Raw genomic sequence first — 288,358 nt, 5'->3', positions numbered from 1 at the left:
AGGAACAAATGAGGGAAAAGAAGAACCAACCAAGTGGGGAGGAAAGACACTGTAGACTTGCAAAGGCTGTGACTGTACAAAACAAAGCAACAGTGGTTAGAGCAGTACTGGAGGAGTGGATCAGAGCCAGGGCTGGGGCCAGCCCCAGGGAGCAAGAGCAGGGCCTGTAGCAATGGCCCAGGAGATCTGGGAATGGGGATATGTCCCAGCAGCAGCAGGTGAAGAGCCTCCTAAGTGCAGGGGAAACTTAGACAAAGTGAAAAATGGATGAATGAAGACAGTGTTGGCACTTACAACAACAGAGACTCAAAGGTATCAAAGTAGTGTAAAGTGTACAGAGAAAAAAAATATATAAGAGGGCTCTTATCTCTGGAACAACCAGAGCTGTCTGGGTGTCGTGTCTCTGAAGTTTTCAAGTTTCTAGAAAAATACATTGGGAAACAGAGAAAAGAACTTATCATGGATGAGAAGTGACACTTATTTATTATTTATTTTTATCTTTTAAGTGTTTGATTCTGCTTCAGGGATTGGAGCTGTGGGCTTACGACCTGAATTATTTCATCAAAGAATTGACCAGCGAGTAGCTTCATCCTATAGTCATATCCTGTTCTGAAACATTGGAATCCTCAGCAATAACTCAGCTTTTTTAAGATGCAAGTGATTTTGTAGGTAAGGCACCTTTTCAGAGGCAGAGCAATGTCTGTACATGTGAGTGTGTAAAGGAGCACCTTTACACACACCATCATTTAATCTGAGGGCAGTGTTTTGCAAATGTACCACACTTCAGTAATTGGAAATGCAAACTTGAAAAAGGCCACCTTCTTTTTCACCATATGCTCAAGCAATGAGTAAGAGAAACACATGCAAACAAGGTGGAAGAAATGTCACTTAGAAATATCACCTGCCAGCACACTACAGAAGGAAAGAGAAAGGGAAAGACGGATAAGAAGTGAGAGACAGCATAAGCAAATAAAAAGGCTTACTTGCAAAATAAAGAGATGAAGAAAGGTACTAAACAAATCTATGTGCTACAAGGCAAGTTAATGTGACTCCTGAGGAGCTTTATTTACATGATTGGCCTTTACATGCCAGCTAATCCTTCTAGACACTGACCTTGACAGCAGTGTTTGTGTACTTTGAATGAGAATACAGAGTGTTCTTTTAAATAATATCTCCGACATGGCCAGATGAGAGTTTTGCATGAGTGTTACACACGTAAATGGCCCAGGGCATGTTCCCCTTCCCACAGGGGGGGTTCAGCCCCCTGTGCTCCTTCTGCAATGCAAACAAGCCCCCTCTGACTCTGGAGGGCTCTGGCACTGCAGCACAGCTTTTGGCTCCCGAGTCATTGTGCCAGAGAGTATAGATACCAAAACAGGCTGTACAGCAAGGAACTTCTGTCTCAGGCAGCTGGAATAAAATTGCAGCTGGGAGTGTGCTGCAGACATGTTTTCACAAAGCATACTACAACTCAAATATTTCTGCGTGCTGGAGACGGCCAGGACAACTGCAGCACAAGCTCAAATCTGAGCTCCCATGTGATACAAGCCAAAGAAGTCCCCATCATACCCTTTTCCTCCAACCTGATCAGGAGTAAAGCTTTGAGTTTGGCAAATCAATGTCAAAGCCCAAGTTATGTCAAAAACAAAAAAGGAAACCAAACCAAAACCCCAAGAAACCAGAAGAGCTATTACCAATTAAATGCTTTTCAAACTAATTCTGGAGCACAGATCCAGGCAGAAGAAAGAAGGACCTTGATGTTTGAAAAATTAAAGATGCTCCAAAGAAGCACTGCACAAAATGCCTTATACAGACATTAATAAATGTTAGTCAAAAATGCCAATAAATTGACTTTCCAGGCTCCTAAAAATTCGCTCTGACAGAACAATGTCAACCAACAAGGCATTGTTTTAATAAAAGGTAATAGGGCACAGCCTGTGGAATGCTTCAGATATGAAGCTACTTCAACTGTTCATGAAATAATATTAAAAAAATCTACATTGTATGAGTGCCTATCCACACACAGTCAGTGCTGTTACTTGACCATAGTTTAATTTTATTTTTAAACAAGCTGAGATCAGTATAAGTTTACCACATCCCAGGCAAAAGAGCAAAAAAACAGTTAGGATCTGCAACATGTTTTCTCCAAATATCAAAATGTGGAAGGGTCTAGCTTCAGATCAATTATTGCTTTTCCAGCAAATTATTTCCTCTCTGATAACTACTAGAAGTAGGAAGACTAATTTTAGCTGGAAAGTTCACAGAATCTTACAGAGTCGCAGCCACAGTCACAGCTAATTTGAGGCAGAGAAAGTTAAAACACTGTCAAAATATAAATGCTTCCTTCAGCTGATTCATTAGTTTGCATATCATAACAAGGACTTTGTGTTCTTGGGTAAGGTTAGTGCCTCGAGGACATCCTGCAGATGTGTGCATTCCCAGTCTGAGTTTCTTTAATTTGTTATGCAAACATCAATTCTTTCTAAATACTGCAAAAGGGAGGACTTTTTATTGCAGCTAAAAACCATCAGCATTAAAAATAGCTATTCCTGTGGTGCTGCTTTTTAGGAGGAAGGAGGACACCATATTCTAAACAGATGTTTACTCATTAATGAATGGTTTATTTCTCATTAGGAGAGGTTTAATTGGCAGACAAATCCTGACACAGCTAGCAAGTGAACTCGGTAAGTCCTGCTCCAAGCCAGAAGGCCTGGCATTTTTGACACACAAACTATTTTTCTCCTCAAGGAAATGGTGAACTTGAAAAACCCTAAAGAGCCTAAGAGCAGAAAAGCCTGAGGTTGTCTTATTTTTTCACTTTTTCCCTTTTTCTTGAGCACACTTATTTTAAAGGCATAGAAGAAGGACAGAGCTAGCAGCGGAGGGCTGTTTTGGCAGAGCTCAAAAAAGATAAAATTTGGGATTTTTTGCCTTAGAATGGCAGCTGTGGCAGCTCCCCTGCAAGCAAGGCAGTGCCCAGCTGTGCTGTGGATTAAGCAAGACCATTTTGGAGGTCAGATTGTCCGTGTTACTTTACCCAGGCTGTCCTGCCATGGGTTTTTGTTTCCCTGAGCCAGGCAGGAGAACAGAGGTGAGCAGACAGGCACCCGGGGGGCTGCAAGAGGTGCCTCAGGAGGCTCCCACCCCAGCCACCTGATTCCCTGGCCTCTCTCCCTTAAAACCCAGCCACTGGCTTGCTGGGGGTCACTCACAGCTCCCCACCACCCCTTCAAGGCCCCCAAAGTTGAGAGAGGGAGGTGAAAGAGGGGCAAGGATTTCTTTGGTGGCCTCCGGGGGGGGTTGCTTCAAGCCAAATGCTCTTACTCTGCTTGGGTGATGTTTGGCTTTTTGTTGAGGTGCATGAAATGTGGTCCCCACCTGGTATTTAGTTTCAGATCAGCAGGATGGAGCAGGAGACCAAGCCCAGTGAGGTTCTGGGGAATTCCAGAAGGTTTTGGGAGCACTAAAAGGCATTGGTCTCGGGGGTCCTGATCCCTTTCCCCAGCCCACTTGAAGAAGAGAACAAAGACAGTTTGGCTCTCTCAGGAATTAATATTGTGTCATTTGATGCTGAGCTCCTCAGCATCGATGGGACCCTGGCTAAGTGCCCTGAGGGCAGGACCTTGTCCTCTAAGCTCTGAATTCAGTGCGCCTCTGCCACCTGCTCTTGCACCAGGGGAAACCAGAAAGACTCTTCCTCCCACCTGGGTGCTGTGAGCCCTGCTGGTCTGTAGGCCTCATCCAGAGGGTTTCCAGGCCTCCAGATAACTTGCCAGAAAAATAAAAAGAGCCCACAGGGGCTGCCAGGCTTTCTGCTTCCAAGAGAGCCAAGCCTGAAACACCAGGAGCTGGCTGACCTGCTCCATCAGCCCTGCCAGATACAAGCACAGCCAGCTGATGAGGGGGCAGTGAAGAAGGCAAAGAGCCCACACACCCAGCCCTGACCCACCCTGTGCTTTCTCCTTGTCCTTTTGTTCAGTGGTCTTATGGACAATTTCCCTGCAGAGGCAAGTGAAACTGGTGCTGCAATAGGCAGATGCTGGAAGGGTCCTGACAGGAGTTTGACAAGGAGGAGTCTGTGGCAGTAATGGCAGATGTGGAGAAGGATGCATGCAACAAGAAAAGTACACAGATGCTTTAAGAGGCCATAGTGTGTTGCTGGACTGGGCAAATTCCTGCCTCAAGACCCACAAGTGGAACAATCCCATTATAATACAACCTGGCTTCCCACATGAAAATGAAAGATTTAATTTCACAGATTCATGGCATGTATTTCATGATTTTTTAAGGATAAATCTGTTAAATTTTGTGTAATACTCCTATTTTATAACAGGGATCTTCTATGTTTCAAAAGTGTCAAGCAGATTCCAGGGACAGATAACATTCTGCCACATTTATGGCACCTTACAATGACTCCCTGATCAGTGAACACTGTCCCAGTCAGGAGATCTAATTAGTTTTGGAGTCAGTGAACAGTGAAAGGCAAAAGCATGTTCTGGGCCAGCCACACACCAATGAGCCCAGCTAAATCCTATATAAGTAACCTGTAGAGGACATTTTTATTTAAAGACAGATTAATTATTCACTGTTACCTTTTTGTCTTCCCTCATGTTTCCTGGAAATGCAATTGCAGAAATACAGTGTTTTGCCTAAATTCCAAGATTCTGTGAGTGATGGAATTAGATGATCTTCAAGGTCCCCTTCAAACCCAAACCATTCTATGATTCAGTGGTGTGTGCTGTACTCTGGGCTCTGGGTGGGATGTGGCACCAGGCTGGTCATCAATACCTGCAGCTCACACTGGCTGCAGTTGTTCTTCCAAAGCAACTTCTGCAATTGTGACTAGCTGGAAAACAAAAGCCATCTGGAAAGAGTCTTATCATCTCAGCTTGGTCCATTAAGTGGATATAGTAACAGGTGTAGAAAAAAAAAAAATATATATATACATATACACATACACACATATCTTCTATAGTGGTGCTACTGCCTCTGAACCTCACTGTGTTTAGGAAATAATTGCACTTTTTATTAATTTCTTTGACAATTTTGGTTAACACAGGAGACTAATTTTTCATTTGGTCAAATTTAAATCTCATTCACATGAAGGATTTGAAAGCTGGAATAAAAAATAAGGGTAGAAGGCAAGCTTAATGTCACTAAATCTGGTGAGTAAAGAAACTTCTACATGAGGCTGGTTAGCTGGCTATTTTAAAAAAGCCTGAATTAGTAAGGAGAGACAGACAAAATTATATCCTTACCATAACAATTGACCAAAATGCTGGTCTTCTAAAATTGCAGAGAAGTAAAGGACCCCAATAAACATTTAAAAAGGAAGACTTCCCATATTTCTCTTTTTTAACTCTAGCATCCAGATATTTTTTTGCATTGTGGGTTATTAGTAATATTATTCCAGTGCTGTAAGAATCAAAAAACTTAAGGATTCCCTGGACATAGCACAGCAGCTAGAGTGCAGACTTGCAGTTCCTAAGACTGATCCTAATCTGAGAAGGCATAAATAGGAATTTGGCCCTTACCAATGTCACCCAGCTGTACCCTTCCTGTGCCACCACAAGGCTGGCATGGCACAGAGACCCCAGCACTGGGATGCTTGTTCCCTTCTTCAGTGGGAGATCAGTGGTGCTCCACAGCCCTGACCAGCTGCTTTCTTGGTCTGAAAAGCTTTTCTTTAGTGCCCCAAGCACGCTCCCAAGGCAATGGCATAATCAGAATTACTCCAACTGCATCTTGCAAGACACCTTATCATTCATGTTCTTCTTCTGACAGTTGATAATTGGCCTTTTAAAATGCAGAGTCATTCTGTCAGAGTCTGTGCCTTAGAGTGCCAAAGTCTCCTGGGCTGGGAGCTCCCACTGCTCCCACTGCTCCACTGCTGTCTTTGGGAATCAGCATGCCAGGCTCTTTCAAACTTGAGCTCCCAAACACATTTTCAGGAGAGAAGGGAAATACAATGGCCTGTCTTCTCCTTTGAGGGGGAGCACGTTATAAAAGCTGTAGACGCATGAGGTGTTTCACAGCAGACAGAGCCGGTTGGTTTTTGTGGGAAGCGTGCAGAGAGGGATCAGGCAACCTGGGATTTTGGGATGCCTTGATTTGTAAACCATATCTGAAAAAGAGGTAAGAGTTGCTTCTGTCTGGTTGTTCTTTTTCTTTTCACCCATTCTCTCTCATTTCCTTCCCACAAGATACAAAGATCCAAGGAACATATCATATGTGACTAGAAATAACTGTAAAACTCCAGGACAAGACAGCTGTGAATCAAAGTACTCAGTAGATGTTCTACAGTGTTGCACAGCTGATTTAGAAATAAAACCCAATGTACAAGTTTGCTACCCATATACTGAGAAAGAAACAGGGTTTTAAGATAATCACAGCTCAATACTTTTAGGCTCAGGATGGAAAAAAACCCCTTCTTTCTTTCCATAAAAACTATGTTTCCAATTTTTTTTCTTCCCATGGGAAGTCAGCTACAATACTATATTGTAACAGGTTAGTGTTAAAGCCAGGTAATGACAGTGCAAAGGCAATTTTCCTCTAAGAAATACCATCCCCTGCATCTCTGTGAAGCTACATTATCCAAGGGACACAAACTCTGATATTAATATAGTGTCATTTAATTTAAGAAGGGTCTGATGGGCCTGACACAACCCCCACCATAGTCTTTCCTATTAATGCAAGATATTGCCTTGAGAAAAACACTTACTGCAGCATTTTGAACCCTGTCTGTATTATTTTAAGGCAAGACAGAGTATGATTGTCTTTCAGTTAATGATGTGGCAGGGGGTGGCTTTTTGCCAAGGTTAGGTTAGACTCCTTTTAAGCTGGAGCCTTTAAGATCCACCTGGACAAGCAATAATTAAAGGGAATAGCAAATTAAGTGTATTAGGAAGGGGAAATGATTTACTAACCAAGGGGAGAAATAATTTATTAGAAAAGAAAAGTTTTCCTTTGAGCCGAGAGAGTCAAATTACCTCTTTCACAAATCATTTGCCCTGTTGTTGGTAACTCAATTTTTTAGCTTTTCCTCCTCCACAAAAATCCTCCTGACCCACAAGTCTGTGGCTACTTCTTTCCCTGGGGCACTGTTCCCTGGCATGCAGAGCCCATCCTGACACGTGCTTTCTGTGTCGGCTCAATAAGACTTTCATTTTCCCTGCAAAACTATTTTGGGACAGGGTGGAGAGATGGAGAAGAAAGCTGGGGAAAGCATTTTTGGACAGACCCTACATGGTCTCCAGTGGCAGAAGTAGTGAAAGAAACCTAGACAGAGAAGCCTGATGGTGAGTACTCCCCTGAGGCTCCTGTTCATGCACCAAGCCAAAACCATAGAGTTTAAATCAACTGACTGAAACTGGAAAGCAAGAAGTCAGAAATCAAACGGGGGCAGGCTGTTGTACGTTTCCAGCAGATGAGCAAGCAAAAGCAATATTTGAGTCATCCCAAGCACGGTTTATTTCTTTTAAAACATTTTTTTCTGTAATGTATTATTGGATCTTGCACCACAGTTACAAGTGAGACCCCAGGATCCATAACAATTAATAACCCCCACGTTTATTAAAATTCAGCCCCAGTGGCACAACATAGCATGCAATTATAAACACAAAACAGATGCAACACCATCTTCTCTATAGTCAGCGAAGATTGCAATCTGCAAAACCATGGAAATTTGTGTCCTTGATTTAATGGTTTAAAATGCAGGAAAGCTGTTTACATTCACTGTCAAAATGTTTGCATTACATATGCTCACTGCCCCTGTAGTGGAAATATTTTTCTGCTAGCATTGCAGAATAAGCACAAAATGAAGATGCACCGCTCTTACTAACAAAATGCTGGCATAATGCAGTTTCACCTCTGCTAAAACATTTGTTAGTGACTCATCACACTGCGTTATTTGTTCCCTCTACCTTGGATAGACTTCCTGAGAAATTTAGTGTTATGCACATATTTTCAACACTCCACTGATCAGATGGCCTTCTGTACAATGCTGCAGACACTGTTTTCGTGTCCTAAAAGCATTAGCAATATGGATAATTTTTTAAACCCTTGATTGCAAACTTTAGATTACCAAACTAAATATGGAAAAGGTGCAGCAACCTTTCCTGACACACATTTAGGAGCAATAAGGGAAGCTGGAAATTTTAATTTCTATCTTCAGTTAAGAGATAAGGATGATTTTCAGTTCTGTACTCTAAAATCAGTCTGTACTTTAGAATTTAGGAATGCAAATCCCAAGGAGATTCAGTGGCATTTTTTTAAAACTCCAGCCAAGATATCAGTGGACACACATTGAAGACATATAATATTCTGCTACCAGAAAGTCTTTTAAATGCATATCTGGACACACAGACAAAGTGTTGATAATGCTTATGTTAATAGCTATGAAACCCAGAGTTTCTTGTAAGTCTGCAATAATTCATTTAATTTCTATTGACACTGCGCAGACTTGCCTATCTCTTCTCATGTTTTCCTCAGTTTCTGTGGGACTATTCCCAAGATAAAGCCCATGCCCAAAATCAAGGTCATAGTGTTTCATACTAGCTGTAGAGCATGATTCAATCACCTTTACTATGTGCCTGATGGCAAATAATTTCTCCCTCCAGGTAAGCAATTGGTGCACCAGTACAAAAAAAAAGGCAGGTGTATTCCATGCAAGTCATACCGGAATAATTAATTTTTTTTAACTATCCTATAGCAGGATTTGCTGATATGTTTGATTCATCTCGTGCAACTAAATAAAATGTATGAAATACATATAAATTATGAAATATCATGCAACAGTTTTCCACTGTTGAACCTTATGGAGAGAACGACACTATTTATTCAAATGGACACCGTGAAGGATTTTTTTGCAGTTGTTTTTGCTTAGCTTTTTTTACTGTGTGGTTTCTTTGCTTGTAAAGAAACAGAAGATGACTTACATCTGAGCATGTTGAGTGAATTCTGCAGATATTTTGGCTGCACTAAAGGTTTCTCTTGACTATGTTAAAAAAGTTTGTTGTCAAGAATATTTACTAACACGCTCTCAAGCCGCCATCCTGCAGCCAACCAGCATCTGTTAACAACAATTTGCCTTTTGTGAAATGCAGAAAAAATTAGGCAAACAGTAATTTTTTCTGGTTAAGGCAAATACTGCTTGAGTGGGAGAATCTTTCCCTACCTGGTTCAACCTTGTAAATACAGGGTCTTTTTCCTTCAGCTTCAAAAATTTGCATATAATTTTAGGGACTTGATTATGCCACAACAATCTGGCATTACGACATGCCTAAAATATATTATCTCCATCAGTCAAAGTACAAGATGGCTGGGATAAGGGAATGGTTGTTATCCACACATGGACAGCAACATGGATTTCTTCCACAGCTCTGTTTCACAGGAATGAATCAGGCTTTCTGTCTTTACAACTGGGCATCCACAGTGTGTGTTTTCACTGTGAACAGATTCAGTTAACAACTCTAATCTGTTCCTTGTGGGGTAGAACAGAATATTTTGGAGACTTTTATACTCCATTTCTGAGGATGTCTAAACAATGTTCAAACACATACATATGCAAAAGTGCATTTTTTTTCCTGTTTGCTGCTGCTCACATTACATGAAGATGGCATACATGTATTGAAACAAACGTGACTCATATTGGAATTGCACGCACACTCGGAGTAACGTATTCTAACATGCTAAAAATGCAATCCCCAGGGACAAACATGCTGAAATCGATCTTCAGCTGCTCACAATACACGTCAGTTCCTCTGCATCCAAGTGAGCTATTCTCTGACCTGACTGCCTTCTGACATTGCTGGTGGAACAGACTGAGGTGTTTCCAGAGTGTTTCTACTTCTCCTGTACTCAATCATTCAAGACACTCTCTGAAAAAGAAAATACAATTTTTTTTAAACTATTCACTCCTTTCTTATACTGAGGTGTCCTAAATTATAGTACAAGCTTGGGATTACTAATTTAATTTTAAGTTAATCACCTTCTGACAGATCACAAACAGCCCTTTCCAGATGATGTATGCCTATTTCCCGTTTGTGGCATTTGTTTACTCAAAGCTTTTTTCTCTTAAATACTGGAATATGCAGGGATACAGTTAAAGACCGTGGGTAATGTCTAAGGAGACCTGCACAAAAAGTCTAAGATGAAAGCTAATTGGTTTGCAATTTTGCTGTGAATTCAAAACTTAGAGTAGGGTCACTAATTCTGTGGCCTTTCAACTCCTCTCAAGGTGATTTATGGGTTTGTGCTGAAACACTATAGCAGACTTAATGGTTTTGCATGGTTGAAGCATGAAATAAGGTGTAACCTGAGTGTTTTCACTGGATGTAAGTTTGTGTTTGGGAAAGTTTTTGAGTCCAAAATTTCAGCCAAACTGCTACACTGTAAAACCTCTAGTCACATGAGAACTCGGGGAAAAAAAATCTAATTAATGGTTTTGCTGCAAATGCTACAGACTCATCAATATCAAAACACTTAGATTCATACTACTTTTATTTGATTGACCATTCTGAAAGGAACCCAAAACCATCCAAGTCATTGTCCTTGCGTTATAGTGACATGGAGACTAGTTCAGTTGTTATCTACAGCTTGATGGTTCAGACCATCCTTTACAGGGAGCGTTGTGAATTCAAGAACTTTCTGATCTAAAACCCCGTTTCCTTTTCCCTGAGTCCTCCAGCACACTGAAGGCTGCCATGGTCACCTTCTGGAGTTCAGGTACATGAACCTTGGACACCTTTATGTTTTGACTGCTACTCATTCAGCAGAGTGATGCTGCAGGCTGCAGACTGCATCCTAAATACAAGAAGGAGACAGCATTTGAGATTTTAGTTAGCTTTAGAATATAGAAAACATTTCCAGTCCCTAGCTGGAGTTCATTCTCAGCTGTGAACCCTGGGAATATCCTAGGAAAGTACTCACTGTGAGGTGCTCCAATACTTACCACAGCAAGACCAAGACTTTTTGTTAGTTTTGTTGGTCTGTCAGGCTGTTCTCAGCTTTCACCTAAGCAAAAAAATCTTTTAAATCCCTCACTTGGAGATTAGTAAGTCTCATGCAGCCCTATTCTCACCCATTTCACATCCTTCTCTCCTTTCCATGATTCTCAAGAAGTACAAGACTTTGCAAGAAAAACAAAGAAAATAGCAAACTCAAAGTCAATTGAGCTCTGGGGCCACAGAATTCAACTGAATTTCCTTGATAACTTCATATAAATCCATTTTTGTAGTTGCAAAATTCTATGACATTTTAACCACTTGCATATCCCTGAGGGTTTTATGTACAGACACACAAAGGTCCTGCAGGCAGCATTTGAGAACAATATTTTTCCCTCTTTCATTGCAAGTAAAGATGAAAAAGGTTGCTTTCAGATCTCTATCCCAGCAGTCTCCTCAAAACTCCAACTGAAAAACTTTTCCGACTGATTTTTCCTTCTCTGTCAGCCCAGTTTTTATGTGGCCAATACAGCATTTCTTAGCAAACCATAACATGCAATCCCTCTGTAAGCTAATGAGGAAGAGAAATTTATGAATTTCATATGCTTAAGTACATTCATAAATAAAAATCCATTTGTAATGCTCAGACATATTTGTTGCTGAGAAGGTTTTATGCTGTAATGCAATTTCTAGTTACCCTTGGAAGTTAGAGCTTGTTAAAATCCTTAAAGTTTTCTGAGTCCAGACTATAATCAAACTCTAGCCATAGTGGTGCTTCATTGGATCAATATATGAAGAAGTAAGTCCTCAAAATAAAAATTCCCTTTCTTTTCTCTCTTCAAAAAAATGTTTAAATTGACATAAGCAACCCAGCACTTTATAGCACAGAATCTGGGGATCATACATGGAGAGACAGTAAAGACAGAGGCTATATGTGTTTTAAAAAATTAGAGACAGAAAAGAAACAAACATATATTTAAAGACGCAACTGTATTTATTTACTTAATGGTTCTGCTGTAAATGTTTTCCTTTGCACTCTACATAGCAACAACCTCAGCATTCTCCCTTCTGTCAAGATGGTATCCAAGTGACAAGCAGAACTATAGAATTAATAAAAATTAGATAGGGACCTGATTTAACTGTCTCACTTTTGCCAGCTAAAATAATTTCCTTCCAGACCACAGAGTGGTTGTGATGGATTAACTTTTCTCTAATGAAAGTGTAAACTGTATCAAAAAGGAAATAAAGAAAAATTTACTACTCTGATGTTTGTGCATAAAATTAAAAACAGTGATGTGAATTATTGATCTGACCTGTTAATCACAAATGTAAATTTCTTTCAGAAGTGCATTTCTGGAAGAAAAAAAAAAAACAACCTTTCCCTTCTATACTACTATCTTTTGAAATGTTCATTGCAAGGATCAATTTATCCCAACCCAAAGCAACTTTATGGGGATTTGGGAAACACAAAGTAGCTGGCAGGATAGGGACCTCTGTGTGAACTGCAGAAACAACTTTGTCTGGTGAGGTTTGAATATCAGTTTGATTTTCAGGCTTGATGTCAATAAAATGTCACTTAATGCTGTTTTGTTTCTTTCCCCACTTATTAACAGGATTCAGGATGACCTTCAAGCACTTGGTGGGACACACAGACATACACACACACACAAATACACAAACATTAGTACATCGGTGTGTTTCTTTGAGAAGTGTAGGTAGAGATATGCCAGTTTCTATGGTAACAACAAGACTTTTACATTAGTAACAGAAAAATAGGTGCTGAGATAACCTCTTAGAAATTGTCAGTACTTTAGTTATTTCCAGTGTCAGACACTGCTTTCAGTTAATACACATTTAATTTGGAAATAATGGTACAACCTTCTTTAGGAGTTAAACTTTGCTGGTGTGTAACAGGTATGTGCTCGGAAAAAATGCTGCAATGCATCAGAGGAAAAATATTCTGCAAGGAAAGATTTCTGCTTGCTGTGGGATTCTCATGGTATTATTTTTGTAGCATGGTGATTAATTTGTCATTCATCAAAAGAACTCACTGATGAATTGAAACATTAAGGAAAGTTCAAGCAAACATAATGAAACTGCATCTTGATTCCTGGTTATTTTTTTAAATTTTAATTTTACATTAAGAAATCCTACTTTTGGCAGGTTAATAGCTATCATGGCATGCTACTGTCATTATTTATACTTAAGCCTGACATTTCCTAGGTGAAATAATTTGGCCAGGCAAGGCTTCTGTGTGCTGCCTGAAATGGGTACAGGAGCTCTCCATGGAGGAACATCCCATCTGAATTCTCCCAGACAGATGAAAAACCAAGAAATGGTTCATGGGCACATCTTTTTTCACAGAAGCTCATATTTTCGACCAGCTTTACAACTGGTGCAGAAGCTCCTGTTGCCACAGCCCACAGCCCAGAATCAGTAGGAAAATGGGCATGTTGAGACAGAGGAGGGAGTGGCTGCAGCACTCTGTACTCTCTATATTGTGGGTTGCGTGTCCCTCATAAATCGGGTCAGCCCTTTCTATCAACTCTAATTCATGTAAGCAGGGCACGCTTGGGTTCAAAGCAGCCCAGGAATGACAGATAGGATGATGACTTAGTGGTTTTCCTGAGCTTTGAGGCTGTAATGTACCATTTAATCAAATGTATGTTACAGCTCTCTTAATCAACAGAGCCCAAAATGTAACCAGACTTGCAGTGATTTTGCTCCTTTTTCAGGCCCACTGATTTGAGCAAGGCTTTGTGCAGGCAACCTCATAAATGGTAAGAGTGAGGTCTGTACCATCTCAAGGTTGGTCACTTGCCCTTTCTCACAATCCTGCAAATAACAATCATATCTCACCCATCTTCTTTCTTTTTATAGAAAAGTATGACAGCTCTTTTGCTTCACAACAGAAAGGAAGTCCTGCTCACTATAATTGAAGCAATGCCAGCTGTTGGGAGCTGCTGGAAACAGTAAACTGAGCAGCCATTACTTCTCAGTTAAAAAAAAAAAAAGTTTTAAAATAAGTCTCTGTTTATGCTGGTACCTATCCAGGCCCATTACAGTGCTCTCTGAACAAATCACACCTTTCAGTGTGATAATCTCAATTACAGGTAAACGTGGTTATTTTATAGGAACACTAACTTGCAGACACAGAATTGAGATATTTTTCTTTTGTTTTGTTTTGTTTATACTACAGGATTGTATAGATCATCCTACTTATGCATCCACACTTAATTTTGAAGCCAGATAAAATCCTGAACTTCCGTGAGTCAGGTTAGACCAGTTCCTCCAACAATACAAGGCCACTGCTATCATGCTTGTGTAGACACTCCTGTGTAGACATTTCCTGCCCCTCTACAAGCAGTTTTTCATTAAAAACGCTACAATTACACTCGTGCTTTTGCAGAATTTCACTGGTTGTACTTTCCAGCTTGAAGGTTTGGGATAGTCACGATCAGTTTGGCTCTGAATACCCCAGTGTGGTTTCCATCTTTGTGAGCTCAGAGGAATCATCCATGCACAGCAATTTAAACTTGAGTATTTGCCCAAATCAGTAAAATAAAAAAACACACAAACCACTATCTAGACCCTTAAGAATGCACTGAAAAATGTCAAAGCAAACACCGAAGGAAGAAGAGGAACTACCACTGCAAATGTATTTGATGATGCTTTTCAAGCCCACATGGTACTCAGGGTTTGAAATTTACGAGATTTTAAGGGAAGAAATGGAAATAAAGTGAAATATACCATGAGTAAATGAACTAAGATGTTATCCAGCTTTTCTGAATACTATGAATAGAAGTTTCCAAAGAATGATGAACATCAGTCATTATATTTTGTGGACAGTTTCTAATTCCTAGTATCTTCTAGGCTTCAGCATCTTATTCTTTCTGCTAAGAATGATGGCATAAACTGTAAAACTGTCCTTTGCATGCATGACCAGTGAATGATAAGAAGTACTAGGAGTAATTACAATGATCTCTGATGCAGATCAGAACAATCAGAATTTTGCCATTTTTAAAAAATTATTTTGTTGAAAAAATGGAGTTTCACTTTGGTATGTAGACAAGGTGGGGTTTTTCCACTTAAAACTGAGAAATAAGAAGTAAGAGATAAAATTAACAAGAAGAAAATGCAACTCCTCAGTAAGGTGAATAAAAGTTCCGAAGAGTTATTATTGGTCACATTCTACACATCAGGAAAGGATCTCCTGCTGTCCAGTTCTTCTCACTGCCACCATTCACGCAGGATGGAAGGTTTGGGCAAGTGCTTTTGTGCTTATATTTCCTAAATCCTTCTTCTTCCACCTAATGGGTTTTGTGTCCTCTATAAACACTCATAACCATTTTGTTAAACAACAATCAGTAGTCATAAGCTTAAACCTTTAGAGCCCACTTAACATCTAACCTAATCGTGTAATTTCCATGATCTTTTTTGTCTGGCCACCATACTTGCTTCTCATTAGCAGAGAGAATTATTTTTCATTACAGACCAGGTCCTTATGAGTCAGAAGTGAGAGTCTTTTATACAGAGGCCGAGACCTTAAGAGCAACAGCATTGCAACAGCATCTAAACATCTGTAGGCACTGACAAAGATAAAATGTCTTTTTTTGACTTTTCAATAAGTCATGCAGCTTCCCAGATTAATGAGAGAAATACCCTAATGATTCATCAGTGCCATTTCTGTCTAGCTGCTCAAAAGGTGAAATGAAAAAGAAAAAAAAAAATCTAAGTATCTCCTAAATTCTTACCTCAGGACAGTTGACTGAACCAGTCAGTGACTTTCAGTTCCCTGAAGTAAAGCTGTCTTAAAGGTCTTGTGTATCTCAGTGATGTCAATTTTTCTGTACTTTTTCCTCAGACCAAACAGATTGACAACGACTGAGAAGAGTTGCAACCTTCCTCCCTTCCTCCCCTCACTGCCTCTGCACTGGCACCTGAGCCTTGTTGGGATGATTTTGGACAAGGAAGCTGGGCTGGCTCCAGTACCCAGTCCTGGGAACGCTGCTTTCCACAGCTCAAAATCCCACCCTTAGATGATGCTCCTATACTTGCACTGCATGGGGCTCTTCCCAGCATTTCAGAAGGGCCCCTCAATCCCATGCAGCTGGGCACTGGAGCAGCTGCTGGATGCCAGCTCCTGCCTGGACTACCCTCTTTTTGTCAGTGCCGCATGAGCAAGAGGACCTGAGTCTGTGTCTCCAAAACCGAAAAGGTTCCACCAATCCTTTCCTGAGTAAGGGTACAGTTTATGCTGTGTAGGGTTTCAGATCTGGTTGAATTAGGAATCTGAATGAAAGGATTTGTGGGACCTGACCCAAGGGCCCTGCAGTTCTTGCTGAGAACAAGGTTTCCTCATGGTGCCAAGGAGTACTTGCCAGAGCTCCCCATGGGAGCAGAGACAGTGGGAGGGGAAGGCTGCAGCACCCAACCAACATGTCAGAAGGATCACATGCACACCAAAAAGGCAAAAACCAAGCAAACCAACTACAAAGTTAAACATTGAATAAGCTTTTGAGAAGAGACACAATCAGCAAGGCTATATGCAAATTCCAGTAGAGATCCAAGCCAACATTTTTGGGCTCTAGACACATCCTCAAACTACTGTAGGCAATAGTGCTGAATCTCACAGGACTCTTAAGTGTAAGGGCCTGTAAAGGATGAAAAACTTAGCAAAAAAAATAGGCATAAGGTTCAGATTGCTGCATTCATCATGAAAAATAAGTGATGGTAAATAAAGGCAATACATTTTTACACCGCAAAAGAATCTCCAAATTTCTCTTGCAAAAATTTTTGCAGTGATTTGAAGACACAACTGACTTTCTTTCATGCTTACCTTTTTTTTTAACTCAAAACCACTTACATTCCTCGTAAGTTGCTTGGGATAGAATTCATATTAGTTCTAGCTTAGGAACTGGGGCAAACTTTAGGTTCTGATCCTAAAGATCCTCCTTATAAGCATGAGTGGAAGTTCTGTTGGCTTGCAGGAAGTTTGAATAGAGGTTGCATAAGCACATAGGTAATTTTATCCCTCTGTGACCTGAAAAGGCCTGTTGCATCTTTTGAGGATAGCCCACCCATAATAAAACTGAATCCTCCTCATCTCTTGGTCAGCTGTGCTGTTTAACAGCTTGTGGTGCATGGGGATCTCATGATAGAATATGAAAACTCTTTATTTCTGTCACAGGCATTTGAACACTACTTTCATGAAAAGGGGATGGGCATGCAGCTTTGTTCTCTAGTTTTCCATGGGTCTTTTACCAGGCTGAAACCTACACCTTATTTCCCTCCATTGTCTGGATGCCAAGCTGAACGAGGTTAATGCTGGTATTGCTATGAAATACACACCTACTAATCATTTACCATCAAAAGTGGTGGCATTGTGGAGGCACACAGTGTGGTGCACTGCAGGTAAAGGTATCACCAAGCTGTCAACCATTTCTTAAATGCATCTGCTGTGGTAGCATTTCTGTAAGATGGCCACAATTCCTCTCTGTGAACACCAGGAATTTCATGTGGAGTAGGAAATCCCTTGTTTTCTTTGCCCTTGCAATTGCGTTTCATTTGCTCAAAACCCACTCGTGACATCATGTAGAAACAGCAGCTAGGGAGGGGGAGTTTATTTTTGTTTGATGTTCCAGGCAGAATTTTTGCTTGTATTGATTAAAAGATAAAACCTAGATGTTTTAAAGATTTTCTCATAATTTCTGAACCTATGACGGTCTTTCTCTATTGCTGCTTTTCAAAAATGTGCTTTCACAACTATTAAGTATTAGGAAATGTTGTTGTTCTGAACTTTGCTAAAATCTGCTTTTAAAATTTGAGTGTGAACACCAAGTGCATTACAATGGTTGCACTCCCAAGGAACACAGTTTCGACGTGCTTCATTTTCAAATCCCACTTGGCGCTTCTCTTGACTCCTCACCCCTGCCTGCAAGAGCCATCTCCTCAAAAAGCTTTGGGTTTGAATTAATTTTTCTCCTTCTCTGAAAAGCTGCCCTGGGCCATGGCTGCCTTCAGGAGATCTCCCCAGGGTGGCTGCCCCTCCCTGGTTAGCAGATGCAGGGGCAGGGGGGCTGGGCTCGCCCTCTTGCAGGCATTAAGCAGTAACCAACAGCAGAGATTTATTTGCATTATGCTGACCCAATAAATAAAACCGATCTCGACTCTGTAATGTGGAATGAAGAAAAAGCAAGTGAAAAAATGTACTGGTAAGGAAAGAAACTAAGCAGAGCGAGGTAGGAGAACGTTTTTCTTGTGTGATTTGTTAAAACAAGAGGTACACCAAGTAAGTGGTAAATGCAGTGATGATGAAAACTTCCTCAAGCGCCACAGGGCATTTCTGCAGCTCTTACTCAAGCAGTTAAAATTTGTCTCAATATGGAATCTAAGGAGAAGGAGAACTCCGTTTTTATTTCTGAATCGGTTTTTCAAATTATTCTGACAGTTTCAAAGAAATTTTTTTTTCTGTCAGAATACTAGAATGGTTTAAAGCAGATTGAGAATAAACATCCAGAAACGTGCTGGCTTCTCCCTAAAATAAAACCAAACAAAGAAATAAAAGAGTAAGGCTTTCTGGGTGCATGGAATTTGACACAAAAAGCAATTGAAAGTATGTCCCAGACCTCAGCATTAGCTCTTGGCTTCTCTGCACTGAAGAAGAAAATTAACTGGTTTAAGAAACGCATATGAAATTTCCCATCTGGCTGACAACATGGATGTTTCTGCTCACTGTGACAATCTGAAAACGCTGCTGAGATGTTTTAAAGTCAGTGTTTATATCTAAAAAGCCAAATCTTCCACAGCTAAGGTGGCTCTCCTTGCTTCCCAAAGATATAAATTAAGACAATAAAGTCCATCTGAAACTCATTTTTAAAGGTGCACAGCCATGATAAGTGTGCTTTGATTAGTGCTCTTTAAAATTCATCTTCTTACTCTGAAGCCAGTTTTTACTTTCAAAGTTGTTTTTGTCCTCCATCAAGGAACATTTAATAATTGGGTTTAAAGTACGTACAACTGTAGTTTGTATTTACTCGCTAATCAGATTAGCATTGCTAAATACATGTGTCATGTGAAGGTGTACTGCTACACTCCTTAACTTTCAAAGGCTTCAGGTTCTTTGGAAAAACTGATGATGTTATGACAGACAGGTAAAGAGCACCATAAAGCTGTCTGCTAGATACAGCGTATGCAGAAGCAATTTGCCTTCTAAAACTCTGAACATGATATTCTCTAATATTTCCTGGCAGATCTTCAGTAGCTAGAAAATAAGCATTTCCATATGTAAGAAAATATTCCTTTGAAATGTAGATTTTTCTTTACAAGAAAAGAACACAGAGAGAATTGCATTTTTAAGCTAAGGGTTCATTATTATTTATTTTTCTGCTTTGAAAAATGTTGTGTGTTTCCCATACAGCACTTAGGTGGTAATTGCAATTCTAGGATCGGCTAAATTACTGTTAACAAACCTCCTAGCTGTTTTTGTCCACTAAGAAAAATCTCTAAATAAACAAATTTTGGCTAATACATAGCTCTTCGCCAAATACCTGGGTAATGTGAAATTTAATATATGGCAGCAAACATAACTGCATTTATCTAAAATTTAAAATGTGCTCTCAACACTGCCTCTCTGTTCCGCTGCTTTAGTAGAGTGTTTTCCCCTTTAAGGAAAGCATTTTAAAATGGTTGCTAGTCATCTCAGTTGCTGCAACCACATGATGCAATCTATTGTCAAATTAGTGGGTGGCAGCAAGTGGAAACAGATTTCACCAGCAATAAAGCCCGTCACATGATTTCATCTCTTCACAGTCATCCAATCTCTTAGCCCGTTCCTCCTGTTTGATCCAAAGGCTCTGTCCACATGGAAGCTGATCTTTGCTATCTTGAACACTGCTGCTAAATAACAGACTTTGTCTTTGTGCATGGTTTTCACTAAGTGGTATTTTGGGAGCCTACAGGGAATTAAACCATTTAGCGCAGAAAAACTTGCACGTTTTTTAAAAACTGGGCTAAACACACAGATGTTTTGCCAACTCAAAACTAAACTTAAAGAAAAGAGTAACAACATATTTGCAAAAGAAACCAAATCTAATTAAAGTTGTAGAAAAACTTATACTTTTAAAAGGCTGAGCACTCTATACATATTTATAAATGAGATGAAAATTACATATCTGAAGTAAAAATAAATTAATCTATCTAGTATTAAGTTAGTGGTAATCACACATGAATCAGCAAAAATATGGAGGGTGGGGCAAAGGAGAAAATTTGGTCTAAAAATAGGTGCAAACTTGTCATGTACATGGAAAATCAGAATATTTCTAACCAGAAGTATTGTGTTTTTCTTATGGAATAGTGTCATGATATTTACTTCTAATTTTAAGTGCCATTAAAATCATCGTCACAATTTATAAAACCAGTCAGGTCTTCTTGGTTCTTTCTAACTTTGTGAAATATCTTCAGCCCTGCCTGGTCCAGTACAACCAACAAACTGCAGGTTCCAGGGCCAAGATCTTGAATTCCCACATTCATCTTGTAATGATAATACTAAGAGGAGTGGGGGATGGGAAGCACGGGCACGAGAACAAAAAGCTTGGAAGAGAACCACAGTGTGGCTAACAGATCACAGAGGTTTGCCCTGCCCTTTGTATGCCGTACCTGAAAGCCAACTGAAGCAGTCACAGGGACTCAGGGACTCTCCTTCCCTCATGCTGCACACTTCCCCTATTTCCCAAAGACTTCTAGAAGACAGCACTTGTCTTGTGCACTACTAACCTATGGGAAAGATCATTTTTCAAGGAGTGCATGTTCCCTTCTGACACCTTAACCCCAGGGAAACATGGTTTCTCAGCCCCCTGCTTGGGGCTGGGCTTTGGCCAAAAGAAGGCTCCATAACTAATTGTCTGCAATATTGCTCCACAATAACTATCTATCCCAGTTTGAAATGAGGACAAATGCAATGTTCTTCAGACCCTAGACCACCAGCTGAACATTTATTATTCATGAATAATGTGATTCCCACTTAATGGGCTGGTCAGTTAAATTAAACATTAGTATTTGTGCTGTCAAATAACATGCAAAGGCCAATGAACAAATTTTTCTAGAGAAGTAAATGTCACAGACTTCATTTTTGGAGAACTGCAAGCTAATGTGCAGATCAATAGGATCACCATTTCCTCAATAACTATGGAAATTCTAGATACAGTTCATGGCATGTGTTTGAATTTGTCAGCCTTTGACTACATAAGGAAACTGGCTATGAAATATATCAACAAAGGGGATTCTCCCTGACAACACCTAATGCTGCATCCTTTATAAACTATTTCCTTTGAAATTTGGTTCCTTGTAATATAGGAAATCAGAAGGCATGGAAAAACATGGAGCTCTGGATCTAAATGCTGGTCCAATTCAGAAAAGCACTGACTGATGTGCTTAACCTTGCTTAAGCTTCAGTGAAGTTAAACATGTGCATAGCTGTTTTATCAGTGTATTTGCTGGGCTCACTGCTGAAACTACTCTATTAGTGAGATAGTTTCACAGACAAAAAGAAAGACAGTGGTATGAGACAGAAGTCCGCAAGCTCAGAGTTAAAGGCCCTCTTTTTTTTTCTTTTTTTTTTCTTTTTTTTTTTTTTTTTTTTTTTGTGTAGGTAGTCATTCATGTAAATAGACCTGCACTTAATTGTATTTCATTTAATTTCAAACATATCTGTATTTTATGTAGTCATTCTTGTAAACAGATCTGCTTACAAAAAAATATTTATGCAAGAAGATCAAGTATTTGCACATCTAAGGACCCATTTTGCATGGGCAAATAGTTGTTTACACATACGGATGAAAAATAGGGACACACAGATATGCAAGTGACTCTGAAATCTTGACACACATCGCATTACAGGATGAAGCTGGAAGAATGTCAACAGGCAAGAATTATCCAATTAGAAGTCCACAGTCATGTATGCATTTGGAATTAGTTCTAAAGGCTTTGCAGAAAGAACGTACTGCAGTAAACATTTCATCGTCACTAATTCTGTCCAGATTCATTCAAAGCACATCCCCTTATAAAGATCCATTAATACATTTTTGATTTAGAGAAAAGTCAGCAAACCATTTCTTTCAGAAAGCTGCCAAAAAAAGATTGAGACACGTGTAGTGGAAAAGTATCAGGACTTCATTCACTCTCAAGAAAAAAGAAAATCAGAAAAAAAAAACCCAAAACTACTGAGGATCTGAGAACAAAATCTGGGTCTGCTATTTAAAAAAAAAACTGAACATGCACTGGTTGCTATAGAGAGCATCTCTTACTTTCAACCACAATTGCAGATGTGGCGGTGTTGAAGTGAGTATGTATGTCCTATAATATTTAACAGCTATGTAAAAGATGTATAAAAGTGATCTATCTTTTCCCCAAAAGATATTAGATAATTGTGAGTCATGCACTGACTGCCCAAAGGAGTATAGGAACATTCCACAAATAACTGAGACTTAAGTAACCCTAGACAAAACATAACAGTTGGCCAAAGAGCAGTGCTTGTTTACTGATAACACATTAAAAACAGTAAAATAAAACAGGCATTAAACAATAGTCAAATTTAAAGAATTTATGTAATTGCTCGATCTTTCTGTGTGGAAAACGACGAAAGAAAGTCTGGAGTCACTAATGGGAGGTAAAGAGGAGCACATCTTACCACCAAGTACAGTTCATTGCCAGAGTGTCCTCATCTCATTCCCCACCCAGATCAGTGCCTTTTCCATCATGTAAAGCCCTCCTGACAGAAATGAAGCTTACTGCACTGGCCTTTCTTAGTACAACAGATAGTACAATGTGGTTGAAAACTCCCTGCTGTTTGAAGCTATTAATACTTGATTTTTAGATCACAATAGCACCAAAAAGCCACCGATCAAGGCCACATGATTCTACATTTAAGGCAAAAACAGAGGAAGTAACAGTCTGCCTCGGAGAGCTTAGACTCATTGATATGGCCCCATCAGGCAAATTCTGTTCCATTTTCTAGATTTATCTTCTAGAAAATACAGGCTCAAGTTCATTGTCAAAGTGCTATTTTTGCAAGCTGTTTTTATGAGGGTTTGGGTTTAGAATCTTAGAATCATTCCTGTGCAGCTTGCGCCAACATTTGACAACCCTTTTAGTGAAGAAATTTTTCCTCATATCCAATCTAAGCCTTCCCTTGTGCAACTTGAAGCCATTTCCTCTCATCCTATTTCTTGTTACATAGGATGAGAGGCTGATCCCCACCCGGGCACAACCTCCTTTCAGGTATTTGTAAGGAGGGATAAGGTCTCTCCCAAGCCTGCTTTTCTCAAGCTAAGTGAGCCCCATCTCCCTCAGCCATTCCTCATAGGACTTATTCTCCAGTCCCTTCCCCAGCTCTGTTGCCTTTCTCTGGACTCACTCCAACACCTCAATGTTGTTTGTTGTCCTGGGAGACCCAAAAGTGATCACAGGGTCTGAGGTGCAGCCTCAGCAGTGCCAAGAACTGGAGGATGATCCCCGCTCTGGTCCTGAGTTGGCCACACTCTTGCTGACACAGGCCAGGAAGCCACTGGCCTCCTTGGCCACCTGGGCACACACTGGCTCTTGTTCAGCCACTGTCAATCAGCACTCCCAGGTCCTTTTCCACCAGCAGCTTTCCAGCCACTCTCCCCCCAGCCTGTAGCGCTGCCTGGGGTTTTTCATGACCCAAGAGCAGGACCCAACACTTGGCCTTGTTGAACCTCACAAAATGGCCCCAGCCCATTAATCCAGCCTGTCCAGATCCCTCTGCAGAGCCTTCCTGCCCTCCAGCACACCAACATTCCACCCAACTTGGTGTCTTCTTACTTACTGAGAATACATTCAATCCCCTTGTCCAAATCATTGATTAAACAGGACTGGTCCCAATACTGAGCTCAGGGGAGCACCACTTTTGACTGATTGCCAGTTGGATGTAATTCCATTCACCACTGCTCTCTGGCCCAGCCATCCAGAAAGTTTTCTATCCAGAAAAGAGTGCACCTGTCCAAGACAAAAGCAGCCAGTTTGTCCAGGAGAATGCTGTGGGAGGCGGGGTCAAAGGCTTCACTAAAGTTCAAGTAGATCACCCCCACAGCTTCTCCTTCCTTCACTGAGTGGGCCAATTTGTCATAGAAGGAGATCAGATTGGTCCAGCAGGACCTGCCTTTCATAAAACCACGCTGGGCCTGATCCCCTGGTAGTCCTGCATGTGTCAAATGATGACACCTAAGATGAGCTGATCCATGACCAGCTCATCTTTGGTGTCATCATATGACACCTGGCATCAAGGTCAGGCTGGCACCAAGGTCAGGCTGACAGGCCTGTAGTTCCCCAAATTGCATTTGCTAACCCTTCGTGAGCTGGTACCTCCCCAGTTAGCCAGGAGTGCTGCCAAGTGATGGAAAGTGTGTCACTGAGCACCTCTGCCAAGGGCTTCAGTACCCTTGGGTGGATCCCAGCTGGCCCCACAGGGATGTGGGCGTCTCGGTGGTCTATCAGATCACTGACTATTTCCCCTTGGATTGTGGGGCCTTCATTCCCCTCCATGGCTCTCTTTTCCAAAGGGCTCAGGAAGCTGGGTACTTGGAAGACAGCTTGTCTTGCTGTGGAAGACTGAGGCAAAGAAGTCATTGAGTTCATCAGCTTTTACTTCATCCTTTGTCACTATGTTTACCCCCGCACCCAATAAAAGATGGAGATTCTCCTTAGCCCTCCAATTCTTGATAATGTAATTAGAGAAATATTCATTATCTTTTGGAGGAGTAGCCAGATTAGGTTCTTGTTGGGCTTTGGCCTTTCTAAATTCCTCCCTGCTGCCTGCCCCTTCTTCCAAAGGTCATAAACTCTGGGGTTTTTCCCTCAATTTCAGCCAAAGCTCTGTGTTCAGCCAGGCTAGTCTTTTTTAGCTTCCTTCTTCAGCACATCTTCAAGGCCCTGATGCTGCTGCTGGTGAGTAGGAACTGTGAGACCAGAGCTGGGCTGAGTTCCAGAGAGAAGATGCACTGGCCATGACGTGTGGGCCAAGCAGGGCTGGCTCACAGGACCAAAATCAGCACACACACCTCCATACAAAGATATTCCCCCCAAGTTTGCACTGCTCTGGTGAAGGCTTAAGAGAACACAAATATATCGTAGTAAATTTACCATGAGGATAAAAATCAGAGATGAAGACAGGCTACAGAAGCTGAAAACAACTTAGGCACAAAAAGAAACAGCCAGGGGATTTTTAACTCATTCCCCAGCCATCAGCATAGGGAGGTTTCAGAGTAGCCCATCTACAGGAAGAAAAAAGGAGCAAAATCTTTAGATATTTATAAGATGAAGCACAAGCTGTTCATGAAAAGCACACTGTGATGTGATCACCTGGAACAACAGAGGACTGGCATTGATGAGTTTCTAAAAGGTTTCAGGTTTCTAAGGAGTATTTCCTACAGCATTCATGTGTTTATCATTTTCACACAATCCAGGATTCACATGATGTTGACAACTGTAATATATTCTTTGTAAATTGCAATTGAATCTTTGAATCTCCAGACAGTTGAGAAACTACTTTCTCTCACCTGTTTAATTAACCATGCCATGTTTTCCAAAGAAAATTAATTGTCTCTGTGCAGCAGTAAGGAAACTCAAAGGTTTGAAAGAAAAATAAATATGAGCATGCAGCAGAGTAAACATTTATCCAATAAACATTTTCACAGCTGAGTTTCAAACTTCTCATGTTCCAGCTTCTTATATTTTATAATCTCATCCCACTTGGTCCTGGCACCACATCTCTTTGAGATATGCCTCATGGGAAAACACTGCCTTGGTAATCAAAACATTTAGACTGCAGAAGAAATATAAAACAATTCTCAAGGAAGTTTTATGGTGCAGCAACTGCTCCAAGATCAGATTGCAACTTTTTCCTGCCTGGTCCTTAACAATTGATGAACAGAATTGGTTTTGTATCAAGCTAACTCTATCCTGATCAGTGCAAGTTTGGCAGATGTTTCCTCTGAGAAGAAGCCAGTAATGCTCCTGGTGACAAGTGTAGGGTGTCTTCTTCCTCACTCTTCTGCCCCCGAGACTATCTGTTGCTGATTCCATAACTAGAGTTAACCTTAAAAGTCTCAATTTTAACCAAATTTAAATAGCGCTTTTTTTTTTAATTACTTTCATTTCTGCTTTTACCAACATTTTTAAAAAACATTACTCTGAGAATGGAGCAAACAGTTGTACGTGAAAAGGAGAAATGAAAATGATCTTCAGATAGTTGGTCCTACGGTGGAAAGCATTTTTGGTGTTCAGCTGAGGTTATATGATGGAAGAAAATCTTTAGGGCATCTGTCAGTTGGATAAAGTGGCAATTATTTAAATAATGATGTTAATCACTGTCATTTCAATGCTAAGAGGGCTGAGGCCTTTTCCAAATATTGTGAAAGTTTCTAATTCTCTGTAACACAATTCCACAGAGAATGTTAAAGACCAGCATTTAGTCTCATAAGCTGAGCAACTTCTTCCTTGAAAAAAAGGAATCTGGATAAGTCATGAAAAATATACCTGCATTTCAATGAGAAGAATTTCAGGGCAGGGGGAGGTAGGAAGTTCTTTCTATCTTTGGAAATATTCTCAACATTTTGCAAACTTCATACTTTGACCCTTTAATATTTCTCAGTCCTTAGAAAAACTGTTGCAGTATCTGCATTTAGAAACAGGCTTTAGTGCCCATGTCCTCAAAGGTTTTTTAGCTCTTTAGGTCAGATACTAAAAAATCAGACCGATATAGCATAGCTTCAGTGAAGTCAGTGGAGAGAAGCCATTTATCAAAACCAGCTAAAGGTCCCCCTTGGCATATTTCAGCTCTGAAGAGCAGTAAATCTCACAGAAGAAGCAGACACCATGCCGTCAGATAAGTTTTTGAAACCCAGTGATATATTAAGTACGGTCTAGATTTTGCATTAGTCAAACAAAACTGAGAAACACTTTCCTTTGATTTGTTCCATTTCTGAGTGGCTCAGAGTAAATGTTAAATGAGTAGTCGTTGCTTTAATAACTCCACGTCTGCATGACCTTGATCTCGGTTTAACTTTTTCTTTCACTTCTGCTCTGGCGTGTGCATGTCTGTATTTGAACGTGCTCATGTCCTCACTAGCAAAATTCCTATAGCTGCACTTTCTTGGTTTTCTGATGAACCTTGGAAGCACCTGTACAGTCCTGGGTGTCCAGCCCTTCTGAACTCAAGACCCAGGCGTCAGAGGGACTCAGCAGTGGAGCAGGCTATACAGATACCCTTGAAAGACCCAGCCCTTTCAGATTAACAGAAATACATAATTTCTCTTCCTATGACTAAACATGGAGGGTCAGAAAGTGCTGGGAGCCAGCTGATTTTCTTTGCTGAGCACCACCCCAGTGCTTGGAGCAGCTCACCAGCACATTTCAAGGTGCAGCACAACTGTCTCCAAACCAGCCTCAGCGGGCAGTGTCAGAGGGAAGTGCGTTTGCCCCACTTGAACCACAGCTAGTGCAGCTTGCCTGCTCTTCCTGAAATGTCTGCAAGAGGCAAGATGGGGATTGCTGCTTGTTGAATACCTGCCTGAGCAGATGAAGGCTTTTGGCTTCCTCACCTCCCCCTCACTCACACACCTGTGCCTGGGCAGCCACAGTCTGGCCATGAGTAAAAGCAATAATCTCTGCAGCATGAGAAACAAGCAGGCTGCTGAGCCTCATGTGTGTACCAGAGAGACTGAAAAAGTGATTTTTTTAAAAAGACATGCTTATAAATCATTAAAGTGACATAGTATGGGTTTGGGGTTTGTTTTGCAAGCCAGAATGGGAATTGTAACATCCGTATTTCAAAACACATACTCACCCTTACACTTCCATTTCCTGTGGAAGGCATCCAAATTTAACCTTTAATTTCTTGAAGAGCAGTTTCTTATATTTATTTGTTAGAATAAGCAAACAGCTGACTACAGCAAATCCAGGGAGCTCTTCTAAAACTATCCACAAGCATCAAGATAAGTGCATTTCAAGCATCCCCCAGGAAATTTAAAAATAAACCACTCACCTGCTGCCAGCTGTTTCACTTACTTTTACTTTAGTGCTGCTGGCATAGGCTTATCCCAATCTGCTGTGACCCCCAAAAGTCTGAAACTGGCTCCACCTCTGCTGTGTCAAATGCAGTGGAAAAAAGGCAGGCTGAGAGGAGCCTGCTGTCAAGCTAAGATCTCCCAGTGTGCCTTTGAGGGGCCACATTATCTCTGACAACTGGTGGCCAGGCACCTGAGCACACCAACCACTATCAGAGTGCCCACTTGGTGGGAGATGGTGTCCCTAAAGCAGGACAGATGGCAAGGCTCAGGAAGGGCCAGTATCCCAGCCTCAGGATGGGTGATCCAACAGTGCCCTGTCACAGGCATGGGGACTCTGGGTTTGGGACTGCTGCCTAGGGGAATTAGGGTAGGTTGGGTGCCTCTTGGAGTCTTACTGCATTTAGGTTCAGGCTCCACAGACACTGCTCACAGCCACAGGAAGTCCTGTGGGAGGTGGGCAAGTGTGCCTTGCTCTGAACAGAAAAGCCTTAGCTAAAAGTTGGTCACCCTAAATGACAGCAGTGGCAAACACCATCTTTAGGGTCACTTGTAGAGTGACTGTGGGAGTGGCTCCAGCTCCTGTGCTCCTGGGAGGGATGGGGAGGTGCAACCATGGAACCCATGGCATAAAGAAGAGCACATGCAACCCCTGGTAGAGACTGACCAGAATTATAGCCCTCTTTAATTTGCACTCCCTCCCTACACTCTCAGAAATTAGTGTGTATGTTGTCTACAATGTAATGGTCTGGACCTGATGAATCAGGAGTTCAGTGCTCAGGAATTTCCTCTGAAACCTCACACATCCCCCGGTGATCAGTTTAGACCTGACCCAGAGTGCAGTCAAGCTAATCCCTCAGCTGTGATGTGTCTTGAAGATGCTGGTTGCTCCAGTACCTGGGCAACCAACTCTCACTATTTCTGCTTTTCCTTCTGGCTGCAGCTTCCTTCAGTGGCTGAGCCCATGCACTGCTCTCCCCACTGCAGCTACCTGAGTCTGGGCTGTCAGCAGGTGGTTGCTGATAGATTAGATTTTGGTTCTTGTAGCCCTCGATGATGGTCACGTTGCTTCCCTTTCAGCAAGGGTTCTTTTAGTTTTATGTATGTCAATTTGAACGTGCAGGCAGTGTGTCACAAATCACAATGTACCGGTTTCCATTTACCACAAACACCTACAGATGGGTGCTTTGGCAGAAGGAGCAATGTCTGATGGCTTCTTCTTCACCGCCTCAGACTGCACTTCCAGATTTGGGATTACCACAAGAAATTGATGGAAATTCTATTCCATTCCAGGAGTTGCAGGACTTTTAAAAATCTCATTGAAATGCCAGAGAATGTTTTTGCAGGAGCTTCAGGCCCCAGCGCTTGCAAAAGCTGTCTTGAACAACCAGGGGTTACTAAATGCTCTATTGATAAATCTGACTCTGATGTTTACCCCAAAGGTTTTGGAGGGTGGCGGAGCTGGGGAAGGGAGATACTTTTTACATTGGTAGGCCCATCTGAGAACTTTTTAATCCTTATTACAGTTACACTTTTCTGTGCTTGCCAGCCCGCAAGAAAGTTTGAAAGTCAGCCTGACCTCTTGTGTGTCTGATCTAGGTCCAACGGGGAATGAGATCAGGGAGCTGTGAGAAGCAAGCTTAATGGGGAGACTGCTGCAAATGTGGCAAAACAAATAATAGAGGCTCAAGTTTTTTGTCGTAGAAAATACAGTGCTATGGCTTTTGGGTGCCAAGAGGCAGTTCTTTTAATAGCTACATTCTTTGTAATGCTGATGAGTGGCAATATAGAAAGATGAAAGTAGGAGGGCATTGTATTATGGTCTTACATATATTATGCCACAAAGAAAATGCAGTTGCTGGGTGGGGATTCTTCGCCCTCCTCCTGCTGAGCTATTCATGCAAACTCTCCTCTGTGGATGGCAATCCCCACTCCATCTCTCCTAAACCCCTAAGGGTTTGCCAACTGACTTTCAATTTTTCAAGTGGAAATCGCAGGACTGAATGGTGCATTGAAGTATTTCCTCCTGCACCTCACTGCTCCTTTAGGAAGTGAGCAGACATTTTTTCCAAAAGATGTATGCCATCTCCTGGGAACAGTAGAAACTGCAGCCCCCTCGCATGGAAACTCCCTGTAAATTGTATTTGCCTTCTCTCGGAGGGCATTATAAAGCCACCAGATAAGTTCTGTGTAGCTAGGACTACCCTCCACGTCTAAATTTGTTGAACTCTCCACAATTTACACCAGAAAACCTCAAATTACATCGAAAATGTCATTGTTTACTTTGTGCACCGGAAGGCACCGGAAGATTTGGATGCATGCCAAGTAGTGTGACACGATAAGATTCGTCAATACATGATACTAATCAGTTACAAAGCAGTGGTGGGGTTACAATGCAGCGATGTGATGTTTTGAGTCAATGATATGAGTCTGAAATGCAGCCCATGACCCTGCTCTGAGGTGTCTTTCTTGTCCCACAGGACATGTGCAAGAGACAGAAGAAAACCAGAGATTCCCTTCTTAAAACACCATATGATTCCTTAGCATACAAGAGAAGATATGTTTCTCTTAAGTCCTAAACTGCAACTTGCATATGTCAAACAACAGACTCATCTCCTCATCACCCTTATGCTTTTTATTTGCTACTGACATGCCATTCAGCTTTCCCCTGTCACGGAGATGTAACAGGGAATAAAATCCATGGATGCAAATAAATGCAATTTTGTGCATTGAATTAATAAATATACAGGTGAATGAACTCTTTGTCTTCAAACTGCTCTTTAAAACAAGTTAGTTATATCATATGGAGCAGTTCTTGAAATAATGTGTACAAGCATGGTGCCACATATTAAATGTTTTTCTGGGTTATGTCTATTAAATATACCAGGAAAATGTCATAAAAATATCTTTTGTTTCATAAAGGTAGATCAATATCTACTTTAAATATTTAGGAATGACATCACTTATGCACATGAAATTTGCTTTTATGTAGTAAGCAGTAGATTTAATCCTCTTAATTTATCACTTTTTCATCAATTAATAATCCTATTTTTTAATCACTTTCCATTTCTTCCACAGACCTGAGAATCTTTGAACAAGAACTGAAAGGGGACTTTTTTTTTCCTCAAAAAATATCGTAAGAGAAGACACTTTATACGATGGCATCAAAAAGTAAGTAAACAATGACTCAAGAGATGGCAATGTCAGGCATCCACACTGACAAGTGGCTGAACTACAGCAGAGGACATCTCAACTCCCTGAAGTCAGGATTCTCCAGTCCTTGCCATCATATTCCCAGTTAAATAAAAATTTTGCTACATGGTTTCTCTTCATCTTCCCTATCCCAAAATCTGCAGATTGTGTCCAGCTGCCATTTGGGCTGTGCTCCCTGTGCATGGGGGTGAGTATAAAGGTGGGAGAGGGCAGGGGGAGGTTCACTGCAGACAAGGTGCTGAAGAGCCCTGCTTGAAAGAAACAGGCTTTTCCTCAGGGTGGATCACAGTCCACCTACCCACAGGTTTTATCTGACCATGTTCTTTCATTTACGTCCAGCTGATTGGTTAATAAAATGAATTCCATATCTCCAAACACACAAATAAAACATGGTTATGTCACAGGATTTGTGAAAGTCTCCACCCAGGGAAGTGGAGGTGGAACATCACTAAATCATCTAGTGGCAGTGATCTGTCAGTGATTTGTGTCCCTGGTAGTCGTGTTGCAACTGCTTAATCCCCTCTGCCACCCCCCAAACCAGCAACACAAGCTCCTGCCACTTCACCCTTGGCTGAGTTAAATCCCTTTGGCACACATGTGGCTACTCCCACCAGCATGGCTCGAATTTTTAGGGAGAAAGAGGGTGACAAGTCTCTGCATGAAATGCATCATCTTGATAATCTTAATATAAAAATCCCCGATCACATCAAAAAACCTTCAAGCACTACAAAATCCTTTAGCTCCACACTGACACAAAGATTTTTGACTTTGAGCAGCCAGAGCTACACCATAGTTAGATGCCCAAGGAGGAGGTACCTGGCTTGCCTAGAAGCTGCAAATCTCCTCAATGCCCAGGGTAACTGCACATTTCTCACAGTTTTGAAAATCTGACCATTTCCTTTTAAGCAGCTTAAATATGGTATGAGGAATCTGCCTGTAGGAAATCAACACTTCCAAGATCTGGGTTTATACAAGGGAGTACCCTGCTGAGTGCTTGCTTCCCCAGGAAAGTATAGAGAAAATGAGTGGAAAGTTAGTGCCATCTAAATGGATTTCTGCAATGTGTTTGCTGTGTGCAGGAAGAATTTGCTTGTCTTTTGAGACCACTAATTCTATATACTTGGAATGATTAGAGCTGAGACAAACCACTCTTTCATAAATCATCAGCACGATGCAGGACACTGCTCCACAGGTTCTCGTTATAAGGTCTCCATTGTTTGGGATGTCTCAGAAGTAGACTTTTGGAGTGTGGCCAAAACCAAAAGGAGAGTATATTTCTAGAGATATTACTGCTATGCATACTCTCTCTCTAACCTGGACTTTTCTTTCTCTGTCTCTGAAATTACTTCTCTCAACAATGCCCATATTTAGGATTTTTAAATCATTAAGATTCTGTGTTTCTGTGGGTGGTTACTGCATCAAGTTTAGTCTAATGATTAGAGAAAGCCTGTTTTATCCTGTTTTAATTTAGTTTTCTTTAACATCCATTTCCAAACTCCATCTGACAAAAAAATAAAAGCTCACTCTGAAACTTATAGCTTCTCCAGTTAAAATTTCACTCTGCTCTGAGGCAGACTGCAGAATACTCTGGGCTCCCCATGCAGTCTCCTGGAAAACAGTGAACTTTTCAGGGTTCTTTTATTTTGGAAAGCTCAATATGCAACCAGCATCACTGATTCCATTAATCTGGGAGTATTAGTGGACAGTGCAATCCTGATGTAGTATGAATTAATTTTTGTTATTGAAATAAACAAAGTATAGAATAAACGATAAACAAAAAACCTCTAAATATGTAAAGAACTGATGGTATGAAGTAAAAGGGCACTGTTTTCATATTTTCAATGGATTTTCAGTCTATGTAGGGACCCGGGGCAGCCAACACACTAGAGCTAAGCTCTGCTTGGCACTGAAGACACACCATCCCTTATGTCCCCACAACATACTGCACCCCTGACAAACTGAAAGATAAAAATACCAGATAACCTTTAAAAAATATTTTCAATTTGAAAAATAAAATCAATGAGTGTTCTGAGCTGCTGCCAATAATAAAGTGAAAATGAGGAGAAAGTCCCCTGACTTTATATTTATATTTGAGATAACAAAAATCATCTGAATGTATTAAGACTCAAGCAGTTATTGTTGGGGTGTATTTCTTATTGTTTTTCCTCTTCCTGTTTAATTCCCCAGGCTATTGATTGCTGAGCTCAGGCTGCTCAAGCTGCTGTTGTAAAAACGGTCAGACGTCACTGCAGAAATCTCCTTTCAGTGGACAGCAGTGCTTAGACTCGCCCAGAGTTACCCAATAAGGAAACTTCTGTGTCCCTCTTGTCAGTGGGAAATGGCAGAACCCAGAAGGAGGAGGGGGGAAGGAAAGTTTGAAAGACTGCAGGCAACTGAGATAGATACAGAGCCCTGAAACAAAACATGTTTTATCTATTTGCAAGGTCGGTGCCCTCAGCTGGAACAGAAGCTTTGGAAGTGCAGTAGAGGAAAAGTTTCATCTATCACAAGCACTAACTAAGGCATGTGTAAATTCTGTTTATGAAGCAGTTTAAGTAAATTTGGTAAATGGGACTTAGGAAATTGTAACCACATTTGCCCAGTAGATTGCAGAAATAATAGCAGCCAAGGAAAAAAAAAATCCGACAAATCTCGCTATAAAGTGACATAGACAACACTCAATTCCCATGTCAGGTAAAATGCATATATTGACTGCTGTGAACAGTCATGTAGATGAAATTGACTTAAAACAGCTATTTTCATATGCCTTTAACTTAAACCTAAAACGCCTGTGAAAGATACAGCAGTCGGGCTTGTCATAGAAATATAAAATGAAAGGCACTGGCTCTTTGGCACGTCTTTGATTTCTTTCTGAACAGCTTGGTTCAGTCAGATAATTCTGTTCATAGTTATATCTATTTAGTCTTGGAGTAATGCCATCAAATTCAATGGTGTTACATGGATTTAAATTGCTTAAAGGAGAAGAAAGTATATTCATTACATCTCTGGAGTTACTCTAGCAGTGCATTTAGCCTAGAATGTGCAGCTAATGTGCTAGATTATTTAACTGTTACTGAGATGAGACAAGCACGGGGCACAGTTTCAGAGGCCATAACGGAGCAAGTATCATATTGTTTTAGTTTTCAGCATTTCCATATGATTTGTCTCTCTCTTCCCACACATGTGGGTGATTATCCTTGAGGCCACAGCGCATTGCACGCACACAACGTACGTAGTAAGTGCTTAAGATGTTTAGGGGGAGGGTGTTATTGTGTGCTCAATAATAAAAGCAGAAGTGGCATTTCAGCCTGATGGTTTTGCAGCATTCCTTGCAAATTCCATTATCTTCTTCCTTATGTGAGTAGGCACACGTTGTTCTTACCCACACACACACTCACTTTGGGTGTCAGCTGGTTAATTTTGTGGGCTCTTGACACCTACAGCTTATCTAAGTGCAAATAAATCAACGTGAATTATGCAAATACAACAAGCCAAGAATGAATCCACAGGTTCTGAACAGTATGGCACAAGCCAGGTCAGCAGTAATAATTTGTTTAAAGAGTGCCGTGATGGGGAGGTGAGAGGAGAGTCCTCCTCCACTGGAAGCAGATGATGTTCATACAAAGGCGGGTAGCTTCTCATTAGAAAGATGTTCTTGTGTAGTAACACTGACCAGCATTTCAAAAGATGCAGAATGAAGTAATCTGAAATTAATCTGATGAGTCAGACGTGACTGCTGAAGCACATCTAATCAGACAGCTACTGGATTGCTGGTTTACAGTCACTGCGCCTCTGTGCAAGTGTAGGTGTAGTGAAACTAGAAGAGGTCTGGAATTATCATGACAATACTAAGTTTTTGTTGCCTTCCTGGTGAAGGAAATTGGCAAAAAGTAAGAAAGTCCCTTAGGGAAAAACTGGGAGTTTCAATAAGATAGTGTGTTATGGGAATTCTGTAAGGTAAATTGGTGGCATGAAAGATGGTGTGTAGGAAAATTGGAAACTCCGGTGTTTACTTGTATGTATGAAAAGAAATAGGTCAGTGACTTTGTTTCCATGGTGACCATTATTGAAATAAAACAAACTGACACCAATGTTGATTTATTTCCCTATTCTGCACCCTTTTAAACAATTGCCTAAATCTGAGATTGCTACTCAATGAACAGGATATCAGAATGAACTTCCACAGTGTGACCTTCTCAGGGCTGTTAATGAAAGAAAGGCCTAAAGAAAAGGTCTCCTTCAGAACAATTCCATCCTCTGAGCAGGTGCTAGTTCCCACTATCCTGCAGTAACATACCTGCCATGCTGTAGAGTAGGTGCTCTTTGGCAATTATTAGACAGAACTAACTTCAACAAGGTAAAAAGAAGCAAGATTTCATCTTCATCAGATCCACAGCATTTCCCAAAAGGATAGTTTGACAACTATGAATCACTCCAGGGTTTGCTGGTGGCTCACCCTCTGCTGTGAGTCAAAGGGATGCTGTAGTTACTGGGGTCTGTGACTTGAGGAAGACTTAAGCATCTAAAATTAATTAATGTGCTCCTGAGTGAAGGTACATTTTAGTAGCCTTCATAATCTTGGTCTTATGCTTTCTCTTACTTCTGGTCTTGCTTGTGATGCTTACTCCAAATACTCCAAAGTGATAATTATAAGAATTTTCATAGAGGCTCTGAGAGGTCAAATTCATTTGAGATTTTGAGATGATCCAATAATAGGTTTATACAGACATGCTGGAAAGATAAATCCTGCAGGTTCTTGACACAATCCACCAGATCAAGGATATCAACCTTGTTATCTTACCTCAGCACATTAAAAAAATGAGAGATAATCCTGTTTGTTTGGCAATGTTCATTGTATAAAGATTGCCACAGATATAGAAATTAGGAAAAAGAGCATGGTGTAATAATACTTGTGACAACAACATCAATATTTGGTAGCAGTTGAGTGTACAATTTATTTCCCAATATCATTGTTTTGATCTGTTCTAGTCATAGCCAGTACATTTATTTAGGCAGGGTAACTGGTGAGGAACTAGGTACCCTGCCTAAATAAATGTATTGGCTATGATTATAAGGTAATTGTTTTATTGTTTTTATCCTGCATATGATATTGCAGCAGCCCTGCTTTTTTCATTAGCACTTGAAGGAAAACAAAAGATGAAGGAATGCATGAACACATTTTAAACCTCAACCTGTGAAAGCAAAGGAAGCACAATGAGATGTGTTTATCAGAAAATGTATGCCCATCTACAAGCACATAAGTCTCTAAGGAAACAGAAGCACAAAGAACTGAAACTACAGCTATTAAACAAAGTAAATTTCTCTCTTCCTTCTTGTATGATGAAGTCTATACTTCAGTGGAAGCAAGATTAGACTCTAGCTACTTTCTTTTGAAACAAAGGCAATAGTCTCCCCCTCAATTTGAGCCCTGAGCCTCCAAAATGCTTTACTGATATTTTTGGTTAGCATGAGACTTTTTATTTAAACCTCCTTTCTTAATATCCTTTCAGAGAGTTTCAAGAGGAGATTTGGATTCATTAAAGTAAAAAGCAGTGACAGATGTGGGTGCTCCTCAGAACTGTACTGACAGTAGCCCAGTGCAATCTAATGTTTATTTTTGGTTGTGATTTCTTATACTGTGCTTTTGACATCCAAAAATCAGTGGTAGGGACTTGTGGCTTCTCATTATCTTGTACAGCAGGGTGTAAGGTGGACAACCATCAATTATCACATATTAACTTTTAAACAGAAGAAAATATAAGTTCCTTATAAATAAACTGCATCATTCAAGATGCTAAATTATTCTTCAAATTATTCTATGAGTAAGGTGATAACAAAATCAGGATTACAGGAAGATTCCTTTTTTATCTTAATTCAGGAAAAAGGTCAGTAACTCAATGTCCTGAATGCTTCATGCCGTGCTGTGATGGTTATCTTCTTATTCTACAAGGCTTCTTCTCCCAGTCAATTTTTTTAAGATTTACCTAATCCATTTTAATTGTTTGGAGTAAAGGCAGATTCCTGTAAATGACAATGATTTTTCTGACAACTTATTTTGCTGTTAATGCTATGCTGGCTCTTATTCTTAAGTCTTCTTATCTCCTAGGCACATACTTTCACCTCTGAGAGATGTCATCTCTCTGATCAGGGAAAAGATACCTTTGTTGATGTTCACCTTTCTAATGGTTGTTGCTCTTTCACCATACTTAGGCTCACTTTTCCCCTCTACATGTGCATCTTTGTTCAAAGCTTATGCAAAGTCCTCTGCTTTTGTTTCTACATGGCTTTAAAAAATTCTGCCTTTGATATAGCCATAAATAGAAAGGAGTTAGGAAAGATCAATCTTTGCTTCAAATTCAGCCCACTGAAGTCAAAGGTCTAAAAGTGAATGGGTAATTCTGATCCATCACATATTTTTCACTAAATCCTGCCTTTTGGGCATGCAAGGGCATTCCTTTGAATTCCCAATGACTATTACAGGAATATGAAACTGTAAATGTCTCCCATGAATGGATATATTCAAGACAAAATGTCAGAGCAGTGAAGAGAAGCAGATGTCTTTTTATCAGGGATAGCTTTAGAAAGATTAAATCAAATTTACCACAATACCAAAACATGGATGACTCATCAGTGGTCATATGCAACTCTGAACATGCAAAGCATGAAATTATTTTTGTATAATATTTTTAAGTTCCCACAGTTCTTCTTTTTTTTTTTTTTAATTTAATTTAATTGGTCTTTCCTGGACAAGAAAAGTAATAAACAAACCAAAGCTCAAAAATTTATCATTTTTCTTCATTATTAAAATCTCTTCTAAAGAAGGAAAAGGTCTTGTGAGCTGAAGAATGTCTCACTTGATTCAAAAATTGTCTTTGAACCATGAAATTACAATGGTACAACTGTTACCAAGATTTGGCTCATAGTTTTCTGATATGTTTATCTGATTTTCATGCTTACATACTATCTCCCAGTGAATAAAAAAGGTCTAGGGATAACTCTACCTTGTTGTCAGGACTCTTCATCTATGAAATAGTGCGGCTCAATGTCTCTCTAATTATAGTGCATCTTTGTTCTCTCATCACAGACCAAATGTCTGTAAATAGTACAGGCATACACTTTTCCATTGACAAAATTACCTAAAGGGGAATCAGGTTAAAGAATTCAACACAAATCACCTAAAATCATAGACAGGGGAGTTTTTTTAAAAAGGCATTTTTCCATAATACATTTGAGCTGCACAAAATGTAGGGAACACATACATTAGCTGAGCTATGACATTTGCCCAGAATACAGTGTGCTTTGTGTTCTGGGCTTTAAAAATATAGATGCATTAGGTTCCAGGTAAATGAGATAACGTGCTTTATCTCTGGAAATTCTTGGCTGCTATAGGGCTCCTCCTTGCCCAGAGGAAAAAAAGGCATTTCTTTCACAAACTTGCCCTCAAATAAACTTTGGGTAGTACCATGCTATCACAACCATTCTATTTACATAAAAATGGAACACGTACAGAGTGGGAGAGAGTGTATTTAGCACTATTAAGAATATATGAAAGGATACAGTTTCCACACTTTTCTTCCTATTTGGCCCAAAGGGAAAAAATAACTCTCCTGCTGTGCAGCTTTGGGAAGAAGATGCAGTATGGCTGCTTGAGCACCCCTGAGCACTTGCTGAGTCAAACCAGCACAAAGCAGGGCAATATCTCCTCTCCAAAAAAATGTGATTGAGTGGTCAAGAGGATGCCCAAGCAGCTGTAATATTTCTGAGTTTCTACACCCAGATACACCTCTTGACAAGGAATGGAGCCCGTACTGGGATGAGACATATGCAGGCCTCAGACTCCTCTGTCTTTCTTTTTACTGTAAAATTCATGTTTCTGGGCCAGAGGGAGCCCTGGGAGTTTGGTGAGTGGCAGCTCTAGGGTTTCTTCTGGCAGTACATCCCCGTTGCTCCAGCTAAGGGCAGCCCTGCACAGCCCAGCTGTGTCTGCTTTCCCCTAGGTTGCTCTGAGAAAGCAAACTGCAATTCTTCATGCTTTTGTTGCAAATGCCATTAAGAAGGTTGTGAGGTGAATTGCAATCTGTTTTAGAGCTCCTCTGCTGTAAAAGATTTTTGACTGAAGGTAGTTTTCTATTTAGGAAAAGAGCCCAAGTAAACAGCAAAGCAAAGGGCAAGTGTTCCAGAGCATGTAAACACACATTGGGCAAATGCTCACTAGAAGCACGGCACAAATGATGACTGCTGAGGCTGATTGATAAAATCACTTGTATAGGGAGGGGTAAAATCTGAACTTGGTCTTCCTTGAAAATCCATGCCAACTCAGACAGAGTAAATTGCTGGATGAGGTACTTTGGCCTCTGTTATGCAGCATATGTTACCATAACCTAATAATTGATGAGTGGATCCCAGAAGGAATTATGTTCTGCTCCTTCCCACTTTGCAGTGGAACAACACTATATAATCTAAATAATTTTAGGTATGCAGACATACTAAAGAATGCAAGTAGTGATATCTAACATTTTAGGCAGCATATAAATATGTAAGAGATATTCAGTAGCAACAAGTGGCTTGGATTATTTGCAAATTATTGGTTGCTCATACTGCAACCTTATATTCTGCTAATCCTACAGTGGCTAATAGGAATAGGCTAGATGTATGCTAAAATGGAAAGAGAGAGTGGAAAATGGGGTGAAAGCAGCCCTGAGGAGTAGAACTTTGGGGTGTTGGCTGATAAGAAGCTCAGCACAACCTGGCAGTGTGCACTCACAGCCCAGAAAGCCAAACCTATTGTGAGCTGCATCCAAAGCAGCATGGCCAGCAGGGAAGGGAGGGAATTCTGCCCTCGGATCTGCTCTGGTGAGACCCTACCTGGAATGCTGCATGCAGCTCCAGGGGCCCCAAAACTGAGGACATTGACCTGCTTTAGTGAGTCCAGAGGAGGCCATGAAGATGATCAAAGGGCTGGAGCGCGTCTCCTAAGAAGACAGACTCAGAGAGCTGTGGTTGTTCAGCCTGGAGAAGAGAAGGCTCTGAGGAGGCCATACAGCACCTTCCTGTACCTAAAGGGGACCTTCAAGAAGCCTGAGGAATTTTTTACAAGGCCATGGATTGATAGGACAAGGAGTAATGACATCAAAATGAAAGAGACTAGATTCAGACTAGATATTAGAGAGAAATTCGATATTCTGAGGGATGGTAAAACACAGCAACAGATGGCCCAGACAGGTTGGAGATGTCCCCTGGAAGTGTTCAAGGCCAGGTTGGATGAGGCCCTGAGGAACATGGTCTAGTCAAAGGCATTCCTGCTCATGTTCCTACCCTAACCCTAACCCTAACCCTAACCCTAACCCTAACCCTAACCCTAACCCAGCCTCCCATGGCAGGAGGGTTGGAACTAGATGATCTTTAAGGTCCCTTCCAATCCAGGCCATTCTATGATTTTATGATTCCATGATTCTACAAATTTGTGATAACATCGGTTGGTCTGACATGACAGGAGAGAGCTTTGCATGGTTTTCAGTTCTGCCTGGTTTTCTTTTCCCTCTTTCTTTCCTAGTTCATCTGTGTAAGACCCTGATGTTGTGAGCAGTCAGGATGACTAGCTAAGAACATCAATGGGATTACCATTCAAGAAAGAATGAAAGGGGCTCTTCAGCAGCAGATGCCGCCACTGGCTAGGTGAGGAGAGCTTCACCTCTTGGTGAGTTCATCTAGCAGTCAGTCCCATAGGTGTTGTCAGCCATAGTTACAAAAGCTGGGTTAGAACACTTGCAAATTTCCCACCAGTCATAGTATGGACTGTTCAGATTGCCAGTCAGCAACCTTAATGTAGCTTGTCCTCAAAATATTTGTACGGACTCCTAATATTAAATAGAAATAACAATACCTAAAGATAAAATAAAACTGCTTTGGTGGTACATTTTTTTCTACTTTAAGATACTAGGCAGAGAATACTTGTTTCTATGAGCAAAGAACAGGGCTTCAGAAATTTAGTGGTATTTTAATGGCACGTGGTGCTTTTGAGCAAACAGTTATGCATCTGAGTAATCCTAGTCTGGTCTCAGTAAGGCTGAGGTAGGAAAAGGTGGGGTTTTTTTTGGTTTTTTTTTTCTCTTCTGTGAATCTATCTAGAACATCAGCCCACAGGGACATAATTCAACCCTTTGGTTTCAAGTGCTTCTTTATAGTATGATGACTTCTTTGTACATAGTTTACTTTCTTCTGTATGCCAGGTGCCATCTCTTATTTAGCCCTGAGGGTAGTGAGCTGAATGCAACATGGGTGACTCACATGGACCACAATTCAGGTGGAAGAACCTTTAGCAAAAAAAAAAAAAAAAAGCCTTGAGATGAGAAACCTGAAGATAAATCTGGATGTGTATATACAACAGATGTGTATATCTGTTGCCTTATGTGATAGCTGGAAAGGACTCGGGGATCCTCTAAATACACTTGTGGCAATAGGACATGAGGCCTAAGGCAAAGTACTAAATTATTTATCTCAGACACCATTTCATCAGGGAAAGCCAAACAACTACACTATAGGCCATCTGAGCTGAAACCCTGGGCCTCAGAACTCTCCAAGACAGTCGGTGTCTCAGACAGGCAGCAGCACTCTCTGCCCGAGACATCCAAGTCCTTGTGGACCAGCTCTGGCCTTCTGCCTCCTGCTCTCCCTCTGTCCTTGTTAGCCAGGACCAATGATGGGACCCAAACCAATCCTGGGCTGCACATCTTGCTGCTGACTGTGAGTCTTCAAATGAGATTTGAAGAAGGTCCTTTTGCATGGGAACAGCTGAACAGCAAGTGCCAAGTACGATCCTGGTGCAATAATTGGAGCTCTGAACAATTTCTGTTCCAAAACCCTGAGGTACCTGTTAGCAACACCAAATACTGTAAGGGTGCTAGAGAGGAGGCAACAGCATGTGTCATTCCTTCCTACTGCAACACTTCGCTTTGTTTTTTACTACCAGGCTTCACTGATAAAAATAGGCCAGGAATAACTAAAAGAATCTTACAAAAATTTAAAATCTCCCTTTAAAAACTTTTCCTACTTTCATTTTACTTGTCATCTTATTTTTCCAAAAGAGAATGTGTCCCATATTTACAGAATTTTTACTGGAGATCTAAATATGCTTTTTCAAATCCTAGTTTATTTAGTCTCAGTATATCCTTCTGAAATAAATAAGAATTGTTTTACAAATAATAAAACTGAAGCACATAAAGGTTTAGTGACCTATTCAGGCACAGAAGTGCCTGTCAGAGCCATGAAGAGTAACTTCCCTGGTATCAGGTACTCTATCCTAATCAGAGCAGCACACCTCTCTGCATCAAACAAAAAGCAGAAGACAGGTTTGTTTTAGCTGAAAATGTGCTTCTATCTACAGAGAACAGATATCATTTTTACCATGTTTGAATGATCAAACTATATATTACACACATGCTGTCTCTTCTTTTTCTTCTGACAGTTTTCACAAGAGAGACCAAAACAAATATATTAAATAGAGAAGACTTTAAAGCAACATAGTCCTGTTTCTTGTGGGAATATTCTGTGATGATCACATATACTGGCAGAATCCTTTGCATATCTTAAAAGCCAGCAATGAAAAATCCTTAGTTCATTAGAGTTTTTAGGTTTTTTCTTTGTTTGTTTGTTTTTAATTGGGAGGGGAAAAGAGGGGAAAAATACTATTGCTGAGGTAAAAACAGGCACAAATGCGTGACTCATCCCCTCATTATCACATCTATATTCACACTCCACACTCTTCCTAAAAGGCTCCCTGAGCAAGGAGGTCATGAATTTGAGTGTGGTAGCTGTTAATTAAGCTGATACTACACAGAGAAGCCAGTTTACTAATTTTAATGGAAAAACAATATTACTGAAAGATGTGATTCTTTTTTTCAGGCTGGAAAGAGGAGAAGAACTAAAACACAGAAACAGTTAAAATGCAATTATAGTGGTTTTAATAAAATAGCGTTTTACTGGAACTGGGTATTTCAGTTCTGTTGCTACAATGAAAACTGGGACAATTGCCTCTATAAAGAACTGAGAATTTTCTACTGCCTCAGTATTGCTAAATCAATAAGAGAGACAATTTATTCCTGGAACTGCTACAGATATTTCTGAATGATAATTTTGTTCCATTTGGGAGAAAGCAGAGTGCACCAAATCTTGTGTATTTCCAATATCCCTGCTGGGGCATAAGACTTCAGGAACTGAACACAGGAGCAAAATACGATTTTCTTTTACTCCACTCTCTTTTACTACAATAAAAAGCAAATGCAGAACACCTCTAATTTCACTAGATATTACAGTATCACAGTCCATGAAAATTGCACACTCTACTACAATTTTCAGGATTTTGCCACTGAATTTCCTGTGGCTGTTCAGGTGTGTTGGCAGCACAGCATGAAGAAAGAAGAAAGCCACCACAGTCCACCCATCCTTGCTGCTGTGTGAGCCAAGCAATCCTCAGGCCCATTTGATTTCCTCATTGCTTCTACTTAGAGGGGAGAGAGCTGGAATTACAGCTGCTCAAATGGAGCAAAATCCTTCTGGACATGTGTGTAGGGCAAGGCATAATGTGGCATTAAGAGGTGGCATTAAGAGCTGGCATTTGCCTCCCTCCAGTACATCTTGGAACTGGGGACTGAGGTGCATCAGCATGGAATTTCTCATTAGCAACCACACTGCTGCTGTTGTGTTTGGGCTTACAGCATTGCAGGGAAACACGTTTGATTTAATATTTTTTTAATAAGGTTTTTACCTGCAATATTTAACAGACTCTCTTCACATCAGTCATTCAAAGGGAGCATGGCAGCTAGTGCAAAGGTGGGCTTGAGCTGAGGAGACCAGAAGTGGGTCAGTTTGCTGATAGGAGCTGGAGGGGTTTTGGGGGGTATTTTGGCTCGCATGAATTTGTGATTTCCAAATGAACTTTGCAAATCAAACAGAAAGACTAGACAATCAGATTAGCAGATATACCTATTTCTCTGAAAAGAATGCCGCAGTCATTCAGCTGCGTGCTGGCCATCTGTGTGGCTGTTCAGAGAACATTTTCTCAGGAATACTGTCAAATATATTTGAATGGAGGATGTAAAATAAGCATGTTATATCAAGCTGCCATAACTTTTCTCGTGCTGTGGTAGGTTTCAAGAAAAATAACAAAAAGTGGGTGGAAAAGCAGAACCCTGCAGTTTTATTAAGCATGAATGACATTAAGTGTTGGCGTAAACCACAGGGTGAGTCAGTGCTGTTACTGTGAAGCATTATGTCCATCTCAGAGTCATATGATAGAGAAGGAATGCTCCTCACGGCACACACAGAGATTACTTGTCTTGGCAGCACCAGCTAGCACACAGCCCCAAGACATTACTGTGTAATAATTTCCCTAGCAAAGGAACACAAACTATGACTGAAGTTTTTCCTGACCTTAGAAGTCGTGTCAGTTGGTTAAAGCTGACCTACTTTGGACTTACATTTTCAATTTCTTTAACTAATGGTTGGGGCATTTTTGTTCTGTGACACTGGTTTTAGGTTTGTTTTGTGGGGTATTTTTGATCCAGGGTGAAGCAGTAGATCAAGGATAAGGTTTTCAAGTGCGGAGGGAGATAACCAGAGAAGAATTTTCCTTTACAGTTACATGCTTTCTAATAGCATGTTTATTTGCTACAGAATTTATTCTAAATCTGGCACATAACACATTTTCTTTATTACCCATCATAGGTTTTGATGAATCCCAATACTTCTGAGTGATTCCTTAAGTAAAGAAGAAAGAAGAATTACCTTAAATGTTTGTGTCATCATAGAGTGCCTTAGTCACCAACAAGGCATTATACAAACACCAAAGTAAGAACTTTTTTTCTATAGATTTTAAACATGCTGAGAAGAAATGGGGATTTTATTATTTATTCTTTACAAAAGGTAGGATTCAGAGTAGCTGCTCTGTACAGTACAAAGTAGAGTTAACCTACTTTTTCTTTCTCTAACCACCCAAGGCAGCTGCAGGCAGTCAGCTTAGCTACAACAACAGGGATTTTCACAGAGCTACAGAACTCCCTCCCTGGCTAGAGACAGAATTCCTCATCCTTCTGGGTGGAACCTCTACAATCATCCAAGGGAATTTCTTTGCAGCACTACCATTTTGCCTTTGGAAAAAAGAATATTTATGCTTTGGGTATGGGACTTGTTCACTATCCCCTTCCTCTCACACATCCAGTCTGGGATTTCATTTATCAAAAGTCAGTGTTCCTTTAACTAGCTGCAACTGGAGCTGAAGGACACTTCAGGGATATCCTGCATAGTGACCAAGGTGCAAATTTCCTAGGAATTTTGGATCCCTTTTAAAGGGCACATCCTTTAGCATCATGCCAATGAACCTCTTATTTTAAAAATTTACCATTTTCCCCAACCTACTTAGTCAACTGTGACTGAATAATTCATTTCCCCTTCTTCCTCCATAGTTTTTGGTAATCAGAAGGCACTCCAGAAATTCAGACGTATTTTTCATATTTAGACATACATCCTGCTGCATTGCAGTGGCTTGATTTTCCCAAACACAGAGCAGAGCCAGACATAAACACCTACCTACCAGCATAAATGCTGGACAAATATTGCTTGTTTTAGTGCAAACAGACTATTATATATTATGTACGTAAGCCTGGCATCTGAGCATGGAAATCACATGGACTGCCAAAACACAGAGAGGGCTGTCATCTAGTACAGGCATGGAAACACTGCAAAAAATGAGCACCACTGGTCTCCTTTTTATGGTAACCTCGGTTACCTTGAGCAACACTCAAAGACCCTGTGCAAATATTTCTGTTTCCAGTGCACTTTGTACATGCTACAAGTCTGAGAAGGACTTGGATCCTGGCCATCAGTGCAGAAACTCCGTGCCACAAGTGGAGCAAAAGGGACATTAAGGGTGCATAACTTGCCAAATGATGTTTTCTCTGCATCCCTATCATCCACCTTGCAATTGCTGGCAGGGAGACAAGAATCTTATTGGGTGCTGTTAACAGCTCAAGGTGGGGCAATCAACAGCACCAAGTGCACCAGCTCTCCCCAAAGGTGGGCTTCTGCAAAAGAAGGAAATCCACTTCCATTCAGAGGGAGCTGCAGTAAGCACAGGCAAGCTAGGGCTGTGCTTCAGGCCCAGAAGACAGTTTTGTTTTGTCATAACTCTGGATTATAATATTACCTTGGATACTTAGGCAAGAAGCTTTTAGAGTGTACTGTGGTGCTAAATTAGATAGTCATCTTGCAGTTTCCTGTGGGACTGTTTGATAGTGCTAAACCCATGTGCAATTTTACCAGGTATGAATTCAGAAATTAAGGGATGCAGACCAATTTACACCAGTTGAAGAAAACTTGTGTAAACACCTTTTTCAAATCTCTTCACTTTTCTCTAAATTATGCATGAAGTTATAAAACAATAATTGCTTTTGCTTTATCCTTCTGGAGATAGAGACATCTCAACAAGTCTCGACAAGTCTAGGACCTTTAGAATAGCATGGAAAGGGATCTTAAGGGCTTGATTTAGAAACACTTTCTTTCTAGTGTTTCCTTTCCAAGGATGGAGAAAATGGTAAAGAAAAGGGTGCTTCCCAAAATATGATTTTTGACTGGTTCTGGCTTTATTTAGCATGGATACTATGTCAGACATCCACCAGATGACACCAATGCAGCATTCACCATGCCAGCAGAGACTGATTTGTTTCTATTGTAGAAAGAATTGAGACATTTCCAAAAGAATTGCTGTTTTAGAACTGAATTAATTTCCCCAAGTTACATTAAAGATATGTGTTCTCACTTTCTGCATTATCCCAAATCTGACTGATTTAGAAAACCTGAACTGTCACGCAATTTTATAGGGTTTTAGATTTACAAACAAGTAACACTTGAAATATTCCTGCAATCTGTTTGTTCAGTGCAGGCATAACACATTTAGTGTCCCAAGTTCCCTCAGCCTTCACTCCTGTGGGTCATGACATCAGTGATGTTCCTCAAATGAATTAGCCTTTGTGTGCCCCAGAGCCTTCTCCAATATTGTATATCCTGTATCTCATGAAAGAAATGATAAAAAATGGAAAGTAACAAAATACAGTTGTAGTTTTTGTAAAATAACACAAATAATTATTTGACTACATAAAAAAAAAAAACCTGCTGTGGTTTATTTTCTGTCTTCTTAGGCACACGTATCCTCCACTGCATATACTTTTATTTATTAAGATATAATTTTTTAATGAATCTGTACTGAAATAGCCAGAATAACTCATCTGAATCACTGGAATAAATTCTATTATTGTTTCATATGATTTTAATTCAGCAATGTAATTCAGTGTTGCAGAGGTCAGAATCTGCCTGAGAATTTGATATTTTGTCACTCTAAGAAAAAATACAGGTTAGCATTAATATAGATGCTAAATTCATTAGCATAGTAATTAAAAATCTATATATAAAATTAATTCCATTCAAAGCCCAATATTAAGTAATACATTTTTAAAAACCATATATGTAAGTTACATTTTGTACATCAGCAATTTTTGAACCCATTATTCAGACAAAACTGCTTTTTTTTCACATGCAGCCTACCTTTGCAAGGCAATAAGAATGATGTGGTCACGCTCTATGTTGTCTTCTTGTAACCCTTGAGTCCCTTTTGCCAAATTCAACCCGATTTAGTAGCACATAGGTGCAGTATAGCAGTGCCACAAAAATAGATGGGGACATGTAAACAAGACTCCATTCCTTGTGTAGAAACATGGGGTAATTTAGGGTGGAAATGACCCCTGGAGACCACTTTGACAAAGCCCTTCTCAAAATGGGCTATCTAGGCTTGCTCAGGAACTTTTCCAGTGCAAAGCACATCTCTCTGAACTGATACTTCACAGCCTCTCTGGACAGCCTGTTCCAGTCTTGCACTACTGTCTCTGAGAAACATTTCTCTGGTAAGGCAAAAGATGGTTATGAACTTTTTAAAGATTAAAAAGTCTACAGTAGAAATGGAAGAGCCCTATTATGAATAACCCTAGTATGGAAAAAAGCTTTGAGGCTGTTTGGTCCCTGAAGCTGCAGTTGCACAAGTCTTCATAAATCAAGCGTCATTAATTTGACTTCTCACAATAAAACTTGTTTTTTTAAGGAGTTTTAAAATTTAGCAGAAGTATTTGCCTACGTTATAAAAGTCCTTGAGCAAGAACAACAGGACTTAATAATTTAAAATAAGACATGGAGAATGCTGGGAAGGAAGTATACACCTAGTATCCTGCTAATGCATAGTAACTTAATGAGGACAGAGGGTACCAGGTATCCACATGCTCCTCAGCACACAGGAAAAGAGGAGAGGCAGATCCTGCTGACACATTATGTATTCTCCTCATGCAGGCAGGCAAGAGCAGGCAGATAAAGATTTAGGCTGGAGAAAGCTTTGCCAGAATGCCAGCACACTGCTGGGTTTTTGCACAGAGTTGTTTACCCTTTTCCTGAACTGCACGGGAGCTGGAAGGGGTTTTCCAAGTTGAACACAGCAAGATGTTTCTTCTTGCCCTGAATGCTTTCTGAGGTCCAAAGTGCTGCCTGTATATTGTGTTGTCTCCCCAGATGGTGGGGCCAAACTTATGCTGCAGTCACATCCTAACTCTGTGAAAGCAGAGATCACAATTCCCACTGACAAAAGCACCGAGTCACAGAATGGGTCAGGTTGGGAGACACCAGAGTGGCTCATCTGACCCAACCTCCCTGCTCAGGCAGGGTCATCCCAGAGCACATGGCACAGGATTGTGTCCAGGCAGTTCTTGAATATCTCCACTGAAGGAGAATCTACAACCTCTCTGGGCAATCTGTTGCATTTTTGTCCTTTCAGCTTTGTCTTTGTGGCAATGAAAGCACAGTATGTGGCCTGGAAGTTGTGGGGGAAGGCAATTACCAGCTTGTTTTCCAATTTGGTGAACTGGGACAAGCACAACTTCCACACAGCTTGGATGTCACTCCTGTAACCCTGAGCATACACTTGCTTGCTCTAACAATGAACAATGCCCATACATTTCACCAATCACTAACACTTTATCTAAATTCTCTTTTCCTTTTTACAATGAAATACATATATCTGTACACATAAAAGGAAATAAAAATGTATTTATGCAGCATTACAGGGATGCAGGGATAAAAATTGAAATACTGTAAAAACTTATTGCTACTCTGTTGAACAAGAGGTTTTTTTAATTGCAAAAAATCAGTTGCTTTATCTCTCTTCAATACTACCTATACATGTTTCACATGCCAAATAAAACTTTTTGCATATTATTGTATAATAACCTTAAAATAGATAATTGGTGTGGAAAACGTAATTTGGTTGAGAGAAAAAAAAACCTTTTAGGATCTTCTAAGCAGTAAGTATGTGGCCTTACACGTCTGATTTTACACCACCAGTAATTTTTTGCATAGAAGACTCACATTTGCAGATACACTGTATAAAGACTGACAAGTAATACTTTGTTTTTGCTTTTCAGCAACAAGTGCTTTCTTTATTGCCAAAGCACATTTCAGAGAGTCACTTCAGAGAATGCAAATGAAATCACAGAGTAAATGTCTTTCATCTTACTTCATGTTGGAGGAAAAGTGAGGTCTTTTTAGAAAATATTCTATTTTGGCATCATTTGAAAAGAAAGCTTTAATTAATAGTACGTTCAGTTTTCTGATGTTGAGTACTATTCAGAAATGTGGGCATCTGCAGCCAGCTAGAGGCCATTAAACATGCTTTTGCACTCTGTTGACAGGATTTTGCCTCAGTACAAAAAAAAAAGCTTCGACAAAAGTCTCTCCAGCAGCTACAAAAAAAGCAAAAGAGTAGAGGAAGCCTAGGAAAGCATGTTAATACCTCAGATAATGCACAGAAGGCAGAAAATGAAATTGTGACTCTGTATATACATGGAGTGAGATGTTCATGTGAAATAGGAGCTGAGTGACTCATTTCTTGGTTTCCTGAATGAACAACAAGTTTGCTCCAAAATAAATGTTACAGGGTTGTTATATGTGGGATGCAAAGGCAGAAAGCAAAATGGAAAACTGTAAAAATGCACCTCCTCTTGTAAGTGAACTAAAATTGCTGATACATAACTTTTCTGAAACATAGTATTGAGGGGGAAAAAATAGTGAACACTACTACATAACAGACAGTTCAGTCCTTGCTGATCTTTTGCACTGGCCACTATTGAAACAGGAAAGTTAAATATACTGTAAATCTGATCTGTAAGGTCCCTTTGTCCCTCAATTTGAAGTGACCCATGTAATCCATCAGAGTGAGAGTATTCTGAGCATCTGCTGCAGGCACTTGCAGAGTTGCATAATCCTCAGGAACTGGATCTTGAAGGGAAGGGGAAAATCTCCAAGCCATGCACTCAGAACTGTGATTTCTAGTTGTTAGGTTTTTATGAGACACAAAAAGATGAATGTGGTCCTGGGAGTACACTTAATCTTGGTATCCCTGTTTGCCAGGTGTTTCACACTGTTCCAGTGAAATGCTTCATGCACCAGCCACTGGAAAACTCCCCTGCAGGTTCGATTGATCCTGCTAATGCTTATGCATTTGCACAGTGCCGTGCTGGCACACAGTTGCTAGGACGCCTCGGCAGAGATCCGGGAGCAGCCAGGGATGCATTCACAGGATCGCTGACTGCGTTGCTATGCCTGCCAACTAGTGGACAGATCAACAGTGAGCCCCTTATTTAGCAGAATCCATGTTAAGGGTACATTTTCTCTATCTTCTTTCTGCACATGCCTCAGATTGATGCAATACTGGTTAAAATTGTCTTCTCTTTGTATTTTCTGTCTTGAAGTTTGCTGCCTATTCCTTGCTGCAAGCCTTCTATTGACTTTGATGGCAGCTGCAAATACTTAATTATTTAAAAACCTGGCCATTTATTTAAGTGCCTGAAGGCACACTTAAGAGTGTAACTTGGAATAGTGATATATATATTCCAGTATTTTAATTTTATATTTACATAGCAAAAAATGGACATGTCATGCAAGATGCAAGCTTAGAAATAAACTCCAGGCATGCTGATCTCCATAGCAATTGTAAACAATTCCTCTAAAGCAGATCAGGTATCATAACAGGAGTCAGGATGACTGTGTCTACAGATGTCCTGCAATAATTCTGTTCATGCCATCCATTCTTCCCTAAATACCTATTTGGAAGCATTAAGGCAGGAATGCAGGGGTCAGAAATGAGACTGGTTCCAGAAGAGCTGGTTTGTCAGCTGGGGTCATTGACATATGTGCTGTGGACAGTGTGCAGAATCACCCTCAGGACTTACGGGCTTTGCCAAACCCGCCATGACCTGCAAACATGACTGCAATGACCACAAAGGAAAATAAACCGGCCTCCAAACATTGTGAGTCTCTCTACTTGAACCCAAATCTTCCTTCTTTTTGAGGCTGCCACAGCTTTTAACACAAGAGAAAGAAAAAACCCACAAAGCTGAGTTTTAGTTGCGGCAAACATTAACAAAAGAGCAGGGGATGCTGAAGAAGGCAAGAGATGTCTACCAAATGTACCGGGTGGGAATCATCACCAACACCAGTCACTTGCAGAGTGCAAATAATGGCACTGAGAACAATTTGGAGAGAAAATTCCACTGCTTCAACCAAAGCCCTGATTGTGTCCTGAAGGGCAGCTTAAAAACACAAATCTCGCAAACTCCTTCTGAGGAGCAGAGGCTGCGCCCATCCCACTCCCTGCAGTTGTGACAGCTCAGAGCACCGGGGAGCACAAGGTTCTTTTGGCCTTTCTTCTCCACAGATAGAGTCCCTGCTGGCTGCTGGCACGCAGCACACACCTGCAGTGTTCCAGGGAAAGGTTAAAAAAAATGTAGGAAGTACAGAGCAAATCCACTACGGCCAACAGTGATGAAATTCTGATATATCACCACACCTGTTTGGAATGGTTGAAGGATGTGGAAAAGGTGTGTAGGACAGTTTTATGAGCATGTCTGACTGTGTGAAAACTGAGAAAGTGGCCAGATAAGTACAGATGAGGTGACTTACTTGGAATGTAGGATGAGAAGTGTCTAGATCAGACAGCAACTGGCTACACTGGAACCTGACCTACCTAACAAACACCAGATGATGACTTCGTGAGGATATTATTGCATCTCTTGGTAACCATCTACCATCTAATTTCCCAAAACAGAGACTAAAAGATCAGTGTTGGGGTTTTGTTATTCCTGTTTGGGAGGATGCATACGATGATCACAGACACGATGCCTTGCTGGGGATATTCCATTACCTATGGTATGAGTACCAAGTCTCTGGTAATTTTCATTTCAGGTTGACAGGGAAAGTTGTTTGAAAAATGATCCAATCTCCCTCAAGGAAAAAAAAAAAGATTCTTGGAATAAGCATTAGAATTAGGTGTCTATGGCACATGCCTTGTGCTTAATTTTGTCACTGCAAAAAAAATTACTTCAGTTAATACAGGACAAGTTTTTTTCTTTGTATCACATCTAGTAATTTTTGCTTTCTCTCCTCTGGACAAAATATTATTGGCACTTAAACATATCAGGTAATGTTATTGCACTTTGGTTGCACAATAACTGGAGTTCATAAACTAATACCTATTTTCCTAGATCCTTTCTAGGCAGCACGCCATCCAAACATGTGATGAATGCCCCTAGCAAAGGAAAGTGTAACAAATCTCTTCCTGCGATCATACATTCATTTTTCTTGGACAGCTGACCCCAGAAGCCCTTATTTGAAGTCAACAGGAATTTTCCTTGGGGAAAAAAAACCCCAAAATTTGCCCAAAGCAATTTTTTTTTAACACAGAAAGTTTTCAAAAATCCAACAAGCAGCCCAATCTTTATTCAAGCAAAACGTTCACTAACATCACAAGAGAACATAAAAGCCATGCAAAGAACAGCAATAAAAATAAGAAAACTGACTTATCACAAAGGCAGTAATCTGCCACATGAATTAAAGCAAGCTAAGCATGCTGTTCCTGATAACACAGACAACACAGCACCTTCTCATTAAATATTCTTTTAGTGAATCTGCTAGTGGGTGCAGGTGAGGACGGATTTCTCCAGGAATTTCAAATATTTGTAAAAGCTTGAGAGATAAACAGAAGAATTTGGGGAAGAGCGTGACTATAAGAATTTGTATAGCTGGGGGGTGTCACTGCTGATCTGAATTTAGAGCAGATTAAAATTGTTGCTGTAGCAGAAAGAGGCTATGCCTTCAAACAACTTGCTTGGGGAAGTGTGAAGCACTCTGGAATGGTCTCATCCTGATGCACAGAGGACCCTATACTACACTCAGATGGAGACAGACCCCCAAAACACACAGCCCATGTTTCTTCTTCTCTTGGAATTTTGGATAGAATTTCATTTTTATAAACTGAGATTTATGCCGATGTAAATTACACATGCAAATCTTCCATATGTCAAGATGGGAAAATTTACCACTTATATTTTGTACTTTATATTTCTTACTCCTGACTAAAGTAATTTTATCAACATAATACAGGCAGTGGGGCAACACTTCATAAGCCAGATGTTTATTGACCTATGTGACCCTCCAAGTGTTTTCCTCCTGATTATTTGTGGTATGAACATAACAGACAACATCTGAAGTAATGTGGGAAAATGGGCCTATAAAACCAGTCACTTTTGATTTTTGTTTCAGCTAATTTTGATTTCATTTGATTTTGTTTCCTCCAGGTAAGGATTTAAGGTGATAAAAACCAAGAAAACAATTGAGCTAGCTCTCAGACAGTTTCTAATTTCCACTGTCAAATTCTGTAAGGTGGCTCTGAAAATAGGACTACATGAGAAAAAGATCATTCATTTGATTCTACAAGAGAATTTATACAGCAAAATAGATGCTACGTTTATAATTAACATTTCAGGACTATCTATGATGGGCACTACATTGTCATATTAAAAATATTATATGAAAATAATTATTCTGAACTTTAAAAATTGGAATGTTAATTGGTACAGTGCATCTGAAGTTAAAGCTATTACAGAAGAATTTAAGGTACACTGGAAGTTAGAGATGTGTAAACAAAGAGGATAACACTTTGGAGAATATTTTGACAAAAACTAATTAACTGTGACCAGATATTTATTTATTTTTTTCTTTCTGAATGGCATCTGGATCCTTGAAGTTCCCTTATATTACACAGCCCAAACAGAAAGCATAATGAAGAGAAAGGAATCATAGAAAAGAAGAGGGATGCTCAGTCTCATCTGCTTTTTCTAAACAAGCGGCATGCAGCCTTTGGCTAGGAGTTTCCCAGTTGTGAAAAAAGCAATTATTGTAGAAATCACTGTAGCACCCATTCCTCTTCCCCTGTCCACAGGTATTTTAATAAGCCTTCAGCAGAAGATTATTGGCCATACAGCTGATATAATGAAACTATTTGGGTGTGCCCCTCATTCTCATCCTGTCAAGTCACCTGGATGCCATGAACTGTCATTGATGCCTTGAGAGGCTACCTGGAACAGAAGCTAGACAGAGTTATAGGATTAAAGTAGATATTTATCAAAAAGGCCTTCAAAGGATACACCTTGGGCAGTACAAGAGCCTGGCCAAGGCTCCACCCAAGATGGACGATGGGTCATGAGTTTTCACACTTTTATAAGTTCTGGTCCATTTACATATTGGGGCTAACTGTCCAATTACAGCTAGGAGTTAGCACAGCCCAGCTGTTTTATTCCTGAAATGTTCAAGGCAGTGATTTAACAGACTTGATTCATCTGTCTCAGCTGAAGAGGGAGTAATAATGAGCAAAAAGATGGTGAAACTCAAACATTTCCAATCGTGATAGTTGGTTTTGAATTTTGCTTGGCCTCACTCATCTTTCTCTCAAGGTCAGAGAAAGAGACTGAGGACAACTTAATGTTATTTGGGTGATGGTTGGTTGCAGGACAGAAGTGTCTAATGCAATTACCCTTATGCTCTTTGTTCCTAATATTATTTACAGAAAAGGAACTTCTGCATAATCTTTCAATGCACAAATTACATTACATGAATAACTGACTTGTCACTAATTTCTGTTTCATATGAAAAACTCAGCTCCACAGCTCTGGATTTTGCTACTACTTAGCAAAAGGAGACTCCTCTAGATTCTTGCCAAAGATTCAGAATTCTTCATCATCATCACTGAAGCAAAGTGTCCTCAAACACTCAAACATTTTTCATTACTAGAAAATCAAGGATTAGACTGAACAATTTCATTTGCCCTAGGTCTCATGGAAAACTTGCAAATCTATAGTGGACAAACTGTCCTGAATGTTATATTCCCAGAAAAGGTGCAGATGATTACTTTCAAACTGTATATGAAAAATACATCCAGATTTGCAGAAGTAGTTTCCAAGGCAGGATGCACTACATCTAATACTTTAATTTCTTTGAACGCCACGGGTCCCATGATTGAACTGCTGTCTTTCATTAAAGACAATGATAATGATTGTTGTTCCATGACATATTTTGACTGCTAGTGGGATTTTTCTGAGAACTGATTTTCCAGTTCACCACCAAAATGTATTGCCAGGTTCGTCAGGCTGTCAGAGCAGGAACTCTCCACTTTAAACCAGTAGCTCAGAGTCCTCCCCCAAAATGTGCTGCTGGATTTGGTGCCACGTGCTTCAAGCAGCAAAAGAGAGCCATTCTGATGTGAGGGAGCACTTGAATAGGTTACACAAGGTGAAGCAGGGAAAACAAGGCAGTAGAGGAAGACTCATGCACAAGCAGCCCCAGAAGTGCTGCTTAGGCAGGTGGTGCAAGAGGAGTCAGAAGATCTAAAGTAATGTTCATCTGCTTATAAATAGGGGAACTGAGTTGGTTACAGGGACCAATGGCACCAGCTCCCCCATCCTTATTTATTAAAACTATGGTTTAAATTGTTATTCTGTACAGATCAGGCGTTAAACTGTGTAAACTCAACCTCTTTATCAATAGCTGTTTCTTATTTCATCTTCAAATGCTTCAGACATATTACCAGTGTTTGAGTCTTTGATACTTAAATTGGATAGAAAGAAGCTGCGTTAACAAAGCATCAATTTATCTCGGTTAATTTCCACAGATCACAGTAACTAATGTTTCTTAAATGAAGCATTAGAGAACTTTGCCTGGGGTATGTTATCTATCAACATTTTTTTAGCCAATAAAGCTAGGATTGAGAAAGCTTTAAGTGTATAAATAGAAGTAGTAGTTGGAAGCCTTATTTTAGCATAAATGTGTTTGAAATTAGCTTGCAGAAAACATGCGGAGGAGTATAAACAGAAAGCACTTCTGTTGCTGTGTGTGTGTGAGAGCACGATGGCCTCTCGCAGCTCACAGCACAGCCCAGCAGTGCGGTGGCCTCGTAACAGGGGTCTGAAAATGCCAGATGGACTCCAGAAAACTGATCTTAAAAAGGATTTAAGTAGCTGTGGGGGAGGGGAGGTGTCTAGTGGACAATAACGAAGCCTACAGCGCTGCTTGGAATTGGACAAAGCACCAGCGAGCTCAGCAAGCATAACTTTACCTGCCAAAATCCAAACGCAGGATGCAGTGTGCGAGCAAGAGAAAGAGACAAACAATAATTGTATTCATATGGAAAATGTAAAACACTGCTGTGGTTATTCATGGAGAGAAAACAACCTTTTCTTCTCTCTTTCATGTTTCAGTTTGATGTCAATTGTTTTGAGCAACAAAAGAGAAAGGAATCAAAATTTGGACTGAAGCCCATTTACTGAAATGTATGTGTAGGAAAGTACCAAAGATGCCATACGGGAAGGTTTGGACTGTGCTTTAAACAATCTGCAATGACAGAAACTGAAAAGAACAAATGACAAGGAAAAAGCATCCTTTGATTTCTTTCAAAATTTTATTACAACGCAGTAGGATTTAGATGCCTATATGACATATATATCACCTATCTGAATGACAAAACCACCCTTATTTATATTCTACTTGGGTACTTAGCTTAGAAAAAGAACACAAAATATTATTGAACAGCAAGATGCAAAATATATAAGCAAATAATTAACTATTCATTTGTACAAGCTGGTATGGTAGTTATAAATTAAGTATTTGCGGATTCCCATCTGTGTCTGTATTTACTACAAGCTTCCTGAAAAGGGAATACAGTATTTTGTCCATCCCACAAATAATCTACTGGGATGTTTGTCTTCATTTAACATCAGTGGATTGAACTCAGCTCTGATACAATTTCAGTATTTTCAAGAGTTACATCTGTTATACATGGTCTGAACATGTGATACTCTTCTAAACTTCCCTGAATTTTCCTCTTGGCCCTCTACTCTTTCTTTCATTACAGCAATATGTAGGCAATGTTTAATTTTATTCTTGATACAGTTTGCCTCAACTGCTTAGGTAAAAGCAACATGAAAAGTTGTAAAAATATCAGGATTTTTTTTAATTGTGTCAATAAGAAATAATTTAAACAGATGTGAATGTGGTAAAATGTTAGGGTGCCTGGTTGCTTTAGCTCTTTTTCTCCTTTAGTGGGAGGTTCCTGAAGCAGATCAAAGAAAACAACTTGCCTCAGGCCACGTTTCTGATTTCCCTTTATTTGACTCAGCTTGGCCAGTTTCAGATGTTGAGTATGTACATTTATGGCATACTAGATTGGATACATCATTTATGAGCATTGTTTTAGTCCAGTGCTTATATCCAACCCATATTTACACACTATCTTCATCATCAAGTCTGTCTTACACACTTCAGGTTCAGAGGTTGCCAGAAGAAGACTCTTATGTGTTTCATTATAGCAGCTTAAAGATATACTTCATACTCTTCCTTTCCTGAACAATGTAAAGAATTCCCATAATTTCTTTAAGCAGATGCACCTAATTTGCAAATAGTGTAGATCTCATGGTCTACCTCCACCAGTGTCTAAAGATAGTGGTGGGTTTCAGTCCCTAAACTCCTTTTGCATGTAGAAAATGAAAATGACAACTCCATTCTTTAAGATGCAGGGCAGTCTGTAGCACCCCACTCTCCTGGCCCTATAAAATCATGATGTCCATAAAATCAGCTGTAGTGACTGACTGCTGGGTGGTGATACGAGGAACACAGGGCCAAGTCACCTTGAGCCCATGCTCGACGTCTGTCTCAATTTGCTGAAGTGCTCCTTTTGTATATGCTAGGAGCATTACTGTGTGAGCAGCAAAATGAACAGATTTCTAGCAGAAATTAGTCTTTTTGTGCATTGAACAAATGTGGTTTCTCTTTAAACAAGTTTCTCTTTTCCCACAACTTCAGAGGTAATATTTATTCCCCACAATTAAGAGCAACTATATTTAGGCTCACCACTGCTACAGATTTTTACTTGCAGATGCCTATTTTCATATTAATTCATTTAGCATTATCTGTGGCTTCTCTCTAGGCCTTCTATTTTATTTTTAATCAGCTATAAATTTCATTGCTATTAATCATGTTTTTCCCTGTAATTGCATGAAACAGGCCAATAGCAACTATATTTGATTAATCTCCCATTTATATCTCTTTTACAAAATAAGAGTCTTCAACTGTTCTTGTTTTGATCCTTAGAGTGAAGACCATTTAAGAATCACCTACTCAACAGGCTAAACATTAACTCAGTAAGAAGACATTATCTCAGATTTTAACATATTTTGACTTAACACTTATAATTACATCAAATTTTCAATAAACACACTTTTCGTATGTACCTCATTCATGTTTATCACGGGCTTCACATGTCACAGTTATTTATTCCCCTAGGATTCTAAACAGGCATACAAAAACAAAATACGTAAAGTAAGTTGCACTGCACAGAACTGTATACATGGTGGTCCTTGTAATCATTCAACATGTCAGAATCCTTTCGTAGGAGAATAGACCTAACCCTGTGCTGATTAAATCTGTCTTCCTATTAAATTTATGCTCAGCAAAGCCCTTTCTAAACTGTATAATTCGGGCTGCAATTTATTTGGCATCTTCAGCGTGGCATCAGAGTCTTTTCAAAGTTTATAGTGCCTTTCAGACTATTTTTCCTAAGCAACTTTTATGCCTTCACTTATGCTATTATTCATTGGGTCTTTGTTTGTGGTGGGAAGAGACTTCACCTCCTCCAGCCTCCTACCCTCCTTCCCCCAAAGCAGGGACAACTAAAACAAGTTACTCAGGACAGTGCTCTGTTGGCTTCTGAGCATCTTAAAATATAACAACTCTTCAACCTTTCTGGGAAATCACTTACGAGGTTCCACAACGCTCACAGTAAAACAGATTTTCTTATGTTCAAGGGAAGTTTCCTTTATTTCATCTTGTTCCATTGTCTCTTGTCATTTCATTAGGCACCACTGAGAAGACTCTGGCTCCATATTCTTTACTCCCAATCACCAGCTATTTATGCACTTTGATATGATATCCCTGTACCTTCTTTTCTCCAGGCTAAAGAGACCCAGCTCTCTCAGTCTCTCTTTCTGTGTCAGATGCTCCAATTCCTTAATGATTTTTGCAGCACTTCACTGAATTCCTTAATCATTTTCGCAGGCCTTCACTGCACTCACTCTTGTGCGTCCATGTCTCTCATTACTGGGAAACCTGGGACTGGACACAGCACTCCAGATGTGTTCTCACTGATGCTCAGCAGAGCCAAATGATCAGCTCTCCTGCCCTGATGGCAGTGCTCTCAGTGCATCCCAGGATGCTGCTGGCCTTCTCTGCTGCAGAAGCTCTTTACTGGCTCATGATCATTTTGTCCACCAGCATTCCCAGAACCTTCTCTGAAAAGTTGCTTCCCAGGTAGTCTGCCCTTAGGTTGCACCAGTGCATGAGTTGTTCTTCCCCAAGGTTAGGATTTAGCATTTCCTTTTGTTGAACTTCATTATGTTCCTGCTGGCCCAGCTCTCCATAGCACCAGGTCCCCCTGGTGCTATGTCCCTCATGAGCTTTTCAAGATCCAACACTATGGAATTATGGAATAATAAGAAGTGGCCTTGCAATGACATGGGGCCAATGAGTCCTTGTGTCGAGCCTGTTGGGCAGCCCTTTTTCTGGCCTACTGCTTGCTGATCCATCCATGCACATAATTCCATGTTTGCTGCTTGTTTTCACCTGCTGAGGTGTCTTTGCAACTTCTATCTGAGTTTGTAGATTATTTTTTCTGCTCTCTTGATTATTTTGTTAGAAACATGAACTACAGTAAAAGACAAAAGTTTATTATTCAATATCATGTTCATTACCACTAAATGGTCAGTCACTCCTCCTGACACTAATTCATAAAGGTGCCCTCAATTTATTGCCTTCACACCTGCACTTGATATAAGCATAAAGTAATATTAATATGAAATTGTGTGCCAGGAGTGTTATTTATGGCGATGTTAACTTGACAATATGGTAGGATATGGGGGCTGAGGATGTGTCAACTTTCTGTTTAATCAGGGACTTCTTAGATATGAGTGGTACTTTGATCACCTATAAAATAACCATTGCATTGGCATGATAGTGTCACTACAGTATCTTCTGCCTGGAAGCTTTTATTACAATTATTTATACTCAGCAGCATCAACTTTTATTTCAAAATGTTTCAAAACATGGACTTACTGTCACCATGACTAATTTAGTGCATTTTATTTGCAGGGTGCTGAAGAAAAAACTTTAGGCAAAAAAATGCTGGATAGAAATGGAATGCAGCTGAGTAGAGAACTAAATACATGCTAGCATTGGTGGACACAAGCTTGATAGAAATTATACCTTCTCAAAGCAGACATAGGCCAGTTTTGCTGCAACTTTCATCATAAACTAAATAACTACACTTGTAATTATTCTTCCAGCAGTCAAAATTTCAAGATGTCATCATTTTATTTGTCTCTCTCAGGAACTTCAAGAAATAAATATATCTTCTGTTCAATGCAGAGAATTAATGAGTAAAATGTAAGAAAATATCAGTTTGAAGCCATAAGGCTTTGACACACCACGAAGATACCATGGGATAATGAATTGCCATGTGTCAGCTCTTGTGAGGTAACCATATACACATCCCTCCTCTCCTGCTATAATCTTAGGTGGTTTTTCTCTCAATTAAAGGACAGGCTGCTTCACATTTACTTGAAGTAAGAGAATGCACACAGAGAATTCAACATGGCAATTTCCTTTGTCCCGATAATTTGTTCATGTTCCCTGTGTATCTGTTAGAGAGCTCAAATGCAAAGGTAGGTGATACTAGGATTACCTAACTAATATCCTGCAGAGCATTTGACAGCAAGTTTCATTCATTCTCAAAGACAGCAATTTCCAGAGTCATCTCAACCATTTTTTGTAATCTAGATTACATATCTAGAAAGACATGACACCATCAAGCACACCACTTAAAGACAATTAATTTGAAACCTCTCCTAGCATGTCATTGACTGTACTTTAAAAACTTGAGTATTTTTGCTGAACTGGATCTCCAAACTGCAGGGAATGAAGAATAATAACATTTTCTCAAGTGATTTCAAAGGTTAGTTCACTTGCTTTTTACTTTGAGGGCATCTGGTATTGTCTTCCAGGAGCAATCCACCTTATTTTCCTGTTCCTAAATGAATACTGGGATTGACATAACCAGACAGATCAAGAATCCATCGAGCCCCATGACAGAAGTTCAACATGGTTGCTTAGGGGATTACCATCAGAAATTGACCAAAGGTAGGGCAATGTTTCATAGGAATATCGTCCATATTTCCAGGTACATCCTGCATCAGAGCCTTCTGTGGGCTGCTTCAGCTGATTCCTCAATGGACCCATCCTTCCCAGGTATGTCCAGTTCCTTTTCTTTAACTTCCTCATCCTTCCTGGCAAATGCTTATTTATTGCTGTGGCTGATGAAGAAAGCTCCCCAGCTGTAGAACTCACCACACAGCCCAGTAGGTCAGCAGGACAGCACTGACACACACAGGGAAAGGAAGAGCGGGTGCTCCACCACCATCCTGCTCCAGGGCTTAGTTAGGACTGAGCCAACTCACTCCAAATCTGACAACAGTAAACAACAGGTCACATAATAGTTTTTAAAAATGCAAAATTTTGACACTTTGGCTGCTGAGAAGAGATGCTTTCTCTAACTTAGAGGCAAGTAAAATCAGAGGGGCAGTAGAAACTGGCTTTTCAGCAGCCTAACTGGAGGGAGCAAGTAAGGGCCCCTTTGGGGAGTGGTAACTAAGTAACTAACTAAAGAGGTTGCAATTCAAGAAGATGAGAGAGATGGAGGATGTCCCTGGAGTGCTGTGAGACTGATTACAAATGCATACATATGAGGCTAGTAGAAACCCAGAAGAAAGCAAGAGATGTCAAGGGCATACCTCTGTGAGCAAGACGTGCAGAGATATTTGGGGAAAAAATTCTCGAAAGCCAGGCAGATTTTGAGTTTTGAATGAAGATGCTGTTCCACAGTGCTTATTTTGACTCTTTCCTAGAAAACAGGATGCCTCATACATTCCTGTAAATACATTACCAGGATTGTCACCATTGGGCTGTTCTCCATTTCTCTTGCTAATGAGAACAGGCTCTTAATATTGGCTAACCACTGCTACCAAAGGCAGTGAATTTCTTCTTTATGTCCAAAACTGAGAAACTTACCTTTCAAGCATTTATAGAACAGCAATTTCAGTAATATTTGCATGTTTTATAGCACAATATAACAGATCTTTTTGTCATGAGGTTCCAAAGTGTGATGTAACACATAAGATTTATTTATATGGAGATGTTAAACCCTGAAGGTTCACTGAGTTTTATTAAAAAGAGAACCATGATTCAGTTTTCCCTGTGCACTGTTTAAAAATCAATGACACAACTACATGTGTAAAGTGATAAAAGATCATGATACTATGACTATATATTAACAGTTTGACTGATATATTGGTTTCCTTTTGTAGTAATTTAATTCTATGCCTTTTAAGAAAGTGTCATACTAACTACTGTCAGAAAAACTTTGCCCCAGTCTGTATGCCTTTGGGCATCTTACCCAAATGGCTTGCTCTGAAAAATGAATTATAATCTGATTAGCTTTTCCCCAAATACAATTTTCTTTGGAAAGGAACAACCATGCTGGTTCTGAGACAGATATGGAAAAAGTTCTTACCCTTTTTCCATAGAAAATAAAGATTGTTGTAAGCCCGCATTGCCTACCCCCTTTCAGGAATGAAACTAAATTTATAGTTTAAGATGAAAACCAGCCAGTTTCAAGGAGGTAGTGTTACATTTGTATTTACACCAATTAAAACTGATGTGGAAATGCCAAAAAGCTTTCTTTCAAGTGCCTTTTGTATTACACTAAGTCCAGAGTTCCACCATGTGAACAGAACAGTATCATTTGAAATGAAGTTGTCTCTTTTTTCACACTCCATTACTTCAGCTGAAATGCAGGTCCAAAATAACGCCCCTGCAACAGTCAAAATCCTGGCTCTAAACTCCCATATTAAATTTAATTATGGTCATTTCCCAGGTATTTGTTATTCTGCCAGCATTGACCCTTAGCTGAGCAGCCATTTTCTTCCCTCATATTTTCCTCCCCCTTACAGATGTCTGCTTCAGAAAGTAAAACATCAGTACTGAGGTAGACTCCATTAGCGCCTGTGCTTCCCATCGGTTTTAGTTACTATTTTTCTTTAACGACCATGACACAAGCAGCATGAAATATATTGATGTCACATATTTGGGAGCATCAAGAATGCAAGCCAGGACTAGAATGCCCTTGAATCATAGAATCATAGATTAGATTGTGTTGGAAGGGACCTTAAAGATCATCTAGTTCCAACTCAAGTGCAGTGGAAAAATACCTATCAGTGAAATGTAACTATTGTATTTGCGGGGTGCCTCGTGGCAGGAAGGAATGAAGAATCTAACTCCATTTTCTCAGAAGGCTAATTTATTATTTTATGATACTGAATTATATTAAAGAATACTAAGCTATACTAAAGAATACAGAAAGGATACTTACAGAAGGCTAAAAAGATAATAATGAAAACTCATTACTCTCTCCAGAGCCTGGACACAGCTTGACCCTGATTGGCCAATAAGTAAAAACAATTCACATGAAACCAATGGAACAACCACCAGTTGGTAAACAATTTTCAAACACATTCCAAAGGAGCAAAACACAGGAGAAGCAAATCAGATAATTATTGTTTTCCTTTTTCTCTGAGGCTTCTCAGCTTCCCAGGAGCAAAATCCTGGGTGGAGGGATTTTTCCAGAAAATATGACTGTGACATGCAACAGCCTAAAATGCAAGATGCTCTGCTCTAAGTCCATCTGCAGAATTTTTTGCTCTGAGAACTTTTGCTCTTTGTACTTACTCTGAAAACAAGATTTTGCACATATTTACCAAACATAAACCAACAGGCAAAGGGAGCCCACAACACATCGGGAAAGGCTCTGCAGAGATACTGAGTGTTGCTGTATTCCATAGCAGAACTCAAATGCTTCAAATATGACAGGAGTGCAGAGAACCACTGGGATATAACAAAGCACCCATCTTGTGAGGCATTTATTTGTTAACCTCAGTCTCTGTTTTATTTTGTAATTCCTCACGCAATTACAGTATTACATCAAGGTATCAAATACTTTAAATCTCCTGAAAAAAAATGGAAGCAGATTAGATGAGATGTTGTGATTTAAATTTAGCTCTTCTCACCACTACAGTGCTTTTATTTTACTAACTCTTCTTCTTCCTCTGTACCTTTGCCAAGTGTGGAAATTAACATGAATCTCTATGTCAGTCTTCCCCTGCTGGGCAAGCAATTTCTAAACATCAGGTTGAACTGCATAAGCAAAGCAACCTAGCGCTGCAGCCAGGCTACTTCCAAAATGTGAAGTAATTTATGCACAGCTGCACTACATTTTAAACAATGCTGTAAATATGAGAACAGCTTAAAGCTTGTATTTTAAAGCTCCTCTTAGCTGGGCAGAAGAACAGCACTCCAACACTTAAGTGGAGTTCATTTTCAGAATCCTCATAAAAAATTCACAGTGACTCAGAACCCTTGTAACCAAAACCTTCCTCCAAAACCAGCCCTTAGAATCTCTTTTATTTTTGTTGTTTGTGGTGGGGACATATCATACCATACCATACCATACCATACCATACCATACCATACCATACCATACCATACCCAGCATGTAAAGTGGGGATGAGAAGAAAGGAGGGAGACTTTCAAACTGATGCTTTCACCATTACTTTCAATGGAGTTCTGTGTTCCTGGGAGTGGCTGAACGCCTGGCTGCCCATGGGAAGTGAATGAATCCTTTGCATTGCTTTGTTTGCATACATGGCTTTCACTTTATCTATTAAACCTTCATCTCAACCCACAAATTCTCCTCACTTATACCCTTCTAGTTCTCTTCCCTCTCTCTTCCACTGGGAAGTAGAGTGAGTGGCTGCATGGGGTTTCACTGCCAGCTGGATTAAACCACGACAGCTCTACTGGGAAAAGTGTAACCAGCAAGTCAAATGCAGTGGGTTTTTCTCCTTTATGTTGTAATAAGGAGGCCACAGCTGATGTTCAGTTTAGAGCTTTTCAATAAAACAAGGATATGGACATACCAGAATAAACCCACTGGAGGGCCACCAAGATGACTAGGAGGCTGGAACACATCACACCAAGGCGGTGGTGGAGCCCTGTTTGTTCAGCCTGCACTAAGGAAGTGTAATGGGGGCTATTCTGCTGTTAAAAGATCACAGAGGAAGTTTCTTTTCGATATGCCATAAAAAAAGAACAAGGCAATGGTCTTGAATGGCAACAAGAGAAATCTCTATTGAAACTTATAAAAAATGCTTTTACTGGGAGAATGGTCAACCGCTAAACCAAGCTGCCCATTCGAGTTGTGGAATCTCTGTCTTGGAAGCTATTCCAAACTTGACTGGACAAGCTACAGGCATAGCTCCTCCCATAGGTGAGGAGAAATTTGTTTGGTTTGGTGAAGAAGAAAATACAGTGTGAGCTAACAGTGGGCTACAACTACCTCAAGGGGCAACACTGCAGTGACAAATTTTTCATGGTAGTCGCAGACAGTTTTGCAAGATGCAATAGCAGCAATGTGCAGTGAGAGATGTTCCAACAGGACATTACAAAAAATGTCTCTGGTAAGTGTGGTACAGCACCAGGACAGAGACACTGACTTCATCTTTGGAGGTTTTCAAGACTGAGGTAGACAAAGCCATTGCTGACCTTTCCATCTGTAGAAAAATCCTCATTCAACTAACTGTGCAGGTGGACTGGATGATTTTCAGAAGTCCCTCCAACCAATAAGTTTATATTTCTGTGATTCAGTCTCCTATATTACATTGTTACCACTCCTGCTCTGTTCCCTGGCTATCTCCATTTTCCCACTTTCCTAGAGGTAACTTCTGTTCTTTCCAGAAAATAAGTCTTCTGTTTCCTTGCCCACACTTTTCAGTGATTTACACCTGTTTTTTGACTCATCTCCTCCTCCAATAATGATCTCTTCCTTCATTTTGACTGACGACATATGGGGTTTTGGGTCACACAACCCATTCATGCATCTCTCCCTATGTAATCTCATTTAATAGGTGCCTGTAAATTTCAAATGCCTGCACAAATGCCTCCTCTCTCCCTTCCTCTGCCCTCTATTTTCATATCACTCTTTCACCAATCCTCCAGCTGCAATGCTAATCCTCAGATCTTTTCTTCTCTCTGGCAACACTTCATCGGTAGATAATTTCCATCAGGTACCTTTTCAAGATTAGAAAGTATCCTACAGCTTCTGCATCAAGTCCTTTTTATGCCTGTTCCATTTTTAGTCAGATTTTATGCATTAAAAAAAACTCTATTTCTCTGTCCCTTGCCTGGTTTTAATAGACTGTGGAGGTTTTTTCAGATGTGTCATATTGAGTCAACAACAATCTGTGCAGGCATGAAATTACAAAGTAATATGAGAGCTATCAAGTTTGTGAAAGACGGTTTTGCCTGACCTTTTTAGAGACATGTGGCATATAAAATAGTTCTCTGAGTAAGAGATCAATTCAGACCAAATTTCCCTAAATTTAAAGAGAAAATTGTACTTCCATCATCTCACCCTATAAAAAGATTTTTTAAAATGCTCTTTATGTCTTTGCTTTTATAGTCCCTGGACTTTCCTCAACGTTGGCTACTTCCACCGTTAAATCTCTGCAGTGAACTGTCCATCAGCTGTGATTAAAAGCAGAAAGCTGGAGCTGGCTCAGATGCATGTTGTCTGTGTCACTCAGCTCCCCTGGAGAAGACTGTAAAATACAAAGTGCAGCAAACCACAGATCCCACAGACTCTAACCCAGCCAACTAGCAGCAACCACTGCAACCTTCTCCTGCATTTGAAATTAGGTGGGAATCTGAGAGAGCACTCCACAACTTTTTGGAATTCGTTGAAGTTCCCTAGGTTGAGGAGATGTAGCAGGACCAAGCAGCTACAATGGATATAGCTGGTTTGAGATGCGGCAACACACACGAGTAAGTGACACAAATTTCTAATGCTGCAAACTTATCTCTGTGTCATGATTTCCATACATTTGGTGATGTTCTTTAACATACCAGTTCCTGGAGCCAGAAGACTACAAGAAAACACCAAACTTCACAGGTTTTACACATTGAGGACATCGACTGTAGTCTTCTGCTCATGTTGTACATTAAACAAATCTATTTACTTTGAGTCCAGTCCTAAAGATCTATTTATTGAACTGCTTTGCTCATGAAAACTGGCAATCACAGTATTTTATTTATGCATGTTTACTGCAATAAAATAACACAGGAAAAGTTCTTGCAACACATAGTCTCAACCTACGCCTATGGACATTTATTTTAGAATAGATGCTTCAATGACAATTCAGATCTAGATAAAACCTCTAAAATTTTACTCTTCTAACCATCATTCCCCATTTTGTTTGGTGCATATTTTTATGTCCTTTTTCACTACCTTTATATCAATAGTCTCACAATATTTTGGAATAGGACTAGGATATCCTGTCACAGCACAGAGACTATGCCGTTTGTCGCAGAAGGAAGGATTTAAATGAATTAGTGATGCTGAAGCAAAGCAAAAGGAAAGTGTTAAGATCACATTTTTCAGTTGATGGTAAGATATAGCACAGCCAAAGAATAATGATTTTACTGCTTGCTTATTTAGCTTTATTTTTATTTTTATAATGAAAATGCTTGTATTAATTCAAAATTTCTACATCCTTTCTCTTAGTATATGCAACACTGGATAAACAATGACACCATCTAATACTGCAAATCTGTTCTATTAGCTGGATACCAGAAAGCCTTTTAAGAGTATGCTGTAGTATAAACTGCCATCCTCTTTGTGTTCTGATTTCTTTACGTTGCCTCCCCACAGTTTTATGTGCAAATTTTCTGTAAATCTCTGTCTTTGAAAATGCAAACATAACTTCATCACAAAAAAGTGAGATAACATACTGACCATGGGATCCTCTGAGGGCCTTGCTCCTCTACCATCATGATTTGAAAAATCTCACAAAAAGTACAAAGGCATGAAGGGCATTAGGGCTGTGACAGAAGCTTTTGTCTGACCTTTTGTGGAATCAGGGGATCTAAATTAGTTCTGTAAATAATGAGCAACCAAGATAAAGATACTTCAATGAATAAATAACTTGTAGAAAAAGGGAACCATTTTGTTCAGGTTAAATTATTTATGTGCTCTTTTTGCTGACTTGATTTTCTTTTCCAAGAGAAAAGAATATATGATGGGGTGAAAAGCTCAAATTTTTTTTCTCTCATACAAGATTTGCAATCAAAGAACTGAAAGAATTGATAAAATTTGTTAAATTCAATGTAAAGGCTAAACAGGTTTGTTTTTTTTTTTTTAATGTGTTGTGTGCTTACAAGTATGTTTTTAAATTCAGGGTGGTTTATTTATTCCTTTTTAGCTAATGTACTAAAAGTTTAGTGGGCAGTAGGTGGTGCCTTGAGAGGCTACCTAGAAGAGAGGGTAGACAGAGCTAAAGGAATAAAGTAGGTATTTATTAAAAGGCCTTCAAAGGATACACCTTGGGCAGTACAAGAGCCTGGCCATGGCCCTATCCAAGACAGACCATGGATCACACATTTTCACACTTTTATAAGTTCTGGTCCATTTACATATTGGGGTTAATTGTCCAATTACAGCTTCAGGTTATGAAGTCTCATCCTCAGTTTGCTCTCCTCAATTCGCTGCTGTTTACACTTTTTGGGCCTGAAGCTGCAACGGTGTCCTTGGTTGTCAGGCTGGAAAAGGATTGTTTTGTCTAACTACCCTGTGAGGAGAACTTGCTAACACTTTATATTAAGTTTAGAGTTATATTCTAATGCAGTACAGAATCTGTATAACATGAAAGCTAAAACTTAAGGCATCATAGGAAGTAGGGATTAGAAGACTTAAAAATGTTGTAATGAACAGATTAAAATAATTCAAATAGACAATCTGCTCACACCTAACCATTGCTTTACTTTTTTTGTATCAAGTTAATACGAAACACAATTATAATTTTACTCAATTCCTACATAATAAGCACAGTTAATTGCACAAGAAAATGAAGCAGTGTTTTGCAAAACCTGAAAGTCTTTTAAAGGTATCTGTTTTCTGGAATGATAGCTTTAAAATTATAATATCTTCTAAATAAGTAACTGTTATCAAAGAAAACTGTAGGTGTTGGAGAGAGAAGACTTTGCACAGAAGACTGCTTTTATATATCCAGAATCACATAAAGCATTTCAAACTTAGTTGTCTACTCCTAAATTTGCCCAAAAGGCCACAAAATTAATTCTAAAACCTGTGGATATCTTCAAGCTATTTTACATTACCATGAGACACTAAAAGTTTTGCTACACTATCTAAATAAACACTACAAGACAAAAAACCCAGAACCAAACTATAAATTTGTATTTCTCAGAAGTAAAAAGGTCCACAACAAAGCAGGCATTTGAGCCAAGATTTAATTTTTAATATTTCCCCACTAATAATCACCAGTCTTTACCATCTCCGAGAAGTTGGAAAGAATTTGTGGAACACACCAGTGAACCTAAGGCTACGTCTATGCCAGTGAATTACACAGCACCTGTGACTCTTCTCAGACACTGGAATATGACTGGTCTGAAATTATTAGAACAGTCTCTGACATGCTTTTGGCCTGTACCAACTAGCTGTCTCCCAAGCAATTCCCAGGCATGGAATTACAACATCCCACAGAGCATTCGCACCAAAGGGTTTGCATCCAGTCAGCCTGTTCTGGAGGCTGCCTGTGTTTGTTTACTGGGGTACTTGTGAGTCCGTCCATGCCAGTTGGCTCCTGGGCCTGGGAATATTCTTGGGAATGGTGTTGTTATAGAAATACTTCTCACCCTTTCTCAGTAGTGCTCAGGGCAAGTAGGATGCTTAAGGAAGGTAAAGACCGAGTCAATAAAGTTTCATTCAGTTAAAATAACTTTTGATAACCAAATCCATATGGATGAAGTTTTTTCCTTTTTTTTTTTTTTTAACAAGCCACCTTCCCCTTTTATTTTAATCCCACTGCAACAGATGCAACACAAAATTCAACTAAATTCAGAAACTGTTTGAGGTGAAGCTTTTTTTTTCTGTAAATTAATTAATCCCATGCAGTTTGTCGGGCTGGAGTTACATTTAAAGGTAGCATATGCAATGTAGATAGAATATCCAGTGCTACCAGTAACCAGAGATGAGTGCCCACCACCTCAAGTCCTGGAAGCCAAGACAGCAGAGCATTATTTGGTGCTTCCGCAGAGTGCCTCTCTTGTTTTGGACAAATTGTTGACAGCCCGGTCCACAACGTCTAACCTGTTAGGCTACAGGATTATGCCTCCCCTCTGCCTCCAGTACAATCTGTTTAAGAAGACCACCAGCTACTCTGATGGTAAAGGCAGTCCCAAAGAGATGATGATTTTAAATACTTCCAGCTTCAGAAAGACAAATTGGAAGGGCCAGAGATTCCCATTTGCAGGTTGAATGCTCTAGCCATTGGGATAGATGGTACAGTACAACCAAAGCTTACTTGGCTCCCTTCCTACTTGTAAGCACTTCCAGAGGAAATCTACATTCTTACCTTGTAGTCTGACTATAGACATGCAAGTCTCAAACAGAATGAGGTTTCAGACAAACCTTTTACTAGTACCTTTGAAATAGTTCCAAATAACTCCCAGAACATGTTTCTGGGTTATCCGAACTTTGTTTAGTTCCCAAAATCTGGGCTTTGGATTCCACTCTTGAGTCCAAATCTCATAAAATTTATTTGTGCTGTGCTGCAATTATGGACACCTAATTACTGTAACAGCTCAGGCTTTTAAATTGCTACTGTATTTACACTGCCTTGTCACTTGGGACCAGAGGCAAAATTCCCTGGGGACTGCCTGACGCTTGACTCTCGCTTTGCTTCTCATCTGGAAAATCAAAATGCCTCTCCAAAAAAGAAATCTAAGGCAAGGAGCAGGACTGGCTCACACCTGAGCTCCTCCAGGCTGCGCAGACACAGCTTCAGGTGATTTGGTTCTTTGAATTCAAACACAGATTTCAGAGTCAGTAGAAACAGTGTGGCCTTAACGCCCCATGTGTAATATGAAGAGCAGCAGAACTTTTCTACCTTACAGTGATTAGGAAGATAATACATTCCCACTCTGGAGTCACTCAGGCAGTGCACCACAGTAGGTAGACAAAACACACAGCCAAAAAGATGGAAAGTTTTTGGGGGTGTAGAGGAGGCTGAATGATGGAGGCAGTTATGGATCACTGATTCTCAAGACAGACTCACACTGTACTATATCCTAGTGAAAGCTTCTCTACATGCACTGATTGAGTACAGCTGAAGGACAAGGTACTTGTAGATCTGTGACACAGAAGCAGAGTGTGGTAGGTGCCAGCCAAAGCAGGCAGCCAGGGGAATTCTCAGCTGGGAGAACCTGGCTGCCTTCCCGCCTTGCTCATCTGCATATATTATATATGTGTAAGTTTATATACACATATACACATATATATATATATGATGGATGAATGCATATATAAAAAATACACACACACACACACACACACACACAGACAGACACACACACACACACATATGTACATCAGAACTTTTGAAGGAATCATTATCTTAAAAATGTCTTTTAGATTGGCTGAGTTTTTTGTCCCCTATCTAGTTATAGAATAAATCTACAGATGCCTCATCTGTGACTATCCTCAGCTTTCACATAGACCTTGCTGTTAAACAATCATCTTGGAAGAAGTTTCAATGCATCTCTTCTCAGGAAAAAAAAAAAAAAAATTAGGACTAAATATTCCAACAATGCAGTAACTGGAATATCTGTACTGGAGAAGAAATATAGGTAGGCACTCCAAAGATCTTCAAAAATGCAAAATATCTTTTCGAACCTAGCACAGATATGGGTGAGCAAAGCTACTGGCTAAAGGCAGAAGGGAAGAAGGAATACCTAAATGGATTTCATTATAAAAGTGTTCATGTCTTCCACCTTAAGCCCCCCACTTTACTAGTTTCCAGGTAATTCTAATTTAATTCCTTTCATTAACGTCTTACAGCTTGTTCAGCCAGCTCTGCAGACAATTGATTTTTATTACTACATGCCTCAGTGACTTTCTAGTCTAGAGTTTTTTTTCGACTGACTATGCCATTCTTGAAATCTCCTCAAAATTGTATTTTGTTTGTCTTTTCATAGTCTAGCCTGTCTTTTCAATCAACCTTATCACTTATTTATCACATTCTTCTACAAAACTAATTGAATAGATATTATATAACAGCAAATATTTACTATTATGGTTGCTGCTCTTAGAGGTGTGATTTCAAGGTTTTTATTATGGTGCTACTGCTAGTGAAAATTGCTGAAGAAAGAGAAAAATAGCCTGATTACGATATGGTAACTATTTGACGTGTGAAAGAACAATATTTGGAAAGCACTTTTGAATAATAAAAGAGCTTTTAAGATCCACAGCTGAGAGTATTATGTGATGGCGCTGAAACTTCTTAATCAGATTGGTTTCACCCTTAATTAGAAAGGCAGAGTTCACACTGACACCTGCTGTTAAGCTTTCCTAACTTTTTCCATCATAAGACCTTTTCAGCTTGATTGTGTGGGCTGATATTTTCTGGATAAGTGTCATCTTCAGAATTAAATCAAAGGATAAAAAGGGAGAGTCAGTGTTTCAGATGAACTTGTGATTTTTAAGAATTACATGGGGGATAACAGCTTGCTTAGTTCATATGGACTCTCAGTTATTTCATTTTAAAAAATCAGTTTTCTACATCCTTTGAAAAAGAACTTGAAAATCAGCACTTTCACTCATTGAAGTTCCCTAGAGAGGGATTCATACTTTGCCAAGCTACAAGCCCTGGAAAAATCAGACAATACACACTGACTTAAGTGGAAAAGTATTACAACTCTGTATCCAATCTTTGAAGATTCTACTTTATTTTACCTCTGACAAATCACCAGGAGTAAAAAAAGACAGCTAGGGAACTCAAACAATGACAAAGTATGTAGGATGATGAGGACAGAGGTGTTGCAATGGGAAGTATTAAACAGAAGGAGAATAGACAAGTTTGGTAGGACATGCAATGCCAGTGAAAAGAACAAATACTGGCAAGGAAAAAGAGAAGGGAACAAGAGGAAAAATTATAGGAAGCAACAGGCATTTTAACGATGAGGCATTAAATTGTAACTTTAATATCTTGACACTTCTCTGATCTTTAAAACCTGCCATAATTTTCCATTTCCTTTTACTTATGTGTCCACAAAAAAAAGATAACACATTTTTGTTGCTTCTTTGGTAGTAAAATAATGATGGAGTTCAGTGCCAATGACCTAGGTAGCCCAGGAAATAACTCATATGGAAGATGAGCCTGTAGTTGTTCTAACCTTCCCCACAGAGAGCCAGCATCAGGCTTCTGTGAAGGTGACTGCATACCTGGCAGCTGAGTCCAGACATATGCTATTACAAAATCATTTGTTTTTTTCATAGAAATAATTTTACTCCATTCACATTATATAGGAAATATTCTCCATAAAATAAATGTCATTTGAAATAACTGGCATCCCTAAGACTGCAAGTGTTGACTGCTCATCTGCTAAGACCTACATATGAAATTTCTGGGTTTTTTTATTTGGGATTATTTTACACTTTCTCTTCATCACTTCTGAAGAGAATCTGGAGTCAAAAACTTGAAAGTTTGACTCTGAATTTTACCCAAGTTTTCTAAATTCAGTAAACCCATCAGTCTTTGCTGTTACAATGTCTATAAAATAAATATGAGTTACTTACGAGCAATATACAGAGCTTTCCACCTGTACATTGGCAACTACATTTTGGCCAAGGTCAGCAGATGCTGAATGTAGCAAAGACCACAATTTACAAGGGCAGTGCTCTATGTCCTTCTTTCATGTCACACAGCTCAGCATTTACGCCTCCCTTCTCCTGTACTGGTGACTCACATGACCCCAACACATCATGGTCATCTGAAACCTAACACTCCATTAACTAGAACACCTGCAGGGATTTAAACCACAGCTCACCATAATGTAGCCACCACTGGTCTATATTAGACAAGCATTCATGAACTGGTTGGAAATTACCTGGTTGCCTCAACCCTATGGTGTTTTAAGACAGAAAATAGATAAATCAGTTCCTTTTTATTATTTAAATAATGAACAATATTAAAATAAAGTTTTGTTATGATGCTGACTGACTGATGTATTTTTTAGCTGTTATATTCTTCAAATACTGATAAAGATTATAGAGAAAAAATATTTCAAATAGCTGTCCTCCTGATTTAAATTGGAAAGTTTGGGGTTTGTTTAGTTTAGAGTCCCAGAAGGCCATCTGAAAGCTTCATGTGGGGCTGGACTCTGAAATACATTAAAAGATATATGCTTATCATTTGCATTTCAGCAAAACAGTTAAATGAGTTAAAACATACAATACCTGAAAAATTGCAAATGTAAATGAGTATCAAACTAACTGTATTTGATTAAAAAAGAAATTCTTCAGCAATTAGTGTTGAGTTGCAGTCATACACCTTGCTAAGCCTCTGTGCACAGAATGGCTGAGCAGCATCCACCATGTCTTTGGATGCCCTCAATGTGCTAGAAGTATTTTGCTTACTATTTTAGGATCTCTATTTCCCTGGTTTTATGGTTTTTGCCCTCTGACTTTTCCTTCAACTCTCCTTTTTTAAAAATGTGATTATAATTATTTATTGCCCCTAATAATTTAGTTACCTTGTCACTGAGAATATCTCCTTTCAACAGTTGTAGCTTAAGTAATTTCTAATATGGAAGTTAATCTACGTCTCTGACCATCCTTGCTGAATTTGATTAAATGTTCTTTGGTCCCTTGTACTTTTTTGAGGTGGTAGGAAGGAACAAGACCAGAACTGCACAACATATTACAGATAGGGTAAAACCACAGATTTACATGGTGGCAGACCACCAGTCTCTCTTCTGTTCTTCATTCTTCTCCTAGCAGCTCCTGATATTTGATTTACTCTTTTGAACACTACTGAACACTGATGTTTCTGTGTGACTATCGATCATAATTCCCAACTCTTGTTCCAGGCAGCTCATGGAAGTGAAATCAGTATTTCTTCTCTTTATGTACATCACTGAACATTTATCTACACTGAATTTCAGTTGTCATTTTATTGCTCAGTCACCAAGTTTTACCACCCTGAATAAATTAGTATCATCAAACTTGATTACCTCAGTGCTAACATGCTTTTTAAAGTAATATATAACCATCCTGAATAGCAAAGGCTCTAGCATAGATCATACAGAACCTCATCTGTCACTGCCTTCTACTGTGAAAATTGACCATTTACTCCTGTCTTCTAAGCATTTAACCATACAAGGGTCTTCCCTCTCATGACATGCTGTGAAGCTTCCCTAAACACCTCTAGTAAGACATTTCTCAAAAGTGTTTTGGAAATACCAAGTAAGCCACATCAACCACATCACAGTTATCCATGTAACATGTTGATAAGACTTCAGAAAGGCCAAAAACCCCATCATCTTATCAAGATATTTGATAGCTATTCTGCACGGTACAGATATCATGCTTTAAAAAATGCTTAAGAATTTTGTACTTCCCCACGTCTCATCTTGAGAAGTGTTTCAAAAGTTGCCTTCAGATTTTCAGTTGTCCCTGGGTCCCAAGGCGGCTTTGAAAAAGTTACCACTGTCATATTTTAGGAGTCATTTAATTCTTTCAGGCTTGAATTCCTCCTTAACTCTGTCATGAACACCACCTTGTCCTGCCACCATGCTGCTCTTTTTGTGCTCTGTTTTCTCCATTTCTGTAGGTACTTCTTTCTATGTGGGTCCTCTGAGGAGTCTCTCATAAAGATAACTTTAGGTCAGAATCTGTCCTTGTTTCTTGTGCAGTGAGTGCTGATGAAAATAATTAATGTAACTCCTCTGCAATGGCCTGACTCTCCTGAGTGCTCTCTTCATACCATTATTACTATCCTTGCCCTTCCAATTTTGGCTTAATTCCTACTTTTGATATATTGAAAGAAAGATTTGTTGCTACTTGAGAATTCCTCTGCTAGATGCTCCTCAAAATTCTTCTTGCCTTCTTGTGCTTTTACATGCCAGAATATATAATTCTTTAAATTCTTTTAATATGAACATAATTTTTTTTTGCAGAGCATCTCCTTGCTTTTGTTATGCTTGTCACTTCCTCCCTAGTATGTGGGTTTTCTTTTGCCATTTCCCATACTTATCTTTGTAAAGAGGGTGTGTTGGCCCAATGCTTCCAGGGTGGTGGTGACCAAAAAAAGTTTAAGCGAAATAAGAGGATTCCATTCTCTTGGCTGAGCTTTTTAACTTAACAAGGTGCTTCTTTCCCCTTTTTGAGGAGCCCAACTGTGGTTACTCCTAGAAGAACATCGATGCTGAGTGTGCTGCAGCAGCTGCTGCAGAGCAATCCCCTGAGCTGTGGGGCTCTGGGGCAGCCCCTCGAAGCTGCTCTGACCCAGCTCAGGGTTGCATGTAGGCTGCAGACCTCCCTGGGCTCTGCCCAACCATGTGCCCCAGACCCAACTACTGAGCGATCTCCATGGCACAGTCTCATGGTGTTCGACCTGTCACTGCAGGCAAATAAGGCAGCCCATGATTGTTCTCCTGCCTGATCTGGCTGCTTCTTTGGTGGTCTTAGGACACTGAATGCAGTGTTACCATCTTTGCTGGGCAGTTACCAACCAAATGATGCATTTGATTTAGGCTTTGAATTTCAATCCTCGTGGATTCATAAGGTTGTTTGATGAAGCGGGGAGTTTCTTCATTACATTCTAACTTTCAAGAAGTAACACCACATCACTGCCATGAAGGCTCACTGAATTTTCACTTTCATCAACAAATTTTTTGTTTTGGTGTTATAATCCATGGATTAACTTTCTTCTGTCAAGCTTCTGCTAAGTGTATTATGCCACTTCTTCCACTTAGGGCTGGACTTGATTCCCTCATCATTTATCTTAGTTTTTAAACAGTTGTTTCTGCCACATTTTCTTCTTTAACTGGCAGTCTATTTGATTTTTCTCTGCTTTGACTGATGTATCTGAAATCTCACAGCATTACCAGTACCACAATTTCCACTTCAAACCACATGTTCTTCTGAACATACTGGCTTTCTCAACACTTCTTTGTTTATAAGCTCATGATACTCCTGATTTTAAGTACCAGAATCCCAGTTCTCTAATGACCCCTCTCTTATGTCTTCCTTGTATGAAGCAATGTTTCTAAATCCTAGTAAATCTGGCAGCCAGATTTTGCAGCTTTGATATCTGGCTGAGGGGACGGCATTTGTGTTGGGGACCTGCATATTATGCTTGCCAAAAACATAAAATACAAATTTTCTAAAATGGAGTTTGTTCCATAATCTCTTTCAAGTGTGGTGTACCCTCATGGACCGTCATGCCAGGACAGCCCAGGGTGACAAGCTGTGGAGAGAAGAAAAATCAGTGTGAGAATGGTAGGGAGGGAATTTCTAAGTGAGAACAGCCACCAACTATTCCACAATGTGCAGCTACATCCCCAGAAGGGCTCTGTCCAAGCAACACTTCTGCACATGAATTAACACTGTGAAAACATAAAACAATTAATTATATTGTATTGTTTGCTATTGCACAAGTTTTCAAAATTACAAGACTATGAACATGAACATTCAGATACTTGTATTGATCTAGAAAGTTCAGGCTTACATTTAAGACAGAGACATTTCTACGAGATTTTTCTAATAAATGTTTATAAGAAAATTTCATTATTCAAATAATATTTCTGTTGTTCAAGGAAGTATAATTGCATACTTTCTTACTCTTACCTTCACTACAACCACCTAATTACTTTGTTACGTGTTTTCTCACTGTGAGCTCATTTATATTATCTTTGTGTGGGATACAGAGTGAAAGGCTCCCATCAACAAGTAAGGAAAATACAGGCTTGTGAAATGATAAAAATTCCTTGGTTATCTGTCTAAAGAATGGATTAGCACTGGTAGCAGCAGGTAAGATCTTTGCCTTTCAAGAATGAAGCTGTGAAACTTAATTTTTTCTTCCTCAGGATCAAAATATTTAGCCTACATTCCTACTTCAGGGTAAGTCCTATGCATAGTCTAACTCTGGAGTCTGTAAGTTTATTTCCACTGAAAATTTTGGGAGAAAAGCATCTCCTATGCACTTGAGTTGTTCAAACTTCTGCAGTCTATGCAGCATCCAGATACCAGGGCTCTGTAGTATGTCCAAAGATGGAAAAATACAACAGATTTAAGGAAATACAAGTAGTCCAAGTATAAAGATTTTTTTTCCTATTAAAAAAATCCTTCACATGAAAAGACCAATGGTTCAAACATAGTCTTCATAGTGAAAAGAATATGTAATGGCAAGCCTTACTTCTGAAACTGCTCTCAGGAGGGGTCTTTATCTGTGGAGGGCAGAATGATGTCCTGAGACTGTACTTGTTACTTGTAAAGGTGACTACATGTTCCATGGCATATGAAGACCAGACTGAGGCAGTACATGCTTTTAGAGGATTTCTAGGATTTTACATTAGCTCAAGAATTAATGAAAGAGTTTTTTTATAAACAGAAAAACAACTGTGGTCAAGAATCTGGGGAAAACCAATACTGAATCATATAAGAAAGATGAATTATAGGAATGTCAGATTAAAATCATCATCATTTAGAAATTGGAATGAAGCTTCAGGAGATTGAACAAAAATGTCCAAAAACTTCATATAAACATTATGAGGAGATACAGACAAACACAATATGGACAGCAACTCCTCAATAGTGCAGTGTCAGGGACAACTTGGCATTTAACAGAGGAAAAGAACAAAAAGACAGCAAAAAGCCTGCCCAAGAACCCACTCCCATTACCAAAACTATGAAAAAACAATACAGAGCAGAAAAGACAAGCAAATTACAAGATCACATAAAATTGCTCATGATGTACTATGAAGAAAAAATTAGGTGATGAATAGACCTTCTGTTTGGGGTCATACACTTGCGGCAGAAGAAATTACTGTGCCAACACTTGTAGTCAAGGGAAAGGGAAATAGCAGAGGGAAGAGGAGAGGAAAAAGAAGGAAGGGAACAAAAAGGCAACGTAAAACAGAAAACATAAACCTCAGCCTATCATAAGACATCAAGACAAGGCAGCCTACAAACAGGAAATTAAATGCCAAGTTCACAGTAAGGCATCAGTGAACCTAGTAGGTTATGAAGACTCCTACATTATTACTTGTGAATAGAAAACAAAATTGAAACCGTAACAAGATAGATTAAAATTATAAAATGCATGACCATAAAACCACAAGGACCAAGCAATAAACTCCCCAAAAAAGACACATAAAGAAAACATACCGAGAAGGCTTACAGGCTGAGATTTCAGGTAGTGCAGACAACACGGAAACTAGTGTCACTGAAAGAAATAATGAAACCTTTTGGAGGTTTCTGACAAATGATTTAAAACAGATTCAAAAATTTTAAAAAATCAACACTCCATACTATCTAGAGCATATGATACACTGGTATCCCTGCAGCAAAGCTGCTGAAAGATTAGCAGGTTGTATGTGAAGGATTGGACCATCTTCCAGGCATGTCATACCCACAACAGCAAATAAAGCTCAGCCGGTGGAGAACCTGCATCATAGGATATATATTATATAAAGAGAAGAAAAATAGGAGATCAAATGCAATAGAAAAGAGACAGCTCTGGTCACAGAGCCTCAGACTGATCAATGTGACAGTAAAAACTGCACCTTAGGAAAGCCGCACAAAAAATGGTGATATCTGTGCTCGGTTTTAAACATGGAAGGAGACTTTAAATCCCAGTGTAGGAGCCAAACTAGGTAACATGGCTCTGTAGAAATTCATAGGAATCCAATTAGAACTCTGACACTGACAGCAAATGTAATGCCTATCCTTTAGATGATCAGTTTGAGTTAGTGCCCAGCTGGCAGAAGGTGAAAGTCACACAGATGTGAAATATCCAAGTTCAGTAGCATATGTTAAAAGAAGCTGCTAGACTCAGTGCTGTTCTTATTTGATTAGTCATCCTGGTCTCAAAATAGATTTCACCTTTGGTACAGCTCTACTACTACAATATGCTACAATACAACCCTGCCTTACTATACTGAATTTCCTCTTAAAATACTGAACTGTACATGCAGCCTCAGGGCTGCCAATGAGATTTTTATGGATATTATTCAAGGGGCATTTACGTTTTCAATCTTCATTAAATGTGTGGGGGTTTGTAATGAGTGTAAACACTAGATGTTCACAGGGAATGAGTTTTTCATCAAAATACTATTTTCCACTGGAATAGCACCTTTAGAAGCAAGATAGTTGACCGTGCTGGAAACCCAAGTCCTTTAGTTACACGAAAGGAAATCAAGAAAGTGTAGGAGGCACCATTTCTTTGATAAATGAACAAACCAACCCAAAAAAGCAGGAAACACTTTCATTTCCTTGGAAATTAATATGTTAACATTGGAAAACTACCTCTTTAGTGAAATCCTTCATAAACAATGTGTACTGCAGTTCTCACACTGTATAATTTTAACAATTTATACATTCTGAACATACACCAGGCCTATTCTAGCTTTTTCTATTATAGCAGTATGACAGAAGATTGTTGATTTTGTTGACATTTCCACATTACTGCAGGTTCTACTCCAAGTTATGTGCTATAATCATAAAGCTCCTATTCCCAGGACAGCTTATTTCATTCCGGCAACAGCACTAAGACAGTCTTAAGTGTATTTACTGTTTTGTGCCAACAGTTGGCAAATACAGTGCTCCGGCCAGGCTGGATGGGGCTGGGAGCAAACCTGGTTTAGTGGAAAGTTCCCTACCCATGGCAGAGGGGGTGGAACTCAATGACCTGTAAGTCCCTTCCAACCCAAAGCATTCTACAAAATTTCATAGTATAGCTCTCAAACCACCCTTCTATGGAGGCCTGGCTCTACTGTGTATCTAGCATATTGAGATTGCTTCTCTTTCTCTCACTTCTGGCTGAACACAGAACCACAGAACTACTTTGGTGTATCAGCATTTTCATCACACTGGGAAAACTGCAATACTTTTTTCTTAGAATGCCATTGCCCGAAGCCAAACCAAGACAGAAATATGCACTTCACAAGCATTCAGACATGCAAAAGCCAAAACATAAGAGTTCAAAAGGTGTTTTACTTATCTAAATGTCATGATTCTAAGCAAACTGTAGAGGGATTTTTCAATCTGGAATACTACACATCTACAGCCTTAACTCAGGGAAAGTACTGTGCTGCCTTCTCCAGCTTGGAATACAGGGACAGAGAGATGTCACATGACCCTTAAAATGAAAAATAAAAATTAAAAAAAAATTGAGCACATTCTAGTAATTCGTTTGAAACATGCAGAAAAGAATAAATTTAAAGTATTATTGGAATGGACTCCTCCTGAATTAAAATTCAAGCTAACATCAAAATTTTCAACCACTGGTTTCACTGGTGAGTGCAGCAAATGATTTCATGTACCTTCTTAAATAAAAAAAACAAACCCAAGGTTGGTACATAAGCTGACAAACAGTAGCAGACTGTTGAAATCAACAGCAGCAAGACAGCTGGCATGGAAATTTTAGTCCGAAGATTTAAAGTATGGCAAAGCCATAAGCAACTGAAAAATTATCTTACAATAGTAAAACAGTATCTGACAACTGCAAATAGTACCCTACTTAGTAATTAGCTTTACTGAAATGGTTCACTGAATTTCATTAGTTTGCCTTAAAATTCAGCAGCACATCTAGTACTACTGGTTGGTAGTAAAATCTAGAACTCAGTTTGTTCTGTGGCCTTGTGTTAACCTTACTTTCTGTTGCCATAGTTCATCTGCAAGTATGAAAAAAGCATAAGGTTTATTGCTGCATATTTTAAGGGATGACACTATACCTGCTTTTCTGCCTAGAAATTAGTGATACCTGATAAAATTAATCATAGAAAGAGTTAAAGGCTAACCATCTCACACTTGGTATTACATTACAGAGTCCATCTGGAAAACAGACCCGTGTTTTCTTTGGAGGGACAGCAGAGCATAAGTAATGATCTGCTAGGCTCTCATCTGAGAAGGCACTGGGTCATAATGCTAGGCACACCCCAAAACCAAGAGTGTCCGGTGTAGCACTTCTGGAGTAAAGCCAGAAACTTTAGAGAGAGACTGTAATTGGTGATTTTATTATTTACAAAATACAAAAATTTTGAAATATTTTGTAATATCAGCACTTCTGCAAATGCAGACAATAGAATCACTGACAAGTAGCACAGAAGTTATAGCAATGCATGCAGTACATTTCTTCCAGGAGCTGCGAAGTGCAAGGGAAAAATATCGTGTCAATCACACAGACAAAGAAGGAAAATTACGCAGAGGTTAGACAGCTTGAAAATGTCTGTAAAGTCAGGGATGTGATATACCACTGAATTTCCTTATTAATAAAAATTTTCATATCCTCTTCAACAATGTTCCATACACTCTTCCTAAACTACTTGTCTCCCAGTACCACAAGTTTCTTAAGGCTCTGAAGAAAAAAATTATGTCTATTCTGTTTTTATACTTTTATGCAGAGCTAGTTTTATACAGAATGAGAGAGATGCAGAAGTGTTAGAAGACTGATAGGCAATGACAAACATACCACATAAATTTGGAACAGATAATGAACAGACTTTTGCAGTACAAAATTAAACACAATTGTATGTACTACTGCTGAACACTGAAAGACATGCAGGGAACAATAATGTTGAAAAGCTAAAATAGAAATGAAAGTTGGCTTTTGCATTAAATGTCTTTCATTACTATCTGTACAGACAGAAGTTGCCTGCACATACAATCTCACATTCCTGTAAAGTGTGCATCAGTTCAAAACTGAAAATAAACTCAAAATAAAGGTTCTTAATCCTAAAGCAGATGTCCTCAACAAAAAATACAGACATGCTTGATAACGAATTTAGAATAAAATCAGGAGAATCATGTAAGATTATGAGATTGTGCAAAGTTTTTCCAGATACCGATTCGGTTCGATAACTTTGGTTTTGATTCCTGGGTTCTCTCTGAAATCACCCAAAAAAGCTGTCACTTCGTTTCTTGAACTTGTAGGTTGTAGCTCACTGTCAAAACGACCGGCGATCTCAGTATTTTAGCACAGAACTACCCTACAGCCACCAGAGGCCACTGCTGTTCTTCGCTTTTTTTCTGCCTGCAGCTGGGCTGCAGCGAGGAGTGAGCTCACAGAAGCCCCAGGCAATGGTCACACCAGCTTCAGTCCTCCTTTCCATTTTTACACAGCCAATGTTGCATTTCTCCAGAGAAAATTAAACACAGTACACTTTTTATTGGCGGACAGAATGTGAAATCATCTAAATATTGCTTACCCAACCTTAGCCTTCAGGAAGAAACTAAACCTTGCATTCCAAAACCCTGAATTCATTCTTTGATATGATTAAATTGAGTTGCTTAAGGCAAGTTTTAAGATGTAATTTAATTAGTTACCAGAAAGGCTTTAACTCAAGAAAAAAAAAACCCAACATCTATTGGAAACGGAACAAGATAGATGAATTAACGAAGTGATAATTAACATTCAACGATGAGAAAACGATTAAGTAATGCTTTGCTACCACAGTTTACAGGTATCAGTACCCAACCCACCCTGTTTTTTGACCAGTGATCTGAAGTACCTGACAAATACTACTTGCAGAGACTACAGAAACTGACATTAAAGTAGTAAATGTAACAAATAAGGACAGGATCATCCAGCATCATATTAAACATGTTTTAATACAGGCAGTATGTAGCTCGTAATAAAGAAACCGGACATATGCTGGCATATGGGATAGGGGGAGGAAAAAGGGACATCCTTGAAGGCAATGAAAAGAACTTAAGCATTTTAACAGTTTGGCAAATTAGCAGCAGCAAGCCAGTTCAGCGGCAATGGGCTTTGGATCCATTTTTGGCTGTAAGACTTGAGTTGCCAAAAAAAATTTGAAAAAGGTAGTTTGATTACTGCAGGCAGTATTCTCATACCAGTTCCCTCTGTACAGAAATACACTCATTTTAGAAAGGTATTTAAAAATCAAAAGTTGCAGGAAACTGCCATAACTCACAAGCTTTAGGGTCTTAAATAGGTTGAACTAGAGATAATGGAGGAAGAAGAATCAAGTCATTCATCAAAAGAAAGTATTTTGTATTAAATTTTATTTAGCAAGATGGAAGTGTAATAAACACCTAATTTTAGAAGCTCAACACTTGTGTATTAAATGATGACTTACAGCAGTGTCCTAGGAAGCAATGAAATCTATGAAGTGCAGAACATGCTGTCAAGAAAAGCATATGCAACTTTATTTGTATCTTTCCAGAGAGTGCAGTTCTATTGCACACAAGTTACAGAACACAGAATAAAACACTATGGCCTATGATACCAAAAAATCACTATTAAATGACCCAGTTATCTTTTATGACAACTCAAATCAAGATCTGGAGAGGGACTTCTGACAAGGCTCACTCACAAGGAGTGACAGGACAAGAGAATGATTTTAAACTGAAGGAAGGTATATTAGATACTGGAAAGGAATTATTTACCATGAGGGTAGTGAGACACTGGCACAAGCTGCCCAGAGAAGCTGCAGATTCCTGTAAGTGTTCAAGACCAGATTAGCTGGGGCTTGAACAACCTGGTCTAGTCAAAAGTGTCACCGCTCGTGAGCAGGGGCATTGGAACAAGATGATCTTTATAGGGTCCCTTCCAACCCAAACCACCCTGTGATTCTAAGATCTCCTTGGGCAGCAATTTGGTTTCGGTAGCAAAGCTTGGTCAGGGCACAGCGAGGCCAAACAATTTCAGCAAATTCAGCCGGCTTCAGCAGCAAACCCCGCCTGCCCCGGCAGTGGTGTGGGCTGGAGGCTTCCTGGGCACCAGGTGAGTGCCATGTGCTCATGTGTTTTGTGCCCCTCAGCCTAAAACCAGAATTCACGGAAGGTGTGTGAGTGGAAAGCAGGGAACAATAGCCCACAGGGAACAGAAACAGAGAATACCCACAGCTGGAAGGACCAGAGAGTCCAGCAGGACAGCCCCAAGACCACACCACGAGCCTGAGAGCACTGCCCGAATGCCTCTCCAACTCTCTCAGGCTTGGTGCTGTGACCACTTCCCTGGGGAGCCTGTTCCAGTGCCCAAACACCCTCTGGGTGAAGAACCATTTCCTAGTACCCAATATCCAACCTAAATTTGCCCTAACAACTTCAGGCCATTAACCACGCGGCTCTAGCCGAGTGCTGCTAACTTTCAGGCTCTCACCCTCACGGAATCACAGAACTGTTAAGAGTTGGAAGGGACCTGTACGCCAACCCCTCTGCCAAGGCAGGGTCAGCTACAGCAGGGGACACAGGTACGCGTCCAGGTGGAAGCCACAGGCAGGTCGACCCACCGTGCCAAACCCCGCTCGGCCCGCTCCCGTTCCCGGGCCTGCTCCACAAGGGCGCCCTACGTGCCCCGCCCGCTACCGCACCCGGATGTACCGACCTCCCCCCACACCGGCACAGGCCGGCGCATGCGCACTGGGGGCCGCCGCCGCCCCTCACCCGCCGTGCGCCCCCCGCCCGCCCGTCCGGCCCTGCCGTGAGTTCGCCGCTGCCCCGCTCGCCCCCTGCCCGCCTCCCCCGGGAGCGCCGGCGCCCGCCCCCGCAGCCCGTGTGTAGGGCCGGGCCCGCCCGCTCGTCCCCGCCCCTCCATCCCCCCTCCGCCCGTTGCCAAGAGTGTGTGTGTGTGTGTGGTGTGTCCGTGTGTGCGTGCGCCGGGGTGGGGGGGGCGGGAGGTACGGGTTGGGGGCGGCCATGCCGAGGGGGCGGCCCCCAGAGCCCGGCGGGGAGAGTGGCGAGGCCGGCGCCGAGGCAGGTAACTAGCGCGGCCGGGCTGGCGCGATCCGCGCCCGGGGGTGGGAGGCGAGAAGCCTCCGCGGGCTCCGCATATAGTCCCCGGATATGGGGGAGGAAGGCCGGGTCTATTGTGCGAGGGTACAGGCGAGAGGGCGGAGGGGAGGAGAGGAGAGCGGAGGGAGCCGGGCCCGGCCCTGCGGAATGATACCGAGCGGGCAGCGGCGGAGCGGCCCGGGACGGCCTCGCCGCTTCCCCGCAGCCTCCGGCCGGGGCAGCGGCGGCCCTGGCTGTGATGGCTGGCGGAGCAGGGTTCCTCGGGCCTGGCCCTCCTCCTCCTCCTCCTGCCGTTGTGCGGGACTCCGAGTCGGAGGAAGAGCTCGGGCCAGCTTGCGGCGGGCAGGACGGGAAGGCTCCGACTCCTTCCGCTGCTCCTCTCCCTCTCCTTCTTCTCCCGGCCAAATTAACGCGACCTGCGAATAAAGCGTGATAAACAAATAGAAAATGAGTTTCAGCTCGTCCATCTCTCTGATTTGCAAGGACGACGTTATTTTTAAGTTTCATGTTGTCCTTTAAAAACACCTTTGCAGTCGTTTTCTACGTGAATATATCTGTTAAAAACCCCAAACCAAGCTGCTTTTCTCTCCCAACATGTGTTAGTCTCACGCTTAAGTTTTAACATTTTTGATTGTATTTTATTGCCCTTGATGTCTGGAGAACACTTTCAGGGCAGGATTGGTTTGATGGTTGGGAGCTTTTTTTTTTTTTTTTTTTTTTTTTTTTTTTTTTTTTTTTGACAGTAGTTGGTAGCTGGTGAGTTTTATGGCTCTTTTGTGTAGTTCGTTCCTGCTGATGTTACTGTAGTTCCGTGGACAATATCGAAATATCGAAGTAAGGTCCACAAACAAAAAATGCTGTGATTCAGGTTGGCCTGAAACCCTCATAAGTGAGTTCGCCTTCAGCACAAGCATGTAGCAGTAGGTGTTTAATAGAAATAAGTATTTTTTTATCAGAATCGAAAGAGATTTCATAAAGCATTTTAATACCATGCCTATTTTAATGAAAAGTCAGCCAGTTAATATTTTCAGTTTATATTTAGAGTATTTTGTTTTCCTAATGTTTTCAGATGAGTTCTGGCTCTGCAATGGAAAGGTGTAGGTGAGCCTTCTGTGGAATACTTTTCTGTTGCATTGAAATGTGCTGACAGGCAAAGAAAAAGCTGTACTGTTACATGAGAGTTGGGAAGTTGGGCAAGATTTTTTATACAGTATGGAAAGCCAGATGGGCCGCAGGTTCCTACCAGAAGTGGTGGGGGTTTTTTTTGGTTGTTTTTTTTTTTTTTTTTTTTTTAGTTCTCTTGTGGCTATTGATCTCAGCTTTTGATCACTAAGTGATTAGGATATAAAGAAAGTCCCGAAGAACTTTTGGTTTTGCTAGCTTTGGAGGTTGAGGTGGTTTTGTTTGTTTGCTTTATTATTTAAACTAAAAATCTACTCAAAGATCTACTTAGTTCTCTAGTAGTTTTTGAAGGGGTATGCATGTGTCATACATGTGTGAACTCCTGTAGTAATGGCATGATGTACAAATGAGAAAAGGATGAGAATTGAGAATTGAGAAAAGCTGTCCAGGCAACTACAGCCTAGTAGCTGTATTAATTTTGCTTGTAGTTGGACCTTGATCTTAGACTATTTCTGTGGTAGGATTTGTATATGGGGACAAGACTTACTGTGAGTTTCACACATTCTCTATTTTTCACATTTTCATTTATTTTAAAAGAAGTTTGCCAATTATTAATTATATTTTTTCATAGAGGTGGTTTGAATGCAGTTTGGAGTTACAGGGTCTAGGGCTATCACAGGGATTTAGAGACATTTGCAAAAATTGCCCTAAATAGGCAAGTTTTGTGGATTCTGGTGGGTTTGGTCCTTGAGATTTCAGCAGTTTGGGAAAGCAGTGAAGTCAATGTTGGCAAACGGCACATTTTTTTTCTGCACTTCTCTCTGACAAAAAAAGGTCATGAATGAGGAAGCTCTGGCTGAACGGGACCGCTTGAATCTGGGAAATTTATGTTCTCAGAACATTTGGCTGTTTGTCCTGTTCAGATACAGGCTTTGGAAACTGGTGGTGCATTTCATGGGTTTCACTTTTACCAGGAGGAATTTTATTTAGAAAATAGGTGTTTGCAAAAATAAGTTTCATATCTTTTACTTATGAGATTGCATTAGATTTTTTTGAAGTGTGGTCCTTGGCAATTCCTATAGCCATGCTATGCTGATGTCTTTCATGGAAATGTTGCTCTCTCTAGTTGTACAGTCTGTATGGTAATTCTGCTTTGGGAGAAAATAAAGATGAATCAATAATGTTTCGTGTAGCTTGCTTAGACTAACCACCATGCATGTCAAAGACTAGAACAAGTTCTTTGTTCTAGGAAAATTAAATCTGTTGGATAAGAAAAATGAACTCTAGGCAGCAGTTGTCAAAATAATATCTTGACCTCAATAGCTGATATTTTAGAAGATCCTTTTCCTTTTTTGGTATTGTATTGTTTTTCCAAAACCATCTTGCAATTTTATTTTTTATTAACTCAGTTGAACAGCTCAAATTAACCTCTTTGGTCAAAACTGAAACATGCTAGATTCTGTCTGAGCATAAGGAAGCACTTCTTCACTGTGAGGGGGACTGAGCACAGGCAGTGGTTACGCAAGGGAGCTGTAGAGTCTCCTTCCATAGAGAGGCCCTTTCTGTTTTTACCTGTGATGTTTGTCACTGACTAGCAGCAACATGAAATGAGCAGTTTTGACTTTTGCTATCTGATCATTTTCAAATAGCAGGAAAGGAATGCTTTGAACAGCAAAATGAAATATTTCAGGGTATACTAAAGCAGTTTTTAAGCCTAGAATGTATGTCCTTTATTAAACCCAAGGGCTAGTTTGAAACAAGTCTGAACTTAGTTCCTTTATGAGTGCAGTTAAAACTTGAGTATTTCACGTCTTCAGAGGGCTTGAATTGTAACAGAACTCACAGATGAAGAGTGATAAATAGACAAAGCTAGGAAACACAGAGATGACATAGCTTTAAGTCTGCCTCTGCAAAGCTGGCTGCATTTTGTTTGCTGCTGTCAGTCTTCTAGCAGCATTTTGGGTGTGAGTACATTGAATTAGGAGAAAATCAATTTAGAGGCTTTACATCTCAATTTTATATTACTGAAGAAAAATGAAACTTGAACACATCAGTTAAATCTTACCAAATTTTTGTTAGGTAGATTATTTTAGTAGTTTTGCATTAGGGTTTTATGTGGTGACCTCTGACAAGAGATGAATAGGTGAGGGTTGTCATGCAGGCAAGAATGAAGAGTTACGAAGTTATGGTACAGCTTGTGTGATGTGCTTTAAATCTCTTAAATAAAATAGGTATAGGTAATTTCTTTGGAAAAGATGCAGGAGGAACAACTGCTCAAGCTTTTGCCTTAGAAAATGTTAATATTTAGGCTTTAGTGGTGATACTTCGGTATCTCACTGTTCTACAGTAAAAAAAAATCCACATTTATGTACAAAGGGGCATGTTGGATGATAAAGATGATAAACTTGGGTTACATTGGCTTGTTTTAATTCCACACTAGTTCAACACTATACTTGAAATAATTTCCATGTCTTTTCCCTAGTAATCTATGCAGTTGAATAACTTGTGTTCTGTCTGTGTGATAGCTTCAGTTCTTGTTCTGTCCCTTGTCCATAGCTTTCCACCAGTTGCGGAAATTTTATTTCCTGTTGCATCTGTGCTGATACCTTCATACCTCATTTATTCCCATGCATTAAATGCTTCCAAATGCAATTAAAATTTCAATTTTAGGTCTCTCATGTCCCTCTTTTGATTTTTATTGCTGCAGTTGGATTATGTTCATTCTCCAGAAGAGGGAAGACCATGAAGTAAGGCATTTAGTTCATTCAGAAGTTTCTGTTAACAGTGTCGTGGCTGGGCACTGGTAAAGGTCATGGCTTCACAGATGAGAAATCCAAATCATGTGGAAATAAACAGCTGAAAAATGGTAGCTTGGTATATTCATATGCAGCTGTCAAAAAAAGTGTAACTCCTGTTTTGGGGTATTTCGCAATAAATGTAGCAATATTTACCTAAATGTCAAACGAAGCTATCAAAGTTGGTGAAGGAAATGCCAAATTTCAGTTGTCTGTGTAGGTTGGGATGATGTGGATGGTGTATCTGTGTGGTGGGTTGGCCTTGGCCAGCAATTAAGCACCCTCCAACCACTCGCTCACTTTCTACTGCAGTCGGGTGAGAGAAGGAATGGGAATAGCAAGAGCAAGAAAAACCTTGTAGGTTAGGATGAAGGCAGTTGAGGAAATAAAGGGGGAAAGTTTAAAAAAAAATAAAAGGTAAAAAAAACCCCAAACCAACCAAACTGCCGACCAATAAAAAAGCCCAACCAAGTGGTGCAAAGGTAAATGTTTGCCATCTCTCACAGAGGTGCAGTCTGGTGCTCAGTCTCTGGGCCAAGAAGACTACCTTGGAAGAACTACCCCCATTTTTATATTGCTGAGCATGATGGTTTATGGCTTAGAATATCCCTTTGTGTTAGCTCCAGCCTTTCTCCCACCCTCAGCCTACCCACTGTGGGGGCAAAGTGAGAAACAGAGAAGGCCTTCATGCTGTGCAGCACTGTTCAGCAGTAGCTTAAGCAGTGATGTTAGCAGCATTGTTTTAGTCACAAATTTGAAACACAGCACCATATGGGCTCATAGGAAGGAAGTTAACTCTATCCTGGCCAGATGCAGCACAACCTACTTAGCATCTCACTGGCTATGATGGAGCTATGAATTCTGTGTCCTCAGAGTTAATTCAGGCTTTTCTGCAGCAGAGGTGCAGCAGAGTGGCAGCAGAGTCTGGACTCTGCTTCTGAAAGGAGTGCGTCTACTTTGTGTTGGTACATGACAAATGACTGGCCCCTGGATAACCAGTGTGTTCCAGCTTGTCAACCAAAGCATAATAAAAATACCTTGTCTTATATGAGCAAATCTTGATTGATTTCTGGATTTTTTGAGAGTTACGTCCTTCTGCTTTTCCCATTAGGAGTCAGAAGGAATGCCTGCTCTTTTTGTTTAGAGCGCTGAGCTAGATTTAAACTAACCCGTTGCTTTTATGATTGCAGAACTAAGCAAAATGTTTTAATGATTCATTATAATTTGTGTTCTATGAGTTGAAGTGTAGTATGAGGAAATGTCAGTATTGCCATCCCCGTTTTGTTCTCTTGTCCTACCACTTTCTTTCCACTCATAAATTAGTAAATAGGTTTTGATAGGGTCAGACCCTTTTGTCCCTAGGCTTGCTAGCTGCCATTTAACATAAGTGACAAGTTTTCACCCATGAATTTTACAAGCTTGAGTGTTTATTTGCAATGTCCTTTCAGTTGGATTCGAGGAGGTTATTAGAGATCTAATAAGGCTGTGCTGCATTCACAGCTGAATGAGTCCATCTGCGCCTTGCAGAGAGGGCTGTGGGCTGCCATGAGGCACAGTGCTGCTTACATAAGGAGGGAATGGCTGGGAGTGCTCTAATTCTGTCTTCCTCCTTCCACATTGAGTTGTCATCAGTGGCTTCTAGCAGAGAGCACCTGCTTGCTGACTCAACTCCTGAGGTCAAGCGTTGGTGAAGGCTGTATCACAGCTGAATTCACCCAGAGTGATTATTGCTGCTCTGTGAGGGACAATAAATTCAGGAAAGACATTACAGGTTGTAACATTAAGTGTATTCAAGTAAGACCATGTTTAAACTGAAAGTTTGTTATCGTTGATAGGTACTTTGCAAATCTGATTCTTTTATTTTTGGGCACTTTAGACAAACTGTAAGAATACAGACAAAAATATGTTTGACAGAGTATGTTGACAAAGATGTGTTTGATGGTGCATAATGAGCTAAGTGCTCCCTGTTTAGGTTAATTGCATTGATACTTGACTGTCTCTCCCAAGCTGTGAAGGAATAAGGTTGATTTATGTTGCAGCTAGACTAACATGCAAATTGAAAAAAAAAAAGTAGAGAGTGGCAGTAGCTTCTGCACTGTTTCTGTGCAGCTAATACTAATAATGCAAATGTTTGAAACTATCCTTCTGTTCAGCAAGGTTTATTATTTGTTGTAGTGTGCAGACCTGAAAGAATCACTTATTTTTCAGGAGGTTTGTTACTCGAATAGTATTTTCTGTTTTCTCTCTGTGTTTGTTTACGGATATTAGTAAGAAGCTGCTCTCTAATAAGAGCATGTCAATTTTTTGTGTGATTGTATTGTTGTTACGTAATTAATCAGTTAATGTCTTCTTGAACTAAAACCTCAGACTTAATTTTGTGATTTTGGCTTGAATGGCATTCTGAATTGCATTAATTCATTAAAAAAGCAGACTAGTGTTTTCATCTGCCAGAGTATACCTGACAATAAAAAGATTGCCTAATTTGTGTTTCTAATACTTATATTTACGTATATTACAATATGAGAACATAAGTATCATATTGGCTATTAATGGGATTCTTGCTAATATGATAAATGATAAATGTGTCAATCAAATGTTGTGTCATTTATGTCAGTATTTTGATTTTTTTTCACTTGGGTACCCAGGGAATGTTTGGAATTGTTGCATTTTTCTTAATTGACAGATTTCTCAGTGGATTTAAAAATTACAGGGTTCATGCCCCACTGCTAGCTTCTTGAACTTGCTTTTGTCTGCATGTTTTTTGGTATTTAAAAGTATTGGTCTTTAAGATAGGTTCAGTATTTTGCAGCATTTGGCTTGTTTGATGATCCAAGCTGATGCACCATAAACATTTTTTTCCTCTGATATAGGGAAAGATTATTTTATTGCTGATTTATCTGAAATACAGTAGTGTAGGTTATTACTTTGACTTGTTATGAAAGAGGTATCAGTGTAAATAAAGTTTTCATTGGGATACTGATTCTTCTAACAAACAAATTGTGTCAAACAGTTATTTCATTTTTGAAATATATTTTTTAATAACATTGAAATGAAAACAGTCCTGAGTCATACTTCATGAGGCTGTGACACCTACCTGAAAAGTCAAAATATGGCTCACTTGCTTGTTACTTAATTGACAATGTCTTTCCTGTTTTTACTGTCCTCCTAATTCTAAACACTGTGTAACCATTTAGGCCTTGCTGTTACCTAGTTGTTTGATTTCAGGAGGGATATTTTTCTGAATTCTCTCCTTGTTAGTAGAACAGTGAGCTATAAAGTCACTTCCTGCATCTTTAATAAAAACGAGCTGTGCAACTCTCTGAAATATCCAGTATTTAGTGGGTGATAGAGGACAGCACTGTTTTAGTGACAATACAAAGGAAAAAAGACACTGTAGTCTCATCTCTCCCATAGGCTACTTCAGATGTAGTGTTAATGAATAAATGAGTTTGTGTTTTAATTTAAACCTGTATTAGGTAGCAGTCCTGGCCTTTGAGAAAAAGTGAAGCAATTGAACTTTCAGAATTCTTTAATGTCCAAACTGGACTGTTTTAGTGGACATACTGGCTGTTACTACCTAGAACAGACTTCAGCCTGATCTCCCGGTAGCTGAGCCTTTGAAGACTTCTGGTGTCTAACCTAAGTTGATCTGCTGTGCCTTGTCCTTAAGGATTTCTGCACTGAGAGTCTTCTGCCAAGAGAAGCTGGACTTTACAGTCCAGTTGGTGATTCTAGAGTCCAGTCCTGATTCCCCAATGTCTTTCCTTTGCTTTTTAGCAATATGAAAGACAGGACCAAAATACCCTGTAAGATTTGGCTTTGGAAAGAGTTACAAAAATTTTCATTGAAAGAGTAATGCTTAAAATGTTTCAACTGTAAGCAGTCCATTTTCTATATGGGTGCCTTCTGTTTCTTCTTCCTTGGGATCTGAGTGCCTTTGGGAAGGTGGAACAGCTTGGGGCAGCTCAGGGTTTATGATCATCCATGAACTAGTTTTGAGAACTTCGTGATGCTTTGGCATGGGATGTGATATGTTCAACTCCTCATTTTTATGAGTTTTGGCTGTTTTTCTGTTCTTTTCCATGAAATATTTTAAGATTATACATTTGTTGCTTCTTTGTGTTTATTTTAGCTGTGGTCATTCCTGTCTTTTTACGGAAAAGCTGAAATACTTTCAGGTACTGCCTCAGGTGGTCTGATTTTGTAGAATTATAGTAATCAAAGTCTGCTGAGATGTTGCAAGATACTTCATTTTTTGTTCTCTAGTTAAACTCCTTTTTAAATTGCAGAAGAAAATTCACAGCCCGTAGATTAGTTAGTTTGGTCAATACAGATATGATACTCATTTTAATAAAAAAAGATACATAGGTATATTATTGACCCAAGACTGATACTGCTTGGCAGTATTATTCAGAATCTAGTGAGCATGTTGGGATTTTGCTTCAAAGTGTAGAGAATTTAGCACCTTTGATGATGTCACTGCTACATTTTTGCTACTTCAATTGCTTCCACATTGTTTTTGCATATTGCCCAGTGCCTTTGATCTCAAGAGTGAATGTTTAAAGATAATAATCTCTTTGGTTCATGGAGAAGGCTTGAAGGCCTTTGGAAAGTCATGCATTGGATCATTTTTCAGTTGTCAATTTAAAGTGAGAGGTCAGGCCTACATGGGGTTGAACAATTACTCCTTTTTCCAGAGGAAAGGAAAGCCTTGTGCATTATGTTTTCATATAGCCCAAGTGTAGGAGTAGGTTTTTCTTTCACTTCTCTTGTGATACCATTATTTACAGAAACTGATTTTGTGTCCTTTTTTCTACTCGGGCATATTTATCACAAGATTGCTTAAAGGTTTGTATCTTGTAATTAAAGCTGTGGTTTTCAGCATTTGAAGAAATGTGGCCATTTCAGGGTTGTTATTGATAGTGTCTGCATACTATGAATTTATAGTCTATTAAAGGGTGCAGTAAATGTAAGTTTATACATGATAAAGATAAGTGATGTTTGCATCATTTTGTTACAAAGAAATGTTTGATAACTAAACTTTGCAAAGCAAAATTTAATTGGGTCACTTAGTCCTGGAATGGGAAGTGCAAGTCCCTAGGGCATTGTTTTTTGTTGTGATTTCTTGCCCAAAATAAATTGTGCTGAAATGTTTCCTACAGCTTCCTCAACTACAAGCTTTTAAAGTTTGTTTCTGAGAATTCTGGGAAAAAAAATGATCAGGACATAGGGTACTGATATTTTCTTTCCTCTTGTAAATGGTGTGGTGAATGAGAGAGGACTTTGAAGTGGGCGCAGTAGAATGGAAATACATCTTCAGTTTCCTCTGAGGAAATGTAAACAGGATGCTGTAAACTTCTGCTTGTGTTGTTGTTACTTCTTATGCCTGGTTCTTACATACATGAAGAAAAGTACTGACTTGAAGAGAAACATCAGAAACATTTCATGTCTAGATAATAAAATCAATGTTCCCTTCTTTTTGTGTTCTGTTGTTGATGCAGTTTTAGTTGTGGCAGTTTGAAACTGAATTCTATAGATTTTTTTTCCTCTTTCATGACCCTAACCTGCAGCACAAGCTGACCCCTCCTGCCAGGTGCTTTTCCTAAAGTTTTTCTTAAATAAAGATAACTTCCTTAGTAATACGGTATCTTCTCAAATGTAAAATGTTTTTAACTTCCTCCCATTAATATTTTCCTTATATCATAAAGTATTTATAAAGATTGACTTCACTCTTTTGAGCAGGAGGATGTAGAAGCTTGCGACTTGTGTATCAAAAGTTACATGACTGTAGGAGTTCAAAAGAAAACTCTGTGGGCTTAGACTGGGTCTGTTTAAAGAAAAATACATCTCTTTCCATTGATTGAATATATATGCACGTAGACTTGCAGTTTATTGCATCACTCTCAACTGCTTGAAACATTGGTGTTGGGTTTACAACTCTAAAGGTTTTAAAATAGGTTTTAATAAAGTTTTTGTAATGCCAGAAGGAGAAGAAAGAAAATATTTTTCTTAGGGAAGGAGAGAGCCAGAGAAGGGCAGGAGGGCAGATAATATGTGTAGTCAGATCTGCTGACTATGTAGTTTTAAAAAACTTTTTTTGAAACATGTGATGTAATATTATTAAAAGTAACCCCTGGCAGTCTCTTACTCATACCTAGTGTTTTTTGCAAGGTCTAATTTTGTTTCAGACTTGATGGGTGTTTGTGAGGCACAGAAAGAATTTATTTCAAATTACTGGGAAAAGGTGATTATTTATGTCTGTAGTGACTGACAGTTTGGGGTATGGATATATTTGGTTGATCCTGTGTCAATGGAAGCAATAATATTTCGGCTTGAGATCTTCAAGATCCCTTGAAGTTACACAGTTGGATAAGTCAAAAATCTTAGAGGAATTTAAATAGTTGCTGCTTTAAATTACTCTGTTTTTTACAATAAATTATAAGTAGATAAAATGTGACTTCAAACAAATGTTTTATTGCTTGTTTTGTAGATGAGGTTCTGACACCAACTACAGAGAACGGTAATTTTCCCTACCAAGTACCCAACTTCCATAAGTGTGAGATTTGTTTGCTGTCTTTTCCAAGAGAGACCCAGTTCCAGCGCCATATGAGGGATCATGAGCAAAATGACAAGGTATGAATTGTGCTAGATATAACCAGTGTACATTGATATTTTCATATACTGTCAAGGGAAGCTAACACAAGATGTCTTTTCCATTTCTTTTCAGTCGCACCACTAATAATTATTACTTGGGGACCTCAGAGTTTTGTGACATATCTCATTCATGTTTTCTCGTGTTTCCTTTGAGATAGGACCTTCTTTGATGCCCTTTAATTGGATTGTTGTTTCCAGATCAGTAATTTTTAATTTTAGCCATTTTCTTTGATTTATAAAATACCCAGGTGGATGACAAAATGTATGAGCTTTATTTCAATAGATTTTGCAAAGTGATTCTGCACATTAGCAATAAAAAGAAAATAATGCTTATATTTATTAACAGGATCCTACTAGTAAACTAATTTAGTATGTATGTATTGATTAGTGGATTAATGTCATCACTTTAGCTGCTTACAAATCAAATTTGGGAAAGAATGAGAAGAATACCAATATGTGATTAAGACTGGACTGGCTTTTTAAATGAAGCTTTTGCCTTTAAGTTGCATCTGTAATACGAAGCATTAATTTATTTCCCTTGCTTTCTAGTTCACAAAGCTAAAACTACTTACATGTGATAGGAAAATAATTTTATTACTTTTTGAGGTAGCCCTAAATACAGAATAATTTTCACAAAATGTAGCGCTTGGAGATAATTCACTTGTACAAAGAACAGCTAACACAAGTTTCAGTGTTGTAAAGTTGATAAAGTTAAACTCATGCTACTGCACACTTAATGTAACAGCCTTTACATCCAAAAGTGAAAGTGCTCTTAAAGAATAAAAACTGGTTTTGCAGATACCAAGTAAGGAGCAGTCAGACGTAGTATAATCAAAGTGTTTTGCTGTTTTGATTACTAGTTGTATTTCAGGAGGTTTCATGGAACCTCAGAATATGCTGAGTTGAAAGGACCCACAAGGATCATCAGGACCAACCAAACCCTGGCGCTGTTCAGGACACCCCAAGAGTCACCCCATGTGCCTGAGAGCATTGTCTAAATCCTCCTTGAACTCTGTCAGGTCTGGTGCTGTGACCACTTCCCTGGGGAGCCTGTTCCAGTGTCCAGCCACCCTCTGGGTGAATCATGATCACAGTTAAAACAGGAAAATGTATTTCTGTCTCCTGCTCATTGCTCTCTCCTACTAACTTCACTTTTTTCAGACAGTCACAGTTTTGAGTCTCTGCTTTCCTTAGTTACTCTTCTTTCTTTTCCCTTTGTGCACTTACTTGCATTTATTTGCTTATTTGCTGTATTATGCATTTTCTGTAATGAGATGCAAAGAAGATAAAATAATTAATATTGGTATTATTAAACATCATTATCCTATGTAGGTACTTGAATTGTTCTTTTTTAATGTTTAACATTTTGATTTGTATGGTTATATGTGTCACTCAGGGTATATGTAGCTTATGGGAAGACTGAATTTTGTCTTTATTTTTGTGATTTTAACAAACAGCCTCACCGGTGTGACCAGTGTCCAATGTCATTTAATGTTGAATTCAACTTGACACTTCACAAATGTACTCACAATGGCGAAGATCCTACATGTCCTGTGTGCAACAAGAAATTCTCCAGAGTAGCCAGTTTGAAAGCACATATAATGCTACATGAGAAAGAGGAGGTAATTCATTAAACTTATAACTTAATTTTGAAAAGACATGTCATAGTGGTTGTATTTAATCCCTTATCTGTATGCTTTAGATTTTGTGTAAATTTAGATTTTGAAAAAATGTTTTTGTTCTGAAGAAATATAAACCTTTACTTGGGGACTCTGTTTTAATATTAGTTAGAGAAATTAATATCCTGATTATAAATAAGTGTTCCCATTGTGTCTTTGTGAACAAAGGGACAAAGGGAACTTGAGCATATTTGATAGATGCCATATCATACTATATATAAACATTACCTGATTGGTTATTTGCACATACTTTTATTTTGAAGATACTTCTGTGACTTAATCTACATTGATAAGCCCACACATAAGAAATAATGTGTGATCATGTTTGATGGCAGATGTCATGGTGAGGCACTCTCACCATTCATAGAAATAGATGAAACTGTTACCTTATCTACAGCTCCCACCTCTGTTTTTGCGTGGTTGGTGAGAGTACTTGTTCCTTTCCCTATCAAAATTTCATTTTTCATTTTGATAGAGTGTTGATTAAATTCTTAGCAGTTAATACATAGTGGTGTATTTTGCACACTTTATAGTCTTTACTGTATTACAATAATTGCCAGAGTTGAATGCACTGCCCAAAATACCAAGTTTTTGATCATATAATTGCCTCTTCCTCCTGTTAAAGCTTCTTTAAAATTGCATTTTATGTTGGAGAACTGGAGCTGAATCAGGAATGCACTTTTATTGTCCGACTTCTAATCACAAACGTAACAGTGGTGTGTTTCTCCATGCCAATTGCTGACAGCTTACAGCAGTTTTGACCTGTAAGTTGGGGATAACAGGCCTGCATGCACTTTTCCCTCAACCAGATGCAGGCCATGCTATCTGTAGAGATTGTATTCCTTCTTTAATTATTTTAGCTCACATTTTGTCATGTACACAGTCAAATAGGCAGCCAAGTTAAGTGCACTGGAGTCCATTATTGCTGTATATTAATGTATCTATAATGATAAATTGCTTAATTGGTATTATTAAGGAAACTTGGTTTATTAATTGCTCGAAACATCAGAATAAGGATCAAGAAAGACACCTTAGGATGGTTTTTGGTATTTATTTCTACCACTGAGTGATTTTTCATGCACTTCAGCAGTGCTGATTTTTTTGCTTTGGTGCAGATGTAAGAAGAATAGGCTGTGTGATGCCTTCCAATTTAAAATTCCATCTGCAGCTTGAAAATTAAATTTATAAAAATATGAACATATTTCAGTTGCTAATGAATGTGTTTCTTATAATACCCAATAGTTTTGTGATAAAACAGAGATGAATGTAACAATTAATTCACATAAAACTGCAGGAATAACTTCCACAGTAATTATGCCCAGATCTGTAGGAGAGCTGGAATTTGAACTTGAAGCAGAGGGTATTGGTGGTGGCACTAGCTGTCATTGAGGGGTTTTCCACATCGTGCAGATTAACAAGTTATTGGTGGAGTACGTTCTCCTTCCTGTCCACTTTTCTTCCTTTTGCTCTTAGGAGGGTTAAAAATTGGAAATCAGAAAAGGTGCATATACATTAAGGGGCATACATAGAGGTTAAGAAGACTGCTTCACAAAATGAGATTTGGGGAGCTTTACCCTTGTGTTACACTGCATCAGGCAGCTTTATCTACAGACGAATGCAGATGGGAAAGAACAGAACAGCTCTAGTGAGATTTGGGAGAGTGGGTCTGTTTGTGAAACTTAGATTTTTGTGATTGATTACTCCATGTGAGAGGTTCTGGAAGGAATTTTCTGATACTGAGTTTGCAAGAGACTATTTTCTCCTCACATTCTTTGGTGATTTATATGTGATAAACTGGTGTGAGGGAAAAGCTTCATATTTGAAATTCCTCACTAATATGGGGTAGCTTTCTCTTGAGAGGTCATTAAGAATATATCTTGTGTAAATATGACCCATCTTCTTGAGGAGTGTTGATCATGTCCATTTCTTCAGTGGAAATGCACAATGGTTTTCATTGCATTTTAAAATGCAATGCATTTTGCCCTGGCAGGACAGAAATGGTGAATAAAAAACTGAAACACAAATTATTTATTACATTCGAACTGCTACCGTGTCTTCTTTTTTCATGAACATGAGTGGCTTTTGGGCTTTAGGAACACCTTGATATGTTGAAAAAGTTAAAACTGATATTTGGTGGCTATAAAAATAAAAATTCCTTCATTATAAGATCCTCTTGCTTTGGGCTTTTATGTTTTACTTTGTATGATGTCGGGGTTTTGTGTGGTTTTTTTTTTTTTTAGAAATAGCCACTGAATTTGATTTGTACTGTCTAATAATTCGTGAGCAATGATCTTTTGAAAAAGTGCAGATTAAAATCCTTTACAGATGCTGGGAGTCATAGATGCAAAACTGGTGGAGATCATGAGTCATGAGTTCCAAAGTGTTCTTCAGATTGCATCTGGTAAGATAGGGAGAGCTAAAACAGGCAGAATCCAATGAGTAGAGCTTTAAAAATTTTTTCTGAGTTTGGGAATTTTGCGTATGACCAGCTCCTTCTGTTTTGTGTTAAAACGTGGGTTTAACCATAGTGAGGTTACAGCATTCAATTACTTGTTCTATGCATGGTGGTGATTTTTTTATTTGCTTTAGGAGGAAAAAAATACATCTGGTATTGCCTATAACAGAGTCTGTTTGGTGTAATATATAGGTGGATTTTTTGTAGTCTTTCTGCTTTACTGTGATCTTGCTTTCCTACAGCAAATTTCACAGTACTGACTAGAATAATGAAGACTTTAATTGTCTTAAATAATTTCATCTTAGGTTATTTTTTTGTTTGTAGAAGTTGCTTAATAGAATATGTGTATTTGCAACTTAACACAATACATATGCATGTCTGAAAAATGTTGAGAAGCAATTCAAAATCCCTCAGTTTTGAAGTTCATGAGCTTGGCATAGTAACTGTAGGTTTCCCTTAATAAAATTTCCCCCCACTTCTAGAAATCTAAAATCATAAACTAAATTTGTTGTGTAAGAACAGTGGATGCCCATAAGAAGAATTCAGATTTGAATGTATGTACTAAACAAAAAAAAATATTAGTTATTTGTTGCTCACTCTGTAGATTGAGTGCAGTAATAATGACATCTAGGTTAGATTAAACAAATAATTTTTGAATTGGTAATTAATTTCATTAAAGGACTTTGGCTTTTTAAGCTTTTGTCTGGAAATGTGATACTGCAGAATATTTTTTCAGATTTAAAGAACAAATTTATTGTCAAAACAGTCAAAAAATTACATTGCATACCTGTGTTCCTCTTGATTAAAACATTCTTGTCAATATCCTTCTTGAAATGAACACGGTTGTTTTCTGTTGTTTTTACTTTTCTTATTGATCATAACGAGAGAGGAGAAAAGGGGGGAGGATAAGGAACATTTCAATTTGCAGTGATAATCACAATTACTGAAAACTGAGCTGATAAAAAAACCTTTCTGAAATTAATGGGTTGAAGAGATATATCTGTTAGATATCTTGAACCAGCCCACCAAGGAAATAGGGAGTGCTGCGGATGGTACTGAAATGCTTGTTTCTGCTGCCAAAAACTTCTGCTGGAGTTTTTCAGAACTCAGTTCTAGTGGATTTTCTTAAAATATAAATATTAACATAATCTCACAGTGATTATTTTACATGATTTATATCACAGGGCTCATAAACTCTTCTTGCTTGTATACTTCTCTTGCTGCTTGCTTCCAGCTGCCAATGTCCATAGAATGGTAAGTTAATCTACTTGAACAAAGCTTTTGCGCTGCTGTTTTGAAAAATCAGTCTCTATTATCTCTTTCAGAATCTTATCTGTTCAGAGTGTGGAGATGAATTCACTTTACAGAGTCAGCTGTCCATACACATGGAAGAACATCGTCAAGAATTGGCAGGCAGTAGGATTCACAGCTGCAAGTCTTGCAAAAAAGAATTTGAAACTTCCTCACAGCTAAAGGAGCATATGAAAACTCACTATAAAATAAGGTGACAGTCATGGGTTTATAACAAAATGAGCAGATGTTACTTTTATGGTGATAGCTGAGAAAAGCAGGAGTAGTACTTCCAGTCAGCAAAGTACTGTGATCTATGCAGATAATTTCTTTTTCTTTTCTTTGGTATGCTGTTCTAAAATGACACTTTCTTTTTAAAACCTTACTTAAGTGGGTGGTTATTTTTGGAGGTCTCTTTTTACCCTGTTCTTGTATTTAGGCACACATACTAAGCATAGCTCATCTGCAAGCTATTTGTAAACACGCATTAAGTTTCTCTGATGCAAAGTGATTTTGAAGTGTGTTTATGATTTTAAACACTAATAGCAGTATATTGAAGCAAATGTATATTAATTTTACGTAGCATTTATTGTAATGACAAAAGTTTTAATGCTTTCATTCTGCAAAGATGTTACTTGTTCTTTGCAGTTTAATCATCTTTCCCCATTACAGCCTCCCATGAGCTTCTTGTAAATCTGAAGAAGCACAAAATGAAAGGGAGAAAAAAGGCCTGGTAAATGCTGTTCTTATTTTTGGTGAATATTTGTTCTGTCTTTTCTTTCAGCCCTCTAGTTTAACTTTACTTTTAGGAAGGTGAGAACTACTTTAAGTTAGAAGGAAGAAAAACTTCTCTTGGTTTAATTCATATATTAAAGAAGCCTGAAGTCTTGACAGCTGATCTCTCTTTTAATTTTCACTGTTTCTATAAAAAACAGATGAGGAAAATTGCATATTCAAAACCAAGAAATGCCGTCTATTCCCTGTTCTTCTTACTAGAAGTTAATACAGATTCTATGATCTTAATAATTGTGTTGCAGGAGGTTTAAACAAGTGTTGTGAATTTCAATCTGCAAACAGAAATTTAAAGGTTTGAAGTATCAAGTTAAGTTTGTATTATGTAAGTGTATTACCTACTAAAACCATTGTTCTTGTGGACAAGAGGAGGTGTTAGGATGAATAAACTAGTTAGTTTGATTTGTAGTGAAACGAATTTTGGGAATTTATATTCTCTGTCTGTGGTTTCTGTGGTTCTTTGAAGAGTGTGATTTGGAGAGTGTGATTTGCATTTGAGGGCCAATTGTGAACATTTGGGTTGTTAAATTGTTAACTTGCTCTTACTAGGCTTCAGCAGGTGCATTTGTACTCCGGTGTATGAGATTTGTGTATTCTAGTTCAGAAAGAAGGTCTTTGCTATGTTCTGGCAAAAGAAATAGAGTTGAAGATTTCCACCAAAATGTTTGTGAAGTCACTGTATACTTCTGGCAGAATTTACCCTGAAAATGTCTGAAGAGAGCCTCTAAGATATATCAGATCTTTACTGCAGAAATAACTAAAAGTCTTGGTGCATGGAGGTACTGAGAAAAGAGCTGTTGGTGTTCTTTCAGTATCATTATGGAGTTTGGGTTTTCACTGTTGCAGCTGATACTATGTTGCCATCAAATTAATACTATGTTTAAAATTATGGGGTAAAAAAAACATCTTCAAAATAACGTTTCATATTAAATTTTTAATTTTTTTAAATCACAGGGTATCAAATACCAGATCTTACAACAGAAACATTGATAGAAGTGGGTTTACCTATTCCTGTCCTCACTGTGGAAAGACGTTCCAGAAACCGAGTCAATTAACACGGCATGTTAGAATACACACAGGTAAGGCTTTGGAAGTACTTAGTTTAATTTGTTTTTGTTTTGCAAATATCAGTTAACCTCTGAAATGGTGTGTATTTTTTCTCCCTGTTGGGACCTGAAATATTATTAATACATTTGGCTTATTACATACAGTTACCTGTTGGTCTTTAAATAAATTTTATGTAAATTATTTGTTTAGGAAATTTATATGCCTTTAAATTTTCCAGATTTTTATTATTAGAAGCAGTTTAAAAATGTGAAAAAATCTATACATTTCACTTGTTACCAAATATCAGTTTTGGTACTTAGAGTTTCAATGGGCCCTAAAATCAGAATCCCTTCATAAGGGACAGTCATCTACTTTAAATTAGATCTTATGTGCTCTAGAGCGCAGGTTCTAGAATCTACAGTTGCAAAAAGAGCTCAAGTACATGAGAATGATACTAATAAAGTAGTAGTCTTGCATTTTTAAAATTGATTTATTTAAACTGAAGAAGTGATCTTCTGAGGTGATAAGCCTAGGTTGTAATAATTGAAGTAGTTCAGGTGACTTCAAATTTGCAGAATAACTAGGAAATGGTTTTTGCCACATTTCTGTCATAAATATGTGCATGTTTAAACCATAAGCAATTGAAATAACTGAAAAATGCCAAACATAAAATAATATAAAACTTTCAAAGTGTACAGATGACTGTAAAAGAATAGTTCTTATGTTTTAACCAAGTATACATTATTATAGCAGGAGTTTGGCTTTAAACAAAGTCTTCATTGAAGATATTCCAGTGATGTTCAATAGGTATTTTTCATACATGCTGAATAAATTGCCATTTGTCTAGTTTTTAGCTAATTCAGGTGTTCATTTGTGTAAGTGTACAGTTCTGTTTGTAATATCAGTGTAATATCACTGTTCAGACGGTGATGTGATGAGTTGCCGTTTACAAGAATGGCCTTGTTACAAAGAAATAAAAAGACCATTGTGTGACACTTTCTTAAGAATCTTTTGAAGTTTTACAGATCTAGTTATAGAAAAGTAACACAAGAGGTCACCCTTGTACCTGCTTTAAAACAGTTGCTTGAAAGTAATATCAAAAAAAGGTCCGTGAAAATTAACTTCAGTATTTTAGATTCTTGGCTCTATTTAATTCATTAGTTTATTTGAGTCAGAATAAAGAAACACGATTGTAGTTGGTTATGGATGCTTTTTTTATAGCTTTGAAAAGTTCAAGGGCATTTTTTTTTTTTTTGAAGACTGAAAGACATTTGTTTATTGGGAAACAGAAAATGCAGTCCCAATGTGCACATGATGGGAGGTCATTTTAACTTCCAATTAGCTTGCAAATACTCATTTAATTTGTGAAGTATGTTAGTACTCTAAATCTGCAGACAATCTGTCTGGCATTTGGCTGCTTGAGGTACTGTAGATATGTAGTGTTGCATGTCCCAGCTAGATGGTGACAGTGGGGGGCCGACAGTCCCCCTCTTTCGGGGCTTCGCAAAATCCCAGCTACCAGTGGAGGCGCAGTGTGGAACAAAAAGGGGCAGCACGGGCCTTTTTGGGGCACTGGGGCACTGGGTTCCTTTATTTGATGTTACACTCCCTGAGTCTCAGGGTCCCAGGCCAGGAGCTGGGGGCAAACAACAGCTTATAAAGGGGGGCAGGTCTCAAGGGGGGATACAATGTAAGAACTGTGGGTGGAACAGGAGGCCGGGAACACAAGGGAGGAAAACTGCTTGGGACTGGAGGGGTTAACGACTGGATATAGGAGGAAGGGGTTTGAAACTTGGCGGGAAAGTAGCTAAGTAACAGCTGATAAACTGACACCTGGCTCAACTGAATAACAAAGGCAGGTCTGTGTCCCTCTAAAACAGGGGGAGAAAAAAACCCCAAAAGGACTACCAAAGCACCAATCAAACAATAACCTGCAAAATAAAAACACACTGCAACAATGTAGAAAGGAACAACTCTGTTTTGGAGACTTTAGAATGCCTAAGTCTTTAAGTGTTAAAATAGCAGGTCTGTGCACAATGGGCAGCATTAGGTTAGTCTCTTAACTGCAGTACTTTTTTAGTTCTAGCTAGTCATTTCAGGCACTTACACCCTTCTGGGAAACAAATCACGTCTCAGGGACTGCAATTCCCACATTTATAATTAAGTAATTAACCCCTCGCCCCCTCTCAAATCTGTATTTTATTAAGTTACACTTGAGAAATACAGAAATTTCACGTTTTTACAATAGAGTTAAGATTTCATTTTTATAATGAGATTTACTTACACAGGCCAACTTAACCTGAAGCAATACTTCCATGTGTCCACCAGCAACTCTTACTGGAAGCTAGGTTTTTTGCCTATGAAAGCCCTAATAGGGATTTTGTATTTCCAGATGTGAATCTGTGTTCTTCATTTTATTCTCTTTTAAAAAATATGCAGTTAAAACCTGCGATCCTTAAGGCACCTTCAAAACCCCTAAGCAGCAGAACAGAAGATATACATTCCTTCAGTGAGTTATATGCTTGAAATCAATTTCAGAGAAATAGCTGCTTTCGTTCTTTTGTTTCTTAATTGAGAATTAATAAGTTTAAAGTAGATGTAATTACAGCTATAAAATTAGAAATCATAAAAAAATACTTATTAAAACTGATTTAGTGTGCACATGGTAGTACTTACTGGCGTAGCAGAAGTAGCACCCAGTGGTGCTTATACTGGTCTTGGCTATGGAAATGTGCAAAGGCAAGGTGTTAAATATTTTCCTAGGGTTACCACAGATGAACTATTTCACTAAAAGAAAAAAAGTAGTAGTACTAGGTTCACAGTGGAGGTTTCCAGGAGTTAAGTAGGACACATGGTTGTAAGAAACTGAAATTTATTATTAGTAAGTTTATGTGGCTTTGTAATCTGTTCATGCAGTGCTCTCATGTTCTATAACTTAAAGTTTCTATGGGGTTTTTCATGCTTATCTGGTAACATACAAAAAGTGTTATTATGCACAGCACTGTGGGCACCAAAATTGGGAAATTGTGACAGAGCATTTCTGTAAAAATGTTGGCTAGTTTTTTTTAACATATTCAATATGATCAGTTATTTTCTGAGCATAACTGTCTAAAACATTATTTCATTGCATATTTTCAGTATGTGGTTGCAAAGAGTGAATGGCTCTTAATATTTATTGGAGAGTGGGAACCATATACCATATTTTGCAGAGTTGCTGTAAGATTTTCTGATTTTAAAAAGTAGATAAAAGGTTTAATTTTTGACTGTTAGTTATTTATTACTGTCCATTTACCCTCTGGGCCTGTTTGTTGTTGTGAAGGTATATGCATTTTATAGGATTTGGTATAAAACATATGTGGGTTTCTTTTTTCTTTTTCCCTTTTTTTTTTTTTTGCTCCAATGATTTTGCATAGCAGCTTTTGAGGGAAGGTGTTTTAAATTATTGCTTCGTTTAGATTTCCTTTATTTTACCCATTTAAACTGATAATCATTAGCGAAGTCACAAAACCTTTTTAACAAGACTACATTTTCATCAGAGTCGGTGCTAAGGTTGGTGGTCAAGGTAAACAATTTTATTGTCAAAACCTCCTAATAACATATATAATAATGTGTGTATTTTATTTTAATGGATACAATTTTTCGTTTAGATACAGAAAACTGCTGACATTTACTTAAATCTCCTTGCCCTTCCTCCTCCTGCTGTTGTTCCCTGCAGGTGAAAGACCTTTCAAGTGCAGCGAGTGCGGGAAGGCCTTTAACCAGAAGGGGGCTCTGCAGACCCACATGATCAAGCACACGGGGGAGAAGCCCCATGCCTGTGCCTTTTGTCCCGCCGCCTTTTCCCAGAAAGGCAACCTGCAGTCACACATCCAGCGAGTTCACTCTGAGGTAAATGTCATTATTCATCGAGTCCTGGGTGCTAACATGCATCTTAACTCAGTTTTCCTATTCCTATGTGCTCCAACCAGTATACATTTATTGCTAGAGTGTAGATTCTGGTTTGCTGCTTTTACCTCTGAGATTTCCTTAGCTTGTGTGAATAAATGTGTACTTAGGAGACGTAGCAAAACCTTCATTTGCCAGTGTCTTTTCAGTACACGGGTAGATTAATAAATAGTGGGGTTAGGTGCACAAAAACGTACCTATGTCAGTCTTGGGAGAACAAGGGCTAGAATCAGATGAAAGTAAGCCAGGAGTAGCCAAGCAGAAAATGGTGAAAAATTTCAAGGCCAAACAGCTGCTCACTAATTCTATTGTAGAACATACTTGCCATTTGTCTTTGAAGTATGTTTTGCAGCCTTTTAGAGTGCTTTTTTGTTTACAAGTAGAAGAAAATTCCAGAATAAGTGTTAAGAAAAGAATGATTCAGACCTCTTTATGTCTGGGGTTTTTTTCTCTTTTTGACAGACAGTTTTTGAGACTCAGAAGGTACTGCTGTGATAAAGTAATACAATCTTTTTAGCAATATGATCTATGCAACTTTTTTCTGTGATTTCCTTCAGACTTTAGTGAGTTGTGGTTGGAAATACCCATAGAAAGAAACCTAGTTTTGGTTTGAAATGATGAAGTGACAGAGTTAGTGCTTTTTGCTTCTTTTATTTCCTGTGTGCACATTATCATCTTTGTTCTCACTCTACCCCTGAGATTTGCATTTTTGTGTTACAATTGTAGATATTACTAAGGATCCTTTTAGCGTGTTAGTTTCTTACTTTTAGGATATGCCTTAGCATATGAATATGTCTTATGTAATACACTTAAATATGTTAAATCATATAACTTGGAGTACTGTCTCCAGTTTGGGACACTCAGTTCAGGAAGGACGTTGAGGTCCTGGAGCATGTCCAGAGAAGGGCTATGAAGCTTGTGAGGAGTGGCTGAGTGAGCTGGGGATGTTTAGCCTGGAGAAGAGGAGGCTCTGAGATAACCTTATCACTTTCTACAACTCCCTGGACAGAGGCTGTGGCCAGGTGGGGTTGGCCTCTTCTCCCAAGCCACCAGCGACAGGACAAGAGGACACAGTCTTAAGCTGTGCCAGGGGAGTTTTAGGTTGGACATCAGGAGGAATTCCTTCATGAACAGGTGACTAGACATTAGAATGGGCTGCCCAGGGAAGTGGTAGAGGCACTGTCCCTAGAGATAAATAGTTAAGACTGGACTTGGCACTCAGTGCCATGGTCTAGTTGAAATGGTAGTGTTTGGTCATAGGCTGGACTTCAGGACCTCAGAGGTGTTTTCCAGCCTAATTGATTCTGTGATTCTCTGATGTGGCTAGTCATCCTCAAGGTTAACAGCTCTCTATGTGTGATAGCTTAGGCTATGTAAAAAAATGAGCCAACATTGTTTTAATAATTTAAATTGACTTTTTTCAAAATTAGTTAACTTTTTACTTTTCTCTCTGTTACTCTGTTTTTCTGTAAGAAACAAACAAGCTGTGGGATAAGATACTTTAAATAAACGCTCTTGATCCCATCCTATGCTGTGTTTTACAGTCCTGAGCCTGCATTTGAGTTACTGCTTTCGTTAACTTACTGATTTCTTTTTTCTTTCTTGCTGTTGCTGTGTTTTCTTCAAGCCTATATGGAACTCTATGAATTCTTTGTTTTTTTCTGAGACAGTTACAAAATAACATTGCAGCTGATAATGAATTACAGGTTGACTCTCACTTCCTGAAGCACTCCTAAAGTTTAGATGTAGCATACTTTACTACTTAATACCTCTTTTTGAAAGTCTTGTTGGCAGTTTAATATCACAAAACATGAAATATCAATAATACATTGCAAGTGTGTTTTCTTCAATAATATATTGCAAGTGTGTTTTCTTCAATAATATACTGCAGTGTATTTTCTTTTAAGTACCTGCATGTTGCAAGTATGTCACTAGATGTTTTTGATGTGTGATGGACTGAGGAGGGAAGGTGAAGATGGTTGTAATCTGCAAATTTAACTGCTTTAATTACCTTAACCCATTGGTCTGAAAGTCTCAAACAGGTGGCTGCTGATCACTTTCTCGTTCTGTCTGTTCAAATTCAGTTCAAACTAAACATTAAGTTTCCATGCTCTTCACGGTGTTGGTTTTGTTTGTGTTTTTTTCATCTTATACTTCCAAACTTCCATTTGTATTATGTATTATGTTTTCTCTTCAGGCGTATCTTAATTGTAAAGCTGCATTTCAGTTTTGCTTTTAAGTGTGAAATGGTAGGAGATGGTAAAGAGAGAAAAGTCTGAGGCCTCATATGCCACAGGACATGAGTTTTGCTGTCTGCTGCTTCACAATGTTGTCAAGTGGCAGTAAGCAATTGTAGTCATGCACATTGATTATATGTGATTATACGAATGTGCATAATATCCAAGAGGTACCAGCCTGATTCCATAACTCCATACTGGTAACTTGAAAAAAATAAACCATTTTAGCTCTCATAATCCCGCAGTATACTTGTTATATAGAAAAATAATGAAAAAACGTAATATTTGGTAGGTGTAGAAAAAATTTACTTTTTTTTTTTTTTTTTAGGTGAAGAATGGCCCTACGTACAACTGTACAGAATGTAGCTGTGTCTTCAAAAGCTTGGGTAGTTTAAATACGCATATCAGCAAGATGCACATGGGTGGTCCACAGAATTCTGCAAGTGCTTCAACAGATGTATCTCATGTTACAGTGGTAAGCTTTGCTTGATATATAGTCAAAATGCTTTTGAGAGTTTAATTAGGTCTATGTCTTAATTCCAGTAATTCTTCAGACAGGTTAGGACTTCTAGACCTGTAGCTGTCTTTTGTCTTTTTCAAGTTTTGTGTGATTTTTGGTATTAATTTGCAGGATTAAATATTAGGAAAATGTAAATTGGCCAGCTATATGCAAAAAAGTATTTACAATTCGACACTTTGGTTGAAAATGTAGCAGTTTAATTCTGCAACTAAGTGAAGTATAATTATTGTTCTTACAGATTATGTTAGCCTCCTCTGTTAAAAATAATGGGAAAGTTTTAGAACTATTGAAAAAATGTATTACTTTCAAGTCATTTTCAGAAATTATTTATATGATTCTAGTCTATATAAACACATAGTGGATTCTTCTGTGTATATCTGATAACTTATTTAAATGCTAGCTTCTTATTAGGCAGATTTTAAAGGAAAAAACATAGCTTTATTGGAAGCCGTGGATTTTTTTTTTCTTTACCATAATACAAAAGAGAGCTAAAATTCAGAAAATGTCTCTGGTTTCATAAGACTACAGTATTTTTTGAGCCAGTGCATATTTAATTTATCATAGTCATCTTCTTTTTTTCTTTATTAGAATAATCTTTTCTATCTTTAGTCCCCCCTGCTTTGTTTTATCTCCAACTCATGCTTTAATGTTCAGTGGGTGATGAGTGATACCAGTCTTTGAAAGAAGAACATTAACATTTGAAGTCTAAACTTCATTTTGCACTTATTCTTCTTGAAATAACCTGTCTTGTAATGGTGTTTTGAAAAGCTTTTTGTTTTACATTTTCTGAAGTTGTTTTATAGGGCAGATGCTATTTGTTTCTCCATGTTAATTCATACAAAGAAAGACTAATGTGTCGTATTTGTTTGCAAGTGCATATATTCTCTGAGTCATTTTTTACATTTCTACCTTTTCAAGCCCAGTCTTAAAAGCAGGATGGAAAAGAATTCCTTCATACTACCTCATGTGTTTTTTTTTCCCTGGTTGGCTGTGTTTTTTGGTTTTTTTTTGTTTGCTTAAATATTTTGGATTTGCTTAGCATATTGCTATTACAGCAGTGTGGTATTATCTCTGCTTGCATGAATACTTCGCTGCTTGGATGCAAGAGTGGACTAGCAAAAAAATGCCATACAGTAGTATAAGTGAAGACAGAGAAGGGAGAAATTCTTTCTAAAAATAGATGCCAAGAAGTTTAGCAAGGAGGAGCAGAGATAAAAAATGACATGTCAATCGCATATTAGAGGGGGTTAGGCTTTTTATTTGTAATTTTAAATCTGAATCTGCATATATTTAATTATTCCTATTTTTTGTATTGTTTTAGAAACTTAGTACCTTATTAGATTAGCACTAGCATTCTTGGATAAGAACTTTTCTTCATTCTGCTATAAACTTGCAGAGCTGCTTTAACAACAAATCTCCAGTATAATAATTCTATTCTGAAGTTTGCCATCAGTCTCTCTCATCCCTTAGTGCATACCTGGGGATAAGCAAGGATTATGTCCTTATTAAATACCCATTCCAAAAGCTGAAGTTTCCTGAAGTGCTGTGCTACCAAAGAGTATACTCTTGTGTGATACATGAGAATATTTCTAAATTATAGTGGCTGTAAGGCTGTCATTTGCTGCATTAGTATTTATAGCTAAGATGATTTAGTGTACTTCTGTTTCTCTCACTTTGTCTGATTTTTCTGTGCTACTTTTCTGCCATGTTTTGTATCAGCCATGTTTTTCTTCTTTTTGATTAAGATTTAAATTATTTTGATTTCTTTGTAGGACTCTGTCACCCAGCCTTTAACAACATCTCCTACTAATCTTTTGCAACCTGTTGATAACAAATGGAAGAATGTAAGTGTGAAGTTTTGGTCATATTTTTGGATCAAGACTATAAATGGGAGAAACTTTACATAATTTTGTAAATTTTCATTTACCTGGTGAAAAAGGGTATGCTGTGATACTTTGTGATAAGTTGGATCAGCTAATATGTGAAGGGAACCTCCTTGGTGAATGCAGCTGGTTATTTAGAGGTAGAACAGATATTGAATGTTATGTTTGCCTCATTTGCCGTTATGTTGCCTCATTTGTTTATGCACTCATGATTTTGCGTGTAAGTCTCTTCAACAGCTCTTCACAATGGAGGTAAATACTTTTCTGTATAAAAAAACAGAGAGTAAGGATTCTTAAAAATCCTGGATTGCCCTACTCTTCTGCCTTTATTTTGCAGGGATTACCATGGTTTGGTTGGAGAGGGAAGGAGCTGTTCCATACAGGTTGAGCTGACTGGAATTTAGGCAGCAGAGGAACTGTGGGGCTCAGGAGGAGCCATGGAGCTGGGGAAGGATGATGCAGGGCTGACTTTCTAGAACTCCATAGCAAAGAGTTGTGGTGTACATGAAGGTCTGTATGTGCCAGTCCCCCTGGGAGTTCTGGCAGATTTTGTTGCAGTGATACAGCATCTTATTTGTCAGCTATAGGTTGTGGCTTGGTATCTTAGGGACAGACCATCTGACGTACAGTCTCCCCAAATTCAGCTACTGATTATTTTGTGTTGTACTCACAAAGCCAAGATCTGGGAAATGTGGCAGTACAGCTTTAAAGTCACCATAAACAGCTCATCCAATGTAGACAGGGCAGAAGAGGTGGAGGGGTGGCACTGAATGTAGAAGGGTAGAAGGGTTGGAATGTTTGGAACTCACAGTTGTCAGTGGAATAGTTGAGTGCCTGGGTAAGAATTAAGGGGCAAACAAATAATGCTGGTATCATTGTGGGTTGTAGATCTGCAGACCTTCCAGGCAGGATGATGACATTGAGGAATTATTCTTTGAGGAGCAAAGAGACACCTCTGAATCAGCTGCCCTTGTCCTTATGGGAAGCTTCAACTTGTCAGAAATTACCTGGGAGAATCACACAGCTGATACAACCTGGGCCAGAAGATTGCTAAAAAACCTGGATGGCAACTTATGAAATAGTTCCTAAGGGAGGAGACACAGAAAGAAGCCCCCCTTGATCTACTGCTTGTCAGCAGAGAGGATCTGATCTCAGAAAATGGAGATTGGCAGCCATCTTGGCCACAGTGATCATGAAGTGATAGAGTTTAAAAGTGTTGACAGGGGGAAAAGTGCCAGCAAAACCTCAGCTCTGGATGTGAGGAGAGCAGACTTCAGGCTGCTCAGGGAACTAGTAAATCAGGACCCCTGGGAAAATGTTTTTGCAGGTGCTAGGGAATATCATGCTGGTCACTTTTTAGATATCACCCTCTGAGGGCACAGGAGCAGGCAATTCACAAATATCACAAGTCAGGCAGGCAAGGCAGAAGGCCACGTTGGCTGAACAGAGATCTTTTTTAAATAAGGCAGAAAACAAAGGTGTATGCCCTGTTGTAGCAAGATCAGGTGACACAGGAAGAGTACAGAGGTACTACTTGTTGCTGTAGGGAGAAAATTCGTGTGGCCAAGGTTCAGCTGCAGCTGAAGCTGGCCAGGATTGTGGGGGACAATTAAAAGAGCGTGTATTAATGGCAATAGGCAGTGTAAAAATAACATTGGCCCATTACAGGATGAGGATGGTCACCTCACAAATAATGATAGAGACTTAGTCTGTTCAGCCTGGAGAAGACTTAGACCTCGTTGCAGTTACACCTTCTTCATGAGGGGAAGAAAAGGGACAGACACTGATCTCTTCTCTGTGGTGACAAGGGACAGGACCTGAGGGAATGGCCTGAAGTTTTGGCAGGGGAAGTTTAGGTTAAATATTAAGAAAAGGTTCTTCACCCAGAAGGTGATTATGTACTGGAACAAGTTCCCCAGGGAAGTGATCACAGCACCAAGAGTTCAAGAAGCATTTGGACAATGGTATCAGACATGTGGTGTGACTCTGGGGGTGTCCTGCACAGGGCCAGGAGTTGGACTTGGTGATCCTGATGGGTCCCTTCCAAAATATTCTGTGATAATGTGATGAAGAGTGCCAGGTTGTTCCTAGTGAGAGGTATGAGTTGGGAGCAGTGGATCCCATTTCCTTCTCCTCTCAAGAATTGCCTGAAACTGCCAGGCAGCTTTGCAGCTACTCTGCCCCCAGCTTGTAGTGCTGCCTGGGGTTTGTGTGACCTACGTGCAAGACCCAGCACTTCGCCTTGTTGAGCCTCATATAATTGAACTATTGACAAAGTGTCTCCAGATCCATGGTTGTATATGGTCTGTATTTAGTTCTGGCAATTTTTAGGGTTTTTTTCAGTTGTTTGTTTATAGTGTTCACTATTCATGAACTGTATTCAATGATACAGGAGGAATCAGAGCCATCAGAATCATTAAAATATGCTATGGTGTGTTTATAAGTGAAGAGATTCAAGGTGCTTTAGCTGCCTTGTCCATCAGATGAAATACTTAGGCATGATTTCATCTTCTGTTTTGAAGAAGAGGGAGAAGTCTGTCATCTTAATAGAGGAGAAGAAAAAAATCTTGAGGGTCATAGCTAGGCAGATTGACACTTGGAAATAAAATATGAAATTTTAGTGAAGATAATTTACTCTTGGAGCCGCGTATTGAAGTTGGATGGTAACAGAAAAAGTTAACCACAATAAACTACTTGATTTAAAGAACTGCTCTAATTTTTTACAGTTACTGTGAGTTGAAGGAATAATTCACTCAGAGCAAGCACACTGTCTGTTACACAGCAGATCAAACAAACCAAGGGTCATCACAAGGTCCACTGTTCCAATTGAACAACAGTGGAATTACGAAGCAGTAATAAAATACTTCATTCTCCATGTTATCTTTAAAATCAGATATTCAAATAGGACCTAGAAAGAGACCTCTGAAACTTTTTTTAATTAACAATGTATCTTAAGAGTAATGGTAACAAACTTCATATATGTGCATGTGTGTACATTATTGTTCAAAAAAGATAACCTCCATGAGACTGTATATAAACTGCTGTATAATATGCAGGACATACTGGCTAAATTCACATAATGCTGTCCTCTTCATATCAAAGATGATGTTGAGAACTTCCTTCATTAACATTAATTTTAATTAAGAATAATTAATTAACAATAACATAAATTTTTCTATTGCTAAAGCCTGGGGGGATTTCATACACTTTTAGAGTAGGCATCCTGCTCTACATAAAAGTCTCCTTACATTCTGTTTCCAGAAAAGAAATGGTGTCTATAAAGAGCTGTTACACTCTGCAGCCAACTGCTTTGCTTCCACTGAAGTTTGGTTCCTGTTTAGGCCATTCTCATTGCAATATAGTGTGTCACCCATATTGAAATGTTTATAGCACTTTTGCTAAATTGGAATCTGAAGAGATATGGAGTCTTTTTGTGTCTCACTGGTGAGGTGAAAAAAGAACTAATGGTTAAATCAGCAAAGTAACAAGTGATATTCTCACATGCATGCAAGAGAAGCAGGATCAGGATTTGGTTTTTATTATCTCATGAGAAGGCATTTAGAATACTTCATCGAATACACAGGACATAATCCAAGTCAAGCTAATGTTTCTTAATACAATTCTTTGTAACCATCCTTTCTTTACTACAGTGACTGTCATCTTAACTGTCTAGTGTAAAGTATCAGTATAAAGAAAATCTCAGGGAAGTTTTCAGATTAGAAGGAAATAGTACAAATGTGAAGCCTAAGATTATTGTTGGCTAAAAATAATCTGAAAGAAGATAGCCTTTTGTAACTGTGTGTGGTTGCACATGCATCTTAAAATGGTTCTTTTTAGGGAAGAGAAGTGAATATTAGAAGCTAATAACCTGTGTGTTCTAGGATACCCAGCTATGGGGCTAACCATTGTATAAATATGTATTTCTATTTTCTGCAATAAAAAAAATATTGAAAGCAGTTCTTTCAGTAATTGTATACTTATGCAGTCTATTTGTCATAAGAAGTTTATAAATGCAGGCAAACAGGAATCTTTATTTCTGATTTAATTTAAAATAAATATCAAGGCTCTATCACTTTTTTCCTTCATATTTGTTACTGACATAGTCTAAGATACACAGTTTCAAACTAAAGATTGGGAAATTAGTTTTTTAACTTCAATTTATTTTTAATTTTGACAGAGCCTGATGCGTATTTAAATTTTTAGAATATGAAGAGATTCCTCTAAAACTAAGTGGTTTCAAGGGTTCCAAATTGAAGGGGGAAAGTTAGTAGTTTGTTCTGAAATGTTTTGATACAGCAACACAGATAATTTAGTTTAAAAAAAAATCTCTGATGGAAGGTTGTTTTTTTCCAAAGGACCTGTTTGAGATAAATGTGAACTTTAAGAAGATAGCTTTGTGTTTGAGCCTGGCGCGATGCCAGTGCCCCCATGAAAATACTTCTTCCCTGGTATCTACTGTGAGATGTGATCAGAGACAGAGCAAAGCAAGCTGCAGCTTAAGAATGAAAGGAAAAAAAACCAAACTTTATTAACCTAAGACTATAAGAGAAACACACAGAACACAGGATGAAAACCTTCCAAATTTCCTCCTCCTCCCCCAACCAGATTCCCAACACATCACAGTAAAACAAAACCTTGGATTTTCAATTCAGTTACCACCCACTCTCAGTCCATCACCACCCTTCAGATAATCAATTCTCAATTCCTCAAGAAGAGAGGAGTCCCTCCTGCACCACAGACTTCCCCAGGAAACACAGTTGAAACCTCTCGTGCTTCCGTGTCACCTGTGGCACCACCCAGAGAACATTTGCCATCGTGACCTCTTCCTTCCATGTCCAGTGCTCTCACCACTGCACATGGACCAGAGCTGCTTCTAGGGTTTTTTCCCTTTTAAGGATGCTTTGTCCAGTTCCAAAAAAAGCACAGTCTCTCTCCTTTGGGACACCTGCCCCCCCCAGATTTCACCCCCTGGGGCTGAGGGGTCTCCTGAACAGAGATCATCTTCCTCTTCTTCTCTGAAGACGGAGGGCATCCACCCTCCTCACCCGTTGTCTCTGTTCAGGTGCTCCTTCACATCACTGCACTCTCCTGGCTCTGAGCCATTGCCTCTCCCTAGATGCAGTCTCTGTGTCCCAGGAACACAAGTGGGTCTGCCCATGGCTATACAAGAAAAGTCCAGCCAAAGGCCACTCCATCATCTCCTTCCACCTAGGATTCTTCTCAGCTTCCCAAACTCTATCTCATCAACTCCAGGAGGAATCAGCATTTGCAAGGTTTCCATCATCCACAAGAAGAGTTAAAAGTCTCAGGCTCCGCCTGTCCATGAACTCCCAGGGCTGGCTGCCCTGCCGGGCACCCCTGCCTTCTCCTTCACGCAGCCGTGCTATCACAGGCACAGGTTCTCTCTCTCTCTCCCCTCCCCCCCTCCCCCCCCCCCCCCCCCCCCCCCCAAGCCTGGAGCTGGGCAGGGGAGGTCTGTGCTCTCTTCAGGACCGGAACCCAAAGAGAGCTTCCCCCCCCCCCGGGAGTTCACAGCTTTTAACCGCTTGTGTTCTCAGAGGCGTATCCATGCCCTCAGTGGACAAACCAGGTGCCAATATTAAAATCTGAACACCTATTGGTTTGACCACATCCCAAAAAAACTCATTTCCTCTCAAACCACGACACCTTGTCAGTTTATTTCTTTTGGGAGCTACTTTTCACGTGGCCTTTACATACGGAGTTTTGTAGTTGATCTCTCCCCGTGTTTTCTAAATTTGTTGAAGGTTCAGTAGTTATCAGTAAATTTAATTCAAACTGTAAGCTTACAATTTCAAGCTTGGGAAGAACTGAAAAAAAAGGGGATGTACAAAAGCAATTCTATAGTGGAGTAAGCAAACTTTAAATGAGGCTCTGTAAAATCATTATGTCTTGTATAAGTAGCCATCCTCCAGCGCACAGTTACCCGGCATGTCAGGTATGGGAGCTGGACAGGTGAGCTCATAACATGTACTTTTGATCTTCCTTGACAAACATACCACTGTATATTTCAGGCCACACATTTTCGGTCTCCACTTCTTCAACAGACAGAAAACCAGGTGTCTCCGGCTGCTGCTCATCAGGGTCAGCAGACTGTCACTGATGTCATTCAGCAGCTCCTTGAGTTATCAGAACCAGGTCCTGTAGAAAATAACCAGCCTCAACAACCTGGTCAGCAGCTCAACATTGCAGTGGGGATCAGTAGAGATATTTTGCAGGTAAGAGCTCTGTGTGAGAACAGCTTTACATTTCAGTGTTTCCTTTCTCATTTTTTCTTATATTTTAATGAAATTCATTCTCAGTATTTTTAATTATAGCATTCTTTATGGATTTCTAGATAATCCATTAGTCAAGAAAGAATTGTAAAGATTTATTGAATGGGTATGGGCCACACCAATATATCTTTGTATGGCTTTAAGTGTGCCCTGCACATGGGTATTTTTACTGATACCTTCAGCCTTTGACTATTACCTTAAGTATTTTACTGTTACCTTAAGCCTTCTTTTTTCCTGTTGGCTGGAAGCAGCTTGTGGTGTGTCCTTAGGTTCTGTAGTGCTTAAAACGGGATATCATTCAAGAGGGGAAACATATTTTATCTGGTTAAAACATGAGAATGTATACCTGGCCTTTACCCTGTTCTAATTAATAAGGGCTATCTGATTATTTCCTATTTGCGCAAAAATTTTTTTTCTGAGGTCAGCCAGTGTTTTTCCTGACAAACTTTCTATATTTTGTCCTTGATAATGGCAGAAGGAGATGTGGTGTAACAGACGAAATGTAGGGTGGTGAATTACTTTCTCTGCTTATTCTGTGTCCTGTACCCCAGAAGGGTACAAACAGGATGGATCAGGGCAGAGAATAATATTCTTTAGTGTTACTTCTAGCCTGCTAACCCGTAAGGTACCTTTTCAGCTCTAGACTTTTAAATACCATTTAAATTTGGGGCTGGAAGACCCAAATGTTATATGCAGCTGTGGGCAGGCTCATCCTGTTACATGTGCTGAGTTCTCTAATGTCTGGAATGTGATGAGGAATTGCAAAGAGTAACAACATGATACATAACTATTATCTTGATAGCTATTAAAAAAAAAGAGTAAGTTGTTGTTTCCTAAAAGGCAGCTGTGAGTGCAGAAAAAAACCAACCTAAAATTTCACAGACAATCAGAAATCAATGCTGTGTAATAATGTGTTTGTAGGTTTGAAATATAGCTGAAATTTTGTGAGAACGAGACACATATTTCCTTTAATTATATTTTCATTGTATCTTCCCAGGACTTGTTTGAGAAAAGTTGGGGATAACTGTGGAATGTTTCTTCCTTAATCTAGAAGTTTTTTTGTTCTTTTTTTAGCAAGCATTAGAGAACAGCGGGTTGTCTTCAATTCCTGTCTCTGCACATTCTACTGACTGCAGCCAGGCTAAGGCTGCTGGGTCCCAGGATCAGAACCCAGATGTCCCGAGCCTCTCAAATCATCAGGCTGATTCTAATAGTGCTGAACAAAACAAGGAGCAAGAGACTACAGATAAACTAGATAAAAAAGAAAAAAAGTTCATTAAGAAAAAGTCACCGTTTTTGCCTGGTAATACTGCCACTGCTTTCTATTTCTTGTGCTGTAAAGAGTGTAATAAATTTGGATGTGTTTATGGCTTTATTAAGGGATTTCCCAAAATGTATTGTGGATTAGTTATGAACAGTATTTGTTCTTATCTAAAATACAGGGTAAAGTATGCTTAATAATATTTAAAATTTTCATTATAAAATATATTTTCATTAAAAAAGCCATGTCAGGATGGCATGAAGTGAAATTATACTTCTGAATCTTTTGAATTAATTCAGTGGAGTTACAGGAAAAGGACAAAGTATGTGAATCTATTATTCTCTCCCATCATTCTTCTCTGACAAGGACTGGGTTTTCATTGTGTGTCCCAGAGTAGAACTGTTGCAAGGACTGTTCTTCCCCTTTGGAAGGGAGACCTTACAGGGACATAAGGGCAGGACTGCAGATCTTGACTGATCCATGTAGGGAAGGACAAAGGCTGGCATTATGAATAATCTTCATGTCACCTGTCTCTGGGGTCACAGTACTGATATGATTTTGTCACCATAAATACATGTTATTCTGCCTCTGTACTGTGTTATGTATATGCGAGCCTGCATTTTGTCTCCATGCGTTTAAATGCAACTACAGTTTCAAGGTTGCTTGAGCTTTATGGCTGCTAGAAATTGTTTGTTCCATGTAATGCCTTCATACTTTAGCAGCCAGCCTGGTATATACAGTGCTATAATGCAGCCTTTGATCTCTGTCTGTAGTATCTGCATAGGTACACTGGTGTTGCTTTTTCTTTTGGAAGGAGAAATTGATCTAAAGTAAAAACTTTTCTTCTTCAGTATAGTTGTGATAAAAATTAACATTAAATTTTTCTTCTGGTGTATAATTATTTTGTTACTTGTGTTTAACAGCAATAATTCTCTAGCTGTCACTACAAATAAAAATAAAAGGTCACTGCTGTAGGGTCAAACACTGCTGTAGGGTCAAAACCACTTTTGTTTTTGATAAAGTAACGTGACTTCAGTGTGTTGACAGGGAAAAAACACTAGGTTTACTGATTTAAATGAGTAGATAATCTGATATTGAACAGCATATCTGAATAAAAAGCTTTGATAGGTTTTAGAAGGGGTTCTTTCATTTTTTGTTGAGGAAAAAATGTCCTGTTGCCTTAGGACAGACTTTAAGGTTCCTGGATCATAAATCAACTTTTATTAAAAAAGTAGTCCTAAATTGTTAATCTGTTAGAAAGACTTGTGCAGTTTTTCTTCCTTTACAAGTTTAAAAAATGTAATTTAAGTCTGAATTTGCAAAAGAGGGGGTCAAGCAAAGTATCTCCTCCAGTTAGGTAACTGTTAAGTACGTAAAATAATCTGGTGTGGTTGTGGTTAAGGATTTACAGTCATTGTTGGATAAATTCGTGTTAGATATGTTACTTATAAGTTAGCTGGTATATTATATGGCATTCACAACTGCATTCTACATTTCTAAGTGGCATAGAAATTGCGTTATTTGGATTTCAGCAGGATTCTCTTGGGGTTTTTTTTGTCATTACAGCCCATCACCATTTTCATAAAGTAGAATATATCTGAGAGAAGTTAATCTTCTCTGAAGCGTGTTGTGATGGCATCTATTTCGCAAAGTGTTTTTGTGGCCTGATTGTTTCATACAATAGCATCAATGTAGTGGGATTTTTCAAGAATTGTTAGAAGGTTTAAAAAGCTTTCATTTTGATATTCTTTGTTTCAGGTTCTATACGTGAAGAAAATGGAATCAGGTGGCATGTTTGTCCATATTGCTCTAAAGAATTTAAAAAACCAAGCGACTTAGTGCGCCACATTCGCATTCACACCCACGAGAAGCCATACAAGTGTCCCCAGTGCTTCCGAGCCTTTGCCGTGAAGAGCACTCTAACAGCACACATAAAAACACACACTGGCATTAAAGCTTTCAAGTGCCAATTTTGTATGAAAAGCTTTTCCACCTCAGGGAGTTTAAAAGTTCACATTCGCCTGCATACAGGTAAGGCCTTGAGATGGCTTTGTGTATTCTATGATGTGGGTGGGACCTTGAATGAGTAAAGACTGTGAAATGTGTAAGTCGTAGACATGTCTGCTATGTCTGATATTGTTAATATCAATCAGAGAATGTATGATTTTAGTGTTGTACATGATGAGTGTCATTTTTTGTCATAACTTTCTAGTGTTTCATGGCTTTGAAACTTTGGGCTCTTACAAAAAACAGTGACATTTAATTTTCTGATTATGAGTCAGCTGTTGTTTCTTTCTAATATCACTATTCTGAATTGTGCTTTCTGAAGAGTCATACTCTTGCAATTTGAGTTCTGATTTTATTTATCCCCAGTCATATTTAATATTTGCTCTTGATCTTTCCTCCTCCTCCTCCCCACACTTTGTAATAATTTTACTGTAACGCTCGGGACTGGTTGCTTCCCATTTCATGCTCTACATTACAGTTTTGCTTCATGTTTTCACCAGCTTACCTGTTCTCAGCATCTTGCAGTGAATATCCTAGAACTCCTCTGGTCACATAGTATTTGTTTACGTATGACGTCTTCAAAACCTTTTTATGTGATTGAACTATCCTTTCCATAAAGAACAGTGATTTTTCTGCTTTTGGTAGGCTACCTGGTTGTTTTCCGAGTTCTTTGTTCCTACAGGTAAATAAAGTTTCAGCAAGATAATGTGCTGCTCTTCCCTTTAATTCCTGCTTATATAATTGCCTTGTGCAAAAGTATCATTTATTGGCTTAGGTTCATTAGAGATCCAACGTGTTTTATAGTTTGAGGTATTTTATCCATGAAATATCAATGTTGGTTCATCTGCAGAAAGTCTTTCACCTTTTTTCTGGTAAACTTGTAAACCAGTATTTTTTTTCTGTTAAAGTCAGGCTTACTTCATACAAGTATTCAGATTAAGTCAGTGCTTCATAGAAGAATTTGGTGGCTTGGAAAACAGGTAGTCCAGTGTTTATGGAACTGCTCTGTAGTTTCAGATAATGTTTCATTTATTGCATTGTGAAGAATGGTTCATTCTTCTACATTTTTTCTGCCTGTGAACTTGGTAAAAGCTGTCTTCATAATACTCGTCATGTTTCCTAGCCTTTTAAGTCCAAGATTTCCCGTTGAACTAAACCAGAAAGTTGTTCAGCTTAGCCTGTCTCTTACTTACCAAGTTCTCTAGAAAATCTCTCTCAAGGAGATATTTCTACTGGATTTTGCATTAAAAAAGTCTTTCTTTAATACTTCTGTTGGCATGCTCTTTTGACTGCCATTAAACAGAGTTGGTGTTTTCAGAGACGGATCTAGAATTTTTTTGACTTGGTTACATCCCCATTCCCTCTCTTTTATCCTGTTATATAACATACTTTTCTGTTTGTTGATTACTTTTTCTCACAGTTTTTTAGAAGTTTGTTTTGGAAGGACTTTAACCTGCCATATGCAATTCTTAGGACAGCTTCTGAAACGCTTGAAATTTACTGTCACTTTTACATCATCCAGTTTTGTCATAACAAACTTGCTTCAAGTGATATGTTTCAGTCAATTAGCCATTCAGCAGATCAGTTGTTATTTTGATTGAGTTTTATGGATCTGGTTTGAAAACCTGTGTTACAATAAACACTATGAGAGAAAGCAAAAAAAAAAAAAAAAGACAGGAAAGAGAATCCATATTCTAAAGCTACATTTCTAGGTTGATGGAAATAAAATTTTAAGCTGATTGGATTTTTCTTTTGCAGGTGTTAGGCCTTTTGCTTGTCCTCACTGTGACAAGAAGTTTAGAACATCGGGCCATCGGAAAACTCATATCACTTCACATTTCAAACATACGGAACTAAGAAAGCTGCGACATCAACGTAAACCCACAAAAGTTCGAGTAGGAAAGTCAAGTGGTCCAGTACCAGACATCCCTTTGCAAGAGCCCATACTCATAACTGATTTAGGTAAAGAGCGAGTAAATCCATGCTTTCTTGAAATTCAAATTTCAATGGAATATAAAGGCTGTGTTTTAATCAAGCAAAAGCATTCAGAGCTCACTTGTAAAGATGCGCATTGAAATAAGTAATCAAAAACTTTAGCAAAGTGCCATATTTTATAGTTTGCTTGCACTAGAATTAATAAGAACTGTATTTTTTATTTACAGTTAAATTGTATAATCCTTACCAGTAAGAAGCCATGTGCATTTTTATATTAGGAATTTAATTTGAATATTATTAGACTGTTGGTGTAGAAGAGATGACAGTTCATGACCAAGAGTCTTCTCAAGATGATCATGTTTCAGTCAACATTTGTAATAAAGATTACAGATATTAATGAGTCAGTCTGTTACACAATTTTAAAGTATTTGTTTTAATTATGACCTCAGCTGAATTAGTAGTAATTGTATGTAGTCATTTTTCAAAAAAAGGGCAGAATAATTCTGAAACCTGCTTTGGAGAATTCTTCCAGTTATTTTAATTCTGTGGTGTAAATATTGCCACAAGATTATGTTAAACCACTTTTTGGAAGAAGTTGTACAAAACAATATGTTGTTGTCCGGTAGAGGTCAGTGTAGTGGGTGAAGTGTTTTCTCTTTGTTGTTTGATTGAACCTGCTAACCCCTGCTAACCCCTGACTTACCTATTGTGCAGTTATTTTTATGGTGGAATCTTACATTGGTAATACTATTATATCAATAACATTTTTATCACTCTTTAAACACCGTTTTGCTTTCACTGCATCCAGGAGTTACTGAAAGCAAGAGTAGGAGTTATTTTGATATCATATAAAAGAAACTTAAATTTTTGAGGTGCAAACAGAACTTAGCTGACAGCTTCAGACGGATCACACGGTTTCTTTCTTGTGTGAAACCCAGAAGAAAGTATAATCCCATTTCTCAATTTTGAAGAGAAGCTCCACTTCGATACAATTCAGATCTGTGCTGTGGAAGTCTGATTTTTAGAAAAAGATTAATATTAATAAAAAAATACTATATAAGTTGTTTCCTATGGATGCTGATAACACATAAAAACTCTGCTGATATTAGAATGTTCAGTAAAAAAATAGGTTCTACTGTTTATCTAGAAGGTGTGACATGTTTTTTCAACCCCCTGACAATATTTCCACACTTTTACTCCTTCGCCCCCACCAAAAAAAAAAAAAGTCATAGTTCTTTTAGATGTGTCAAGAAACTAATAATGTTACTTTGTAATAGTGGTAATCTTTGAGTGGCACTTTTGCTGATATATACTTTGCTTTCTGTGATAGTCTTAATTTTTCTAAAAGCCTATGAAAAAAAGTCTGCAAATTGTTCTCTGTCTGTTTCAATGCTTTTCACAAAAGGCGTATTAAATATTTGTCAACTTCTCTACCTGATAATACTTGATATACATTGATTAAATATCATTTGCTAAGGTCGAGGTTGGAAGGAGAAGATATTATTGGATCAGCAATGAATTCATAACTGTCAACTTTAGAAAAAGTTAATGCTTATTTTGGACAAAGCTGCTACTGTAGTGAGGTGGACCTGTGGATAAAAGAAAAACTTACCATTAAAATACCACGTACAGTATAATATCTATAATGCTGTATATATGCATAATTTTAAGCAGATGCCGAAAACATGCACATTTTTTTTATATTTTTGTATACTACAAGTTTAGTCATGCTTTCTTTTCAAATAGTAGCTCTTCAGACTATTGCATCCTTGGAATAATTTAACCAATCAAATTTTCCTATTTGTATATGTGTTTATGTATGCAGGTCTTATCCAGCCAATCCCGAGGAATAGCCAGGTCTTCCAAAACTATTTTAACAGTAATTTTGTGAATAATGCAGAGAGACCATACAAATGCTACTATTGCCATCGAGCCTATAAAAAATCCTGTCATCTTAAACAGCACATCAGGTAAAATAAAAGCAATCAAGAAAGGAAATGTATGCCATAACAAATATGGGAAAAGACATTAAAATTATATAGTATTGACTGAAAAGACTTTTTTTACCATCTCTTAAGCATTGAAGCAGTGATAATTGATTTTTTTTTTTTCTTGTTGAGTTGGAGGAGGCTTTGGACTAACTCATGGCTATGTGCAGTTCTAGCAGTATAAGTGATTGTGTTCAATGTGCAGTTTAGTTTACTGACACTTGGATTCTTTCTTCCAAAACTGTGTATAGAAAATAACAAGCATTGTTGGTGAATTCTTGTGGTAGTTTTGTAATTGCATACTCCAGATTGCCTGCTTTGTGTGTAACTCCTATTTTTTGAGACGGAAATTTGCCTTTTGTTCTGTATAGAAAACCTAAAAGAATTTAAGCTTACATTGTAATTGAGTAAATGTTGCTGGGGATCATTTTGTTGCTTGAAGCTCAGTTCAGAGTCTGTGTAGTCAGTGCTTGTTAGAACCATAGTCATGGAGTCATAGAAAAATTTAGGTTGTAGAAGAACCAGTGGAGGTAACTAATCAGGTCTTGTTTTGAGAAGAAGAGTAGCTTCAAAGTTACATGGGGTTGCGGTTTTACAGGCAATGAGATTTTGCATTTAGTCAAGGTGTGAAACAGTGCTCTCCAACTTACAAACTATAAAGAAATAGAAGAAGAAATATGAAAAAACCCCACCAAAGATGGTTACTGGAATTTAAGGGAAGAGTCCCTACAAGCAAGTGGCAATCTGCTTGTTTCTGCAGTGTAAGCTCTGTACTGCTTTCTCACTCTCTCTAGCTCAGATCATGGTGAGCTCCTCATACTCTCTTTAAAAATGAAGTTCTGTGTTAAGTTCTCACATTGCTTTGAAACAGTTCTTGGGTTTTATATGCTGTCTGAACAGGAGGGAGGGAAGCTTTACAATATCTCATATTTTCTTTTGTAATACCCTGCCTAGATTTCTCATTGTCTTCTGTAGACACATTCCAGATGGATTGATTTAAATGAAAATAATTTTGAATTATACTGAGAATGCAAAAATAGGATGTAGGTACCAATCACCTGCTGCTGTGTTTCTTTGATCTTTCAGCAGAGTACTGAGTGAAGCCTGGCTTTGTTTAAGAGTTGTGGAGGAATTCAAAACTTTTTCTTTTCTCATGTTTGCTCTTTGTAAATTGGCAATGCTATAGTTAAATTACTTTGCTTGATAATTTTGTGGACAGTGTGTCCACATGGAGTAGTGCTGATCATTGCTTACAAAGTTTGTTTCCCTCTCTGAAAAAGAGGGAAATTTGTAGTAGGTGTATTTTCAGTAGAGCAGTGACTGTGAATAGTGTGTCAAATAATCGCCCAGGCACAGCAAGGAAGGTCAGGATTCCCTACTGCTAATTATTATTGTGTGTATTGGTAGCAAAAGAGTAATCTTAATGTCTGTCATATACTTTGTTATGGTCTCTGATGTGGTGGTCATAGACTTCCAAGGTTACTGCAATCATAAGTTGGCCCTAACTTTTCGTGCCTTAATTAAATCTTGCTTCTTTTCCATTTCCTAGCATTCCCATTGCATTCTTTCTAGCTCTCTCCTTGGGTGCTACGGTTGTAACCCTTAAAATTCTTGTTGCATTCCATTTAATTTCCTATTTTTCCTTGCATCTGTTTTGTATCTCAGTGTAGTCCTAAAGGGAAACTCCTCTAGCACCTTTAGAAAGAATGATATAGTGCTATGTACTTTAATAAACGAGAAGTTTTCCCCACTTGAATATTTTTTTTCACATAGCATTATGAGAGACAGGATTTGCCTTGTTTGGGAGGTATTTGGGATGGACACAGTTCTTTTCCCAAGAGTTTTGTTGTTAAGTGTAGTGGTCGTATATATAAGGAGAGCCACGTCTTTTTCTCCAAACTTTTGTGGACAGTTTGTTAGCTGAATTGAGGAAAATGTGAGTGATAATATACTAGTCTGAAGAACTACTGCACCATCTGGAATGGAAAAATTAAACCCAAATATTGTGATGGGAACAAAGTACGATCAGAAAAGGAGATTGGACTGTACAACATAACTAAAACTACTCAGTATTGTTTTTAGCCCTGCCAGGTTGTTTATAACTTAATAAAGTTTAATTTTTGGCTTTCCCTAGTTGGGACCTCTTCCATCCATGCAACTGTCACCTTAGTTTGGTTTATTTCGCTCATTTTAAAATTGAGTCCTTTAATAACTTTGTAAATTAAATGTTTAAATCTATTTTAACTTCTGCTTTCTCTTAAAAAGATCTCATACAGGTGAAAAGCCATTTAAGTGCTCTCAGTGTGGAAGAGGTTTTGTGTCAGCTGGAGTTCTGAAAGCACATATTAGAACACACACTGGATTGAAAGCTTTCAAGTGCGTTGTGTGCAACGGGGCCTTCACTACTGGTGGTAGCCTCAGGCGACACATGGGGATCCATAATGACCTTCGACCATATATGTGTCCCTACTGTCAAAAAACATTCAAAACATCACTCAACTGTAAAAAACACATGAAGACTCATAGGTATGCTTGCAATTTTTGTATAAATCTTGCAATGTAGTTCAGCAGCCATTCCTGAAAGATGCTTGGAAAGGCAGCTTTGCTCTGCAGCAACTGCATATGTTTGAATAAGGATTTTTATTTATGGGTAGCAAACCTTAGGTACCTTTGCAGGTAGAGTAAATTGTGGTGTACAGTAAAAATAAAAAATTGTTCATATAAATAGGATAAATGTCTAACTGAAACCATAAAGATTTTCTCACCTTACTTTGTAGATATGAACTTGCACAGCAACTTCAGCAGAATCAGCAGTCTTCTACAATAGATGATTCTACAGTACATCAGCAGAGCATTCATGTTTCTACACAAATGCAGGTGGAGATTCAAAGTGATGAGCTACAACAGTCAGAAACTGTTGCAACAGATCAGCAGGCTATTTTAGAGTTAGATCAGCAGCCAGTAGTAGGCACAGAAGAAACAGCCCTAGAACAAGAATTGGCTGATCAGCCTTTAGAGCAAGATGAGGGTGAGTATTTGAAATATGATAAGGTTTATAATGAGGTAAGTTTACAATTTCTCAAATAATTGATTCTTGACAGAAACTACAAAAATACATGAAATAAAGGCTACTTACTATATACTTAAAGTGTATAGTGCAGTTTCATTGGTGTTTACATTTACTATTAAAGTATAAAAAGATGAGGATTTGCACCCTCTAGTTTTCGCACGCAAAACTACTAAACAAATATACAAAAAAATGATCCATCCTTAAAACCTTACCATGTCAGTCCTCTGATTATTAAAAAGCACTGCTTTATAGTCTACTTAGAAAGTAATACCAGTGGTGTGAGGTGAATGTTCCATGTTCTTAATTTATTTGTAATAGTGGACCAAAGTATTTTGGTTTTGCTTTGCTCTTTTTCATGGTGCACTGAGTTATCAAGTACAACAGGAGAATATAAATAAAATTTACTATAAACAAAGATTTAAATACCTGTTCAGCTAATAATTGCTTGGTTTATTTTTAATGTGAAAATTTGAATGACTGTAAAATGTGGGGGTTTTGAAACAACTGAAATATACATTTAATTACATCTTTTTTTCTTGATATTTTTCCTTTTTCTTTCCTTCTCCTTCCTTTCCCCATTTCAGATAGATTTGTGACATCCCAGCATGCTTTACAGGAAAACATCACTCAGTTTGAACAACAGACTATAACACAGCAGCCATTTGATCAACAGAGCTTATCACAAGGTTAGTAATAAATAAAGGAGGTAAAAAGTAGTTTTATAAATTTGGCTTTGCAGCATAGCTATGATAAAACATTTTTAAAGTGGGCATCTGCAGTCAAAGTAACTGCAATGCAGAGAACTTGGAAAAAAATTACCATTCTGAAGCTATACTTGGTAGAATGTTATGAATACTTAATTTTTTTTTTTTTTGCTTTTATGACCCAATGCCTAGTCATTACAATATGGGTTTTATAGTCAAGCATATTCTTTCCTTGATTGTGTTTGAACTTGCTGTGGCAGTAGGCAGTTTGCACAGGTTTCTCCCTTGGTATACATGCTTATAACCTGAGATGGTCAGAAACAGAGTCTTAAGATTTGAGTGAGTAGCTACTGGGATTCATTTTGGAAAAAGACAATGAAAAATATAGTCACATAAAAATCTTACTTTCACCTATGCACAGCGGTTTCTTTTTATATTTTATAGAGTAATGAAACTAGCAAACTAAGAGACTGTAAGCACTTGGAAACTATTTTTCCCCCTAAAATACAGAGAAATAAGTGTAAATGTGTGTAGCCTGCAAATAGTAAAGAAATTACCGTCTTTTTTTGCTTTTCACGACTGGATTTCTTGAATTGTTACATAATATGAAGCTACTAATTTTGTTTTGGGGTTTTCTTGGTGGTTGTTTGGGGTTTTCTGGCAGGGGGGCTGTTGCTGAGGTGGGGAATGTTCAAGGGGTTTTCATTTGTTTTGATTTGGAAACATTGCTGGCTTATCCCTTGATCTCCTTGTTTCTGATTCCAGGAAATAACTGTCTGTAGCTGATAACCAGTAATTGGTATTTTATGTGCACAAACTTCTCTGTTCTTAGTTTCATTCCCTTTTATTGTATAGTATCATTTGTAAAAACTTAATTGACTGTGGTAAGTTGTATCACGCTGTGAAGAAATAGTATAATTTGCCAATTTTAATTCTCTAGGTTGTGCTGCTTTACGTGTAAAGAAAAGAAAATTAAAGTCTCCACCTTTATTAAACAAGACTGATCCAGATCCTCTTAAAATACTATGATTATTTTCATTGGTTGACTTTAACGGTTTTTCAAATGAATGAGAAGACACTATGGAAAAAAAAGCAGCCTTTTGTTCTACGTTATTCTGAAGAGTGGTGGTGGTTTTTGTTTGGTTTTTTTTAATGGTTCCTTAGAATTTATAAACCCAATAAGTGACTCTTGTTTTATCATCTTACTTAAACTTCAGCTTCTGTGTATGTGTATGTTCTGTGTTATATAAATATCAAATGATTTCTTAGGGAGGGGAAGACTCCTAGAACCCACAAAACAATTCTTTCATCATCAGAAATCTAGATTGATCATCAATATGTTGTAAAACTGGTTCAGAGAAGCAGAACATGTGTGGTGTGGGCATTTTAAAGTCTCATTTGTATAAGACGTCTCCTATTCTACTTGGAATCTCATCCACAGATTCCCAACTCTTTGAAGTTTCCTTGAAGATCCTGGAGCCCTTCAAAATTTTTGAATTTCAGGTAGGTAAGCATTTGCGCGGATGCATGCGTTAAATTGGTCGACCCTCTCCCTATGTCTGCATCTGTGCTTCATGCTCCTAATTCCTTTTTCCTGTCAGCTAGGCAGAACATTCAAGCTTAAAAGACTGTCTTTTTTACTCTTTGTGTTTATAGGCTGTATTCTTGATTAAATATTTTATTCAGTGTTTATTAATAAAATGATGTAGGAGTTTTTAAAAAATCTTTGAAAGGTTGTTTGATTTTTCTTTTTCCTTTTTTGAGGGAAAAACCCCAACTTTGCATTTTAGAGAGATGAGGGTAATCTCTAGGTCTGCATAGACCTGGCAGAACTTTGTTTCTTTTTCCAGGTTTGTTCGTAATACTTCTGTTGAATTTCTTGTTTATTCAGATAGGTTATTTTCTTCATATGTTCAGACTTGTAAAGAAGTGCAGATCTTATGAGGGTGCTACAGTACCAAATGAGTAATGTGAGCTAGATTTGGAGGCTGAGGAAAAGGACTTAAGTTCTTTGTAGTGTATTCATCTTCATTTGAAGACTTTTAAGTGAAGTCAGAACAAAAAATGTGTATTTTATCCGAAATTGTCTTTGGGTTACTGAATATCACCTGTCACCAAATGTGTTTTCCTATAAATTATATCACCTTTACTTTCTTTTAAGTGTCCCTGTAAGCATGGTTGAATGATAATTCAAATAGTGGTGATAGGCAAATGATCTTAAAAAACCAGAAGTCCAAATGCTGTCAGTTCTATAGCCCATACAAACATACCCTTGCCACCAGAATGCTATTTGCTTTCCTAAGAAGCTGATCTGCAGTCTCAGGACTTACAAAACTGATCTTTCAGTAACTGTTTACACGTATTTGCAGTCAGTACTGTCCAGCTGGTTGTCTTTGCCTAAGAAGCAAACCTGCAGAACAAGTAATTGATAGTCACTGATCCCTGCTGTGATGCACATGTTCATGTCAATGTTTATAGTGTTAGAATTTAAAAGATTTGTCAGTAAAGACATGAAATTTCTTCTGAATTAAATATTGTATTTACTACAAACTATCATACTGTTGTTTTCTCATTCTCACATGCAAGACACATCTTTCTATGAGTAAAATGATTTCCAGAGTATTCTGTTTTTTGCAGTGTTTTGGTAATATAGAAGATAAAAGGTTGGATGATGTCCTAAAACCAAAAAAACCCCAAGCTACACAAATGATTACTTTTACTGAAAACCACCAAATCCAATTCCAAGTTTAGAGAACTTTGTAGTAAGAGGCTCCCCTTACTATGCAGAGCTTAAGATACTGTCTGGTTTTTTAAGATTGATCAAAAGCTTCTGGGCAACAACATACAGTGATGAAAACTAGAGCAGAAAATAAATAAAGGTTGTGAAATTTCTTTCTCAGACTGAATGTCTGGATTCTGGTGTTTGGTGGTATGGGTTTTTTTTTAGTGCTGTTCTGTAGAAATAGTGTGGCACTAGCAAATGCTTTTAGAATGCTCAAAACTGTCAGATCTTTATTAAATTTTGAGAGGAAATTGACGCTTATGCTAGGAATTGAGCAAAATGGGGATGCATCATGTATATTCTTGTTACAGCTTTGGTTTGTATTTATTCCCAAGCTACTTTCAGAAGTAGCATTTCTTTCTTCAGTTTGTCCTCAAATACCTCTACATTCAGTCCTCTTCCTGGGCATGTTGTTGTATGATCCTGGGAAATTTTTCAGAATCTCAATAATTCATTCAAACATTGTGAAATGAAATAGGTCATAGTACAGTAATTTCTTTTTTCCTTCTTAGCCAGTAAAATATACCTCCTGATTAAAAAAAAAAAAAATTCAAGTTTTTACATAGTATATTTAAGTAGTTGGTTTTTTTTTTATGTAGGGCATGTAAATAACATCACTTTGCTTCAGTTTCTTGAGTCTTGTTTTTTGGCATTCTCATCCCATGTAGTGGGAACGTAATTTTTCTATAAAGTTAGTTCTAAAATTAATTTGAGAAGTAGAAATTAGCAGCTCTCTTATCAATGCAGAAGTTTTCATTCCTCTCTTCAGGCTACTTTTTTGTCATTTCACAAAAGCCAATTGAGGTACAGGGTCCAGCGTTTAGGATCTTTTTTTCTTGTACTCTTGTGGTACTTCTAGGAGAGAAAATAATATGCGAGTTTCAGCATTAAGTTTGGTGACTAGTTATGACCTGATTAATAATGCTTTCAAGATTTATTTACATTTGTGAGTTTTCATTCCATGGTCTAAGCAGTAGCATAGAAATAGGGTTTTTTTCCTCTACTGATTACAACATTCTTCTGCTGTGGAAAGTGTCTTTTGGGAACATTTCTGCTTAAACTCAACAGATCCAGGTTTTTGTTTTACTGTTGCTCAAAACCATTCTTTAAGCATTGCTTTTTGGCCTTTGATGCTGTGATCATCTGATGTGGGTTTGTTTCTACCCTATGTTCATAATCTTCACCCTTTTTGTCCACTAAAGGCAAACTGCACAGAAGTACTGAAATTGTTGCCCATACATTGTGGTTTAATTTTTTCCACATGACATTATGGGTTATTTTTTAATACTGGAAGTATTAAGATTTAAAAGGGTTGGTAAAAGGACATCTCTAATAGCATCAAAAACCACTGCAATCTGAGCTGTATTTTCCTGGCTCTTGATCATTGATGCTATAATTTCATTCATTCATTTAGAAAAGGTGATTAAGACCTGCTATTTCAGGAGAACAAAACCAAATAAAAATTTCAGGGTTTTATACCAGAAATGCGAATAAAAATCTGTTTATTTTTTACGTTGCAGTTTGCCTTTGAGAGGCTCTACTTTACTATTATCTAAAGAGTGGGGATATGTGGAGGAGATCCAAAGTAGGAGAAAATGGGGTTACTTTATCAGAAACTGGAGTTCTCCTATTGGGTCATCTCCTCCACTCACCCGCCATCCTCCCCACTGAGCTTTGCATCCTTGTGATCGGCTTCCAGTGTAGTTAAGGGAGCGTGGTACCAACGTGGATAAAGGGAGATGGGTCAACCTGTTTGACACATGCATGCTTACATACAAGAAATTCAAAATTTCAATGGCTCTAAGGTAATTGTGGCACCCTGAAGGAACTTCAAACAGTGTTTTTCTGTGGAGGAGATTTTCCAATAGAATTCCAGCTAACGGTAAGTAACCCTATTATGCCTCTTATGTAGATGCCAGAAACTTGTCTGTGTTTTGATGCTCAGCAGTGAAGAGTACAACTATTACTATATGGTAATGCTACTTATTCTCTTTTGAAGGTAGTCTTCAGAAAAGTGTGGTGTTATTCAAAGTCCAAATCAGTGTATTTTATGCGTTTATGACTGTTTAATTTCTGGCAGGTTTTACTGTGAATGACAGCTACAATCAACAGACTCAATTTCCAGCTGTACAACAGCTGCAGGATTCAAGCACACTTGAATCTCAGGCTCTTTCAACGAGTTATCATCCACCAGCCCTTCTTCAGGTTCCAAATACAGACACTATTAATGTAGTAAGTACTACTTGAAGGAAGGATTATTTTTTTTTCTGGGTTCAGTCGTGACTTCCTTGCACCACTTCATTAATGATTAGGTAAAACGAGAAGTCAGAAGAGTTTCAGAATTTCTTCTTTAGATTGCTTATGTTTAACACCTGGAAAATGGAAAGGTGAGGTGAGGATAAGTGTTTTGACTACTGTTTCTGAAAAGGAAGTACATGTTTTGATACTCTAGATTTAAAAAAATACTATAATGTTGGATTGTGAGTTTAAAACTAAGGAGAGGATGTAATGTTATGAAATAATTTAACATTATTTCATTATATTCTCTCCTAATTATTGAATCTATATGTCTATAGACGTATATGATCAAGCAATTAAAAAAAGCATTATAAATCTTTAAGTGATCATTCATGGAGCTTGTATATTACAGTGTATGATGTTTTTGCCTGTTTCTCATTTAGTTAAATTTGTAAAAAGGCTCAGTTGGTAAAAATACATTGTAATTATAACTTTTATGACATTAGAAGTACCTAGCATAAAGATAATCTGTTGTAATGTGTTTACCATGATGACTTCTATGAATTGCTGTCCCGTGAAGCTTGTTTGCAAAGTTTGAATGTTGTCAGAGAACTGATGTGGGTTTTAGGATCTGGAAGAGTTTGAGTCATTTCAGCTTACCAGCTTCAGAATCTCCTTGTCTTCAATTTTGGAATTTCTTGCTGTCAAGGATTATTCTGTCGTGGCTTTTACTTACAGGAATTTTCAGAAAGTAGTGAAGTTTGTCAGCAGCACCATGTTTTGCTGCTTACTCAGTGTTTAAAATGGCTGAACTAGTTTTAAATTTAACTCCTCACATACTGGAAAATCGAGACAATTTAGATAGATTTTTGTGGAGATTCAGGGAAAGCGTAAGTGCAGTATCTTGTCTGTTTATTCCAGTTCAGTAGCTGAACATTTTTATGCTTTCCTTCTCAGTATGGAAGAGTGAGGTATTACATTGCACTCTTAATTTCCTATCAAAATGTATGAAAGCATAAATTTAACTACTTGTGTTGACTGTAGATGCTGTAATTTTTTTTCTTGTCTATTTGTGAGACTATATTTAAATACTGTGTTACTGAAATTCACCTGAGGCTTTGATTTTTAGACCACTCGCTTGATGCAAGACCAGTCACCACAGGAAGAACTTGAATTGCACACCCAAAGGCCTCATTTTCTTGAGGATAATGAAGATCAAAGTAGGCGTTCATATAGGTATGTTATGCTTCTAGCTTTTGTCACCGAATTCCCTGAATGTCTAATTATTTCATGTAATTATTATGCCTAATAATTGCATGAAACTAATGAAAATTATTTTCTTCTAATAGGTGTGAATATTGCAACAAGGGTTTTAAGAAATCCAGCCATTTGAAACAACATGTTCGATCACATACTGGTGAGAAACCTTATAAATGCCAGCTCTGTGGCCGTGGTTTTGTTTCCTCGGGAGTTCTTAAGTCACATGAGAAGACTCATACAGGTAAACAGAGTATACCAGCTCTATATTAGCTTAACCCATGAATGGGTTTTGTAAATGTCCTGTGTGAGTAAACTTAAACAAATAGCATGCTACTTAATTGTTTCTGTTACTTTAAGGAGTTAAAGCATTCAGCTGTAGCATTTGCAATACCTCCTTCACAACTAATGGCAGCCTTACCAGGCACATGGCAACTCACATGAGCATGAAGCCTTACAAGTGCCCCTTCTGTGATGAAAGCTTTCGAACAACTGTTCACTGCAAAAAACATATGAAAAAACATCAGGCAGTCTCCTCAGCTGTAGCAGCAGCTACAGATACAGGAGGAGGAGGTAAATGATTTCATTTTTACTTTTACAGTCCTTACTATATAAGAAATACAGATGTTTTGGTGGATTACATGAATGCTATAACAGTAATGATACAAAATAAGCTTCCAGCATGGATAATGTCTGCTGTTTAGAGCTGCTGACATCTCTTTGTTATCTGAATTGTTTAAATAAACTAGTTTTCCAGGATCTGTCCAGCGTATTAAAGGTATTGTATGTGACATAGCTGTTTTAGTATGTCACTAAAGTAGATCTTTTATCCTGTATTACTTAACCTGTGCTAGTTATTATAAAGATAATAATTATAAATCCAGCTTTTTTCTAAAATGAACTACAGACATGAGTAGTTAGACCTCTAAAAGAGGTTAAAGTCCATAGTAGTGCAAGTCCAAGCACAAAGTGTAGTGGCTGTGTGTTTAATAATAAACCTTTCTATTTTTTGTAATTTCTGCTGACAGATTAAACTGAACAGAAATGTGGTTTTTATTTTGGTTTGATTTTTTTTTGTTTTGTTTTGTTGTTTTGGTTTTTTTTACTTAATAGTTGCATGTGTTGAAGATGACGATGAAAGCTCTGAAAGAACTTCCAGAAAATCTCGTCCTGGTGTCATAACTTTTACAGAAGAAGAGACAGCAGAACTGGCAAAGATCAGGCCTCAAGAAAGTGCCACTGTGTCAGAAAAAGTTCTTGTCCAGTCAGCTGCAGAGAAAGACAGAATTAGTGAGATGAAAGATAAGCAAGCAGAACTGGAAGCAGAGCCCAAATATGCCAACTGTTGCAGTTATTGTCCCAAAAGCTTTAAAAAACCCAGTGATTTAGTCAGGTGAGGAATGGAAAATGTTCATATGTTTTTAATTTGCTGTATAGTTCACCAGAAACTTTAAGAATAACAGTTTCATATAACTCTTTATGCGCAAGTTGAAGTTTGACTAATATTTATATAAATTTTTCTTTTTCGCAGTGGTTTAAAAATGTGTCCAAATGTTACATATTCTGAATATGACTAATTCACCTCTTTAATATTTATTTTCCTGCAGTATTAAAGTTATTATTATGACGTTTTAGAGTAAATTGGGGTTTTTTTGCTCTAATACTTGCATATAAAAACATGTAAAAATCGGTTGAAAAAAAAGCAAGTACTTAAATCTTCTTGTTCTGCCTAGTGTAATGCTAGTAAAAGTATTTAATTATTCATAAAATTAATAAGATAGAAAATAAATATTTGGACAAACTGACATAAAAGTAGAATTTCACTTGTACATGTATCCTGGAATTATTAGGCATGTTCGTATCCATACTGGAGAGAAGCCGTATAAGTGCGATGAATGTGGAAAGAGTTTCACTGTAAAATCCACTCTGGATTGTCATGTTAAAACACACACAGGTCAGTAAGGTTTTGCATGTCTTTGTTTAGGTGTTTGCTTTCTTGATCAGCTGTTTAAGTAGAGATTTTGCAGGGAATGTTATGTTTCACTGTGATCTAGTATTTGGAGCTGTGGATGGCAGTTCTAGGGGAAATTTGGTACTTGTGACACCATCAAATGAATCACATCAGAACTTTCTGAGTAAACAATGCTATTACAGCTTTCTGTAGGCTTCTAAAGCATGGTCTTAGCTCATACTGTGTATGTAAGTGTCCTGAATATGTTCATGTCAGAGATTCTGCAGCCTTTCAGTGATAAATTATTTTCCTGAGTAAGAAGGTGGAGTTGAGGGAATCTTATATAATTTAAAGGTAAAAAAACCCGTATAAACATTAATGTTTGCACTGCTACGTAAACTGGAAAATAAAACTACAAAAATTTTGAGCATTCAGCTGTTTGAATCTTGCAAGTTGAATGTAAACTTAAATATCTGTAATATTTAGATATTTAGGGCAGGTTTTTATATTCCTGGGAGAGGTCTGATTTTAATAGTAGTATTTTTCAACTACAATTTTGTGCTAATTAAAAAAAGCCTTCTAAGTCTTCCATACTTGTTTTCTTCTTAGCATTGAAGAATGCTAATTGACTGGGTAATAAGCCCAGTCCTGAACTAATTAATTTCTAACTCTGCTTGCAGTTTTGTTTGGTTTCATTATGATCTCTTTTCAAAAATAAAAAAACCCCAGCAAGATAGAAAGCTTTTAATGCTGTAATGCATTATTATTTTGCTCATGGAAGCTCCCTTTTTATTTTACTGTATTTGCACTTTCAACTGTTGTTTAGTAAGAAATAGTACTCATGTTACATTAAATTGTTGTGTAGATAAGGACAGACAGTAGCAGATAGTAAGGATAATGAAAGGAACAAGGCAGCGATTGTGTTATGTTTCCTCCAGGTTCAAACAGTTTACAAATTGTGGCACTCTGAATAAGAAATTGCATCTCTCTGTTTGCTGTCTTTAATGGAATATTTTGCATTAGTTTTTTCCAGTTGTTTTCTGAAAGCAGAAGAACTGGGCAAAAAGGAATGGCCTTCAGTACAGTCAGTAGTAGTAGTAAATTCCTGGATTCAAGTTTGATTTTCAGTTTGCTGTCTTGATAATTTTGTTCATAAGCCCACTAGATTTTTGTTTGAGAAATAAATTGTTTCCTCTTCTTAATTTTTAGCTCTTTGTGGTTGTACAGACGTTTTGATAATATAAAATGGAGCTTTGTAAATTTTTATTTTAACATCCTTAAACAGACTTTCCCAACCTGCTATTCATTCTCTCTTTCACAACACATGTAGTACAATTTTGATGGTTTGAGTCCTTGCTCAGATGCTCAAGAGCTCTTCTGCTGACTTACAGCCTTGTGAAAATTGTCCATGTAAGCCATTTGTGTTCAGTCTTAGAACTGGTTTTCTTTAGTTCATGGAAAGACTCTTTCCTTTCCTTTCATCCTGTGACAGCATTTTTATTAAGGTTTTTTTCATATAAAACCAGTGTAAAATTCCAAAAATCCAGATACAGTGGAAATCTGATCTTCTTTAAAGAGCACTCACAGATTTGTGAGGTGTAATTTTCACTGCAAAAGCCACATCACTGTTTCCATATTGTAATTAATTTTATCTTATGGGAGTTTTTTTCCATATTTTTTGTGCTTGGGCCAGCTTGTGCTGGATGAAATTTAACTAATGTGCAGTTTTCTGCGTTTGAGCCTAGATTGCTTTCTGGAATGCTGTCTTCATCTGTGGGCAATACCTACACCTGCTAGTTCATTTGTTTTATATTGAGAGATACATCATTTATTTAAATGAATAATAAAAAAAGAAAATTACAGTATTAATATCTGTAACTCCCCTAAAAATAGTTCTATTTGAAAAGCTACTCTATTCCTCACCTGTAAATGAAAGCTGCCTGGATAGGAACCTACCTGATATCATCTGTAACCAGCATTGATCCAGAGAATTAGTTTGGAGCTTTACTGGAAGATTGGAAGTTTCTCATATGGTACTTCTTCTGAACACTTAGCTCCTGTATCCTGATGTAGCATGAAGCAGAATAACTGAAGTCTCACACTATTGCATTTCTGTCTTCATTGCTTTTTCAGTTTCCTGATTACAGTTCTTTCAGATATATTGTTTCAGATAACAGCTCTTGTTAACTTGTTGTGTAGCCAGTAGAGTGGTGTGTCAGTGGCATAAAACACATTTACTTTTTGCTGTGTTTGGCAGCAGTGCCAATTTAGTGTTCGCCATTCCTTGATGACTTCTCATCTAAACTTGGGATCATCTTCCCTCCAAATTTCCCTTGTGGACGTTAACTCGAAACTACTAAACTACTGAAAACAGTTCAAACATCTTTCTTTTTTCTTTTCAGATTCTTAATATTTACACAAAAGGCCCAGGAGTCAGCTCACAATTTCATTGCGTATTTAAATAACAGGACTTCAGATGTTCTGTTTGTCCCTTCCTGCTTTTTTTTTTGTTGGTTTTCTTCTCTCTCTCTCTCTCTCTCTCTTATTTTTCCACCCCCCTTTCTCCCTATGGGTGGGGATTTTTATTTAGTGGGAAAAGACTGCTGGATGGCTTCCTTTGTGGCACTGTGAATGTGGTAGATGACTTTGCTGCAGCCCAGATTCCCTTTGTTTCACTGGTTCATGTTATTGGCCTCTTCTCCATTTTTTGAAACAGAACATTGTCAGAGGTTTACTTAGTTTTGTTTAACAGGAGGTGACAACAGTGCGCCAGGGTTTTGTAATCTGAAGTGGGTTGAATTGTAGTTCAGGAAATTGGTGAGAGATTCTTCTGTGTAAATGGAAACTAGAACTCAATAGCAGGACTTACAGGCACATATTGCTCTTGTGATTTCTTTACCAAATACATTGGTTTTTTCCCTTGTTTAGCTAGGAAGCAATTTTGTGCTGGAAGGCCTGGAAATTTCAGGAGTTATAGTGGGTTTTCAGCTGCAGTGGCATGTTTCTGCCAGATAGTTACATTATGCTTTTTGTGAATTGTATAGCTGTGCGTATGGTTCAAGGAATAAACTCTGTAGCTTGCTTTTATTTGTAGTACATTAAAAATTCCATTTAAGACCAAGGATATTTTTCAGATTTTATGCACTCTGAAAGGAGAGACAAAGAGGTCTGTATATGTATAGACCAGATTTCTGTACTTCTGGGTTACTTTGTGGGGTTGATATGTTGTTTTAGAATGTTATCTCACTTAATTTTAATAATTTCTTACTTGTAATCCATTAATACTGGTTAGTTACGGCAGCATTGAAACAGAAGAATAAAGCCGCTGGAATTAAAAAGGAAATGAGTGGCTAATTAAGTAGGAGCCAAATGCTGAAGAGGTCAAGATGAAACTTTTAATTCTCCAGTTTATGGTCTGTGTAGTTGAAACAACTGGATTAGTCAGGAAGATGAGATGAGGAGGATGACAGAGGCATGAAGGTGACCAAATAAGATTCTGCATGAAAGCTTTAAAAGCATATGGAGTTTTAGTAAAAGGAAAAAGTTAATACACTCTTCACTGAGAACCTTAATTCATCTGAAAAGCAGCCAATGATAAAGTCCAATTATTTTTAATTTATTTTGTTCAAATTAGTTTAGAATCTATTATGGGGTTTGTTAAATGGATGATTTAGTCCTCTCAGTCTTTTAGGAGTTTAATCACGTATATTTCTGGTTTTGAAACTTTTCTAGGCCAGAAGCTCTTCTGTTGTCATGTGTGCAGTAATTCTTTCTCTACAAAGGGCAGTCTAAAAGTCCACATGCGCCTGCATACGGGAGCAAAGCCCTTCAAATGCCCACACTGTGATTTGCGGTTTCGTACTTCAGGGCGCAGAAAAACCCACATACAGTGTCATTATAAACCGGATACAAAGAAAGTTAGGAAGCCTGTTGCCCGGACTTCAACTGAGGGATTGCAACCAGTCAGTCTTCTTAATTCATCCTCAACAGACCCTAATGTTTTCATCATGAATAACTCTGTTTTGACGAGTCAGTTTGATCAAAATTTACTTCAACAAGGACTTGTGGGCCAGGCTATCCTGCCTGCTTCAGTGTCAGGTAAAAATGGATGGGGGGGTGGTGGTGTGGTGATCAAGTTATGAAATTTGCTTTCTATTAGAGTCTGGAAAGTTTTGCCAAACAGGTAAGAGTTTTACTGAATTAATGGTTTGATGCACAGTGGTGACAGGAATAGAAATTTACTTATTTAAGAATGAAATAAAAATATATGCAGTTTACCTAGAAGTCTCTTCAGTTCTCCTGTGGTATTGCACTGCAGAATGGAAGAAATTGCAGATAACAAATAGCTGGAATACTTGTATTCTTTGTGGTAATACTTTCTTGGTTTTATTTAAAAAGAAAAGTAAAACAGTTACTCTGTTTGTCTACACTACTTATTTATGTGAATAATGAAGAATGTCTTAAGCGCACATCCTCTGCGGTACATGTGTAGTTATTTCTCCAAAATAAAAAACCACACCCACGCCAAAAGAAAACCAACCTAAAGACCCCCAGCCTCAACACAAAGCAAGAAAACTCTTCAACAATACAAAAAAACTAGTAGTGTAGGTATGTATGTTAGATAATTGAGTGCCTAAGATATGATGTCTCACCAATTGACAGTGACTACAGCTGCATTAGCACATTAAATATGCCACAGGCCATTCTTTGACCAGCTGGCACAGAATACCCAACATGCTTCATGTTGCAAGAAAGTGACCTTTTCAGAATGATCCTTGCTAATTTCTAAATTTTTTTCAGGTATTTTTTGTGTAGGTGCTCACTGACCCAATGTTTGTGTAAGTGCTCAGGTAAACTTGAGACAGGGACGATTTTAAAAGCAGAATAGTGTTAAGGTGTCTGGAGACATTCCTTGGTAGTCTTAGATATACTACTTAAATTCTGGGTCTTGGACTGTCTGTCATTTCTGAAAGTGAGACTTTGATTTTATGTGCTTTTGCATTTTTTTCAGTTCATGTCTATGATTTAGTAGGTATGCCCACAAATTCAGAGTATTATATCAGTCTCATATTTAACTGTAGCCATTCCAGCTTATCTGATTTGATCTCAGCTGTTGTCCAAAATGAACAAATTGTTGATGTTCAGAAGATACTGATGTTATTTGACATGTACAGTGAATGATAAACTTGTGATGAGAAATCATTTACTTGGGTTTTTGAACATATTAAGGTGGAGTGTTTAGCTTGTTCAGATGTCCTAAAAAGAGACCTTCTTAAATTGAGGCTAGTTATGTGGGTTTGGCCAGAGCAGGTATTCTTTGGGTGCATTGTAAACCAGATTTATTATAGTAAAGAATTCTCAAGAGGGAAGGATAGATGTTTTTGAAGCACCAAAGGAAACTGGTTGATCACACTCAGGGTGTTTGGAGGAAAAGGTATGTCAAACACAAGATGACTTTTTCCATATATGCTCTCAAGACCTTTTGTAGAGATGGCTTCTTCAACTTTTGAGATTAGAACCTCTTCAAAGTCTAAAGACTTTTGGATTTCAATTGCTAATGCACCTTTATTTTCATCTGTTTTAGTGCAGAGGGTGAACTTTGACAGTTTGATACTGAACCATGTGTGTGCTGTGCAAAATGTGGCGGTAACTTTCATGTGTATGTTCAGAGTCAGAATGTAAATACCCTGTGTGTGTGCTGCTTTGTTTAGGTGCAGCACACTCTCCAAGGAAATCTAAACCACATTTTTCCAGATTTCTAATGCTACTCTGGAGGGATTCTTGTTTTGTAAGCCACTGGTTAGTGCCTAAATAGCAATCCTTAAATCACATGGAATTTATGAAGCTTTAAAACAAGCAAATTACTTTATAATCAAGTTATACACTTCAAATTATCTTTCTTGTCATAAATAAATGTGTATGTAACTTTAATTTTGATTTAATTTATAAAAATAAGTATGCTGAAAGAGGTAGTCAGTAATAGTAAATAAAAACATTATAATATAACTGTTTTCTTTGGTAGCTGGAGGTGACTTAACTGTGTCCTTGACAGATGGTAGCTTGGCCACTCTTGAAGGAATACAGTTACAACTTGCTGCTAATCTGGTTGGACAAAATGTTCAGATTTCTGGAATAGATGCCACTGGTATTAACAACATAACGTTACAGGTAAGTTGCTCACTGCTCCTTGCTTTTAATTCTGTATAGTCGCCTGGAGGGCCTAAGAAAGTTTAAGGACCATACATCATTCTGGAACAGTTCTTGACTTGAGTGAGCTAGTAGCATACTGTATCACTTGTACAATGTTAGAAGACTTAAAAAATAGCTGCACAGTGGGGTATGTTTCTGGTTTGGTTTCTTTAATTTTCATTATTTTCAGGATTTTTTACCTCTCAGGGATTTTGACAGACTGCTTTAAAATACGTATTTTTTTTCTTTTAATTGCATTTTGTCTTTAAACTTCAAAAGTAGCTCCCACCCGACCCCCAAAAGGCACCCACCCACCCCCCAAAACAAACCCAAATTATTGCACAGTGTTATTTTCTAAGCATAAGGCACTGTGTTACTTCGCAAGCTTTTAATGGTTGAATTCACAATTTAAATTCCCACTGAACTTATAAAAAGATTGACAGAAAGGGGTGAGATTATTGCATTAAAAAGTTCTTGAGATGTGTGAAACAATGATTTTCTTGAAGGTGGTTGTGTTTGATCAGTTGCACAGAATTATTGTTGTTGGAGGAGCCCTCTGACGGTCACCAGGTACAACCCCAAGGTCAGGGAAGGGACGTCTGCAGAGCTGCATTGAGTTGCTCATAGTCCCTCTGTTCAAGGAGTTTTTAGCATAAAATGGGGACATTTTCATTTTGTTTTTCTCTACTGCTAAATATCTCTGAAGAGGAAAATGTCTTATCTTTAAGTATAGAGAACAATTGTTGGCTTGTGAAATGAGACCTTAATGACCCTTAGGAGCTGAAAAATTAAATAATTTCTGGTATCAATCTTCTCTCTGCTCCATGCCTTTTCACTTTCAAAGACTTGGAGACTGTGATAAGCGTTACATGCACTAATAGGACAGTACAGAATACCAGCCGTGTGTTTACCTGGGGCTAGGCATGCTGATATGTAACTGATCATGGTTTCCCAAACATTTTGCTGAAGGAAGAGAGGGAAAGTGAATCTGAATAGACTGGTTGCATAGTCACTTTAGAGACTGGCTAGATACAGACACATAAAAACTAAATTTAAATTTTAATTTGTTAATTATAAATTTTCAGTATTGTATATACTCTCTATGCAGTAAATATGTATTCTGGACTTAGGTTAAGAATATTCATTTAACCCAGTTTATTTGTTAACTTCAGACTGATTGCTGAAAACTTGTTTTTCAGATCGATCCAAGTATCCTGCAGCAGACATTACAGCAGAGTAATTTACTTACTCAGCAGCTGACTGGAGATCCCACCATGGCTCCACAGAATCCCTCCCTCCAGGCAACAGAAAATGCAGTGCCGGCTAACGTGGTTATTCAGCCCATATCAGGCTTGTCTTTGCAGCCCACAGTAACATCATCTGCTAACATGACAATAGGGTCCCTGTCTGAGCAGGAGTCTGTGCTGACAACTAGCGCTAATGGTAAGCGTGTCAGTAGTTTTATCGTGTGTTCAATTTCTTAATTTTACTCAGGGTATTACTCACAGTGAGAAAATGTCAACCCGCCCCGCCCCGCCCCCCCCCCCCCCCCCCCACCAAACATCTCATTTAAATAAAATAAACTTGCAGTTCTTGCTTCAGCATCTTCAGCAAATTTTACAGCTTTGTGTTACCCTTACTTTATACGATTTTTTTCAGAAGGTGAATTAGAGAGTAGGTTTAGATTAGCTATTAGGAAGAAATTCTTTACTGTGAAGGTAGTGAGGCACTGGAACAGGTTGCCCGTAGAAGCTGTGGATGCCCCATCCCTGGAAATGTTCAAGCCTAGGATGAATGGGGTTTTGAGCAGCTTGGTGTAGTGGAAGTCATCCCTGCCCATGACAGAGGAGTTGAAACGATGTAATTTTTAGGGTCCCTTCCAACCCAGGCCATTCCATGATTCTATATAATGAAAATACTTACGAACTTCCATAGTTTTGAGCAAAAGACAAAAATCTTCATTCTGAAAATCTTAACTGTAGAAGAATAAATTGGATGTGAAAAAAGTTTTTACTTTCTACTGCAAGTTCTAGCATCTCCCTTTGGCTGCATCAATTATAGTATCTCAGAAAATAATGTATAAATTGCTCTAAAAAGTTATGTCAGAAATTCCACCAAAGGATATTAATGGAATTTTTTGTTTTGTTCTATCACTTTAATTTAGGTGCACAAGACATTACTCAAGTCATGACATCACAGGGTATGGTGTCATCTACAAATGGACAACATGAGATAATGTTGACCATAAATAATTCCAGTTTGAGTCAAGTTCTAGCTCATGCTTCAGGTTCTACTACTGCAACGTCATCAGGAAGTCCTCAAGAAATCACTCTTACAATATCTGGTTTGTGTTTTTAAAAATCTTTAATGATACCAGATCTCTATTTTATAAAGTACCTATACAGTAGCATACAAGGATTTTCACAGTCCACAGTTTTCCCATGGCATATTTTCCTTATATTCATCGGTTTTAAAAGATACTCCCCAAATCCGCATTTGAAACCCAAACACATTTGCCTTGAGAACACATTAGATTGGTTCACTGTTTTATTCATAGCCTCAGTTAACAGCTGGATTTTTATAGATTGATCAGGTTGGTGCTTTGAATCTAGAGAAGTAAGATCCATATTTATCTAAATATTACTAATCTGTGCATGTCAGTATCTGGATTTGCATAATCACATCTGTATTAAAAACTTGCCAAACCGCTGCATAAAAATCTGCATGTGTAGAAATTAATTATGTGTTTTGGCTGTATTTTCTACTTTTATTATTTTATGATCTATTGCAAGATAAGTAGCAGAATAATGCTGAGATGATTCCAATTACAGTAGGACTTATTTCTATTCAGGCCAAGATCTTATTCAGCATAATTCTGGAAGCACTGATCTGAACACTGGCTTAAGGCTGACAGCACCAGCCATCAGCAGTCAGACTACAGGTGCTACATTAACTATAAGCAATGACCAGCTTCTTTCTCAGGGCCCTTCACTGAATGCTCCAGGTATGCATACCATGTTTTTTCTAATTGAAAATAGTACTTTATTTAAAAAGTAAATACTAGAATTAAATGGAATAATCTTGCATGTCATGATTCAGGAACTTTGAGTGTTTGGTGTGTTTTCTCATAAGCTTTAAATTGTTATGTCACTTTAAATGAACTTTATTCCACACAATAGGAAAAAAATAAAAACAAGAGAACATGTCTTAAATTAGTACTTGGAGGCAGTTACAGGAGTATTGAAGAATTATATCTATAAACTACAGGGCGACAAAATCTGGTGCCTTCGCTGCAGAAGTGATAAAATACCGAATTTGCTCTATTACTCAAATTTTGAGATTTTAAATATGTTTATGAATTTCTACCTATATATGTTTGTATATACACATGACCACCTGTGAGTGCAATACTGTGCTCATGAAGCTACACTTAAATGTAATTTCTCTGATTTTATCATCTGACTGACAACTTAAGGTTCTTGGTTAGCAGTTTAACTGATTTTCTTGATTCCACAGTAGGAAAACCTAGCAATGGGAAACAGAAATTACTAAGTTCACTTAAAATAAATTTGTAGTTTAGTGTTTATGTATGTAACAGATTTCTTTTTTTTACCATTTTGCGTATGTTCCAGAACTTAATACGACAGGGGGAACAAACCTTCCTCCAGCAACACCCATATCTCAGTCCGCAGTTTCTGCGCAGAATTTGGTAATGTCTTCATCGGGAGTTGGAGGAGATGGTAGTGTCACTTTGACTCTTGCTGACACTCAGGGAATGTTGTCAGGTGGTCTTGATGCAGTTACACTTAATATCACTTCGCAGGTAAGATGCTTTTCTGAACTGACACATAAATTTATGTTTCTGTATTACAGAACATAATTTCTTTTGCTTAAAAAATAATTTTGTCCTGTAAATACATAATATTTGATAATTTAGTTAATTTTCCTTCTCTCTGCCAACCGTGTGAGTTTGGCATCTAGAGACGTGAACTGTTGGAACAGAAGTGCCAATAGATTTTGCAAGGCTGTTGGTTTTTTTAAATTAACAGATAGATTCTACTGTTTCAAACATGGTTTGAGATCAGTTTTTGGTGTTAGACTATATACTTCATTACCTCTATTCAGTAATAGAGCTTAGTACTCCTAATATATTATTTCATTTGGTAAATTTTTCTTTTCCTATTCGTGAATGGAAGAGTTGAACAGCAGTTGTGACAGTTCTTTTCACAGCAGGTAACAGGACAGAATTTAATTAGCTATCTTTAATAACAGGTGGCATTATAAGAAATTTTATAAAAATGGTGCTGTATGGACTGTCATCTCTCCAGTAACCTTACTATTAGTTTCATTATAGCTTATAACTTAAGAATTTATAATTTAAGAATTTTTTTTATAAATAAAATTTATAACTTAAGAATTTTGTGGTGTCATCAAGAGCCAAAGATACATTTGGCAAATAGAATCTACAGAGTGGGGAGATGAAAAGTAATATTAAAAGACTACAAAGTGAAAAGGTTGTGTGGCTGACATTTCAATGTAGATTTTACATCTGAAAATTTGGGCTGTTTCTTCTATTTTCTTGGCTTAACTAGGTTGAGATTTATTTTTATTTACTTTTTGACCCGAGTTAGTGTGTAAATGTATACAAATTAAATACTATTTTTCTTGCGTGTGCTGTGATTAAAATTGGTGAAGCCAAGTTATATGCTTTCCTCTGCAGTTTTGCTCTAGGAAAGGGAAGGAAAGATTTCTTAAATAATTCTTATGATATGTTTGTGATTTCTGGTATCACAGAGTAACAAAGCAGAACATAGTTTCATTTCAGGCTTTGTAATAATTCAGTGATAACATTTGGCAGTGTTGCTGTTTATGAATAAGATCCCATGCCTCCTGTTAAGACAAGCATAAATAAAATTGAAACACTGAAGAATAATAATAGCTGTGCAAACACAGTTTATGTTGCAAGAAATCATGGTGAATAGATAGTATGTAAAAGAACTGTGTTTCCTGGGGAAATTGAAGTAATTAAAAGTTGTGTAGAAATAGAAGTAGTAAGTTATTAGTAATCATATATCCTAAGTAGTGATTTTGTATTCATGATTTCATGGGGTTTGGGAGCATGCTGAATCAGGAGGTTCAAATAGAGATACTGCGGGAAGGCCATGCAGGAGAGCAGAATACAGGAGTTAAAGAAAGGCAATGGAAGGCTAAAACATTGAGCATTTCATGCAAGGCTGGTAAAAATTAATCAGAACTGAATCTAGTCTTACAAACTTCCAGCTGTTGTTACCCTTAAATGCTTAGATATAAATGTAAAGGAGAAAAGGAAGAAAAACAGTTGCATTTGCTCAGATAGGGTTCTGAAATGTTTCTTTCTAAAGGAAAAAGAAAAGTACTGTTTAGGTGTGAAAACTTACATTACTCCAGTCAGCTGTTTAAATGCAGCTTTTTAAATATAGTTACTCTTGTGGTTTTTGTGCTCCCCTTTCTGACAGGGTCAGCAGTTCCCTGCTATACTCACAGATTCCAGTCTTGCTAGCCAAAGTGCATCAGGATCACAGCAAGTAATACTGGTGAGCCATACACCCCATTCAGCACCTGCAAACTCTGATGAAATTACATATCAGGTAGATACTATACATGTCTGTATCTTTTGTAGTAAAGGACTTTTATTTAATCAAAATACTGTAACAATGTCTTTTTATCTTGAATCATGAAGCCTGATGTCATTCCCAAACAAGAGTTTTGAGAAGAGGTTCTCTGTACTTCCTAGTCACGCAGATACTGTTTTAAGTTTTGAATTAAAACCCACTTTCATATATATATATATATATATATATATATATGCAGACAAGAAAGAAGTGTAATTAATAATGTGTTTCTTTCTACAAATCACATAATCATGTGTTCACAGACTGCTCCAAAAATTTCCAAGTAAGCTGGTATTTAGAAAATAAAAATAGATTAATTTTGGAGCTGTGGGGAAAAAATAGCACCAATTGGTACACATTTTCCATTCTCTTTCTGTATCCAAGTTGTTTCGGTGATGGTGCAACATAAAGTCTTTGCAACGTCTCATGCCTTTGAATCACAATAGAAACTCTTACATAAGTAATACAGTTTTGGTATTAGAAAAAGTAGTTCAGACTTCTTTTCTTGAAGGCAGAATGAATGCTTTCAACCAGCCTGGTAGGGCAAGCTTTAAATTAGGAGAAATGAGAGAGGCAGATTGTGACTTGATTTGTTGCTTTCTTTGTTACTGTACTTAGGATTCCTCTGTAGAATTTGGTATTAAAAACAATTTGGTATTAAATTATATGAAGAAAGTCATTTTTCCAGGCAGTTCTCACTAATTAAAACAATTATGCAGCGCACCACCATCCAATTCTACCAATTTTTCATTGTGTTTCAGTACTTCTGGATGGTAGATCTTTGCTTCCTTATAAAAATAGAATCCTCAATAAAGAAGTTAAACAAATAGAAAATATTCTTCTCCTTTACAGAATTAGAGATAACTTCTTTCCTGTCCAGAATGCTTTTGGCTTTGAATTTTATTTGGTGGCAGATTGAGGATCATCTGCGTTGTTTGGGAGCATAAAACTGACTGTAGAAAAATATGGATCCACACACACATATTCTATTTATGATGTGTTAAGTCAATTTGATCATAGTTATTAATGTTATTTTCTTAAAATACATGTGTCATTCTTTAGAGCAATGAAATAGAAGTTCATATTTACATATAACTGACTTCTTTTGTGTCTTCTTTTGTAAGTTGCTTAAATTTGTCATGTTGAGGTAGATTTTGAAAAATAAACCAATTCGGATGTGCTTATGAAATTACCTGATAGTGTATTTGTAAATTGTTACAGGTGACAGAAGTTTCCCCTAATGTGACTAAAAGCAGTCAAGCAGAAAAAGAAACTCGTGGGCACCAGTGTTTTGAGTGTAGCCAAACCTTTTATTCTGTCACCATGCTGACACACCACTGCAAAGAGGTTCATGGCAAGGAGCGAATACACATTTGCCAGATCTGCAATAAGGCCTTTAAGAGGGCAACACATCTCAAGGTATTTGGTAATAACAGTTGATAGTTCTCTAAACTCCTTTTGTTTTGAACTTTCTGTGATATTAACAAAAGGTACCTATTAGCCCTTTGTCTTTGCTTTCCCTTTACAGTGTGAGAGGTGTGCATCTGAGAGAGGGAGTCTAAGTGATAATGTATGCGCAGATAGAGAACTCTCTTCTGGAGCATGGAGAGGATTTTAATGCATATGTTGACTACAGAATGAAAAATGTTAATGCCTTTCATGCAAGTAGTAGTGTCAGGAAAAGATTTCACTTACTTTATTTGCATATGAATATCATCAATGCTAATCCTGATTTCCAGATAATCTTTTGCTATCTCAGGAAGTTACGGCTTTACAGTCTTACCATTTCATTTGTAGATGCTCTGTCATGTAAGTACAAGTGATAGAGGGAGCATTTATTTTAAAATGTCTTTATATTATTGCTGTTGTCTAGTGATATTTTCTCTGTTTTCTCCAGATTATGAGCAACCTAATACTTCCAAGTCTTTTAAAAAAAATTAGTGGTGTGTCTAAGTTCTTAATTGTATTATAGAATGTTCTTGTTAGGAATATTGGGCTGTACTAGACAAGTGCTTTGTTCAGGCCAGTATCTTACCTCTGAGAGATACTTAAATGAAGTAGTTTGAAAAGTTTTAAGAAAGGAGTAAATATATAAGTTGCCCAGAATCTTGCCAGCTTCCCAGAATTTATAGCAAGAAATTTTTGGACCCAAAGGCAATGTATTTATATTCATTTATATTTATTAGCTTTTAGGAGACCTCTTCAATAGATTTAATTTCACTTTGATATAATATTTTAATGAAATATACTCTCTTTGTGAAGTTCACCCTCTTGGAGTGATCAAGTCTGTCAACTAGAGTATTGGAAACAATCATAAAATGTATTGTTGTGAAACTCTTAACCTCTGAGTTAAAAGAAATTTTCCAGGAAAAAAATCCAAAGAAGTCTTGATACTTGTTTTTCTTAAGTAATGATAACAAACTCGTAAAATCAGTCTCTCTTCAGTTTGTTTTCTTAAAACTGGGCCCAGGTTAAAGATATGGCAAGATAAAAACTTACCCTAGTATGTCCCTTGGATTATTATCCATAACTGATTTTTCAGGAAGGCAACGATTGAAATTGCAATAAGAAGTTCAGGGGCAGTCATAAGAGACTTCAGGGCATTGGGACAACCTGTTAAGGGATCAGAAGCACAAGTAAATCTTCCCCTTTATCCTTCCAGTTGCAGGGAGTGGTGTAGGAAGAGCTGGCAGATCAGCAGACTGGCATCACCAGCAGAATTTAGGGGTTTTTGACCATGGATTGGTCTACACAACAGCAGACCTGCTGCTGATGGGCTATGGTTTGTGTCAAAGGGGGAAAAAGATCTTTGTTGAGGAGTTAGCAGGTCTTGTTGAGAGAGATCATCTAAACTAGATTTGCAGGGAGGAAGCGATAAAACCAGACTTGCTGGAGATAAGCTTGAGGGCAGCACACCAGTGTATGAGGGTTCATGTGCCAGCGAGGCCCTTCAAGCTCCACCCCAATGTGCTGAGTACACTGGAGCACATTTGAAATGTCCCAGTGTTGGTGTGCGCAGCACCGTTGCCATCTCAGTGGGGGTGGAGGAAATGGTCATTGACCTGCTACACCACTTTGACATGCACAGGTTGTCTGTAGCACTAGATGAGTCCACCCAAGGGTACCAAGGGGCCTGTCAGAAGAGCTTGCCAAACCACTTTTATGATGAGCAGTACTGGCTAACCAGGGAGGTCCCAGTTGACTGGATCTTAGCACCTGTGATGCCCATCTACAAGGGCTGGAAATTTGATCTGGGAAACTACAGGTCTTTCTGCCTGATCTCAGTGCCAGGAAAGGTTATGGAGCAGCTCATCCTGTGTGCCACCATGTGGCACATGCAGGACAGCCAGGAGATCAGGCACAATCAGTATGGGTTTATGAAAAGCAGGTCCTGTTTGAGTAACCTGGTTTCCTGTGACAAAGTGACTTGCTCATTGGAGGAGGGAAAGGCTGTGAGTGTTGTCTACCTGGACTTGAGCAAAGCCTTTGACACTGTCTCCCACAGCATTCTTCTGGAGAAACTCACCTCCATGACTTGGATGGGTTCACTGTTTGCTGGGAAAAAATTGGCTATACATCCAGGCTCAGAGTGATGGTGAATGCAATTACATCCCGCTGATGGCTGGTCACAGGTGGTGTTCTCCAGGGCTCAGTACTGGGGCTAGTTCTATTTCATATCTTTATCAATGATCTGGACAAGAGGATTGAGTGCACTCTCAGTCATTTTGCAGACAACACTGAACTGGCCAGGAGTGTTGATCTGCTGGAGGGCAGGATGGCTCTGCAGAGGGATCTGGACAGGCTGGATTAATGGGTTGGGGCCATTTTGTGAGGTTCAACAAGGCCAAGTGTTGGGTCCTGCTCTTGGGTCATGAAAAACCCCAGGCAGCACTACAGGCTGGGGGCAGAGTGGCTGGAAAGCTGCTGGTGGAAAAGGACCTGGGAGTGCTGATTGACAGTGGCTGAACAAGAGCCAGTGTGTGCCCAGGTAGCCAAGGAGGCCAGTGGCTTCCTGGCCTGGGTGGGGAATAGTGTGGCCAGCAGGAGCAGGGCAGTGAGTCTCCCTCTTTACTTTGTGCTGGCAAGGCTGCACCTCAAATCCAGTTCAGTTTTGAGCTTTCAGTTCAACAAGGACAGTGAGGTTCTGGAGTGTGTCCAGAGAAAGGCAGCAGAGCTGGTGAAAGGTGTGGAGCACAACTCTTGGGAGGAGCAGCTGAGGGAAGCTGGGGTTTTTTAGGTTGGAGAAAAGGAGCCCGGGGCTCACTTAACACTCTCGGCAACTTCCTGAAAGAAGGTTTTGGCCGGGTGGGGGTTGCCCTTTACTGGTTAATGAGCAATAGGACAAGAGATAATCACCTCAGTTATGTTAGGAGAGTTTTAGATTGTATATTAGGGAAAATTTCTTCATTGAAAGGTTTGTCAGGCACTGGCACAGCCTGTAAAGGGAAGTTGTTGAGTCACCAACTCTGAAGATACTTAGAAGATGTGTAGATGTGGCAACTATGGACAGTGTCTTAGCAGGCATAGTTTAGTGGTAGACTTGTCAGTGCTGGTTAATGGTTGGCTTTGATCTTAAATGTCTTAAAGGACAGTTTCATTTACCACTGGACCATCAGGTACTAAAACCAATTCCACCCCTCATCAGACTCTTTTCTTTATCAAGGTGTTAATAGCAGCTTCAGCTGTGAGCAGCCTTTAACAGCAAATTCAAAGATAAATGTTGGGGTTTGGCTTAGGATTTTGGGAAGAGTTCAGCGTTCTGTTACTCATAGTCTTCATTTTATACTGATGAAATTCTGGAGATCGCCAAAAACACTAAGGTCACTACCAAACTTCAGGCTTTTCAGAAAAATACAGTAAGCGGTAAGGGTATCAGTGTTTAGATCCCAGTACTTAACTGTAGGTGTTTTTTCCAAAGATGTCAGTACCAGCATTTTCATAATTATACACAAGAAAATGCTCTTTAGAGATCACACCTCCACCACCCACCCCACCCCCAGTGTTAAGGCTTTTCATTCTAGTGACTCAGTTCCCCTTCTGATGTGGGTTACTGTCCTGTTTTACAGCTTCAGAGACGAGTACCCTAAGACATGCACAGTGACTAAACTGTCCAGTTTCCTATAGCTATGTTGTGGAAGTATCTGGAACTTGACTGTTGATAGTAAATAAGGCACAGACATGATTCCAAGATGAAAGGAAAAAGACCTTATCATCTTATTAAAACAATGGAATGAAAAAAACTTTTTATTGCCACACTTTGAGAGGTGGTTACAATTAATTTTTCAGGAGTCATGGGGTATAAGAGTGGCATACTAATGCAGGAGCCATTTCAAAGAAGGTTTCCTGGTCTTATTTTTTAATTAGATAATGCTTGTTTGCTACCCCAAGATAATTGCTCTCTGAAGAATATAAGAATTCCACAAATAAAACATAACATGAACCATCAGTGAAATACTAACTGTGTCGATAAAGAGATGATTGCACTTCATGAATGTTGCATTTCCATGAACTATTTTCAAAAGAATATTTATTTTACAGGAAAAGTATGAGAGGTGCACAGATCAGTGGAACAGAATTGCATCACAAACTGTTTCTTCAGAGAAAGTTGGCAGAAAGTTTTACAGGGCTATCTGGATATGTTGTTTGCATTCAAGTAGAAGATGGGGTGGGAGTTGTTGGGATTTGGAGGTTTGGGTTTTTGTTTGGGTTTTATGGTGAAAGAAAGAAACAACTGGTTTCAGCTAATTTTTTTGAAGTAGGTTATAGTATGCTTCCACCATTCCATTTCAATGCTTGAGGGGGTTATGAACAAGATAAAACCTAAAGATTTTGTTTATTTCCACCTAAGCAGGGGTTTTAAGTTACCTAATTTTTCTCAGAAGACCTTATATTATTTCCCTATAATACTCTATTATTATAAGTACTGTGATAATAATATTCATCCATGTAACTGTCTCGCTGATTTTCCAGTGTAAACAAACTCTGCAGACACAGTTTGCTTCAGTTCGTGGAGTGAGGAATAGGACTTCATAGACTTCAAGAAGGCTTATTGTTTAGGTATAGTAAAGACTAATTAATAGTTTAGTCTGTAATAAAATAGAATAGAAAAGAATACACACATTTTAGAAAGTGGACAAGTATTTGCAGTACTGTTTCACAGACAGTTCTTGATTAGAATTTTTTAGTTATATGTATTTTTATTTCTTTTCTTTTGTAATTCAAATTTTAACTTGGTATTAATAAACAAATGAAAAATAAAAAAAAAATAGATAACATAAATACTCTTCTAAGTTTGAAAAGCATCTGGGCCTAGCATCAGTGTATTAAAAACACTGAAATTAGAACTGTTATTGATGCTTCTTCATGAAGATGAAACATCCTGCTATCTTACCATTAACCTTAGTGATTTAATTTTCTGGTTTTTTTTTTCAATTAAGAGTCCATTGTGAAGTGGTTCTGTTTGCATCTTCCCATTGTGCAGCTGTGTGTGTGTATTTTGTTATAGTTGCCTCTTTGAGGCCTGTGCAGTTTGACAGTGTTGCCAATTCAGGTGCTGAGGAATGCCCACATATCAGACAAGGAGGGAGATGGATGCTGTAGAGGAGAGGGGGGAAAAAAATCCTACGGTGGTTTACAATTCATAGTTGTCAAAATACCTCTGTAGACGAACAGAGCATTTAAAGAACTCTGGTTTGGTTTTCTGTATTTTATTTTGCTTCAGATAATTAGTAAAGGGACTAATGTATACCAAAAAAAAAAAAAAAGACATACAGTTATTTATGGAGTTTTTCAGAAGTGTGAAGACTGATGGTTAGAGAGTGTTGATATACAAAAATAATCTCTCATTTAAAAGAAAAAAAACAGTGCAGGCTTCCATTTTCTTCCAGCTTGTCTGCTGATGACTAAGATCCTCTGCTTTTGTCTTCAAGGTGTGAATATATTTTTATGTTAAGCATTGAAGTCTTTTTAAAGGGTCTGAAACTTTTTTTTTTTCCTATGCTGGCTTAGGAACACATGCAAACCCATCAGGGTGGACCGTCACTGAGTTCCCAGAAGCCTAGAGTGTTTAAGTGTGATACTTGTGAAAAAGCTTTCGCTAAGCCAAGTCAGCTGGAGAGACACAGTCGCATCCACACAGGTGACACCAGAAATTGTTTTTATCTTGGGAGGTTTTCTTAGCAATGCCTGCCTGTTATGTTTGCAGCCCTTGCTTATGCTTTCAGCCAACTGCATTTAAATATCAACTTAAACTTAAAAAATCGAAGTAAATGTCTTTCTTTAAATGTATGGAAATTAAAAGGAGGAACAGCAAACTTGAAAACTCATGTGCTTCACTAAGCTGATCTGTATTTTGTGACTGGCAGTACTGCAGGGATAGTGTGAGTGCATGAGCTTGTGTCTAAAGGTTTGTCAGCCTCTGAAAGAGATTAATAAAATCATATTTTAAAGTATTGTTTGAAGTGGTTTAAAAACACTGATTATGATCATCGTCAATCATATAAAAGAATGTGCAAATGAGGGGTGTGCTCAGTGATGTTAAACAAGGAATAGGTTTGACTGCTGATATTGACTGCTGTATGCAGTGCTTCATTGTCACTGAGCTACATGCACAGGTCATCTATTTCTAATGCCAATGCTTTTAATTTGTTGTGCTGTTTTCCATGTATTCCACTTATATTGTTTGCCTTCAACAGTTAATCTATAAAAAGTCTATACTGACTTCTCCTAGGGAGCACTCATTTTCTGTGATGTAAATGGAGTGCTTTTCAGGTTGCAGCTTCTGCCCTACTATAAGTTGAAGACTGCATGGGATGATAGCCCAGCTGCCCTCCCTGTCACCTTCTGTGCCTGACAAAGGTTCTTCAGAACATGAGTTCTAAATACAGCAGTCAGTTCTCTGAAACAAGTTCTTTCTTTTCCCTACCGCTGCTACCAATAAATGGCTGTCACGGCTGCTAAATGTAAACAGGACAGGGGAAAGTTATCTCTGTTGTTGCTAAGCTGGAGGAGACCAATGGGTTTGGCTGGATGTGCTGTAGAATAAGAAGATTCCCTCAAAAGGGTAACTCTCTCTTAGAATGAGTCAGTAAGTTTTCTCTTTCCCCTGCATCAAGCTACTTTGTGGTTACTGCATTAGAAAGAACATTCTGATTCTACTGTGGGTAGGGAAAGAGAAACAGGAGTTAAAATCCCAGGAGATTTAAATACCCTCAGTAATTTGCTTTTTGCAAAACTGACTTAAATAACACAGACTCTTGGAAAAGTTATTGTCTCCTAATTTAAGGGTTCCACAGAATATGCAGGAAGCAGGAAAGATGACCAGTTGTCATTTTCTGTGCTTAGTTTAATTTCATGCTGCTGCCCCATTGTAATAGGCAGAGCAGTTCAGGGAGCCTGAGAACACAGCAGAGTCCCTTTATTGATCTGTTTCTCATAAATCTTCACCATCATAGGAAGAGTTCTTTCTGTTTAGGAATGACTTGTAATTCACTCAGGAAATTCTTAAATCCTTAGATATTTTTGGGTTTCTTGTACTAGGAGGCTCATGTGCTAGACTGCAACAGATGTTGCTAAATTCATATTTATTTTTGTGTTTCAATAATGTCAGGCAACAGTAGGTCAATCTATATGATTGTAATTCTTTCAGAAGAGAATGTTCTTCTGGAAATCACTTGAGACCAAAAGAGTGAGAATGTGCAGCACAGAAATGTTTAGATGGATGCATTTACATAAACTATGCTAGGAAAGGTTAATCTAAACCTAAACTGACTTATTTCCATAAAGGTATTGTCCTTGTCTGTGAGAAAGTGTTTGTGATTTCTATCTTGACTAAACATTTTTAACCATTTCTAATGGGTAATATCTACTGAATCAATGACCAGAAGGAAAACACATTATTTCTCTGAAGAGCTCTAGATATCTTGTTATTTAGGATTTATCAGTGAAGCGTGGTTTGCTGAAATGTTGAAATCAGAGGGAAGCATTTGCTTCCAGTTCTACTGTAAACTGTGTAGTAATCCATTACACCAAAAAGGCTGCTCGCCTTCTCTGAATTTAAAAAGTGGAATCAAAAGAATTTCAGTAAGCCTGGATTTCTCTTCAAACTAAAGAAAAAGTTGTTAACAAAAATAGAAGGAAAATATCTGTGCTTTAAAGGACCTTCTGTTGATTGTCTGACAAGTTGGATTTGGCATGCAGGTGGGAACACTAACATAATGGAGAGATATATTTGTCCTGTAAAAAAGAATTTGGAAAAATGTTTTTACTCCTTCTTGTGCTTCATTTTGCTAACTAATAGCGAGGAATATCTTAGAAAGTGCTTTTAGAAGTCCTTAATGACATACAGTGTGTTTATGTCAGAGGTTATGGTGTTGAGTGTTAGTGTTGAAGCAAAAGTCTGGTCTTGCAAAGTAGGTATTTTTAAATTTTAAAATATTTTTAAGTTAATATGTTCTTGTGTTTATAGCTAGAAATCAGTAGTTCTGGCAGAATTGGAGCAATAAGCCTCTTTTGGCGAGATATGGGAATCACTAGTTGGCATAGGAAGCCACAAGTTCTGTGTAGAATTACCTGGACACTTTTTTTGTTAACATATTTGACTCTTTGACTTTTCAGTTTCTTAAAGGCATCAGCTTTGTTAATTCTAGTACATTACTTTATCTGCATTACTCTTCATGATGCAAAAAGGTGATGGTTTCTTTGAGTACAGAAAAGTCAAATTGGTAAATTGATTTTTTTTTGTACTTCTGTTAAATAACTCACCTAGGTTATAAATTGGATAGGAAGGATAATATCAGTGATTTAGTACTTATGTAACTATTCTGACATTTAGTTTGAGATTTTTGCTGACAATGTGGAGCTATAGCTCTGTTTGGAGAAAGTCCCAAGGAAAATGATGATGTCTATTTCATTTCTAGATCATCTTGATAATTTTTACAGAATTTCAAACTGTATTTCAATGTTAAAAGGAAAAATTATGAAGTATGTTTTTCTTTCTTATAAAGGGGAACGGCCATTTCAGTGTACACTGTGTGAAAAGGCATTTAACCAGAAGAGTGCTCTTAAAGTCCACATGAAAAGGCACACAGGAGAGAGACCTTATAAATGTGACTACTGTGCTATGGGATTTACACAGAAAAGCAATATGAAACTGCATATGAAACGGGCTCACGGTTACACTGGTATGTAGCATGGTGGTAGTACTGCTGAGGGCAGGACTCCATATGTTTTGTTAGGAAAGCACAGAGCACTTCCTTAAAGTTATTGAGGAATCAAGCACTGATAGCCGAAGACCACAGTTGATGAGGTAATAGTTGTGCATGCAACCCAAAAATCAGGTTGAAACAGCAATTCGTTGCTTTTTAGGATTCTTTGTTTTTGATGTGAAGCTCCGTGTACAGAAATACAGAGTTGAAAAATTATTCCAGGAAAGCAATATATTGTATTAGATTTGTAAAAAAAAAATTTCCAAGACCATCTAATGAATTTACAGTATCTGAAGTAATTGTATAATACTGTTCCCATCATGGTTCCTTTATTCCCGAGTGCTATATTTGCCTTTTTCTTACACCATATATCAAATCATTCTCAAGTGCCTTTTCTCTTGTACCTTGGTAGGTCCTGTACAAGAGCCTGCAAGTCACCAAGAACAAGAAGGGGAAGACATCAGTCGTGCTCTGAATTTAGAAGAAGTGGTACAAGAATCTTCAAATGAATGGCAAAGTATAGGCAATGTTTTTCGATAACACCTTGAAATTTGAAAGTTAAAAATATTTCTGGGACTCGAACTTACAGTTGAAGCTTCAAGCATTGAAGATACTAACAACAGAATAATATATTATAGTTTTTTTAATTATTTACAAAAGATACCTAAAAGAAGAATTCTTTTTTTTAAGCTTGTAAAAGAATATTGGGAAAACTTCATTTAATCTGTGCTAAGTTGTCTGTGAATCAATGAACTCAGGTAATAATGTATACAGTTTCATCTTTGAATTCACAGCCAGTATATCTATTTAAAAATAAACTGGAACTTTATATCAGAATAGAATGATTCCCATTTTTAATGGAGATGAAGAATAACTTCACAGGAAAATCATGAAACTGTCAGTCAACTTTTTTAAAATGTGTTTTAAGAAATAATTGAGATTGGAAACAAAGTGTTGCAGTTGATGATGCATGCAGTATAAAACAGTGGCGTTTTGCCTTTTTTTTTTTTACAAGGCACAGGAAAAGGCTGTATTTCTTTTGAAAGCTTTCTTTTTTAGTGCATTTTGAGAATTTGTTGAAAAAAAATAAAATACTGCGAGCTCATGGCTTTTCTTGAGAGGGAGCATGTTCATTTTCATTCCAACCACAGAGGCAAATAGATTTTAGTTTTTACAGTAAAAGTCTTGAAGTTTTGGACTTGGCAATAATTACTTAATAAGAATCCAAATGAGAAAGGGTTCCACTAAAAACCTCCATTGTTGTTTGCTGTACTGGGTCAGCAGGTACATATCTCAGTATCTGTGGAAAACAGCCATATACTAAATCTGTGAGGTAAACAAGTACGATTTTGTGGTAGCAGTGAGAAAATTAGGTGCGCACTGTCACCTATACTGTACCGTGTTCCCCAGTGCTGTAAACAGTTATCATTTTGAATCTGTAAATTCCTTATTATTTTCTTTGTGGATTTTGGAACTATGTTACGTTTATTTGTTGTTTAAGTCATTGTTTTAGCAAAACTACCTAGCTGACTGAGTATTGCTTTCAAAGGTGCCACTTGTTAAGTATATTCATAGCAGAGAAACACTGGAGTAAAAGCATAGTTGTCTTTTAGACATTCCAAAGACAGAAGCTGTTTTCTTATTTTTGCCTTGTTCTTTTGAATTTTATTTATATGTTACATATATATAGATATATATATGTGTGCTTATATATGTATATATATATATTTAAAGTCTACGAGCCTCTGTGTGGCTGATCAGTATATTTTGTAAATACTAATCCCAGTTGCAAGGAGTTCATCTGTTTGGTTGCCACAAGTACTTCTAGATCAGTGGTGGATATGTTGTACTATAACTCAGACCTGGACTTTAATTTTCCTTCTAAAAGATAATTGTTCGCAGATCCAAAAAGCTCTTTTCTGTAAATATTGTCTATACTCTGTCTGTGATACAAAATAGTTATTTCAGATTGCTGAAGGAAGAGATCGCTGTTGGATTTGATAGGGCATCTCTTAATTCTTTTGTTAACTGTTCAGCATATGTATATAAGTAATATAGTTGGTGACATGAAAATAACACTTTTGTTATGTGGAATATTTAATTGAAAAACATGCTAAATAATATTACTTTTTTCCAAATTCTGTTTCGTGTATTTTTTAAGCATATGATTCTGGATTCTAGGACTGGAAAAACTGTTTACAGAAGTGCATGTTTGAATATTAGATGTGAAGAATAAAGTCCTTCCATCAGTGCCTTCCCTTCCAGGCAGCCTGTGAATGTTTCAGCTGTTAAAGACATTATATTTTACAGTTTTCTGGCCTCATGGCATAGCACGCTGTTTATCTGTAATAACAGAGCAAGATGTGCTGTATTGCGTGTACCATGGTTTTCCCTGTTATTTCAGGGAATACTGTATAAATACACAGAGGGCTTGCAACTAGGTGATCTTTAAGGTCCCTTGCAACCCAGACCAGTTAATGATTCTGTGATACTTGGTACACACAACCTAAAAGCAGATCTCATGAGTAAAAAGATGGCATTTTTAAAGGGTCACTTCTCAGTTTTATGCCTTGGTTAGAGGCAGTGAGTCTGTTCAGCAAGCCTTGGAAGCGTTAAATAAACAGTGTGAGTACTGAGTCAGCTGGCATTTTTCCTGAATTCAGTTTGCGACTCCTCCAGCACTTGGAAATCCTGTCAGCTACAGTAATAGACTTTTAAAAAATTTCTTTTTGACTTTGTATATGATTTGCTTCCCTGCATCCTCTTCACCTGTGAACTTCAGGTGTCTTGACAGAGGTTTTTATAGCCTTAGTAAGATTGAGTTGGAGCTTTTCAGAGCAGTGTATGTGTTGATGTTCAGAACAAATACAGAGTAACCAGTATGTTGATATTTTCAAAAGCAGCGTTAAAGCAGGTGCATTATGTAAGGAAGCAGAAGAACTTTTGTTCTGCAGAGTGCTTGATGTGTCACATTGTATAGTGGGTAAGTGAACAGCCCTTGTTCTTTCTGGTTTAATGCAGTAGTAGGCTTGTGCTAGCCTTGGGGTTTTTGGCTTGTGTCTGCTCGTAATTTCTTTTGGTTTATGTCCATTCCTTCAGAACATTAAATTACACACTCCTGGTATTGGCTGTGCATGCTTGTTTCAAGAAAAATCCTCTGCTTACAAATCAAATGGCCATTTAAACTTCTGGTTTTCATCAAAACTACTAGTGTGTAACTAAAAGAATAAATTTCAGGCTAAGTCTTAATCGCTTTTCATATTGGTAAAACAATGCTTTCAAGTACTCTACCTATTCCTCTAGAGGAAGTAAATCAAAAAAGCCACTTTGACCCTCTGGCAAAGACAACTGAGGGGAAAGAAAAGTGATGAAGGCAAGGAAGAGGTTTTGGTTAAATTCTGTTACTCTACAGTGCAGTATTTTGAAAGATATATTTCTCTGGGTTTTTTACCTTAAATAATCTTTCACGTTTTTGAAGGCTGTTTGTGCCACAATTGCTCCTGAAGGGGACTGGTTTTTATTTCCTGTTCATAGACATTTTATGCCTTGCAATATCCCCCTGGCCTGTAGCTGTCATTCCTTAGACACTGGCATTCCACAATTCTTGTGTCCTGTGGTCAACGTTCTGGGCCATGCAATGTCACTAGAAGCCTCTGTGCAAGGTCCCAAGGTGTCATTGTGATATTTTCTAATATCTGCACATTATTCATAAACTCTGAGGGATGGTGGGGGGAGCAATAAATCAAACAGACCTAAATATATAAATATATATAGGAATGTATAAATATATATCATTTTCCTTTGTAAAAAAAAACCAAAACTGGCCCAAGTTTCATTTCAAGTTGATTACTTTATTTCAATAGTGACTATTTTTAAAAGCTGTGTTCCTGTAAGAACAATACGTGTTCAAATTAAATCAACTATTACGTTGCAGAGTATACATCTGAATGAAGCTACAATAGAAAAATACACATAGCAACCAACAAAGGTAATAGATGTAATAGAGTGTGTATGCGTAATAATTTTGGCAGTTTTGTTTTCTTTAGTCTCTATGTATTTTCTATCATCTCATCTTCCCTTGCTTCATATTAATGGACACTGATTTAAACCTACAATAGATTTAGATGTGAAATATAAATAACATATATTTATAGGTAACTTTTACTGGGCACTTATTAGGAATGCTGTTTCAACCTAGGAAGCACTAACTGTAATCTACAGTGCATAGGCTAAAACTAAAATAATAAAATAATTAATCAGACACTTAGATGACAGGTTGAAGAAATTGTAAGTTTAAGTAATAAAACAGTGCAATTCAGAAGAGCCTTTTATTTCCCTAAGTGTGGTTGGAAATACCATCCCCACACATTCATTTTAGTAATTTGTGAACAATTCATATCTAAATCTAACTGATCTATCTTTTATTTCTACGAGGCAACTACAATACAACAGTTAAATGTTCACAGTAGTTTACTACAAGTTTGCTTTGGTGCACTGCCCTTAAAAGGCATCCAGGTGTTACTCAGGCAAAAGATGAGCCAATCAAATACAACACTGCTGCAATACCAAGAGAAAGATTTGAAATTCTAATGTGAGATGTGCAGGACTATCTGAGATACCAGTACTGAAGGGCTTTCTTTCAGAAATTAGACTTTTTTTGTTTATATGCTATTTACTTATTGTACTGCAAAGTTAATGCTATTGCAGCAGAGTTTATGTGAAGCACCAGTGACGTCCAGTGGTCACGGGTGCAGTCTTAGATGTTTCTCTGGGAATCTCCCTTGTTTTGTAACATTAGTCTAACTCAAATTTGAAATCCTCTTTCTCTCCCTCATCTACTCTTTATTCTAATGGTTTGGATGCAATGAGCAAATCATAGTATGGAAAGAATTTCCTTATTGCTATTGCTCCACATCATATTGATTCTTCAACATCTGCCCCCTCCCACACTTCACATACCTTGAACTCCCAATGTTTGATAAACCTTTCCATGACTGCCTAATCCTGTTATGAAAATAAATTATTCTGTGAGTGAGAGAAGGAAGATTAAAACAAAACAAAAGAAAAAAAAAATGAAAATTTGGATAAACAGTCCTTACAACTTCTGCACATGTTGATTTTTTTTTTTGTTTTTAACAGCAGTGTCTCAAAAATTCATTAACAGCAGTGCTCAGTATCCAAGACATTATAGCTCTTTATTTGTAATTCTGATGTTCACTAAAACGAAACCAGAAGGGTTGAGCTTAAATTAGGTGCTTGGGAGAAATAAAGGAGTCCAGCATACAGTTAGGGCATTCTGAAGAAGAAGGGGTAAAGTCAGAGATCTGTTACTTCACATAAAATAAGGAAAGCATCTAGCAAAGCTACTTTTTGTGTTCCTTTCATTCAACTGTTGCTCAGGGATTGCCAATAGAAGTTTGTATCATCTACTGCATGCAGAACCTAATTGGCATTAAGTAATGGATTGCATCTATCTAGGTAATTGTGGCAGCTGTTACTAATTTTAAGGCAGTTATATTATGAAGCAGAGTACATGATCTTGGGTGGCATCTTGGAGCTTCAGCGCCTAGCAATGGGAGAACCAGACCGCGATCCAGGTCGGGACCCAGAGCCTCCCTGTGGAGGGAAGAACAGAGTTGCATTAATTAGAAATTAATATGTATTTGGGGCTGTGCATTGAAGAACATCAATCTGTTGTAAGTATGACAAAATTTTAAATATTATCTAATTAAAATAGCCTGCAGTTAGCTCTAGTATATCACTAAATATTACTGGATTTTTCACTTCAAAAATAAGATTTATTTTTATTGATTTTCACCTAGGATTAACTTACTGTCATTAAATCTTCCACAGAAGACTAGACAGTCTCTCATTAATAACTTTTAAGTGCATGTTCTTATTCAGGCCTTCCTAACAAAAACAATTTATTTCCTTGGACAGCGTGGAAAATGTCATTTTTATGAACCCTGTACTATGTATATACTTTAAAAGCAACAGAACAAAATCTCCAAAACTTGCATTTGAGATGTAATAGTTTCACGTCTGAAAGAACTGAAATTTAATAGTTTCATTCTGCAGTAAATTCTCAGTGTTACATCAAAAGGAGGTTTATGTGGAAAGCTTAGATGCAGATACAGGAGAAAGCTAAGAAAAGATAAAAGGGCTCTAACCTGCCCTATTCTTAGAAACAATAAGAAAGTGTCAAACTGTGAGGAAAAAACTGTGACAATGCATAAATCTTCACTTGAGAAGATAAGCATTTTTATAGCAAAGATGATTCAAGCTGAAATTCTGACATATCATTTTTTGAAATTTGAGATTAAGCTAACTTGGTATCTTGTCCCTTAGCTTTAGCAACCCTTCTATAGGCAAATCTTGAAAAATGCACTTAAGATCACAAATGTGAGATGGTGTGGTAATTTTTACTGTAATCAGGTGATGACTGAACTGTTTACTTGGAAAAAAAAAAGTATGTTCTTTGGGACTTCATTTTCTTCATTTATGTTCTTTCAGCACTGCCTCCTTAGTTTTACAGAACTGTGACAGGAAAATTCAGTCTAATTCATTAGGTAATTGGCTTTTTTTCTTGTAAAGATATCTTAAAGAATGGATAACTTTTTTAATATAAAAGTCTGGTGAACTATATAAAGAAACAGTAATTAATGCCTCCTGCTGTAAACAATAGGTCGAAATCAAATAGGCATGAATAAAACTCTTATCAGAGTTCCAGAAATTATAACAGCTGGGAAAAGGTTATCTAAAAAGTAAAACTGGTGTATGCATCTCTCAGATATATATATATAAAACTAAGCTAAAGTAGCTGTGATGAATATGCAAAAGAGATTGTTAAACTTCCTGAGAGATCATTAATGCATATTTTCAGATGTCAAAATGATGAAGTTTTACAAATAATGAGAGTATATAACCATGGAATAGTTGATGTACCTGAGCCCCACTAAAACTACCAAGTGCACAACATGAAAATAAGACTTAAAATGTGTTTGATTTTAACCTGGGCCTCTGAAGACATCATTCCTTTTCTTAAATTGCAACATAAAAATTCCTACTACTTCCTTGAAGTTTTTGTGCTGTCACTTGGTGCTGCATATATTTGGAAAACAACTGTACAATGGGAGATATAAAACCTAAACTGTGTAAGAGACAAAAATGTGGGTTTTGCTGCAAATGAAGGCACTGTTACATCTCCTCTTGAGGAGAGGAATAGTTAAGAGTCTGAAATGATCAGCTCTGCTAAGGATCTCAGACCTTCTGACTTGAAGTTAAGATGACTGCTGATGACATCTTCATGTGCTAATAGTGTAATGAGTGATTTGTTACGAGTGAATTCCCTGCCATCATTGCGTTAGAGGGAAAATACAGTCTCTGTTAAAGTATCTGCCAGTGGATATAGTCTGTTTTTCATGGGTCTGTTTCCTGATATGGGATGTGAAAAATCCTCACAACTGACCTTTTTTTCCTGTCCTGTTTTCGTTTATTGCCTGTGTTGTGGCTGTGCTGTGCCTTGAAATGGGGAATTGAACCACAGTAAAGATAATCTGACCAAATGTTTATTTCTAATATGACAGTTTTATAATTTGGCCCGCTCTGTGGTTTCATAGCTTTTGATACTGACATATTGTAAGAGTTTTCCCCACCTGGGGTGGAAACAAGCAGGGACTGCTGGAGTTGTTACTGCGTCCAAATGTGTGTCCAGCACTGCCCTTCTGCAGTTTATCAGTTCTCTTTGATTTTCACTATCCCAAATAATTCAGCAGCAACAAGCTCTGTCATCTCATTTGTCTTCTGTATTTCAGATCATTTTTGCATTCAGTAACAACACTGGTCCTGGTGCAGGTCTTTGTGGGACATTGTGGACTTACCTTCTTTCCTGATGGCCACTAACTGTGTATTTTTACCCTTGTTTCCTATCATGTAAGTAGTCGCTAAGCCACAAAATAACCTTCTGGTTTATCCATGCAAGTCTAATTCCATCAGAAGCTTTAAGGAAATGAAGTTGTTTCAAACATGGCAGGTTCTGGGGAGGTTTGGCTTCTCTTTTTCCCAGTTCAATTTTTTTGTAATTAAAGTTCAGTTGTACTTTACCAGTTTAAAGATTCTGGAAAGAGTGCCCTGGCCCTCATGATAGGATCCCTTGTGTCCCTTATGAGCAGATTTATGCTCATAGAATTTTCCGCTTCCATATCCTGGCTTGTGTGTTTCGCCACCCTGCAAAGAAAGATTTTCATATATATTACAAATTGTCACCTTCCAATTATCATATGCATGTTGTAGTCTTTATTTGTGATCACTGAAATGTAATACTCAAATGAGGAATTTGGAGGTTGTTGCAATAAAACAATCTTTTATGTAATAAACAAGGATGAAGGAAAATGTTAGGAAATTATCTGAATAGATTCAAATCTGAGGGAAGCATCAATCTGTAAAAAAATGAATTTATATTCAAAAATTAAATACTCAGAAGGTTAACCTGTGTGAAAAAACTTAATGTTTTAATTTCATGAGTTCTAAGATGTCAAACACATCAGCTAATATGTGGTGTTCTGATAGTGAAAGAAATGCTTAATGGCTTGAAGGCTTTGATATTTTGTCTTAAAATGCCAGTAATTTACATGCCATCTCATATAAAATCAAACCTGTGGTAGAGAAGTAGAATTTAATTAGTTGTGAGAGAGAACTGTGGGAAGAACTTGTCTAGGAATTTCTTAGGCAGATCACTTCTAACTGACAGGGAAGGTGGAACAAAATACTGAGGTTAGTGGCAGCATTAGTTTTGCAGACTGTGTAAAAGCAGTTGCAAAAGTGGAATAAGCACCTATCTCACCCCAGCCTTCCCTCCCATTTTTGTCCATCCCAGGAGAAGAAAAATGCACCAGATGGGTCTTCCAGGAACCTTTAAAGGAAGAGAGCTTTTCCATGCAGTGGAGTTTGCTCTCTTTGTGCTGAAGCAAAAGAAATTATTGCTGCAAGGGCTGTCAAATTGCAGGATAAGAGCAAGCAACACAATTACCATCTTAAAGTGCTGCGGAAGGAGGAGGGAAAGTAGAACAGGAAAAGCAAAATAGCGAACTTGAGACAAAACAAAATTATCACATTGCTGCAGCAGCTTGAGGCAATGGAGTAGGAGATGCTTTGGCCTGGTAAATAAAAGGGCTGTTACTGAAAGCACATTTGTCACCTACCCAGCTAAATCTGGTGAGGGATAATCCTCTTCCCTGTACATGCAAGAAATAGAAACAATGACATGGTGATCACTATGAAACACAGCATCTTGGTCTGCCATACACAAAAGATGAAAAGATAGCCACGATTATGAAATAATGGCCAGATAATGAGGCAGGCGGGAGTTGAGAACAACAGTCTGTACAGTCATTTCATGAAGCAAAAAAAAGGCAAAATGGTTTATTGTAATTACTAGAATGGGCTTTGTCAGTATCAGGTACTTCAAAAGCCAGCTGAGTTCAGTAAATGGAAGGACAGCTCCTGGCTGGTGAGGCTTGTTTGAAAGCATTACCTATTGTTAGTTCATTACCTAAAGCAATCACACCATAAATTGAATATAAAAATCCCTGCAAGTGGCTTCAATTAGTCATGCACGAAGTCAGAAGTGCGTGACGAAGAGAGCCATGACTTCTGTGTCTTAGGCTCTTGCTTTAAAGTGTTCCCAGTGATACCTGTAGACTGTTACTTAGTGCCATTAGGGACAGTGAATCAGGCTTGCAGTTGAATTAGTGGGAATTAGCCCATAAATGCCTTGAGTCCCTGAAACTGCTTACCTTTGCTTGCATTGGGGGTGGTGTACGGGGTGAGACCTAAAAACCAACACAAAAGAGTTGTCAAACGAAGGCAAAAATAAATGCCAGAAATCATCAGGTCTTTAGCTCATTACCCATGAGCTAAAAATGGTAATTGCATTGAGAAGCTACTCTGTTGTCTTAGGCTTGCCTGGAATATGCTGGATTTATGTCCATCTTGAAACAGTAATAATTCCTTAATACTGCCAGTGTTAAAGACAGAAGGACAAAACCTGTCTATGGCAAAGCTGTATAACTGACATGGTTAGCATTTGGCTATGCTAATGGAGGTTCACATGCTTTTTTGGTAGCATTTCAGTATTGTTTGTCTTCTAGGTAAAAATTATTTTTGTATTTGAATGGCATAATGAGCTCAAAAGGCACAGTACAATTTGATGCTTGAAATAAAGGGTAATGATTGGGGAGTGTTTGTTTACTGATGGATTTTAAAGAAAATATTTCATTTTGGTGCATAAGAGATGAGGGGACTTACAATGTTCTTGAAGAAGTGAACTACAGGGTTGTCATCAACAGGCCGGCCATGCTGAGATCTCGGGGGAATGGACCCGACGTGGTGGCTGACCCTGGCTGCATGTATGTCCTGAAAAGCAGAACAGGCATGTTGCCTAGTCAGCTGGGAAGGACAGCTTATCAGCCATGGCATGAAGAATCATTTTCAGGAGAGAAGAGAGGAGGAATATGCCTTGGCAATCTACAGAGATTGCCCCCTACAGTTGTTAGTGCTGTGAAATGGCAAATACACAGTATGTATAGGCACGTATGTTGTGCATATATAGGGATGCACGTGTTCTTGACATTACAGCCCAGTGTGGAAATTGGCTCTTGAGGCTCTTATTGGAAAGTTCAGGTAACAGAAGCCTTGTAATTTTCCTTAAATAGGAAATTTTTCTTAAGTAGGATTCTAGACTATGATTTTAGAAAATAAACCAAAATGGAGAAAACCTTAAAATTATGTTGGCTCATTCTGCATGGGAAAGCAGGAATAGATTGTGTACCATTTTTAGTTCCCAAAGACTTTGTAACACTCATGAGCTGCAAGAGCAATGTTATTTTCAGAATGAGGGAACCAAGTGAGGCTGACAATTTCTATTTCAGTGGGGCTTTCTATTTTCAGAAGGGCTTCAGAACAGTAGTCCAAATGAAGTCAGATACTGATTTCTGTTGAAAAAAAACCTAACCAATGCAGAGAAGTTTGGCTGATTTTTATCAGGGTTGTTTTTTGCATGCTGATGATATGTGGGCACTTAATTGTTTTAAAAACAGGAAAATCTGAATTTTGGATATGTGAGATCTCCATAGTGTCAGGTAGTCAGTCCTGCTCATAAATCTGCAGCAGTTTCTACTTGGTCGCTAGTTCCAGTGTTGTCAAAGTAGCCTCTGCTTCTGTGGTTAGGAAGAGAGAGTCACTTACTTCAGTCATGGTTTTGTCTTCTTAATCTACATTCAAATCACCCTTTGAAAGCTGCTGACTGCCTTATCTTTAGGATAAATACCATGGTGCAGATCTGATGGGGTATGAATGAATTGCCACAGGCATGGAGAGAAATTGGGATAAGGTTTTCGAATTAGGACAGGGTTTCTTGATTTTGGCGTTCTGACCAATTATTAGGTGCTAATAACTTGGCTTATTGGAAAGGTTATTGTACTGTAAATACAAAGTTTCTTCTGCTTGCAGTGCCAAATGTCATCACAGGCTTCAACTGTCTCCTGTCTTAGTGTGTATGAAGCAGTAGCAAATCTGAAGTAATTTTCAGTGACTGTTCTGGGTGAGTTTCCTGGTGTTTAAAATAAAGTGCTTTCCATTCATATTGTCATCAGCAAACTTCATCTGTCTTCAGAACCTTTGATACTATTATTTATTTGTGACAGGTAATTTACATGTTTCCGCTCAATTCATTGTTGAAATTACTCTTTCACCTCTAGTTTTTTCTTTCAGCTTTTAAACTCCTAGGGACTGAAAACAAAATCCAATGGTATTTTTTAGAGACTGCTTTTGTTTATGTAATATCTGTAGGTGTTAAAAGAGAAATTCTAATGGATTTGAAATTAAAAGAGAAATCTGATTTATACTGCTATGATGGGCTACTGAGATGGTGTGATATAAATGGACCTTTTTGAATGAACTCAATTTAACAGTTACCACATGTTTCATTAATTCATTCAGATCATCATTATTTACCTTTAAATATCTTTTAAGTGCTTGGATTTAAATAATATTCTTGTTGAAACCTTACAGGAATAGAGAAGAGCAACTGTATTTTAGGAAGGCATATAATTTGCTTCTTATTTCTTTGTTTTACTTGTCTCTTTCGCCTAGGGGCTGTAGTGAGTTCTCCCCACACCTCTTGCAATGTTGTTAAGAATTTCAGTCTTGAGAGTATTGGCAATAAAAGGCATCCTTGGCTTCCACATTGATATATTTTGAAATGTACTTGCCAAGTATGAGCGTGAATTCAGAGCCCTTGGATATTGGTGGTGAAGTTTAAAATGGAGGTGCCTCTGTTTGTGCCCTTAAAGAAAGTTTAAACATACCATAATTCTTCAGTAACTGAACAGAAGAACACTCAGCTTTTCTTGCTCCCAGTTAACATAAATGAAATGTTTGATCTCAGTCAAGGATCTCAACTAAGTCAACTCTGCTGCACCTTCAAAAAAGCCAAAAGGAACCCTCAAGCTGAATGATCTTACTAAAAAAGATTTACCAGTACTAGAAATTTAAGCAGTGACTGGGAGATATACTAACAAAAACATAGTTTTCAATTTAACTGTGAAATCAACAGTTTTAAGGATTAATAATCTCAATAAGAATTCTTAACAATATACATAAAATACCTGTAGTTATCCTGTTAGGGGAGTGGCTTTTTTTAAAAAGCATTTTGTGTTTTTTTTCTGGTGATGCATAGGAAAGTAGCATTGTTTTACTGTGTCACCTACCTTGGTAGTATGGTGGTATGTTGGCCACTAAGACAAAAAAAAAAAAAAAAAAAGAGAGCAACTTTGAATGCAGTGCAAAGAAAACATGCAGGTATTTTAAGTTTCTACATTAGCTATACATTGGAATTGCATTCCCTGTGTTAGCCATGTACTTTCACATCAGACTAATTACATTTACTGGCACAACCTGTATTAGTACCTTGTAAGAGCTGTTAATTTAAAAAAATATTTAAAATTAATTTGTTAATAAATTAAAAATTAATAACTAAAAATTAATAAATTAAAATTTGATAAATTATTGTTAGTTAGTTAACAGTAATTAACTAGTAATATGGGCTCCATTTGGGGTTTCGTGCAAGGTTGTTATTACATTTCCAGTTGACCTGAAGATTCCAAAGTGTGTGTTTGTGTGTGGGTATGCAGCAACTGGCTCTGGGTATAAAATGGATACAGTTAAGCAGTTACAGGCTTTTTTTTTTTTTCAGTCATGAAATCCCATGAAATCCATCCTGACTTTGCTTGCTATAAACAGGATATGTCAGATCTTGCAACTCAGATGCATTAGGGAGGACTTTTAAATGTGTATTATCATCTCTCTGAGGGCTCTCATCCTCCACAAGAGGATTGCTTATAGCTGAAGATTCCATGTACGTGTAAATAGCTCTTAACTCCTCATCAGTCTGTGATATGCATTTGTGCCAATAACAGTATTAAGATACTTTTGGAGTACTTGATTTTACAGCTTTTTACAGTTCCTTTTGGTATCACTATTGTGGGCTTTTATTGCCTACTTCAGAATGTGAGATGATCTAAAGTACGTCCCATGTTGTTTCTCTGCTGGCAAAATCCACACATACAAAATATGGAAATAGCTGATTTAAAATGCAGTCAAACCAGGTAAAGATGGAAAACAAAGGGCTTTTTCATGGGTTCAGTGGGTTTCGTGGTTTCCAACAGCTTTTCATCACAAGATACCTAACAAGTTGCTGTGCACGAATTTAAAAAATATCATAAAAAATCCACACATTTCAAATTCTCACAGACAAGAAAATTGCATTTAGATTGTCTTAGAAAACCAAACTGTTCCACAACCTGTAGGTTGTCCATAATGCTTAACCACCCCCACTAAGACATTTGGAACTGTACTGGTAGACTAAAATTATCCTTTAAGCATTATGTGATGAACACTGTGCTGTTCTGTGGGAAGAAAAAGCTGAAAGTTCAACAGGGAATTTGTGAGCCACTCAGCTGATTCTGTGTTAGTCCTTGAAACAGACTCTGAATGCAAGCTCTAGTGCAATTCCTATCCAGGTTCAAATTTAGGTAGTCAGTATGATTTCTAAATATGTATGCCAAACAGGAATTGAGATGCATTATTTCAATAAATATATATGCTTTTTCTTATTTTAATAATATGGAAATCTGTGATATAGTATAATGAGAAATCTGGCAGGCACTTGAATACAAAAATTGCTTCATCTTGGGATTTGGAGGGGCTTTGTCCATGGGGCTTTGTGTTCCTGGGCATGGCTGACACTTCATGAGAACCTTCCAGTGCTGCTACCCACTCACCAGGCAGCAACAGAATACACAGCCCACGTGGGATGTATTTTTCCACGCTTATTCTAGCAGTAGTGGAACTTCTGTGAGCATGCACTGCTAAATCAGAGCTGTGGTGGTGGTGTTGGTTCCATCTTTGTTCATGTACAACCCAGGTAGCAGTTTGCTCTTGGTGGCAGTGTTTGTCCCAGGCTGTTCATGATTTGCTGATCTGTTATCAAAAACAATGGGAATGCTGACATCTTCCCCACTGGCTGATCTGCTGATGACATTATAGTTAATTACCTAATTCAGCAGGCTTTTAAAATCACTTTAGGAAGGATGAGCCACTCATCCCTGTAATGGTACTGTTAATTTTTACTAATGTGGAAGTTAAGACAGAAATTAAATTGCTTGCTCAGAGGTATAGAGGAGACTTGACAGGAAGAGGGATGTAGAATGCAGGAGATTTTGCCTTTCAGGGTTGTGCTGAGATCTTTGTCTAGAAATAGGTGATGAACTAAAAGAGAAAGAATTCTTAGCAGAATGAAGGGAATAACAAACGTGACAGTGAGTAGAGATGACTGAAAAGTAAGAAACACGAGGAAGGAAACAATAGAGAACTCTCCCATCAAGAGAGGTGCCAGTCAATAATCCAGAACCACATTTCTCCATAACCCCATTGCCCTTTAGTGCCTTGATGATTAGTGTTCATAAATTAGCAGGTAAAAGAATTACTGGGGAAAAAAGAAGAATGGGGGCAGTTTTTCAGGAGAGTTCTGGTTTATGATGGGACTCAAATGGGAGACCTGTGCCATCGTACTTTCTTGGGTTTTTTCCCCTGTGTCCAGTTTATTCCATTGTTGTGACACTTGATAAATGGTTTCGGAGGCAAAACCCTGTGCTTTAATTGGGCTTAGCTTCTTCGAAGCATTTTTTCTGCCTAGCATGAATGATTTTATTCAAATATTCTTCATGACAGAAGTTCTATATCTGCTTGGAGATAGTCTCTGATGCATACTCAGTATTGTTCTGTTATTGTTCAAGTTGGTGTCAATGACATAGATTAAACTTTGTTGAAATGATCCATGGTTTGGGCGGGGGTTTTCTTGGCTGGATTTGTTTAAGATTTTGTTTGAGAATCATCACTCCAGCACAAAAAAAAAAAAAAAAAAAAAAAAAACCAAAAAAAACCAAAAAGACTTTGGCTAGTAGGTATTCTCCAAGTAGCTTCTGCTGCCATCAAACTTCACAGCCTTTAGGACTTTACTGTAGATGGGCAAGATATGGAAGGCATCCTGCACTGGTATTCACCATGATCAGTTTCTACTGATCACCTGTATATTTGGTGGAGATGCATCTGTTGGCTCATGTTGCTACAGCAAAACAATGTAACATTATGGGGTATGGGTATGGCCATTGGTAAGAAAGCAGTAATTTATACAATTTTTAGATGTCCTGTTCCCTGGTATTTTCATATAGTCATAAACGTAATACAGTAAGCAAGATGGGAATTATTTAGAAACAAAGCTATGAATACCAGGTGTACACAATCACTTTACAGCTGCTGGCCAGAAAAATGTTACTACAACCTTGATTTCTGGAAAGCTCAGATTGCACATACTCAACCACCCACCCACCCATAAAGTATTTGATCACTTCTCATCTTTGAGGGATTGGCCCAATTCTATTTCTTTTCTGCCTTTAATAGGTAAGCAAGTGACAAGCTAATCTCTCCTACAGGTTGTAAAAGCACTATTGCCTGTCTCAGCATAACTGGTAGAGAGAGTGTAATAGCAAGGAGGGTTTACTCTTATGAAATATTTAGACATTGCATTGTTAATAGAATATTTCTTTGAAAGAAATACATGGTTAAAATTTCCAATAATACTGTTAGTATAAAGTGGGGAAGATGGACCACTCCAAACCTGAGGCTCATACAGTTTCCAAGGTACATTAATTTTATGATGTATCAAAAATGGAGAAGTAGATGCATCATAAGAAATAGTTTTTAATTGATTTTAATTGATTTGTAAAAATTCAGTAAAATCACCCGAAAATGGCAGTGGACAATTTCTTGTGGAGGTCAGAAATGGAACCAAGTAACTTTGGAGTGTAATGTGTTTTAAATGGAGACCATTTCAGGAACATGGTGAGATATTTAATATCAGTAAAAAAGGTGAAAGCCAGCAATTGTTACTAATGCTATGTGATGACAGAGGTACAAAACAAGGTCAGCAACAAAAAAAGTAGTAACTTTTGCTCTGGTTTTCTATCTGGAAGCATTTACCATTGTGTAATCTGAAAAACAGCTGAAGTACGTACAATAATTTATTTTGGCATTCTAGGATGGAAAGTGCTAAAGCTAACGCAGTTCTTCATTTGCAAGGAATGTGATAGAAAATACTAATTTAGCAGATTTTAATATAAAGCAATTTCTTACTTATCAAACTGCTTCAGCTGCAGAGAAGTAAACATTACATTGTTCTTAGGCAGAGAAAATCCTTGTGCTAAATTTTTAATAGCCCTATTTGACCATCTGTATGTACATTTCAGCCATCTGTATGTACATCCCTGCCTGGCCCTTGCACTTGTTTAAACAAACACCCCCTCTGATATATTAAAAATTAAATCCAGACCTTACTCTCAGCTGGGCTGAGGGGCCATGCAGGTAAACAAGAGAGGCATGGCTGAGAACAGCTGAGGCCAATTCCCACCAAAAGATCCCAAAGCTTCCATCAGTGCCCCTCCACCAGCTCTGCCATCAGACTCAGGCCCAGGCAAAGGGCACCACAAGCTTTGAACTTCACTAAGTGCTTAAAAGAATCCTTAGAGCTCTTCTGTATGCAACTTACACATACTACTGTTATTATTAATGTCATATTAGTGGATAGGAGACCTTATAAATAGTCAAGCAAAGACTGAACTGAAAGATCCTGTTAGAAGTTTAATGAAAGGGGAAAACCTTTTGCTGTGGAGTGATTAGAAACAGAGATCCTTCAAATGCTTTAGCTGATTAATTTGTATTTCAGCCTGAACATGTTACTAATACATTTCTGAATGCAAGAGGCATTAGACCATCTAAAAACCAGTAAAAGCAGCACACAGGCACTCTCCCCAGTCATGATTTCCTCTTTAACTTGTAAAACAAATCAGCAAGCCCCAAATACTTTGTCCCATTTCTAAACAAACCTTGCCATGCAGCTGATGTCAGGTGAGCAAGAAGCACCACTAATAGGTTACCAAAATTTAGTGCTTGCACTTCGAAGTACCACTTAAAGATCATTTAATCTATTCCCAATTCCCAAATTCCTCTAGTACCTTGTAATAATTACTTCAATTAGTAACTTCCTTGAAAATGCAAGTTCCAGTGCATTAAACAAAGTGTTAATTATTAGGCACAAATAACATGTTTATGGTTATACAGGTGTTAAATGAACATGTCAAAGTCAATCCCATGATGCTGGCTCCTAGACTTTTCACTTCTCACATGGTGTGTGTACTTACCGGTTGGTATTGCCTTGTTTTGTACAGGTGATTTTTTTTGAAAACAGGCATATCTAAAGTAGTCTGAGGTTCTACCACTGCACAAGCTAAATGAGCTTCAGACTGGCAGTTCTGTTACAATAATTAATTTTTAGGCTGCTACAAATGAGAGGCCAGATTCAGTGAGAACAGATTCAGGAGCTTTGGTTATTCAAAGCCTACCTTTTCCTTCCAGAAGGAAACCTCTCTATTCCCTTCTGTCCAATGCACTGTTCTAACTGAATTTTGCAGAAGGACATGCAGCCTCTTAGTGATCTAAAAACCTGTCATGTACAAGTAGTTTGTTGCAACTTCTGTTAATGGATTAAAGGATTTAAAACAAATTAAATCATTAGTACACTGGTTTTTGTGATGTAAACAGTTTAATGAATACATAAAGCACATAAAAAGCAAAAGATTAAAACAAAATTTTTGTTACATCCACTATAAACTCTATAATTTTTTTTTACAAGCATACAGCTTGCACAGCAGGTTTTACAAAACAGTGTATCACAAGCAATACCACTCCCTGAAAACTAAGACTTGGAAATTAAAATCACAGTAAGTATTTACTTAAATCACATCATATACTAGTCAGACTAGCACAGATTTTACTGCTTTTCAAATTCTTCATGGTGCTGTAGTATACATTAAAGCTTCCACAGGAAATGTGAATAGAGTTCAAGTGCAAAAAAAAAAAAATTCTGATTAATTTATCCCTCTATGGCATTATTTAAAACTGTGGTTCCTAAATGTTTTGCCTTTGCATGGTTATCGCAACCATTTTTGTAGATCCCCACTCTAGCAACTGCTTAGCTCAGGAGTGGGTTTGGAAATGCTGATTCAGAAATGCTGATCCCAAACCCTGGTTCTGCTCAAGCTGAGAGGAACTTCAGCCCAGTGCTGCTCCTGCCTTGTATCTGTCTGTTGCATGGGGAAGCCCCCCCTCTACATTCCATATTTCTTGCACCCAAACACATAGAACTTGGGAAGGAAATACAGGAGCAAGGCTTCATTCAGGCAACAGGGGACAGTTACAAGGACGTGTACAAAACTGAAGCAAAATGTAAAAGAGAAATTGATTAAATCTTTCACCAAGTCTTGCCTCGCCTATTATTTACTGTCACTGACATACTTTGGTTTGATCTGTGTCACAAGTATAGTTTAAAGTTTAGTATGTTAATGCAAAATGTTAAACGGGGAGAGAAATGTTTTTGTTTCACAATCCAAACTTAGTAGAAAAAAACTCAAATCATAAACAAAAGGATTACAAAACAACTGCATCAAAGAAACAAAACAGCAGTCAGTACATACTGAAGTTGAATACAGGTTCAGAATCTAGGAGGCACAAAGAACATTTGATCGTTTTAACAAAATTGCTTAGACAAATATTCTATAAAGATTAGAAAGGAAATAATTTATTGTTATGCTACTCTCTCTTGCATGCTATTTAAAATGTCTGCACCACAGTTTCTGCCGCCGTTTAAAATTCTTTTTTTAATATGATTAAATTTGAGCTGTGCACAACAACAGTTTTGTTTCAAATATTTTACCTTAAAAGTTTTTCTTAAAAGTACAAAATTCAAGCTGGTTTTAATTGAGTTTCAGCTATCCAAAATCTCGATGGGACTGGGGGAAAAATGGCAAATGCACTTGCTGCCCCTTAGAGGAAAAGGAGTATTTCTGTACATTCCAGTATTTCTATTTTTAACAACTCCCATGGAACTCCCATGCAATTTAACTTCAGAATTGCAGGGCAGGGGAGAGAGAACCTGCTCCACATGAGACAAGGAGGCCATGAAACAGTCCCAGCATTGTTCCCACCCCACCTTTCAGGACACAATAGAGAATACTATTCATTAATGTACTTCTTAGCTATGGATGCAAGAAGAAAATGCCTCCACAAAGAATTTATAATGTGTTTTGCTTGAATGTCAGCCCTAAAACTGTACAAAGAGCAAGTGTTGTCTTTGCATTCCAGTGCTTGCTGGTGTGGGTAGTTGAGATGCTCCCACTGAGGCATGGGCTGGCTGAAAAAGGAAGACTGCAAGAAAGGCAGCTGCAGAATTGCTTTGAAATGCTTCAAAATAAAAAAAGAAAAAAGTGCAAGCAAATAAACAGTGCAGCTCTAGGAACTTTTCAAGCCTTTGAAATTCATCCTTTAAGGTGCTTTTAGTGGTATCTTATTGACCAAAGGCCTGTTTACTTAGTGAAGTCTGGAATACTGCCAAGGGACTTCATTCTATTTTGGCTGATCCATGAACACCTTCATCATCTATCAGCGAACGTCTACAAAATTCAGCAAATGGCAACAACTATTTAGGGTTTAAGCACAAACGAGCCATGTAGATTTCCTCTGTCTACTCTTGTATAAATAAATGACACCACAAGCCTTTCTTGATACAAGAAACCAAAAGGCATTGTTTCAAAGAGGCTAAATAAATAATAGTTGAAATGACTGTGCCACTTGCTCAATACTTTCCACACTGAAGCCCTCCCACAAGAGAGTTTCCTAGGAATATTTCCTAGGATGTACATCAATATTATCATTGTGTGAAAGAGTGCTAGAGATGCTTTGGCACTGGAAGTCCTAATGTGAGACTTTTGCCAAAAATAATTCAACTTCTCTGTGCTTCCAGCTCAGATCTGCAAATCAGGACTCCATAACACTACGAGCAGTTGTTCTAAAGGGAAAAAAACCCAAACAACTACTTCTGCTTGGTAAAAAATGTCAGAATTGTCCATAATTCTGTTCTGTTTTGCAGACATTTAAGTTCTTCAAAATAGCATTTTACAGCAGAGATAAAAGACATGATGTCCTGTCCTCTCATACATAATTACATCAAAATCTATAGAGAATCATTGCAATCATGTTCATGGCAAAGAATAAAATACAGACTGTTGTTGGCAGACATTTTTTAGTCATTACTCCTAAAAACTGAGTAGATTGGTTTGATTTATTGCCACACAGGAATGCACACACCTCTGTATAATCTGTATGCAGAATCTGAACTTTTTGGTATTGTCGCCTCGGTGTACAAAGAACATTTCATAGACTATTTTTCATCGAGTAACAGTACATGAACAAAACAGCAAGAGTTGAGCTGGCCAACCAGGCCCCAGAAAACAGCAGCTGGGAACAGTCTCTGTTATTTGCAGTAGCAATAAGAAAAAAGGTTTTCTTCATGATCACAGCAACTGCTTGTTGAATTTATGAACATTACACACAGGAACATTACACACAGAAATGTTACGACAGAAAAAACTGCCTGGCTGCTAAATCTTTGTCAATAGCATTACAGGCCCCAGTTGGTAAAGGTGAGAAATAAAAAGAACAAAACACCCAGCTTGCTTAGTACCACCCAGCAAGTGTGAGAAGCTTCTGGTTTTAAGTTTCTAGAGTATTTTTCATCCAGTGGTCTCTACATTACAACTCTTCAGGGAAGGGCTATTACACATTGTGCTTCCAGGTGTGGAGCTGTGAAGGACACTGACAGCCACAGCTGTGGGACCACCACAGATCAGTTTTACACCACAGGGCAGTTTGTGTCCTGTCCCAGTGCAGCACTGAGAGACAGCACAGATCACAGGCTGGAACACTGAATAGACCTCAAAGGCTGTCAAAGGATTTTCAAAAATTTAGGCTCAGCCAGCAACTATGAATTCTGCATTTTGCAACACACAACTTGAGCAACTACAACAAATTCAGCTAAAAGAAAAGTTTTACAGCCCCACAGCAGTTCCATTCAAATGCCTGTGTAGTGTGTGGACACACAAACACAAGACTCCACTTATCAATTACATGGCAAAAGGTACAGCGAAAACATATTAAACTTTGTCACTTGAATAACAGTGAACTAATATGCCAGCTGCATCATTTATCAGAGGAGGCAGGTATCCTGGAAAAGGGAAGAATGTAAATAACAGTCTTTCATCAATGCCCTTGGTTTTGAACTGATGGTGTAGAAATGGCCTGTTATACAATTTCTAATATGAAATGCTTGGAATAAATCTCAACTTCTTGTCAGAATAAAGCAGCTGGATTATTTTGTACATCTGGGATTCAGGATAGTATCTGTCAAGCCATCTCCCCGGCAATGCTGTCAACTGACCTTAAACATACTCTTGCACAAGCAGGCTGAGAATTTGGCCACAATTCTTTTTCTAACATCTATTTCCAAGTTTGCCCCACAGTTAGTGCCAAGATATGTAGGGATCGTCTTGCATTTAATGCTCTCATCCAGCTCCCTTTTGCAAATATTTAAGAACAACAGACAAAAGCAGACTGAAGTTTCTCTAAATGGCACAGCATAGAAATGCATACAGCACGACATAATAAATGCTCATAAAAATTCCTCCCAGTAATGTTTCTAGAACCCCCTGGATTTCTAATACTCCGTGTTAACTCAGAGTAGCTCCTCTTGTTTCCCAGATCTTTGCTTTTTTTTTGTTGTTGCTGTTTTCAGTTTAAAGCCAAGCATTATATTACAAGTACCATCCCGCTGGCTAGGTCAACTCTTGCCTTATAGCAGTGAGACCTTTCTTTCAGACCCACCCTTCCTCTTTAATTGTACTGTGTTTTGCTGTAGCCTTGCAGTTCTCTACTCCTCAGAGCTCACCTTGCCCGAGCCCCGCCGGGGAACGTGCCTTTCACCTCCAAAGAATCTGCCCAGCGAGTCAAGTAGACCCGAGTCTCTGTGCCGTGGGGATCCATGTCTGGCATGGTCTATAGTGCTCGCAGATGCCAGTTTTGATCCGTGCCGGAAAGAGGAGCGTTTTTGTGAAGCCATCAAATCCGAATTCTCCGAAGCTGCTGCACTGTCCTCTTGGATGGTCTGTAGCTCGTCTGACTCGGAGGGCCGATCTTTGAAGGTGTTGTCTTCTCTTCCTGGGGCATCTCGGGAAAAGAGGCGGATCAAGTGGGGGCGACCAGTCCTGTCAGCTGGGTTGGCCTCGGGCCAGGCATTCTTCGGGTCTGCTGTGCCTTTGGAGTCTGTCACCGCTGGGCTCTTCGTGGAGGTCCCATTGTTCTGGTTCACATCTGCCTCTCCTGCAAACAACAAGGATGAGATATGAATACAGGCCTGTGAAAAACAGCCCTGGAACAATGCTGCTTTCTTTCCCTTGCCTTGAGATGCTCATTTCATACAAAACCCTTAATATGTGCAGTTGTAATGAAACTATGTTCTCTTCCAGCCTTAAAGAACATTAAGTTATCTTGGAACTGAAACCAGAATGATGTTCTCACACAAATTTGCAGTAGTTCTAGGTGATTTTTTGGTGGGGGGGTGTGTGTGTAGGTTTTGGTTTTCTTTTTAACACGTTTATAAATAGATTGATAGATTACTTGAAGTGTAACTGAAACTTCCATGTTTTTTTACATGGAAGGTTTGTGGATGAGGAGGCTTTCAGTGAGTAATCAGAGTCCCTGTACTTTCCCTTGAGAACTGTTACTCTAATTAGGCCATCTTTCTCCAAAACAGGGGAAAAAAACCCAGTGACATTGCAGATCTGTGCTTTCAGAAGTGCATGTTCCCTCTCCACAATGTCAGAGCTTATGGCCTCACTTGGAATCTCACGCTGTAACTACAATATGGATCAAACAAACAGTGAGGGGAAGGGGTTTTTTGCCCCACTATTGAAATTTTCCTCACTTCAAAAAAGAGAGCACTAAACTGCAATTTCTACTTGGCCTCTCATGATAGTTTTTGCCCACGTATGATGATACTGGCACTCAAGGTACAATGTCCTAGCACTGATGCTGAAGGCCTAAAGCTAAACTGTCCAATTTGTATTTAGTGCTTGCGAGAAGTGACAATAACAATTACCAGCAACTGACAAGCATTTTTTTTAGCCAAGAAAGGTGCCAAGACAGACCCCTGTGGTAAGCGAAATGCCTGCTGCCTTCTCCACAGCTGTGCTTTGATGCACTAGGTAAAGTACCTGAGAAGCATCAGCTGCAACACACTTAGCCCTTCCTTCACCTGTAGTAGCTCCTTCTATCAGTGACAGAAAGATTTATGGAGGTTTTGATGGTCTATACCATGACTCCTACTGTTCTAAAGGAAACTGTACCCACTGAAGAATGTGCCTTATCTCCAAGGAACACCAAAAGAGTATTAGTAGGTCATTGCTTGAGGAGCAACCTTCAGCACAGACACCTCCCACACACTCTGTATCAGAAATGTCTTTTGGAGTTAAGGAGGCTCAGAAATCCAGAAATAAGTTAGTCATGTATTACCTTTAGGGTCTCCTAATTACCTTTTTGCATCCTCATTTGATTTGGTCCTTGTTGCATTGGAGGGATAGATCTGGCAAATACTGCTGTGTTTTCAAAGTACTCTGGGCTCAAGTACTTTGCTGATTGAGCAGAGCAACTTTATACTTGACACAGTCATTTCATATGGTTTCACCCATCCAGAGGGCACTAAAGAAACCTTTTCTCAGGCTGAGAATAATTCTGAAATAATTTTATGGGTAACAACACAAGACAGCACAATGATTCTGCAAAACCTGTGTGTAGGTTACAATTGGTTATAATCAGCCTGCTACAGTTTTCCATATAAAATCATAAAGTGCAGTTTTGCTGTGCATTTTTTTTTTCGTTGGAGAAAACTAGCTAGAAAATGTTCAAGAAAAACTTCTTAGGTTAAAACATCTGAAAGTCTCTCAGGAATACAATTATTTATGCCTAACTGTCACTGAAGACCTCATTGGTGGTGAAAATATTTGCTGGCAACTTTGGAACTTGAGTTTTCCTGAAAAGATGCTCTCAAACTTATTAGAAACCACTAATTTACCCATATGACTTTCTTAATAGAACAAAAGAAAAGTAACTAACTTGGATGTGTGACACATTCTGAAACTGCAAAACATTTTAAACAGCAACTCTAAGCCTAGGTTCTATACCATAATACCAATCCATTCAAGGACAGAAAAAGAAAAGCAAACAAAAGAGTTATTGTATTTAATTAAATGCATTAACAAAACACCAGAGCATCTGCATACTAATATTTTTTACAACAGTTGTTCTTTGTGCCTCTGAATACGGGTATTGGTAAGCAACAAAGAAGGGTATTTGTGCCACAAGAGCAGCTTCTCCCAATGCATACGCAGTGGGCTATCAAGGATAAATCTTTCTGGAGGCTTTCTCTCAGCAGTGAAAGCACACATTTAAGTTTGCCTCTAAATTTTCTTTATGCTTATGTCTTCTCTAATATATAAAAACACGTAAGAGAGATACTGTTAATATTGTTGCTAACTAATCAAAGTCTTCCAGTGCATTTGGAGAGACAGATCACTTTAATAATGTCCTAAGGACATCAAGAATTAATGGACTATATAAATGTATGCTTATTTGTTCATTTAAAAACAAATATTTAGACTTCTATTAAAACCTATTGTAAACGCTTTGTATAGCTACTATTTTTTTAAGTTGTTTTTCTTTGGAAGATGAAGCTCTTTCTTAAAATAGAGCACATGACCTGAACCATATCACGTGTACAAAAGAAAGTTGCCCAGCAAGGAAGAGATCTTAGGCACTTTTTTGCTAATCCTTGTAAAATGAAGTACAGCAGGATGCATTGCCATAGGCATTAACTAGAAATGAATGGAAGTGTCTTCTATTTATATGTAAGTGCATATGGTCCTTGAGAGCTGCACAAATGAGAGCACAGGCAAAGCACCTCCTCACATTAGCCCAAAACCAGCCAGAGAGAACGAGACTCCAAGTGACTTCCAAAAAGAGGAATATAGATGGACAAAAAATTCTTAGCACTGTGTTAAGAGAAAGTCCAAAGGTGCTTTCAAAGAGACAATAATAAATCCAATCCTTCATTGTCCTTAATAGGAATTAGATCCCATATAAGTATTTTAAAACTACTGTGGCCTTGGTGCTTGATTAGACATTGATAGTTTATCCCATTTCTTGAGAATGAAAACTCTTTTCCCGAAGCTGCTAATTGGTTGGGACCTCTCAGCCCAATGCTTCAAACAACTCCTCTCAAGAACCATGGAAATTTGTTCTATGCAGAGGGCAATTCCCCATCGAGAGACCTCGGATACAAATCTCCTTCTCATGGATCACTTGGATCACAGTCCCTCCTTGAGTCTGCAGGCTGCTTCCATACAGAGGACAGCCTGGAAAGATGTTGTTAAGCTAGGAGTTTTAAAAAAGATTACAAGTTTTTCATCTCCTCCTACTCCTCTCCAGTCTTGCTTTCTTGCAGATACTTGTAATTCCTCTCACATTCCTACTGCTGCTCCCTCTACAAATGCTGTAAAAGAAACCAGGAAGATGAAGCTGATAAAAGCTGAAGTACATTACCTTACTTTGGGTTCTCAAGAGAGGCTTAGATCAACAGTCACAGTACTTCAATATTTGTATGAAATCTAAAGTATTATTTACTCATTACAAATGCCAGAAAGGGCATTAATCAACTTTGCAACATCAAATATTTAATACACTTTATCATAATGACAAGGTGCTGTGATCAATTACACTTTCTTTTTCTCTGCCTTCTTTTCTCAGGGTATGAAGATGGAAATTACTGAACTTCTAAATCAACTTTTCATTTTAGCTTAAGTCATCTATACATATAAAGAACTGTTTTTCAGTGCTTTCAGAAATATAATCTGCATTTGTCCTTTTCTACCTTTTTGGTCCTCTCTTTTCTATAGATGTCAACTGGATGGTGAAATACAATGCAGTATAGTTCTCAATTCTTAAGTTTATTTCAGTATTTTTACTGAAATGCTGACAATAAAATATTGGTTAAAACATCTGACTTTTTGTATTGATTCATTTATGTTTAGTCGCTTGAACAACAAAAGGTACCACCTAGAAATTAATCAACTTTGTCACAGCTGAGATTTAAAGATCTCTGGTAAGCTACAGCAATAAGACAAAAGTATTAGTAATAGGTTGCCTTGCATTATTTAAGAGGCTGAGACCACTGTTTTGGAACATGTGGCTTCTAATAACATTGGTGGTAATATCAGGCACTTGAAACAATAAAAGGCCAAAGAAAAAATATCCATCATTATTACCTACGTGCTGCAGCTGAGGATATCTGGGTTCCAACTCTGAGCTGAGCTAATTTCACAACAATCCAGCTCCTGGTTTCGACTTTTACTGCAGCACAGCCCACAGCAGAATAGCATGTCCCCAGCCATTAGGCTTCACTACAGAAGTATTTGGGGAGACAGAGGAAAGAATTATGTCTCCATTGTTAAATCTGAACTGCAAAAGCTTGATTCATCCTCATTATGCTAAGACACTGCAGACAAAAAATGGCTCTTAGCCTAACTTCTCTAATATGGTTAGAAGGCAATATGCCATCAGACATTTCAATTCACAGACCTAATTACTGGGTTTGTCTGATGCTTGTCAAACAGTTGGGAATCAATTCTGGACAAATATTTCTGTTTGTAATGGATGGCATGCAGTATAATTGTGAAACAAACACTTGGTCACAGCTCTGAACACAACCAGAACGGATGTGCTGGTGCATTTAGCCTATACACAAACATTCCCCCCATTTTCTAGCAGAGTGAAATCGGAGAGAAGTGCCCATGTATCTCATGATGCAGATTCACATGACACATTTAACACTCCTACTGCACTTAGCCAAGAGATCACTTCCAATACAGCTTGCTCTCCTCCCTCCTTGCCAAAGCTTATCACTTTCAGGAAAAAAAACTTCCACCCAAAGGTAACTCTTCTCTATAGCTTCAGCATAACTGAAGGAATGATATTTTTCTGCACAAGAACTTTGGCTTTTTCTATGGGCTAACCAAGCTGCAGACTAAACCACCACAAAAATGACCAGATGCTAAGCACAACATGCACTCCTTTGATTTCCCTCCCTCACTTCTTTCATTAGATAGCAAACAAAGCTCTTATCAGACTAGAATAAAAAAGTTGTGAGGGTGTTTCCATTCCACTGATAAGTTGAACTCATTTCTACACGGATCTGCTGAAGCAGTGAATAAGGGATCTGCTGTGGCATAACTTTCCTTACAATAAAACTTAGTACTTAAAAATACAGTAAAAGGTGAAAACCCTCACCTGGTCCAGTATTTACTTCTATTGAATTAAATTTGAAAAAGAAAAAGTTTAGTTCTATACTATGTCTATACAGTCTTTCAGCCTGCTGAAAGTTATTGCACTGCTGTTGGTAAAGGCACAACATGGGTGTAGACATTTAGACTACATTGCTGTAGCTGGGTGAATGAAAGTTCCACTTAACACTTTACAAGTTCCTGACAAATCCTGCTTTTCCTGAATCCCTGGTACCTCATGGAATACCAGTTCTTAGCTGTTCTCTGCAGAAAGCCTTATGCCCCCTAAGAGCTGATGCCAGACCAAAAATCAATAGATCAAATAGGATCCATTAATTGCTAGATCTTTGCTAATACCCAAGTTTTGGCACAGCTTCCTTGAGACTCATGAAAGATCTCATTTCTCCAAGCCCTCCCTGGTCCTCTCCTACTGAAGAGCAGCTTCTGGGGTAGCAGAGTTTGGCCTTACAGCAGAGCTCATATGAAAAATGTTTGATGAAGAGGAGGAAAATGTAGTTCACATCCTGTTATGGAATCAACTCTCTTTGAAGTTGACACTTCAGCTATATTATTTATGCTCATATTTCAAAAAAAGTACTGAACTCAGGTAGAATAAAAATATGTACTTTTTAGCATTAATGGAATAGGAATATGTGCTTTCTAGCATAAAATAATGCTGTAGGGAAAAACCTGAAAATTGCATTGGAGAATGTAAATTCTTTCAGACACTAACTACTACAGTATGAAAACATTAAGTGTGATTCCTCTCACTTTATTTCTGATACTATCCAAAACATTAAAAAAACCCCAAACCCTCAAACATTTGACATACTTTGGCATCAACAAGTATTACCTATTTTACTAGCTAAGAGAGTAAAATCTCTCCTGAAACGACTAGCAACCGTCTTACCAAAAAGCCAGTCAATGAAAAATTTGCTGTATTAGTATAAATAAGAAATACTAATTTTGCAAGTTCAGTAGGTTAATCAATAGCCTGATTTTTTTCTTTCCCCTACATTCTGCTAGACTTCATCATCCCAAAGTATTTTATATGTAACTGTGAACCACTGCTTGTTACAAGAGAACCAGTTTCATGATAAATACATCCCTTAAGCATTGCTCGGCAGTAAAGCCAACATTTTTGGGAGAAGAACCCCTGTAAAGGTGCTACTGGCACAGTGGGGAATTGTTGCTGTGGTATCTTTTTTGGTAGGGTAACTATCCTGACTTTTTAAACTTACCCAGTAAAACCAAAATGCAACCAATCAATGAGTTGGTGAAAACACACAGCAATGAGACTTCTAGCTGGAATGGTGGCATTCTGATAAATATGCCTAAATCTTATTTTGTGAATCAGCAAACAGCACATAATTTTTAGTTCTGCTGACAACTTCATGATTTGAGAGGGCTGGTTCTGTGAAATGACTACAAAATAAAAATTAGGAATTAAAAATAAGCTGTATATTCATTACAGTTTATGTTCAACATTATCACTCTGCTGAAGGCAATTACATTTTTTATGGTATCAGTGAGTAAAAAGTAGCAATACTGTCTGAGCCAGAGATTCTTGATATATCAGGAGTCTTCTTGCTGGAAAGCTTTTCTGTGTTTTCACCAAGGCACACACAACTCCTAACATCTGCATGTCAGAGATATGAAGACACTTCCAAGTCTGTGCAGTAATAACCCACAGTCCATGCCCAAAGTCTGGATATTAATGGGAAGCATGTGTGGTTACCATGGGCTGAAACACATCCACATCCCATTGCCCACTGAGGGCTGCACTCCAGGAGCCAGGACTCAGACTTGATGGAGGAAAAACAACACCATACCTTCCCCAGACCTGTACACCCTGTATTATTTATGCCTTTAAGAACTCTCTCTCCTCTGTGTTCTTACTTAAGAAATTTAGCCAGTCAGTTCTGCCCATGTCAAAGAAAGAGATGAAAGCAAAGCAGTCAGCGAGGCGTTTCCAACCACAGGAACTGGAGCAGTAGTTGAATAACAGATCCCTGTGTTCTCCTCTTACTGCTGATGCTGAAGCTTAAAACCAGGAGGGCAACAGACCTTTTTTTCCTTCAACCTACTGTGTATGTCACATTAGATTCAGCATAAAAGAAATTAGCTGGGAGGCCTAAGTTACACATCATCTGTCACTGCATGGTGCCTTATTTCCTCTTCATCGTCTTTTTTAATGGGCTGTGTATGTATTTCAGCAATTCAGTGGAACACCTTCATAAGAAATTACCAGTGATTAAGCACTGAATAGGACTTCCCAGTGAAGTGATGGAGTCACTATTCCTGGAAGTGTTCAAGGAATGTGGCACTTAGTGCTGTGGTTTAGTTGATGTGGTGGTGCTCAGTCAAAAGTGGGACTCAATCTCTGCGGTCTTTTCCAACTTTGTAGGAAAGACATTTTGTGCTGTCCTTGTGAGCCAGTGAAGGCTTCCTAAAGAGAAGGAAGCCCCATGTGTCTCTTGAGGAAGGCATCAAGGCTATCCCCATGACAATGTGATGGACGAGAGAAAGTTAGAAGATGCGGACTTTAGCTGGCTCACAGAATGACAGGGCTCCTTGTCCACCTACTGAGAACTTTGTTTCTTTCTTATGACCAATGGGCAGTGCATGTGTCTGTTAGGTAAATGTAAATATCTTGAAAAACCATAAAGGCAACATGTTGCTACAATAAATCTCTCTTACACACCTTCAGACGGAGTCTTGGTGCCTTGCGCCCTGTCGCGCTCTATAGCGACATTCAACGATTCTATGACTGGGAAAGAGAAAGTGGCTCAGGACTCTCACGAGCCTTGTGGGTGTGTGAAGGTATTGTTTGCTTGTGAGGACAGGTAAAGAAAAGAAACAAGGAAAAAGAGGCATTCAAAAAGGCTAAAAGCATCCCCTGAGTGAGAACAATTTTTGATCTTCAGACTGTAGTTAAAACCAATCTACTTGACTGCAGAAACTGCCTTGCACTCCGCATGCCTTCCCAGAGTTGGGCACTCGGTTATCCGTGCCTCTGGCTCACAATGAAGAGCTGAACCAAAGCCCACACGGTGGCCTACCATTGCAGAGGAATGCAGCAGTGTAGGCCTGCCTCGCTCCCTCTTGCTCTTGTTTTCCACAACTTCTGGCATTGCCTCCACTTGCTGAGGCTTACAAAGGCCAGTACAGAAAACAAAAGAGCCTGTGGTTGAAACCAGTGGGACTTGCTATGGCAGAAATTTGGAATCTATGAGAAGCATGTGGCAATTCTCCACATGGCCTGCAGAGAGGTTTTTAAAAACTTCAACAAAGATTTTTATCCACCCACCAGTTTCAAAGAAAAGCGTTCCTTTGTGTTACTAGAACATATAGGTTTGTTTTAATCTCGAACATCTCACAAAAGAGCCTCCCACAGCAAAGCGAGCTGGAGCATCATTTGTAACAAACAATTTCATGTACTTAAGGAGGAGAAATTGAATCACCTGCTGAACCATCAGCATTTGTATTCCTTAAAAATTGTGCAACTGACCAGTATTAGACAAAGATTGTTTGATTATTCATCTTTTCTGCTTCAGTTGCACTGAGTGTGAATAATTGTTAGGTTGTAAAACTTGGATATATCCCCCACCCACCAAAGCATGGCAAAATGAGTAGTGCTTCCATCAGACCTCACGACTTCCACTATCTTTTGTATTTTCCACATCAGTTATGTTTTACTGGAAAATAACCTATTTCCACCAACTTGGTACCCAATATTACAGTTAATTTTTTTTTGCATAATACCATAGAGAAACAGGGCCTTAAAAGCAGCATAAAAAGAAATGTAGGTGAAATGAGTGAGGTGAGGGCAGTGACTGAACCAGCTGGTTCAAAGAAGTTGCTCAGAGCATGATAAGCAGCACAAAAAAACCCTAGCAGTAGAATATTTCCTGTTAAAACCAATCACGTAGCACCTCCAAAGAGGGCCTGTTAACACTTCTGTGTTTTCCTTGATCAGGATTTAACTGTCTGAGTGGTATTTTATTGTTTAGAAAGTATAAACTGCAGAATAAAATACACTTGTTATAAGTTAACCAAATAAGCTTCCTTTCAAAACCATGGTTTGATTGTGACCACAGTGAAACTACTTACAGCATAAGACTATAAACTCCAACTTCAAGAAGCTGCATTTTAGTTCTACAGAATCACAGTGCTCATGTGTGTTAACTTCTCCCAAGGCCAAATAATCCAACTAAACCCAAAGAGAGCCCAAAGTACTGTAGAGAAGATTTTCATATGTTAAAATAAAGAGAATATGAATGTTTTTAACTCCTCCCAAAATAACACACCAATTTGCTGGTTTGAGGACGTAACTTCGAAGTTTGTTTTCTAATACAGCCTTGTATAGAGCAGGTCCAGGAGAAAAGCAAATTACAAGAGTATGGCAGTCCTAGAGAGAAGAGTGCACAACACAAGCCATGTTTCTGGAAGCTGTGGATCACCTGCAGGATGATTGTAATCAATAAGCTTGACATTTTCATGCATCCTTCAGGTGTACATTGCCATATCTCTGGATTTCTCCATTTTGCCCTAGTATAGTCTGAACTGAAGATTTTAATAGCACAAGTGACCCCAGAGAATCACAGTTACAGAATTTACAATGAGGGGGATTATGCTGGCAGTTTTTAGAACTTTTTTTCCCCCCCAGAAAATTCTGCAGTACACCACAATGGTATAAATGACACATTCTGAGTATGGCATACCTACTTGTCAATATTTATAAAAATATCTGAAATACCTGGGCACAAAAGAGCCTATAGGCCCTTAACCATTGTGTTGAATTTTTGTATATGTAAAACAAAACTGGAGATGTGGCTCTTCAGAAGCTGACAAAACATACCTCCCAAACAAACAAACAAACAAACAAGCTGAAAAAGATGGGGTAGGATTGTTCAAGTCTGCCTAAACTGCAGCTCTTTACAATCAGAACAAGCCCACAGCCATCAGTCACTGTCTGATACATTATCGTCACTTTGGAGCTGATTTTCACCTGAACACCTATGGTGAAAGGTCAGAGGAGCAGAAGTGAGCAGGAGTTTCTCCCAGTCACACAAAATTTGTTCACAGAGCTTCTTAGAAACATCTCAGGAACTGATGGATCACTGTGATAACCCCTGAGCCTGTGGGAGGCAGAAGCCCAGGGGGGCAGTTCCCTGCCCCGGGAGGGTGCAGAGGCCCAGCTGTGCCCTGCATATCCAGCTGTGCCCAGGAGGTGGAAGATGAGCCCCTGTGTCCTGGGGCAATGCAGTGACTCACACCTCCAGCTTGACCCAGACATCTGAAGTGGAAGAAGCTCACACTGCAGTGGGGACAAGAGCCACACCTCCAGCTGCACCCATGAGGTGGAAGACAAGCCCTCTGGGGAAGCAGTTTTGCCTCCAGTCCAAGATGCTGGCTGGCATTAAGAGGAAATCCCTTTCTCCCATGGACACTGTAGCAGCCACAGGCAACTCCAGCTCTATCTTTGGTATGGGTGGTGAGAAAGTCATTCTGCCTAAAAGATCAGCAGCTGATTGCTAATTTTAAAAACACAGTAAATGCTTTACAAATGTGTCACTTCAGGAATGTTCAGCACTCCAGATGTTAGTTTTTGTCTGCCTGGCAATGCTTACTCTAACCAGATTTTAAAATGCTTTCATGTAATAGTATGGGATTTTAGAAGGTGACAATCAAGCTGGTAGCTCTGAACTCTGAGGAGAAACCTGACAGCCAGGTTACTCAAAGGACAAATCCCACATGCCATATTCAAAATCAGCAGAGAAATCACAGCTGAGCACATTTATGGCAGGGCTGCTGCTGGGGCACAGACACCCGAGGCTGCTCTGGGCTGCTCTCACAGGTTAAAGCCTCTCTGCACCCCTGGCACAGGAGCACTCGAGGATGCTGCACCCTGATCACTGCCCAGGACAGAGGGAACAGGATTTCTGCTACCATGCTCTGTCCTGCTTGTCAGGACAGCTTTGTCTGGACGCTGCACAATGGAGAATGTCAGCACAGACCTAGGAGCAGAGCCATGGAATTGCTGCTGCAGGATGAGAGGAGGATATAAAAATATTGCAATACATGAAATGAAAGACAGGTAGTTTGTTAAAATACTAATTATCTCAAGGCCTTTACACTTTTACAATTATTTCACTCCTAAAATTATTTCAAGGCCTTTACACTTTTACAATCAATACAAAACAACTCCCAAGAGTTTTAGAGGTAGTTTGGATTAAACAGCAAAAATAAACTGTTTAGAGACTTCTGAGTGAAGCTATTTCCTCAGTGAAGAAATCTGATAACCAAAGAAATATTTTTCAGAAGGGAACTCTAATGTATGCCTGAACAATTGATATGAGATTTGATTAAAATATCTGCCTGCCTGGCAGACAGATCAAAAGAAAACCTTATTCCAGAACTTGTCATAGGATTACAGATTTACTTTCTTTATAATTGCCTCAAGCGAGCCCTAAAACCAGAAAAGAAGAATACCTGAAACCAAGGAAATAAAACAATTAATCCAAAGGACTAAAGCAGTCTGCACTGAGTGAACTGGCACAGGGCCTAACAGCAGAGATATTACTCCACAGAAATACTGACAGAAAGCTGAGAAAAGGATGTTCAAAAGAAAAGATACTAGGGGGAAAAAAAAAAAAAGTATGACTGGGCTTTTTGATAATGAACTGAAGACATTTAAAGCTGGATACAAATCACCTTGTCTGCCTATCCTGCAAGAAATGACCAGCATTTACCAGGTAACAAAGAAACAATATGAGCAATCACATGGAAAGACTTTACACTCCAAGGTGAACCACAGAATCCACAGCCTTACATGTCTAGATGCAAGACTTCCAGTCCTGAAGGAAAGGACAGTGTTTGCACTGGTCACACCATTCTGCTGTTCTCTCTTGTCAAGCACTGTCTGCCTCTCTGGCCCCCAGCAGTTTCCAGTCCTTCCTCCCACCTTCCCTTCCCTTCCCAGGGCTCCTGGACCAAAGCTGCTGCCCAAACCGCTCTGCTGCGCTGCCTATCCGACTCCCAGGAGCTCCAGCTCCACAAAGGTCATGATCCCTTGCCATGCTGCTGCAGGCTTTGGCAGGCTTCTTGTGGAGCAAATTCCAAATTATCTCTGCACAGGAATTCACCTCTGCAATCTCTCCTTGTGGTAAGGCCTGCCCACCCTCTACCAGTCAGAGCTGTCAGAACCTAGTACAAGCAGACAACAAATACCCACCTCCAAACCAACTACAAGAGTCTCAAGATTAAAGTGCTGCCTCTCCTCACCCACTCTGTCAAATGCTTACAACCCATACACATTCTTACAATGTTAACACAAAACATCTAAATCCAAAGGGTCCCCACTTGGAAAATAAATACTGCATGGCCTTCTGCCCTTTCTCACTTGCTTTTGCTGCTCTGGATTACTGACATTTGTCCACATTAGCTAAGAGCTTTCAAAGTCAGGTCAGGATACACTTCACAAACAACTTTCCAGCAGCAATCCTCTATATCTCTGTCAATGGAGCACCACTGGATCAGCATCTGCCCACAGCTCTCCTACACCAGCATTTTGGTTTGGGGAGTTTGTCTTTTCTGCACTGAAAGAAGAAATATTTAATTGCTCATCCTCCCCAGTGAAATTTAAATGGTTGTGCTAACACAAAAATCACACACTGCTGCCTCCTCTATGTCCCAATTACAAACAGGGTTCTCCCCATTTCATTCTACAAGCTCATCTACATAGGTAGTGCATGAAAGGAAAACAAAACATTTCTACACTGGCTGAAGAAGGGAGCAAAATTACAAGATTTTTAAAGTAGCCTAGGCCAAGGGTAGGATTTGTACAGCATGAAAGCCCACATTTCTAAAAGAAGTATTTACATGGTGTTTGATAGACTGAGAGAAAATGTGGTTTGTTCACACATCAATTTAAAATCATCTATTATTTCAGTGGGATTTTACCTGAGATACAGTTTGCTCTTAGTCAGAAAAAAACCCCAAGGAAATTATTAGGGAATCCCAAATCTATTCTTGTAAAACCAGATATAAAAGTCCATTTCACCTCTGAGCTACGCATCTGTCAGAACAGCCTTGGAGATATCTGCTCTAATATTTCTAACCTCAGCTATTCTGGGTCTTTAGAAACTCCATTCCACACCCCATCATTATAAACTACATCCTACACTTCTAAAAATATTAAAATATCTGTTCTCATCTATACTAGGCCACATCAGACATATTTGCTATCCACTAACAAATCAATGACTTCAGATTATGAACAATGAAGAGGTTTTTTACATTAAGAAAGCCCAACACTTCTTTCCCCCACGCTGAACACTTGTGAGCTGTACCATAGTGCTAGATGTGACTCAATGCTATACCAAGAACAATGGTGACAAACTGTATAAAACCGCGGCAGTGATCGATGGTACTTCACACAATATCTGCTTTTCAGCAGCAGCATTCTAAGAGTGAAAAACTGCTTGCACAGTACCAAGCCTTGTACCAGTTCGTGGGAGTTACTGCTATTAAAAAAGGAAAGAAAGAAAATAAAAGAATTCACAAACTTTATTTTGCTATTTGAGTACGTATAAAGTCACTTTTCATGTGATGAAGAAAGCTCGCTCAGCAAAAAGCGCTGGTAACTCTGAAGACTAAAATGGCAGTATGATTGAGCTACACAATATTTTAACAAGCAAGAAAGGCTGCAAACATGTTTTTTTCCCAAGTGTTCTTTGGGTATGTTTCTCTCAATCCACCCAGCAAGCAAGAGCATGAGTGAAACCACCACTTCTAGAAAAGTTCACAAAGAGCCTGAGAGCAGCTCAGTGGGTTACACCAGAAGGTTTACCACAGGGCAGCAACTGTACACACAGGATGCACAGAGCACACAGTCCTGCTCACCCAAACTCAGGAGGCAGCCCCGGGGAGGCAGGTTACACCATGCCTGCTTTTTGCAGGCAGAGGTTGCTCCACTGTGCCCAAGGCCAGCAGAACTCATGCTGGAGCCCTCAGCACCACGCTCATCCCAGCTGGAAAACCTAATGCCTGGCTTGGTGCTGCAGTGACCTGGGACTGGCACTTTCCTGGGTGAAGCAGCCCTGTGCCTGCTGGCAAAAGGCTCAACAATTTGTGTTTGCAGGAGCACTATCCACTAAGCCATTTCAGAAATAAACAAAACAACTCTGTAGGCGAGACTGGGGGTAGCACGGTCGGGACGGATGGAGACGAGAGATCTCTGAAGCCAAGTCGTGGAACTTGCGGTTTATTGCAAAGGGCGTGGGTACAGGGCCCTGCTGGGAGCTGCCAGCTGCAGCTCGGAGCAGGCCCGAGAGAAGAGAAAGGATGAGAGGGTAATAACGTAAAAAGGCAAGAGCTAAGAGCATAAAAAAGTAAGAGCGCAAGAGTAAAAGCAAGAGAACAAGAGCAAAAGCAAGAACATCAGCAAGCGAAGTTCCCGTTACAATACAATAAATCATCTTCTGTGTTGAATATTCTGATTCTCACTAACCAATCTAGTACAGCATACAAATCTTATAGCATTTACATACAGCCTATAAGAATCACTACATTACCATATTGTGCTACATTTTAAACTCTAAAACCTACTCTTCGGACCCCTTCTGCCAAGCTGGCAGGGTCTGCTCTGACCCTTGGACCTGCCTGCTTGCAGAGGGTCTTGTATCATCCAAAGGGGATTACCTTCAGCTGGCCACACCATTGTTTTCCTGTTGTTCAGTAACTAAGAGATGTCAAAGCTTGCTTTCATTTCAATCTCGCTTATAGTTTCTATATTCTCAAAATCTTTTGCCAGGCAATCATATTTGTAAGGCTTTCTTGTTTCATCTTCCCCAACACAACTCCGCCTTGGTTTTCTCAGCAGGAAGTTTTCATTTTTCTGCCTCCTAGGAAGTTGTGCAGACAACTCACAGAAGGTAGAAAGTGCTTCACAGACAGAAAATTAGCTGTGTTAATATCATCTCTGAAAATAAAAAGTCATTTATCTCCCAGGTAAGTGCTGTAAGAGGATTTCTGCAGCCAGAGATTGTGACTGGCAAAATGAGAAGTCTTTCATATTCACAGTCTGTGGTTTCCCAGAAAGTTACCTAGCATTCCTTTGAAATAAGTAAATAATGCAATCTGTTTATAAAGCCCTTGCACCTTGGTTCAGTTCTCAATTTAGGGAATTGTAGGGAATCATGGGCTTTGCTTATTCTGAGAAAACAGGACAACCAGGACAATCTGACAAAGGGGTGCCCCAGACTCTAGAAGTCAAATGTGCTGGAAGTAGCAGGAAAATTGTCATTACTTCCAGATTTGTGTTCATGGCCTACTGGGATTTTTTTTTTCTCCCCTCTGAAAGCCTGAAGTACTGGAATCAAGAATACAAAAAATACAAAGGAAAAAAAAATTTAATTCCACCTATAGTAACTGTGAAGAATAGCTGGAAGAACACATGGCTCGAGGATACACTTCCAGGTCCCAAGTGCACCAGCAGGCTCTGCAGCCTCTCCCCACTCACTCACAGTGCCAGCTCCAGCCCAGGTCCAGCCTGCCAGGACCCAGCTCAGATGAGACAAAGGGCTCTCAGGATCCTGCTGGGTGGCTGGGCTGGAGCTTTGGCCGTGGCTCGTGGCCAGGCCAGACCCGCTGCCCGTGCCCAGCCGTGTGTCTGCCCACGGTGGCACTGCCAGGGCTCTGGCTGCCCTCGCTGCTCCTGCTCCCCTGAGCTGCCTGGCCCTGCCTGCCTTGCTGCCACCCTGCTCCCAGCTCAGCCCCAGCTGGCCAGGCCACTCCTGCTGCTCCCAACAGCATGAGAGCATCAGCTGTGAAAAGTAAACTCTTTTAATTCTGAGCTCTCATTTATTATCTTTGGCTTATTGCAGGAGGGATTCACCCTCAAAAGTATCCCTCTCAGGTATACCTCAAAGGTATTTCCCTCTTAGCCCACTGCAGCACTGCCTGAGAAACAAGTGGGGAAAAAAAAAATCAAATGCATGCAGATTAACAGACCAAGATAAATTTCATAAAAGGAAGAAAATAAGTAGTTGATAATCAGGACAAAAACTTGCACTTGCAAAAGTCTCCAGCTCTGACTGCTTGCCTTTCAGAAAGTATCATAAAGAGGCATTTACTGAAACAAATCCCCTTTTTCCCACCCACATCTCCTGACAATTCCTTCTGTGACAATAAATAAGACAGGTCTATCACTCACCCCATTTTGGATTTCCCAATTTTCTATTCTGGCAAGGAAAATATTTCTCCTGTACCTGAAAGGAATAAAATTAAGGCCCATATTCTTTGCAGGTGGCTGATACAACTTAGTTGAAATCAGCAATTGTCAAATTATCCTACACTTCTGATGTTGCATGTTGCAGTATTGCAATCCATATTAAAAAAGGCATGTTGCAATCCATATTAAAAAAGGCAAAAAAAGATAGAGGATAACTTGATAAGGAGCTATACCATGCCATTATCTGAGCATCTATTCTTTTTCATACAAGTCTAATTTATCATTTGATACAATTTGACTAGATGACTGCAAATTGAAGTCATGCTGCTTGTATCTTTCTCTCATTGCCAGGTCTGTCACACACAGTAAAAGGTGTCAGGCTTTCTCAAATGTAAAAGTAAAAATTAACTTACAGAGCAGTTCCTTACTTAATTACTGCACACTTTGTATGGTCCTTAGAAGCAGCATGGGGCTAGCTAAATAACAACCATCATCATCACCACATAAAACTGCATAATCTGCAGCCATTGTTCTTCTGCTTGCACTGCCGTATAGATTTGCTACTTTTTAAAGATTATTTTGACTGGTAATCAAGTCAGTAGGAGACACTTGCACTTATGTGAGTGGCAGGACACCCAGCCTAGTTCACAGGAACTTTAGCAAAATTTGGCTGATGTAATCAGCAAAAGCTGGTTTACCTGGTGACAGACCAAAGGCAATTCCCCTAATAAATATAAACCCTTAACAAATGAATAAATGTCAGCAAAAGGCAAGGGTGGATGTACTGCAACGCAGAGGCACCACAACCCCAGGGTGTGCACCAGGCTGACAGTGAAGTTTCCCATGTGGCCAGACACAGTTTCTCCAGCAACATCTACACAAACACGAGCATTAATAACTCGGAGGTAACAGCAGCCTTAAGCCTGCAGAAGGGCTTGCTAACGAGATCAAATATGCTTTAAATGGTAGCCAGAAAAGGAATGGATATGAAAATGAAATACATTTAAAAGGGTCAGTGATTCTATGAATAGAAATTTATTCAGAGACTGTCTTTTCATGTTTTGCAACACAAAACAGATCAAACAAGGCTGTGCTTCTGAAAAACACAACATTCGATGAATACCATGGCACTTGAATGCTGACTGGAGAGATGCCAGTGATATCAGAGAAGCCACGTCTTTTTCTCCTCTACTGAAACACACTTTGCCCTACACAATAGCTAAAAATCTTTAAAAAATGGCTGAGAGGAACTCTTTTATCTCTGACTAAGCATACGTATCGGGGACTATGTGCTTCATGCCCCTTACAGGAATTACACAGCATCATGATTCAGAACTAAGCTGATCAATCCCTGGGAAACATTCATTGCTTTGTCAAAGCATTCCTGCATCTATTTTACACAAATTCAAAATTTATGTAAAACAAAATCTCTGAAGAACTAAGAGGCAACCTTAGCCATACTCCAAATGGCCTGAAAAAAAGTCTGTTCTTTTTGTCTGTTCATACCAGATGCATGCTTGTGGTATAGCTGTGCCCATGCTATGTGTCAGGATGTGAATTCTGACATCCTCACTCACCCAGACTGCTCATGAAGGTTTGGGTTTTTTTTTTACATGGGAAAATAGATACAAACGTGTGGAAGGGGAAAAGTAAAGGGACTGTAAGCATGTGAATACAGGAAAAAAACCAGAACTTAGCTCTAGGAGAGATGGAAAATGTTGATGGGGTCCTGCAATTTAGAGGGCTTCTTCGTATCTTGTTATTCCTCAACTTTAAAAGAAGGGAGAAACAATTGTTTGTTTTAAAAAACGCACATGTAAAAACATATCACTCACTGAGAAAGAATTCCAAAGTAAAGAAATAAATCTTTAGATTCCAGGATCAGTTATGTGCTTGATCAGCCAAATTTTCAATCCCACTTAGGATGTGAACACTCTAGTACTGTATGTGTACAAAACAAACCAAGAAGCCAAATAATAAAAGCTTTCAACCCATGACCATGGCCAGTGCAAGACACATGCCATGACCTTCAGATCAAGATCCAGGTGAGGAAGAAGGAAATATCCTATTCCCCTACCAGCAAAAGGGTACTCTCCATAGTGCACATTTCTCTTGCTTCCCTTGTCTTGCTGCCCCATGAAGATGCCACAAATCAATTGTTAATTCCTCTTCTTTCAGCATACAACGAAATGTGTTCACCCAGAGCAATTTAAAAATGAAGGATCTCCAGAAGTGAAATTAAGTGTTTTTATTGTGTAGTTACTGTCCCAAAATGCCTCCCCTTTTTGAAGAAAGCTTTTGCATCAAATTGTTTTTTAGGGCAAACATGGACAAGTTACTAGGAAGACAAATTCAGGCTTGTCACTAGTATGACCAGGCTGTTTTGGCAGTAAGCTTTAATGGAAATCAAAAGCAAACAAGCCAATTGTGTAGCCACTCTACTTTGGAATTAGGCTTTGTTTGAAATGGTTGGAGAGAGGAGGTGGAAATAAAGCAGTGGCCGTCAAATTCTGCTTTTGGACTATTTACTTCAAATTTGACAAACCGATCCAAACAGACTACAATGAGCTCAAAAAGAATTAAAAAGTAGAAGGAAAAATCAAATTAGTGCTTAGCCAAGTGGAAGTGGATGTTACAGATGGCTGCTCTTTAAGAATATCTGTCAATTTATCGATCTTGCTTGGCTGCCCCCAGTGTGTTCTTACAATACACATACAGCTAGGGGCACTACTGCCAGCCAAAATGGAAAGGTTTAGTGGTGTCAGTATTTTGCCTGCCAGGTAAAAGCTCACATGCAGCCTGGCATCAGGTATTTTGACCTTCAACTCTTCCCAAAAAAACCCCAAACCGTGTCCAAACTCCCCAATGCCAGAAGTGGTTTTACATCTCAGAGTTCTCAGAACATGGTACTGACAGTGTTAATTACTAACGTTTGCATGGACCAAATTTTCTACTTCTTCTCTTCCCTTTACAGTTTTTCCTTTGAGACTGAGCTGTAAAAGGGAAAATACTTTAGGATATTCTGCAGAGCTCACCACTGTGCTTAATGTTCTTCATTACTTACCACACGCTCAGGTTGTGATCTTTTTTGATGATTTTTCCAGAGTATTTAAAATTCCCTTCAGGTATTTCAGAAAATCCACCCACACCATGCAAATTGCCTGCTCAAGAATTTTATGTCGCTTTTTGTTTTCTACCAGTTTCATCCTCCTAACAGAGAGTGTAACATGCTGCCAACATATCATGCACATTCACCTGGCTTTTCGGTTTTGGTAGGTTGGTTTTTTAAATCTGAAGCAAAATATTAATCCACAGTATTAAAATAATTCAGAGAAAGGAAAAAAGTTCAGCAGTAGATTTAGACATTTAAAATACTTCTCTTTAATAAACAAAATCTCAGTGGGACCCTGAGAAACCCGGCTATACTAAATACCCTCTGCAAGATAAAATAAAACCAGCAATGCTTCTCAGCCTTCCTGTTCTTCCTTGGGACCACGGTTATGCAGCAATTTGTTGCCATCCAAATAACCACTCGCTTTTGGACTCATTATCAAATGTTTTCTGCTCCACCGGGAGAAAGTGAGAGTGTGAAGAGAGAAATGCATGTGTCTTCTACTCAACAGGAATATCAAATCGAGTGTCAAATTTATACATCCCCATTTCCAGCCTCTGGCCCTCCAACAATGCAAATTCCAATAAACTGTGTGTGCTTCCTCAAAGCCAACCACCATAGCCTATTCTACTGGGATAGGCTGAAAGCAGCAGGAAGAGCTACTGAGATTCTAGACACAGTAATTGGTCATATCTGAATCTAGGGCTAAGGCTTAGATTCATTCCCTTTCCTAAAATGTGCAGACAAACCTGAAGTTATAGATAAATAGTACAAATACAAAAGTAAAAATATGTTTCTTATGCTAGCAGCATTAAACTAATTAGCAGGGAGAAAAGGGGAAAAAGAAACCCAGCCATAAACCAGTAGAACTCTATCATGAGAATATAAATCTTACATTGAGGCTTATTTCTGTAGGTGAGAATTAGCAATTTTGCTGAAGAGCATTTGTTTTTTCCCCTGAGATTTTATTAAGGCATGGGCACTGCACCAGCAAAAAATGTAAACTCCAGATTTCAATTTTAAATTAATGCAATTTATGATCTTCAACTTTCATTCTTCTTCATCTAGAAGGAAAAGTTTAGGTGATATGAAAATCCCAGAGAAGACAGAATATATGTATTTGTATTCATTCTGCTGCTGACTGTGCAACACCTGTCTGTCATCCAAATAATTGTTTGCACACAACACATGCACAACATAAGAAAGCCTCAGTTTTGTTACTAGTTTTCAAACTCAAAGATCAAGACATCCTGTTGTGGAATATGTCCTAATTTTGACTAGAATTTGTTATTACAGCAGAATGGCCCCAACAGCCCCCAGCAATGCTATTATCCCAGGTAATCTCATCAGTATTCATTTGAGCAAGGCTGGAATATTCAATGGTATGTGGCTTGCAGTGTCCCACATTCAACATTTAAAAATCAAAAAAGGAAACATCTAACTTACTTTAGATTGGCTCTTAGCAAATGGACCTTTTTTCTTTTTCTGATGATCAGGGATGAGAGAAAAGAGATAGATGGGCTAATAGAATGCTTGTGGGAACAACCAGGTTAATCATCAAGTAGCTCACCAGGATAACTTTGTGTGTTTGTTGGTAGAGAAGATGCTAGAAAGCAGCTGAAGTAGTGAGCCCTGGCAGTAAAGGAAAACCACAAAGAGGAGAAGAGGATAAAGAAGAAAAGGAAGGAACCAGCCAGATGGAAGGATGCAAAGGCAGCTAAAGAAGGCCTGGCAGAAACTAATGGATCAGCAGGTGAGAAGAAAATATGGTGAGAAAAACACAGGGCGAAAAAGCCTGGTGGTAAGCAAAAGCAAAAGCAGACAACAGCAGTAAAACAGTGTAGTCACACAGAAGGAACCAGTCACAGCAAAAAGGACAACCACTGGGCTGGAGAAATTACTCGGGGCATAAGAAAAGCACAGTCCATGGTACAGGTTCTGTTTGCAACAGGAGGATCTTTAAACTGCTTTAAGAAAAACCAGGAACACCAGACAAGTGACTGGGGGAGGGTAGGGGGGAGGTATTAAAAAAAAAACCCCACCAGGTAGTTTAAAACACAAAAATCTCAAACATTTATTTCTGCAGCACCCTATTCCACTAAAACCAGGGATCTGGCAACAGATCAGGCTGCACTTCTCGACTGCCAAACCGGTTCAGTTTGAGATAGTAACAACAAGGTAACATAAACTCTGACTTTGCTCCTCAGAAAGAAATCACAGCAACCAGTGACCCTATTGTGCTTTGTTGCTGCATAATTGTTAAAGAAATGCTTTCCGATGCCCTGTGAGAGGGGGTACTATCTCGAAAGCTCAAAGGGATTGTTCATTTGATCACTAAGCACAGTGTTATTCCAGCCACTCATGCATGCAGAGAATGCCTCTATTCTTATGTTCCCCTGAGAGTTGAGGTCATCTGAGATATGTTGGCTATCACATATAAAGGCCGAGGTAGAACTGCTGGCAGGACGTTTTAAGTTAAGTATTTTCACAGACCTGGAATTTCTCTTCTGCCTTTTCGGACAAACTCAGCAAAAACAGGCTAATTTAAAAGGTGTTAGGATACAAGCAACACTTTAGTCAAGAGTTCCAGCCTTGAGACCCTGTGTGCTGAATGGCAAAACAGTTTTAAGAATGACAAAACAGATTCAGATGTGTTTCTAATCCTGGATCCATCTGTCTCTCCCCAAAGCCTTAGGCAGAAACCTAAAAGTGCATTTGATCCGACATTCTCAGCACAATTAGATACTAACACATGAGGAAAAAAAACAAGAAAAACAAACAAAACAAACAAAAACCAAACAAAAAATCCCAAACAAAAAACACTAAATCAAAAAAACCAAACAAAAAAATAAACAAAAAAAAAAAAACCCCGACCCCAAAACAAAACAAAACAAAAAAATCCCCACCAAAACAAACAAAAAAAACCACCCCAAAATCCCCAAGCCTACCAAGAAACTACACTCCAAAACACAAGGAAAATCCCTACACTCAAAACCCAAACACTAGGCTAAGATGCTGAACACAAATATAATGTAATTAGGAAAGAATAAGGTTATTTCATTCTGTCCTCTTCTACAGTCTCCCATACAAGATTTATTTCTTACCTCTTAAATTTTGTTTTATAATATTTCTTTCAAGTCACATCCTTGTGATGCACTTTAATAATTCTTGAATTGATTTGTTGAAAACATTGTTTAACAGTAATCTCAAAAATGAGATGTTCAGCCTCTTATCCACAGATGTGTTAATGTAAAAAAAAAAAACAACCCCAAACAACAAAACAAGCCACCTCTGATTCCCACCACTTTAGCACAAGCAGCATATAGGCAAGAAATCCAACTGGCACTATGTGCTAAAATCTACAGAAAATTATACACTTTCCAACATACACACTTCAGATCAACAAGGAAATTGCCTTTGCATCTCCACTGTGTGCACATTACTGTTCTCTGAATTAACACACAAACCAGCCTAGGAATTAAACAGATCAATGCATAGAGCACAAAAGGACACAAATAGGCTTTATCAAATTCCTCCCCTAATCCAAGTTGTAGTTTCATCCTCTCCCCTGTGGAAGACAGAGCTTACTAGCGTGGTTCCTTATTTTTGTGTATAAATAATATCCTTAAAATAAATGCACTGTTGCAACCACAACATTTTAAGAAGATCTGAAATGTTATAAAATCCTACACTTAATGCAAATTGACTGCAATTTTCAGAAAGACATGACCTCATCAGCAATTCTACAAAGAAGAAATGTTAGGATATTTCACTCAGATGAAAATGTCACTATTTCCTCAGATTTTTTTATTTAACATTATAGATTAAAAAATTCCAGCTTTCCAACATTCTGAGATCATCCAGATCCCTTTTCATTCTCTAATTAAAATAGCAAATAAAAAACAACTAAATTAAAAATACCAGAATTACCAAGTATTTACATACTCCCTCAATGAAAATGAATCTGCTAAATTAGAGGAGTTATATTTTTATTAAATCAGGATATTGGAACTATGAATCCTGCCTTTAAAAAATATGTGTCTTTATGGTGCAGTGTTGTATCACAATTATGTGAACACAAGCAAACCAATAGAGATGGAGGAGAAAATGCTCTAAATTCTAAATAGCTCCCTATTTCAAACTATCTTATATTCTGACTTCTCCCACAATTCATTCCTGATAAGAAACATGATTATAATACTCTGAAAACAGCCAGGGAGCTGACTGGGAAAGCCAGGGATGTGGACATGCCAGTAGTGGTCGGGTGTCACAATGACTTGCTAAAGCAGTGTGTGATTTTAAATAACATGCTGATTTCAAGACATTCACTTCTGTTTCTTGAGGGGCCAGCTCCACAGCTTCCTGTTTCTTATTTTCTTTTTTAATGGAATCTTGACATTAATTTGCAAGAACATTTCAGTCCCAGAAATCTTCTAATAGGTACCTTTAGGCAGAGCAAAAAAGGGTCTTTTTACACGAGAACTAAGAAAACACAGAAAATCGTATTTGCACTACAGGAGACATTTTTAAGCAGCACATGCATGAAACAAAAATAACCCATGGGTGGCAAATGTGTAACTCGGAAACCAGAAAGACATTTGTCCCTCCTCATAATTATTCAAAACTGAACAACAAGTTCCAAGTCAATATAAGAAGACTGTTGGGCTGAAGAGAGGAATGATTTAAAGGCTTGCCTTCAGGGAGCAGCCACTAGCAGAGCTGTACTGCCACAGGTGTGGCACTGCAGCTGTGACCCTGCCAAGAGCAGCAGCAGCATTCAGAGAGGCTGCTAGGGAAGTACTCATCCACAGAGAACAACTGTGCTCCTGAGATTCTGCTGCCGAGTTCACCCAAATGGAACAGGCTTTAGCAGGAAACTACAGTTAGTCTAGAGCAATTTCTGCAAAATCTAGAGCAATTTGGTCCTGGTCTTACAGTTAAGAGCAAAATACTGCTTGTGAGAAAGCAGTCTGACTGGCAGGGAAATGCCTACTCTCTGAAAAGGGGATCAGCAGTAACAGGGGCAGAGCAACCTTGTCTAATGTTTACAGATCAATAGGTTCAGTGAGGTCCAGTCCTCCACCAGGTGCTCCTGCAGTATGAATAGGGACTGCAATAACGCTGGGAGAGAGTCTGCATTTGGACCATGGTACTTTAGTAATATAGGAAAAAAAACCCAAAACTCTGTGCAGCATGGAAATAATGAGAGCAGCTGAAAGGAAAACGAAAAATCCCAAGCATGAATGCATTAAGAAGTCTTGACTCCCAGGCTTCTCACTTTCAGAAAATTCCTCAGTTTAATCTCACTGATCACTCCAGCCCATATAATGAAAACAGGCCACTAAATACAAATTACTACAATCAGATGAGCACTGATTTTAAAATAGATGCCAGATTTATTGTTAGTGGCCTATGGAAACAGAAGCCACATCTCTCTGCTGGAGCCTAGGGGAATTTAACACAGAGGAAAAAGTGACAAACAGTTACTTTGCCCAGTCTTCTGATTTTCACTTTAAGCCCACAACCACCAAAATATCTTGGTCAAAATCTGGATAGTATTTTGAAGTGTTAATGCATGTTCCCAATTCTACTGAAATTGAGTGAAGTTCCTCTATTAATTTTCACTTATTATTGTCCCTCTGTAGGCTGTGCAGCTCATGATAATGTTGGCCAGCCACTGATCCCTCAAAGCAAAGGTGGAAAAGTTTGGTGTAAAAGCAAGAGAGAAGCTCTCATTTTTCAGGAGTCTTAACAGTTTTTGGTTTTGGGTTTTATTTCAAGCATGAATCTTGAAAAAAATTTGCCTTCAGATCTTCATATGGGAATTATATATTCTGAAATACAGCAGTAAAATTATTTCAAGAAATTTTGGCAAATAAATCAAAATAAATAAACCTTCAGAATTTTTATTTAATGCTAACTAGGGCACTCAGGCTGGTTGTATAATTGGTATCCACACACCTATTGCCTATTTTATAACAGATTTCCTATGTTGACAAATGCAGAAGGAATGAAGATACTACAGCAATAAAATCTGAAGACCAGACAAGGAGGTCTTGTGGCCACTTTAGGATGGCCAGTTTATACACAAGATTGCACATGCTACACAAAACAAAGGATAGCCTGAAAGTAAGTAAAAGAGAACAGAATAATACAACTGCCTGCTCCTGCCATAGCCTTACCTTTAAAAAATGGCATACTTGCACATTTTAGACCTGATGAATAGGTGAAGCAAAAGGTGGCAAAAATTTATCCTGTCTATACCTAATCCTGCCCAAAAAGGCTTTCCAAAAAATTCAGTTTTATTCTGAAACAAATGGGCTAAGTTTTAATTGCAGTTTTGACATTCATGGCAATGAATGTCAAAACTGCAATTAAAACTTAGCCCATTTGTTTCAGAATAAAAATATCTGCTACTCCTGTTTGACTTTGGGCTGCAAGACATCAGGAGACCAGAAAATGGAAACACCTGAGTGCCTGAAGTTGCCCCAGTGGCATGCTCAATGCCTGATGTGAAAGACAGCTCCCTCAAACCTGCTGGCTGAGCTGATGACTTCAGGCACCACCGATCAGCATCTTCCCTGGTAGGAACTCAGGCGTAACCATAACCTTGGTAGGAACACAGGCACATCCACTGCATGGCTCTGTTAAAATCAGCAGAGCTGCTGTGCTGAAGAAGCAGGAGGTCCCATCAAGGTAAAACAGAGTCACCACATCCTTATAAACATTCAGGGAAGCAGGCTTACTTCAAAGAAATAAATATTGTCAAATGTCAAGTATTTATTTTAGAAACATCAATATTTTCATTTTGTCTCCGCTGAGTCTAATGAAATGAAGTCTCTTCATTGTAACATAACTTGGTGGCTTAGTTAAGTGTTCCAAAACCTATCACTTTTGTTTCAAAGCCCAATCATTCACTTTTCCACAATAAAAAGGTTAAAAAAAATCCTATTACAGATATTTCAGAACAGAAATGAGAACTCCTTTGAATTTCTTTTATCTGTAGACTGTTCCTATTGAAATCACTTGAAATAAACATATTTAGAATTATTTTTTTGCAGTCCATGCATGTGTTTAAACGACTGAGTTTAGTCTTTAGAATGCTGATTATTACTGCAGTCCTCCTGCAGCAGACTAATATGATGCACAGCAGAAATTTTAAGATGCTGCAGCAAGAACCACCAAAAAGTTAAAAAGAAAAATCACAAAGGATGACAGCTACTAGAAATCACTCAAACTAATTTAAAGTTTCTGTTTTGATGGAAATATTTGTATCCAGTATAAAAATGGTTCCTTCTAATGAAGTGGGACTGTTAAAAGGACTAGAGAAGGCCAAGCTTTTCATTGGCAACAGGGCAGGGAAGCATAGGGAAGGCTCTAGAGAGGGAGCCTGCTCTGAACAGCCCTGGAAATAAAGAGCAGCATTATCATGGCTGTTCTCTGCTCCCTGCAAGGCTTGTGAGCGACTGCAGTCTTGTCGCCACCAGGATGTTTCTGTACAAGTACCAGTGTGTGCACACCAGGAAATACTGGCCCTTTTCACTTCTATTTTCCTCATCAAAAATGGATTATCTCAGAGGTGAATTTCTGCTCTGTTCCTCCTTGTCAGCACTTAAAGGGCCACTGTCCCAGCCCTAAAACTGAGCTACTGCACGAGTGCTGCCGAGCCATGTGTTTGAAGGAGTTAAGCCAAACCACAGTCAGCCTCCTTGAGCAAATGCGTAACAGAGAGCCACAGCTTCAAGTGTGGACTGGATTTCCTGCCTGACATGGTACTGGAGCCCTGGAGTTTCACAGAGCTCCAGGGTACAGCGATGGGAGTGCCAAGGGGAAACTGACAGATGCCAAGTCCTGCAAATTTTCATTCACTCATTTGAATCCTGTGTATTCCTTCTTGCTTTCCTTCCCCACCACCATGGGGATTAATTTTCAGTATCGTGGACACAGTTGCAAATGCCATATATGAGGCTGAAGCACAATTTAGATTAATCCAGCATAGGAATAAAAATATTTTGTCAGGGTCACCACCAAAACAGCTTGTATGGGGTGTTTACAATTGCTGTCATTCTCTACTTTTACTTTCACAGTGGGCTTTTCGCTGCTTGGCTCTCCTTCCAGAGCTACACCCACCACACACCCAAGTTGATATTTTCACAGAACTGCTGCTGGTCAAGAGGATACAGCTACAGTGGCTCTCTCCCTGCCCCTCCATACTCTTTGGGCATCAACCTGAACATAATATCCTCAGGTTTTTTCACACTCCAGACCAACCCTTTAATGCTGGAGGGACAAATCAGTGGATTTTTTATTTTTAAGCCCATTCACTATCTTTATAATTTTGGCAAAGTCAATAGAGCTAATTACAGTATCAAGAGTGAACATTACTTAAGGGGGTGTGAGTGGGAAGTATCATTAAGAAATACAACCCAGAATTTCTTAGGGTCACCAGATCCTGGCAAGGAATTGGAATTTCACCCATTTAACAGCACACAGGATGTGAAGCATCAACTTAGCACTGACCTACTGTATTTCTGAGGGCAAGATGTTTACCTCTGTATCCCCCTTTTTCCCCTGATTTCTGTCTTCTGCATTCAGAGAAGAAAAAAATCTGTGTTTGGATACGTCTTTCATGATGTGGTCTATGGGCAGCCTAATGGAGGTCAAACACACAACCCAGATGTAATTATGAGGTCCAAACCATCAACAAAATGCTTCTAACCAGGTAAACTTAAAGTCTGAGAAGAATCCACTATTTTAGTAAAATTTTTGCCATGGGCAAAATTCTGGCTCAAATCACTTATTAAGGATTTTATCTAGAAACTACATAATGAAATGTCATCGTTTGTACTGAGCAGGAAGCCCAAGTTGATGGCTTTTGTATTATTTAGTTTTTTAAAGACACAGAAGTATTATCAATCTTAGCTGCTGTTTTCATATTCTCCTAATGCATGGTACAAAACCTCCTTCTAGTTCTCTTCTAGCCACTGCATTAAAAAGTGAGTCATGTTGTAATTAAAGTTTAATGACAACATCTGTTTCAGCTAACCCGACAGAAGAGTGGTTGCCCCACAGAGAACTATTCTGCTTCTTCTTTCACTCAAACCAGAACTGAGTGGTTATTCAGCCTCAAAAAAATTGGAAATCGAACAACAGCAACATTTTCCCCAAAATAAGGATCTTTCAGAAGCACTTTTAATTCATTTACAGATAAAATCCTGCTTTAACCAAACTGGATGGTACATAAGAATCAGTGACAGAGAACACTAAGGACTTCTGTGCCCACTACTCTCTTGGGTTGCAGCCTGCCAGCAGGACAAGGATGACAAAATCCACTGGGAAATGAGTAATTTGTTTCATGGCTAGCTGATCAGCCAAAAGCCTCGTATCACCACCCAGCAGCATGTGACATTAGACCACCCCTGGAGATCCTCACTGTTGCATTTGGATACAATGCTTGGTGTGGATAACAACAGGATGGTAAATGCCTATTGTGCTTCCCCCCATCTTGCATACAGACTCTTACTGAATGCACAAGGGGAAAAGAAATCACCAGCTCCTGTACACTGTATAGCAGGCATTAAAACAATGAATAAGTCATTTATTGCTAATGTACTGATTAATTGCAGCAAGCACGGCCCACCACTGCTAAAAATACAGCAGGCATCACTGTCTCAGCTCCACGCCTATGCTAATGACCCAAGTGACAAATCCAGTGCCTATGACATTAGAAAAACCCAGACCCCTGCTATGTATGTTGCTTGCATGTGGTACACACAAGAAAAAAAAGAAAAATCAAACCAAATCTGAGTTTTTAAAATGCCTTTAAGTGCTTATGCACTAATTTTGCAGCAAACCTCAATGGCATGCTAAAAGTAATTTAAAAGATTTAGATGATGATGCTGTAAAACACTACTTTAATTAATTAATGGCATATTAACTAATTAGATGTCCAAGAGCTACCGCTACTGTTTAAAGCATCAGACTGCTGCCAGGAAATAAATAATGTTTGAATGCTACTTTTAAGCAAAGAAAAAACATACAGATGAACCATAACCAAACCAACCACAGAACTAATACAGAAGTTGCATATATCTTTATTTTATAAAAATCTTCAAACTTTAAAACAACAAAAAATCCTACCAGCTGGCCTGCTTCTGCCTCTGGACTCCTACAGGTCTCTTCCCACCAGAGCACTTCTCTCAGCTTCACCTGTCCATATGTAAAAACTACACACAGTTTGCAGAAACCACTTTACGATATATAAGATACACAAGATTCAGCCCTTTCCCTAAAACAAAAGATCTGCAGATAAGCACGAAATACCATGCCAAAAAAGGGAAAGCTGTGAGCTGTACCTCTGAGACCCAACAACTTGTACAAAAAATAGCAAACTGGTTTGTTATTAAAATGTAAATCTTATTAAAATGTAAATTCTTTCCACCTCAGAAAGCTAATCCAGGGTTGCTGTTGTAATTTTGATAAACAGTGGTCTCTGAATAAAAGCAGACAGACCAAGTCTTGCAAGAAGCTGGGAAAAGGAAAGAAGGTTAAGTAAAGTGGAAAAAAATGGATAGCTGGAAAACCAGAACCATTACTTAGCTTATAATGAAAACCGACAGGACACTAAATTCTCCCATTTGCCTCTCAGGCAAGAGGAAATAACTGCAACACGGTAATAACACCTATTTCAGAACCATTTGCTGTCACACCAGATTGATTTTTTTGGTGTAAGCTTGCCATTATTTTGCATTAAAGTCATAGCTCGTGTTCCACAATTGATTGTGTTTACAATGAAAGAAGCTTCCCAGTAAGGTCACTGAACTGCAATAACCCTCAGCTTTTAGCCAGCTCCTGACAGGACTGCATCACCTCCTGATAAAGGCCTTGTGCCTTCCAGCTCCTCCCTTCACATTCTGCTCCCTCCCTTTTTTTAGCAAGAATCAAAAAGCAAAAATGGTACAGGGAAAGACTGACATCCACACGGATGTAACATACAATAATTTACATTCCCAGCTTTGTCAGTATATTCTGTAAGACCAGAATACAAATTCTCTCATTTTCTAAGACAAACTTAATAAACCATCCTTAGCTGAGAAAAAACCCCAAACAACAACAACCAAAAAAAAAAAAAAAAAAACCACCCAAACAAAAACACCCAACCAGAAAATCCAAATTAGCATTCAATACACAGCATCAAAAAATTCCTATGTTTGGATGCAGCAGGACCATGGTGAGGAAGATCCACAGTGAGAGCGAAGTCCTTCATCCTGCGTGGGTTTACACAAGTCCCCACAAGACATTCTGCATGGGACACAGCAGCAGGCATCAGCATAAGCAAGAATCAGGGTGAGCCAGGGTCACCATGGAATTGTGCTGAATGTACATTTTCTTGCTGTATCTCTCAGCTCTGCACACAGAAAGATACCTCAGGACGTACCCAATCCTGCAATTTGAAACAGCAGAATGGCAGATGGTGCTGAAAAAGCTCTACAATAGGATCTCTCTTTTAGAGGGAAAAAAAGTGTTAATTTCACCTCTTTTTAGTCAAAAAACGTAAAGAACAAACAAACCGAAAACCAACGAAACAAAAAACCCCCACCAACAACGAATAACCAAGGCACAAAACCCCAGCACCAAACCCAAACAACAACAAAAACCCAACACCTCACAGTACAACTCCAGGCACACAGCATGGATCCCTGGAAAGCTCTGAGCCAGAAGAAAAATGGCCACATCCAGATACAATTTTAGACCAGATCTACCAGATAAAAAAGGAAACCTTTGGGTTTGAAAAGACAAAGTCTTACTCTGTCTTTCCAAGTAAGATGTTTTTTACCATGAGGGTGGTAAAACACTGGAGCAGGTGACCCACAAAGGCAGCCCCATCCCTAGGAACAGTCAAGGTGACATTGGACAGGGTTCTGAGCAACCCAATTTAATTCAAGGTGTCCCTTCCCATGGCTGGGGGTTAGGACTCGATGGCCTTCAAAGGTCCCCTCCCACTCAAAATATTCTATGATTCTATATCACAAAAGGTCAGCACACTTTGCCTTTCATTGTCATCAGACTGGGGACTACACAATATACAATAGTTCCCCCTACAAAAAAATCTTGCTGCAATTTTATGCTAATTCAACCCTACAGAAAAAAAAAAAAAAGTATAATTAAAAATCTGCATTTGTAATTTTCTAGGTTAATGTAATAGGGGTTGCACCAAAGAAAGGAAGCTCCAGTCCTTCCAGTGGTCAGAATGACAGGCAGTTTTCCCCCCTGCTCCAGCCTGACCATTGTAGGGTAGCATTGGCTCTATTAAACTTCTGAAAATATTCTCTGTAAGTAAGGCTAAGAGTCCCCTCCTGACCCATTTCTTTAAACACATAGCACCATAGCCAGCAAATTTCTTCTCTTCCTTGGACTGAGATGTAATTCACAATCCTTTTCTGACTACACACTAGTTGCAACAGAGACCATGTTGACTACGTGCAAGTTCAACAGAAGTTTGCAGTGAGCAAGACGTTCTAGCTCCACATCACAGATGCATATTCAGTATATATCAGACAACAGAACTCTGTTGGGTGCCACAAGAAAATCCTTTCAAAGGGCAAACAAAACTAACTCTTGTCAATTCAGAATTGCATAGTTGCAAATGCCATCACTGTGATGTCTTTTCTCTCCCAATACCCTTATCCTTCTGCTCCATTTCTCCACTCCATCCTCCTGTATAAAAAGTTCATTGCCTTTGGGAATTAGTTCTGTGCAATATAAGACACACCCGACTTGTTTGTTTCTTAAAGCAGCTGGTACAATGTGGCTTCATCATTGGCAAGGTCATTTCATCCATACCCAAGTCTAAAAATAAATATTAAAGAGAAATGCAAAAAAGCCTTCTGGATTGGTAATTCCCAAATTTAACCCACCTAGAGAAGAACAACAGGAAAACTAAGGCATTTATGTGTGTTCACAAGTTTTCCCTTTACAGTAGTGGATGAAACCTTGCTTGAATCTACAAAGAATGCTACTAGGTTGAGCAGACTTGAAAGAGAACCCCACACTTGGTCCCTCACTGTGGTGATATTTTCAATCAATAATGTGTTTGCTTCCAAAACTGGACCAGCTGATAGGGACTGCAGAAACCACATTTGCTGTGAAAGGAAGTATTTTCAGAAAAAACCCTATTCAAATGGTACAGTGCATCAGGTATATTCTGTATAACAGTCCTTAGCAACTGCATCTATTCCATGCTGTCCACAGCAGAGAAATGTCATTATCCCGAAAGGTCATTACTGTCACCTGGTCCACGCCAACGCTAACCCTGGAGAGTGAGGAGGCGCGCACAAATCAAGAGATTTCTGCCTCCTTTGCTGAAGAGCCTCGGAGCTGGCAGTCCGGGCGCCCCGGTGGCTGCCAGGGGCTGGCAGCTGCTGCCACCGGGCGGCTCAGCGCCGAGGGACAGCCAGCGGTGCCGGGGGACAGCCAGCGGTGCCGGGGGACAGCCAGCGGTGCCGGGGGACACGGCTCCTCCCAGCGCCGGCTGCGCTGCCCGCGCCGGGGCGGAGAAGGCAGGCGGCTCTCAAGGGGGGCTGCCCTCCTCAAAGGGCTGCGCCAGCCTCCTCTGCTGCCCCTGCCAGCCTTTCTGCAGGGGGTGGCATTGCCCAGAGAAAGCGAGGGAAGGGATCTCCGCGGAAAAGTCACAAGAAGATAGTGATGTCCGTGAAAAGGGAAGGCTGAGCTGCACCCGCTCAAAGAGACTGGAGGCTGTTAAAAATTCTTCAGAAGAGGGATTCTAGTCGAAGTTGGAGCTATAAGTTAACCAACTACTGGTGCATACTTGATGCTTGGTATAATTAGCATCACTGGGGAAAAAGAAAGAAATGGGGGATACCTTGAAATAGATCAAGCCAGAGGGAGAGTAACTGAGCAGGCTCTGTAATCATTTAAGTCACAGAACAACAAAAAACTCACCTAGGGAAAACTGCTTCAAGCTTATCCTTTATCCCTATAACATGTAAGAGTATTTTAAGAAATTGTCCAGAACTGCAGGGAAAGGCATATACAGCAGTCACTCTCAAGACAACATGAAACTTGTATCTATCAAAATATTCTCTCTGATTCTTACCACGGTGGTTTCATTTGCACCTCCAGTCCACTTTGATTTACTCAATTGACCAGGGTAAGAGAAGATTACAGAGTCCATTTGCACCATATTTCCTCTTTTTTTACCCCCATTTTGACCTAATCTTAAAATCAAAAAAGCCCCAGACTGTCATTTGCAAAGTGGTAGGAAGTTTGATATAAGATACTGTAATCTGACTGGTTTTGGAGTTGGAAAGAAATTTTCCTCCTTGTTGTGTTATCAAAGGTTGATCAGTGTCTTGCCTTAGATAACCAGCTCAGTTCACAGATTTGGAACACGGAAATATTTAGCAATGATTTGTTAGCAAATCATTAGCTTTAAACACCACATAGAACACTGCATATTGACTTTCTTTAATTAGTTAAAGAATTTGTTGATCCAGGGTATGGATCACTGGATGCTGAGTTTAAACTTAACAGTGAACTTCATGCTTAATTCCCATCTTAAAACACACAGTTCCCACATGGACCACAGGCTTGACTAACTACTGGGTTAGCCCACTGGCACACAGGAGTAGTGATCCAAATATACAGAAGGTTGAAATGCCTGAGATTTTGCTGGTAGAAAGAGGCAGATGGAGATCTCCTTTGCTGCCTCCACCCTTCTCACAGAAAGAAAACGAGAGATCTGCACTGAGGAAGGACACAGCCTGAGATGCACATTACAGCGTGCCATGGGGCTTTACAACCAGTATTACTGGATCTACTGCAAATAACTGGCAGAGCAGATGGCCAAGAAATGAGGTAATAGCCTCAGCACCCACTTAATAAAGTGGAAAGCTAGTTCTAAAGTCCACTTGTGGATTCATCAGCCACTGGCACTATATGATCAGTGTTGGAAATATTTGTACCAGGAATTCAGGTTCATGTGCCAATCATACAGTATTATCTCACTGAGAAAAGATGATTTTAAATGGTTTCCATTATTAGTAGGAAAGACTAATTATTAATTCTTCATGCTCCATTCTTTTTGTACCCTGAAAGAAAAAAATCCTTACTGTGTTCAAAAATATTTCACTCATCCAAAAGTTTTCAAGCTAGTCAGCCTTAGTAACATCCACATGATCAGCCTTGCCCTAACCTCTCCTGCATTAATGTTAGACTACTGCTTCTTCATTGGAGTTCTGTTAGCATAAAATCAACCTTAAGTTGTAACAATAAGGTTTCTTTCATCAGGGAAAGGTTCTGCACACAGCAGATGTTTGGGCACTGGAACAGGCTCTGAAGGGAAGTGCTCACAGCACCAAGCCTGACAGAGTTCAAGAAGTGTCTGGACAATAATCTTAGGCACATGCTGTGATTTTTGGGGTGCTCTGTGCAGGCCCAGGAGTTGGACTCAATGATCCTGATGGGTTCCTTCCAACTCAGCATATTCTATGATTTCCTGTCTCTTTTCCAAAACTCAATGCAGAAGAAAAGGTCAAATGTTGCTTTCAGATCAAATAATAAAAAAATCAGCAAGACCTATATGGAGAGCAGAGAAAGGATTCACAGAAAAACACCAAGAGAAGCTCATTTAAAATTGAGGCCTCCAAGAATTCTCAAAGGTCATCCATTCTGTCCTTCTGGCACAAGATGATTACATTAGTTAAGACAGTTACTTGTCTAACCTGTTTTTCAAGGCCTGCAATGATGAATCCGCACACTTTCCAGATGATGTATCACAATGCTTTAGTATTTGTTTCTGTATTTCCCTTTCTGACATTTGATCGCCTCTTTCTTTCTGCAGCTTTAAGAATTCATTGCTTATCCTCTCCATAATGGATGGAGAAAAGTTTATTTTCCCTCACTGCATAAACCTTTAATTTTGTTGAACACTTGGATTCAATCTTTCTTCTCCTCAGAGATGATTTGTTTTAGACTGCTGATCCCTCTTTGTTTTCTACTTGGTCCTTTCCTCCATCTTTCCAGGTCTTTGTGGGACTGTGCAGCCTGCACTCACATGCTGTACATCAACTTTAAGTAGATCATTATGTCTTTGTGGGAATTCCCTTTGTGCTAACACATCAAATAACATTTTCAACTTTTTGCAGTAACTCACCAAATACTTCATTGTCCTCCGATGACTGCTGTGTTAGTCTGGCTGCTTTTGGACTCTCCTTAGCTGCTTCTTCCACCTTGGTTTCAGCATTCTGTAAAACAAATATTTACTGAGACTAGTCTTTCTTTTACAGCTCTCAAATAGAAACACTCTTTAAACTTTGTAATTGCATTCTTAATGAATACATGTGGTTTTGTTATCTTTGCTACACATATGTGGTTCTGCTAAATATTAAAGAAAAATGCTCTCAGAAAATCATTATTTTTCTTTTGAGTCTGTTTTAATCTGACTAGACTACATCAGATGGAGAGGTAGAAAAGCCATTTAAACAAGAGAGAGATCTTAAACCATAACAGACTTGTAGGTTTCCACCTTTCCTCCTCACATTTAGTTATATTTCTGTTGACATATTCGATGTTGACTTAGTGAAACAAGAGATCAGAAGATTGAACACAAATATTTCTCCTTTTACAGGAAAGGCAAGTGAGCTAGAGCTTCGAGTCATTAACCAGTTCCTGTACTTGACTGTTTAAAGCACAAGGACTCACCTATTTCTGACAGAAATTTGCCAGTTAGCTACCTGGTGTAACTAGAGATAAATCAACAGCTTCGGTGCTTAACTTGCCAGAAGTTAAAACATTTAATTCCCCATCTAGAAAAGTCTGAGGAAAACATAAGCTGTGAAACACTGAGTTTTAAATATTTATATTTCTACTTAAGAAAAAATAACTCATGTTTTAAAAATATTTTACTTTAGTACACAAGAGAAACATATTCACAAGCTTACAGCAACGCAGACAGTAAACTGCACAAGCAGTCAGCTGTTGAATGATGGATATGAAATGACTGATACAATATTAAATATTACTCTAAAGAGTTGACTAAGAGTTGAGGAAGGAATAAAAGAGAAATGTTTTATGCCTATGCTTTTTGAAGGATACATATTGTTCTATTCAAGTACATGCTCATTTGGAAGACTTTGTGTGATGTTTTGAGAAATACAATTTTTAAACTCTGACATATATTTGAAAAGGCTGCTATACAATCTGTTCATGAAAAATTACCATCTCTGCTCTCAGAAACATAGCACACTTTGAAATTTCTCTTATTTCCCCTTATTAATAGCAATAAGGAAGGTGTCAGAAAATAGGCAGATTAAGTCTGTTAACCTCCCTACAGAACAGAGAAGTGCAAACTTAAGGCACATAAACTCAAGAGATGTTGAAGCAAGACAGCAAGAATTTTCAGAAAGAAATGAAAGATGGACCTAGCAAGCCTACTGGTGTCACACAGCCGCTGACAAGAACTGGGAAAAGCAGAGACAGAGAAACTGCCTCGGAGGAACAGTGCAGGGTCTTCCTGAAGCAGGAAGGATGTGCAAAAGTGAAAGGATTGTGCACTCCCTCAAGGCAACAAGGGACCTGAGTGTGTCCCATGCAGAAAACCCATCAGCTTGGTACCTCTCAGAGCTGAGGAGGGAAGTCAGTTTTAGCAGATGCTCACCTCAGTCTGGCTTAACTAGTGTCCCTTGGGAACATGGAGGGACCCAGACAGAAATCAGTAGTGGCTGTACTGGGAGACAACTTGCTTTGGGTAAACAACTTCATGATCACCACAATTAACCAAGTCCTGTTCCCAGAGACATAATCTGTCAGTTGTGCAGTGACACAGTTTGCAATGCTGTCCATTTGGACAAGGGACATAGGCTAAGATCTGTGCTGGCTGACAGGATCACCTGCATTTAGAGGCCACTGATTCTGTAAACTGCATATTGGAGTCAGGTTCTCCATCCTATTTTAGTTGCTCTATAGTGAGCAGCAAATCAACTACATCTTTGTTGTACAGAGAGATGGAGAAGAGCAGTCAACTCTGAAAAAAAGCAGAAGAGCAGGGTAAGTCAATCCCTGTGTCATCATGGATGAGACAAAATCAGTACATTTAGATGATCAGAAGTTCAGGGCTTTCCCAAATGAAGGGGACAGCTGAACTCCTGATTAGAGCTATTGCTCTAGGCTTGGTAAAGACAGTGCTTGTTAGCTCCATCTTTAATTGTATTTCATCATATTTAGTGTATGGCAAAGCTGGTGGTACAGGAGGGGAGGGATTGCTGCTCTTTATGCTCTTGTTCCTCTTGGGAAACAGCTGAGAGTCTGTAACCTGCTGCAAGGCATCAAGAGCAGCAGCAGCAGCAAAACACTACCCAGCAGACACTCAGCTGTGTCTGTGAAATGAGTTGTCACTCCAAGCTCTTACTGGGGAGATGTTTGCATCCCTTACTTTGAAAACAGGCTTTTGGCAGTCTCAGGCAAGTTACAGAGACTGAACCCTGAGACATTTTGGTTTGACTTAAATGACTGGAAAGAACTACACAGCAGCTGTGCTGTCTGCTCCCTGCAAAAGGCACAATGTTGGTGTTGACAGATGCCAGCTCCACGATGTTGACAGCAAAGTTCTGTGATGTATCAGCCTAAAACATGACAGTGTATGGTTGGATTTAATTCTGCTTGGCATGCCTTCTTAACCAAAATGCAAACTTTCAAAAGACTTATTTTGCTTTATTGTTTGGAAAAATCTACTCAACACATTATTGCTGGCATATATAACACTTGTACTACCAAAATCAGTACAAGACATACCACTGCAAAAGAACAATCAATGATCCAGATGCTTCAAACCAAGTCATATTGGAAAAAAAAGTCAAGACTTGGTCAGTTGCCTGATTCCTTTTTCTAGGGTCCTAAAAAATTTTAAGTGTCTCCATCCTTGCAATCAGTGAAGAGAAAAAGTGAAAACACATTCCCTTGTACTGCCTGAGCTGTGCCAGAAGAGATTCTTTGCCAACAGCTATAGTGTGCTTTAGGCTGGTTATAACATAAAGGCCCTTTGTACATAACAGAGTAAACATAATTCTACCTAGCTCTTTCAGGCTGAGTGCACAATGCAATTTCAGAAGTGATGGGGAAAATAGATTTATTTTACCGTATCAGTTCCCAGGAGAGTAGATAATACCAGATTTTAGCATGAAATAAATATTGTCTAGGCCTAAAATCACAAAAAACTGTCTCCCCTAAAAAGCATCTCCTTGACTACTCATGTTCCAAAATACCACAGAATACCTAAGGAGCAAACCAGCAGCTACTGCATCATAACAGCTGGTGACAGACTGAAACCCCTTCTATTATTTCATAAAGCAGCTTCAAAAGGAGATGTGCATATACACTGCAGCTCTATATACATTAATATGTACATATACAGCTGCTCTTGATTCAGACCTGATAAAAATTAGAATTGCATCATAATCTGCCTCAGTTTTAGAAGATATTTTTGGCCCAGCTTTCCACTGTAGCTGTCCCCTGGTGCCTTATGACTCAGTTCACCTGTTTTCCTATCATCTACCATGTGCACACCACGGTGTCCATATTACACAGCATTCTAAAACTTTGATAGGCAACCATACAAATAACCAGTAGCTACCTAAATATTTGCAGCAAACGAACAGCAATATCAAAAATGTTTGCTATATATACACCCATTAGAGCAAGAAGAGGCTACTTGGTATTTTGTTGCTATCAGTGCCTACTTACATGATCTTTACTTGCATGGGAAATATTAAAAAATCCTTAATATTTGAGTGGGCTGTACTCTGCAGGTACTACAGTGTCAGGCCAGGTTAGAAAGTGCAGTGAGGCATATTACATTTAGAGAGGCAGCTAAGTCCTCAAGGAATCATAGGCCTTGGAAATGGAAAGTTGTATTCCAGAGTATTCAAGCCAGCTTTTTAATTACATTGCCATTTTTGCATACTAGTTAGGAAGGGCTTGTTTCTTTCCCTTAAACCACAAAGCTGTTACTCAATGACCTAATTTTCTAAGTGATAAAACCACAAAGAAAAGTTAAAACTTCTCATCAGAGATAAAATGATTATTCAAGAAGTGTTATGTCTCAATGAAAATTAAAGAAATCCAGAGTGAAGCACTGATTCATATTGCCTGTGCTTTCATTCCTGCCTTTTACAATCTACTCTTTTTTCCTCTTGTATATATTTAGCTAGTATGTTTAGCTCCCTTCCAGTAGCACAAGTGAAAACAGCTAAAATTCCCTTTCTTTTCAGAAAAGTGCCACACAGGTATCAAAATCTGTAGCAAGACAGCACAGACTGAGTGCATGAGCAGCTGCTTTGGCAGCACAGATGTTTCTCCAGTTCCTTCTGTCATTCATTCCTGTCCACAGCACATTACCTTCCCTCCACAAAACCCAGCAGCACTGGGGGCATGGTTACACACTTGATTCTTCCCCCATGCTACATCTACAAAACTAAGATAAACAACAGGCACCACCTCAAAAGACAGACCAGAGTTTCTAGTGGATAAAACTAGATTTGACTGGCAATAAACCTTCATTTTGAAATAACAGGAAAAGAGTAAGTTGTTGAAGACAGTAACAATAAGGGTAATCTAAACAATATCCATAGTCGTAGATCAGTGCTCCAGACTCAGCTGAAGAACTCTGCAAAACATTCCTGATTTTCCACTTCTGCAATGATATTCCCCTGAACTCTACCACACAAGGCTACCTTTCATTTAATATTCATAAAATGTATGTATGATGTTCAGGCTATAGTATACCTTCAGGACAATCTGTACATTGTCGCTTCTCAGAAATAACTGATTTTCCACAGAGTTCCATGGGGGAAAAGTAAGAAAATTCTTTAAAACATTAATATGGGCTCCTTCAAAATTGTGACACTAACAGGACTGAGACAAGTATCAGTAAGTCTGTCAAATGCAGGGATTTTTCTCTAAATACCAAATAACTCCTGCAATCAGCAAGGCAGGATGTAAGTCAGTCTTAAGAGTCATAATTTCCCAGTAATTTTTGTATTCTGCATCCCAGATTAACAATGTTGTTGTCATAAATTCTGGAGAAATTCCTTGTTACCTTTTATCAGACACCTCAATCAGCATCAAAATTTTTAGCTCCTGTTCATTGAGAGGAATTTCTACAGATAGCTTAACACAGTCAAACAGATGAGATGCTGTGGACCACACTTACTAGCAGCAGGAATTCATGGAATGGCAGCTGGCCCTCTTCAGGTGAGCTGATCTCTCCTGGACCTGCACTAACAAGCATGTTCAAACATATTCTTGAACTCAGTCATTAGTTCTTCCTAAATGTGCAGATTTCCTAAACACCTTTCTTTGGATACAGAAACTCACACACACACTAGCAAGCACCAGGCCTCTTGCACTGAGGGTGAATAGTCAATTTTAACCATGTCATACTGGCAGATTTGTACTGCTCTGTACAAGACTACAGCCATCATTCAGAACAAGGTTATGCCAGACTGACGCTGGGCTTGTCCTATCTATACAGCTCCAAACTCTTGTAAACATTCCAGGAACTCCTTACTCCTTCACCAGTTTGTTCTTCAGTCCCTGCCAGCCAAGAAAAGGATTAATTTTATCATTAATTTTCAGGTAAATAAATTAACTCCTTTAAACATCAAGAAAATCACAATCATTATCTCCATTTTCTATTACATCTTGTTTTCTCACTTTAATTTTCATTTCTACAGATTTTTTACATGCAGTTTCTAAAATGTAAGACTCACAATATCCTCTACTTCACAGTTTCGATAAAATTCCCATTCATGTGTCAAAATCTTATATAAGATATAAGAAAGAAAAAAATATGACAGGGAGATGGAAAAAGAGATGGCTAGAGTTTCCAAGGACATTTTTCTGCTCCTCTCAGCTTCAACAGCACAGTGCTACTGCTGCTGTCACCAAAAGAGAACTTCAAAAGAAGATGCGAACAAAAGGATTCTCATCACTAAACCCCAAGGCAGACCAAGGCACTTTTAAAAAGGTCTGAGATGCCTCAAACACATTATCCAGCACTTTGAAGAAAGTAATTCAGTCTATTTTGAAACTTTAAAATACCAAGTAAAAAACACTGAATTCCAACTCAAAAAATTTGCTCCATTCCGCATTACGGTTCTACGCTATTTTGCTATGTGCTTACCTTCTTTTATGAAAGGCTTTTTAAAACTCTTTCTGTTTATGAAGAAGTTTCACAGATTTCGCAGAATACTCTGAGTGGAAAGGGACCCACAAGGACCACTGAGTCCAACTCAAGTCAATGGCCTATACTGGAACTCATGTCTTTGGTGTTACCAGCACCCTGCTCTATGTTGTTACAAACTGGGTTAATACAGAGAATATCTCACCTTTAAATGTTCCTGACCACACTGGGGTTCTCATATTTAGCTCAGAATGCAACAGATAAAGATAATTTATGGACCTACAGTGTGCTACTAGTCAGCTTTCACTAGTCCATACAGTACTCCCCTGTGCTGAGGATGGAATTTCAAGCATGTAATAGGAAGAAAATGAGGGATTTCATTACTGTGCCCATACAAGTCACAGAGGCTAAAGGCATTTGGGAGCAAGCTGTTAAAATGACAGTGTTCATTTGGGAAAAAAAAAACTAAATAAAAAACAAGTCAGGCAACCCCATGCAAGATTCAAGAGGTTTGCATTAATACTGTGAACTGAAAAAAAAAAATTATCTCAGGTGCCCTGTGCATAGGGGCAGAGGGAGAGGAAAAGATATTTGAGTGACCTTTTACTTTCTAGGTACTCTAAGATACTGCCATGATCAGGAATCCTCCTAGAACCACAAGGAATTTGCAAAACAAGTAAAGAGAAGATACAAAAATACGCTCTGGGTCAATAGTTTCAATTTCAAGCAACTGCCTTTCACTCTGTGCACATTAACCCTGAAACCATACCTAGGAAACCCGGATGTGAATCACATCAAAGTCAGACAAGTACAGGCAGGGCTGTGACTTGTTACTTCCTCTGCCAATCCCACCCTGGTCCTATGGGGCAGAGCATCCATCACCACACCAGCTGCACAAGCCGTGCAGTGGCAACAGAAGATGAAACTGTGAACACCAGTACAAGGACCTACACCCACACTTGGGAACACTGTGAGGTTCAACAGCCTCCAGAACACCTGGAACTAACGTTATTAACGAGCATGTGGTACCTGCTTTGAACCCAGACAGGTTTTCTACAGCTCCACTGCAAACAGCATCTGGCAGGCACATGGATGGAAGCAGCTCCTGACCTCAGGAATCAAAGAGGAGCCGTAACAACACTCAAGGGACAAAATCAAAACCAGGTACTCCGGACACCAAGCACAAGAGCATGTCTCTTTTACAAAAAGTGTTCAAGCTGATTTCCAGAGTAGTCTGAAAAGGGACAGCTGTCAATATCAATGCCTCCACAGCCCATTCAACATCTTTATCTCATCTAAACTGAGTGCAAATTTACTCACCCTTAAGCACTTATTTTAGCCACATGCTGAACAAGTGCAAATATTTCACTCTGTTTTTCAAGAAAAGCATGTGGTTTAAGTCATAAACACAGTGTGGATGCTGCAGCCTCAACCCTCAGTGCACCCCCTTAAAAGCTTCTTAAATCCATTGAACAATGTCAGTGTCTGGCCCCAGCAGACTGGCAATTTTCAAATGCCACCACAGGAGGTCTTTCTGAAGGGTTATAAGAGAAGTGTACAACAGCAATCCTGTTTTCTTCCCAGCCAATGAGTGCACATCTATATTCTAGCATATTGATAAAATCTGAGTTCACATATCAGGATACCAATATACCAGTAAAGGATACTAAGCATCTGATTATCTATTGTAAAAGCGCAACAGAGGTGCACAAAAACTAGCAGCTAGGTACAGAATGATGCCCAATAATTAACAGGTGAAAAAAACCCAACAAACTAAAGCCATTTTAAAAAAGATACAAAATCCACCAGCCAGGGAGAAAAGATGAGAAATATTTTGGGCTTTTTTTTTTTTCAGGAAAAAAATGCCTTTCAACCTCATACATTGAACTTCTCATATCAGAGGTCTCAGTTTGGCAGTTTGCAATGAATAAAGATCAAAATTATTGCCTCACAATCATTAGAAATCCTCAGTCTTGAATCCTCCTCAGGGGCCTATAGAGGACTGAGCATGGCAGTAGACCTGGTGATTTGCACCTTTTGTCCACAGGAAGAGATGCAGAAGGGGTGGCAGCTGTCTGCGGGGAGCACATCTGGGAGACTGCATGGTTCCAAACCATCATTCAGTACAGAAGTTACCTGATGTCATGATACAGAGAGGAAAGGCTCCAGTCCTTCTGCAGAATCCCACCAACCATGGCTATGTAAACCTGCATTGCTGCATTTGCATGATGCTCATGTTTGTTTAAGAAAACCAAAAAATACGAAATTAGGCTTGAAGCAGTGTCCAAATCTGGTTCATAAAACACAAGGATGGATGTCTGCAGTAACCCAGGAACAAGAGGATACTCAGAGTGTCTTAGATAAGTAAAAAAAGTTTAAAAAAAAATCAGTTAAATCCTATTTATCTTCTTCCATTATCTCGAAGGTATTTTGAGTGAAATATATTACAAAATGAAAGCTATTACAGGGCATCCCAGAAACATTCACTGAAAAAGTGTCAAACCCAAGAACAGTAAATGACTATTAGAGATGAACCTTTCTGCTGCATTACCAGCAAAACATCTTTTCTCGGCCCCTAGGTGCGAAAATGTTTGGCTTTTGCAGTACCCCAACTGACAGGGCACCGGTGTTTTTGACAAAAACCCAGCACAGCTGACATCCTGACTCTGCAGCCAGCTTTAATGTTGGTAAGAGGAAACACACAAGGTTCCCCTTGTCAGCGTAAATTGTCGACTCCACCTGCCCGCAGGAGCAAGTGGAACATGTGACTGTGGGGGCTGCAAAGAGCTGAAGCACAACTGTGCCAACAAAACATGCACAGCAGGAACTCAGCACCTAACAACAGAGGTTAGCTCTGCCCAGCTCCCCAGCAGCAAACCAGGCTGCAGGGAAGGCAGAGTTTCACTTCTGGTATTTTATTCCTAATTCCATTACGTGCATGAACCAGTCCTTCAGTGTGCAAAATAATTACACAGAATATGTGTCTGGGTCATTTCCTCAACACGGATGCAGACTGGCTTTCTTAAATAATTAAAATACCTTGGTAGCACTTTCTCTAGGGTTACAGGAAGAAGACAAAAACAGTAGACAACTTTAGAACACTTTCTCACTGTTCTACTCACAGGGGGCAAGAGATACAACAGACTAATTCAAATCCCCTTTGAGCTTATTGAGTATGACTCTGAAACAACTGCCAGTGAACACCAAACATGAACTTTCAACTTCTTGAATTTCATTTTCACTTTCAAGTCTCTAGCTCATGAGGAAAGAAAGCTCAAAAGCTGCTAATGTAAGAAGCATTCAAAAACTTTCAAAATTACATCACTTCAACTCCTTAAAAACTACCACGACATTTTCAGCATTTGAAAGCAAAATTTACTTTTATTTGCCAAGAATTAAATTCAACATCAATCACTTAATTTTAGAACAGAGATTTTTCAGCACACTGCAAGTGCTTTAGGTCACTTTAGTGTCTAGCCCCGAGAAGTATATTTCTAGGCCAAAGCCAAAATAATTGTACATACAAGTTGCCTGATGCTAAAATACATTACACTTCCTGCAAGATTTGTAGGTTCAAAGAAAATTTTGACCACAGTACTCATCAATGTTTCTGAACTGTGATAAAAGAAAATTACCAGATGTTTCTTAAATTTTGTATAAAAAGGTTTTTTGAGGGCTGGTGGTTTGTTAAAAAGACGACAATTTGGCTTTCCTAAGTGACAAGGTATTTTGACACAGACATTTCAGCTCATCATTGCCATGCACTCCTGCCAAGATCCCAACCTTGTCCCATCTCCAAGGAATGTGTCCTCCCTCCTGACCATACCTACAAGCTGGGCTGCTCCCAAAACTTTCTGGTCCCTCAAGGAACCGGACAAGGGGCGAAAGAGGGGCTGAAACCAATCCATCTTAGCAACACGACGGGGAGTAAGGGAGAAAACAGAGCCAAACCAGCTCTTGGGTCCAATGCACCAGAGAGCCCCTCCCTCACTCCAGTCTGTATGGGAAATAAAGGTTTGCTGTGTAACACTTGGTTAAGGGGGAAGCTGCCACGACCCTGCCGCCATAGAAAACGAGGCCTTGGTGTGCACATACCTGTCTATCCACCCAAGACAGAAAATTACTTTTCCATTTCCCTGTTTGATTTAAATAGGCCAACGTTAAATGCATGATCTTGAAAGAAAATGAATTTTATTGCTCCGTGCTCCCAGAATGTGCCTATGTCCTCTGTGTAGTGTAAATAAACACACAAATACCACTTAGAAGAAAATGTTTTCAAATGTCAAGACCTACAGGGTCAATGTTTACAAAATAGTCACCACAACTGCGTTTTTCAAAATGTAAATAAAGATTTCTTCTCAGATAAGAGTTTTGAAATGCAGCTGGCGTAGAAGCAGGGGGAGGTTTTTTAGTTAAGGGAAACTGATAAAGCCACAAAACAGTTTCTATAATTGCAAAACAGTGGTATGACATCTTTAACTCCCACATAATAAATTTTAAAAAACATCAAGCAATATATGAAGATAAGTAAAGACATCGATCATGTTATCAAGGATCACTTTATCAATATACTACTAAAAAATAGTTCCCCACTGTATAATCACATTAAAAAAATTCTATTAAAAATCATTAGAAACATTAAGATATTAAGTTTTATCAAAAGTTTGAGTCTAATGCAGACTCACCAGGAAAGTTAAGACTCTAGGCAAAACTGAGTATTTGCTTGATAGTTCAAGGAATCAACCTCTGCCTTTGGCCCTGTTACATTTTTTCCAAGGTTCATCTTGTCTGCATCACCCTGTGCCCTTTGTTTGCCAGCCCATTCCATCACTTCCTCACTTGTCTGTGGGTTGTCATCTCTCTCTCCCTTACATTTCCTAGTTTAAAGCTCTCCTCACCAGGTTGACCAGCCTGATGGCAATGAGGCTGTTCCCTGACTTGGTCCGGTAGATTCCATCTGAGCAGTCCTTGGCCCTCACAGAGGGACTCCATGGCCCTAAAAGCCAAAAGCCTGCTGTCAGCATCCATGGCTGTAAAAGCCAAAAGCCTGCTGTCAGCATCAGCTGTGCCACCAGTTGTTGACGTCCAGGATCCATTCACTTCTGTCCAAGCCCTACGCCCCCACTGGGAGCACCAGGGAGAAAACCTTGGCTCCTGTGCCCTTGTTCCTCAGACCCAGAGCCATATAACCAGTCTCTGGACCCCCACACCAGTATCAAGGCTGCCCCCATATCAAGGAAGAGAAGTAGGGCATGAGAGCCCAAGGATTTCACAAGCCCCCCCCAGCATCACCAAACCACCATGGACCCAAATCTCTCCCCTAGAAGAGAAAATACATGAGCTGGAAAAACAGTATGCACAGAAATGTAGTTGCACCTATTTAATGACCCTGGATATTGATATTGATAATATTGATAAAAAGACAGAAAAGAGGGACCCTTAGTTTTTAGAACCATATTAAAGCCCCTCAAGGAGTCTGTTTCTCCATGTGCTTAAAGACCGGAAGTTACCTCTCCTTTGCACACCTCACCAAATACATTACAAGTTTCTCAGCAGTATTAGTCACCTTTGCAAATATTTTTTATAGATCATTTTAAGAGATAGAGCCTGCCCATAAACTCTCAGCAACTTCAATTCTCACACAAGTCAACCAGCAGGAAGCAACAGAAAGATAAATGCTAATTTTTGACTTTAAAATCAGCTTTCAGGAACAGCTACCTCTTCAGAAAGCCACAATACCATCCCAGAGATTTACTCTAGGCCCAAATAGGGCTGACCTTTTCTTTCAGCAGCCCACTGTTAGCCTTTCAAGTATAAATCAGTTTCTAACTAACAGATAGCTGTCAATGGTACATAAATAAAACTACTTACTAGAACACAGAGAAATAACCCAAGAGATATTTCCTAAGAAACAAAGAATATACATTGAAATGTATGCAACACTTCCCCAAATATGTTTTAAAGAGCAACTTCAAAACACCTATTAAAATTAATTTATAGTTTTGCTTAAAACACTTGAAGAAAGCACAATGAGGATCCCTTTCTCATTTTTCCTAGTTACCTTAACAACCACAAAATGCAAAATCTGAAGAGGAGATTTACTGATTTCAGAAATATTCTAGCTGTCAGTCATTTTTCAAGAAACTGTCTAAACGGAACCAGAAAAAGTGCCATAAAGCAAATAACTCAAAACAATGCAACTAATTAGCACTAAAGCAATAGAACCCAAATCAGGAGAATGTCAAAAAATCTAACCAAAACCAATCCACTGCAATAACAAGGAAATCTCAGAGCAATAGAACACAAATAGAAACTGCTCCCATTCAGTGCTTGCTTTGACTTCTGTGTCCTCTATCACAGAACACAGGAACAGAGGAGCAGAACCCTTGCTGGCCTGATTATTTCCCTTTCACAATGTTCATATGCACTAGACATGTGATAGAGCAGCTTTGGTGGGCACTGGGAGTCCAGCCAGGGTCAACCCACCACATTTTCTGAAAACAAACAGGAGAACAATGCTTCCCTGCATGTTTTAAGCCAACACAGAGGCACTCTCACAAAAACTACTCTGCAGAGTTACAACTGCACCGATATTAGAAGAAAAATTGACCACTGTAACACATGTATGAAGCTGCACACTGAAATATTAACCTACATATTCAACAGGTGAACTTTCCCATTTCAGAAGGGAATAATGAAGTCTAAGAGGCAAAATATTTTGGAAAAAAGCACAACAAACCCAATTGTTTACCCAAACATGCCCAGAGAGATGACATTTAAATTGTTTATTTTCAGCCTGTTTAAAATGTCTAAATTAGCATTCAAATTGTATTGACCAGCGTGAGGGGGAAAACAACAACAACAAATCCTGAAGATCTGGATGTTAATGAATGGCAGAAGCCAATTTCATTAGCTGCCCCACAGTTCAGCCTCTGATCACACTGGGGCTTCCAGGCATTTAAAGGGCAGTCGCTCAGAGCCTGACCTGTCACTGGGTTCTGGCTACCAGGCCACCATCTGGTTTATTATACCAGTGGCTCTAACACCTCCAGATTTTGGTGCCCTCCTCGGGAGCACACTTTCAGTGTAATGCAGCCCAGACATGCAGATGTGGGCATGTCAGATATGCAATCTGATCAATGCTTTTCCAAAATTCCATAAAATGATGTAGTGAGCTTCCAGCAAATACTGGTGATTTCATATGCAAGGAGTACAGCTAAAATGTTACATTTTTCTCCACATATCAGTAATTTAACATGTTTCTGACCCTCAGAAATAATGATCTCAAGTTAACTATTGCTGCTTACCACACTGAGCTAGTGGTAAGACTAACCTTGAGAGCCCAAGGAAATGACTCAGATCTCACACTCAGTGCTTCTTCAGTCCCAGGTGACACCTGATTCATCTGCAAATGCCTGCTATTACTCACCTGGAACTAGGAAAGGTTTTCCTGTGGAGTTAATTGCTGCCAATTCTGTACACCATACAAAAAAGACTGTGGTCAGTAGGCATCTATCCAAAGTGTCTCCAGATGGCAAATATGATAAGATACATGCTCTGTAACATAAATGGTTCATAAGCCTGTCCTCATACCTTTTGCAAAGCATAAGCAGCTAATCTAATAACTGAATTTAAAGAACCCCTATCAGCACAATACACAATTCCATTCTTCAGGAACATTTCTTGTTTTGTTGCAGAGACAGTATGGTTTTAAACAGCTGTAGCTACCATTTTCCAAATATATGAAGTCAAACAAAGAAGCTAAACCCGAGAAAGATCAAGCAACATAAATCTAATACTGACGGTGAGATAAATGTCCATTTTCTCTAATACCAATGTAAATAAGTATCAGAAGTGATGACGTTGAAACATTCATGGGCATGTACAGACAGGAGAAATAGTTAAGACCAGAAATACAATTTGTGAGCAACTGGCTTATCACTCAGTGAGCCAAAAACCAAATAGAAACTGTCATTTAAAAAGATCATAGAATCATTCAATATGCTGAGTTGGAAGGGACCCACAAAGATCCCAGCTCCTGGCCCAGAATCACACCATGTGCCTGAGAGCATTGTCCAAACACTCCTTGAACTCTCAGGCTCTGTGCTGTGACCACTTCCCTGGGAAGCCTGTTCCAGTGCCCAACAACCCTCTGGGTTGGAAACTTTTTCTAAAATCCAACCTAAACTCCCCGACACAATTTCAGACCCTTACTTTGGGTCCTATCACTAATTACTACAGAGATGATTCAATGTACCACGGTTTGATTCATTAGAGGGGTTCTAGTAAGAACTCTACATCTTCAGGAGAAATATTGCATTGAAATTCATGAGCTACGTGTTAAAAAGGAAAAAAAAAAAAAGGTGATTTAAATAAGTGCTACTTTGCACTATTTATAGCCATCATCTGTGGAAGCCCCAGGCTCTGGGTGGGAACATGAAGCTCTACCAGCAGGCATACCTATTCACTGCCTGGGAATGTCTCCAACTCCAGGCAGGAACACTTGTTCTTTTTTTCAACTTCCACCTTTTCCACCAGTGCCTAATTTTTCCTCTTGTATAGATATTTAACAAAAAAAACTAAAAAGAAACCCCATCAAACCACCAAACGACCGAAAAACCCAACTCAAAAAACCAAAACCAACCACATAAAAACCCAAGGACAGCTCAGCCAGGCAGCATTGCCCTTTTTTCTGTGACCAATCAACATTTACCTTGTACTGTCACACTATACAGGCTGCTATCAATCTGTTAAGACTTGGTTACTCTGTGACAACTGAGTCTTTCTAGAAAGGTTTCAAGAAATCAAGGATCATCATACAACCAGAAAGTGCACTTCACACCTCTTTCCTCTTTTATGTGGATTTGCTCTGAAAGAAGGCCTCAGTTTGTTTTTTTTTTTGTCAATAATTCAAAAGTGCAATACTTTACTGAAGGATAAAAGACTGTCAGAGGTAGGTACATTTTGTACTCAACAGAAACCTCTGCATTAACATTGAGGGAGTGATAATGCATTGGTAAAAAGAGAGACATGCTTTATACACAGCATTTCAAGTGCTTAGCTGTTTTTCTTTTTTTAGATGACATAACAATTTTAACAGTAATTTTCCCCCATGGATAGAAGGTGTATAGGAACACCCTGCTTGGATTTATCAAGGGCAAATGGTGTCTGACTAACCCCCTGAATAGCCTCCTGTGACAAAATGACTGGTTTTGTGGAGGAGGGGAGAAGCACGACATCATATGCCCTGACATTAGCACGGCCTATGACACAGCCTCCCACAGTCTGCCACTCTACCCTTCCCGTCAAACCAAGAAGATGAAGTCTGGGTAGGTGGAATACAAGGGGTGGGTAACTGCTAGGACCACCAAGCTCAGAGGATGGCAATCAACAGCACGGAGTCCATCTGTCTGTCAGTCAGCAGCAGCACCCCTCAGGGATCCACACTAAGGCCAATATCATTTAGTGTCTTTACTAAAAACCCACCAGGTAATAATAATAAACTGGGGGCTGGTCAGTACGCAGAGGTAGAGGTGCTCTTCAGACAGGGACCTTGACAGGCTACAGAAGTAAAGAGACAAGAACCTCATGAAGTCCAATAAAGGCACATGCAGAACTCTGCAGCTGAAATGGGATAACTCCATTCACGAGGATCGAGCGGTCAAGCGACCTGGAAGCAGCTTTGCAGAAAAGGTTCTTTTGTTTTTTTTTTTTTTTAATCCATTTTAATTAAGTAACTACAAATGGTTGCATTACAGGTGTTTGGAACTGATGAGCTGCTCCTGAAGTACACGGGAAAAGCAGGTGCTATAGGCAAATAGGTTCAATTCCAGTTCTCCTGAGCTTGGGCATTTGAACACAAGGGCCCCTATGGAGCAACAAGAAAAGGCTTTGGAAGAACAGATGTGTCAATTGTGTGACTGTTTTTCTCCCTTTGTTCTGTTTTGCTTCTTCTATAGACTCAAAAGACACTTTGCTCAGAGTCAGTACTCTCCCAGCAGTGATGACAGCTTCCTGAGGGAAAAGCTGTGGCCAATACACCAGCTTAAAACCACTTGAGCAGTTACAGCTGATCACAAAGAGTTACAGAAAAACAGGAGCCTGACTGAACAATGAAGAATTCAGGATCAATTTCTCTCCAAAGGGAAGAGTTTCTGGCCTCAAAACCGAAATGCGTGAACTGCATGAAAGACTACAAAAACCCTCAGGTACTACACTCTCTCAAACACAGGCAAAAAATGCAGTCAGACAGTACTTGAAAAGTATACCCCATCAAAAATGTTAAGAGACTTTTACAATGCCAGGAACAGAAAACACACCAGCTTTTATAGAGATGGAATCACAAGGTTTGGTTTCTGCTTGGTTTGCTGTTTTGGTATTTTTTACGATTTGCATAGAAATAACAAGAAAATAAACTAAAAAAACAATTGTCATTAAGTAAATAAACAAAGAAAATTTTGCACAGTTGAGAAATTATAATACTATTCCCATGACAGTGACAATGCTGGTTCCTGAAGAGCCCAGGTAAATAACATAAGATCAACTCCTGGCCATAATGCATTTCTCAGTGATCAACAAATAACCTCCTTGGAGTCAGCTAAAACAACAATTGTCATTGAAATCCAAAAAAAAAAAAGACTAATGATTTGCCTGATAGATATTTATGACTCTTTAATTAAAGGACTGTGACAGTACTTCAGTATAAAAATTTATTTTTGCCCATCTTTTATGTACTCTGATTCAACTTCATTAATGTAAGAACCTCACAGAAATTAGGATCTCCTTAAGCCACAGTGAGCAAATCTCACAGCCTGATAAGCCCATGTTACCTTCCCACTGCAATAATTATTTACATACATGTACACTTCTCCCTACCGTCCAAGTATTTTCAGACAAAAAGGAGCCTGGTAAAAGAGAAATGAGTTAAAAGCTGTAAGACTGCATCAAAGTTCAACAAATCATCTTTATCAGCACATAAAAGGTCTTCAGTTCAAAGCTCTACTGCAAGTCATATTAGGTGTGATTTAAAGGAAGGGTTGATCATTTCAGTAGAATCTTTTCCAATACAAAAGCTCATTTTCAAGGCTAGACACATGACCTTTCCCAAGTAACATTTATTGAAAAAAAAAATCCTTAGGAAAAACAAATCTATCCTCTGATAGACTGTGAACAATTAGAAGCAGAGTTAACAGAAGAGCTCAAGGGAAATTTCTCCTTATAATATCAAGACCCAGTCTATCCCCAACTCTTTTTGGTTTTTTGCCACTCAGCTTTCCTCCCCCTGAAGGAAGGTACACACGTGAAACAAAGCGATTGCATGCAGAATCCTTTTCATAGATATAGATATAAATAAAAATAAACACACAAATGTCAAACAAATACCAAAAAACAAAAAAATACACACAAATATTTAAAATAAAACCTCCAGAACCGTGAACTGCAGGACTGCAAATGCAAGAATTATAAACTCCCAGCCAGCCTGAACCTGTGAGGGACTTGCTTCTTCAGCTGGATCCCTTCAAGTTTATAGTGCCTAATGGGATTCATATTCATCCCAGGATACTCAAAGAGCTGCCCAATGTTGCCAGGAGACCTCCCTTAAAGATTTTCCAATGGTCTTGGGATGTTTTCAATGATGTCTTGGGAATCTAGAGAGGTCCAAGTTGACTGGAAGCTGGCAAATGAAGCAGACACTGATCTCTCCTCTCTGGTGATCCATGACAGGACTGCAGGGAATTGCCTGATGCTGTGTCAGGGGAGGTTTAGGCTGGGTATTAGGAGAAGGTTCTGCACATAGGCAGGCGGCTAGGCACTGGACAGAGCCAAACTTGAGAGAGTTCAAGAAATGTCTGCACAACATTTTCAGGCACATGGTGTGATATTCTTGGGGATGTCCTGTGCAGGGCCAGGAGTTGGACTCAGTGGGTCCCTTCCAACTCAGGATATTCTATGGCTCTATGAAATATATCAGGGTCCTTAATTATGGTGTGGCATGGAGAGGATGAGGTAGAAGAGCAAAAACTGGTTTCATCTCCTGTCCACAGGGTCAGGCTACAGAGAACACAATTCCTTAAACTACACTGTTGTTTTCCCAAGGTTTTGCTCACACTGCCCACAGCAAATCCCATTACATTAATGTGCAAAATCTATGTTAATGCACTACTTGGCTGGGAATTTTAAGTGCACAGACGTCACACAGTTAAAGACGGCATTTCCCTCAGCAACTGTTACTTAGTAACCCTCTGCACATAAATAGAATTTTACATCACTGCATATGTGTTGTGGAGGCTAAAATCCATGCCTTGATTCTATAGGCCAGCAGGAAGGAAAGGAGTCATGCGGGCAACTGTAAAACAAAGTAGCACCAACTAGTTTCAACTGCTTCTCTAGGCAAAGAATTTAACTGGAGAGAAACCTGAAGCTAATTTCACTGCCCTTCTCTCAGTGGTATTTCAGCATTAAAAGGGAGCAGGTAACTCTGGGCAGAGTTTCTGGTATTATTCATGTGCTGTGCAGTGGGGACTGCAGACATAAGCACAACAGACCACACAAAGCTCTCCACCTTCTCCCCTAGAGGTAGAATAATCCAGAGGCTATGTAACTTCTGGGTAAAATGGGTACTGCCAGAGCCACCGTCGAAACAATACTAAAAAAAGCTGTGTGAATCAGAGCCAGGACTGAACAAAACAGGTGGAGCATGATGAAAAAAAAAAAAAAAATCTTAAATCCAGATTAGAATATATCGACTCTAAATACAAAAGCATAAATAGCTGTATTTTATTAACATATATATTCAATCCTTTCCATATATAGGCTACTTGTGATTTGACTGACAGTCTAAGTCAGGCAGCTTGAACCAACATGGTACTTCATAATCACTTTAGACCCAGAGACTGCCTTTTTAGCACTGAACAGTGCTAAAAAAGAGGTGGCCTGCTGGAAATACCTAGACGTCTTTTTAATTCAATTCCCTAACACTGCAAATATTACCATTATGCGGCTTAGTCCCATCGTTTGCCTCTAAGACCCCACAGTTGTGGCTTCTTAAATGATTTACTATAATAAAAGTGGATTATCCTGACAAAGAACTGATTGAGTTACATATAAGCAACAAATATATTCATTTGAAGAGGTTACAGGTAAAAAATATTTGCAGTTATTAAACCAAGTGAATAAGTATAAGCATACAGATGAGCAAACACACTTAATTTGCAATTCTATTTAGCAAGTTTACAAGCCCTTAAGTCTAGCGCTTCCCCTTAAGTGCAGCATTCAAGTAATTATTTCTTACTTCTGAACAATCAAAAATTGTTTTTCTAAAACAGGATTTTGAAAGCTTTAGCAAGCCAAAATATTCTTAACCCTCAAAATTCTTGCCCTCAGCTCTTGTCCTGGTAAGAGGTAACTCAACAGATATGAAGGTTCTCCTTGCAAAATCCCAGGGAATAAATCCTTTGAAATAAGGGTTCCTATTTAAAGCTTCTTTCCTATCACCTTGATATTAACAACATTGTAAGAAGCAAGATATCCCAGCACAGATCAGAAATCTTTACTTTAGGAAAGCATCGAGCAATTTCTTTCAAGAAAACAACGTTAGGCTATGAATCATGAGGTTTGAAACTAACCACATTATATCGAGACTAGGAGAAGACCAGATGCCCAGTGCTGTCCCTGACGTCCCCATTTTCTTAAGGCCACAAGACCCAACTAGGCAGTGCAGCAGCAGAATTGAGAACCGAGGAAGAGACTCAGCCAAGTCTTAGTCAGTGACTGGGACAATTAAATGGGACAATTAAATGGCCATCTGGCTCCAGCACAAAGACAGCAGCTCTGCACCTGCTCCACCAGCCCACGGTTTGCAGCCTGCTTGGTTAAAGCAAGCCCATGGGACAAAACCCAGAACAACCTGTCATCTGCTGAGACCAGAGCTCAAAGCTGGGATCAAAGCCAGGGCCCCTGCTCCTGCTGGAGCCATCTCCCTTAGGGGCTACATGCAAGACATGTCCAGAGGGTCCCTCCTGCTCCTTACATACATCATCAGAAATTATCAAAGACTTGCAATTTAGTTGATACAAAGTCTGTGTGTCAAGCCCTGCAGGCTCCCAAAATGCCATAAACCCTTTATTCTTCCATAATCAGGTGACTCAACAGCTGCAATAGAATATTACATTATTACAGTATTAACTGCATTATGCTATGGCATTATGAGCCCTGTACAATCCCAGAGCAGAACCTGATGCCTGGAAGATCTCAGCATTCCTTGCCAAAGGCAGACATATCCCTTGCTCCACTGGTTGTCCTTGTACTTGGAGTTGAAGCCACCAGCCAGGACACCTGTACAATCTGCTGAGAGGGTATTAGAACCCAGAGCTCCCCATCCCAACTGAACACATCCAATAACAGGGATCTTGTGGATCCTTTCCCCCAGGCTCCATAAAACTTTCATTTGTTTTATCAATCCTTATAATGACTACACAGCATAGCATAATATAATAATAATAAAAAATGAAAAACAATAGACAAAATGCCAGTGGAAAGGAAGACAACAGACAGAAAAGGTATATTGAAGGGACTCCTGAAAGTAGTTCTGTACCTTCCATTCCTGAGAAGACTGCAGGAAAGTAGAACATAACATAACATTGAGGTCAAAACAAGAGGAAAAAGTTTCAAAGCTAAATTTTTATTAGGTATTTCACCTATTTTTTTTTTCTTCTTGCCAATATTCTTACTTATATGGCAAGAAACTAGTTGAAGCACATATAAAGAAAAACCTTTTATTTTGAATATTTTTTAAAGTACTGTATTGTAGAAAGAAAATACCAACATTAAAATTAGTTTGTCAAGTAAAAGTATCCTAAAGCTGAGTGTTCAGGACATACAAACAAGCATGCTTCACTTAAGCCAATCTGAATGCAATGGATTACAGTGGTTTAGATCCATCTCAAATAAAATATATAACATAGATTTTCTCCAAACACAGATTTAATTCTGAAAGAAACTGGAGATTAGCACCCCACCACAGAAGACCTCCTCTCAGCAAGTTTCTATCAGCAAGTATCCAGCAGCACATGACAAGCTATTTATTTCAGCACAGAAATATAACATTGTGTGCAGCCTTGACCCAGAATCTCATCTCACGTGACCAAGCTCCAGAAATAATGCCACTCGTCCCAAACACACCGAGTTTTCTGTGCAGTAGTGCACCAAAGACAAAAGAGCTGTTGCTTTATGCATTGGGTTTCACCTACTGTGAGCTCCAAAGCCTCTCCTAGAATATGAAGATAATTTATACTAGTATAAATATAATATAATATAAATTTATATATTTATATAAAATAATATAAATTTATACTAGTATAAATATAATATAATATAAATATAATATATAGTACTAGTATAAATTATATTATATTATGTAAATTATTATAGAAATATAATTTATACTAGTACTATATATCTGTTAAATATATTAAAGATATTTAATTTTAAATTAATACATATTAAGTATTGAAATATATTAAATATATTTCATGATATATAAATATTTCTCAACTGTTACAGGCACTGACTTGAGATTCTGAGTCTCATGCTCTCATCTCCTCAGATCTTTCATCTTCCAAGTCTCAAAAACCTAGAATTGTCTGGAATTTCAGACAAGAGTCTAAAAAGAAAAAAGTACTGATTATTCAGGCTTTATCGCTGTGTACCATAAGGCAAGTTTCATCTGCAGTAGAAAGCTCTGGCTTAACATGAAGAAAACATTTAGTCTGTAGTTCACAGGGAAGATCAGAATAAATAGACTCCCCAGGGTGAAAGGCTACTGGTGTTGCCTTTTGAAACTAATACAGACAGCACATCTGCAGCCATACAGGAAGAGAAGCATATCATCAATACTGGAATATACACTTGCATTTATATACAAATATTTTTTAAAATATACACTTGTACTTTTTTCAATATGGACATGTGCATACTTACATGTATGTGCACAAAAGAAACAAAAGTGGGATTTAAAGTTTTTGCAGTTCAACTTCACACTGACAAATTGTAGCCACATTTCTCCAAAAGCACTATACAGAAGTTCTTGCATTTGATGCATATAACAAATTCTTTAATAGGTACAAAGTACAAATGCAAAAATCCAAAACAACTTTATGTCAAAACAGTATATAAGTGACAATGATAGTTGGTCATAAAAATATCGGAATATTGTTTTGATTTTCAGATTTCAAATATTGACAATGGCACTACTGGATTGCTTTAAAAAGCAATGTACTGCTGTAGGCTGGGAAGGTTGCAGAAAGTCATTCTAAAACATGAAGAGAGAGAACTGGCTTGAAGAGAAAGTAATTATTCTGGTGGATATGTGTTGTCAGAAATGTGCAAATTTTCTCTGTTTTCTTCTGTGGCATTCACACCTTCCTGATCAGACTGCCTCTTAACTGGCCATCTCTTCACTGTTTCTGAGCACTGTTAGCAGCTAAATAGGATTTCTAATACCTCAGAAAAATCAAAGCAATGCATTTTGACTGCATCAGAGGTGCTGGCAGAAAATAGCATGCAGGAAGAAACTGGGTGAAAGAAGCAGAAGGAAGATAAAGGAAGGAGCTAGACAGATAAGTTAGCTATGACCACAAAACCAAAACAAGAAAAACCCCAAATGACTCCGCTTTCAACATCACAGTCTCATTTTTTTTTTAATAATAACATCTCTGGTATATTGGTATTTCCATAATTCATCTGAAAACGTCTGCACCACCAAAGAGTGAATCCATTCCTGAAGCTCTTACACTGAGCAGGAAAATCTGAGGACCCAAAAATGGTGACTATGGTGTTGATAAGTGCCTGTTTGAAGATATATCCCATTAGTGACAGACTTGCTAAGATTTCTGGGTCTCTTGGGTCTTTTCAATGTTTTTTGAGCTGCCTGGAGTTCCAAGCAAGCTGAGTGCCCTCAGGCCTCCCTAAATTCAGCTTTCAATTCTAAAGTTCAGCCACACCACTGAACATCACTGTGTGGCACTGTGACAAAAACGCAAGATTTACATTTTTGCCTCTTCTTGATTGCAACTGATGCTCAGAAGTCCTCCTAATCATCCAAGGTAACAGGCATGTAACATGTGGCCTTTAGCTCTATGTAAATTTTGATATCTTTGATATCTTTATGGCCACATTCACTGGATGCTGCACTGAAAGATCAGATTTTTTTAAGAGCAAATCATATCTTAGCAATCAAGAGTATCATCATATTATTCTGCTTAAATTTTTTTCAATTTCCTTTCACAAAAATCTTTTTTTTCCTCCCCCAGCAAATGCTACCAAAGTATTTCCATCGACTTGAAGCAGATGGCCTGAAAAAGTTAAATAAAAAGGAAAATCATTCCATGGCATTTCTCATCAAAGTGGAAAAATCCATTTCTGAACTGTAGCTGCAGACAAGTTAAATTTATTCACTATACAAATAGCTCCAATTACTCAAGAAATCCAACTTCTGAAGTGCAAAAAGAAGTTACTGTCAGCAATACTTTGCATTGGAAAGCCCTACAACCTTTTCCTTCCAATCCCCATTGCACACTTGTTGAATTTACAAATGAGAGCAAAATTCAACTCAGCTTAATGTGGAACCCCTCTTTCCTTGTGGCAGAATATTTAGCATCTGATATGAGAGTGCTTTGACTTTGCACTGATGCACAGTGTAAAACTATGTCTTACAACTACCCTCTCTGCACAGTCAGTTGCATTATCAGAAATACACTTGGGAGAAACTGAGAATTAAAATGAAACATGGCTCCAGAACTCTTCCTCACAGCTGCTGCCCAGGAGCATCAGGCACCACTGAATTAGCACTAGGAGGAAAAAGACAAGAACAAACTTTAAAATGCACTTTTAACAGGTTTTAATACTTTAGTAAGTGCTACAGGGCAGGTTTGCCAGTCACTGTCTTAGACTCTGGATATTCTGCTGTGGTTTGTCACCAGATACCCAGAGGTAAAGCTTGGCCATTTTCTCTAAAAGGGCGAACACATTTCACCACAACTTATTTTTCAGATGTAACTGCATCTTAAGGTAACACATTACTGCAGAAGATTTTTAAGCTCTTCTCAAATACAACCAGGGTCAGAGTAACAAATCAGAATTTTCATCTGACCCAATTTCAGAGCAGGTGATACAACATTACTGCCACAAGCTGATCCACAACCACCACAACAGTAAAAGGTTCCGTGAGGAAGGAGGATACTGCTCCCTTTCTGGATCGCCATGTCACTTACTGCTTCCTCAAAATAAAAAATATCAACATCTTTCCCTTCATTTTTATGGCATGAAGGTGCCAAAACACTGAACAGCATGTTCTCAGGCTGAAGTATGGGCTGATTACTAGAAAAGTCATCTCAGCAGCTAGAACAGTTCACAGAGAGTTCACAAAGAATGCCTGCTGCATTACACCCCTATTCTTCCAGCTCCTTGCTAATTTAAGTGGCACTGGCATTAAACTCATTTGACAGGACATTTATCTAGCTCTGCATCAAAGCTAACAAGGAGGGAACTGTAGAAAACTAGCACAAAAACATGGCATCTGAAGCACAAGACCTTAAAAAAGCACAGAGTGCACTTCCCTCTTTCAGTCAGTTCTGCAGGCTGAGGGTGGGAGAACAAAGCCCAACACCCTGCCTCCTCCCCAGCCAAAACCACAGCGACTGCACCTCTTCCTTTTACACCCATGCAGGCTTAGCCAGCTCAAGACCCAAACCAAGGAGCACCAGGACTTAGCCATTGCACGCAAAACAGAAAAACACACTTGCAACCTATTTTATGCAACCATTGCCCACACATTTACTCACTTTTTCACTGAAATACAGATCTAGTGATATACTGCCATGGTTATACAATTCAGGCAGCTATTAAACATTAGCAGTGGGTGCTGTGGCAGGGCCAGAACCTGCTCCTCACTTGGACCTGCCTTGCTTCTCACCTTTTATCCTTTCCACCCATTCCTTGCACAGCAGAACGCTGTACTTTCGGTAGCCTTCACATGCAACAAAGGGAAACATGGAAGTGCAGGAGTATCAGCTTCAATTCAGGTACAATTTATCGTCCTCACAAAATTTCAACGAGCTCACTATATTTTAGATATGAGAAAGATTAATTGCTGCAGCTACAATTGACTGTACTAAATTCAGCACCCAAAGAGTTTAATGAACAGTCAAGTATTGAAACACATTCCTTGGATTTAGACACAAGTTGTTCCACAGTAGAACTATTTGCCCGCTGAAACATTAACACAGACCTCTGATACCATGCTGAGTGCTGGTGTTAAGGTTAATTTTTGAGGACAGATGTCACAGCTACTTCATGCTTGGCACTCTCCGAGGTTTCAAACAGTAAGTCATTTCTGTATCATCTCACCAGCAGAAGCACATTAGTGCCTGAAGGCTCCACTCAAGGTCTCCAAGCACTACTATTAACACAGAATGACATTGCCTCTATCCCAACAAACCATCCAGTTAGACAGCACGAAGGTTAAGAAATGAAATAGGAAGACAGAGAGAACACGAGAGGATTTGCTCAAGGGCAAAGCTAGGTTGATGGTAGAACATGAGGAAAACAGACATCTATCAAATTCAACTGGTGTTGTTGAACCTGATTGCCCAGAACTTCCCTTCCCACGCTTGAAGAAGATTTGCCTCTTCCAAAAGCAGCAGATCCTTGTACCAGGCATACCAGCATAGCCAGACACCAGCTGGTCATAAGGATCCTACAGAGCATATCTAACTTGTAAAACTGACTGGTGAAAATGCCCATCAAATCTCTCAAAGAAAACACTGGCACTCTCAACATTTTAAAGTTTTTTTCTCCTTTTCTCTTACCTTAAGAAAACATACTGGCTCAAGGGGCAGTGTTTTAATCTGTCCATCAAATAGCGAAGGATACACCATAATAGTTCCTGAGCGCTTTCCTGCTTTACAGGAAAAACTCTGAGAAAACCCACAATTACCCTGGAAAATAAAAATAGTGCTATACAACTTTTCTAGGGGGGAAAAAGTTAGAAGGCTTCATGATTAATTTTGTATGGCAATAAGACTATTTATTTTTGTTTATTTTTTACAGAAAAGTGTACCCCAGACTTCAAAACCCATACAATCTCTACGTTATATCTCTCAAGCTGTATGTTCTAAAAAAAAAATGAACTTTTATCTTACAAAAAAAAAATACTTCAGAGCAATTAATTAAGCAAGAAAAAAGTATTTCATCTGTTGGTTTTTTCCTTTTTTGATAATTTCTGATGCATACCAAGAGGAAGCACCTGGCAGAAACCACACATACAGCTCAGGCCTGTAAGCAGCCTAAGCCATGAGAGGTAGTGAAAGCTTTTATTCTTGCAGATCTCTGAGCATGTGTGAGATGAACAGTGCAACTACCATCGTGTGCCAGTCATCTTAAGAATTTCAACTCCCTTTCACCAGGAAGAGACAGAAAATTTTCAGCGTTAACCGACTGCAGCCTTAGACAGGGTGCTAATTTCACAACATTAGCAAGGTAACCGGGGGAAAAAAAGAGGAGAGGAAATAGAATCTCCTCTAAAGCAGCACAAAAACTATCTGATTTACTGACACATGCTCACTGAAGCAATTTAGCTTTAAGTAGTTATGCTGAGATCTCCTTAAACACTGAGAACCAGGCAGTTTATTAAAGTTATATCAAGCCAACCACTGCAAAACACAGTACAGAATCTAGGTACATAACACAGGACAATCAAAAACAAGATTTTACACAGGTTCATTACCCAGCAAGACTTGGTCATTATTAACAGATTATTTTTAGCTCAAAGAAAACATTAAATGCTTATTCATCATGATGTCTGTTTTCAGTTTTGGCCTGCAATTACCTTTCCCAAGGCTTTTCAGAGCTCAGTAGTATCAGAAGCAGCAATTTAGTTTGGTTCTTTGCTGTTTTTTACAGCACACCCCAGTTACATAAAGGACATGAACTAGGTAGATAATCCCAGCATTTCCATAATATAACATGTCCTGGGCCTGTATAAATTTCTTGAGCAATCCCTTGCCATGGCAGTGCAGTGGGTTTTGATCTTTCATAACAGGTCACAAGCTTGATTTCCAGCTCCCCACAGCACTATGCGACCAGAGAAACCAGGCTATGAGGACCAGGCACATTTGGAAGGTGTTGTGGAATAAGTGGGACAATGCCAGAAACCTTCCTTCAAACCCCTTTTCCTGAATGACATTAAGGGCCAGTTTTGACAGACAGCAGGACAGCTCAAAGATTTTGGGCTGGCAGTAATGTGCTGTGCTGAATTCTCTAGTGAGGAGTAGCAGAGAACCGCGCTGTTGTAACACAGGCAGCTTTGGTCATTGCAAAAGAGATTGTGCCACTTGGTAGCACAGTGATGACAAATTACCACACGGCAACTAGAAGGCTGAAGCAGTAAAACTCCACTGTCTATTCTTTTTACTCCTCTAGATTAAGCTCAAGGAGAAGTTAAAGAAACTTTGGGCAATAAACTCATGACAGCCTATTCATTTTGTTACCGTTGTTCTTGGATATATTTATGTGAAGTTCAAACTCAAGTATTAACAGTTAGAAGAAAGTAAACAAAATAAATACTTAAACATTTACTAATGCATTAAGCAGATGCAAAGTAAAAAGAAAAGATAAAATGCTGAGTTCATTGAGGGATATTTTGTATCTTACAAAACTCTAAAAAATGCAGATCCATTAAACATACAAGAAAGAAATCCCACAGAAATGGTGTATGCTATTGCTGTGAGTAAAACAGAAGGGTTTTGTAAATACTCCTCCACATTATTTATGTCAAATATTATTAATTTCACAGTATCTCATTATTTATTAATGTAATTAATCACTCTAGCTTGCCATATCTATACATCAAGAGGAGAATAATATTTTGAAGGAAGTGTCATAGCTTGGGAAGCCATCTTAATGTCTTCTGTAAATTTCCTAATTTGAAACCATATTAGTGTCACCTTAGACAGTTCATGAAGTAATTGCTTTCCAGAAGTCCATTTCTAATTTTGTAATTCAAATACACAAATTTACTAAAAGTAAAGTGAAGCTAGATGTCTACTCAAAAAACCACCAAACCAACCTCATAGTAATTGCTGGATTAAAGGACATTTACTGGACAGCCAAGAACTGGGACTGCTGCAATTGGCAACAGTCTCTTTAATGTCCCTATACATAAAATAGCTTTGTGGAGAAATGGTCTACTAGTCCAGGATCAGTACAGTGGCCGTAAATCTGACCTCAAAGGTTCAAAGAAGCTGCCTAAAATCATGTTTTTTCTCTGGACCTCCAGTTTTGGGAAATGACTTAAAGTAAAGAGCCTGGAGAATGAAAGTAATGAAATTTAGAAAGACCCTTGGTGAGATGTTTGCCTCTTTCTTGCAGTTCCATTACTACGAGTGAGGAGAGGCAGATCAGCATTTCCACTGTAGTGTCTCTAAGCCTTCAGCAGGTCTAGATTAGTGGGAAAACAGTTCTTATCTACAGCAATATTGAGCAACAACAAAAAAGCCTACTTCAACTTTGAAAAAAAGAAGAAAAAAAACCCAAAACAAATTGGTTTGGTTAATGCAACCACTAAGAAATTTAATGCTGCCTGAAAGAACTGAATCAAGGTTGACTAACTACAGGGGATCCATAGTAGTGTCTTAACAAAATATTTCCTGATTTTAAATATATGGCCTTGTAATTTCTTGTGGCATGATTACTGTTTTAGATAAAGGGAGATCATGCACATCTCTGTGCATAAAGGGAGATTTTGACCAAGCAGTGCCAGTTTGAAACTTTAGGGGTTTGGTGTTTCGGTTTTTTGACCCTCTAGGAGGATGAGTGAAGGACAGAAGATATTACTACAGTAGTAAGTTCCTGCTTCACAAAACAATTTTGGTAAACTAATTTTATTTGGATTGCAGAATCAAGTATTCTCCATGAACTGATTAGGACAAAGAAGGAATTTAAAAGAATTGCAGCAATCCATTTCCTTGTAGTTCTGTCCTATATACCAAGTGCAGACTCACTTTCACCTGACTCTCACACACCACCACAGAATTTGTACCTCTTGCACAGGCCATTACATTTTGAAGAATTTTGAGCTTTTTGAAGCCAAATGTGGCCCACAACTCACTCACCTGCCACCCAGATGCCTCAAACACATGTGATCCCACACCAGGAGAAAAGATACAATGTGGTTTTTTAGCCAAATTTTATCCTCAAAGACGAAAACAGGGGGTATTAGGTGCACTGCACCCCATCAAGCTCTGGAAACTTAATGTATCATACCTGCAGGATCTCACATGCTTACTCAGAAAGGATCAAAATATTTGGCTAAATGTTTCTGTTTGGTGCATTTGACTTTTCTGCACAACTGAGTTTTCTAAAGGGCAAGTCTGCAAGGCCAGGCACCACAAGACAGCAACTTGGGATTCATACTTTGTACTCAAAGTGAAACTTTGGGCCTCAAAATGATTTTGCAAAATACTGCCACAACACAAAACTGTATGTAGCCAGCTGCCCTCTGTTCCTGCTGCTTTCTCCCTATTCCTTCCAGTGTGACTATGCATTTTCCTAAAGGAGACAGCAAGGAAATGATAACTGTATGAGTTCTAGTTTGTGTATCTTCCACTGCAAAGCAAAATATCCACATTGCTCCAGATAAAGCCCAGAACTACCTTTTTACAGCTTAAGTCCAATGCATAGGGCAATGGCTTTATACAGTGTGGGCTTAGCCTGCAAACTGTTATTTTTGGATGAGGATGTGTGGAGGGAAGATAGCAATAGCTAGCAACAAGCAGTGGGTTTTTTTTACTTTTAAATATATATAGAAAGATGTTCTGTTTTAAGATGTGTGAAATCTCTTCCGGTACAACATAGAAAAACAAATAAACAAGATATTATCAGAAGGCAAACAGAATACCACATTATGTGCAGAATACACAACAGTGTCAGCAGATGCTTAGGAATCAAATACTAACTTTTAATGAACATTTTGACAGTTCTCTTTTTTTATTTTTCCCCTAGGGAGAAGATTTTTAAAGCTGTATCTCCTTGGATTGACGCTCTTGTCCTTAAAAATCCTCTTATTTTACCTACTTTTTCATAGTGTCTTTCTTACAGATGAAGCCAATTTTATTGCCCAAATGAAAAACTGTCACCACACAGAATATAACTCTGCTCACTGACTCTTAAAAAAGATACTCTCCAGTATCATGATTCTAAGTCCCTTTATTACCACCATGACTGAGAAGATTAATATCAACTAGGGATCAAACATCACATCTCTCACTAAATCCAGCACAACAAAATCTTCATTTGGCCACATCTCACAGGACACTCTTTTAAAAACACAGTCACTTTACAGTGTAAACTGCAAAATAGCAATGATAACAGTGATCTGATAAACAACTACTGTCCTAAAAAACCCCTGTGTTTTACAGAATACATATCTCCCAAGTGACTCTCTCTCTTCCATTTTCTACACTCACCTTGGCTGACTTCTCAGTGCTGTGCTCTCGTTTTCCTACATGGTTCCCCATGATGGATCACCAAACTTTAAATTCTGAAAAGATAAAAACAAAACAACATTTTTGAAACCAATAAATTTGTAAAGAAATACAAATATGACACATAACAAAGAAATTTTTCACATTCAATGAGAATTTTTACAATTCAAGGTAAAATCTGTGAAAGATCCTACGGAAAAAAAAAACCAACATGCTTATGTGGTCTATTTTGCATATTTAAGCAACAGCAGAAAGCTTTCCTACTTCTATTAAAAAAAAAAAAAAGACATAAAAGAGAAGGAAAAAAATATTCTTTTTGAGATTTGCACATAAAACAAAACTAGATTAAAAATTAAGTAGAGGCCCTGTCTTTCAATACTATGTTTTAAATAACAAACAGTGCAGTACATATAGAATAATTTGTTACTATAAACTTCCATAAAAGTTCAAGTAAATTCTTTTGAATTCACATTTACCACTATATAAACAGCAATTAGTGAAAAAAGCACCACACTAACTGCTAACAATTTGCTGTGGAGGTTAGAACATGTGAGTTGTTTACAGCTCCCACTTTCATGATGAGCACGTAAGAAAGTAATGCCAACTCTTTCTTTGTTATTTTCTGGCTCATCCTGCCATATCAGCTTAACAGAGTTTATGTAGGTTAAACAACAACATGCAAATTTCAGCTTTTAGAGCACACTCGTGGTTGTGCCACATATTTCTTGTCATAGAAGCAGGTGTCTGCATAGGACCTGGCAGCTGCTGCCTTGAGATGATTTGAATGCAGTGCATCACAGCATTTAGAGTCATGAGACTTAAAATTACATGCATGACTTAAAATTACAAGCATGAAAGCAATATTACATGCATAAAGCAATAGGCTATACAAACTCATATATTGTTATAACCCCAGCTACACACTGATTTGTGTACAAAAGGATTCTAAAGACGAAAACTTTGCTTTTGACAAAGTACACATCTGTGATGGGCAGTCATAAGTAATCAATCTAATTTTGTATCCCTACTTCAACTTTTGGAGAGATTTATAGATTTATTTACACGCACACTTTACCACCCCACCCAACCCCCAGTGATAAATTTCAAATTTTGAAGGTCTACAGTGCTTATTTGGCAATTCACTGAATTGTTTGCTCTAAGTTCCATGTTATCACTGTATCCAATTAAATAAGTCCTTACAAAAATTCATTTCAAAGGTCTCACAAAATTAAAATTAAAAACCATCCAAACTCAGTAAATGCACTCAAGATAGAATTTATCGCTAAATTGAAAACAGATTTTTTTAAACCAGCACTATCTATTGCAAACAAGATGAAAAAACCCACAAAAAACAAAAACCAAAAAGCCCTGTACTTTCCAGCTGTGAGATCAGCACGATCAATTCACCCATTTTTGACATTCTAAAATTTTTGAAGGAAAAATACAAATAAATTCATATACACTGGGTTTCCGACCTGAATTTCCTCAAACTGGCCTTTGCTCTACAAATTATGAGCAGCAGCTCATTCCTCATCACCTACTTCCCAACATAAGGAAAGCAGAGGAGAATACAAAACTGTAAGACACGTCGACAGCAGAATATAAAAGCAAATGCTTTAAATGTTATTTTTCCACTCATTTTTCAAAAAAATAACCTTCAAAGTTGGTCTATAACACACACAGGTCTAAATACACAGATGATGAAGCCAACACAACACTTGCAGACCAGTTCTGTGATCCTGTCCTCCTGCCTCCCCATAGCCTCCCTCATGTCTTTGGAGTAACACTCCAGAAACAACCACCCTGTATCCATAAAACACTCCATAAACACTCACAGCTAGATTTTCCTTTATTTTTTTTTCATGCACAAATAAATGCAGATGCTTGGAGAGAAGTTAGCTACAGGTAAGTGCTATTAATTCCTCATATAGCAATAAAACTACTTTTCAACCAAAGGGACAAAAGCAACCAGCCACTAGCAAGGGTATCCTAAATGTTATAGATTTCTTCATACTACCTATTAAACAGTGAAATCTAAGTAATCCTTTGTCAAAGAAAGGATTCCAAGAATCTGACATGAATTATGGAAGAAATTGGATGGTGCCAACTGTTCTGCAGATATCTGATTAGGAAGTAAAACCATACATACATGCAAGCATTTATAGCAACAGTGACTTAATTTTTCACTTCAGCCTCAAGCAGAAATCCACCTTACTTGACTAAAAACTGAGCACACAGGTTGTTTTCACTTCAGGATGAAACACTGAGACTTAAACACTGACTTTGGTTCTTACTGTCTGGAGGGAAACCACACTGCAGAGTTTCTACCTGCGTCGATCTTTATGCAATGAGTTGAGTCACTGACCTCAATGGGGTTACTCACTTTTACAATCTTTGTAGGAACTTGCAGCCAACTATTCTAAACATCTCAGCTGGAAAAATATTCATATTTTCTTTTTAGTCACATTCATAACATACAGGTTGCCAAACTAAGCAGCTCTGTATCAACTGAAGACACAGGTTCTTACACTTCCTAAAAATGTCCATCAATTGAACAACACTCTTTGCAGAGGAATCCATGGATGATTCAGCACTGATGAACAGCCACAAGAACAGTCATGGTGCTCCAAGCAATGAAGAAATAGAAGTACTGTGGAAATGCAATACCTTCTTTGAATCTCACATGAATCACACCTAGCAATAAGCTGCCAAAACACGCCTGCACGTGGGATCGAGCTTATGACCACAACAGCACTTGACAACAAGCTTCCTAGTGAAACTCTGCAAGTTTTGTAAATCCTATGAGATGACAAATTTTGCACATGAGCTTGAGTCACAAATGAGAGGGGACACCTCCCATGCCTGCAGTGGACAGAGTTACATCACCAGCTCCCCTACAAAACTCCCCATCGAGAGTTCCTGGTTCCACATTAAAACCATCTGAAAGGCCCAGAAAATTAAATGCCACACAAGAAAACTGATTTAACAGGACGGAAAGTTGAAAACACTTCTGCTACCTAAAAACTCTTTAGGGTGATGAGAGTGAACTGGGGCAGGAAGTTGTGAGCCACCGCTGCAGGTGCCACCAGAGCCATCCAGCTGCCTCAGCACTATGCCACAACCACCTACTGAGCTGAATCAGCTCTGCTGCCATGACCTGGCACTTCCCAATCCATGACTGATACAGCAGTAGCTCCACCTATGCCAGCTGCTTTGAGTAATTCCAAAAAACAGCCATGGGATTTTGCCTGGGGAAATGAAATTAAGCGTCTCCTCCCATCAATTCACCTTCTTACAGAGTTAGCCTAACAGATAACCTGATGGAAGCCCAGACCAAGCAGCTTTCCCACTCTCTTCAGAGCAGGAACTCATATTCCAACTCGCAACAACTACAGAAATGCCAGTGCCTTACACAAGGAGAAAAACTTCTATTTCCGAAAGTCAAAAAAAGAGATGGAAAAACCTTGTTCTACACAACACATACCTGTAATAATACACTTAGGTTGGCATTATGTAATTTATCTTTATCTGGGCAGTTGATTAAAAATAGGGGTTTAGAGACATATATCATTGTAGCGGATTTTAGCCCGTTCAAGTCTGACTGTTGATATTTGCAGCTAAACGAGTCATTATAATCATCTTCCCATACACACCCACTGTCCTACAAAAAAGTTTATGATTTACAATTTTCACTGAAAGGCAGAAAAACACTTCTCCAAGACTTCTGAATATAACAAGAAATACAATGGTGTTACTTTCTGCAGGCTATGCAGTTTCAACTGCAAAACAGCATTTTATTACTCCCAGGAGCCTGAAAAAAGTTCACCCATGTAGTTATCAGACTTTACATAAGTAATATTGTAATTGAGGAGTCAAAACAGGCTGTATGCCAATCCACATGGAGCACTTTTATTGAACACTAATGGTTACTTCAAAAGAAAAAGCATAAACTACTGAATGTGTATCACACGATGCTGAAAATGGATTTTAAAATATGATCTTACCTCTTCCCACACGTTAATTATGACTCAAGAGAACTACATGTAATAATAAAGGTATGCAAGAACTTACATCTTTACAGGTATCAGAACATAATTACTACCTTGTCTAGGAATACGTATTCATCACAGACTGATGTTGGGTAATAGGGCAGAGCTACGAGTGCTCCTAGCCTTACTCACACATGGGAAGGGTAACCATAGAATATAAAAATATTTGAGGAATTTACCTAAAACTTCCTGCTAAATTCATAACTATTCTTATGCAAGAAAATATGACACTTCACTATTATATACAGATCTTATCAGAAAAAAAAAGGGTAATTTCTTTTAAGAAATGTGCAAGTTCTCTCTAATTCTGGTAGACTCCTAGTGTAAACTCTTAATTACAAACTTACCCAAGGTTTTGTGGCATTTTTTGTTGCTTTGTTTTTTTTTTTTTTGGTTTGGTTTGGTTTGTTTCTGGGGTTTTTTTGTGTTTGTTTGTTTTTTTTTGTTTGTTTGTGGAAGTGTCAGGTCCTGGTTACACAGCTTCTTGGGAAGCAAGCTGACACATTGCACAGCAGTGGCTGCCAGCTAGATGGAAATCTTTGAGCGGTTTTTTAGGCTCCCAGTGTGATACACATCTTTCCAAGGAAGCCTTTCACTTCATCTTCTTCCAAAACAAGACTGAGGCACTGGGCATGCCTCATCTGTTTCTTCAGAATTCCCCCATCATGGTAACCAAACAAGAAAGAAACTCACCAAGAAAGAAAACCTCCAGCAGGCACGAATGAGTGACCTGCAGCTAAAGCCATCAGCAGCCACAGTCAGACTCTTCAAAGACAGATGTGAGTGACCATGTAACTAAAGTAACCTGCCTCATGGACAAACTGCTCCACAGGAATCCCACCCTCTTAATTCAACTGTTAAATCATTTCATAAAACACAGTGCCTTAAATGCATTACAAGGTTAATTGTTATTTAAAGCAGATATAATTTTTCATTCTTGTGAAAGAGTGCAATACTTCCTAAATCAAACTTTATTTCACTTTTGACTTCCACAATGATATTTCTCTGAAAGAAAAACACATTATTCCAGACATATTTCCATCATGAATAATCAAAACCAAGATTTCAGTGGTGACCATAGCCTATAAATCAGAGAAGTCAACAGGAGTTTATTGCTTACAGATTTAATCATGCTCATACAGTGTCTTGCAAATCACAGTCCTGACCTATCTAAATATTACAGCAATTTTGATGTTTACAGATGGTTACAGATAACTGCATGTACCTTAGCAAGGACACAAGGCCTAGAAAACCACTCCTCTGAGAGACTGGCCAAGTTCAGAAACACTTTTACCTGAGAAAGTACTGAAAGTACTCCCCAGTGCTAGCACAGCTGCTCAGTAATTCATACACACTTCACGTATCGTTGCAAAGGACACCAAAATTAATTAACTTTCTCTAAAATTTTCTGCGACACTATGGCACATGAGAAAGGCTACAACAGCAAGATAGAATATATTCTGTGAAAAAATGTTGTTGCAAACTATTTCCTAAAATTGCCATAGGGTAAGCATCCTGCTCAAAGACATCCAAGGTTTAAGATGTTTCTTGACTGTTTTGATTACCATTTTCTTCTGTTGCCAACAAGAAGGATATTGCATATTATCTTTTACAAAAGCATGTGATTTCAGGAATCTCACCTCAGCACACTGAGCATAGTCCAAACTTGATTCTAGACTACAGTGAGATTACTATGAATTGCTAAGGCACAATTATTTTCTGTTGCACAGGTTTTTCTTGCTTTTCTCTCCTTTCTTCCTTCAACCCACTCCACTCTCCTTGCTAGAGCACCATCCACCCTGTCCATTAAGAAAATTTCTCAACAGGGCTCTTCTGCCTCCCAAATGGAAAAATGCTCCCCTAGGGTCATGTGGCACGTGCTGGTACCTACACTCCTACACGCAAACAGAAATCACCGATGACCACAATCACTCGGCGTTAGCCACATGGTTTTTTTTTACTGTTTGTCTTCAAAACACTAAGATCAGCAAAGCCCTGTGAACTCTGTGCCAATCCACCTGCAGGGTCATAAGGAAATTTCCTTATCACCTCCAGTGCACCTGAGGAGGGAGGCAGGTAGGACCCCAAAGGCCTGGGGCAAGGTACAGATGCACCCAGCACGTTTGAGCTCCGTCCCTTCTGCTTGCTGCACTTCTACCCCTGTACCTACAACTGGGTCTTGACTAAACGTGGATTTCCTTGTAAGTACTCTGTGACTTTGCTGAGATATTTGTGCCTCTCAGCTATTCCCAGTCTAGGGAACAGAGAGGGCCTCCCTTGAATGTATGTATCAAAAGGAAAATAGTGCCCTTCTGTGAAACTAAGACTGATTTGTCTGTTTTTATCTCAGTCACTAATATGAAAATCTTCACTTGCTACATGCTGTCTTTTATGCACAGCACCACAATAAAACAGGCTGGATGTTGTTACTTTCCTTTTCATATAGGTTTATGTCTGCATGGCATACAACACCTTGGAGCTAGGACCAATTTTTCCCAGCTTTCTGGAAAGGGTCAGACACATATTCATTGATTTTTTTTTTTCAGCACCTACTGCTCCAGAGACAAAATAATTTGACACTACAGTAAAACAGTAAAATATATTATCTCATGGGGAAAAAAAAAAAAAAAAAAGAAAACAAAAAAAGGGACAGAGAAAGTTAGAAAGTTTAAGAGACATATCATAGCCTCATTCTATGCATTTATAAGATAGGCAGTAGACTCCTAAGACCAGTGCTTTCCACCATCATGGCTTCTACAGTACCATATTTCCTTCAGACATACACCTCCACAGCTGTGAACCTCAACATTCAGCCTCAGTGAGTCAATAACTAAAAGTAAGACATTTGTCCCAGATTCTTATGTAGTTTTGAAAAATAGGAAACACCACAAAAGAATATAAAACCCAAGTGCAGTATTAACCAGGAGAATGAAAAAAAGAACAAAATTCATATTCATATCATGAAGAATTTCAGAATTTTCAAAGTAACAATCTTAGCAGCACCAGAGGACAAACATAAAAGCAACTGAAAATTATACAGATAATTATAATTGTTTGTTACTTGAAGACTTTCAGTTTCTGAGATTAAGGTACTCTGAAAACAGACAAGACCTAACACCTCTATTCTGATAAAATTTTTAAAATGCCAAGAGAATAAAACCAAGATATATTTGATAACTCACTTTTTTTCCCGTTCTCTGCTTAGCAAAACCAGCCCTCTCCAAATGTTGAGTGATTTATTCTCCCTTTCAAAGTGAGGTAGGTTACCTAAGCTTCCCAGAGAACACAGGCACTTTGATGATCAGTATTTCATTAACACTTTGTAGAGACTGACAACAACATGCACACCTGCAGTTCTAAACACACATGAATTAAAGGCACTGTATGCCTGCTCTTCTCATATTCAACAGACTGACAGATGGGACAAGGAGATGATTCACCCCCTTCAGACAGCATTAACTGTGCTGTGAGATAACACTGAATCACTAGATCCTTCTCAATTAAAAGGAAAAAAAAAATCTCTCTCTCTCTCCCTCCCCCTGATCTTTCTCTCTCTCTCTTCTGACTTCATAACATATATGTTATCTATACTGCAAACATATCAACCAACAGAACAGATTTCCTGCAGATTCTCCTCTGTAACATCTGGCACAAATACTGATATTGCGAAAGGGTCTGACTTTCACCATACTCCAAGTTAACTCCCTTTGGCCCAATCTACTTCTCTACAGTCATGTCCCTCCCTTCCTCTCCATAGACACACTGCCAAAGAGGCACAAACCCCAGTGTTTCTTCTCTGACACAGAAAAAATGCATCCTTAACTCCAAGCTTGTATTTCTCTCTTCTTGTGCTTTGGGTTTCTCACTTCTTTTTGCCTTCTTTTGCCTGGCTGTATTGTATGAGCATTCATACATGAAATCATGATCCTAAAGTGTTTTTAAGTAATTTGATGAAGACTCAGTCCTTATTTTAATTTGTAAGCATGCTGAAGACATGCCCGAACATTCAAAATTCATGCGGCAGCCTCCTAAAAGGTCACCATTATCCAGAGTCCATTAACACAAACAAGACAGGTTTCCAGTCAGAAATGGTTTCCTATGCAAGCTGCAAGTGACACCTCATGAAGCTTAAGCAAAAATTTATATGCTCTTCTTCTCTGAAATCAGTAAATAAATTTAAGAACAAAGTAACTCAGAAAGCTGTAGAGAAGCAATTTTTCTGGGTTCATAAATGATTATCTGGAAAGACAGATACTCTGACCCCAGTTTGGGATTTTCTCTGGTGATGACACACTGATTTACTTTCCTTTCTCAGAAGAGAAAGCAAATTTTTTTTTTTTTTTGCAAAGGATAATTGCATAGCTGAGAAATAAATAATCAATTTATCTTCTTTTCAAATGGAATTTTAATCCAGATGTTTTGGCTTTAATTGTTTAGGTCATAGGCTCAGCAGGTTACAGTCACTAAGCTGTGAGTTGTCGCACTTGGAATTTTAAATAATTAATGAGTAACAGCAGCTGAAATCTGCATGAGGAACATCACCCTGACATAATTATTGTACTTGTGTGCTTCTTTAAATATGCCTTCAAGAACTCACGGCTCGTACGTGAATATTGTCTCATTTTATGTAACTCATAAATGTCATGTGCTAATGTTGTTTTCCCAATCTTTATCAGAGGTACATTTAAAGCCAATATAGAAACAGTCATTACTGAATAACTACTGAAGAGAACAATGACAGACCCAGGGGAAAATTTCCATTTCAACATGAGAATGTTCTAAATGTACACAAGACCATTATCTCCCCTTCTTTCATTAAAAATAAAACCAGATTGTTTATTCCGCATTAAAAGGAAGACAAAAGCATGTGACAGGCTAAACACTCATTTTTTCAGCATGGTTTTCAAATGCAGTTCACTATTTATCAGTGTACAAAAGAAAAAGATAACAAAATCTGGCAACATATCAAAATAATGGAGTGAGAAAATAAATGTTTCAATAAGGAGACTAGCAGTGTATTCACTTTCAATCATGATTACCAAAATATATCTCAAATCCACTATATGATTAAAAGTAAGCTTGTAAATAATATTTGCAGCACCCATCACAAGAATATCTTGTTCTTGAACAAGTTGCACTTGTAAACTATTCTAGTGTTAACTAAATATTTTTTAAAAGAGAAAATGTTGCAAATGCCATCATCTGTGACAGAGTCCACAGCCTTCAGCAAAGAGGGCTTTTCCAGACAGTTCACAGAGATAGCGAGGAAGTTCCTTCCCTAAAGTCTTGCAACATAAGTAGACAAAACACATGACCAGAAGGTAAACCTTTCTCCCATATTACAGATATAGAGCAAAGGCAGAGATAAGTTAAGGACAATACACTAAAAAAATACTTACAGCCCACTTGAGAAGCTTTGGCAGACATTAGAAAATTAAATCCAGAGTTGTAATTCTGAAAACCCGTTCTCAGCTACTCATAATGCCAGGATTTGTACTCACAACACACACCTCCTTTCTTATTTTACAAGTGCTCCATGGCTTTCAAGTTCTGCTATCAGTCATACAAAATAACACTCCAGCTGCGATGACACAGCCAAGCAGCTTCACATGATTTTACACAAGAACCCTATCAATGAGGTTATTTCTCTGACATCCTAGGGCTTCATTCAGCCAACTTTGTCTCAAACACAGAAAATGTGAACTGTCAAACTTAAGATTATCACAAGACAGAGTGGAAACCGCTGCAACAACCCACTCCCTGCCTTTTTTTTTTTTTCTATAGCAGAAGGTCACCTATACCATGAGATAATAAACTTGTGATTAGCACACTCACACAGGATGTGGGGAACCAGGGATTGTCTTAGACGACACTGAAGGGAAAGATCAGTCTGGCTTGATCACAGGATAACTGTGAGTCACCGCTGTGATCTGGCAAGGGGAAAATAGATTAAAAAAAAGATAGACAAACAGACCTACATTGTGTCATGAGGGAATATTTCCAGCTAAAATAGGGAAGAATTAAAGTCATCACACAAGCCACTAGCATAACATCAGCTGAATACAGGGTACAGTTCTGGTCAGCCGTATCTAACAACATGAATCTTTTACTAGAACAGATGCGAAGATGAGGGCAGCAATAGGAACCTATTAGACAGAGATAAGGCTAAAAGCTCATAACATGTCAAGCCTAAGTAAAGCAAAGCTAAATGAGTGTTGGAGGAAGAGAAAATAGACACTGCCCACATGTAAGTCTAAACTGCAAGTCAGAATATTTCTAAACATCGGGAGAGCAGGGCTCCAGGAGAACCAGAGGAGAGTAGAACACCTAGCTGTGTTGAAGACAGAAAGCAAGAGTCTGACCCCTTTATTTCAGGGACTGCATGAATGGCGTGGTTCTTACCGTGGCAGGACAGCCCCAGATGACAGAGGGCACTCCTCTGGCCTGGGAATATTTCAATCTGCATTTCTGAACAGTGTACCTGGAGCACTGGGGTGGGAAGCAGAAGGAGCAGGAGGCAGAGAGGGCCTACCTTTTTCTGAATCTGTTCATACAGTGACAACTGACTGTAAAAAAGGATAAAATAATCAAAGCTCCAAACAAAACAAAATCACAAAACCAGCACTACTCTGGAAAGGGGGAACAGAAATGAAATAGGATAGCTTTTAGCCAGCTGGATTTCACTTGCCTGTAAGATACTAGACAAACAGACTTTATTCCCCACTCTGAGCTCATCCACTTTATCCTGTAAGGGATCAGTGTAAGTATGGGAGAGCTGTAACTCTCTCTGCACCAAGACATGCATTTACTGAAGAAAGGGAACATGACCTCTGTTCAACTGCCTCTACCTTGGCAACCTGCTCCTTGCAGCAGGAAACACAGGTCTGAACCCTTGGGGAAAGAGCTGGAGCTGCTCTCCATCCCTACCACAGCACAGTAGGATCTTGGCTAACCAGCTTTTCTGCAAGTTTCTAAGCAGTGGCCCTCAGGAAACATTTGTGAGACACACAAAGTCCACCTCTGCCCTCGGCAGCTCTGGGAACCAAAACAGCAGTGGAACACTCTTTGTTTGGATGGATACTGACTTTCAGGAGCCTTTGCTCATTGGCTACATTGGGTAGTATTCTGAGACATCTAAGCACTAGATAGACTAGGGGTTTCATACAAGGCTCATCAAGTCTATTCCACCCCTATTTCCCAAACCATTTACAAACCGACTGCTCTTTTCATAACATTCCTCTAAGACTATATTCCAAGAGAGTCCTTAAAATCCCCTTCTCAAAAACTCTGCAATAAACACTCCTCCATGGAAATGCAATAATGAGTAATATTTCCACAGTCTGTGACTGAAACTTTATAGCACATATGCACAGAACAAACTATATACCTAACTCTTCCAGCAATTTGTGCATCTCCGCATTGACTCAATCCATAAAAGTGCTTCTCATTCCATACCTTAAGAGAGTTAAAACATTTCAGAAAAGAGATACTTAGCTGCTGGTTTGGCCAAATTCTTTATTTCTTACCTCAAACAATATCTCCACCCAACCTACTACCATGCAGCTCTTAACTCACCTACAGCCCCTTCAAACTACTCGTGGCATAAATACAGTCATTAATACAAGTTACTAGACCTGAATCAAAACTTGTCATTTGACATTCACATGAGTTAGCTACGAGTGAAAGCAATGGGTCTTTTATTAACATAGCATCATACTTAAACCAGCTTTTATTGAATTGCAAGCAAGTAAGTTATACCAATAGGATTCAGCGGATTTATAATACATTTTTAAGTGGAAATTCAGCTACTTAAATTAACAGTTATGATCAGTTTGATTTGTTATGGCTAGAGTTTTCACTCCCAAATGAATAATCCCTTCTTTATTTCAACACTGCTCCACTGTGGTCCCTAATATTTAACCTGTGGCATTTTAAGACCTTAAAATAATTCTGAATGACCAAACCTGCCTTTACTAAGCTAATGCTACTGTTTTCATCACTACCTTCTTTTGGTTCATCCAGTAACACTACTGTATTACTGCTTATAGGGAAGTATCTATTAGTAAATCCATTCTCAATTTGGTATTTGAACATCTGCCAAAATTAATGACAATTTCCAAAACAAAAATACAGCAACACTAGGAACAAAAAAGAAAAAACAAAAAAAAAAAAAAAAAAAACAAAAAAACCACCAAAAAACAACAAAACAAAAAACCCAACTGTTTTCCCCATTCACTATCTTGAAGCACACAATATTCACTCAGAAAAAAAAACACAGCTCCACCCCCAAAACCACAGGCTTCACAGTATCTAGCAAGGATGTTTAAAAACATAAGTTAAAAGCACTCCAGACTCTGTATGTTTCAAGCTAAGCAAAGTGGAAAGCAATTATCACCAGAACCGTTTTGGTTTTTTTTAACCATAGTTGCACGAAAACATTTCATCAGTTTGGATAAATCAGAATGCACTTTCTTCACTCTTATATTCAATTAGTCATGCACAGAAGTTCCCATTTTCTTGCTAACTACATAATATAAAAGCCAGTCCTAAAGCACTTAAAATGTCACCAGGTACTGGTGGTCTGCTAAAACGGAGGAGGACTGCAGATCATACCACAGATGCTCTCTCAAATGGGGAAAAGGTGTAAGCCGATGATAACAGAATCAGATGCACAGTGATGCCAGGTCCAATGGCACTGGAACATGCACAAGTTGAAGAACAAGAGGTGCCACAACATTGCAGAAACAAAGGCACCTCATAATTTTGGTACCAGTGACTATTTTGCTCTTTCCGTGTCATAACACTCAGACAATACAATTATCTTGCCCATCACTTGCTTCTCATCTACCCATTGAAAATTGTCCATACCCAAACATAATCCAGAATATATAATTTTTTCACAGAAGAGTTTTTTTCATGCTCCACCTCTACAACCTGCCTGATCCGCTATTGTAAATAGAGAATTTTCAAGTAGAAGATCTCTCTCGGCCAGAAACTCGCCACTACTCCACATTCTCTTCAGTCTAAACTATAATTTCTTGCCTCACAACAAAATACAAGTAACTTCAAACATTTCTGAATTGCAGCAATCTTTTAATTGAGAAAGCTTAAAATGATTAAGAAGTTATATGACAGACAACTTACTTAACTGACACTACAGGAGTTTTTATACAAACAAAATAAGGTGGAATTGAGTCAACCTACTCTGAGTCAACGCCTCCCTCAATCAATTTAAAAAAAAAATCACAAAATGACTCAATACCATGAAAGGACATATACAGAATAATTTTTTCATCTATTACCTACTTAAAATCAGTGTGGCAACAAACCTTAATGTCTTCAAATCTTGCTTTCATTTGATCCTACTTATTTAGGTGGTCTTTTCTTATACAAGAAAGCCCATTGAAGATTGTCTTATTTGTTTGTATCAGGAAGACATTACAAAACCAGTTTTTATGCTTGTGTGTGCCAGTATTATTGCTGTAATGCATGAATGATTATGAAATTACTTAACTGCCTTCTTTCCAAAGCTCTGGTTATGCCTCTCAGGTTAAAGTACAGAGCTAGCTGATTGTGAAATACATTTAATCATTTGTCCATTTCCAAATCTAATATTCTACAAATACTGTATTTGCATGTTAATCTTTTATTTACAAAAATAAAATATTTACTAAACTGAACACGAGGAAAATGTGATTTTACACTTCACAAGTAAAGCATAAAACCACTTCTTAAAATATCAGAGAATTAGGCATTATACTTAAAAGTAAAAACTTAGATATCTAAAATTTTCTATAGAGGTACCATTTACTATTTATCATTTAGCATTTGACTTTCTCCCCTACACGAATTTTGCAGTCTCTGTTTAGAAAATGCCAGTATGACGTTGGAATATACATAAGATTGAGTTAAAATACTGACAATGATTTGCCAACTATTATAATCTTTTTCCTACAGTATTAAAGTCTTACTGCAATTAAACACTATTGGAAGCATTAAAATAATGAACTAATTACACCTGCCATTCAAAACATTTTGTGAATACTGTATTTCTGATTAATTCACTGCCAATGAGATGGTTTCTAGAACATTTCTAAATTGTAGAATTTAAGTCTTATAATCAGTTCACCTACTGCTCCTTTAGAAATGTTTTATTAAATACATTTGTAACCTTACTCTGAAGGGGCTTTTCAGGTCCTAAAAAAAAATTGCAGCTAATAAAAATGAATATCTAAACTATCGATAGTTCTATACAGGACAAAAGTAAGGACAACTCTCATCACGTGACAAAATTAATTTGATACCTGATGAACTATGCAGAGTAATAACTGCTCAATCAGTAACAGAAGTTGGAAAATTAAGCATCTGAAACAGTAAGGCAAGTGGTGCTAATGATAAGATCTGAGAAACACTGAATTCCCCAATAAGTCATTGTGAACTCACTATTCAGCACCATACAATCAGGTTAAAGTTCTCTGCTTTTTACTATGCACAAATCAAGCAAGTCTCAGTTTTACTGTGGATCTTACTGCATTTGACAGGTGCTGGTGCTTTCTAAAGACCACCTAAAAGTATAAGGGAATATCAAAATAGTGATTACCAGAAAAAAAGCCACGACATAATTAGAGAAGTTGTAAAAGCAGATCAACAATGGCGACAAAACAAAAAAAAAAAAAAAAAAAAAAAAAAGCAAACAGCTACCAAAAAAAAGAAGCTTTAAATGCAGGCAACTACAGATTTTTCACACATCCTGACACAGTGAAAGTACTGCACATGCAATACTTTTACTGTCAAGCTAATGGCAAGATAATGGAACTAAATCAATACAAAAGAAAACCCAGGGCAAAGCCCACTGGCTTTAAGCAGATCAATATAATCATTAACATGCATTAGATCAAGCTAAAATAAATATTAAACTTACTGTCACTTTTGCTGTCACCTTCTTATCTGGTAAATTCCTCACACACACACACACACAGGGAGCAAGAATCACTCTAAAAGTGACATCCTGTTTAACAAACTTGTTACCCCAGGTCACATGAAGTCCCAGCTAATTCATCACCACATTCCCAAAGGTGCAGGTGCTCCATCCTGTGACCTGCATGCACTCACCACCTACATATGGACAGCGACCAGGGATTATGCACAGGTTACCAGTTACCAAGTCTCAGGGACCACTAGGAAAGAAAACATCACAGTCCAAGCCTACTTTCATTGTTTGTTCATCTACTTCCACAGTATGTTCTGACATATGCCTGCCTGCATGCCATTTCTGGGCATATTAAGGAGAAGACGGTCACTGGGAATCACCAGGATGGATTTACAGAGGTTAAATCATGCCTGACCAATATGATTGCCTTCTGTCATAAAACGACAGGATTTGTGGATGAGACATCACTGGTGTCACCCACCTTGATTTCAGGAATACTCAATCTCTCCTGGAGCATCATTGCATCTAACCTGATCCAAGTTACAGCAGGAATGGGTAAATTACCAGCTATTAAAAAAGCCCAAACATCTCCATCACTAGGCTCAAACAGCAGCTCTTGATGGTTCCCAATCTGCCCATGGTTACAAAATGAATAGGTCAGGGACCCAATCCTGTTTAATTTCTTTTACAGCGACCTGGCAGAGCACACAGTAAGTCCACAAACACTACTGTAGAAGACACGCTGGAGGGCAGGGTTGCCATTCAGAATAACTTAGATATGGCCAACAAAAATATCAGGAGAGCATAGCCTGAAGACCAACTTACTGGGGAGCATCTACCCCGAAAACAAACTGGAGGTCCTGGCAAGCCATGAATCAGCCCTCCACCTGGCAGCAAGGAGAGCTAAACAGGCTTTGAAAATGGAAGAACAGCCAGTGGACTGAGGGAAGCAATTGTCCTGCTTCATGCACAATCCACTTCTCTGGTGTCTGCACTACCAGGTCTGATTTTGGATCCACATTATGAAATGTCAACAGGAGCAAGTTCAGTGGAAGGCCAGAAAGACAGCTGTCAGCTGGAACACACATCCTCTGAGGAGAGGCTGAAAACACTGGCATTGTTCAGCCCAGAGAAAGCTCTGGAGCACATAGTATCAAATTTTCAATACCGAAAATAAATTATAAAAATGATGAGGCCAGGCCAAGGTGCATGGGGGCAGAACAACACCAGCTGTGATCTGGGAAGCTGTAAATATGTATTAGGTGAGGGGGAAAGAAACACAGTCCCTAATGGTAGAATATAAACTGCAGTTAAGAATTCTGAATAGCTGCTACTAATAGTTGCTTTACCACACAACTCCATTAGGACAAGGAGCGTACTTTTGTTGTTGCTGTATGCTGTTTGTGGCCTTGCTAAGGCCTAATGGACAAAATATTACTCACAGGGATGAAACTTGCAAGCCATTTATAATTAAAGGCCAATTATGTTGCAAAGAAGTTTTCATTACTTCTTTCTCACTCTTTCCAGGGGCATAAAAGATTATTACTTGTGGCTATAATTTCAGCCTTCAGTTGGAACCAAATATCTTCCTATGGTGCTTTCATTAATAAAGAAGGTTGTGGCATTCAGGAGGTAGAATTAAGAGGGGAAAAAAAAACAACCAACCAAAAAAAAACCCCAAACCCAATAACCAAACCACATACAAAGTATTTTACCACTGGAGGAGGAGAAGAATGGAGTATTTCACAACCCACCCTACATGCTGGCCAAAGTTTAAGATTAGCTTTTCAACACCAACAGCCCTGCACTCAGTTGTAAAGCACCTACTAAAACTTCCATTAAAGCAACAATTTTTCCATGTGAGCCTATTATGGGTTATTTCCCTTTTGACAAGAGTATCTTTCTGAAGAACAAAACCAAAGCCAAATTACTGCCTGTCTTCCAGGTGAACAGCACTGAGTCAGACTATGCTGAAACTGCGAAAGCTGTGCAGAAACTTATGTGCATCTCTTTTCCAGGAACAAGTCAGGGCAAAGTAATAGTACAGATAAAAGATAACATAAAATACAAGTCAGGGAGTTTCTATTTGTAGAAGCTCCACACTTCAGTGAGAGGTCCCTCAGTAACTTCCAACATTTGAGGAAAGATTTTAATAGTAAAAGACTCAACAAGAGCCAAAGCAGAAGATAATTGCAACTGCTCTCCTTTAAGTCAGTCCCAATTATCTGAGCATGTATATTAAGCTAAAAACAGCTGTGAAAAAAATCCATCTTCTTTCTACTTTCAGAAAAATAAAAGGAGACTTAACACCAAGGCTGACTTAAGGAATGTGGAAAGGTTCTACTCATATTACCAATTTTGTTAATATATGAAGCACAACAGGCAACCACTTTCAAAACAGTTTGCAACTGTTCTTCAGACAGCCTTCCAGGCACTGTTTTTTTCTTTCTAGCTAACCAATGCAGAGATGAAAATGCCTGGAATCAAACTGCTGACTATTTTTCAGTGACCATTTCACTGAAGAGACAAATTAAAATGGGATCACTGGGTAACTTGATAGTGGATTTTAGTAATTCATGGGATTATGAGTTTTACTCCAATTTTAGCTCTCTAGAATGGTGTGAGCTATCAAAACATATCAAATGCAACACAGTAGGGGTCTGAAAGTTTCCTATTACAATGATTATATCATCCTTTATGGATTAAGCTCCAAGGCACACACCAATCCCCAAGGTTATGTTCTGTATTGTTTCATCAGTATTTTATCCTATACCACAGAACTACTGGAAACACAGGCCAGTTATTTTCCTTCATTTGGCTACAGACTTTGCTGTCATAATTTTCAGTATAACAGGACCTTTCTGGACACAAACTTGTACAGCCATCCTCCACAAAAAAAACACCCCAGCATATGCACAAATCCACCATAATTTCTTCTGTACCTTCTTAACACTCAAAGGGACAAGTATAGTATTTTAATTTAATCACTGTAAGTTCTCTCAGGTAATATTTCAACACTACTTTTCATCCAGAGAACTAAAAAGATCTGACAAGAGAGTTTAACTAAGGACTCATGTTTTTGGAATTAGAAGAGAAGAGCAATGCTGATATCCAGGAAACAACAGGGTTGAAGAAGAATAATTGAAAAGCATTACAATACATTAGAAAACATCACAAAGCAATGTTTTGCTATTAACTACGAGGTATTGCGGATGATATAGAACTGCCACCCCCAGAAGCAGATGAGTCTTTTCCGAGATGAACTGAAAGTCTAGGTAATTGAGGAATTTGTCACAAACTGCAGGAATGCTTCCTGGGAGTCAGTACTCTAGGAAGCCAATAGAAGTTCTATTATTGCACATATTATTACATATATTTGTCAGGAGAAAATGGGAACAAGCTAGGGGATATATTGATGAGACGCAGGTGTAGGTACAGACTTGAAGGGCAGAGGACACTAACAGCTGTCACTGGGACCTGAAGAATTGCTGCATTAAAAAAAAAAAAATAAATGAAAATTCTAGGCTTTATCTTCAAGGCACTAACCCAGCCTGAGGAATGAGAGATTTGGCCACCTGTGTGGACAAGCTGAAAGGGATACAAAGTGATACTGTTAGGTTGGTGAGGAGGAAGATCTGAGGAGACATCAAAGAGCACCTCTACCACTCAATCCATCCAACCACCCTGAAGCCGCCCTACCTCACTTCAGTTTATCCATCTGAAATGTAACAAGGAAATCTAGGAAAGCCAAAGATAAAAATTTCAGGCTATATTGGAAACTCTGATTTTATTATGGCAGTTTTAACACCTGAAGTCCAAAGGTGAACAAACCTCATGACTGGCCTTTTACCACCAAACCACACTTCAGCAAGATCATGCCCAGAACAGATGAAGCAGCTGTACATTGTCCCCTAGAAGGCCACTGAATAACCAGAATACAACTGCCTTCTAATCTGGAAAGTATCACAGCCCTATTTATAACTGAAAAGAAACAAATCCCAAAAAAACCTGGCAGGGCACTGACAACACAACAGCTGTATTTCAGGACTTTTCCAATCTCCAGAGAAAAAACACATGCCCATTGAGATGACGGGCTGTTATTGCACTACAAGAGTCCTTGATCTAACTTCATCCACATATAACCATTATTTTTCATGGTCTGTCATGTATTTATAAGACCAATCAGAAAAACTGGTTCAAAAAGGCAGCCAGAATGGCTTTATATGTGTCTGGTAGTACTGATCTCTCACACTGAAAAGCTTCTTTTATAAGTATCTGAATTCCAAGGGTATCTATGAATTGTCCAACTGTATAGTTTTACCTGAATTTTGTGACTTCCAAGTAAGAAGATAAGAACAAACAGATTATCACTTGTGATCCTGCAACTGCAACTCTTTAGCAGAAGCCAAAGATAATGCACCAGTTAAACATATTGAAAAAACACACTACCTGCCTGAATTATTTCAGAAATACAACTTGGTTTGTATTTGATTTTGCTTTCCCTCTCACTTTCACAAGAGTTAGACACTAGATCCCCACAGTTGTTAACTTCACCAACTTGGAAAGACCTGAATTCAAACATTTCCAAATGTTTAACTTTCTCAAGTGTTTAAAAAAATAAATATTAAGAATTTCAATTACACACACTAAGAAATTTTACAAGTGTTGAAACAAAATCCAAAAAAAGTCAGAATTAAAAACCCTCTTTCCTTCCAACATGCAAAACAAACCTAGTACAGCTGATACGTTGACCAAAAATTGCTCAAATTTTAAGAAAAATTAATATAAAACCTGCAATTTTACCTTCAGTCATTGTATGTTTATTGAAAAAAAAAGAAAAGCTCTGACTTGGTCAGTCTTTTCAGATTTATTAATTTCCTTGTTTCTCCCCTTTGAAAGGGCTTCCACATGCTCCAGGGGGAAAAAAAAAAAATTTAGAAAACTAACTTCCTCACTGAGTTGTTTCAAAATCACTTCAGGACAGAAGCAAAAAAACCCCAAAAAACTGTCTAAAACTGTCTGAAAATTTCCATGTTATTTTTTGTTTTTCTCTCACGTGCCTTTTGTGTGGGCTTTCCTGGGTTATGTCCAAGATTTACAGCTATTCCAAGCAACAGAACTGGGATTTCACAGTTACTGCAACTGATGCAAGAAGCCTCATAGGAATTATCTCACTCTATATTAACCAGAGTTCTCCACTTATTTTTAACAGAGCATTTTGAGAAGCATAAAGCTTCTTTCAGAATATGAAAGCCCAAAAATGTTAAAATCTGAATCCTGTTGTCAGGAACTGTCTAAGTGTCTAATATTTAGAAATTCTTTAGCTACTAATAAATGTTCATAATAGACCCTGAATCCTTTAAAGAAAATAGTAGTAAGCTGTGTGTCAATCTCTGCAAGATAAAGTTAAACCCAGGATGATCAACCTCTTACAGAGGGGTCAGTCTCTGGAAATGTCTCAAGAAGATGAGCTGTAGAAAATTGATGAAAGTGACTGATATGTTAACTGAACATCTAGAAAACATGTTTTTAAAAGCCGTATCTAGAAAAAGTATTTTAAAAAACCCAAAAACCAAACTCTGAAAACAGCTGGCAAAGCAAAAAAACATGAGTACAATTTAATCTTTAAAGAAGTTAGTAAGATTGTTAATCACAAACACAACATCAGAAATTATTTAATACTCTATCAAAAAGTTCACGAGATACAAGGATTCAAAGAGGAAAACATTTGGTATGTGTGGTGATTAGAGTGAAGAAGACATTTCTTCATGTGTTACTAATACAAGAAAACAACCAGAGAAATGAACATAGAAAATCCATAGTCATCTGAATGAAATTATTAAGTAAAGAAAATCTAAAACTGATTGTGACAAAGCCTTTTCTCACTGCCTCTGAATCCAAAAGGACAGGCACTATCACTGTATCCCTAAAGGAAAGGCATCAATGAAGTTTTGTGCAACTCTTTCCAACCACAGCTTAGCACAACTATTTTGTCTAAATTCTCACACTGGCAAAACCCTCAGAGACCTGTGTTTCAATTGTGGCATCTTAACTTCGGGCTTAGCACCAGCATACTGTGCTCCTTCAGCTCGACTGCAGCACTCACAGGTTCTCTCCTCGGGCTGAGAACAACCTGCCTGCAGAATGATCCACACAGCCAGGGCCAGAACCAGGACTGAAGGCTGCAGTAACACAGCTCTAATGCCATCTCCACTGCAGCCAGCCACTGCCTTGGGCAACTGGATTGGTCTCTCAGAGACGAACTTGTTTATCTTGTATTGATTATTTCATTAGGTCCAAATCAAGCACTCTGTGCAGAAGGCTGAACACCCTGGAAAATGGATATTAACACAAGAAATATGCAAATAAAGTACTGGAGCCTAGAGTTACCTGTCTGAAATTCCAGGTGCACAAGTGATTTGAGCAGTCAAGCTCTAAAGCGTGTACCCTTTTTCTGATTCTTCTTCCGTTGGCTGTTAACTTTTTTTTTTAATACATATAAATTCAGACTTCTTCAGAAATCACTATGTCCCACTGATTTTCTTCTTGGAAGCAGCTAACAATTCTGAACAGCTTTCTGTCTTCAACAGGGTATTTTAAAGAATCCAGAAAAATTCCTGTTTTATAAAAGACTATCAGCTGTCTGTATTTAAAACAGCAGTTCCTGACCGGCTGCTCTTCATCACTGCTGTCCTTTATTTAAGAGCCCCACCTCAGGAAACACAGGTAACAGTTTCAACCTTACGTCTTGCCTGAAAGAAAAATTTTTCAGGTAATTAAATACCACAGGACAGAGCATTTAACCATGATCCAGAAGACTCTGTGGTCCTTTAATCTGTAGCAGAGTTTATACTTTAAACTTGTATGCAAGAGCAGAGTCTTAACTGCAAACCTTCCAGCCTTCTCCTCACTGAACACTAGTTATTCTTTAAGTGTTTTAGCCAAAAAGTACTAGATTTCATCCATATTAGTCCAGTAACAATAGTGACTGTCAAAAATTGCTATGTTCTCATGTAAATTAAATTAATTTAGTTATGGTAAGTAAAAGTTGGAGCCAAATGGCCCAGGTTCTAATATAAGAGCACCAATGTATTTTCACAACGCTCCCTTTTGACAGGTAAGAAACTAATAGAAAACAGTAGCGTTTGAACACGGAATGACTTCTGGTACTTATGCTTCAAGTAAGCATGAGATGTATATTTCAGCTTATTCAGCCTTCTCTCACAGTTTATAATGCATTTCTTCCATCACAAAAAATCATGTAGCAGAGCAATTAGAGCCTAAATTTATATGTTCTGTTCGATGGAATAAATAACCAAAGTGGCTGTTTCAACCATATGGGTAATTTATATCAAGTACTGAATAAACCATCACAAAAAGAACAAAGAAGACATTTTTGGATACCCAACAGTAGGGACGCTCACTCAGGTTGCCCTCCTGCCTCATCCCACCATTACCACTCCAGGTACCTTCACATGTAATCTAACACACCACGAACACTCATCTACTCCAACTTTCAGAACTCAAAAGAACTGGAAGCATGTCCCACTTATGCTATTGATTAATGGGGTGACCAGTGTCATCCTGGTTGTTCTCAAGACTTGAAAACAGATACAATCCTCCCCTGCATGTGCAGGATACTCTGAATTGATTATTTTCAGAATTCTGACAAGCATGTCTTTAACAAGGATGTAAGGCTCTAGGTGTCATGGCATCATGAGAAACAAAGCCCAGTGTAAGAACAATTCTATCATGAAATTTTTTATAAATGCACAAAATTAAGAAATTATAAATATGGAACTATTTTTAATGAACATGCCCCAATTTCTATGATTAAGAGTTGGTGGTGAGCTAAAATTTATCACCCCAATAGTGACCATAACATTCACTACCTTACTTATATTAACTATTGTGATAGAACAGGGGCTTTGAAAGTCCGTGAGTACTATTCAGCTGTACAGAATGGCATAAACTCAATTTCTGTTCTTAATTCTCTACTTACAAATTCAGTGATGCTGACTACACGTTGTATCCATGGCTCTCTCCCAACTCAGTGAAAAATAATTCAAATCCATTTCATTAAGACACAACCCTCTGCCTCTTTCTTTTCATTAGAAATACGAAGCTTTATCTCAGAGCCTAATGCATGAACGCCACTCAGAAAATTAATATCCCTCAATAAAACTCCTGTGCATGGGCCTTTGCAAACAAGAACTTGCCCTCTGACCATCTTATCAGTTATTAATAATGTCTGTAGAATGCTTCATCTGGTTACCTATTTCCTCAGAGACTGAAAAAACAACTGTATAGGATCAAAGAAAGAACAGCAAACTTTGTGTCGGTCAAGAACAAAGGCAACACTTCTACCCATGGGAGTGCTTTAGCCACAGCTGCCTGGAGAGAATATTCCAGGGAAGCATCAATGCAAGCTTTTCCTTTCCTGGTCCTCTCTAGGCTCCACTTATATCCAAGTAGAAACTTGGGTATAGCCTGGTATGGCATTGGTAACGTTCTCATCGGTGCTCTTTAGAATGATTCAGAATGCCATCTGTGACAGACAGAGCCAATGTAACCCACAATCCATGATGCTCAAGAGCTTTGATGGACTCAGACCAGTAATTACTAACTGCCCTAAGACTATTTAAAGATTTTAGAGAACTGTTTCCTACTTGGCTGCTAAGTGTAATCAAATCATTAACATAAACCAACACTGTTCCCTTACTCTGTTATTATTTACCTTGACTGACAGGGAGCACTTCATCATCCTTCCAGCCAGGTGTTTCAAGCCTTTATACACAACCAACCAACCAACCAACCAACCAACCAACCACAATCTACAGGTCAAGCTGTTTTTATCTGTGAACTGGCAGTACTCCACACCAACAAAATTATATTAGTCTCAGCTCTTTAGAAATGATTAGTGGATATAATAGAAATAAACCAGTGCAATATACATGCTATCACTCCTGATCACCTGAGACTCAATTCTACTTCCACTGAAGAGGGGGAAAACCTCAGTTTCTCCGCAAGAATTTGTTATTTTCCCAGTATGTTCATAGTATCTCAGTTAACTGTACTTCAAACACAGCATCTGACATACTGAAGGGCAAAGGCGGTGCACACAGGAAATACTATCAGGATGGACCTACTTAAAATTACAAAATGCATGTTTACATTCTTCCCAAGGCAAATCATGCAGCGATTTTTAAAAAGTCCCCAAAGCGTACGAAGGCACTAGAAGTACAGCTTTTGCTATGGCCACAGCTCATCCCACACGGAGACACAGTTACCTCAGACACCTCCGAGCCTCCCCAGCGAGCGCCCAGCCCTCGCACAGCCGGTGGCAAGCATCAGAAGCACGGCAACTTCGAGCCGAGCCCAGCCGGTGAGGGCGGGGAAGGTGCCGGGTCCCGGGGCGCTGGACAGGAGCGTCCCAGCGGCCCCTCGGAGCAGCCCTGTGCACACCTTCCCCACGGAAACTTAAGGAAATCCCGGCAAGAGCCGTGAGTGCCCAGCCGCGCAGGGGGCAGCGCGGTGGGAGCGCGGCGAGGTCAGCACCTGCCCCGCTCCTCAGCTCTCCGCCAGCGCCTGTCCTGCGCCGTGGCCCCGTGAACTGGGGGAAAAAAAAAAAAAAAAAAACAACAAAACAAAACAAAAAAAGGAGAAGTTGTCCGTTTCGGTGTGAGGCTCCGGGCACGGCCGCGATGTGAAACCGGAAGGCACGGCACGGACTCCCCGGCCTCCCGCCCGGTTATGTAAGGCACGGCCGCCCCGACGGAGCGGGAGCCCCGCGCAGACACCTGCGGGGCCCGGGCAGCAGCGCCTGCCCTCCCCGCTGTCCCCAGCACCGCTCGCCCGCTCCTCAGGCACCCGTCCCGCGGGCGGGATCCCTCCCCGAGGGAGCCCGGTGCCACCTACCGCCGCCCGCGCTGCCACCTGCCCCAGGTGTCCTGCAGCGCCGCACCTCCTCCGCCGAGCCCCCTCGACTGCCCCGCCGAGGAGGACGGGACGCGGGCTCACACGGCGAAGAGGAAGAAAAACAAGCCGAAAGGCTGCCCGCCCTCCGCCGCCCTGGGGGAGCTGCTCGCTCTGCCGCCTCCCTCCCCGGAGCACAACAACAACAAACACGGCGGAGCGGAGCGGAGCGCAGCGTGCAGGGCGGGCACAGCCCTGGAGCCGCCGCTGGCGGGGAGGCCCCGGCTGCCCCTCTCCCTTCCCCTCCGCGAAGCCCCCGGAGAGAAGAAAAGAAAAACTTCTAAAAATTATAATAATAAAATAATAAAATAATAAAAGAGTTAATCATAACGCACCCAACGTATCCTCCTGGGCTGCGGCGCTCCAGGGGCTGCATGCAGCGGGAGGGGGCAGCCAAGGTGCGAGGGGGTAGCGCGCCCACCGGGAGCGGTGGCCAGGTGAGGGGAGAGGCAGGGATGGAGCAGGAAGGAGGGAACCTCCGCTCCGCGATGCGCTCAGGAGCGCGCCTGGGTCCCTCCCGCCACCACACAGCCGCGCCTCCTCCGGCGGGCGAGCCGGGAGCTGCCCCCGCTCGGTGTCGGCGCTGTGTGGCTTGTTGCCTTGCTCCTTCCTGACCCCTGCCCTCCCCTTGGAAGCCCGGTGGCTGTCCCCCGGTACCTGCGCGGGAGGTGCGCCCAGCAGCCGCACCCCGCCTCCCGCCCGCCCTGGCAGTCGCCGGCAAGCAGGAAGGAGCAGCGGGCGAGAGCTCCCGCCGGCGGAGGCGGGCAGGGAAGGGCAGGGACCCCGGGGGCGAAGGAGGGATGGGGCCCCGTTACCCCTGAGGGGTTCGAGCTGAGGAAGGGACACGAGTGGCTCTGGGCCGCTGGGAGCTGCGTCCGGTCACGGGCTCTGCGAGGTGGCAACATACCTGCCCTGCCCTGCCCTGCCCTGCCCTGCCCTGCCCGGGGCTGGCTGCCCTCTCGGGCCCGGCTGCCCTGGGCCGGGAACTTCCTCCTATATCTGGGTTTACTGGGATCCTGATAAATCCCATGCCCGGGGGGTGGCGGGAGGGGTAGGCAAAGGGACCTGCAGTTTTAGACTCCAAGTCACACACCCGCAACAGAAACTCGGTCTCGCCGTGCTCTGCCTGGTCCGAGGCCCACGGCCCATCTCGCTCTTCTGAAGGAAATCCTACGCTGTCCGATGGGCATCGTGGAACCCAGGATCTGCTGTGACCTTAGCGCTAGGCACAAGCCAACTTCAGCCGCCTTCGTGGATTGAAGCTCCAGGGCACGACCCCCTGGGGTCGGGCTGGTTGGAGTTCAGAGGGATGAGAAACTGCCTTTTGTGTTTCATTCAGCATTTGGGGGCAGTTCTATTGCTTGAATACTTTAGGCAGTGTTTCCATTCAGTTCAAAAATGCAAAAGTACAAAGTAAATTTGTATATTTTTATATTTGGAAATTTCATTGGTAATAGTGTGTCTGTTGCACCTGCACCATGTTTAAACCACTGTAAATAGAGGTTTATAACTATACACCAATTTCTCATTATGTAAACCTTTTGTTGTCTTGCTATTAATCTCCAAAGATGGAGGAGGTCTTAGAAAAGTATTTTGGGCCAGATTAGAAACTCTGTGTTTTCATGAATAAACAGGTATTTGTGTAAATATTTCCATTGTATGAAATGTACATCCTAGCTTCCTAATTCCTTGCAGTGCAAAGTGAGGAGTTTACAACAGTAGTCTCTATGACTAATGTTGAATGTGTGAAGACTACTGTGTAGATACAATGCTGGAGTTTGAGTTAGAAAAGGTCACAGAAGGAAGGAAGGTTTGCAGAGGAAATGAAGAGGCAGAGTATCACCATTATGAGCAATTCAAACTCTAGGAATTTTATGTTTTCATGATGTATGAAATACTGCTTTGAATCATCTCTCTCCTCACACTTCTTCACTGGCAAAAAGGTATCCCTTCTTTTCTTGGAAATTTGAGGAAGACACTTATAGTTTGATACTTTAGCTTTGTGTACTTTTAAATAGGAACTTTGGTAAAAAGCATGAAAAAAGAAACCAATATTTAACAACTTTAGGAGACAACACTCAATTTCAGAGTTCAGGTGGTCATCTCTGTCTTTTCTTGCGTAAAAATCTCAGCGAAAAATTAGATCCAAAAACCTCATCTGATCACACACACCCTAAGAAGGCAGATGAATGAACTATGGTAATCAGATTAGAACCCAAGTCTTGCATTCTTTCATATTATATGTAGGTTTGAGCTAGAATAATTACCCTTTGGGCAGTGGGTCATGTATTTACACATGTGGACATCTTTGCATATAGATGTGCATGCAAAATATATATATTTATATCTATATATGTGTGTGTTTCTACATTCAGTTATGGGCACTTCCTCTTTTGAGGCCTAAATGTCTATGAAGGTATGAGGAGACTCATAGTTGCATAGTGTGCATTGTCATACAGAATATGGGAAAAAAAATTTGAAGAAATTACTGCCCTTGTACAGCTGTGTTACCTGGCATAGCTGCAACATCTCTCTCTTAGTGTGTTGAACATCTCCCTACTCTCCAGTTTGTAGTTTCCCCTATTGTTCCAGGATTTTTGTATGTAAGCAGATGTCAGTGCTCAATTACATAGATAAATTAAACTTCTGTTAAAAACACTAGAATCAGTCAACAGCACTGGTAGCTAGAAATGTAGACATTCTGATTTGCTCCTTGTAGCTCTGCTACTAATGAATGCCAGCTCCTGGAAGCACTTAATGATGAAAGCAAGTGAGTATGTTCAGCAGCAATGTGCCCACATCTACAAAGCCTGTATCGTTTTGTCTTTTGTTTATTTCCCTTTGCAGTGAGAAAAGAAAATGTCGTCTTCTTCTTAAATACTCCACATGCTATTTCACCCCGGTCTTTGTGCCACTGCAAAGAATTCTACCTGAATAAAAGACAGTATGAAAACAAATGTCACAGGAGAATTAATCTTAAAATTTTTTTTAACATTAACTGTCCATGAAAAAATTGCTTGAGTCAAGTATGAAATGTTCCTTTATGCAAATCATAAAAAGGCAATAGCAGGAAAGCACAATTTGCACAATCTTTTATATGTGCTTTTATTCTAGAATTGCCATTTATTATTCTTAATGAGAAGCAATTGACCTTGTTGGCCAATGGCTTAGACTTAGTAGGAAAACTATAGTTTGTGTGCAATAGTCTCCTAATGACCAACATCATATGAACACAGAGAAGGATTTTATTAAAATTCATGGAACACTATTGAATTAAGATGAAAGAACAGCTATTTGCTTTCAAGAATTGAAAATGGCAAATGCTGTAATGAGGAGCCATCACTGAGACAGTGGAGATTACTGATGCAAGATTAACGATATCAAGCCCTAAATGCAGAGGAAACATAATCTAGACCTAATTTAGAACTCATTTGAAATTTTTCATGAATGGACCATCAGTGAATTCCAGATGACAATAGTTTCATTTAAGTCTGAGAATCAGGTCTTGATTATAAAGTCTTAAGAGGTTGCTGGATTTTCATAAAACCTTTTGTTATGTATGAGCCCTTAAAAATAACAACACAATGCTTACCCTATTTTTATGAGCAGAATCGCACAAGTTCTTGATACTTTTTGCCCAAGAAGACTCTGATACAAGAGCATTGTCTCAGCAAGTATTTGTTTGAGTAATGTCAGACTGTTTATATAGGCAAACAGAACACCATTACCTTCAGACGCTGAGACCTGTCACAGACTGGGAGTTATGTGTTAGCAGTCAATATATTGCAAAGTTAGACTAGAATTCCTAGTTAGGTATTTTCTATATTGTCAGATCTTAAAAAGATCTCTGCCAAATATTTAGAAAAATGGCTCAATGTGTCCTTCTTCAGCAAATACCTATGAAAGAGGCAGTTAAAGAGCCAGCATTTCTGAGTCTTAAAAAAATTGCAGTTTTGCTTTCTCAATGAACCTTGAGAACTGGGGTGGTGCTCTACAGCCACAAGGGGACAGACCCCCTTCAGAAATCTTGTCGGAACTCACACCCACTTACTAGCTGTGGGTATTAAGGCATTGTAAAGAAAATCTTTCTACTGGTAAATTATGATTACCTAATGAATGAATCAGCGGTGGATGAAGGACAATGTAACAGATATTGACAAATATAGTCCTTGCAAATACGATATATCCTTGCCTGAATGAGAAAGAAAAGCAATTGTTTACAGAAACACTGGCATTTAAAGAGCTGAGTGATTGCATTTTCGAGCAAAAATAGACTATCAGTGATCAAACAAGAATTTTTATTCCAAATTGTTGACCTAAATATTTGTCTTCAGATTCTAAAGCATAGTTCAAGAGGTGAGCATTATTTTTATGACACCACTAATGCCCTGTTTGCAGGAAAACATTGAAAAGCAGATGTAGTAGCAAAGGACCATGAGGATGACTGTAGCAGGCTATCAAACTAATTTTCTCCATTTTCCGGTTGTTTTTGTCTCTGTCTAATCTTTGCCTCTGACAACCCAGTTTTCTGTGAAACTGATCATCTCACAAGTTATTTCAAACACATCTCATGTACTGCTGCAATATAGGTCAAGGAAGTCCTATGATAAAAGGAGTTTTTCCTATTCTTTTTCTTCTAATTTCAACATTCCAGCTAATGGAAAAAATTCATCAAAAATATTTGATGTGTTCAAGTGCTGTTGAGAACATTACCGTGTTTCTGCTCTTCACTTCATCAGTAGAGAAAACATGCCTGCTGTGTACAGTTAATTTACAAATGAATGAGTAGAAAACAAGCCTGTGTATAAATACCTCTTCACTTACACAAATTAAAATGTCTGTATTCTCAGTAATTACTTACAGATGCATGCCCACACAGAGATATACATAAATTTGATCCATTTCTATCCCTCTTTTTACAACACATGCTAGAGTGGTTTTAGAGGTTTCTGTGGGCAGATGGAAAGCTAACTTCAAGAGAAACAGAAATTATGTTGTACAGGACTACCTCCTATGAACCTCTGTCCTTCCCACCTTCCCTTTTTTGCTTATTACACCTTGGCTCTTACATTGTGTGTGCTTCAGAGCTGGGGCTTCTCTCTGGGATGACCAGCACAACACTTGCTCTATTTCAGTATAGATGCTTTCAAAATAACAGTCCTCACTCAGCTCAGTGCCAGAGGAAGTTCTGCCCGTCTGTGTCTCCATCCGTTTTCTCAATCCATTATCTGCAGTGTGTTGAAGTACTGGTTTGTTTCGAATGCCAGCTCTCCAGCCATTTGGAGAAATCATCTTTATTCCAGAGATGTGAAATATCTAACTTCCTGTCATACTGAACTTGGAAACAAATGTAACAGGCAAGACTGTCCATCTCAAACTCCTTTTGCATTTTTGTCATGAAAGGATAAAAAGGGGAATAATGCTTTTGTTCAGTTTTAATAGTGAAGATTTACAAGTAGCAGAGTGAAAGTCTCCAAAAGGGGTAATTGGAAAAGAAACCAAGCTTAGAACATAAAGACAGATTTAGTGTACCTACTGACAAGAATGATCGCCTGGCACTCTCAATTAAATACATTTTTATTATTCTTTATAAAATCATAAGGTTTGACCTTCCAAGTAAATTTTTCTAATAAAGGGGGTATTAAAATACATGATAAAACCTAATGACAACATGATTTTGTTTACTATAACGTCATCCTTGAAGAGAAAATCTGTAAAAGGCTAAGATTTGTATTACCTACAATTTGTGACCACCTAGCTCTCGAATTCAGTGCAATTTAAATCACAGAATGTAGATATGTCTCTACAGGAGAATCTAATGTGTGCTTGGATCAGTTTTACACTAAGTAAAACATACTCCTTAAAACTCAAACATGACAGCCATCATTATAGTTTCTCCTGCTGCAAAAGAGAGAAGCTGTAGTCGCTGTGTGGGCAGACATCTACAAAGCTCTGCTTTATTGCTATTCAATGCCTTTCCAACTAGAGGAAGTCAACCAGCCTCACACTTAAAACTTACTCCAGAATGCCTCAGCACAGCTGCAGCAGTATCAGCAGAGAGAGCAGAAAACATTTTTGATAACTGAACTGGGGCCTTCCCCCTCACACTACAAATTACAATCCCCTACTACAAAAAACAATCACATTTTGCAGCTGGGGGTTAGCTTTGTAGGATAGGAAATCATGCCATTTTTTCAGTTTGCTATTGCACAATCTAGAGGGATCTGAAAAAAAGCAGTTTTCAGTACAAATCTATGCAAAGTGTACAATTATAGGGCATGTAGTTGCTTGCACTGCTTTCTGTTTTCCCTGCTGGGAAATACTTTTCTCTTTCATACACAGCACTGTGCTAACCACTCTCTTATCTTTTCTTTCAGTTTAGCAGATTAAATAGCTAGTGCAGTATACATAAGAAAGAATTTTATCAGCCATGCTTACAGTGCTTGTGAATGGACTGCACATTTTTCTGCTACTGACGTTTGCTTGAGTTGTCCATGTGTAACATTCCCTCCCCCTAATTCTACATTTGCAAAGTGGGCAAGTTATCCAACTGAAGATGAGCAACAAAAGGATATTATTTGTGCCTGTGGAGTTTGTTTTTAGAAAGGAGGATACAGTGTCCTTTCAGCATGTTGTGTCACTAAAATGGAAAAGGCTTAGAAAACATGGATGTCAGTAGCATTTTTGATTATTAGCCCAGAAGTACCCCAGTTTGTGCCAGAGAATGCCTATTTTTGGTGATCTCTTCTGACTGGCAGGTATGGACTGACTTATGCTATGGGGTAAGCAAAGAGTCAAGTAGAAAGAGAGAAGCTTTCAGTGGCAGTTCATTCCTTTACTGTGTGTGCTGCATTGCTTAATACTTGAGTTTACCCCCGATTCAGACATGGTGGGTAAAAAGATGAATCAAATTTCATCAGAAAAGTGCTTTGGATTTATGCACCTAATAAGCTTAACCATAATAAAAAATTGTTATTTGGACTGGCTGTGAAAAACCATCTGTAAAAATTAGAATGATGGAGAAATCTAAATCTATCAAAACAGATACAATATTCAGTAATCAGTGTCAATAAAGTTCTGATCTTGTGTTCCTGGACACTGGTAGATTGAATAGTATTGTTTTCAATTCCCCTATTCCTTACAGTCACAATGCAACAATTCTCTGCTCTGAAAACCCACAGCCCCCAAACTTTCAGGCAATACATGACTGTTCTGGAAGTTTCAAATGGGCTTGAGCAGGGTAATTGTTAACTTGTGCCTCCACAGTCAATACTGGAAACCTCACCTGAGATAACTCTGGAATTGACCATTCCAAGCTATTTCTTGGCCAAAACAAGTGTAAGCTATGATAGGGCAGTGCTACCTAATATTCATTTTAACCTGCATTGTAGACCTAAACTCCAAATATTAACAAGCCATGTGGATTTTTAGACATACATGGCAAAATCTAAGTTTACTTGCTTGTTTTTACATGAAGAAAACAACTTGCTGTATAATCCTAGTATATGAAATAGATTAAGCAATGTTTTTGAGGTTTTAGGGAGGGGCATAGCCCAAATAAACTGTTTTCCCAAATCATTGAAATTTGACAAAATTTTAAGTGTCAGAAGCTGAGTCTTCCATGGGTGGTAGTAACCACCTATCAATAATTCTAGGTGGATCTATGGTCTGTTTTGTTGGTAATTATTAGGTATTTTATAAGGTATTTGATATAAATGTATTGTAAAAAATTATCTGCAGTTATGAAATGGCTAAATATATCCATTTCCCAAAATACACTCCTGAATAGATTTTAAAAGGTTCTCTGATCTCTGTCATAATGAAAATGATGTTTTCTTTGTGTTTAGTTGATTAAAATCTTAAAGCTTTCTCTTGAAGGTAAAAGAATAGGCAGCTCAGAGATAGCAGTAATCTACCATATTCCTGTTTTTCCTATTTCTGATAAGCTCTTGTTACTATAAAACTTTAGTTTCATTAACAGAGAAAAATGTTAATAAATGGGAAATAAATTAAAGACATTTTTAAAAAGCTAGGTAGTATGAAAGAAGGTGGCAGTAAGAGGAGGTACAGGAGAGGAAAATTTGGGTCTCTGATGCATTTCAGCAGGGACACACCCCACAGTTGTCCAGATTCCTTCCTCTTTGATATGAGCTAGAAGAAAAAGAAAGGCCATTAAATGAGTGGAAGGAGCTAGCTGAGAAAGGATGCAAGTAATTTGATAGAACAAGATGAAAATTAAAATATTGAAGAAATGAAACTTTAAATCTTTCCTAGGTAGTGCCTTTATGAAAGGGAGAAAAAAAAATCCCTGTTAATACTAATGAGAGGAGGCAGCAGTACTCTAGGAAATGGCTGGGGCTTACAAATATAACATTAGACAAGGGCTGAACCTGTAAATCTTCCAGTGCATGAAAGATTGTTATAAGCAGGTCAGATAAGAGCAGAAAGAGGGTGGTTTCATATGTAGCAAAAATGTTTAGAGATGGTGAACAATAAATAAAAGCAGGGGGTGAAGAACCAGAAGGAGCTCCAATGGTCTCAGACATGTTCTGTCCTCAGCACTGTGAGGTGCAGTCAGTGCTCTCTCCTGGGGCTGCCTCTCGATGCCTCTGTAGTCCTCAGCTGGATTTGTACAATTTTTGTTTAGTGGGATGAAACATCCAGTGTTCAATGCTTTAGAGGAATGTCCTTTTTCTAAACTAAAGAAAGTGTGAATTATACTCCATTGTTGTACAGCTTACACAGCTGTGGACAGATTGGAATGTGATGCATCAGGAAGAGAAATGATGTAAACTGGAAACATGACATTTCAAGGGAAAAAATACTTAAAATGGAAAACAGGCCAAAAAAAAATAAACCTAGTTCATTGTCTGCATTAAGTTGAATTTCCAAGAAGAAACAAAGCAAAAGAAAGCCCAACAGATGTTTTTGTGAATGCTTTTTAAACTTACTGTCAACACCTTCATTGGGAAGCACCCAAATTCAATGAATAAATGAATTTGGAATTAAAGTGAGTATATTCATAAATTCCAGTATATTTTAATAATTTCATAAAAGTAGTCAAATCATAAAGTTTCAGCCCAGAACATTGAGTTCTGTGTAACTGTTTGGAAAAGTCTTTATAAATTAATAAACCTGTGAAGGCAAATATTTATGGTTATAAATAGCAATTATATAGTGATATGTGTAAATTATTGGAAAAATTTATCAGAGCTGAACAGCTGCCAGTGGCTGAAACTATCCCAGTAAAAATGCCAGTGTGAGGAGTTTTTGTAGACTGGACTTATCTGTGGTTCAGCTTTAGCCCAAGGAAGTCTTTCTCTGAAAATAGCTCTGGTTTAGACATACTTACAATGCAAACTGTGCAAATGTTTTCAACCTTGTGTAAGCTTTCCTTCACATGCCGTACACCATTGCATCTCTTTCATTAAACTTGGTGTTTGTGACAAGAGTAATTGTAGGCCCTGGCTAGGTTCCTCTTCCACAATTTTCCATCAAGACCATTGAAAACTTAAAAAATATTCCAAAAGTCCTTAGAAGTTAATAAAACAAAGACTGTTTTTCTAGATACATTTTAAACAATATTCAAATCAATAAATTTAACAATAAACTCCTGCTAAAATACTTTTTAAGCAGCAATTTTAAGATTATAAGAAAAAATGTTTTATTCACTATACTTGGAAATTCACATTAATTTTGTTCTAAGATAAGTTTTGTGAAAATATTTCTGTAAATTAGCCTGTGCTGGAGCATGTGCTGGTGTGTGTGCATGTCCAAAACAGCAGAAGACAGTTGTGGTTTTTTTTATTAACAATGTAGCTGGTGCATCATTTTTTCCCTCAAGTGTCAGCATTTCACAGCATGAGAAAACAATGTATTCAAAAAGGACGTGACAGAGGGAAGAATATTAAAGAGTTCTACTGTAGAAAGACTGCTAAGGAAAAATGTGATTTTCATGACAGTAATAGCTAATCAATTGGTGTTAAATCAGGTACATATTTAATACTAAAAGGATCTTAAATCGAATACATCTTTACATAACATTTGGTTTTACAGGTAACATACAGTTCACCCCATTACCAAAATCTCCTGCAATAAAATTCTCTGAGAGTTGAACTTCACCAAGATGAGGGTAGACTGAATGTATGATGTTAAAGGTCTGAAGACAGTTATTTTGTTACTGAGTATGTATAACCCACTAAAACTGGCACAAATCTTTACAGGGGAAGGTAGAAATGACACTGTCAGATTATCTGCGCCCTCAATTTTCCCTGTAAGCATCTGCAGAGCTCTGTCTTTATCCTCCCTCCACTTGCTTTAATACCTTCAATTCTAATAATGCATATGTTAAAAAAACCACAAGCAAAATTCACCCACTCACTGCCCAAATGAAAACAGCCACCTGCATCACCACTGCAGTAAAGCTTTCAGTGGACAGAGATAAGTGCCAGGCAAGCTGACCTATAGAATTTGCCTTGTTACACTGCTTCCCATCTGCCTGTGCCCATCTGCTGCCTTGTCCATTATTCGAGGTCCTTATAATAGTCACCATCTTTTGCTTCTACGCTGGAAGCAGCATTTAGCAAGAAAAGGCCTCAGATTCACCGTGACATTAACAAACACAATTGCAGCTAAAACACTCTTATTATGGTGTGTGGGGTTGGTTGGTTGTTTTTTTTCCATTTGGCTACATCAGATTCTCATGCTGTGTTGTTGCAGTTCATGACAATCTTTGAAGAATCTGTACTACCTATTTTTTAATGAATATTCCTACCTCCTGCTGGTTTGGCACAAAGTAAGGACCCCAATACAATCTAATTTACAGGCAGATGGGGAAAAATATGTGTCTTTACAATGACCAAACACACTTAGTTCATAGCTAATAATTGGCTCCTGGTTTTCCCATCAAATGGGAAAGAAATTACTTAAATCTCTGTTTTAAAACCTTATGCCTGTCTTCAAAAACTGTCAATTTGTGTAAGAAATATTACACTTCTAAAATTAGGATTGCTTCGTTGAAACTAAATGGCAATAATTAAAGGTGATCCTCTTGCTGATCCTGAAGGTCAAACAAGCTGAGCACAGTCTCTCCTGCCTCATGAAATTTTGTTTTGCTCTGCTTGTGCCGAGTGCTGGGAGAGGCACTGAAAATCGTCCCATTTTTTCAGTGGAAAGCATCTTTTGAGTGGGGAGGAAAAAAAGTGCTTTCAATGGGTGTTCCACTGGCAAAGAACAGCTTGCTGAATGTCATCTTGCACTTGCAATCACTGAAGCTGCCTGTTCAAAGCAGAATGTGTCTGCTATCCTTAACTCCAAATCTGGGCCGTGCAATCAGTCCCTTCCCTTCACTTAATGGGCAGATCTACATCGACTTTAATGTCAGCTTAATCAGACTCTGAGCTCTTCAGGGAGAGGAATTGAATTTCCTGTGATATGTGGAATCTAGCTTGCTGTCAGAGATTTAATTCAGGGTGATAGAAGATAACACCACCACCCCCTGGAATTCATTTTATTAAGTAGAGAGGAGAGTATTTTAATTATAACTTCTGTCATCAGGCCACCGTTTAAGTGGCATATTTAGGTTAAAATAAAATATCTCAAGCATAAACTGGTGTTTATGGATACTCCACAAGTCTGTCACTCAGCACTGCATATAAATCAAGTCTGTTTCTTCAACAATAGGTTGTTAGCTGTCAATTTCACATTCTCTCTTATTTCCCTTGCAAATGAATGTATTTAGAAGAAAATTATTGTTGTGTTGTCAATTTCTCTGTCTCTGTATCCATGTCTTGAATATTACATCATACAGCAGATAAATTATTCTGCTTTATCTAGTAATATTGAGAATAGTGACACAGTGCACCATTATTACATAGTTGTATTAGGAAAAAAATCTCACTTTAGGGTTAAATCTTGCAAATTCTTGATGCGGCATGAAGTACTTTTTTTTTCAAAATGACTACTTTAAAAAAACAATGACCTTAGTTACAAAGTTTTTATACTGTGTGAAGGGTCAGAGTGGGTGAATTTGCCTTTCATGCAATGGCCTGTTTTATCAGGAGCCTTTAACACATGTGGATGTGCTGCTCAAGGGAGGTGCTGTGCTGTAAGGTCTGTAAAAGTGTCATTGTCTGTAGGCATGATTAAAAAATATCTAATATAGATGTGCTGCCACCTGTCTTTTTTCCAAAGAAACTGTCACAGCCATTCCATTTGAAGGCTGGGAGTTAAGTTCCCAGCTGTTGTGACCCAATTCAGTGTTAAGCTTCTGCTTACACTGACAATTAACTTTTCAGTGGTCTGAAAAGACTTCAGATTGAACTATTGTGAAAAGAGGTAAAAAATAGTGGATGTTACACTTCTCTGGGGCAAACAGGCTTTGATTTATCATAGGATCATAGAATCATAGAATGGTTTGGGTTGGAAAGGACTTAGAGATGATCTATTTATTCTGGCTTTTTTTTTTTTTTATTTGACAAAATATGTAATTTGCCTTTTGCTCTTAAGAAATTAGTCTCAGTGAGGAAAAAGTCCAGCTATTTCCCTTCATTTTTCCTGCTATTAATCAGAGAGGAAAAGGCTGTAATAGTGAAATAAATGCAAAGTTTTTGGGAAAGGAAAATGTAATAATCATAACACCTCAGGTGCTCATCACATCAACACAAAGTTGATGTGATTAGCACCTGATGAGCCCATGAGATATATTGATGCAGAAGATTGGTTTTATCTATTATAAAACTGTTTCCCCCCCTCCAGATTAATGAAATTAGTCACATCTCTCTTCATTACTGGAAAGGATCATGCATATACCGTGAATTGCTCAGCTGTGACAGGATAAAATCCAAATTTTCATTCAGCCACTGTTAGGACTTAATTCATCTAGGAATTATGCTTCAGGTAGAGGACTTACATTCCCAGATAAGCTAATATTATGTACAAGACAGAATCTTCTGGAACTCTTTAACTCTTTCAGGACTGAAGCAGCCATAGGGATTTTAATTTTTGGAGGATGGAAAAAGTCCCAAGGTCTGGAATGTAGATCTACAAGATTTCTGCCCATCTTTACTCATAAAAGACACTCAAGCACATGCTTGCAGCAACTCCAGTGGGATTCAGTCGTGTGTTTCAAGCTGAATATCAGTGGTGTTTTGAATCAAGGTCAATAAGCACAAATACTCAATGATCACACAGTGACCCCTTCTAGTTTGACCAAAAGCTTCAATTTTGAGATACCACTGACTAGGTAGAAAAATGCCTTTTCAGTTATTTTTTAAAAAAATTACATTTACAACTTTATTGTCCTAAGACCATCAACATGACAAATTGAATGCTTTGGTGTGGGAGGTTGGAGATCAGTCACCAAAATTCACTGTCAGCCCAGGCAGTGCTCATCCAATAATGAGAGGCAGACGAGCACCTAAGTGTAATTATCTCAGCTAAGGTTTCAATGTACAGATTGGTATAGAATAAAAGTGCAATGAAAACTACATTCCACACTGAAACATGGAAAGCAGTCATTAAAGAGGGGAACAAAAGACTTTTACTCACCAAAGGTAAGTTCTCTCTACTAGCTAGTTATATATAGACCTTGGCCAAAGGGTTGCTGCAAGCAATGTAAACATATTGAATGAGGGGAAACCATCCTGGTTTTCATTAAGAAGAATGGGCTGATTATTTCCTGTATAAATGTGAATTGACATTGACAGTTTTGGAGCAAAAGAATAGGTTCACATGTATGTCCTTGTAGGGGTGAAGGGGAACCTTATTCTAAGGATAA

The 288,358-nt window shown here is 38.8% G+C and overlaps 2 protein-coding genes across 13 annotated transcripts; one reads left to right on the top strand and one right to left on the bottom strand.

Annotated features, from left to right (window-relative positions):
- Window positions 1-86,328: 86,328 nt before the first annotated feature.
- On the top strand, window positions 86,329-162,787 carry ZNF236 (zinc finger protein 236). Of its 7 annotated transcripts, none has more exons than XM_059857101.1 (33): window positions 86,329-86,388; window positions 97,107-97,249; window positions 98,728-98,892; window positions 102,730-102,908; window positions 104,441-104,565; window positions 108,249-108,421; window positions 111,044-111,190; window positions 113,008-113,079; window positions 119,151-119,354; window positions 120,486-120,714; window positions 122,431-122,703; window positions 124,438-124,641; window positions 126,440-126,584; window positions 128,868-129,128; window positions 129,380-129,630; window positions 130,257-130,358; window positions 135,239-135,390; window positions 136,526-136,632; window positions 136,746-136,897; window positions 137,014-137,226; window positions 137,767-138,046; window positions 138,504-138,607; window positions 142,337-142,702; window positions 144,627-144,772; window positions 145,993-146,236; window positions 146,958-147,137; window positions 147,645-147,797; window positions 148,426-148,616; window positions 150,289-150,420; window positions 151,666-151,863; window positions 157,453-157,582; window positions 160,449-160,625; window positions 161,062-162,787. In XM_059857101.1, the coding sequence occupies exons 2-33, from the start codon at window positions 97,223-97,225 to the stop codon at window positions 161,187-161,189; spliced, it is 5,610 nt and encodes a 1,869-aa protein (XP_059713084.1). In that variant the 5' UTR covers window positions 86,329-86,388; window positions 97,107-97,222; the 3' UTR covers window positions 161,190-162,787. The 7 variants fall into 7 exon arrangements, with proteins under 7 accessions (XP_059713084.1, XP_059713075.1, XP_059713065.1 ...); XM_059857092.1 differs by lacking the exon at window positions 86,329-86,388 and adding an exon at window positions 86,510-86,664 and having other exon boundaries at window positions 119,184-119,354; XM_059857082.1 differs by lacking the exon at window positions 86,329-86,388 and adding an exon at window positions 86,510-86,664 and having other exon boundaries at window positions 144,657-144,772.
- A 1,692-nt stretch (window positions 162,788-164,479) lies between these two features.
- Window positions 164,480-275,206, bottom strand: MBP (myelin basic protein). Of its 6 annotated transcripts, none has more exons than XM_059857147.1 (10): window positions 274,917-275,206; window positions 249,610-249,683; window positions 219,065-219,155; window positions 183,100-183,530; window positions 173,417-173,443; window positions 170,955-171,062; window positions 170,444-170,479; window positions 169,850-169,882; window positions 168,753-168,875; window positions 164,480-166,265 (listed from the first exon to the last, which is right to left on the bottom strand). In XM_059857147.1, the coding sequence occupies exons 2-10, from the start codon at window positions 249,658-249,660 to the stop codon at window positions 166,209-166,211; spliced, it is 957 nt and encodes a 318-aa protein (XP_059713130.1). In that variant the 5' UTR covers window positions 249,661-249,683; window positions 274,917-275,206; the 3' UTR covers window positions 164,480-166,208. The 6 variants fall into 6 exon arrangements, with proteins under 6 accessions (XP_059713130.1, XP_059713120.1, XP_059713139.1 ...); XM_059857137.1 differs by lacking the exon at window positions 274,917-275,206 and adding an exon at window positions 274,525-274,663; XM_059857156.1 differs by lacking the exon at window positions 274,917-275,206 and adding an exon at window positions 273,897-274,194.
- Between the last annotated feature and the right edge of the window lie 13,152 nt (window positions 275,207-288,358).

The sequence above is a fragment of the Haemorhous mexicanus genome, chromosome 1, assembly GCF_027477595.1.
Source record: "Haemorhous mexicanus isolate bHaeMex1 chromosome 1, bHaeMex1.pri, whole genome shotgun sequence".
NCBI classification, from domain to species: Eukaryota; Metazoa; Chordata; class Aves; order Passeriformes; family Fringillidae; genus Haemorhous; species Haemorhous mexicanus.
This window is presented reverse-complemented; position numbering and strand designations above follow the sequence as displayed.

Excerpts from the sequence above, each read along its gene's own strand:
- MBP (XM_059857147.1), bottom strand. The coding sequence starts at position 249,660 with ATGGGGAACCATGTAGGAAAACGAGAGCACAGCACTGAGAAGTCAGCC. Across the intron at positions 173,444-183,099 it reads CCCGGCGGGGCTCGGGCAAG|TGGCCAACATACCACCATAC; the intron begins GTGAGCTCTGAG and ends TTTTTGTCTTAG. Across the intron at positions 171,063-173,416 it reads CATACCACCATACTACCAAG|GACATACATGCAGCCAGGGT; the intron begins GTAGGTGACACA and ends TCTGCTTTTCAG.
- ZNF236 (XM_059857072.1), top strand. The coding sequence starts at position 86,604 with ATGCCGAGGGGGCGGCCCCCAGAGCCCGGCGGGGAGAGTGGCGAGGCC. Across the intron at positions 136,633-136,745 it reads CAAAGTAGGCGTTCATATAG|GTGTGAATATTGCAACAAGG; the intron begins GTATGTTATGCT and ends TTCTTCTAATAG. Across the intron at positions 138,608-142,336 it reads TCATGTTAAAACACACACAG|GCCAGAAGCTCTTCTGTTGT; the intron begins GTCAGTAAGGTT and ends AAACTTTTCTAG.